This window comes from Colletes gigas, unplaced genomic scaffold (assembly GCF_013123115.1).
Source record: "Colletes gigas isolate AHSC1104 unplaced genomic scaffold, ASM1312311v1 Colletes_gigas_Sc00016, whole genome shotgun sequence".
Taxonomy (NCBI): domain Eukaryota; kingdom Metazoa; phylum Arthropoda; class Insecta; order Hymenoptera; family Colletidae; genus Colletes; species Colletes gigas.
The window spans coordinates 3,321,677-3,577,753 of NW_025106645.1; the positions used below are offsets into that span (position 1 = coordinate 3,321,677).

A 256,077-nucleotide genomic window follows, 5' to 3' on the forward strand; every position below is an offset into this window, starting at 1 on the left:
TTAATGAAGTATGAGGATGGCCAGAAAGTTTGTATGGTTCCAAACATGCAAACAGGTAATTTTATTATGGTAGGAAATATCTTCGTTCGATAATAAATATTAAAAAGCTAAACAGTCGCTATTGAGTGATCTCTTAGGAATCGAAGTTTCATCTATTGAGGGGATTTTACAAAAACTACTTTCGATTCGTTTTTTGATGATATTTTATATAAATTTGCACAGGTTTGCGCTTCGTTTGTTTGTTTTTCAAAATGCAACAGCATAGTACGTCGAAAATGCTCCATTTGATTGTTCGTCTGTAAAATTATGCGAAAATTATAAGAAAAATCCAATCCTTAAACTTTTTCGTGACAATATACAATTAAATGTTAACTATCAATTAATTATATCCTCTTAAGATTTGAATTGACGTTAGTTGCGTTTCGCAGCGCTCGAAGATAAATATCGTCAAAATCCCTATGAAATATTTGGCCAACCCAATACATTGACAATCACTTTTTACTTATACTAAATTCTTTTACTCAATCGTTATGAAGTAAAGAAAAAATCGTTATGATATACAAAATTTCCAGTACAAATGTAATTATATTATTCTCAGGACAATTTTGATATTCATACTACTAATTGTATTGTCGATCTATATGCATTGCTAAAAAAAAAGCAAAAAACCTTACTTTGATTATTGTAGATTTGTATTGAATATTTGTGCCGTGCTGTAGTTTTTTTTAATATTAATTAATGTGCAAAAGGGTTGAAAGTATTTAGTTCAAGAAGGAATGAGTAACCAGAGGCAACGAGTCAACAGGGAGAACGAAACGAGTGGTTGTGAAAGGCAGACGTGATTCTTATACGATATTAATTTCTGTTGCTAATTATCAATTTCTGTAAGAAGATTGTGTGCTTGGTGTGCTACAAATTCGTTTATATAATTCTATTATTTGTACATTTGTACCAAATTCTGTTTGCTGAATCCTACATTATAATGTTCTACTTCGTACACTAATGGAGTGTTTATCAAATAAATGAAATGAAAATAAATGTTCAAGCTGCCACAGGTACGGAATAGAATCGATACCAGTTTCGATCCCGCGTGTAAACGTATCAGTTCCGCTGGCTCGCGACCTCCAATAAAAGAACAAGGTCCTGAAAAAGAGAAACAAACTAATACTGAATGGAGCAGGTTCTCTACGTCATAAAAGAAAAGCTGAAAATCCCAGGGCGTAGGGTGACTAACCCCCAGTCTCCGCCACTGTTTCCACCCCGTGGCCGAGCATGGGTGGTGGACAGGGCGCGGGGGTGACGATTTTGCTTCGGCCCGAGTCGTCGCGACGCTAGCGCCGCGCCGGAGGCTCCAGTCCGAGCCCAGCATCACTCGTGGTGGTTTCGCGCGCGCATCCCCCGCCAAGGTGCGACTATATTTCAAGGAAACAGGAAAGATTCCGTCCTCGCGATTCCGCGTACCTCTTCGCCGCGTCTTCTGCGTAACGATACCTGTGCAACGTGACGATCGTCGGTCGCGCCGTGACATGATCGCTCGACGATCGGGTCGTCCGGCGAACGCGTGCACCGACAGCGTGCAGAGATCGTCGAGGATGCCTGAAGGGGAAATAATGGGAAGATGAACCGTACGGGTCCCATCGTCGAGCAATTACGCACGATCGTGATCAGGGGCAACGGTGGATTGGCAACGATTCAGCCTCGCGGCCCTCGAAGCGTGCAGAACAGGTCACGGGACCGTCCTCGGGGTTCGAAAGTTGTTGGAGGACGTCGCCCAGACTCTGTAAACAGACTGTAAAATCCCTGCCCGTGGCGCTCTGTTTACACCGCGAGACGCGCCAAGTTTTTCACCGCGGGCGTCGCGCGTTTTCCGAGAACGGTTCTCCCAGGTATCGCGGACCCGGTGCTCGCTCGTTCGTTTCCACGATTCGACGAAAGGACACGGGACCAGTGTCGCGGGAACGTTCGTCGTCGCGGGTCGTGTGATTCTCTGGTGACAGTGGAGTGTCGTGCGTCGAGAAAAGTACTTTGGAGAGCCCCGTTACGCGTCGGACGATCATCGCGCCTGGAGAACACTCGACTCGGTGAATTTCCAGACGAGTGTTGCAGCCCGCCGGTGCATCATGCCCGGATGTTCGAAAGCGCCACTCCAAGTTGGAGATCCGCGGCATCGATCCGCCGATCGGCGATAAATACGCGGTCGAAAGCTTGTGCGTGACGTATCGAAGGGCGGAGAAAAGGAGCAGAACGATTCGACGAAACCGAAGCGCGCGCTGAGTCGCTTCGCTGGGACGCGATACTTCGTGAATCGCGGCGATCCAGGATCGATCGGGGATCGAAGGTCTCTCTCTTTCGGTCCGTTCGCGTTCGAGCCGTAATTAGAAGGGGAGAAGTTACGCGGAGGAGGCCCGTGGTCGCTTCCTGGTGCACGCGACCAGCCCTTCGGGAACGTTGTTCTCGTTTTGAGAATATATATGTATTTTCGGTCAGAACGGTCTGTGAATGTGCGTGCAGATTACGACATCGACGAGATCGATTGGCCGCGAGGAGTGGCCGCGAGAGTACCTCGGGAGTGATAAATAATAGATGCGCCTCGGGGAGGCCTAGGAATCGCGTCCACCCGAGCGCAACCGAGCCAAGTGTTAACCGTTTCTACTTTAGTTTCGTGTGATTGTCTTCCTTTTTCGCGTCAAAGGCGATCCCCGTGCACACTAGCCACGCAACACGGAGGAAACCCGATCCGCTCGGAGGTGAGTTTCGAGTTTGTTACTTTTTATCGGGAGCCATCGCTCAACGACCGATTTTTCCTCTTTTATGCTCGCCAACGTGCCTTCTTCCGTTGCTCTGTTATCGGTTCGAGTGCAAGAACTCGAACGTCGGGTCTCGCGGACCGATGCATGGAAGAAAAATTAATTAAAGCGTCTCGTGACGCGACGCGTCGAGGCGGGGAACGAATTTAACGCGGCATTGTCTAAGAAAACTAATAACGCCTGTGGGAACCTTCTCCGAAAACTTATCGCGACGACGGATATCGGTTTTATCGAGACGAGAAGAACAACTGAAATTTCTACAAAGGCCCCGTAAAGCGTCTGCGCGGCTCATTCTTCGGGATCAAAATTTGTTCGTCGTTCGTTACCTTTTCCAAGATAGTTCGATCGATTTACGATATCACGAGAGAAGGGGTATTTTCGAAATATCATTTCCAGCTCGACATAGGATCACGGAAGAATGATGATCGTCGAGGTCACATTATGCTTGTTGAGCGTCGTTTTGGTTAACAGGTTGCGAGTAACACAAATTACACTATCTCTACCCTACTAATTAATACAGCGAAGCCTCGTTAAAATTCAGGATTTTAGAAACTAGGACAGGAAATAGCTCTGGTTCAACTAAAAATTCCTACACATCGTCTCCAATAAGCTGGGCAGACCCAGTCACTTGTCATCACTATGATAGAATTTTGTTGGGATTAAGGTTTCTCACGCTTGAACAACGTAGTATTATACACTACGTAGGAAAAATTTTAATAGGAGATTCTAGAGGTCAAAATAAAGCGAAAATCAAGAATATCAATTTCTTAACTGAGGCTTCGTTAAAAAGTTATTAAAAAATGAAATTAAAAAATTTCAAGTCATTCTAAAAAAATTATTTTTGGTTGCGGGGGTCAATTACAATCTGTTTTGGTGAATAGACATACCCTCAAATTCCTACCCATTTTCGAAAAAAAAATTTGAGTAGGTGCTGAAATTTTTCGGCGATAAAAAAATTTGTTGAATCATTTAAAAAAAATTATTTTTGGTTGCGGGGTTCAATTACAATCACTTTTGGTGAATATATATACCCCCAAAATCCTACCCATTTTCGAGAAAAAAATTTGGTTAGATGTTGAAATATTTCGGCGAAGAAACATTTTTCAAATCGTTTTAAAAAAATTATTTTCGGTTTCGGGGGTCAATTACAATCATTTTTGGTGAATAGACATACCACCGAAATCGTGCGCATTTTCAAGAAAAAAATTCAGTACGGGCGGAACTTTAAACGTTGATAATTTCTTAACGAAGCCTCCATCAACAAATTGGTATTCTTGTTTTTCGTCTTATTTTGGCCTCTAGAATCTTCGATAAAAATTTTTCCCAGAGATGGCCGAACACCCTGTACATCCACATTTAGATCATATCGATACACACACTTATCGATACAAAATTATACATTACAGGAAAATAGTAGTTGGCTTAGATTAAACATACAGGGTGTTACCGAACGGTTGGTAGTATCGAACAATGGGTGATTGTACGTACGAAAATAAGTCGAAATAAGGAACAACATTTTTCCGTATGAAGTTTCGTGTAAGAGAAAATCGAATTTGAAAATTGTTTCAAGCCCTCGCGTAGCATGATCATTTTCGTTTACACTTTCCCATTCGTTGTCCTCTGTAATGTTTACATTCCGTCTACAGTAGTACGACAACCGGTTACTTTGATCGTTTGTCTGTTTCTATCAGTCGAATTGTAACCATGCCCCGCTACAGTAATCGTGAATTTATTGGTATGGTGATATCGAAATTGTTGCCAATCAAACAAAAGGGTGATACAGAAAACAAAGCAGAGATTAATCGAGTGCGGTGCAATTTCATAATTACCATAAATCTGGTGGTCGTAAAAGGTCTGTAAATTTTGATATAACGGTTCTTCATACCGAATAATAATAAACGTATGTATTATCAACACATCTTCAAATTCAATTCTCTCGTAAACGAAGCTTCAAATGAACAAATTTTATTTCTTTTTTTCAACTTATTTTTGTACGTAGAATCACCCACTACCCGATGGTACCATCCGTCCAGTAACACCCTGTATACGGTATGTTATTTGTTTATACAATCATCAATAACTATGTAAATTATCCCGAAATTTTACAATTAATTAAATTTAATGTCCTGGCGATAATTACTCGAAATATGGAATTATTCCATATTCCAACATTTAAACGACATTATACCATACTATATAATAATTGTGTTAATCGTATTCCCGCCCAAGCTAACCAGTTCAGCCAGCGTCTGGATTTCTTTAGCAGTTCTTTGTATTCCTCCAAACAGCATGTCACTAGCCTCGTACGCATCTCATAACATACGCAATTAACGAGACTTTTACACATATTATGCAACTCTATTATATCAAAGGGTGTACAAACCCATAAACAAATAAATAAAGGCAGAACAATATTGTAAATAAAAATATTCTATGATTTTTCCAACGCGTTGACATCTCGCCTATTCGTCATGGCACAATCAGTGTGGTAAATATTTTTCCCCCCCCCTCCCTTGTTTTCTACCGACGCAATAACGACGATAAGTAAAACGAATAAATGAATAATAAATTACAACAGAGAGGTATATCACCGGCCATGCACGATCTTTTAAATCATCGCGCTAACGGCATGCTAAACACTTTTAAAACACGCGATATATTTTTCCTGACATCTGTAATAAATATCGCTCGTTTAAATTGCGATTCTCCCGCGGCAGCGTCCAGCCAGACGCGAAGGACGCGACAGAGGTTTCGAAAAAGCCAAAGTCCCGTGTTTTTACATCGAATCGGTGAGCGTTACAAAATGAATCGAGCCGCGTACCCCCGATGAAACGTTTGGTAAATATTTATTATGCGCTCGTATGACGGTTTCACGTCGGCGTCATATAGAAGACTTATCGAAGCGGTAATCCCGGAGCTTCGATTTTCGAACGCAAATACATCAAGGCGAGCCCCGATGACCGTGCGTTTCCGCTATTAAAATGTTTCCGATATTTTATGAACACGTATCGGGCCGAGTCAACCGGCTAAACAGCACGTAATTCGCCACCGAGCCTGGATTCAAAAATATTTACACTTATCTCACGGCGTTCGCAGCCCATTTGGCCGGATACGCGGTCCGATATTAACTTTACGACGACCGCGGAACATTAAAAACGTATTCGCCCTAAGCCGGTCTTTATTCCTTGGACGTTCGAGCATTTAGCGCGGTATCCTCTGTTTCGTTTTACGCGGAAAATCTTAACAAATCCTCGGGAACGAGCTCGATCCTGTGGAAAATCGCCAATGAACTCGTTACGGAAGAACGTTGACTTTAGAACCGGAAACCGTTCCGAGCGGCTTAAAACGTTTACCGCGGTAGCTTTTCTTCCTAGACTTTAACCCTGCCGCCACGCATTGCTTCTCCGGACTATCGCGTAAAGAAATTCTGTTAAAGGTCACTCGAACACACATTGAAAGAACTAGCTTCGACGATACGATTTAATTCCAAATAATTGTACTATCTAATTTTGTTTAGATTTTCTCGTACAAGGAATGGTCACGAAAAAAAAATATATTGTGAAATTTGTCATCAATAACTCGTAACGAGTCAGACTCGTCGTGTCAATGCTAGCATTATTGCTATGAACAAGTATCACGCAACGTAAATAACTTTTCAGTCCTCCTATTTTTCAATTTCTATTTTAATGTTTTGTTTCTACATTATTCGAAATAATGCGCATTGTACAGCATTCTCACGTTCGCGGCGTGAACAATTTCGCGGAACGATCATTTTCGCCAATACGTCTTTCCTTCCAATTTATTTAATAATCCCTCCGTAAACACATTTCCTCGCTCGCGTGATATCCCGCAACGATGGAGCGTGGCGGAACTTTAATCGCCCGTCTCGACCCTGAAAAGGAATACATTTTCTAACCGGTAACGAATACCGGCACATAATGGCTTTTTACACGAAATTATCCCCGTTAGAGTCTATTCCAGACCGACGTCGTCGTTTAAAGCAATGGCTCGACGTAGGAACGATTAGGCCACGGTTCATGAACGTTTCGCTGATTGCGTCTTTAATAACAACTACTGTAACAGTTACTCGAGAATGATGTCAACGTGTTTCTGATTCTCGTATCGTAACTTTAAAAATATCAATTTCGACGTCTGATAATAACCGTTGGAACGCACGGCGTAATTCCTCGTTTCCGGTTTGGTACGTTGGAGGATTCATCGAACGAAATGCACGCTTGGTGAGATAGCTCGCGAGTCGCGAGTCATCGAGGATCGAATCCGACCGGAAGGAGGGCGCACGACAGCCGAGGACAGAAACTCGAGCATAATGGGGCGAATCTTGCGCAAAACTGAAATGATTGATGGAAGGAACGAGATGGCGGCCGGGCGGTGGGCGGCAGAGCGACGAAGGAAACAGCTCCAGGAAACAAAAGACCGAGAGGAAGTAGTTATGCTTGTGTACAGAATAGGTCGACACCTAGGACGCTCTTGAGCGCAGTTAACTCGAACGGTTTCGATAATAGTGATAGTATACCGGGGAGTCATCAACCGACTGCTCCGGTTAATGAGTTTTCCAGTCTTTCCTGCTGACAGACATTTGTCATCGTTCGACTCGGACGAAGCAATTTCTGTCACGATCCTCGTTTCGCGATGAGACGCGGGGAAACGGTCCCGAGAAATCTTATCGGTAAATAACTGAACGAGAAATAACGATGTGCAGAAACGGTTCCGAGAATACGACACCTTCAACGATTCCTTGTTTCGAGCTATCGTTCAAAATCGAAGACGAACGTTCCTACAACTTGGAACGTTGGTAATATTTAATTTTTATTTAAATTTAATAACGCTTACTCTAATGCTGTATTTGTATATTCAGGTGTTTCCCAAGGTTCACACCTGGGACCCTTTTTAAATTTTTATTGTACGTGAATGATTTAAAACTTGATCATTCTATTAGTCATCTTTCCTGTACGAACTCCATTCAGTTCTTGAATATCTCCATAAGTATCAATGATGTCTTTCACAGTACTATCACTCTCAATAATAATTCTAGTACAGGTCTCTATAGTATCCACCCTATGCTTCTAAAATCTTACTTCTTCGTTGTTTCTGGGATTCTTCGGATAATGTTCAATAAATCCCTCTCCTCTGGTATTTTTTCTCGATCTTGGAAGCTATGTCTAGTACGACCTCATTTAGATTTAATGTTCCTTCCAGAATACTACGTCGTTCTGAATTATTTCGCATAGAACACCGTTGAATACTTTATGGCATCTATAACCCTTATCATAGTTTGATCGATGTTTTTAACCATTCAATTCTATCATTTAAATGTTTTTTACATAGCATCTCCTTGTAATTACAGTTTTATACTTCCTATCATTCAATTTTGTATCTTTGTCATATAACGATCTTCTATACCTGTATTTCCTTCTGTATTAATTTAATCCCGTAAATAAATAAATAAATAAATAAATATTGTCTATAAAATTGTTAAGACGTGAATGAACGATTTAGGAATTGTATTAAATAAAAAATTCAAACGCGATCCGTGCGTAAATCATACAAGAAAATAGAAAAGCCATCAACTTTTATCGCGATCGAGATTAAGTTTACGGTTTTGCATTCCCTCTTCTAATCTCGTTACTGCATTATTGCCATTATTTTATTCGCCGTTTCCTTTTGTTTGTTAACATTCGTTATAGTCAAGATTAGGTTTACGATCGCGCGCGAGTATGTCTGTTCTTCGAATCGTATTCCAGGCTAACAATAACGTAAGTAGGTACTATAAAAATGAACACCGTATAATTGCTTTCATTGCTGTTCCGTTGCTCGTTTTTAAGACCGACGTAAAGTTTTATCGTGTGCAGTCAATGCGAACATTTATGAGTTTAAAGTAATGAGAGGAATTTGCACGACGTTCTTCCCTTTGTGAGGACAAACTTTATTTGTACAGAACGATTCAGTCTGAAGAAGTTAGTTAAAAACATGGTCACGAGAAGCTTCGTTTTCAAGAAAATGGACAATCTAATTTATATTTGATTGTCACATTTACAAATTTTTCTGGATTCACGAAAGACTCTAGTTTGCCGTTCCAGAGTTAAAACTGCATTTCCATTGTTTATTGTTGATATTACGTTCGTACCGTCACACTCAGACCTTTCTTGACTCGCTTTCCTCCTCCTCGTCGATTTCTGTTCTGTTTGTCTTCCTGTCCTGCTCCGTCTTCCTCGTCTCAATCACGTTCTCGATGTCGCTCAACCCATCGCCTTGTGCCCTCCATCTTACCTACTTTTATTATCCTTGTCTAACTTTCCACTTTATCCCCTACTCTGTCAACATCGTGTCAGTCAGACTGTTAACCCCTTAAGCGTGACGCACGCACATTGTTCACCCTCGTTTGCGTACACGCATATAATTAATCTGTTTATTCAATTCCAATCTTCTACAATATTTATCGAAGCTCCATCGTTAATTATACAGAAAATATTACTTAGTTGGAGTAAGTAACCCTTTGCACTCCCATGTCGAGTGTGACTCGACATTCTTTCAAGTCCAAACCAAACAGATATCATACACTTGAAAATTACAAAATACAGCATGAATTTGTTTGTTCCTCCATTTGTTTAAATTGTCCTATTTTTTAGTTAACGTAAACTTCAAATAAAACACTTAAAAGCGTTGGGTGGTGCTGGTAACAAAATTGAAATATAATTCGGAGTGCAAAGGGTTAAGTTTTATAATTAAATTAGTACTAAAGACTCCTTTAATTTTTCTAATGCCTTTTCTATACCGTAACAATGGTGGTTGTACGTGCACGCAGATAATTAAATCCACGTGGTATTATCGTATCCACCGTTGGAGCGCTTCATACGGTTTCCTTTCCTTCCGCATAGCACATTATGTTTGTGTGGCCCAGTCACACATGAAAAGCACTCATGCACACGCTAACAGGGCACAGAACTTGCGCAGAGACGCTTTACAGAATTAAATTCACACGATAATTTTACTAATTGTATTAACAAAGAGTATAGTTTAGAAACCTATGAACGTGAGAATAAAATTAACAAAAATTAATTATATCGAAGGGTATCGTGAACGAGTCAATTTCGAATGGCTAAGATTCGTGTAAATTAACTTTAGAACGCTGCAGGGAATACTTTCTTCGCACCCTGTATACGGGGCGTATGGAAATATGATTTTTGAGAACCGCAATTGCTTTCGCGATAACATTCGCATCCCGGTTCGTCGTCGGGGCGACTTTAATTTGAATTTGCGCGGCTTCGGATTGCTTGTAGTCGCGTGGTAACGATCCAGGTCGCTGCGGATTCTCAAAAGTTCGGTGTCATATTCTCGAAACTTTCATGGTTTCCCCGAAAAGTTTCCCTCGTTCTCGAAAAACGGGTCTTAAAAGTTTTACGGTGGTCGGTCGCCGATCTTGATATACTTCCGCGTTAAATTTGAATCGTGCAACCGTACCCCACCGACCGTCTAACTTTGCAATTATTCTATTTCGAGGCCGAGGGGCTCCTATCGGATAAGCGTTATCAGCGCCGGCGATCTAGGAACGAACGATATCAAACGTGGAATAATTTTCCCACGTGATAAATTCCCGTGGTATCCGCGCCATTTGTATCAATAACGATGCGTCATAATGCATCATCGTGCATCGCGATGCTCCCGATCGCAATCCCGACGCCAATAAGGCGTCTTACCGCCTCGTTCGAGCGATACTGGCCGCGTACTATCGACTTTTCGCGGATTAGACCGTAAAAGAGTTTAGTCGAGTAGAAATCGAGCATACGAGCGTCTGACTATTTATCGACCTTTTCCACTGCGGCGGTACGAACGGAGAAGCTCTCGAGGCAATCGATTGAATTACAAGTTGCCTTTCTCCGTTCTACGTAGCAACAATTTACGCAATTACACTCGATATTTGACACCTACAATTTTGAGATATTCTTACGTATCTTGTGTATTTCTCTTTTGTTTGATATATGGCGTTTGCCTTTTGAACTGGTTAATATTACTCTGGATTTTTCAATTATAAGGGTAATTTTATTTGTATTTTTTGGTTAGAATATTAGGTTTGTAGTTATTTGTATGTTTTCATATTTAAAGAAGTTCATACGAGATATTTTGTGTATACATTTTTTATTATAATAGAAAATTTCTCATAAAATGATAAAAGTTAACGAGTACAAATTTATAATCGTCGAGCAAATGGCGAATTTTTGAAAAAAATTGCTATGGACTTCAGCATCTCAAAAGAAGGTGTAAGGAAGATATTTTAAAAAATAAATATTATACTGCAGGCGTAATGGGAGTACGTACGATACGCTGCAACTAAATTATTGTTACTAAATTCGTTATAAGAGTTCATACCGGTCGAATTCGGAATTAATTGTTTTGACATGAAAACGATCACTGGGACTCACCTTAATACGTTGACTGCCAGTCTAAAATCCTAAAATTGTTTACAAGACCAAAACTCTGATTTTAGGCAATTGTAAACTGCACAACTTAAAAGTTGTCGTAATAGCTACTTTTCTAACCTCATTCAAATTTATGAAGCCTATTAAAATTGATTTTCATTAACATTTCAACTTGAGAATTCATTGTTTTAGATCCACTGTTAAAAGTTCTGTCACCCAAATATGGATGACGTGGTAGTCAAAGTGTTAAAGTATGACAAAATCGTTAATGAAGTCAAATAATCGTAAGGAACATTACTGAATTATTGACTATTTTCAAATTTGAATAACTGTACAAATATATACGATGAAAAAGTAAAAATTGTTCAGAAGTGTAGTGTATATCTATCTGAAAAGCTTCCATAATGGAAAAGTTTATACGATTTCTTTAGAGTATGTAAATATTGCTGATAAGCGAACAGTGTTTCAGAGAATGATTAAGGTAGATATGTGTACCATAAAATCTTTTAAGGGAGGAGTCTCATGTGAATGATAGAAAATTGAACGATTTTTCTTAATTTTTTTTAAGGAAATGTTACATCTGACGTTATGATTCTTTTTTGCAGTTTACTTAGCTATCCTTTGGAAATACAAGATAATTTTTATTAGCTTTTAATGTTGTTATCACGTCCGCAGTAAACATGTGTTTAAACACTGGCGTAGATGATTGCAGCTCTCAAGGTTGACTAAATCAAAAAAATAAAAAAGATTTTTATTCGATAGGTTTACAGTTATCGCCCGTACCAAAATAATTAATGTTGCAAATTGGCAAAATGGTGGAAGCTTAAAGTAAAAATTGCAAAATTTCATCGTTTGTTTTGCAACTTTTTAATAAAAAAGATATGATAAACTCATTATAACAATTTGATTTTGGTACGGGCGAGAACTGTTAGTATGTGGAACAAAGTGTACAAATTTCAAAGGAATCGACCGTATAGTTTTTGAGATTTTATCTATGCCAGTTAAGAAAGTAACGTTTCGAGAGATCTGCAAGATCATACTCATTAATCTCAGCTCCATATAGAATTCTTTCCAGAATATTGCCACCTAGATAACAAAAACGCTCAAATTACAACTTTTAATAACAGCAGATGTCTCTTGACCCTGTCGTAAGCCTTTCGAAACAGTAATGTCTGGGCTGTACATGGTAATCACCCAAAACAATGACTCCGGTAATTACCGCGAGGGCTATACAAAAAATGTTCTACAATCCACAATACTTGACATTTATCTCTCAAAATTTAACAATACATTCTTAAATATAAATACTCTCAAAAAATGAAGTAAACAAAAAAAATTGATATTTTTGAGGTATCACATGAGACTCCCCCCTTAACTTTCGACGAAGCACAGTAGTCTATGTTGGTACAATGTTCCTCGCATATTCGACTACCTGAGACAGCAGAAATATCGTAGTTTACGTCAGATTAAAAAGATCGTCTTGTGTCCGGCTTTTCGGGGCAAATACTCCACTAACATCGAAAGGAGGGTGGTGCGCGACGCGATTAGGATGTAAATGCCGTGAAACGGCGTAAAAAGCGCGGTTATCGTCGCGCAAAACCGACGGGGAACAGTCGCCGGAATATGTAATCCAATTTTAATTCAATATTCAGGCAGCCGATACGCCGAGCCGCGTCGACTCAGACTAATCACTCACAGGGTCGCCTAGCCATGACGATTCTATACGTTTTAGGGGGTAGGCCAATTAGCAGATTTGTCATGCTGCCGGGATATTAGGACACGCGAATACCCTATTAGCGGACGCACGGTCCTCCGGCTGACAATGGCCGTATGCAAAGACGGTGGCCCGAATTCCTAGCAAGCGAAGCGTCGACTGATCAATGGGAATCCTATATTTCGGGGGAAACAGTACGTCATCCTACGAACTCTGCGCGCGACGTGAAGGTCCTTTCCACTTTGAAGTGGATTAATGCGTGACACGCGGGATTGATGTTACCGAACTCGCGACTAGGGACACATTACACCGTGTACTATTAGCAAACTGCACGCCACTGGATTTATGGCGCCGCTTGAAAACACTTTCGCGCGTTTTAGTGGACTACGACCACCATCGAGGTGTCCACTCGACCGTGGCCCGAAATACCGTTGCGTTGCAATTGCCTACAGGTGCGAGTCGCAGAGATCGTCGGGGAATCGATAGCGCAACGCGTCATAAAAGAAACATTACCCTTTTGTTCTGTCGCCATTTTTTACCCCCTTGTTTCAAGTTACGCCGGGTTTTTATTTTACAATCGCGCAAGGCGGGTCGTCCAATTTTATCGTTGGGAGCGGCTCGATATCCCGCAGTGGTCCCGATTCAGGAATCCTGTGACGTTTCTATACAACTTTCGAACAGAGATATTTATATTCAATTTGTCGTTAATTAATTTCGAAGTACTTTTAAATGTTTCGAAGGTGGAAACGAGAACGTTGATTTTTATCAAGCTTATCCTACCCTTAAATGTAATTATTGTGCTGTTTGTCTAATCTCGTTTCAACGAATGCAAAGTATTTCTTGAAACACATGTTGCGCGACAGTATGCCAGGAGAAATGGCTCTAATGGTTATCGAGGCACGATATACGCCGTGAAAATGTAATAAACCAGATATATTTGACGGAGTTACGAGCGCGCGAGGGAAGCATGGAAAACGTGTCGCCTTCCACTGCGTGAACGCAATGTGCACTTATATCGCGCGACACGAGGCGACCTGCTCCTTGCAGATATAATTTTTCGACACTCTGAGAAATACTGGGCGTTCTACAATTCTGGTACAACCGAACGTCATTCAGTTTGGAAAAAATAAATCAATAAATTATCAAGCTTGTTTATTTAAAATTACGATATGCATCAAAAGGATTGCTTATAAAGGGTTCATCGAGTTTGAGTATCATTCGGTGGAAAATGTTGGGTCCTGAATCTGGTTAAATTTCTGTCGGTCCATTTTTCAAGGCGAACTGAAAATACATCGTACTGACTGTGTGTCTGTGTTCGCGGGAGAAGGTGTTGGAAATAGCAGAAGCGATAAATTGGAACGCGCATTGCTCCGGTTCAGAGACAGGATCGTTACCACCCAAGTTTCTCCAAAACAAAGCTTTAGCTCTATTCGCCCCCGGTAGGCTACAGCCTCTGGAAAAAGGTTTTCGATCGGATAATATGATGAAATTCACGAAGAATATTCACACTTCTGAGTTACTATTACTAGTAATTATTACTGATAGGAAGTGAAAAGCGATTGAATTTAAAGCAAATAGCAACCAAACGACGCAAACTATCGTTTATCATCGAAAGACACATCAAAAACTTTTTGCTAGAGATTGTACTTCTATCATTCAACGTTCTGGCAATATTGGACACACGAAAGATAGGAATAAATCTTTGATTAATTTTGTAACACAGAATACAATTTATCGTCGAAGCGAGTACCTCTGTACGCATAATTAACTTCGTACGAAATAATAGAACGGATAAATGGAGAAATCGTTAGTCATTCGTATGGGAGACTCGGAGTTTTTATATATTAATACGAAATTGTCAATTCATCCTTTGATCGTTAATCCACGGCTCCAACGAACGTTTTAATTAGACAACGTTGTTGTACGCGGGGATCATGCAGATATATACGGTAGAATTTTTTAATTGAAAATTGCAACGAACACGAAGCAGTTAATAATACGATTCGAGGCTTGTCCTATTTCTCCGAAAAAATTTAATTATCGTTTTACTATTTTGTGAATAGAATCCATATTAGTTTCGCTGTACTTTCGTCAATGAATATTACTGCCTTTGCACGCTGATATTCGCTGGCTAATCTCGATTTATTACTTAACTCGTAAGGGTATTTGAACAGCACTTTACACGCAAGTGTATAAGAGCAAGTAAAACGAGAAAACTTCGCGAAAGACGTGCTACTAAAGTCTACATAACTTCAAAGGAACCGTGACTTCAAAGAAAGCGTTCGAGTTGACTAGCTGTTCGGTTTTTGGGTCAGCACCTAGCGCGTTCGAGTTAATAAATACCGACAGAACGATCGAGACCCGGTGAATTTACGCGAAAATCACGGTTATTCGCGTCGTCTACTTTCGAACGCGTTAGGTATGCAATCGCATGACGCACAGATGCAAAGCAGAAGCCACGTTGATTTTCAGCTCTTGCACGACGAGACCGCGTGTTTGCACGCTCGCACGCATGCAATATTTCAGCGTAACCCCGGCCTCGGGGCGGTTTACGTTGTCGGTATAGGACGAGTGAGCAAAGAAACTAGACAGCGTAATTTCGCCGCGGAAGAATGATACGCGCCGATACTACGCTCGCTCAAAGGGCTTCGAAAAACTCAAAAGGCTCGGGGGACTTAACAATAAATCGTGGGAAAAATTCGAAATTTGAATATTCGTCGGTGAAAATTGAAAGAGTGTAAGAAAGAAACAACGTTATCGTTGGTGTCGATGATGGAAGTGTTTAAGCTAAGATCAAATGCGTATCGATGTTCAACTTCGACAACAGAGAGGTACTCTATATCGAACTTTGGTCGCTTATGTCCTTTATGTAGTTTGTGTCAAATACTTTATCGTAATATTAAATAATATAGTTTATATCATTACGTTTAAAGTATCCGGAATCATTGAATCTGACCACATGCCTGTAACCATCTCTGACATCATTGCAAAAAATAATTTAGAAAATTCGGGAATAGTTACAGTGAGGAGCAAAACTTAACAAAAATAATTTTCTGTTCAATAGTTGCATATAGAATACAAAAGAAAATACTTAGTATTATCTACAATCTTTTGGCTTCTCAAAACAAATTTAACATTTGTGATATCATTATTACTTTGCTTCGTACAATTTTAGTCGGTTTTGCATCGCAACTAATTTTTAGTAATCATTTCAGATTTTGGTACACTTAATATTTCGTCCATAAACCTTTAAGCTTGATAATTGCTTCAATACGTTTAGACATATTGAATACTACATTTTCGTAATACGCTGGTGTAACAGATAAACTGGGGATGTTTATGGAAATGCATATGTTTCTAGGAAATAGATAGCAGAGTGAAATCTAAATAGAAGTTTGTTTCATCACTAGAGGTCCTCAAAAATATATTTTTTATTTTGCATACTTTGAATAAAAATATATGCCGAAACATACTGCATATGTCATACATGTTTACTGTATTTCTTTTCATAAAATTGAAATAATTCGTATCGTGAGTGACAAACTTCGCTTTCGTAAATTGCCCCGGATCCGCATTCAACACGGATCTATCTCGATAATAGCGTCGATCGTTCCCCATTAAACTAGCAATCAGCATCAACCTGCAGCACCGTGTCAAATTACCGGGAAAAACGTTTCAACCTCGTCTCGCGTATCGAGAAGCTCTATTTTTATCCATCTGCAAAGAAGATTAGCGTAATTTCGGCCTATTTGTCTTTGGGATTTCTGGCGTCTGGTTCGTAGGAAGGGTGGAGGGTGGGGGTCGCGTCGGTGGAGAAGCTGGTGCCACCCCGGGGGAAGCAGTCCTAACTCGTGCTCTCTGCTCGAAAGCCGCGATACAAGGGCGGTTACGGTTTCTGACTCGGCAGCGACAGGCACGCGCATGAATATTTTACAAAAATGCATGCTTCGAAGAACCTAGTCATCCCCTATTCACGGTTGCTCGAATTTACAGCGGCACACCGCGCCCGGTGAACGTACAATCGCGTTCCACCCCCGCTACCACGCTTACTTGTTTCAGAGAGCATTGTGTTCTCGAGCGCTGTCGCGTTATGCTCGCCCGCGGTTCGTCCGATACCGGGTGTCATTTCTTGTTCGCGCAAAGAGCGGTTTGGCTTTCGGGCGAAATAGATTCTCGTTCGAACGACCACGCAAGAATATCCTCGAGGAATATTTCGACGGGGCTCGCGAACGATTTTTGCGCCGCGATTCGCGTCCCGTGCATTTCCGGAGACTTTTCTAGTTCCGAGAATTACTGGAACCACGCTGTCCTTGTTCGGTATTTCACATAAAATATACCACTTTATTTGAGACGTTGAATGCGTGCAATTAATTCTATACGACTACAATATTCTACAGGGTGCACCCAGGTTTTATTGTCCAAACTTTGTCAGTGTATTCTATGGCACTAAATAAGGAAAAAATTTGTATAAACGTAGGTCATTTAAAGCTTTATTAAAAAGTTATAACAGATATACGATATACAAGTTGAATAGTAACCAACTTGGCTCGTATTGATCAATGTACTTCCAGAGTTAAATAATTACTCCATTTTAAAATGTCAAAGATCGAATTTATAACGACATGAATTGACTTGATGTGAAGTCCAACAAGTTACTAATAGCTATTACTGGTGAAAATTATTTTCAAATTCTTTGGTGACCTCGAGTAGCAAATATAGCTTACATAAACACACGAAATGCATATATTGTTGTTCTACTCGAGCCAAAGCTCGCAGTACTATTTCACTTGTTTGTGTTATAACTTTTCAATAAAGCTTTAAATAAACTATGTTTATAAACATTTTTCTCTTATTTAGTGGGATAGAATATATTGACAAGGTCTGAATATTAAAACCTGGGACGCACATGTGCAACAGATGTCACGACTAGCCTTTAGAGACACGTTGTTGGGTTTTTGCTGCTGAACAATGTCAGTCTTAACAACGTGGCTAGCACAATTCCGTTTTGTGGACGTTACTTAGGGGCCTAGGTACTGCTGGAAAATGGCAGCTAACTAAGAAAGAACCGCACTCAACGGCAATTCATGCACCGTACAAGGGACGTTGAAAAATGGGCTAGTTCCTTCTACGCTACCCTTGTACAACACGCATACTAGGAACAAGGTCTTCAGCCGTTGCACGTTTTACCCCAGACGTTTTCTCAAATATAATTTAAAGTTGCATTTGCACGGTTTTTGAGTTCGATAATCGGCTTCGAAAACTCGAGAACTCTGCAACGAACCCCACGGAAGATCTCTAGCGAGAGGAATCCGGTTTCAGGACGCCCCGACTATTCGTCCAGAGAAAGTTGCAAATGAAGATCGATAAACATTACCATCGAAATAGGATAGAATTCTTTTCCAACTGTCGGATGAAGTTTGCGGAGTTCCGAAGGCGTCGGAAACTTAAACCGATAACAAAGCGGTTGCTAAGGCACGGTCCGGCCGGTCGTCCCGTGGAACGCGGTTCCGCCACTTCCGGTTTCGAGGGGCGTAAAAAAAATTCTTGGCGGACTTCGGGGTTCGCGCGATAGTTGGTTACACGATTAAACGGTTTAGTCGACTCGTGTCGTGAGCCGCGGATTTATCTCGGGTAGCTGAGCCGAGCATGAAGCGATACGGTTCCTGCGAACTAAAAGCTTGTGAATGACAAGAGATTTATTCTCACGCGTCCCCATTGCCAGTCGATACGTCACACAAGTTAATCGTATATTGTTCCCGCCGCAGAGTCTTTCAACCACCAGTCAGACAGGACATTTATTCTCCCCGGTTCCCGTTGGTCATGATTTATGACCCCGATCGGTTTCAACGATTCCTTTGATCGCGTTCGAGCATTAACGAAGCTTTTCCACGACCACTTCCCACCAGTCTCTTCCGCGTCGATGGAAACCTGTCCGACGAAATGGGATTTCCTCGGTCTACGACCGAACTTGCATTCTTACCAGGGGTAGACCGGGGTCAATAGTAACAGTTTGACTCTGGAATACGATAATTCAAAAAGTATTACACTTGGAATAAAAATTAGATTAATAAAATGTATTCTATTAGTAAAAAATGGAAAATGTATTTTTATCACCTTTTCTTTCAAATTCGAATTATGTCTGTTTCTTTTAACACTTTCTTTTTCTTCATATTCTGCTCTAATAGTAACGTTACAATCGACCCCGATCTTGAATTTATATTGCAAACTTTTACTAACGCTACGTTTAAAAGTACTAATTAACGATCAATATTGCATTCAAACGGATGAGACTAAAGATTACGAGAAAGAAGAAGCACTAAGAAAATACTACTTTACTAAGTCGAGGTCTCTTCCTTTCTTTGTTTCCGCGTCATGAGAGTAATATCACATATAGAAAAGTAACGACTATTAGAAATAGTAATCAATCCCCGGCGTTTTCGAATCGGGTCGTTTCACCTTGCAACAACGATCGATTCCGGGATCGCGAAAAATTCTGTTTGCCGTCTCGGGACGGAACTTTTGCTGATTCGAATCGGTTCGAATCGGCTACAGAGGACCCGTTCCACTCGCCTGGCGACGGACCTTCATTAAATGAAACCAGCGGCGCGGGACAGAAAAGGAACGAAAGCGTTCATCGACGCGCGTGTTCCGAAGAAAGGAAGGAACCCTCGTGGGAGAAGCAAACGCTTGCGTTGCTGAATTCAAACGCGATAGTCGAACCGACCGACGGGGTTTCCCGAAAGCCGATCTTCCTTCGAGACGATCTTCCTCGTTCTCCGAGGAGAAACGCAAGGAAAATAAAGCGGCAGTGGAAACCGTTTTCCAGATAAATGAGATTCTGATACACCGATCGGATCGCTGGCGGCCTCGGCGTTGCGGGTCTCTGATAAGAAGTCGAAGGGGGTTGGGGGGGGGGTATGGGTAGCGCGCTGGCAGCGGCTTGATTTATCGGAAATTAATATACTACGCGATCGACGCCAGCGAAAACACCTCGCCGCGCTAGCACGGGAAGAACTGTCTCGAGGGTTGGCAAAAGGTGGAACGCGGCGACGCGGGAATTTAAAATAGATTTGCCGGCGACGAGAGCGTCCCCGTCGCTCCTCGGAGGCTTATCAGGCCTAAGAAGCTACAGTAACGAAGCACGGAATGGGCTCGGCTGAAGCATATTAATGCTTCTCCGTGAATCGAGCCACGAGAACACCGGTTGCACGGCGAACTAACCCTGGAGGGACGGAAGAGATTCTGAGCTGCGGAGATAGAGTCCCGTTTGCTCTGAGCGTCCTCGCGTCGCGCCGTGTCTCCAAACGAAGCCAGGAAATGAACGGAGTGTTACCTAGAATGATCTTGACTTATGGTTTTCGAGCCAACACCCGAAGGGATATTAACCCTGAATGTACATTCTCCCGTTCTCGAAACGCGAGCACGGTCGCTGGATTACGCGTTCTGCCTCCTATTTTCTTGTGTCATTAATCCAGTTTGGATTTTTGCAATATACTGACGTTTACTTCTTTTACTTACCGCAGTTTCTCACGGTTGATCCAAATTCGTGGCACGATTGTTAACATTACGCCTACTATGGCCGGTCAAACGAACGTTTTTAAAGTTTCGTTTACACTTTACAATGTTATTTTATAGTTATTTATAGTAAATGTGCAATGAATCTTTCAATATTCACTTCTATTCTTATTGTTTGTTTTTTGAGAAAAGTATGCAGTCTGGCTTGATCGATTTAACAATTTACTCACTGTTTACAACTTACGTACGGTCATTGACCTCGCGCTTTCGTAACTGGCTACGCGGTCGACTTGAAACAAAAATCGCTATATCTCCGGAACTAATAACGCTATCGACTTGTTCGAACGCTCATTTTAAAGGGTATTTCATCCTCTATCCGATGACTTTGTGAACTATTATTATTTATCCTGTCTTCTATGTTTATTTTGACATTTACTTTCACACTATATACCTAGACAATTTCTATTGATCATACGACCGGTGTGCGATAAAACTGGATCATAAGTTGTTTGTTTAATTGAAAATGAATTTAAATTTATATACAGGATAATAGCGTAAGTACTATATCTTGGTAAGAATGGCTATACATGAAGTGTCGGTAGATTCAGTGTTTAATTTAACGAGATATCCTGTGAACGGAACTAATTTATAAGTGTCCCACTTTAATTATTTATAAATTGTTTATTTAATTGAAAATGAATTTAAATTCGAATGGAGACTGTTTGCCTAATTGCTAGCCAACATTTCCGTGATCGATTGTATCTATAATTTTTCAGATGCACGTGTTCAATTCTCACAGGGTTTCTGGTTGTTTGTTTCAGAAGTTCCATGGAATAGCGACGCAACGATGATCGCTATGAAGTTTTTTCGACTCGTTTTGACGCTCCTGGGAGGCACGCACGTCCTGTGCGCGCAACCCTCCATCTCGCCCACGGTGAAAAGCTTCGGTGAGTCATTTTTCGACTGCTTAATCGTACTTAATCCGCATCGTTTTGTAACTGTTTTCTCACAACAGAGAAAATTACCGTATATCGTAACCAATTATAAATATCGACAGTTTAATTCGAGCCCTGTCACCTCGCATATTCGATACCATTCGGTTCGTACTTTTATCCACGTCGAACAGTTTCGAAGATACAGCCGGTCCTAGCTGCGTGGGACAACCTGTAGAGCAATTACCGCGTCGCGATACGATTAGAACGTCCACCAGATAATGACGGCTTCTCTTGAAACCGATCGTGTGCCTGAGCGATCAACGCCCCCGTTAATGAAACTATTACTCGCTGACAGAGACATTTGGGTCAAAATATAACGAGGAAGCTCCGGGAGGTTGAAAGTTTTCACGAGCCTGTCGTAAAAATTCCAGATTACACGGAATCTCTATCAGTCTCCGCGTTTGATATCGGCGTCGAACCCGTTCTCGAATTTCCCACGGTCGTCGCAGTTTTCACATCGAATTAAATCGCTTTGAACGTACGACGCGGTCGAGTATCGGCCGCAGATTCGTCGAGATCCATATTTTATCGTAGCTGGCTCCGGGACACGGTGTTCGCGAGAACCCCCAAGGTTCGTATCGTTCCAACGGCCGTTGTTAGATACCGACGGAAGCGAATTGTGCCGGCTTTCTGTGCAATTAACGACTACCCATCCTCCCCGTAATTATGAAGCCGCGGTAGAAGCGGTAATGAAATCTGTACAAGCAGTTCGCGTGGAACGGGGGAGGCTGTTGGCGAATGTGGCCGTCAAGAAGACTGAAGAGTAATGTACACCCATTGTAACAACGTAATTATACGACACTCAGTTTGACATCTGTCATCCGACTCATCCTACAAAATGTCCGTCGTGTCGTTAAATTTATCCTTCCCTTTCTCGCGAGCGAAATACGTACGTAATTGTCTTCTTTTTTATCGACGTTCAATACCAGGTAATTACAGGGCTCAAAGACAGTTAAAATATCGGTTTCAGGTTTTTAAAACGGTTAACCCCTTGTCGTACAACGACGAGTCTGACTTATTATAAGTTCTTGATGTCTTTTTTTTATTATGAACAACACATATAGATGCACATATAGATGCACAATACATTTAGGATATATATCTAGATTTAGATTATCTGTATCCATCTATCGATAAAAGAAAACCATACATTACAGGAGGACAGAGGTTGGCTTAGATTAAATATATAAACAATGCTTCTCTAGAAATTTGAAAATAATCATTAGCGTACGTCAAGGGGTTAATGAAAAGAACTCGTATTGAAGAATTTGATCGAAATTATACGATGAGTCTGAGGAATCCAAATAACTGTCACTATAAATGTATAGGCGTATTAAATTTGTTCGAGCAAAATTTTAGTACGATCGGATATGTTTGGAGCGCTCGAGGGGCTTCAAATTCCCACCATAGTATTTGTTTATCCCCTCCAGCCGCTCTGTCTTTGGTACGTGTTTGGCTTTGGGTCAGTGGTGTCCACGGATGGAGCGCCTCACGCAGCTTCGTCCCTCTTTGCGTGCTGTATCGTGTTTGTATTGGTCATGAATACACAACGTGTCATCAGGCAACGTTCTTGTACCAGGCTGACGGGGACAAAGTGGTAGAAAGTCCCTCGGCTTGCATTGAATAGCTCTATGCAAACGAGGATCACGTGACAGTAGTAGACGCGTCTGACGCGATCCATGGTGGGAGGGTCCAAAGTGTCCTTGAGTGGCCAATTGACGTTGCTCCAACTATTGTAGGTGCTCGAAGTGGCTTCATTGGCCACGCGTCGATTATACAACGAACAAGCACGAACTTGTGTATAATCAACGGAATTACAAGACGATCGTCCTGAACGCTGCTCCCTTATTCTCGTCGATTTCCACACGCGACGCGAATAAACCGGACAATGGCGGCAAATTTCGTTCCCTCGTAGAAAATTTTAAATGGCCTTCGTTCGAACGCGTTCGATAGATTACGATTAAATACGCTTTAATTGACCGTGATCGAGCGTGTATTCGCGTCGCGGAATTTTATTTTCATCGCGTCCAGCCGGAAAATATTTGATAAATCATTTTTTAATACCTCTTTCACTCGAATCGATGAAATTAATTAACTAATTCAAGTATCTCTATTTTAACAAATCGATTACGATCGATGCCAGAGGCACGCCCTCGAGGTATTAAATGCATACGTGTTTTGTATTTTAGAATTGAAATTTATGGCGCACGAAACGATGGGAAATAAATTCTGGCAAATTGCGACGAGACCGTTTTCTATTTTCCGTGGCTACGAATCGAACAATTTTCCCTTCGCGAATCGTTTCCGTTTAACAAATCGACGATTTTTCTTGTCATTTGGACGTCTCGTTGGATTCGTCTTTGGCCCGCGGGGGGGAAATACGACAAGCGTAATGCGAGTCGCGCGCATGATACATGGAGGCTACGTGATTGAGAGTTATATCACACGCGACGGGTCTTTGCGCGGAAAAATGTTATTACCTCGCGAAGTGGGAGTAATTTATCGGGTAATATTCCGCGGTAGCAGAAACGTTATAACTACGGTCGAAACAAGACGCGAAAGAGCTTTCGGGTACGGTCCGCGGCGGAAAGGAGAACCCGATAAATTTAATTCCATATTCGTCATCGTGCTTAATGGACGAAATTCTGCGTCGTGTTTCGAGGTTCCGTTTTATTGAAAACCGATATATCGATGGACGGACTACGGCGAACAGTCTAGACCGTTCCTCTCGATGCTTTTCATACCTAACATCGAGTTTCTGTTCGGGTCCTCGTGTTGTCTAGTTCTTGGAGCGCCACTTACTACTTGATTACGTTCGAGAAAAAATCCAATAGCCCGGCCATTCGCGGCTCTCACGATTTCTTCAAAGCCTGGAAATAAGTAGTCTGCTGAACAGCTACCTACGTATTTGACACTCTTTTCTTTAAACTCCCTCGACCCGTAAAACTATTGCAATAATTAACATTGCGAATAATTAATAATTTAATATACATTTAACGAGTACGTTTTCAGAGCGTTGTACAAGTGAATCGTTGCAGCATCGCCCGGAGCGCGAATTTCTCGTTTGGAGCTATTAATTGATCGCTGGAAATCCCTCTGTAACTATCTCGTGAATAATAATACCGTCTCCATAAAGGTTGGCTTCTGGTATTTTTAATATCGCGCGCGATATAATGCATGCTTTGATTCACTGTGCACATCACTTACAAATTACTGGAATAATTGGCAAAATATGATCGGCGGGGGAACGCAACTTTCGCGTTTTCATCAAATTTCCCGCATAGGTGGGCTTCGTTCGAATCATTTGTAATAAATATTATTTTCCTGCGCGATTCGACAGAATAATTGTTCATCGCGCGTTCCTCGGGCGGAGCTTCGAAAACAATTGAATTAATTATTCCGCTAATTGTTCCCGCGGCCTCGATTTTACTCGAAACGTTACACAAGCGTACAGAGAATTACACGATAAGGCGCAAGCGGGTATCACGTATAATAACGGATCATTTTACTTTGGGACTTTGGAACTAGGTTGTCCTACAATAATCCTGTTAACAGGATACGAAGTTTTGCCAACGCTGGCACTCGACACTGTTGACTTTTCACGCGTCACAGCCCCTATCCCACTTAGCTTACTCATCTATATCGCGTTGAAGATTGCAATCCTCTCGTTTATTCGTCTCTGCGCATTTCGTGTCGTTGGTTATGCACGGCGTCTTCGAACGCTTGTTCCAAACTCTACGGTAATAGAGATTTTGAAAAATCCATAACGTACACCACGGTTGAAAAGTTTCGAATGAAATTTAATTACATTTACGTACTCTTATATTTCAGATTTTATCGTGGTAGCGACCATCTGCACGAAATAATTTCCGAAACACTCACATCATAGGGGAGAAGAAACGAGACGCTTGTTCGTTTACCCACGTCGATCGAATAAATTCGAATACGATCCCAAGGTCCACGCCGAACAGAGGGACATTGACCGCCATTTCTATTCCTCGTTCGCTATCCGAATAAAACGGTGGTGTTCGATTCCGACCATACAATAATATTTCAATCTTCACGCTCGAAGAATTGGCGAACGCAATAACGCGATAATTCGTAAACATCCCCGACAATTACTACAATTTGTCGAATTTACGATAGGGGTTGGTGAACAGCAGAGATCTTGCGGCGACTTTAGTCGAACGGGCCGCGACACGACGGGCGATTTTTAAAACGCGGCGAACGAAGTTGTTTTCAAATATTTCTTCGAGGCATTTCTTTTCCATCGGATTCGTTTCGTCCCCTTATTTTCGCCGGGATTATACGTGACGGCGTGTATAATGCGGGTCGCGGAACGGCATGACCCCAATATCACCCGGTGCATGGTGTACCGGGCGTAAAACGCGGCCCCTCCACCAATCTCGAGACACGGTAAAAACTAAGATTACTATGCAATGCAATCAGGGGCGTACCCGGGGTTCTTTTAGATTAAAACACCGTCCGAGATTACTGGTCGAAACTATTGTTCCGCCAAGAGCCGCTTTCTAGCGAGATTGTCTCCCGACCGCCGTGCTTCGACAAAAAGTTACGCGTAACAACGTTTCGAGAGGAGCAAACCTTTCATGGGAACCCTTAACCTTCCATGTTATGTTCAACTTCAACTTCTTAAGCTAGAAAACGGTCTTTGAAAAATCTAAATCTTCTTGTACAAAACATATCGTTTCTGGGCGTATCGTAATCGACATCTGAATTGTTAAAGGTCGAGGGCTGGACCGTTTCAGGTAATTGATTAGGTGCTACGTGATTAGATGCACGTAATTGTAACCTTTAACCTTCCATGCTATGTTCAACTTCAACTTCTTAAGCTAGAAAACGGTCTTTGAAAAATCTAAATCTTCTTGTACAAAACATATCGTTTCTGGGCGTATCGTAATCGACATCTGAATTGTTAAAGGTCGAGGGCTGGACCGTTTCAGGTAATTGATTAGGTGGGTAACTGCTGTGGTAAATGGTACAGTTATGCAAACAAAAAGTTACGCGTAACAACGTTTCGAGAAGAGCAAACCTTTCATGGAAACCCTTAACCTTCCATGTTATGTTCAACTTCAACTTCCTAAGCTGGGAACGGTCTTTAAATTCTTAATTTGTAATTTCTTTAAACAGTATAGTTATTGGTCCATTTCAGATGATAGAGTTTTAAGAATTTATTGTTTATGCCTCTTTTTACGAACATATCAAATTTCATTCATATTTCGTTTCACTGCTAAATTAGATCTTTCGAAACACATATCAATTATTGTCAATTCTATGACTCGTCTCTGCCAAGAATTTTTGAATACTAACACTATTCGTTTGCTTTATGCTACTTTGGTCCATTCTTCGTTAGAGTACGCCTCCATAATATGGTCACAATTGATAAATATATCAGAATGATTGAGAGATTGCAGCATAGATTCTTAAGATTTTGTGCACATAAATTGCAACTTCCGATGAGATTTTATAATCATAATTATATGCCTTTGCTGGAGATGGTTCGTCTGGACACCCTTAACACTAGGTTTACGAACACTCGTTGTCCATATTTTAATTAGAGTATATGTATATTTGTATCATTATATCAATTAAATTCAACATAAATTGCTAACAAATGACATATATGAGTTCTGTAACGTTAGGTTTAGAATTTGAATGCGTCAAATTGACACGTTTAAAACCATAGGATAATCCTCGATATTACTGTTTGGTTCAAATTAGTAAATAATAGCATAAATTGTCCATCAGTGTTAATAAAATATGGTGATTATAAAATACAGTATGCATGACCCCTTAAATCGCATTTCTGCATTATACAATACAAACACGGATGAAATAGATCTTTTTAATGTATCGCTGGCCATCCTCGAAAGTCTTCCAAGTCTTTCCAATGGCGGAGGAATAATGCATGTCTCTTATTTTAGTATTTTATTTTATATTCTGTTTTAACTGTATAATTCAATAACAATAATAAAGTTTGACATTCATTATTTTGCGATAACACAAATTGAATGGTCTTGATATCGATATTCCCTACCCCGAGAGCGCCAAAAGTGATCCTGGTATTTTAATCTAATTACCGTATCTACGATTCGGTGAATTCTCGTAACGACAGTCGGAAAACAGTTGTATCGCATCGATGTCCTTTGATATTTTACGAGGCAGCCGTGATACGCGCCGCGGGCTAATAAACTTGAAGTGTTTTTTAGAACATGTTTTCGTGACCGAGATCACGAGAGCGGTATGAAAATGTGTCGCCTCTGACGACGTCGCGACACTTGTAAGCGAAAATTGAAGTGCACCCGGCGAGCTCAAGTTGCGAAACTCGTTAACTTTATCCCGTTTTCGGGACGGCGAAAACGGGGAGGAACGGAATTCCGTTTCTAAATTCTACTTCTGTTATAAATTTTATCACTCCCGTCCCGGGCGCCGCGACGAATTAATGGTTATTTTATTCATACGAGGCGGTCCGGCTCCCTTTTGTTCCGTCTGTATTTCGTACTCCGATTGTCCGCGACAGAAATTCCTGATTAATCGCTTCGGTTCTTATCTCACCCGGGGAAGTCTGATTCAAACGATGACCGAAAAACCGGGGCGTAGCTTCTTTCGTTCAATTTTCGCTCGAGGTTCGTTCGCTATCCGCTTGCAAAATACCTCGTAAATAACACTTCTCGTCGCAAGAAGTATATTAGCAGGAATTGGTAAAAAGTATCATTAACTGTCCCCCCTGTGGATATCGAATTATTTCAAAGTAGATGCGACACTGCTATTCGTTTCCTCCATTCTCCTCCCGCTATACTGCTATTTATTAGCTAATTCACTGAACGGGGAATAGAAAAATCGGATTTTAACACTAGAACTACCAAAGCAGTCAAAATGACTCAAATTGTAAAAAATTTACTCGACTAGATTTTTGAACTGTATTTCTTGGCGTATCTATCGTTTTAATATCTTTGGTACAAATAAGTACATTATAATTGTCCGTAGTTCTAGTGTTACAATGGAGATGACAAAGTCGCCAAAAATTATTGGAGAGTGGTTTCATTCCAAGGAGATCGAAAAAAATGTTTCGTAGTAAAGTCGCAGATAAATATTTTTTTCCGCTCAACGAACGGTTTCCAAAGCAATTTGCGTGGCAGATCTTGGCGAACCGCCCTGTATAAACGCAAATTAAACGCGTTGTATCTCGTTAATGCGGCGGACGTAGATGCAATTAGCCGGGAAAGTTTGATGAGCGCGAATGTGAGAAAAGGCGGAATCGACTCAACGGCCAAATCGAGAGATGGCCAGAGGCAGGGTGTAGGCTAATGCATAAACAATGCGCCGTTTATCCGCGTTGGGGATGCAACCCCAATGAATAATAAACTACCCTACAGACACGCGGATGGATAGACCGTGTCTGGTACCAAGCAGAGAGCGTTGTAGGAGGATTATCGACGAAAAAGTGCCGTCGCTCGTGCACGATGACCCCACCCGATATGTGAATATTATTGCTTTCAAGATTCCACCCTCCTGCACGCGCCATTTAGGCTACGGAGCCCATGCGTCTTATCGACGGGTTCGATGAAACGACGCACGACTGTTCTGGGCAATAACACACATAATCTTTTCGATAGTAACTGTCAGTTGCCACTCCACCCCCGTACAAGTCGTTTTTCCCAACGATTCTTTTTACGTTTATTTATTCGATACAGTCCCGTTTGTGTACAAAATAGTGGAAGCTTACAAAAGTAATTTTAATTTAGAAATATTAATCAAATACACAGTTTTTGAGTGATGCAATAGTGCCTGTAAAAAATACCAAGGTGGTACAATAAGAGTTCGCGATCAGACAAAGACGATCGAGCGGATCTATCGACATCAGTGGGAAATTTTGTGGCGTTGCCTCCCATGCCCACCACCAGAGGGGTCGCGCTCTCACAAGCGCCCGACCGACACCTCGGTTCCTATATACATATACAATTCTCGAAGCTGAGGTGTAATCTAAAAATCCAGTATAATTGCATTTGTACTGGAAATTTTGTACATCCTTTACTTCGTAACGATTTAGTTTAGAGAATTTATATTAATTTCCACCAAATTATTTCACGAATGCTTTTACACATAGCGAAAAGGCTACCCTTTAATCATATTGAGAACCGTTCGTATATAAATATTTACAATTTTCAGACGTTCCTCAGAATTTCTCCGATCATTACATTTATCAAAAGAAACGTTGAATCGTATTAAGGGGCGGCTTTATCGGGGCAAACTTCCGTCACAGATATAATTTAATGTTCCCGATACACCGGTTTGCGTCGTAACTTTGTCTCGCGATAAACGAACACGGATTCCGGCACGGTTCTTAAAACGCTTCCTTTATATTTCTTTCAGATATCTGTTCGATCCTGAAATTCTCTCGCTGGAACGCTTCGACAATTTTCTGGAGACAGTCTGGCGGCCCGTAATAAAAACAATTTTTTCCCACCTCCATCCGAAGAAACAATTTACCTCGCGAGAGGCAAACTTGCCGGATTACGAATAAAATAATGGCAATAATACAAGTAACGAGACTAGAAAAGGGAATGCAAAATTGTAAACATAATCTTGATCGCGATAAAAGATTGATAGCTTTTCTATTTTAGAGGATACATAGTCTGCGAATTAGTGCGTTTGTAGGTTTCATGTAGAAGCTTCTTTTGTTTTATCAAAGAGATAAGTTCACTGGAGAACCACGATAAGTTGACAGAAAACAAAAAGAAAACAGAACAAAATCATTTATTGTAAAGTATAAATGGCGATAGAAAAATTCAACAGATTCGTCAACACCTAATTCATTTGGACATTTATCCCAGTCAGTGGTTGAATTTAAATGGTTTTTGATCACAAAGAAGATTTGTTTTACGAATATCTCGCGAATGGAAAAATGTGTTGATTTTAATGATCGTGAAACTTGACTCAACTTGTAGTTGTTCATAGTGTTTATAGAAACCATTAATATTCCATTGTATTATTCTTTCCATTATTTTATAATTGTAGTATTTCCTCTTCTTTCGTGTTTTTACATAATATCGGAGGAGTCAGACTCCCCATCGTACGGCAAGGGGTCAAAGTTGACTCCTCATCGAATTACTAAAATATGCAAAATCCACGGTGCAATACGTTTGTCTCGCTTCATCCGTCTCTCGGTAATTTATCTTGAGCGAAGTCGACGTTCCCGTTTCTATGCCGCGACGAGACAGTCTGGTGGCCTCTAATAAAAACAATTTTTCTCTCCTCCCCCTCGAAGAAACAATTTACCTCGCGAGAGGCAAACTTGCCGGATTACGGGGATCTTCGGCCCGATATTTACGGAAGTTTTATAGAATTCGTTATTCCGTTGGATCTCGAGCCGGGCGGAGGCACCGAACGGTTTAATTGCACGAGGGGGTGCGGGAATTACGGAAATAAGTCGGAGCGCGACGCAAAACGCGGATAATTAAAATGGTCCGCGGAGGGCAGGGGGGTCGCGCTTAAATTTTCGGCGACTCCAATTTCGGCTCGTTCGTTCTTCCCCTATTAACATATTCCGCGGTTCGCCTCGAAGAGTTACGGTGCGGCGTAGTTCGGAAAAATTTATCGACCTTTTCAACCGTCGTCGTCTCAGCGTTCTGCGGCACGGCGCGATTTTTCGCCAAATTTATCGCCCTCGAGTACATATACAACAGATAAAAATTTCGAGAATGGTTGCAGGTATTTTTCCTCTTGTAATATCGAATATGAATATATTTGACGCGACTGAACGTCGTATTATTATTTTTTCGTCAAAATAGCTCTATTTGTGAGCGATTGTGAATGACTTAAATAAATAATTATAAAAAATTAAGGAACAAATGGGAGCAGCTGTGATAATTTCAAAGATACATCCATAAAAATTTCCCGCCAAAATTATAGAGGAGTATCGAGGAGTATTTTAGAAAAATCTAATCAAACTTACGAAAAATGAGTTCAAATTCTTAATGGAATTTAAAGGAAATGTGAAGGGGAAGAAAAACGAAAATTCAAAATAAAGAATACTTATCTTTAATAATATGATCTGTGGCGCTGAGTCGCTGCGGTTAGGAACTCAGGAGAATTTCGTAGGAGGACAGCCTGCCTTAGACGACTTTTTTTTAACGAACGTTTATTGTGCCAAGAAAACAATTATAAATATATATACAAGGGGGTACAATAAACCTAAACGTACAAACGGCTAACTTATAACTAGGACTACAATTTAGACTAATGGCTCAACTTAGAGCTCGCGTAATCTTAACAATAAATAATGTCCGTCGCACTTAATGCTACTTACATGATAGTTTTAAGAAAAGTTACTTATACTAGGGGCAAGATTTAATATTTTGAATAGAAAAATGGCACCAAAAAAACTGCCTTAGACGACTGGGATATTGGGAAGTCATTCGAGGAATGTATACAATATAGCAACCGAGGGATCAGTCGAGCGCTTGTGAGAGCGCGATCCCTCTGGTGGCGAGCATGGGAGGCAACGCCACAGATCCATTGAAAATAATAAAATAATAATCTCTTTACGATACAGAATTTTTACCTTATTTATACGGTATGCGATATTATTTCTATCAGTCAAGGAATTTCCTCTCCTAAAACAATCGACTGTTCATTCGTTTTATCAACACATATTCTCATCCTAATATCATCCAACAACGCGTTTATGAATTGCATTATTGCCTATGAGAAAGTTGATTTTTTTACTTTTGCCCCTCTTCGACGCACCGTGCGACGCTTTGAGAATTAGGGGCTTTTTTAGCCTCGGGCGATACGAGCCCCGATTTGCCCGAGGTCCGCCGCGTTCCGTAAAACAATTTCAATTTGCCCGCGTGCGCGCGTCCTCGAGCAACGCGTACAAAAACCCCGTGCACGCTTAATTTCACTTCGCGTCGTGCTATCTCGCGCTTCGCGCTCGCTGTTAGCATTTTCGGGCTAACTGTGTCGCGCATCCGATGCACGTAATGCATCCTACATCAGCGCAGTTTGCGCCCGCCTACGGGGCAACAAAAAGCCGCGAGTTACGCGGAACAGGTGATTATCACTTTGTCCCGCTCGACAACAATCCCGGGTCGGGATCGTGTCGCGCAGAAACGCCGGATGAAAAGCTCGCGAACCATTTGTATTTTCGCCGGAGGAATTCGGAGACTGATGGACGGAACGAGCTTCAATCCCCATACGCTGTTGCGGTCACAGTTAATTCTTACGTTGCAAATTATTTTTAACTGGTGGAAAAATACAGGACGGGTGATTTTACTGGCATAGAATTCCTTCAACGTTTCTATACTAAAAATGTGATAAGCATTTTTCGAATTAATATATTTTATCGAAATTTTCGGGAGTTATACGTGAATAATATTACAACTTTTTTCTTGTGTTATCGGAGAAATTACTAGAAAAACACACGCTTATTCTCGTTCCCCTTGGTAACGTGTTAAAGTAAGAATATCATTGAAATGTTTAGATTTAATCTTCCTTGCAAAATACTATGTCGTTCTGAATTATTTCACATAGGACACCATCGAACACTTAATAGCTTTTATGACCCTTATAATCGTTTGTTCATTCACGCGAATATTGCTTGATCGATATTTTTAACCATTCAATTCTATCATTTAAGTGTTCTTTACTCTCCTTGCAATTCACAGTCAGTCTCGTAACATTCAATTTTGTATTTCTGTTTATCTTTGTTATATAACTATCTTCTATACTTGTATGTCTCAATGCCGTGAATAAATAAATAAATAATAAATATAGTGTCCCAGGATCGATGGAACAGACGTCAGCAAGTTCGTCCAGTAAAAGTATGTTCTGATTGTCCAAGTATTTTTATTACAGTCGTACAAGTCATGTTTGAACGAGTATCCTAGAAAGTAAATATCTAATATAAAAATATATCTTGGAATTGGAAGAACATTGACCCGACGAGCGCTACGAAAGCATTTAGTAAACAATTCGCAATACGCGGATGCATGCTGTTCGCCAATAATTGTTCAATAGCAGTTTCCCCTGTATTGCCCGAAACTTTTATAATTTCCTCCTTTAGTACTCCCTTGGAATTGATAAAGTAAAGTTATTTAATTTTCCGTCAATTTCTACCCAGAAACGTTCGATTGGATCGAGATCAAAACTTTGCGATGGAGTTTCCAGAACGTGAGTTGCGTTATATAAGATCCATTCTTTTATAATGCGGGCTCTATGCCTGGGGTTGCTACGTTGTTGAAAACAAAGCTCTACGAAACTTTGTGTATCTTCCTTGTATTTTCTATTGCTTCTCGAAACACGTAAATATGAATGTTACGTTTTAAAAACCTTTGATCGCCCCCTCCCCCGCCACTACCGAGTGCACTCTAATTTCCAACGATACTTTGAATTCTCCTCGCGAAAAATGTACCGGGAATTTCAATGTTCGCGGTAACGGAAGCGCTCGGTTTCGTTTCTAAATTCGTTCAGAAATTAACGAAGCGAGACGCACGCGTAGAAAATACGCGGAACTGAACGGGCGGAAGACAACGCGTTCCGAGTAAATTAGATGAAACGAGAGACGGGAGGATGTAGAACGTGAAGAGGGAAAACCGGGGCTGAAACGCATGGGTGGAATAAGAACGTGTGATAGGTGGCGGGAAGACGTAAAACGGAAATAATAAGAGACGTGGGTGGCGAGAGAGAGGGAGAGTCGGATCGGTACGATGGGATGGCTGCTGGAAGGGGTTTTCTTTAACCCGATAAAACGTGATCCTCGCTTTATCAAGTTACCTTAATCCACTTATTTTTAACCGGCAACTAGGTGGGTCTGGCGGTAGGTGGGGGATGAAGAACGGTCATGGAATAGCGAGCGCCGCGTGAGATTATGCAGGTGTAAAGCCCGCGGCAGGAAATACTGCCTTTTAAATTAATTTCAGGCAACGTTCGTCGTCGTACACAGAAGCGACTAGCTGTTTGTCCCTTCGTCGTGTAATGCTTTCAGCTCTTCCCTACTCGTCGCTTCGACCAACCCCATCGCGCCACCTCCCCCTGTCACGCGACGTCCCGCGTCCCCGGTTGCCAGGCGTTCGTCTATATCCGCATCCTCTGCCGTTGGACCGGTTCCAATTGCGAATTGAACCGTTCGTAACTGTTGAACGTGAATTATGGCGTTTATTTATTCTGCCCTGTCCCTCGTGCCATCCCCCGTTGGCCGGCCTGTTCGCAGCCATCCATCGCGCTACGCCCCCGAAATCAGTGCTTCGCGGACGATGGCACGATTGTGTAACGACGCCGATTTCCCTTGATTATAATCGAATCGGTCATTGGAGGACCGTTACGCGTTCCGGCGTTCCGGCGTTGCGGCACAGATTGAAACTGATAGAAACAAATGATTATTTTTAACGTTCGCGTGATCCGCGCGAACGCTGGGACTATTACTCTCGTCACGCATCGCGCTACGTCGTTCGCGACACCGCGTTAATGGCCGATTCCCATTAGGAAGCCAATTACACGGGTAATTATTGGAATTCTTTATATACGAAAGGTGTCGAATATACATACGTGGATCTTTGCCGGCGTATCTGTTTCCCGTTAACCTCTTGCCGTACAATTTAATTCCAAATAACTTTTAAAACGTGTACTATTCAATTTTGTTTATTTATTTATTTATTCGCGGGGTTAAATACCCGTTAAAGAGGGATATACCTTTAGACGCCTGAAAATGTATTAAACAAAATTTTTTATTTTATAAGATGAAAACAATGATTGATATATTTTACAGCCTTGTAGGTGTACTCACGCGCGACTTACCATTTTATATGGATCTGTAATAAAAAAGCAAGGTATTTCTCAATGAATGATATAATTAAGAACTTCAATTTTTGACACAATTTTTGCTACAGTTCGGTCAATGAGTTTTTGAGTTTATCCCAGTCAATGGTTGAATTTAAACGGTTCGAATTTGCTCGTACAATACCAGGAAGAAGAATAGATTTGTTTTACGTATACCTCGCGAATGGAAAAATGTGTTGCTTTAATACATATGATCGTGAAACTTGACATCAAGAACTTGTGACATATCAGACTCCCCAAGGGGTCAAAGTTGACTCCTCAATGAATTACTAAAATATACAAAATCCACGATACAGTACGCTCGTCTCGTTTCATCGGTCTCGCGGTGCGCTAATTTATCTTGAGCAAAGTCGACGTTCGCGTTTCTATGCCGCGACGTCTAGGAATTCTTCGCCGAGCTACTCGGAACAACGACCGCTCGCAGTTCGCGCGATTAATCAATTTTCGCGCGCGATAATGCGCAACAAAACGGGGCGAAACGTTCGCGTCATCGGGAGTGCTCGTCGGACACGAATGGAAAATTCATACTTGGTCGTCGTCGTCCGGTGTGCGCGAACGTGCACAATCTTCATTACTATGCCGTCGCCATTATTCCGTATCAGAGCATCGCCAGCCTGTGATGCAAAGTTTCAGACGTTGTCTGAGTAGTTTATGAATACCGCGACGCTGGGATGATTGTGGCCGTGGTGGATGACTGGGGTCGTCGGGACGACGGTGAAAACGCTGGGGAGGGACAGGGCGGGCGTTTATCAACCCTCTGTCCCTGACAAGCGCATACAGACGACGAATATATACATAGAGGCGCAGCCCTCTTCCTCCTCCCGAGACACTCTCGCCCACAGTCGCCGTGTGGCGTTATAACTCAAACGCGAAGAGACCCCTTTGACTGCTACTGGGATAACAGATATTACTTTTATACACGTGATACCGCATCAGTTCCTCGAGACAAAGGGCTCGAATACATACATATATACTATATACTTATACGATGCTGGAACGACCGGTTACGGCGGTCGTTGGACGAGCGCTTCAATTTCGCCTGGAATGGCAGTAATTTTCTACTTCTTCTTTCTCTGTCCCCCCCTCCCGATCCCCTTTAATAACCCTTCTAGTTCTTTTTATTAATTTCCCGAGTCACCAGACCTCGGTGAGCTCTCGACCGGGGTAGGGTTAACGATGAACCCATCGGGGAATAAAGTTTTAACATTCCGCTTTGAATTCGGGCAAGTTGGACTGTTCAAGGTCGTCGTTTTTAAGGGCGTGATTAGATGATAGAAAGCCCTTTAAAATGAAGCTTATTTCGAGTCTATGGGGTATCTAATTCCGGAGGTATAAGGGTTTGAAGCGATTGTTTACTTTTCTTCGTTGACATCTGTGAAGTCATTGACCCGTAGTAAATAGTAAACATTACCTCACTAGGTCACGATTGCTACGATTCAGGTAGCTGATATTTAAACATTGCCCCTTCATTTAAATTACGATATCTCCGAAATGAAAAGTTTGATCGACATAATCCAAATACCATTTCAAAGGGGAAGCTTTGCCGCTTATAACAGTGGTTCAGTTATGGAGCACACAGTAGTATCTTCGGAAAGTTTTAGTACTTCCTATGTACGTGATACTAGACTATTTATCGAAATATTCCAATCATAATAAATCATTCAAATAATTTAATTAATAACAGTTCCATTAAATATTTCTGACGTTATCGACAATAATTATTTCATGACATTTCGCTTGCTTCGACAGTTTGTTGACTGCTATTTAACAAGTTTAACACGATTTCGATTAACACGGTTTACCACGTTGATTGCCAAACCAAACACCTGAAATTGTTCACGAGAACGAAACTTCGTCTCTAGACAATTGGAAACTAGCATACCCATAATTTGTCAACCGATTTTGACAGCCTCGTTAAAATTCAATAGTCTAATATCTAACCTTGAAGATTCATTTTTTTTTGACTCCGTGAAAAATTAGTCAACCTCATATAGGTCACGTGACAATCAATGTATCAAATGAGATGTCGAATTCTCGTACAACACGATAGTTTTCTGATCTATTAGCAGCCCCGGTAAAACTGTAAGATACCCAATTTTTGTTTTATTCCCGGAGACACGCGAAAGTGGCAATTTGTACGCTAAATTAATTGACGTTTGAAGCAGCTAATAAAATTTCCACGGAGAAGTTTCGCGTTTTACAAGCCGTAGACGCGACGAGAGACATGAACGATCGCACGGAGGTGTCATTTTGTCCGTGCATAGCGCAGCAGAAGACTATGACTAATGATATCGCCGCAACAACTTATTTGTTATCGGAATTGCCTATTACTTACTGCATTGAACAATATGTCTGTCGTCTCGTCGCCTATCGTCGCTACCTATGGAAGCGCCAAGTTTCTCGCGAGACTTCCTATCGATTATTGCGGACGATATTTGTCCCCGTGGGAGCGTTTCCAGCGTCGGACGGGGTACCGTGTGAAAAATTATACGCGTCGCGGAACTTTCCTAGAATTTCTTTTCCGCCGTATCAACGTAACGACGATAGGGCCGTGCATTTTTAATTACAACTTCAGCGAGGAACAGAGAAGAAAGCGGTAACGGTGGGAACGAGAGAATTCTCTTTCGTTTGCCGGCCATGAAAATCTTACGGCGTGCACGGGGAATTCGTTGCGACAAGATAATGAAAACGTCGTGAACGTTCTTCTCGATGGTCTGTTTATTTTTTTTTTCCTACGTTTTTTTTTTTTTTTTATTTCGCAACTCTGCAACTTTTCTGATAAGACGGCAGCGAGGAAACGTTCCGCGCAATTTCGCAGCGCGGAGTACGTGGATACGAAGGAAAGGAGAAACAAACCAAGTGAAACGCACGTATAATCCAGAGACGATTCGAAATTTGATTTCGAGATCTCGAAACTCTGGGTACGCGAAACGCTCGTTGCTTTCCTTTTGCTCGAGCGTTTAGCCAGGAACCGATTAAAGACGTCCCGCGTTCGAGACATCGTAGCATACGAGATCCGTTTAATCGAAGTTTATTCGAATATATCGCGGACAGCAATCGTGGTGATTAATTTGATCGTTTGTTTCGCGTCACGTACACGCGCCTGTTCGTGCACAAACGCGTGTCGATTGCACGCATAAATATGCGCATGGACAAACACCGGCACGCTTTAATTGAAAGGCGAAATGCGTGCAACGGGCTTTGAAGATATTAATTAGCTTTCGGAGTTAATCGCATCCTCCATGATGCCCGCGGTGTCTACGAAATCTACACAATTTCACACACCGCCATTATTTCGCTTCGCGCCACCTGGATGGATCGTCGAGTTCGAAGATAGACCACTCGACGCGGTATTAATTCCAGTCGTGGAACTGTTTGTTGAAATGTTTCCAGTTTCCTTCGAACGGTTAACTATCGAAGAAATTTTAAAAGATTTTTAATAGTCAAGATTCAACTATACAGCGTCGCGCAGTGTGCAAAAGTGGCAAAAACGCGGAAGAAATATGAAATCGATCTTAGATTTGTACGAAAATTAGTAAATTAAAGTTTTTGGGGTCGCTGATTACGGATCTAATATCAAATTAATGTTTGAATTAATCGTTCGTTAATAAAAAATATTTTCAATATAACATAAGATATTACACAATATAATACAATTGAGAAACAAACAGTATATTGAACAACTAAAAGTATAATATTCGTAGTTTATTTGCTTAAACCATAACTATGTAGAACAAGTGTTGTTTAACGTATAAAGTATATGTAAAAGACAAATTTACATATATAAATACTTTTTAATATACAGGGTGTTCGGCCACCCTTGGGAAAATGATTTTCGGTAAAGAATTTTTTGCTCGAAAGTGGGTAGGAATTCGGAGGTATGTCTATTTACCAAAAATTATTGCAATTGACCCCCACAACTGTCAATAATTTTTTTAGAACGATTTGAATTTTTTTTTTACGAAAAATTTAGGCAGCTACCCACTGTCGATTTTTCTTAAAAATTCGTTTTTGATTTGTATCAAATTTGTTTGACGCTGTACGGAAATATTGTCTAATACTTGTTTGTAGGTATCCATGAGCTCTACTTTCAGACTAAATTTCAATAGGATTTATTGACTATTGTATGAGTTATGGCTGTTTGAAAATTGGACCATTTTTATGATGTTTTCCTCACTTTTCAAGGTTAAGGAACAACTCTTCCAATATTCTTGGAATTACTACACATTCTTGAGTAAAATACGCGTTGTTTGCCTTTTGAAATATTAAAATCCTCCAATCCGTTCAGAAGTTATGATGTTTTAAACATACGCATGAAATTTTATGATCAGCCATTATATTTTTGGTAAGGAATTTTTTTCTCGAAATTGCGTAGGATTTCGGGGGTATGTGTATTCACCAAAAATGTTTGTAATTGACTCCCGCAATCAAAAATATTTTTTTTAGAATGATTTGAAACTTTTCATTTTCGCTGAAAAATTTAGTTGTCTATTTTCATAAATCACGATTTTCTTATTCTTCTGCAAATTTCTGCAAGATCTTCTTTTTCAATATTAATGTAGACGTATTCAGAAATCATTTCTTTGCAAAACCAACATTTGTACCCGTGTTTCTGTTTTTCATAATGAGAATGAAAGTTAGTCAAACTGATTTTTCTTTGCAAAGTAATACTAATGATATTATCTCATTATGCAATCACAGTGATACCATTATCAATAAAAAAAAATGTTCCAAAGTGTATACATTAAAGGCAGACACAATAAATTCTCACTTTCAAATCATATCAATCAATCAAAATTGACATAAAATTATGATTCAACAAGTTTGTACTTAGGTTTTCTCGTTAATTTTGTATGATTCCTTGTACCTTGGTATAGCACCTCGTATAAACAATATTCGTTACTTTGAAAAATGCCGTTTCGCTTAATTTTGTCCTCGTTTCGAACATTTTTGCACACTGTTCGTCGCTGCCTGGAAATAAGGTTACTACTTTGATTCGGAATCGCAGGATCGTTCATACGTGGCTTGTTAAACAATTGAAGGAGCTCTGATCGGCGCGGAGACTCGTTCGAAATAAGTGATATTCCTGGTCTCTACAATTGGCCTGTAATTTGTTCGAATGATCCTTTGAATGAAGCTCGTTAGCGGACCACGGGTGGTAAGTGTCGCGTACGTGCATACGTCTCTGGATATAAAATCAATATATGAAATTCATGGACGTACGATTGAAATAACTGGCCGAGTACGCGTGTCATTCCTGTCCAGTCCATCGAACTTAATTGCCTGTTAATTTCGAACGACATTCATGGAGTACGGAGATATTTTCATGTAATAGATTTCAACTTTTATATTCGAAATACTACTGTCGCGCGGTAATTATAATTAATTCACGACGGGCGTAATTACGTTCCGTTTCGCAAATTAATCAAACGTGCGTTATTTAGTCATTATCGGGATGGAAAATTCTTCCCGGGTCGCGTTAAATCTTGATGTCATAATCATTTCGTCGACTATGCTCGACACTACACAGAAACCAATTCAGTTTTACAAACGTACGGACACGCCGTCAGTCACGCGTCGCGACTGTGGGGGTGCAATTAATCCATAAAATAGGTACGCGGCAGCGCGACGCATGTTCAACAGCAATTTCATCGTCCACGCTAGCATTTCATCTCTTTGTTTCCCCCCGAAACGGTCATCGCGCGGCCGTGTACGAGGAAACGTGACACGAGCATTTATTCAAAACGCCGCGGCACGTTTCGTTTGCATGTCGCGAAAGTACAATTCGCTCTTAAATCTTCCCGCTTAACGGCGAGAATTTACGCGCGAAACGGTCGAACGACTGTTTCAATGACGGCGCGCGAGTAATCACGGAGGAGAATTAAAGGAAGTCGATTAACCCTCGAAATCATTATCGTTGGCCAAATCATTTTGAAAATGGTGAAAATATTTAGGAATCGAATAAGATGTGTATAGTTGGAAAAAAAAATTTCCACGCGAACTTCTGGGCTCAATATTCTCATTTAATTCTTCATTTATTTATTTTGTTCGTGAAATTTGTTCGATACAATTTTAAAAACAAATGTAAATGCCAAAGTAAAAGTGTAACACTGTATTTTCGAATCGACCATATTTTTCTAATTTACCCTTAGCGGTTGATGCGACTTTAAACAAATAAATAAATATATAAACAAAAGAATGTTGTTATATCTAGACAGATTAGAAATGAATACAAGCACAGATGGCATTAGAAAGAAAGTAGCTAAGACAAGAATACGATCGTTTTGATACAGCTACAATGTTTTAGCATTGAACATTAGGGGTTAGATCAGTGTCTGATAATCGAATTTTCGATTAATCATTTTACCCTCTTTTTATGAAAACAAGTTTCAACGAGTTTAAAAGTCATTGCGTCTAATGAACTGTCAAACTAAGTAGAATTTTATTTGTATTCTTTTTCCTTGCTCGTGAAACAATTCAGTCCGCTAGTAAATATATTTTATCAACGCAAGAGGAAAACTAACCAACGATCGTATCGTGAACCCATTGTCGCGTTAATCTATTTCGAACAATAAGTAAGAAACGTGTCGTTCGATTTGTACTATCTCGTCGATGGATTAATAAAACTAAGTGCGCGTCGTGAATTTCCTTAAATACAATTCGGCGTTAGCCTATCTTACATTGCGTGAGAGAATGTGGAGCTTTGGTTACTCAAATTGTTCCCGCTCGATGCTCAACGTTTCAATGAACATTATGTTTGTCAGTATCACAACTAGCGAACGAGTCGCGAATCTTTCTAGCACCGTCACCGAATAAACTCGACTCTGAGGTTAAGTCGCGGTTCCACAGCCTAAACACGCGGATTAAACCATAACGGGTCTCCTCGATCCTTGTTTAATTATTCTTTCGAAGAGTCGTGAAACGGTTTACGTCGGAACTTCGAGGATACCCAGTTCCATGAACCTGACCAATCTCTTGAGCATTATTTTCTTGTAAAGCGGGTTCCTGACGGCGGGAGTGTCGATGATACCATTCTCGTTGGGTGTCATTTCGTCTATCGTTTTCACTTGGTTCTTATCCACCAAGACCACTGGCAGGACGAAGATCGACGCTATAAACGCGTACGTCTCTCGTTCCCTCATGGTCTTTTTTAGTTGGTCCATGGTGGGTGGCTCTGTTTTACAACCAAGCTGTTTCATCGTGCTGCACAACGTACGCAGGTACTCGTTCATCAACACGTCCCTCTTGTTATCGTAAACATCTATCGACAGGCTGGTGGACAGGAAGTAGTGCAGGTCGATCGCGGGCGAGCAGTAAAGGCATAATTGGAAATCCACCTGCAATCGAACGTCGATCGATTTAAAGTATGGCGCGAATTGAATTGAAAATCGCCAGATTTGGGGGGGGGAGGGGGGAGAAAGAAGCGTGGATCGCGTTTAGGAAGTCGTCACTGTCGAGAGTCCATCTACACGCGAACGCGACTCCTTGCAAAACCCGAACAGACAGGCGGAAAATGTACCTAAATGCGATCGAATCGGATTTATTGCATTATTCATAACGCACAGGGATTCGAAGCGGTGGCCTTTTGTCGCGGTGCCTCTTCTTTCGCGATAAACCAAAACCGTTCGAAAGAACGCGAGCCTCGAGGATTTACGCGAAACACACCAATTTTTTAATATGTATTAAAATATATAGTTCATGTATTTAACGCATTCAGGAAAACTAATTACTAGAAGATTCCGTTATAACTTAACCTTTAAGTGGATTATTGGGGCCGCTGGGGTCCTCGATGTAATTATTTGAAAAATTGAATCTTCTATTAGTTCGTTATTTTTTAAATGCTTTAAAGAAAAATTGATTTTCATTTACCGATTTGGTAAAAATCAACGTCATGTAAAATAATTCAGTCGATATCGAGAGTCCACTTAAAGCCGCTGCGGTTCTCGATGTAATTATTTGAAAAATTTAATCTTCTATTACTTCGTTATTTTTTAAATGCTTTAAAGAAAAATTGATTTTTATTTACCGATTTGGTAAAAATCAACATCATGTAAAATAATTACGAGATCGAGGGTCCACTTGAGAGTTAAGAAAGAAAGTAGAGCATTGATTTCTACGCGAAGTCGAACTGATATTAATTACAGTTGTTAACTCCGATTAGCATAATGGTACGGGTTAATTATTAGGAAATTATCAGGAAGTACGTCGATACTTACGAAAATATGTTCTACAGGCTTGGAGTTGTTATCGTATCGAAACAACATGTTGTTTGCCCAAGCATCGCCATGATTGATCACGTTGAGCTCGTCGTTGCGTTGCTCTGTCATTTTCAAGCCTAGCGTGTGAATGTGAGGTGCAAGTGCCCGAAGTTTGGCCCCGTACCTGTGGATTTCATCGATACGGTGAAACTCAACAGCATGCAATGATCCCGTTCGCCGATTAAATAATAAGACTTGATGGTGCTTACTCTTTTGTTAACTCTGGCCAGCTATCTACTTCATGCGCAAGGGTGTTGCACATGCCCGAGAACATATCAAGAGCTTCTTTTGAGTAATCAGCCCTGAACATACCCTTCTTATACATTTCCTTCTGTTTCGGTTCCTGCGATTTACGTAAAAGTTATTCGTTATTTCGAATTGTTGGAGTTTTTATACGATAATCGCTGTTAAATGTCACGCGCGTTGTGATTGTTTCTTTCGTTTCTACTATTTCAACGGTTTTAAGAAGAAGCTAAAAATTTGTCAGATGATTTATGCCAATTGTTACAATTTCACAGAGACTCGATGAAACCAGTCGGCCATTGCCATTATAGTGCATGATAATTTCAAAAGATAAAAAGTATAAAATGCAACTTTAAAAGATTATGGATAGAGTGAAACTGTTATAGGGTAATGATAACCGATCCTAGAATTTTGATTTAGAAGCGGCTAGAATGGGGGTAGCTAAATATCCCTGGGGTATAAGCTTGGCTCTAAAAGAGAAACGAATCCGGCGGATGTCGCGCGTTCTTTCTCCATTAATCGCTTCAAGGATTACCTCTTCGGTGGTCAGTGAGTCGAAAGAGTAAAGAGGATAACGGTGGGAAAAGGAAGTGGTTTTCGTTCTAGCGCATTCATGAGGAGTATCTACCTTCTCGTATAGCGCGATCGAGCTGGCGTGGAATCTGGCTATTCCTTGGATTGCCATCATCGAGTGTGTTAGGTCCATACCGGCTTGACGGTCGGCCATGCGAAATCCGAAAGGCGCCAGGTCCTCTATTATCAAACACAACGGTCGTTCCAATCGTACGTGAAGAATTCGAGCGCTGAGACGGGGCCCTGAACTCAGCAGGTCGTTCATCTTCTTCAAAGTGTCCGTCATCATCAAGATCTCGGTATCGAATACTTGAGCTTGATGGATCTTACGAAACATTACATAGAACGCTTAGAGAATTGTTGATTTCCTAAATTAAGCGTCGGTGATTTTTCAAAAGAATTGTTTTTCACATTTACTTTCAGAACCTTCGATTTAGGAAAATTGAACGAGAGTAGAAATATTGATAACTAGACTGCGGATAAATAGAAGTTTGTTTCATCATTAGAAGTCCTTAAAAATCTATTTTTTATTTTGCATATTTTTTATAAAAACATACTGTGTATGTCATATATGTTTATTGCATTTCTTTTCGTAAAATGGATGCTCATATGGGCTTACGAACATCTATTTCAGTCTACTGATTCAACGTTAGAATATGATAATCATGGGCAGAATTGACAACCTATGTGTTTACCTACAATGAGTCATAGATACTCTGAATAGTATTATTCGGTAAGTCTGAAGAATTCTTGGCAGATGGGTTCTAGGTAAACTAATTCTATGAGCCCAGATTGTTAAGGAACCTAAAATAATTAAAGCATGCTATTTCAACAAATTCAAATATGCCAAAATCACATCTTGTAATGTTGAGGGTTCGTTCCCAGCTTATAAATTGACTTTAACCCTGAAGTTAAATCTCAACTGAATTATTTTACTTAATGTTGATTTTTACCAAATTAGTAAATGGAAATCAACTTTAAAGCATTTAAAAAATAATGAACTAATAGAAAATTACATAAATTTTCAAATAATTGACGTACATTAAATAATTATTAGTTCAAACTTGAGGAGGGCCCCAGAGACCCCAATAATCCATTTAAGAAATAATACTCGCAACATACTGCAATTTAAATTATAATTAATTATTTTTATGTTTAAGTAATAAAATTATTTGAACATATTTTTGATATATTTTGCATATTCCTGTATATTTTGGCATATTATAGATACATATTTGACGTATATTTGACATATTTTGACATATTTTATTGACATAAATATCCGCAGCCTATTGATATATATATAACGATGTTGATTTGAAACAACCTTTAATTGATCAGTAAAGGTTGATCATCGACTTATGTACACCAGAACATATTAAACCAGAACGATATTTTTTATTTGCATATTCTATTTTACGAGCAATTCCAAATAAATTAGGAGTATTAATATTATTCATATCAATTTTTCAATAACGACTGAATTTGACTAACGAAACTTTGGATAATACACTTTGAAAGATGGAATAACAGCGGTGTCAATGGATTCGAATAAGAAAATATTTCAATGACTTACGAATTCCTTTCGCGGTCCTTCTTCTAGCGGTTCGAATTTGAATAAGAGCGACTTCTTCCCGTCGAGCTTCTTGTCCCCCTCGAAGTGCGTGAAATCCACGACCACCCTCATCATATCGCTGACATAGTTGTCACCCTTGTTGGTGGCCGGTTTTATAAATATATCGTTCACCTGGACGTTGTTGTCGTCCCCCGTCAGTCGCAGTATCCTCTCGGTGAAGTCGACGTTCAGCCACGACGGTGCCTCTAGGGCCATTTCTGAAATTGGAATTGGAATTGGAGAATTTCCTCGACAAATCATTGTTCTTCTCGACGCGCCGGGAGACGCGGAAACGATTCTTTACGGTAACTTATTGTTCGCGGCGAGATTTATCACGCTTCCCGTTTCTTTCTTCCACCTTCGACGCGTTCGTACCTCTTCTTCCCCGTTTACGTCTTTCCCCGTGCACCTTCGGCCCTCGATATTCACGGCGAACGTTTATCGCGTTCCACGGATCGTTGTTTCAATTAGAGACGTCACGGAACGCGGAAATACTTCCCTCCCTGCCTTTTTCCCGTGGCTCGAGATCTCGTCAGCGAGATTCCTTCGTTAAACCGCGGCATTTTAACGAAACTTAAAGCAAAAACAAAGAACTTACTTTGAAGTTACAAAATATATAAAATCGCGAAACGTCTCTTATTATTTCCCGGAACAGTCGCGTCGTAAATTTCAATTATTTCAATGGTATATTTAAATACGTTTATTTCGGTTGGATCCCGGAGAGGCTGTGATGAATGAACATTTTATGCAAGCTGTGATTTTAATATCACGGGACGCGATTAGAAGCGAAAACCAATTATCTTGACCTCAGCAACGCGTGACGCGTTCTATGCTCGAACGACGTTTCCTGCCTGTCTAGAAACACGTTACTGGCACTGGCACATCGTGCACGCGGAGAACTCTTACTTTCACCCCTGAAATATTACACATTATTTCAGTTGGGCGATCTAAAAATACCAGAACTTCACTACGTTGGAAGATCAGGCGGAGATCACACGCGCGAGAACGTGATCGACACGGTATTACGGTGGATTCGAACAGTAACATTTGTCCCGTGTACGGGAAATATTTCCGTGAAAATGTGTTGCACTGTTCGCGACGAACTCACGCGTCGAAGGGAACGATTGGAAAACGCACGGGACACGTGATCCTCGCCCACTGACCTGCGGATTTAAAAGCGGCTCGAAGATCGGACACCTAATGGATCACTGTGCTCTGCCTCCGTGGATGTCTAGTACGGAGTGAGCCACGGAGAATCAAACTGTCACGCTTTATACGAGCCTACCGCACAATACTTATATCACGATAAGACCCCCAGACCGTGTGTATTATCTATAATTATCACGTGCGGATAATAATTAAGTAATACAGGAACGATTCTGTCTCTCCTAATAAGGAAATGAAATAATAGGAAATATCTAATTTACTATTAATTTCACGAACTCTCTGATTAGAGGACTCTTGTTCCACCACACGGCCACTTTTTTTATTCTTTCGACCCTATTGCATTTTATACATAATATAGATCAATTGAAGAGATTAACCGAAATACCGAGATGTACTGTAGACTAACGTGAACGTATTTACTATACAGGTATATGAATTTGTAAATAAAAAAAAAATATGAAAAATTTTATAGTAAAGGAAATATTATCGCACTCGAATATCTGTTATCGATCTGCTTCTCGATAAAATTGGTTATCGCTTTGCCTGGAGACATGCCTTAGATTAAAACTCTTACTAGATAAACAAGAATGCATCAATAACTTGCAAGTAACCAAGGTAATAGACTTTGCATACAAATATTATAGTAAAGGATAATGACCTGAGTAGAACCTCTTATTAGATAAACTCTTATTAGATAAACAAGAATGCATCGATAACTTGCAAGTAACTAAGAAAGTAACCTTTACATACAAATATTATAGCAAAGGATAATGACCTGAATAGAACCTCTTATTAGATAAACAAGAATGCATCGATAACTTGCAAACAACCAAGAAATTAACCTTTACGTACAAATATTATAGCAAAGGATAACGACCTAAATGGAACCTCTTATTAGATAAACAAGAATGCATCGATAACTTGCAAGTAACCAAGACAGTAACCTTTGCGTGCAATTATTATAGTAAAGGATAACGATTTAAATAGAACCGCCAAGAATCGCGGAGTTGAGCGATGGCGATTGTTGATAACGGGTCGAGTGTTTTATCAGGGGCTCGGAGGCACGTCCAGTGATATTAACGATGATTGTACGCGTCGTTGGCCGAACAGGTTACTTTAATTCTGTAATTTATGCCGATGATGCGTCGCCTCGGCGATCCTCTGATACGTTTACCTGTCGTTTGCATCCAGTTTGTTGTGAAACGAGTGTTGTGAAATGACATTGGAATTCAGTGCACTGAATCCCGATGCACCGGCTGCGAATAGCTCGTACACGGCACGATGCGCGCGTATGTTATCATAATATTGTAATGCAGCGATCGTTCGCGTCTGGCGCGTTACAGAGTATTGTTTTCTCGAATCTGATGGATCAGTGTTCGCTGTCAGAAAGGGAGGGAGTCAATTGATAGTAGTTTACTCGTCCCTTGCACACCTAGGTCTGTTCTGACTCACGCGTCTCTCCGATTCAGATTTTCCACAAATATTTAACATTGATTTTCTTTTAAATAATATGAATAGAGAAAACAGTTTATCAAATATAGTTTTTAAACGTCGATTAGATTTTTGTTGTTGAGAGCATCTCCTTTAAGTTTCATCCTTGGCATTGCTTTCATCCAATGTTAGGTATGCATTACTTAAAATAGAACTTTATGGTGAAATTTCTCGAGAAGAGGCTCTTGTTTGAATCGAAATTCTGCATTGTTTTAGCGATTTAGTCGAACAAAACAAGTTGTTCATGGTTTAGGCGTTGCATCGAGAGATCGAACTATAGTTGCAATAAGTCTTTTCTAAAAAAAATGGCGGTGAAAAGATCAAGCTGGATGAAACGATACACGTTTGCTCAGGTTTTTCGTGGCTCCATGAAACAAAAACAGCCGCAAGTCGCTAGTCGGGTCGCAAAAGTACACAGTCATTTGACGAGCCTCAATCATCGACAAGCCAGTGATTAAACATGAGCCGCCTCGAGCGGTTGTACGAGTGCGTTTACGTGACACGCTTCCGCGAACTTGAACAGCGGTTTACACAGTTGGGTCGACGGAAGTCAATTGATGCTATTATGAAATCCCCTCCCACGACATTCGTCACGAGTTCCAGAACACGGGTGCAAGTCACTGTTTATTATTGTCATTACCCTCGTGGTGTTCCGTGAAGTTACGTAACGACGAACCCGGAGACCTCACGAATCGAAGGTCGAAACTGCCTATTGTTTCGGGTAAAAATTTTAAAACGATCGACGACAGTAGGCCATACTTGACACTTTATAATAGAAAAACTGTGTACTTGGAACAGATCTTGTTATCAGAGTCGAGCAAATTTTATTTTAGCTTTCTAACAACTGGTTATATTATGTTTGCGTAGTATCTATTACTGGAGAGTCTGAATGGGAAACGATAACAAGCAGTGTCATTGGTAACGTTTATGAATACATTATTCTATGTCATGGTCAAGCGTGCACGCACTTGGCGAGCCTTCAACATTTATTCGATATTCTAGATTTGAACCACCAATAATGTTAAGGAAACGCAAAGCTCTCGCTTTTGTTTTGCAAGCTCCTCCGTCGTTGGACCAGTAATCAATTATCCAACGATACCTGGATGGACGTTTCTATCGCGACAACGGTTCTATTTGGAGTACGCGATCGCAGATACTGGCGTTGATACATAATTACGTAACCTGCGTAAAGCTTGATTCGATTTAGAACTGTTCACAGACTTACCGACCGTGTACACTGGGATTATGTGAGAATCGCAATGACCGTGAATCCACTGTGTGTATACAAGCAGTTTGTCATCTTGGAGATTCAACGGTACGCATACATTATCGTTTGTTTTCGTTGCTATGTGCATCGAGAATCCATTAGTGATTTTCAAAACTTCCTTCTCGAAGGAAAGATCTCATAGAACGCATCGATACGGAACTATTTACATATTTTTTCCTCTGGAAACGTTAATCATTTTGCGACCGACAACAAGACACGAGAAATTAATCTGCCAGAGGCGTTCATTTTCCGGAAAATCGAAGTCGTAGCTTTGAATTAATAATCGAGACAAATGGTAGTCAAGGTTACATCTGCAACAGACCGTTTGCATATTATGTAACAAGTGTGTTTGCATCTCGAACGCAGAGAACTCATAAAGAAAATTCACACGAAATGAATTTCCTTTATTTACGAAATCTGATATAAAAGCTTGCAAGTAAAATTTCACTTGAACATTTCGAAACGTTTAAATAATTTTCATCGATATTTTTATAATTTATCGAAACAAAATTAGTTTAAATCTACAATAATGATAATTGATTTCGTTTTATAGAAACTATGTATAGGTCGTCAAATTATATTCTTAAAATATCGCAAATTATTTTATACAATATCTTTTGCACATCGACGATGATTTCGATGCCACGAGATTTTATTTGGAGATTCTCCTGTACATCTCTGTCTTCCGCATTTTTTTACAGTCGAAAGATTTTATATTACTTCTTTAGAATCAAGAGTTCCTATTGACGTCCCCATAGAATTTCTATTCATTGCTCGAAGGAAGAGAGTAATATACTATACCTTACACGCATCATCGATAATCTCCGCGTAACAACGTCGTTGTAGCGTCGTATTCTTAAGTGTACTGCAATTCACTAGGCATTGGAAGTTTTTCAATTTAGTCTCTTAATCGAGAATCTAGTCTTGCAATGGGAAACTTCTATAGAATTCCTGTTGGAACTTCAAATAGCATTCCTGATGGAACTTCAATAGAATTCCTACTTGATGCTTCAGAATGTGGAGCATTAAATTTTTGAAACATTCTCGGAGACAAATACCGTCCAATATTTTTCTATACGTTATCAATAAACGAGCACACGTATATCGCAAATTTCGTTGTTCTACGCTCCTATGATAAATACTAGCTCGATCAAATCAACGGTAGATGAAAATCAATAAGCAAGTTCTCTTCGAAATTCATCGTCAATTATAACTTTGCGTAGTAGTCATTACTTTCTAATTATACATTGTAATAAACGCGTATTTATAATAATGAAATTGGTAATGAAATAAAACAAAACTAATTGCACGGGAGTAAATTATTTTCTGCTCACGAAAATTGGGAAATATTGCTGGGATATTTAGAAAACCATTGATTAACAAGATATGAAATAATTCAACCATTATTAAATTAATTTTTCGCTCGATATATTTGTAGTACATAATTTCTATTAGTCTCAGATTTTTTTTAACGCAGAATTAATCGCGTTATAGGAGTGTTTATCGTACTATATTCACACGTGCCGCCAAAAATCTCGGAATAAAAAGTAGACGCGATGGTAATTCGACGAGCGTTAAACGCGATTTCATTTTCGGTCCATTTTAATGGATTCGAAGGAAACACCGACAAGGCTGATACCTAATGCGTCCGATTGACCCGAATCATTAGTAGCCGACCAAAATTATAGGCTCGCCTGTAATTTTAGAATCCTGTCACGCACCAGTCACAATCCAATTGATTTATTTGCGCGAGCCGATTAAACAGAGCTGCTCACTAGTTTTCAATTACATTATTCAGCGATCACTGCCCACGAGTGCGCATTTTATCGAAACGATTGGCATCACTCGTCGAAAATTGCGATCGCGTTCGAGCTGGTCTGCGTCGGAACTGAAGTTTTTCGGATACACATTTTTTAATAGTTTACTATGTTCATGCCATTAATTGAATATTTCCAACGATTAAACGCTCCAAAAAAACCAATGCGGAATTAAATTTAATTTTGATCAAGCAATTGTACATAGTTAATCATCAGTCGTTTTATAATGGAAATAGAGATCCACTGGGTATATTTTCTGTACGTCCTTGAGAATAGTCGTATCAAGATAATATCATAAAAGCGGCAAGAGTGGTTCGAGCAAAATATTGCAATAATATGCTCTTTATCACATAACAATATTTGTTGCGACGAAATACGTCATTTTTGCTTGTAATACCTATTACAGCCACGTGACGCCTCGTTGTGCAATCCAACGTTGTATGTGAGAGGCACGTATAATCAATGGGAGGCATGGTCTTATCGAACAAAACTGATAAACAATAAACTTATGGACACGGTAAAATAGCCTGCGCACGATCTCAAGTACTTTATGATTTTAAGATATTCCAAATCTTAGAAGTTGTATATAGTTTTGCAATTTTATTGCCAAGCACGAAATCAGTTTCAAATGATGAAATCGGATCGTGGAATCTTGAAATTAACATTTTTATCGGTAACTATTTACTTTAGCAATTCCTCACCGATTTCGATGACCTGGAAATATGTTGTCATGGTCACTGTTATGGAGATTCTTTTAAACCTGTTACCGCCGCTCGCCTTTCGTTTTCGAGATATATGCAAAAATAATTTTATGTCTGAATTAGCCTCGAGTTGAGTTGGAGATAAAATATTAAACTTTATTCTTTATTATTATTATCGTTATTATTAACAGAAATTGGAAAAATGTCTGCCATTATATAAAAAATGCAGGTATTCTTGATAATATTAGTAAAGAAAATTGAACGAGAAGATGAAACCTAATCCATTATATTAATTACTGGATAGAATAGTTAGGTTTAAGTAAGGTTTGGGAAAAATGAGTTTTTAAGCAGATCCGTTATACGCAACCATTGCCGACCGTCTCGATGTGTCTATAGAAACAATAAATAATCAACGATTCAACGCTTACACACACGCTGCCACAGTCACGTACGTATAGACAGAATTCATTGTAGTAGCAGCGATCTTTTTAAAGAAAAATTTCGGAAACTAAGGCCGTGCGGCGGTTATATGTATAGAGAAAAAATCTTCATAACAACGACCTTTTAAGGTCATCGAAATTGGTGAGGAATCGCTAAAGTAAATAATTACCTTTTCAGCAAGTAACGATTTCTCCGTAAAATAACGTTTAAAGTAATGTAAATCGTGATACTGCGTTAATGTATCAGCTGCTGGAAGTGTCGAATATTACTTATCCTTATTGGCTTTCCACGTGTAGGAAAGTTTTCACTCGTACTCGATATTTTATAGCATTCCTAATGACAGTGGCGATGTTGACACGAAATACAAAGTAACATTGTCGTAATTTTCTGTTGGTTATTATGTAACATTGAGTGTTTACCACGAGGCAGCGACATCGGACTGATCAACCTTGAGTTTGCTCCGGTCACGCGCGTGTAAATCTTTTCATCACTTCAATGCCGTTGATTTATTAAAACATGAAACTGAAATTGGAGCAATCATTGCCGCGGCGAAGGTTGAATCGGACTAGCTGCGTAACTATTAGTATCGTGACGACAGGGAGCAACGGGTCCATTGAGAGATAATACGTCAATCGAGAACATTGTAATCCGCATCCGCTCGTGGAACGATTTTTGAACAGGAAATAATTCCATTTAACGACAGACGTGATTGTTTTCCATAATTGTTGAGCATAGGAATTATGAGGCGACTGTGACTCTGAGCCGAAAATTTCAAACGTTTCGACTCTCTCTTTTATGAATTTACTCGCGTCATCCCACGATCTTCTCGTGAGCCTTTAATTCCAAACATCTCATTGCGTAAGCTTATTACGTTGAAATCCGCGATCAACTGTTTCTCCGCTGGAACGAGCTCCTAACCTTGAGGCTTCACGACCGTGTTATTAAAAATGTATGCAACAGACGAATCGAATACACATTAGCTTGAGGAACACGAACGAGCGCTATAACAAAGCGTACACGGCATTAAACCAGTATTCCTGCACAGTCATTACCGATGGCTTCGTGGTTTTGATCAGGTAAACAAGCCATTTTTCGTCAAATCTGTACAATTTTTAATCAATTCAGATCGAGAGAATACTTTGAAAATTTTTTTTTAACATCTAGAGATCGAAGGTATGCGTATTATCGTTATTAATTATCCGCGAAGTCGGTAATTTCGGCGATTCAATCGGCGGTTCGACGTTTTATCGCATGGCTGCGGTCCAAATTGTTACATTATCGAGAGGAGCCTGGCAATTTACACCGGTACGTTTTGATACGCGTTGCGTTGAATTATCGAGGCTATCGCGCGATGAAAAATTATATTGCCGTGCACCGGGAAAATTTACAATCGTCACGGTTTATCGATACTCCGACGATGCTTTAGGCCCCTGGAATATACGATGCAATTTTCAAAACGCACCGTGAACGGGGGTGGCTTTATCGTAACGCTCGGGGATAATCGATTTCCAAAGAGTCCACCGAACGTCGTTCGCGACAGAACTGAAATAAGACGGTAGTTTTAAGAAAATTACCGCGGTGCGCGGGGGAGGGTGGAACGCTAGTAACGGCAGATAGGTTTAAAGGCACCGGTAAATCAGAATTTAATTGTCGGGGTGAGGTATCTAAAATGGTTTCGCTTAAATATCTCCTTCTTGGAGAAAGATTCGAACTGGAAAGTACGGCGGACGAAGGAAATGATTCACTCGGTCTTTTCTTATACAGGGTGTTCAAAAAAGTCATTCAATATTTATAGGGTATATAAGATACATAGTACTGAGTAAAGAAGCTTTATTAAACATACGTCGAAAGGTCAACCGTTTCTGAGATATAAACATTTTTGTTTGTTATTATCATAATTGACTTATTACTGAATTCTCGATGTTTACAGAAGATTTTCCATGTGCCCACCTTCCATTTCTATACACACTTGGCATCTTCTTTTTACAGAATCGCGAACTCTCTCGAAAATTCCACATTTCTGTCGAATTGTTTGACAAAAATGGTGGATTCGGTTACGTAATTCTTTTAAGTCATTTATCGGAGAGGAATACACTACGCTTTTTAAATATCCCCATAAGAAGAAGTCCAAAGGGTTTACACGTCCAATCCACTTTTAACCGAACACCATGTTTAAATGGTCTCTCACATTACTCACAAAATGAGGTGGCGCCCCATCATGCATGTACCACATCGATAATCTTTCTGCCAAAGGCACATCATCCAAGTACTGAGGTAATGTAACCAAGAAGTTGAAATAAGCAACTAAGTCAATTATAATACCAGCAAACAAAAAGGGTTATATCTCAAAAACGGTTGACCTTTCGACCTATGTTTACTAAAGCTTTTTTTCTCAGTACAGTGTATCCTATATACCATATAAATATTGAATGGTTTTTTTTGAACAACCTGTATAATGGTAACTTATCCTTACATGAACAATCAATGTGGTACTCCTTGTACACAGGGTATCCTGTAGCATCCCACTTCAGGACTAAATTCCACGCATGAAAACAATAAAAAGAAATGAGCTCATATAAACATTTCTTCTTTAACATAGCTTCACGATAAAAGTTCGAAATGAGCTCCTTCCATCTGAACACAGCAGTAAGCTTTGTTGTATGTTTATGTGAACTTTTTTTTATTGTTTTCATGTGTAGAATATAATCCCATATGCCACGAGACACCCCGTATAGTATAATTATGATATCTGTTTTAAAATACCTCCACGTGACAAGTAATTATATTCCTTGTTTACACAGATACGTGTGTGTTTATAAAAGTTTCAGATTTATCCCTAACATTGTCCTTCCTCTATCAGAACAAACGATTCATTGTTTTCAAAACTGTTTTGTAGATCCGTAATAATTTATTCCCACTTGTTTAACTTGTTTTTGTCGAAAGAAATTACGTTGATAATTCTTGGTCTCAAGGTACGTACGCGCGTGTATCGTTGTGTACGCAAGCATTTCTTCGGATCAATGTTTATGAATACACGGGTTTCTGTGTGATAATTATTGTATGGATAAAAATACGACAAGTTAATGTACGTACGCGGAATACATGGATCGTAGCAGCCGAACGTTCGTTCTACTTTATGGAACGTTCCAAAATTTATTGTAATACCGAAGTCTTGAAATTAGTGACGTATGCACGACCTACATTACGTCGGGAGTAATTCTGATATACGCGAAAATAATAACTTGCTTTACGTTTTCGGCGTTGCAGGCTTGTTCCTCGTTTAAGAGGATTTTCTATTTTGTCGGACGAGAAATCGATATTTCCCGAAAGTTAGTCTGAAACCGGTATACGACAAATTCTCTAAAATCGTTTACGATCGTTTTATATAGTCGGTACCCTGACCTGGATCTTTAAAGGTGTTTTTTCTAAAAATACCAAGACCAGGACTTTCGGTAAGTAATGCAGCAATCGATTTCAAATTTTACAAGCATACGTAGGAAAGCACTCGCCACAAAATCGACTACGGAGAATGGAAGGCATCGAGTAGTATTTTTCGCTCTAGCAGAGAATATTTTTTTTGGTAAGATTGTTATTTTCGTACTTATTGGAATTTGTTGATACTTGTAGTCTATTTTGTACGCTACTTTTCTTTTACAAGTTAGCTGAAAAAATAAACGCCTCGAGCGCATGCAACCCCTGGATAATTTTGGGATTATAAACGACATCGTCCTAAATTAAAAAGGACTTCGCACAGATCTTATGGAAAATGGCCCCCGGTTAAATTATCTGAACTTTTGATATGATGTAGTTCATTATATCTTGATGAAAAGTTCCAATGGGCCCAAGCTCGTATAATTGAACAGTTTCCGAGATATGGGGTATCAAAAGTCAATAATAGTGAGCCTTATTCTAGACTACCACGTTTGAGCATATTTGAGTGTGAGAAGCACTGTTGTACACTGTCCATTTATTTGACCCCTTAAAACTCAATAGTAGCACTGAGGGACCTTAGATATTACCCTTTGACCCCCTGACCCTCTGCTGCAAGAAGATGATGACGATGAATTACAGATTGACACTTCGTTGGTAGATAACAGCTTTAGAAGACTAAAAGTTTATTCACAATTTCGGAACTGTACCAAACATCAAGTTCTTATTTCTCACATTCGACTGGGATATTGGGAAGTCGTTCGAGGAATGTACAGCAACCGAGGGGTCGGTCGAGCGCTTGTGAGAGCGCGACCCCTCTGGTGGAGAGCGTGGGAGGTGACATCATGAACTACATCATATCAAAAGTTCAGCTAATTTAACCGGGTGCCATTTTCCATAAGATCTGTGCGGGGTCCTTTAAACTCCCGTTCCTAGAAAGATCGAATAGACCCAGCGCAAAAATCTTGGTCCAAGTTCCTGATAAATCGTAGAAGGAAAAGTAGAAAATGGTAAAATCGCCATTGTACCGCGTACTTTCGTAAATATAAAAACAAAACCGTTTTCGAATGAACTTTTCGCAGAGGATATCGAGGTGGTCGCATTAGGTGGACCATTCGAGCGGGAATTTCCATCCACTGGCGAGAACGGCATCAATTCTTGTTGTTATCGGCGGCCATGCGCCGCGATTCGAAGACGAGGACTCCGCGGTCCGAGTCCGCGGACCCGTAGCTGGGCACGTCTCTACGTTCAAACATCGATAGAAGGTCCGTTAAGTCCTTGCAAAATGCGACAAAGATCGCTAGCAGCGCTGAATACAGTCGTTACCTTTTCAACCCTCCGCGTTCGAGAGTTTATCCTCTCTGGCAGTGTCCCTCCTGCACCGCTTTGCAGAGTAGAATCTCTTTGGCCGTTTCCTCGTCGCGGGATGGCCCGTGAACGAGAGACAGAATCGAGGATTTTCAATTGCAACGACAATCCGCCATTTAGGGAGACCGTTCGAGGGCCATCCGCCAAACTACCGATGCTTCCACGCGACGCACTGCGCTGATACTTCGATAATACTTAAATGAATTTTGTTCTGCAAATACGGTAGCTCGCGAAAGCATTCGAACGCTTCCAATCTACGTCGTTAACAAATAGAATTCTAACTGTAGATGTTCTTTTTTTGGTGACACTTTCGAACGCGTAGACAAGAAGCGTATTTCTAATGAATGGAATGTAAACATTACACTTTAGTCGACTCAAGACATTGTGTGGTGCATACAGATTTCGTACAGTATAATATTTTATAATTATTCTAATCACGAGCACGAAAAAGTCAGGAACCAGTAAATGTAAACGTCAATTAACACTTTGACGGCCGCTGTCACGTATACGTGACTTCGCGAGCTAGCAGACGGCCACTGTCACGTGCGCGTGATCTACTGTATCAGTCACCATTTCATCATACATTCAACTTATTGCGTTTGTTGAGGATACTTGCGGCCATTAAAGTGTTAATATTGAAGTTGCACAATGAAAATAAATCTTAACCTTGAAATTGCCAAATTATTAAATCGAGGTCAATCTACAGTACATTATATAATAAAGAAGTCAACAACTGAAAGAAATATTACTTACAAGAAGCGTACAGGACGTCGAAGAAAGTTAATGCCCAAAGAGGAGAAAATGATTCTAAGTGAAATTAACCCTTAAATGGACTCTTAATCTCAACTGAATAATGTTACTTGACGTTGATTCTTATCAAATTGGTAAATGGAAATCAACTTTTCTTTAAAGCATTTAAAACACAAGATTACATAAATTTTCAAATAATTACATTGATATATATTAAACAATTATTATTTACAACTTGCAGAGGGCCGCAACGACCCCAATAGTCCACTTAAGGGTTAAGAAAAGTTCATGTACATCTGCATCGAAACTTTTAGCGATTGTTGCAAATAGTTTTGGGAAAGATGTACAACGAAAAAACCTACAATTAATATTCCTTCTTTTTTTATTATAATGTTAACCTGGTCGACGTGGACGAATCTCAAATATAGTCTACAACGACTCTCCTCGAGAATTAATTACTTTTCGATCCTCAGTGAATAGTCTAGTTAACCCCTTGCCTTACAATTTAATTTCCAACTGTGCGTGCCTACAGCGACACCAAGGTTTGGCCCGGCAGACTGTGGCGTCGCCTCCCATGCTCGCCACCAGAGGGGTCGCGCTCTCGCAAGCGCTCGACCGACTCCTTGGTTGCTACATATACAATCCTCGACCGACTTCCCAATATTCCAGTTGTCTAAGGCAGGGCCTGCTAGAAAGCCTTACTGATGAGTCCACTAGCAACTCCTTTCCTTTTCTGCCCTCCTACAAAATTCTCCCGAGTTCCTAACTTTAACCAGCAGCGCCACAAGACTTATCACGTCTCTGAGACGTCATTGTGACCACGTATCGCCAGCGCGCTATAACGATTTATCAGGTCTCGAGCAAGCAAAAGCTTTCGTGTCAATAAATAAAACATCGGTACATTGATGGTTGCGCGTACGTGCGCGTCCTGATGTCTTGAAAATTCTCCAAACGGTCGTTGGTACGCGTCCTCGTCCCCTTTCTCTAAGGGTACTTTATTTGAAGAACCCGCCTCCTGTCGTTATCGTAGCTGCGCCCATCTTCGGGAAGTTAATCCAATCGTCCCCTGCCGGCTCTGCAAAATTTCCGCTGGCTGCCGGTAAAAATAACGGCGGACAGGTTTGGGCGCAGGAGCTCGTTTCTCGAAGCTGCTCAATTTTGCGTCGAAACACGCAATTCCCTTTGTCATTCTTATCGGTGAACGTGACCTTGCCCGGGAATAATTGTTGCCCGATAAATACGTTCGTCAGGAGCAGTATCTCGTGAAAGATACCGCGGCGATAACGCGTCGGGGACAAAATAAAGGAGAAAAGACGAGAGGGAACTGCGCGTGTCGGACACCGGCAACAAGAGCTTGATTGCTATTAATTGGCACGATAGAGCTAATTACGCGGTCGCGCTATCGCGTGACCATTGCCCAGACGCGGTTACCGCATTTATTGCTCGTCGCTTGTCACTCGATAACAAAGTGAATCCAATCCACGTAATTGTTATTATTAATACGTCGCGTCCGATCGCGTAACAAACCACTTGAACTTTTCGACGCGACTTTGTAACAATTCTCTTTGGTTCGCGTTTGTTAGAACAGGATCGGTTGGCGTAGCGTTGATTGAATTATCGATCGAACGCGTAATTAAGGGAACGATTCTATGATCGCTGGCAGTTAGAGGGATGCAGTTTTATCGTGAACAGAGGGTGGATTTAATATAAAGGAAACGACATCGGTAGTCGTGTTCGGTAATTTCGCGCGGCGTGTCCTCGGATTTATGCGCATTTCAGGGGGAGGCAGATGACATCGAAGAGAAGAGATTCTGATCGGTGGAGAGGTCTTGGCTCGACGAGCACTCGACGCCGTTAAGAACTTGGCGAAATCGTGTTTGCAATGACTCCTCGACGAGTGAAGTGGCTCAAGGTTGGCGTGGGTGGTTCCCGTGGCCCGTCGCGGTTATTGGAAGGCGATAACGTAGCGGTGCTCATCCAATTATTATCAATGAACGTCGACCGTAAGGACCGCGAATTTTTACGGTTTGCTGGAAACGCTCGTTAGAATCGTGATAATCGGTCGACTTTAACGGTGATCGATATTTCCGGCTTGGCGATACGCCGCCGTCGGGAACAATTCCCGCGACCTTACCCGTCAAGATTGCTTCGTTCGTCTTGGCGATAATAACAACGCCGTTATCGCGTTAGAGTTTACGTAATCGTTTGACAGGAATTCACGCTAGTTTTTAGCCAGCTGTAATTTATACACCCGATTGCGTAGTTGGAAAACACTGTCGCTCAAATTTTTGACACGTTGCTTGCGTACTTCGATCGGAATTAACCTTTTAACGTTGCGAAACGTACCGTAACAACGATCGTTTTTACATCCTTTGCTTTCCAGAGAAGCGACAATGACAGAAATTGAACAATTTTCCTACGCTTTTAAAACAGTTTTAATAAAACTGTCATTTCGTCATGTTAAATAAAACGATCTGTCATTTTACTTTTATTTCGAAGGGTTTATCTTGTCATATCGATTACCAGTCAGAGGTCCGTTAGAAATAACGTGGAAACAGCTTACCATATATTTTTAAATTAATTTCAAGCGATTACAAGATTACTATGTTACGTCGATACATCTTCGATCTATTATATTTTTCATTGGAGTTGAAAGAATGATTGCATCACAGAATTACATTATTAGTAAGGTAAAACATGATTATCGAAGTGTTTCGTCACACTGATAAAACGATTCTGTTATCGGATTCTAAATAGAATCTGGTAACTGGAATCTTCGGATAAGATCTACCGGTCCGTAAGTAAATATTTCACGCAATCTTTTCACAAAAGTTATTTACCATCGCCAAAGAGTATTGCAACGACTGTCGAAATATTTCCAAATATCACGTAAATTTTATATATCCTGGGAACCCTATTGCAATTACTTGTGAAATGGAACACGATGCCACGGTCGTTACAATTACAGATACACGTTCTTCACGGCTGTTGCAACAAAGCATAACGCGTTTATAGAGCAGGAAACAAAAAAAGAAAAACACTCGAATCAGCGTGCTTATGAATATGACCTTTGTTTTCACAGTCTATAACGCGTAGTCGCCACGATGCAATCTGTGACTAAAGAATCCTAATTTACGATTGTCAGAACATACCGTTCGCATTCAACGCGACTTTGTTCGTACCAATAATTACTATCTACCGCGAGCTGACATCTACGCAACAAAGAGCAGACACGAGACAGATAGACGCATTGTAATCGTTCGCTCAGCCCTCGTCGCGCTATTATTGTTCTACAAACAACTTCGTACTTCGCATCCTACCCTATCGACGAATCAATTAATCGTCGAAACTTAATGCAATCTAAGTGCAATTAAATAATAGTGCATCGGAACGACGATCAAATTTGTCAGGGGATGCTCAACCTTGCAAATAAATATTTCAGCGACGAACGTTAGTCAACTCGATTGCTTTTGCAATCAAGCTGGTTTAATTATTTTAAAAACTACTACCAAAGTGATTGATTCTAGTCTAATATGAAGTATCGTTTCTTCTGTTATTGTATATTCTCTCATATTGTCTGGAAGTGTCGCGTGTTCTTCTTTCGTATCTAGAGAAAAGAGTACGAGATACTTTTCTACGAACTTGTGTATTTCAAATTCATTAAATATTTTCTCGAAATCTTTCTCGAAGATAAAAAATTAATGTGTCAAGGACAAGCCTTATCTTTGAAACACGAAACAGGCTTTGAGGGAACGTCGAGTAGGAAATCTCTCTCTTCAGATAAAAACGAATGTGTAACAAATTTCAGGGCACGTTTTTTGGAATTTATTCTCGTCGTATCTTTGCGCTGGCATTTTATCGCCAAGACGCCAAAAAGTACGAACGAAAGCGAGCGTAATATTTTCTATCGCGGTGAAAATAAAAAAAATTCCTAAAATAAGCTTTATACCTGGAAAATCTGTCGAACTAGAAAACTTGTTAGCACAAACGATCCTAGGAAAGATCCGAATATAAAATTATCCAATTAAACGACATTGCGAGAGAAACAAAAGACTTAGTTTTTTTTCGTATTTTTGGAAAATGAGCAATGATTATCGTGACGAAACAGATTCGTTTGGTGATCGATGGAAAGTGGCGATTACCGGGTTCTTCCATTAAAATAATACCGTGCATTACGAGACGAGAAACGTGGAACGTTTATCGATGGTTCTACAATTAGGGCGTGCATTATCCACGGTGGTGCGAGTGATCTTATCGCGCGAATGCTTTTTTTCGCGGGCGTAATTTCATCATTTCCGAGCAGCAAAGGATCGAGGACTGTTGAGTTTGCATTTCCGCGCGCTGCATGAACGCAAGCATTCTCGCCTGGTAACGAGCAAGTACTCGACGACTCTTCCAACGAGCAATTCTTCCAAACGCGACTCGCAATAGGATAAGTATTCGATGCTCGAAGCTTTTCTGCTTCGCTCTGCTTCGCTCTGCTCGCCGTGTTTCTACTAAAAGCTGACTCACGGTCTTCCGAAAGCCAAGTAAAACCGTACTACGTTACGTACGCTGTCGCCTAAATATTCTTCATTCATGAAAGTTTCAACACTTTTTATTGGAAATAGGTGGTGGAATAAAAGAAACAATTAGGACGCTTTAATTTTTAACTAAGCTTTATTAGAAACACTTGGAAAGCACGTCTGCACGGTTTGAAAGAAACATACAGAATGAAAAGGTCAGTGACACAAAATTCGTCCCGTACCCTCAGACCCAATCGGTCCTATACACAGCTGCACCCTCTTGACTTGTATCTCGAAACGCGAAACGCAACATACGCGTTGATGGTTTTTGTCACACAAAGAAAACTTTCTCTTTTAGAAGAGAAAAACCAACACTTCTCAATTCCCATTTATCTACGTGAATTTATCTGCAACAATTATTAACGAATATTGCGTCACGCGCGCCGGAGTTTCGTGATTCCGCTACACGGTTTATCTCGAAATAATCCTTACCTCGCGGGCAGTATGATAAATTTGTCAAAGTCCGGTCTAGAAATTCGTGACCGACATTCGCGCGCCAAAGCTTACGTATTGATACGGGATATGACCTCCCGTGTATCAGTTATGACGGACAAACGATGTAATTAATGGTGAACTTAACGGCCGCCTGGGGACTATTCGATACGAGCCACATATCGCGCAGAGCGATGTTTTGAACTCAATGACAGTCTTAACCCTGGAATTGTACGCTGATTTCTCAAACCATGTTATTTTCTCTAAAACGAAGCCAACCTCGTGGATCATTTTTCATTTATTTATTTTCGTATAAGTATGATTCACGGTACTATCACTTACCAGTTTACAATTTCGATTTTTTTCAATCAGTCACAAGGGTTTTGCATCGGTGGATGTTCAGGGGGTAATTATTTACTTTAGCGATTCCTCACCAATTTCGATGACCTTGGCCGGCATAAACAAATTTTACCCAAACCTTACTTAAACCTAACTATTCTACCTAGCAATTAATATAATGGGTTAGGTCTAGGTTAGATTCTCTTATACCTCAATTTTCTTTATTAATATCATCCGATATTAGCTTGACACAGTATACATTATTTGTCGTTGGTCGTCATGATTTTAATACAAGAATACCTGCATTTTTTGATATAATGGCAGTCATTTTTCCAATTTCTGTTAATAATAACGATAATAGTAATAATAAAATAAAGAATAAAGTTTAATATTTTATCTCCAACTCAACCCGAGGCTAATTCAGACATAAAATTATTTTTGCAAATACCTTGAAAACAAAGGGCGAACGGCGGTAACAAGTATAAAAAAATCTTCATAACAGTGACCTTGACAACATATTTCAAGATCATCGAAATTGGTGAGGAATCGCTAAAGTAAATAATTACCGCTAAAAAATGTTAATTTCAAGATTCCACGAACCGATTTCTCGAATCATTTGAAACTGATTTCGCGTCTGGCAATAAAATTGCAAAATTATATGCAACTTCTAAGATTTGAAATATCCTAAAATCTTAAAGTTTACGAAGTTGCTTATTTTCGTGTTACGCCGAGTTCAGAGATCGCATACTCGCAACACACCGCGCGAAGATAGAAATTCTTAGGAGACTGAAAAAGTGGCGTGACGTCTAAATATTAATGGGAAATATTGCAGGTTTAAGAGTGAAAAATGTTGGCGTGACCGGCTGTGAACGTGTTTCTCTACGTAGAAGCTCGTCTCGTGGAAAGAGCTTAAACGCTTACGTCATGATTCCAGAAATCCTGTCCCGATCCTCTTCGATCCCCTGCCTTCTGCGTTTAACACATCCCCTCGCATCGAATGCATCCCCCCTGTCGTCAACAAGTTCGAACGATCGTCTTCGAACGTATTACCGATGGATAATATTTATATAATTCGATGCGATCGATAAACTAGGCGCAATCGTATCGTTTCAGGCTTTAAAAGGATCCGAGGATACTCTAACATACTAACATCTAAGTCTCCAATTCAGCGTAGAAACGATCGTTGAGAGAAATTTGTCATTTTTGTAAAGTCAAAGTACTCTTTGCTTTTGCGAGAGAAACAGTTTGAGAAAATGCACCAGCGAAAGGAAACTTTGATTCGTTATTATTGCATTTATTCTACCAGTTCGTTTTCCTTTGCATCTCTGGCATTGACTTCTAAAATAGATAAGCACCATATGTGATATAGGCTTAGTTAAAGTATCTTCGAGAACGAAAAGACCTGCATTTCGTTAAAAATATTGCGACTACTATTTGGTCTCTACCCATTGTTCGTTTTCAATGTTACTTGCACCTTAGGCTCTTTCTCTTCTCCCTTGGCTACCTTTCTTCTTCCTTCGAATCGAAACCCCATTCTGTTTATCCGTTTCCATAGTTTTTGTTTCTCTCCGTCCTCCTCGTACTTACCACGTTTTCTCTACGAACCTATTATCTCTCTCTCACCTAACTCTATTATTCTTGTTTAATCTTTCGCTTAATCCCCTTGTTTTTGTCACCGTCGGTCTGCTGAGCGTCATTCTATCGGCTGCCTCTAATCCTAAGAATCGCCATTTTAAGTAAAGATCCGTACTTAAATGGTACATCTGTTCTCCACTTGCATTTTCTCAGCGTGTTTTCTTATTTAATCACGCTAAGGATCGAGTAAATCCAACAGTGTCCGAACCATTTAATTCTCGACGCCAAGAACCATTGTATGATCTACCACTATTATTTATATTTCCTTTACTTTGATTATACTTGTCTAAAATACTCCTCGATACTCCATAATTCTGGGTCGGAACACAACAATTAGCTGCTCCCATTTGCCCCACAATTTTTTATAATTATTTATTTAGGTCATTCATGGTCGCTCACAAATAGAGCTAGTTTTGATCGATGGATTACAAGTGATACATACCAAAGGAAAAGTAACATGTTTATATATGTCCGAAATTATTACTCGTTACTTTTAAGAGTATATCATATAACATTGCAGTAATCTATTATTTAATTATGTTTTCACTGCCTGTTTATAAAAAAGAATGTTAATACTCTTATAATCCTTTGAAACATGCATAAATTAAAAAGTCATTAAATTTGATTTTTGTCCCTCAATTTTCCTTAACTCGATGCACTGTTTTTCATGTCTCGATACAATTAATTGTTTGAAAGTTGTCCCAGCGATTAGACGCATCGTATGCTGAAACGGTTAGCCAGTGACAGTTTAAAAGTTAAGTTAATCGAGCATTGCACCCCTTTGAGGGAGGGTAAATAAATACCTGGGAGCAGAGAACAGTCGGCGAAGCGGTGACCGAGTGCACGTAGCAATTTCAACCGGCTAAATATTTACGCTGTGTCACCAGAGCCGGTCGAGTAGAAACTGTATTGTTTCGAGGTTCATTATTTGCCGCGAACGTTAGGCGGTCCGGTTAGACGACGCATTGTTCGCCGTCGGTCGGATTAATCATAACGAAACTCGGTAGAACCGGGGAGAGAATTAATGTCCACTAACATGGTGCACGGAGTGCGCCGGAATCGATAACGAGGCCAAACGAAACCGGATGCCAGCCTCCGGGCCGAGTATTAATCATAGGTATCTTGGATAATCTCGCGAATTTCGGGGATGGCCCAGGAGGAACTGGGCTAGCTGGGATATTCCGAGCGTCATCTTTGGCTCGACTTGGTCCGATTATATCCTATCCCGCTCGGTGGATCGTGAGTTAATGCACCGACAACTGGATTTATGGTACTCCCTGTTAACCGCAGAACTCGTTTAACGTTACACGGAACCCGGGTTTGACAGCAAAACCGAGACCTGTTCGTCCCTTGTCCGGGCGACGTCTTCTTACGCGTGGCCAAATCTACTCGACGATGTTTCGAATTAATTCAGAATCACGGGTGCACCGGAATCCGTGGATTATTTGAACTAACGGAGAGACCAATTCGTCATTTTTCCAACTATCGCGCATTCCATCTATGTTCTTAACTCTTGAGTGGATTCTCAATCTCGCTTGAATTATTTAATGTAACGTTGATTTTTACCAAATTGGTAAATGGAAATCAACTTTTCATTAAAGCGTTTAAAAAATAATGAACTAATAGAAGTGCGGCGTCGCCTCTCATGCTCGCCACCAGAGGGGTCGCGCTCTCACAAGCGCTCAACCGACCCCTCGGTCTACCCTCAGCCAGCAGCGCCACAGAAGATTACATAAATTTTCAAATAATTATATTGACGTGTATTAGATAATTATTAGTTTAAACTTGCATCTTTTTACCGTCTGAACTATCGTTTTCTGTATGTTTGTCTTCGATGTTTTCACAATCAGTAGATTATGTCTGATAAATCATCATTAAATTGGTCTTCAAGTAGTTCATCTTTATCCATTAGGGAAATAATTAGACCAAAAATAAGCTTTTCAATTAACTGCTGTGATGTACTTACCTGTCAGAAAAACACTAATAAATGTACTTTACAATACATAAAATAAATATAAAAATGCATCACTGCCATAAATAATACCGTTATTGAAAAAACTACTAGAAAAATACACACTTGTCTTAAAACGGGAATTATCGGTAATGCGTTAACATGCAAAAATACAAGAAATACTTGAAGTAAGATACAAATTATTATATTTAAAGATCGAGATAACCCTCTACAAAGACATATTTCATTAATTTTATTAGTAACAGTATGAATTTCTATACAGATCCGCAGTCTAATTACAAGCAAATTATGCAAAAGGTGGTTTAAAATATTCGACATATTTCCTATCCTCGAGTTCTTCCGAGGGATGAAGCTGAACATTCGTCGGGTAATTATGGCGGTTGTTGCGTGCGTCGATCTTCCTATGTACCGTGGAGGGACAGCTTAACGTGGCTTTAATCTGTTCCCGTAACTTCCTGGTCACTGAATTTTCGCGAACGATAACGGAAGAGCCCCGGCGAACGCGTGGTTAGAATATTAATTGGCCCGATTTAGAGAAATACGGAACTCCGTAACAAGTCCCTTCATAACGACCTGGAACGTATTCGTTCTATCGTGTAATCTACCTCGTAGAAATATTTTTGTTGGTTACTGTTCTCCCTGGAAGGGAAACACCTTGCATAAATTAAACGGTAGCGCGATAAAATAAAATATGCAAAAGCGGGGGGCGTTGCTGTTTATACACTTAACCTCAATTTTCGGATTACGCAAGAATGTCCGGGAATAACAGCATCAAACGATATTGAAACGCGAACAGACGAAGGCGAAACCGTGCCTGGTTTAATTTGCCCCGGCTCGTACATAGCGTAGTTGCTAACAATGTCTGCTGTGTAGACACGGGGGAATCCCGAATAGTTGCAACAGCGTCGGAGAACATCGAATTGCCTCGAAACTGGCGGACGCCGATACTATGCATCTCATTCGTGCTCTAAGAAAGTAATCCGCCACTTGGCAGCGTTGTTTCAACAGCATTCGCGAATCTCCGGAGAGTATCGAAGTGCTATTTTTACGTGCACGCGATCTTCCCTGGGAATTTAACGTTTTATCTAGTTTTAAACCGTTCTATGAATCCACGATTTCCGTGGAATTTCCCCGGAACTTTGACCTTCGCCCAAATTAGATTCTAATTATGTAAGTGGTTCGAAGTGCTCGTTAATTTGTCCCCTTCCCTCGCTCGGTGCCGTTTTAAGCACGAAACGTTGCTTTTAAATCCACTTTGCGCTGCCGGTAGTTGTTGAAAAGTAGTTGTTTTAATTTTCTACATAAACGTTGTACGTTCACGGCGGTACGCGAAACTATGGCGATTAGTTATTTAAACTCCGAACGAGAGCCCTGTGTTACGATCTCGGGCGAGACTCGCGGGTCGCATAATTAGCTTGATTAATTCAAATCTGAAGAGTAGCCAAAGAGACGTGAAAACCCTTTCAGTCTGTGCTGCCTCGATCCTCATAGGCTGAGGTTTTATGTAAATAGACGTGTGTAAAGGGTAATGGCTCTTCCAAGTATTCCATTACCCGCATTCACTGGCTTGAATAAATTTAATCTCTAAACAATTAACCGTATTAATATTCATGACGTATGAATAGTGTTATATTCACGCACCATTGTCTAAGTGCCACGGACACCGCTGTTAATCGCGTGTAATGTATCTAATTTGTCACCGTGAGCAAACCGTCGCGAATTAATTTCGCGCGATACGTTCCCGCGACTTGATTAAACGGGAAAGAAAGGTGCTTAAGTGCTGAAAGCGCGGCGATGCAACCCGTGTTATGGAAAAACCAACAACTTCATCGCCAAAGTTTAAGCGAATGTTTCCCATTACGCGAGCACAAAGCCGCGATAATCGTAGTTCCCTCTAACGGAGTAACTTTCTTCGCTCTCTGCAGAACGTAATAATAAAGGAACGAAGAAAGGTAACTATTCCGCCGTAATCTTAATCCTCGCGAGGAGGGCTGAATCGTTGCATAACGAAACGAGCGCAAATGCGCCGAAATAGTACACCAAACCCTCGAAACACCGTTTTCGAAATCTTTTTCGCCGCGTTATGCCCTTAGAAAACGTAATAAGCAGTCTCGAGACATCGATGGCGGTTCGAGAAAATATTAAATTCAGCTGCATACTTCCGTCATCTTCGACTCGTTACAGAAAGTTTGCTACCACCCTATCCGACTGGACTTCGGAAACAATACCTCCACCGAAGTTTGTAGTCACTTTAACGTCCACCCAACCCCCTGGTCGAAAGACTGTAGCATCCCCAGGGGAAGACGCAACCAGCCATGTTTGGAAACGCTGATCCAATCAAACTTCAACGCACGGAGGTATCGCGTAAACACGTCGAACAACGCTTCTTTTCTTCTCGTTGTTTAACCTGCTACGATCGAGAGACGAGAGGGAACCGCGAAGACGTATCGAACGCGGCGAACCGTGCTGCCTTTTACAACCCTCCTACCTCGAAAGAAACGAAGCAACGCGTGCCGAGCGTTGTTTTATCGGCAAACGCGAGCAGCGTTTCTTTGTGCAGGGCGTATCGTAACACGTTGGGACTCCAGTCGTAGATTCGAGTCGTATAAAACGAAGAAGAAGGAATATTCAGGGTGGTTCCGTTGCTCTTCGTTATCGCTGACGGATCAAAACGAGTTCTTTTAACTCTTAAGTGGATTATTGTCAGCAAGTTTAAACTAATAATCGTTTAATATACAAGGTGTTTCTGCATTCTTCCGTATACACTTCAGCAGTGTGTTCTATAAGTAAAAATAAAATGTTATACATATATGAAGTGATAAAAACGAGGAATATAATCACAGATCATTAGCCACACATATTTGCGGTAAAGAATTTTTTAATCAAAAGTGTGTAGGATTTCGGGGTTATGTCTGTTCACCAAAAATGATTATAATTCTCCCCTAAAACAGAAAATAATTTTTCCAGAACGATTTGAAATTTTTGTTTTTCGCCGAATTTTTTTCTCGAATATGGTTAGGAATTCAGGTGTATGTATCTTCACCAAAAATGATTGTAATTGACCTCCGCAATCGAAAATAATTTTTTTAGAATGATTTGAAATTTTTTTTTCGTCGATTTAGGCAACGCCTACCCCTTGTTGATTTTTCTTAAAAATACGTTTTTCATTTTTAGTAATTTTGTTTGACGCCCTACAGAAAAGTTGTATAATACTTTTATTTAGGTACTCATGAGCTCTACTTCAGAAAAAAGTTTCATTGAAATGTATTCACTATTGTAGGAGTTATGGCTGTTTGAAAATTGGGTCACTTTTATGGGGGTTTTCTCACTTTACGGGATTAAGGAACAACTTTTCGAATAGTCTTAGAATTTCTGCATATACTTCGCCTAAATACGCGTTGTTTGCCTGTGGGAACATTAAAATCGTCCAATCCGTTCAAAAGTTATGACTTTTTAAACATGCGCATGAAATTTCAGGGAAACATGTCAATGTATGGTCAGACATTATACTTTCGGTAATATTTCGGAATTTTTTTCTCGAAGATGGTTAGGATTTCGGGGGTATATCTAATGACCAAAAATGATTATAATTGACCTCTGCAACTAAAAATAATTTTTCCAGAATGATTTGAAATTTTTGTATTTCGCCGAATTTGTCGACCTTCTATTATAGTTATTCGGATGACCGTGTGCTGGATAATCGGAACACTATTGCCTCGTCAGTAGTTGATTTCCATTTACCAGTTTGGTAAAAATCAACATTAAGTAAAATAATTCATTTCGCTTGTTGAACGACTAGTCGTGGTTGTTTGGTTCTTAGTAACGAGGCTTGTTTTTCGACACGGTGTTTTGATGTAAGCAGATCTGAACTGAGCTGATACAATCATAAACACAAAGCGATGCCAGAAACGGCAGTCGAGTTTGAGATCTCGTGCTGTGAACTCGTACAACATTTTAACTGTGCTTTCCTGAAAATTATAGTTTATACGCCTGATAAAAGAATGGTGTACTTGTCAAAAGACCACTTTCTCATGAAATCTGACGAGCTATTACACTATAAAACAATTGGCATTTTTAAGAATCTGATGCATGGTAAGTGAAAGAGAAAGATGACTCAGGGCCCAACAACTGAACTATGATTGAGAGTCCACTTATGGGTTAAATTGGGCGGAAACTTTCAGAATGACCTTTATTCTTTATTTGTATCCGCTATCCGCGATCCGATTAAAAGTTCGTCCAACGCTCGACGACGCCATGATGATTTACAGCCATCCAACGTTTCTCGGGAGAAACGTGCCCGTGCAACGCGTTCGTGCGCTCCGGCATTATTTACGAGCAGGGAAAAAATGCCCGCGGTTGGATAATTCGTTATTTATTTGCGTTCTTCTTTTCATCGAGTGACCAGGGTTTCAACCGCGCGTCGTCTTCCGGCCTTTAAAGCGGGGCTATTTATCTCCGGCATCGAATGACCCCGTCGTTTCGCTTCCGGTCCTCGTGCCAACGAGATTTTCAGCCAAAGAAGCGAACGGATTCGCAACGCCGGGGATCCCCTTTTCAACGGTCGGACGTGGAATATAAGACACGGACGAGCCGTTGAAAAGGGCGAAGTCGTCTTCTTCTTGGTTTGCCGGAGGAATCGTCGTCGCGAGAGGGGATGAAAAGGTCGCGGCGACGGTGGCGAAGGCAGCGGGAAAGAGGGGGGGTTTGTAGTTTCTAAAGACGCTTACGCTTCAGCCAGCCGCGAAGCCGCGGCGAGGAAACCAGGCTGTCGCCTATATTTACTCATTTTCTTTTGGGCGTCTCTCAAAGGGAGCGTCGCCTTGGTCGTCGCTCGGCGTAAAAATGCGCAGCTATTTCGTCTTGCCTGAAGGCTTAACCTCGCATGCGGTAATCCGCGCCCCGCCCGAGCATCTCGTTTGGCAGACGGTTTCCCTTGGCTCGCGGACCCAGGAAATCTCGTTCAATCCGCCGACGACCCACCTTCTCGCGTTTTCTTCGCGAGACCCGACTGATTTCTTCTCGCCACGGCGGGAAACTCTGACCGCAATTACTCGAGAAACGGTTTACCTTGAATCACGGTTAGCTTGAATCTCTCCTTATTCTTTGATCGAATCGTTAATAGATTGTTGTTTATATTGTTTGGTGTACAGAGGGTGCTCTAGCAGAAGAGCTAGAACGAAAAAGAATTTTGAAACTTTGTGTTTACGCGATGATCCTTGAATTTTTGACGATTTTTCGACGAAGAAAGATTCGAGAATGGGTCGTCGACGACACAGAGAGATACGTATACATTAAACGGAAACGTACGGATCGCGAGATATGAAAAAGGTTGACCCGTTTCTTGGCGAAAAAAAATGGCTACGATTTAATTTAATGGAAGACAATCTGTAAGACACTTTTACGGTAGGAAGACGTGGACGTTTGTATCTTTTCGGCGATGAAAATTAGGAAGAAAGAAGGAGTATCGAGCGAGAAGCGGGATTGCAGGGGGGACGAACGAAAGAGGGCAGAAGGAACGCGAAGAGACATACTTCTGCAAAAATGGCCGAATTTAGGAGGTTTCTTCATGGTCTGCTGCCTTCCTTGGCACATTCACCTCGTCTGCGCTTTAACTATTCCAGGGTTTTGCTTCTGCCCATAAAAATCTTTTCTATTGATTTTCAGAGAGAGGAAGGACTGATTTAAAATTTGGCAAGGCCTCGTGGAAACTCTTGTCTTCACCAATAATGTCCGCTTCTTTCTTTTTCGTTCGATCATTCGTATTTCTTGTATCAATAGAATCGTCCATCGCGTGATCTACGGTCTACGACTGTTCGCGAATAAATAGTTTATAGTCCAGTTGTGTCGCACACTAGTCGTATAATCAATAGAAATTGTTGAATCTTCGTTGAGTACGTAGCGTCAAAGTAAATTTAAAAATAAACATAGAAGACAGCATAAATTAGAATAGTTATTAGGTTCATGGGATAGAGGATAAAATGCTCTTTAAAACGAGGGTTCGAACAAGTCGATAGCTTTATTAGTTCCGGAGATGTGAGGATCCGAAGCGTTTGTTTACTTTTTTACTATGGTCTTGTTAAGGTCGTTGACCGCTCGTGATCGTAGTAAACACATTACGTCACACGGTCACTCGGTTAGTGGGTCAACGTGCGACAAGGAGGTCCGACGCTACGCGTTAGACGAAGACAGCAATAGTCGAATTAAGAAAAATTACCCCTTTACATAAATTACGATATCTCGACAACGGGAAGTCGGATCGTCAAAAACCAAAAACCGTTTTACAGAGGAAGCTTTGCCACCGCTAACAATGGCTTAATATTGGAAAAAACACTAGTAATTTTGGAACTGCACGCGTTTAAAGTTGAACTATTTTTAATACACGTTGTTTGACTGCTCTAAGACAGTAGAAACTGAAGATTCTCTCTTTTTATCTTTGATAGGTATTTCTTATTTACATAGGAAGCTAACTAGAACTGTATAACAAATTTTGTCCGGTTTATTACAAATAATATAAATATTAGAGACAGACTACACACATTTCTGAGAAAAACAAACAATAAGAATAGAAATGAATATTGAAAAATTCATTGCATGCTAGAAATTCTAAACGAAATTTATTAAACGGTCATTTAACCAGTCGTAGTAGGTTTAGTGTTAATGACCTTTTAGGAATCAAAGTTTCGTTCATATTTTACAGGGACAGTATTTGAAATGAAATAAAAAAGTTTAAAAAACTATAATACTTTTGATTTGTTTATTTGACATAAATTTATACAGGTTGCGTTTGTTCCTTTTCCAAAATATAGCAGCATAATACGTCTCCTATATATCATTAGAAAATAACCATTTGTTGCGGGAGCAAAGACTATATATTCCAGAGTCAGGGTTCGCGAGCGCCGTTGGAAAGAAAGGTGAAGAATCGCTGCCCTATATATCGCGCACAGGAAGTGGAACGTGGTCTTATTCGATCGTGCCTATAACCGGAGCGGTTGTTTCGGGTTCCAAAAATCGCACGGTTCGGATTCGTAAATCTTGCGAGAATTAAAAGGAAGCCCCAGAAAAGAAAGCTCGTATAAATCGTGGTTCTTGGGCGAACGGAGTACCATTTGGAGACCGCGAAGATGTTGCCAACGCTGGTAAAAAAAACGGGGGTGAAACACACGAGATACACGACGACACATCGAGAAACCTTCGAGATGTCTTTTTGTCGAGACGTCTGCTTGGCCGAACTCTGCGTGTTTCGTCGTGGTCTATCGCTCTCCCCGAGCTGGCAGCTGCTGGGATCCCCCGTTTACGAGGGTGAGCCACGTACGTGAGATCCAAATTTTTATTTATTTAGTTTCTTCCATTCAACGTACACCCGCGCGAGCGTGATTCTAGAAAATAAAGCGTGATGTTTGTAATTGGCGGGTTGAGAGTCGTAGTGGTGTGTGCCACATTTTAGCTATTCTACGTAAAATGATGTTTCGCGTTCGTTGTTTAAAAAAAATCCAGACACGTATTAAAGTTACAAAAACACTTGTACAAGCTCAGAAACGTGTTATAAAATGGCTGTATAAAGGATAAATAGAATGATAAATAAAAGGATGTTTAAATTCTGGAGTGAAATAACACAGTGGTGTAAATCACATTTTAGCTATCTCGTATAAAATAATGTTTTACAATCGTTGACTAAAAAAATTCCACACAAATACTAACACATTTAAAAGTGCAAAGAAGTATCTGTGTATGGAAACAATTGAAGGATGTTTAAATTTTAGAGTGAAATTTCGGAAAGATATCAGTTTGTGAAAATTTAATAATGAATATATTTTTAACATACAATATAATATGTTTTCTAATGTTTATACAGAAGTATTAATAATAGAGCGTAAGGTGGACTTACACCATTGTGGTTCGAAATATTTTGCTATCTTTGTTCAGTGACAAAGTATGAACTCTCAAGTAAATTGATTTTGGTGATAAATAAAAGACAGCTCGAAGGTTTCAAATTCATTGTTAACTCAAATTTGTAGAATTTGGTCTTGCACCAGTGTGTCTCTCAAACCGCCAATTGTCCGGAGCGGTGTATTTCTCTTGTCTTTTCTCAGACAGTCGAAAGACGAGTCTTCCTTTTACGACTCTCTCGATTCTACCCATCGATTCTCGTCGACGACGAATATTCCACTTCTGGACGCGGCGGTAAACGCGGTCGAATCCTATTTCGGGCGGTATAGCGATGGTCTTGGTATATATATTTGGTTCGGAGACGCTGTTTATGCGCCCGATCGGCGATAAAGAAAATATCCCGCGGTATTCCTTGTAAATATTTTCCCTCGGCGATCCGCGAGATCACTTTGGCGAAACGACGCGCACGGTTGGTCGCAGTGCTTGTGAATCACGGATGGATTTCGTTGCTGGTGAAGCGTTGCGCTCGCGTGCGTGTCACGCGAAGATGCCGGGCTATAAACTCGATGTCCAAAGAGCCTTTGTCTTCGTACGTTCCCTACGAATGCACGTTGCCCCGTTTCTGGGTATCGAGGACAGAAGTTTATTCCGCAATGATCGTTTCCTGGGACGATAACGCGTTTATGTTATACAGAATGATTCTACGATACGTTCGGTCGAGAACGAATGGCACTGGAATATCCACGTCGTCGATCTTGAAATCTTCTCTATCCTTCCACGTAGAATGGAAACTATTTACATCGAGCAAACATCCTCCTTCGAACCGGAACTTTCGCGAGAACAATTTCTTCTTCTATCTTTAACTGTTCGCGAAACATTCTTATTTTTCCATTCGACAACGGACACGCTGCGGAAACTGGGACAAGCTGCGCTCGGCTTTTCTAAGCGAAGGTCCAAAAGTAATATAGGAAGAAGCTGAATCCCTCAACAGGGAATATCATTCGAAGATAACATTATTTTCGCTTAAAATGAAGAAAATTTATTAATCGAAAAGCTGTCAACGTTGAACGTAAATACGATTCTCGGAGGCACGTGAGCGTGGGTTTTCAAAGTTCGCCGATATATCTGCGCGATATAAATTTATCAGGAAAAGCTGCGGGCACCGGGAGTCGAGGGTCAATGATATACAAAGTGGGCCATTTAAAGGGGAACGCCTAAATATAGTTAAATCGTTCGTAGGGGCGTGCTACAGCGATGGAAGAGGAATTTCCCCTAAGGCCATTCTCTCGGAGATTTCGAGATATTGCCCCGACAAAAATGTAACGAGCGACACCGACGTTATAATAATCGTTTCGACGATATTCGCGAAGGCGAGATCCTTCCGGCGCGGACGTTCCATTCGCGCGTAATCGCGAGTTCCGTAGATAAGCTCGAGCGTGCAGGAGACGAATCGCTGGCGAACGAGCTTCGAGAATGGAAGGGGCTCGAAACGACGCGTTCCCGCGATCGTTTACTCGCAGGAAACGAACCACGATCCGCTATGGAGCGGCGATATTATACCGGATGATGGGAAAAAATTATGCAGCCAATCAAGAATCGCGGGTGTCATGGCCCCGGGTCGATGTATCACTCGAGGATCCGCCGGCGCAAGAAATGGCCGGGTCGCTCGACTCGGGGTCAAGGGGTGGTTTTAGAAGGCAAAGGACGACGGCAGGGAGCACGGGAGGGCAGACCGCGGCATACATCCGACTTTATGAGCCACCATCGCTCATAGAATCTTCGCCGCAATCTTTCGCGAGAGCCCCTTAGAGAGGCTTCCACGGGGGAGAAAAATGTCCGAGGGTTTGGAGAATCGATGAGTTTGCATTAAACATCTCCGGACCGGCCTCCCGGTGGCCCCGGGTGGCCCTGGATACCCGAGGAATCACGGATCCGCGCCCCGGATCCCGATGGTACAAGGTACGAACGCCAGGAACCGGGTTTCGAATCGGAAGTAGCGAGCTCGAACGACCTTCTTCGACTACCGTAGGCCAAGCACGTGCGATTCGCATTGTTAGGAAAATGTTTCGGCGTCGCTGGATCGCCGGACCCCCGAGAGAATGGAGACCTGTTCGAATCGGTTTCGCTATAACACGCAACTGTCCCGTAAGTATAATCGCAACTATGGACCACCCACCAACGCGGTGTACAATTTTGAGGAAATTTAAGTGGTACGGCGAAAACACCCTTGTAAAACGTCGTTATAACGAATGTGTATCTACAGGTGGCCTATTAGGGGTATTTATACATACAGTAAGGAGCACTACAATTTTTCGCCGTCTTGCCTTTTTTTAAACAATTTGGAGCGATTGACTTCATACTTATTCTTACTTCACTTCCGTGCCTTTCCGTTCGACTGATTGCGGTAAATTGAGTGCTAAGACGTACAATAACATTTGATTAAACATTCCTTTTATTGACCGGTGCAAAACCGAGTCACTCCATTTTCTTTGCCATTGCTAAACCAGGAGACATTAATTATTGAAGAACTTTATGTTACTTCTAAATATAATACAAATTACTGTAATATTTATTTCTTACTATTCTTCCACATTCTTAACGATAAATAAAAATGTATCCAAAGTTGTGGTCATTGGTTCATTTATGCTCCTTACTGTATATTTACTTGCAATTCGAGCGTTCATAATACTTTTTACGAGGAAAAATAACGTAAATTATATGTGATATATTATATGCACGCATGTAAAGTTTGTTGATTTTTAATACACGTTTTAGACTGTTCTAAGACAGTGGAAACTGAAGATTTCCTTTTTTCATCTTTGCTATATCCTTCCTATTTATATCAAAAGCTAACCAGAATTTGACACCAAATTTTGACTGATTTTTTTACAAAAGAATATAAATATTAGATGACCGGTCGTGGTAGGCAAGACAGATTACATATTTTCTCAAGAAAACAAACAATACGAATAGAAAAGTTCATTGTACGCATACTATAGGATTGAAGAGATTTTAAAATGTTTAAAGAACTACTTTTGATTCGTTTTTTGATGACATTTTCTCCGTACATTGTCCATAATGTACAGGTTTGCGCTTCGTTTGTTCCTTTTTCAAAATATAACGGCACAATACGTCGAAAATGCTCCATTTGGATGTTCATCCGTAAAATCATGCCAAAATTAGAAAAAAATCCAATTAAACTTTTTTGTGACAACACACATACAATTAAACGTTAACTATCAAGTAATTATATGAAAAGATTTAAGATTTTAAGATTTCAACTCAAGTTAGTTGCATTTTACAATAGCTGAAAACAAGTAACATAATATAATATTTATAGCGTTCTACGTATCGTTACACAACGTTATACGTGTAATAAAAGTCTTACTATCGAGCGGTCATAATAATTTTTACAAGAAAAAATAACACAAATTATATGAGTTATCATCGAAGTAGGTCTCATTATTTTTAATACGATCCTTTATATTTCGGTAGCGTTCTGGCAATTATAGTACAACCAAAACAGGCAGTGAAACATTCTACGTAAAAGACCAGCCGAAAATGTAGAATAACATTTTCACGCATGAGGCTTTGTTTTCGAGAAAATTCACTTTGGGCGCCAGCGTAAGTAGAAATATCGGGGGATGGTCAGACGCAACATTAAAATTCGATTATCATTGAAAACGAAGCATCGAACGAACAAAATTTATTCTCTACTTCTTCAACTAATACTCTTTCATAGAATCACTAGCTTTTTGGTTGTATCATGATTATGATTAATGCGATTTAATACGCGTCCGACCATTCCGCGATATTTCTACTGAATTTCCGACATCAGCTTTTTCAAAAAACAAAGCCTCGTACGAAAACATGTTATTCCACATTTTCGACTTATTTTTGCACGTAAAACTTTTTACACCCGTTTCGATCATACTACGATCGCATTTTGTATCCGTTTTAAGAGAGCTACGTACGTCTCTTTTTCTATGCACGTATTTTATTATGAAAAATTAAAGATTATCTTCTCTGTAGTTTGATGTTGATCGTAACGACAGAATACGTAAATATATGTTGTCGAAGTGAACTGCGGATAATATCAGTTTAACGCGTAATGAAGTACATCGGAGAATTTCGAATGCTAAAAGCTTTCCGTCCATGGACGCAGTATTTTTAATCCGCCGGTTTTATTGAAAGCGACGGAGTCGGAAAACATACATCGAGGTATATTTAAAGAGAGAAAATGGATGCCATCTCGTTTCGTTCGTCGTTAAAAGCGAACTGGTCAATATCATCTTTTTTACAATATCTGTCCTAGACTGGCTCGTTCCGGATCGCAAGCGAAAAAGAGTCGATTTCAAAAAAAGAAATCCGTACTCGCGTGATTTGCAATCCTCATTTTCCCAGGGAATCGGTTATTCTGCAAGAGTGAGCAGACGTCCGATCTCGTAATCGACCTGAAACGCGTTACACTTTTTGTCGCCGAACGTAGAAACGAAACGTCGAAATGTTTAAAACGAAAGTCGCGCATAAACGTATTCCAGTTTACGACTATCCGTTTTACGACGATTCGCACTTACGATGCTTTCCAATTATATCTTCTGCACCCGTTCTTGTAACACGTCGTCAACGAGAAATCACAAATCCATAATATATCGAGGAAATTTTAAGAAATATTGTCTTTATTTTTAAGTTCGTTCAAATTTTTGTTTCGCGAGAACAGTTCGTTAAGTTTTAAGTTTAGTCTGTGGCGCTGCTTTGCTTCTGTTGCGGTAAGGCGCTGACTTAGACTCCTGGGATATTAGGAAGTCGTTCGAGCGCTTGTGAGAGCGCGAGCCCTCTGGTGGCGAGAATGGAAGGCAACGCCACAGTTCCTTTTTTTGGGGTGTTGATTCCCTGGCGAAAGCGTAACGATGGCAGCACGAAATGAAAAATAAATTCTGTAGAATGATTCTGTACGATCGTAGCGATTCGCAAGGCAGTCGGTGTATGCCAACCGAACCCATAAATGCCTCTGTCTGCGGTATTTCCTATGGGTCGTAGCTCAGTCACGTAGCAACGTAACGTGTATCGTTTACGTGTCCCGCGGTATTTGTTCTTCTATTTCTCGAACCGCTCGTGCTATGTACATTTAGGCCATTATCCGTGGAACCGGATGCATCGCATACGCGTGGATCGTGCATAGTGTACGATGCCCAGGAGAGTTGGTTCGTTTTCAGCGGTGTACCGGCGCGCGCGACGCGATGCGAAACAATGCTTTTTAATCGCGCGGCCATTTTAAATTGAATATCGACTCGCCTCGGCTGGGTACACTTTCGAACCGTTCGATGTAACCGATTCGACGCAAAGTGCTGGATTAGAGACGTTTCCACTAACGTTGATATTAACGCTAGAAATACTGGCAATTATAGTGTATTTATTTGTACCAAAAAATTTAAACGATGGGTACAATGCGATGGAAATAACCGAAAACCAGGGTAAATTTGTTGTGATTTTTATTAGGAATCACGAATTCTAGCGTTAATTTTGGAATGTGTTTTTAAATAAGATCGTAAATTATATTTTGCGTATAAGAGTAAATTCGCACTACACGGAGCAAGGTCGGAATTTACATTTTCTTGAAATATTTCTTTTTTAAAAATCCGTTTTTCTTCTTTATGTAGAATATGAATTTTTTTAATTCTAAAAATTCCCCAGCGACGTTAATTACAAAATAGTTATCAAAAATTAATAAAAAACGTTCCTCTATTATTTTAACGCTAGAACTACTGGCAATTATGGTACATTTACTTGTACCAAAGGAATTAAAACGATGGGTACAGTGCAATGGAAATAAACGAAAACCGGGGTAAATTTGTTGCAATTTTTATTAGGGATTATGAATTCTAGCGTCAATTCTGGAATGTGTTTTTAAACAAGAGTATCGTGAATCATACTAGGTCGGAATCGTACGCTTAAATACGGCCCTGTTACCATAAATCGGTGATTAATTTAGAAATCGTTCCCGTGGCTGGACTTTCCCTGTATCCAAGGGTAAGAACGAACCCGCGGAATATTTTTGTCCCTTCTATATGCGGTGTTCCGGCCGCGGGAGGGGGCAGTACGTGTCCTGCGGGCCAAAAGTAAGTGAAAAGTAAAACGAGAAAGGCAGAAAAGAAAAACGAGGACGCCGAGAGTACAAGGCTCGCCCAGGGCAATAATAATATCGGAAAGGTCGAGCTTATACTGCGGCGAGGTTTTCCCGATAGTTCGAACGGGTAGCGGCGGTGGGCGGGGCGGAGGGGGGGGGGTGGGAGGGGTGCGGGAGGGACTTTCTGCCAAAGTTGCGAAGCTTTAAAGCGAGGGCTTTAACGGGGCTTCGCGCCTAGCGCGACTCTTCCCTCCGGTGGAAGTCGTGTGGGGAAAGAGTAAGAAGCAGAGGGGGGGTTGGCGGGGGAACGGAAAGGAAATGATAGGTAGGGAGAAGAATGCCCGGGAAAGTAAGTTCGGCACGAGATATACTGACCTCTCGCGTTCCCTTCCGCGTTGGAAGTTCATTTTCGGCGGTCTCGAGTGTCTACGTTCCCGCGGAACTTTTATTATCCGCGTGTTTGACTTCCCCGATCGAGAGAGTCCAGCCGGAAGAATCGCTCGGAATCGACGGCGTTAATGTTCGGGGGTTGGGTGCGAAAACTCTTACGGAGTTTGGTGACTTTGCACGTGATCCGCCGACTGATTCCCGAAAGAACGCCCCCGTCGAGGGACGGTGACACCAGTTTGGCTTTATCGCTTTATTAACCTCGGGTCGATTTCTGTTAAGGATTCTAAAGGAATCTTAACATCGCGGGGTGTATGATACGGACGTCATTTCGCTGCTATTTTTGAGGATTAGGCCTTCAAGACATTTTTACTTGGCAAATTACGTTACGGTCATTAAGGAACCTCCAAACTACACACAGGACTTGGAATCTTTGGAGCTCTTCCTTGTCTCAGTAGCGATTGACGTATCGTAAACTCGCGGTAGAGCACAGCTGCAGACCACTGGAGTCTTGGGGGCTTTGGCTTTCCCCAAAATGTTTATTTAAAAAGGGGCAACGTTCTTGCTCACCCTTGCATGGTGTACCTAGACACTGGACAGCAGGGTGGGCGGGAATGTTGCAAAAGGCAAAAAACGTCCTGCCAAGGTGACGACTTAGAGGATTGGCTTGACCAATTCTCCCACCGGTTTTGGAATTAGATTCGTTTGATCGAACCTTACAAACTCCAGTCGATTCTCCACAAGTCTAGAAATATTCTTGTGTAACTAAACAGAGCAAGGACCCCTTCTTTGAAGCAACGGGCTTCAAGGTTTGACCAAGGCTTGACCATTCCTCCCACCGGTTTTCGTCACCTTGGTAGGGAGAGCCGAGGTTAGGTTAAGGTTAACATTAGGTTTTGGGATTGGATTCGTTTGATCGAGCCTTACTACCTCGAGTCGATTCTCCACAAGTCTAGAAATATTCTTGTGCAACTAAAAAGACAACGGCCTCTTCCTTGAAGCAACGAGCTTCAAGGTTATCGGGGTTTTCCCAAGCACCAGTTTCGGTGGTTTTTCGAGCACAAGGAAAAGGAACATAGTAAGGAGCTGTGTATCTCTTATTTTGTTTACTTCGTGTTACTTTTTAACGCCTTCACTTGATACAATTGCTCTTTTTACGCGATTTTATTTAACTTTGTTGAGTTGGAGGATGGTCGAGAAGTTCGTATGGTTCTAAACGTGCAGATATTCAATAATTATCTTATGGTAGGAAATATCTTCGTTCAATAATAAATTTTACGGTCTAACTTATAACTAGACTGCGGATGTTTATGCATATATGGCAAATTTTAATTTTCAAAAAACTACACAATACACTTAATATGCAAATATAGAAGAAATACTTAAAATAAGATAAGAACTTTTATATTTCATTAATTCTATTCATAAAAATATGAATTTGCATAAAGATTCCGCAGTCTACTTATAACCTATTCCCATAAAAAGCTAAACAAACGCTATTTAAGACTAAACTTACAGGCACTTTACGTGACCAGTCTTTCCTTTTCTTTTTCACGAGGCAACATACTTCTAATTTTTGCATTATTTTTGCAAGACTTTTGTGAGACGAAGAGTGGAAATTAAAAAATTGCCTCTTCATTTAACCCTTAAGTGGACTCTCAATCTCAACCGAATTATTTTACTTGATGTTAATTTTTATCAAACGGATACATGGAAATCAACTTTCCCTTAAGGTATTTAAAAAATAATGAACTAATGGAGGATTACATAAATTTTCAAATTGACACATTTACTCCAACACGGAAAGTCGAATCGACATAAAACGGAAACTATTTCAAAGGGGAATCCTTGCCACTTCCAACAGTGGCTCAATTATAGATCAAACTTGCTTGTGTGTAATTCTAGCTTTGAACAAACGTTTTGTTAAGTACGCTGATATTAAACAAGCCTAATTTAAATCACACTTATCTTCAACTAAATATTAGTTCCACATGTGATCATGGTCGTTCCATATTTGATGATGCTGAACTTCGAGCAATATTTTAAACATATAATGGAATTTTATGAAAAACAATAAACCTTACTTTAGCAAAGGCATTATTTCTTGATACTAAACTTCTTTGATTTTTTATTAAAATATAGTTTTACTAGCACGCGTGTAAAGTTTGTCTTATTTTAATACACGTTGTTAGACTGTTTTAAGACAGTGAAAACTGAAGATTCCCTCTTTTCATCTTTGCTATATCTTTCCTATTCACATCGGAAGCTAACCAGATTTTTATATCAAATTTTGTCCTGTTTTTTAAAAAAAAGAATATGAATATCAGATGGCCGGTCGTGGTAAGCAAGACAGATTACATATTTTTCTCAATAAACAAACAATACGAATAGAAAAATTCATTGTACGCATACTAGAAGTTTGAAGGAATTTTAAAAATGTTTTAAGAACTACTTTTGACAATAATTTTTCAAAATACAACATAATACATCGAAAATGCTAAATTCGGTTGTTCGTTTCTAAAATTACGCCTAAATTATAAAAAAAATCAACAAATACAATTTAACCTTAACTATCAAATAATTATATGTTTTGAACTGAAGTTGCATTTCACAATGCCCGAAAAGAAGTAACCCAATACAACAATTATAACGTTTCACTATTTTCCAAAAGTTTTTCGTACACGAATTGGAAAATACCCCGTTCCACGATAGAAAATTAGAACAAAGGTTGCCGTAAGATCAGAAAGTGTAAAAAATTTCAGCGATTCGAAAAGAAGGTACCGAAGCATGATGGAGTACGACGCGAACGAATGGGGGCTCCGGAACTTTTGCATCTCCGGTGCGCTTACGGCCGTATTTTTCCGCGAATTTCTAGGATTATCTTAGAACGTTGCAATGATCGTATAAATTTGACAGGTGACAGCGTCGGATGATGCACGGTCGAGGGAGCTCCTCTCGGGTACGATGTCTTTCGGAAGTAGGCGAAGATTTCGATCACGTCGAAAGGTAATGGTCAGTAAATAACAAATGACTGCGTCTGGCCAGGGGGGAACAGTCGTCATCCTTCATCGGAGTAATAGCTCGAGATGTTCGAAGTTTTGTAAGCGGGCCAACGAAGGTGCCCAGCGTGTCTCCCATTCTCATTCAAGCAACACGGAAGCAAAACTTTAGCCACCGAACCTTCTGTTCTAATTTCCTCGGATGATGAATCGGTAACAAATTCCCACGCAGGGCTACAATCTTTCTTTTCCCTCTGTCAGGCAACGAAAATACTTCTATTCGTATTGACTCGAGTATTTTACATACCATTCACGTTATTTAGCTTAATTGACGTTCGCATCTATCATTCGTTCCATGATAAAAATTATGTTTTCCATCGAGTAAACGCTTAATCTGCACGGGACAGGGACCGGTCGACGTGGACCAGGAGGCGACGAGTGAAATCGTCTTGATGTCCTTCACTCTGGAACAGCGCGGAAGAATGACGTTCCAGACGGTTAGAATATGGCGCCACGGCGTCGGTCGACGTCGCGTTTCCTCTCTCTCCTCGAGCAATAGGTTTCGTAATCCCATCCGTTATGTAACATTCTGAGTAGCGATTTCGCCTGCAAGGGTCAAATCCGATTCCGCCTCGAATTCATGCTGGATCCTAAATCGAACCACGTCCGTCGAACGGCATAGCATTCGGTGCATCTTCGATCGACCTCGTTATCGTTGATGAAGAACAAATATCGAATGTACAAGGTATACCCTGACGCGTGGGACCAGATTCTACGGTCCATCGGGTACACAAAAACAACGTACACGGTTCGTGTAAACATGTGCTTTATTTGATCTCGAGTTATAGCTGTCCTTAACGAACGATAGAATTTTTCTGGCATTTTTTGCTCGCGAGATAAAATATTTATTTCGAGCACACGAAGACGACGTACGAGACAGATAGTTTGATAAAAGAAAGAAAGTGGAATCTTTATTTATCAGGAAGAAGCTACGACAGATATTATTATAATCGTAAAACCACGGATGGGTAAGCGTGTTATCTTAAGCTGTTAAAATTTCACGAAGCTTCATTAACGTTGTTTCGAGAAAAACTGTTTTAAAGTTTTCTATAGCTACACTTTGTCGCAGCAGACCCTCTTCTTCAAACTCTCGTAACTTTGTCAATTTGTCGAATTTCGGTATAAACTTTTACTGGGGCATTCTTAAAACTATAGATTGTATGGAAACGAAATGAAAAAGTATTAACTTTTTTTTTTCGTCCCGTAAAACCTGAAACGTCCCTTAATTGGAATAACCCGGCTGACGAGTCGAAAAATAAGGTCATTCATGCAATTTGCTTTCAGTTCCGTAATTTGTCTTTACTGGAAATTATTAACGCGAAAGAAATTTAATTCGTCAAAGAATAATATAGATGGAGAAGGAATAAAATATGTATATTTTATGTTATTCGTCTCAGCTTTAATAACAAGAAACGAGGAAAAGCAGAAATTAAATGATGAATAATATATTTGAGAATACACCTTGAATATTTAAAGCCAATATATTCATTAAATTTCGTAAAACACGGTTTCGATGTAAATGCGTCCAAACCTTCTGGATCGTGCGCTCGAACAATCTGATACGCTCTCACAAATGGTCGTTATAACTAACGAATGTATTAACAGCTTCGTTATATTTTGGAATTTCGAAGCGAATTCTTAGGAATTTATTTTTAAATTGCTGTAGCTTTTTAAAAAATGAAATATGCAGGTTCTTTATTTAACATTTAATAATAATTTCGTTATTATGATCAGCGATATCGGACACACCTGTCAAATTTCAATCGCCAAACCGTTTTATTTACATCCGTGGTCGGGCGAGAAGCTATTTGAGAAATAGCGATGCCGCAAGGACCTTAATTCAGGAGTTGCGGTTTCGCGGTAAATGAACACGGACAAAGTGCCCTTTCAAATTCAAGGTCCTCGGGTCGTGCACGTCAACCCTTTGGAATCCTCCAATCACTTTCGTCGTCCCTTCTGAACTCCCGTGTCACGATAAACGTGTATACCTGCTAACGTATTTGGATCTTAAAGGACGTACTTACGTTAACGTTTTGAACATCCTTACGAGACCCGGACGTCCGTGAATTTAACCGCTGACTTCGCCAGAGATACGACGTTCCCTCGATGCACACTAATGGATTTCGAAAAGTTTAATCTGTACTTGGGACATCGTATGCATTAGCGGCGTGCTTGTATCGTAAACTTGGTTACTCTTACCTGGCAACTTCGGACGCCGATACTGCCTGAATACACGTGGAATATCGTTATCAGAGCACGACGATCCCTCGACGGACGTTTCTTTAAACGGTTATACCTCGAACAGAGAAACGATCGATCACTTAAGAACGCTGTTAGAAAACTAAATACAAAAGAAAATTTCTAAACGCGTTTACGCAATTATCGAAAGAACCCACCGGGCACGAGCAATTAACGCGAATTAATTGCTTCGTTAATTTACCCGGGTGGGATCACGGTGATTAATGGGAACGTAGATCGGGCCGTTGCCGCGACAATTTTCCTATTAAGAGAATTCCCAGCGCATCTAGCGCATTAAGCGATTTTCAAATATTCCAAATGGCCGCGTAAATCGTTAAACGCCAGGGAACTTTCGCGCCGAGGGAAAGAAGATTCGCGCGTTGGATTCAAGATTTAACGAGTTCTCGAACAACTCGTGTTACGAGCCCCGGAACCGGCCGGAAGGTGTCTAAAAACGTCGAGAGAACAGATAGAAACTTACCGTGGTCATGATTTTGTATGGCGTTGTAACGGAAAGAAAAAGGTTCGAACGTGGTTCGTATCGAAAACAATGGCCGTCGTCCTGTACGGGATCTCTTGAATATTTTTCTCGGAGACGGCGAGCAGATTTTGTGGTCGACGATGCGGTGACACTTTTTTGTTCCCAACGAGATGCATCGTCGCGCGAGAGCGTTGATGAAATTGGCGAACGAAACGGTCGCAAGCTCCGATGGCACCCCGCGGTGTTGGCGCGCGAATCTGTTTACCGACTCTATTTACGGGGCCAGGAACCGTGTAAACCATCCTGCTAATAGAATATGCCCATATTCTGGTCCCGTAGGAAACACGAGGGTTCAGAACTCGTAACGAGTAACCCCCGGGTTTCCCGTTTTCCGCGATTTTCCCACTCGAGCGCCGACCAGCCCGACAACGCCGGCTATTCCGTGCAATCTGCGCGCTTCTGACCGAAACCGTTGAGTTATTTGCCAGTTTCCAGCTAGTTATTGAGAGGATATTCCAAGCGAAACGTGATTCGCGAATTACAATACACGCGCTGTTGTTGAATAACAGCACTGAACGAGGAACGGCGATGTTTCGTGAATTACAATCGTTCCACAAGAATCGTTGATCCGATATTCTCGTTTCAAAGGGTCAAGATACAGTCTGTTACATTTTACGGACACTGTTGTTTCTCACTCTGAAGAGAAAGAGCAAAGAAATTTATTTATTGTTATTTGTATCTTGTAAAATCAAACATAGCCTTAATTCGAGTTTGTTTATATTATTCAGCTTTCGATTAACCCGTTAACTGTGGCGATCTCTTTGCGAAGGGCGCACCAGTGTGTGTATAGTCATCAAACACAAAGTATGTGTAATATAAAATTAGGTTGTATGTAATAAAATGATTTTTATTTTTTTTATTTCATTACTCACATTTATTTATTTACTTAAATTAACATAAATATTTTGCATATGAACGAAAAAAAACATGAAAATCAATTTCTTACTTTAACTTGCTGTTAGAGAATGGTGTTGAGCAAAGCATGGTACAATGAATAATGAATATATGAATTCGAAATTACTTCTGTCATGACTAATAAGAGACAACGATACATTTACGAAAACTAATTCGTAGTATATGAGGTTTTTCTTATATTAATTATTTATAATTTTGATTTGTTTGTTACATTTCGTTTTGACATCTGAACATTTTGAACATATTAAAATTTACGAATATAATTTAGTTTTCGCCAAAATTACAATTTAAATATCAAATTGTAACAAAATTTTACGCATGACGGATATAGTCGTCATGACACAAAATTCTGCCATATCTCCATGACACAAAATTCTGCCATATCTCCATGACGGATATAGTCGTCAAATACACTTAACTGGTTAAGAGACTTGGGACAAATGTAAGCCAGTTAATCGTTTCACAAGAATCGTTGATTCGATGTTCTCGTTTTAAGGGGTCAAGATACAGTCTGTTATACATTTTGTGGACACACTTGTTCCTCACTCCGAAGAGAAAGAGCAAAGAAAAACAATTTATTATCATTCGTATCTTGTAAAATCAAAAATAGCCTTATTCGAGTTTTTTTATATTAATCAGCTTTCGATTAAAACACTTGGACAAAATGTAAGCCATTACGATTAGAAAATAAATTCTATTATGGAAGTAGCGAATCGGAATATACTTAATATTATACAATTGATGAACTACAATAACGAAATTTGATTTTTCCTGTAAATTTTCCATATTTTTGAGATTTGTTTGACCATACGAAAGCCACATGTATTTTCAGGATTTTGTTCGTTTCGCTATTACTCGAAAACGGCTCAAGATATTTCGATGAAACCATCGTCCGTGTACAAAAAGTATGCTTTTTTATATCGAGCTTTGAACGCGATAACGTATTAAACGAAAACAAAAATTTTACAGATTTTTTTAAACCGATAAGCTAGCGTACGAAGCCACTGTGCAAAGCTAATTCGCACAGAAAATAAATATAAAATATTCCGCGATGAACTTATTTTGCTGAGAAAGGTAAACAGCCCACAAAACTGCAGTGTTAGGTTTTTTTTAAAGTAATACAAACACGATAAAAATTGTATGAAACACGCTTGTTTGTGTAAAACGTATATAGTCTAGTTTATTTTCTACACATTTTATTGCTCGCTTCTTTCGCGTGTTCGCCGCTGGTTCTCCATTCGGTAATAACGAGCAAATTGTACGAGCATTCTGCCACGATATTCCAATCAATATTCCGATACTACTTCTTCGTGATAAAGTTACTTGGATCGTTCGATTTCTGTAAAAAGTGAAATAATATATCATTTGGATTTATTAATCACCAAGTTATTCGTTCGATGCTACTTGTCCGGTCTAATGAGATCGATTTGATTTATATCAAATTAGTCAAACGCGGCCGATATTCAATTATCCATGCCCATTAACCCGAACCATTGATTTTAATACAATTAGCGAACGGCAGCGAAGCGAATATCCGTACGAAATTTCATTTCGCGCGTTGTTCGAACAAATTCTCGCCGCGCGTTCGGCCCTGGGTTTGCGTTTAATGATTTTTCTTCTTCTTTTTTTTTTCTTTTTAAATCGGGCGCAAATCGGCCAACGAGAATCGTAACTCGAAAGTCAACAGAAAGACCTGGGCTGGAAATTAATTCGAGGAAACGCTGAATGCGCGCGGGTGGAAGCATCGCTCGTTGGCAAAACGGAAATGTTGAGATTCCGTGCGAGGAGCAAAAAGAATCCTGGGCCAGCAATCGCATAAATAGCCCCGAGTTCAGGCGTCTGCCGTGGTCGAACGCCGTGGAATGAAACGGTTGAAAGGAGCAGACCCTTCGGCTGTGCTCGAACTGAATTCAATGCCGAAATCGACGATACGAACCACTTCGAAAGAATCGACGTCGTAGTTTCGAGCCAACTACGGCTTCGAATGGAAACTACAGGAACTGGTTGGAAAACTCCGTCGTGAAACAAGAAGAGGGTAACAATGGGGCATTTTGTAAAGCGTGTTCGTTCGATCGTCTTACAACCGTTCCAACGACATTAAATTAATCAAAAACGTTTCTTTATTTGCTTTCTGAAACGTTTTTATTACGACTCGTTAACGTGTCCGACTTTTCTCGATTCGAACGAACATTTTTATAATTCTACAAAATTATCCCCAGCAACGCTAGTTACAGAATTAGAATATCTATTATCGAGCGAAACGACATTAAATTAATCAAAAACGTTTCTTTATTTGCTTTATATAACATTTTTAACATCTTGATTGTCGGTATAAAATCCTAAAATTGCTTACGAGACCAAAATTTTGATTTTAGACAATTGCAAACTACATAACTTAAAACTTGTCGTAGTACTTGATTTCGTAAATTCACTAAAATTTACGAAGCGTATTCAAATATATTTTCTTTAACATTTTAACTTGAGAATTAATTGTTTTAGTTCCACAAAAGTTCTCTTACCCATAGATGGATGAAATGGCAGTTAAAGTGTTAATACGACTATTAATGTGTCCGAATTTATTCAATTCGAACGAACATTTTCTTGAAATATTTCTCTGTCAAAAATCTGTTTTTCTTCTTTATTTAGAATATGAATTTTTATAATTATACGAACTACCCCCAACAATGATTCGTTGCATAATAAATATCAGCTACTAGAATAAATATCATCTAATTAGAATATCTATTATCGCACGATGGATGCAAATTGGCATTAAATTAATAAAAAACATTTCCTCGTTTGCTTTCTAAAACATTTTCAATACAACTCGTTAACGTATTTGACTTCACTCGATTCGAACGAACATTTTCTTGAATTATTTCTCTGTCAAAAATCTGTTTTTCTTCTTTATTTAGAATATGAATTTTCATAATTGTACGAACTACCCCCAACAATGATTCGTTGCATAATAAATATCAGCTACTAGAATAAATATCATCTAATTAGAATATCTATTATCGAACGATGGACGCAAATTGGCATTAAATTAATGAAAAACATTTCCTCGTTTGCTTTCTAAAACATTTTCGATACAACTCGTTAACGTGTTTGACTTCACTCGATTCGAAAGAACGATTTTCTTGAATTATTTCTCTGTCAAAAATCTGTTTTTCTTCTTTATTTAGAATATGAATTTTTATAATTCTACGAAACTATCCCCAGCAACGCTACGGAATGAATGTGATCCAGAGAATTGGAATATCTATTATCGAGCGACGATACGAAACAGACCGAACGCCTTAGTTCACGTGCAGCTTTCAAGGGTTCAATTACGCTTCCTTATCTGTGTGATGCATTCCTTTGAAATTATATCCCGCATGTAAATCAGAGAGCCGAAGCATCTAGGGTTTTCGCCTCGCGTGTCAGCGCGGAATACGTAAACCAGTCGGCGTTACGCCATTATTTTCCTCCCCTATTTCCTCGTCTCGCGACACGACACGGCACGGCACATCAGCCTTTCCGTTGTTCCTTTGATTACTCGAAACCTCTTTTATTTTTTCGCCCCCCCCGCCATTTTCTAGGCTGACTCTGAATGCACCGGGGGTGGGTAAACGGCAGGGTGCCTCGATCTAAACGTATCGCGGACTCCGCTTTCGCTCGACTTACGTAATCAAATCGCTGGACGTACCCGTATTTCTGATAACAGGGCGATTAGAAACGCGTAAATGAATATGTAGAGCATGCAAAAATCAGACCATTTTATTATTTTTCGCCATCGGTACCTTCTGTGTACATTTGACTCGATGACTCGGACAATCGAATAACCAACATGGCGACTATAAAAAACGAAAGTTTCATCAAGTTTTATCAGAAATTACTCGCGGGTTATTTCTTTCTTTTCATATTATTCGAAATTTTTAACTACTTAACGATTAACTATTAACTCAAACAGACTTTATTAAAAAGAAAGAATGATCAACGAAAACTAATGTCTCTTGTGGGAATTATTTAATTTTTATATCACACGCCTTTATCGTCAGGAAACCTTTTTTATTCTGTTCTTTTCTTTTCGTATTAGTATCCAGACAACAAACTCGACTATCTTCAAGGACCACATTCAAACGTAAAGTCGCACGTTTTCTCGATTAAAACCAACATAATTTTATTTATACAGCGTGAAATGACAACGAATGTCGGTAAAGAAAATTTTCTAATAATTTGCTACAAGCCTACAAGTTTCTGTTGTTCCTCAGATTCCTCGGAAGCTCCTTTATTATTTCGTCTCTGCCATTTTCTAGACTGACTCCAAACGCACCAGAGTGAACCCTCCTTCAATCAACTTAAAATTTACGAGATTATGAACGAGACCATTTTATTTCCTTGCCTCAACACCTCCTGTATATTTAACCCAGTGACTCGAATAATCAAATAACAAATATTGGAAAAGCCTATATTTAAATCGAACATCGACCCTTTCCGTTGCTCCTCATCTTATTCGAGAGCACCTTCATTTTTTCGCCTCCCCCGTCGTTCCAGGGCCGATTCTAAATGCACTGGCGCGGGTAAACGATAGGGAGCCACGGTCGAAAGGTATCGTCGGCCGTGCTTTCGGCCAAACTTGGAATCTACGGGGCAGATCAAATAACTGAACGTACGTGCAGCGACTGGTAGGTACGAAATTTGGGGAATCACCAAACGGCAGAAGGGATTGCGGCGGGTCGGTGCAGCAGGGTAAAACGTTTGTTTAAAATAGTTGCTGTTTATCGCCGAGGCGCCGTGAAATTCTTGAAAATTTTTCCCCGGATTTTCCCGGGATTTTCCCCGCCCTCGAGAGGCCGTATTTAAATCGACGGCACCGGTACATGTACCCACCGTGGCGGCAGATACTCGTGGGTATAAATTCGAATTTGAATAAATTTGAATAAACGAGGCGGAGGAAGAATATTTTTTTTTCGCGATGCTTCCTGCTTCCTCGGACGGAGGAGGCCCGTGGAAGAACCGCGTTTGACGGATCGACCACCGGAGGAGAGTAGAAGGCAAACTTATTTAAACGCGTCAAAGTCGTACGTGTTCGAGGATCTTGGTATTTTCTGGCAGAGAGACGCTCAATGGTCCGTTCCATTGTCGTTTTTGCAGGATGCGTCGACGCTTACAGGTTTCCCATTTCCCGGATACCTCAAATCGGTTCCCGTTAAATCGCCCTTTCCGAAAGTAACGAGCCACCGTGATCGTTACGAGGGCTGCGATCGGGCGACGGTAAATTAATTTCACGACAACAGGCTCGGCGGTTCGTTATCGACTGCCAATCCCTTTGACGCGTTCCTTCGAAGCGCGTATCGATACCGTTTGGATATCATCCCGACGATTTCCAACAATTTCGCATGTACCTCGTAACAATATCAATTTCTGTACGAGCGAAATCCCATTTGCCCCGACATACAATGGGAAATTTTATCGAGCGCTGTTCTGTTTCATCCTTGTGCGGGTCCTGCGCCGACCGAACGACGCCCCCGTCGTTTTTCCGTCATTGCCACCCACTATCGTGGGATTATGTTAATGGCGACTCTATCATCTCCACGATCGACGAAATCCTGGTTAATGGCAAATCGAGTGATTCATATAAATCTGGAGACCACTCGAGGACCAAAGAGATAGTGCTCACCGATAGCATAGATAGAAATAGTTGGATGGAATCGTTGCTGACTCCGGAGACTACCTTCTCTAACATCGTTTTTGTTTAAAGCAAAATATGCATTGGAAATTGAATGGCAGAACGAGTCACGGATTTCATGCTTATAGATTGAATCTCGGGAGATTCGTAGGAGGCAAGAAAGGAAAGGAAGGGTCGGTCGAGCGCTTGTGAGAGCGCGACCCCTCTGGTGGCGAGCACGGGAAGCGACGCCACAAAATATTTTAATACGAGGGATTTAACCTTTTGACTACGGCGCGTCCTAGGAAGAATCCATCAACATCGATGGCGCGATCGTCACATGCCTGTCGCTGCGACTGGTGACCAAAAAAGTACCCGGAGATTTAAGAGACCATTCTTACGGTTTAAAAAAATAATAAATGCAAATAAATTAAAATATCCAATTTTTATCCAATTCCATATCGAATCAATTGGTAAAACAGTAAAAGGTGTTATAGTAAAAAAAATACAGAGGGCGTAAATTTACGCTTTTCGTATATATTGATAGACTTGTGAAAGCGTATATATACGCCTTTAGCAGTCAAAGGGTTAAAAATCATATCGTCAAAGAAGACTCCGGAGATCACCTTTTGTAACACCAGTTTGGTTTCGCGTATTGGACCAGCATAGTTTTTGTTTGAATTAAAATGCATTGGGAATTGAATAACAGAAAGAGTCGCGGATTTAATGCTTACAGATTGAAAGAGAAATGTTTTAATACAAGGGATTTGAAAATCACAGCGCCAAAGAAGACTCTAGGGCCCATCGTTTGTAACACCGGTTTCGGTTCGCGTATTGAACCAGCATAGTTTTTGTTTAAATCAAAATATTGGAAATCGAATAACAGAACGAGTTTCGGATTTAATGCTTACAGATTGAAAGAGAAATGTTTTAATACGGGGGGGGTTTTGAAAATCATAGCGTTGAAAGAAGTAACGGTCAGCCAAAAATGGCACTTTATTGATTTTTCTGATTTTCGCGACCAGGTGGAAACTCGAATAGCGTTGGCTTTCAATTACTTTGTAGCAAACCAAACGCGAGCGACGCTAGACGCCTGCGAACATTATCGTTTGTTTAATCCGACCGGCGTTGAAGTTTCATTTACGCTGAAATTACAGTGCCGCAGTGACACAGTGGCGAACGAAGTAAACGTCATCGAAACGGATACAGGACGATCGAACTTCAAAGCCGGCTAATGTATGGCAGAGAATCGTGCGATATCGTTAGGAAATGTTATTCCACTTGTTTGTGCGTAATTCTAGGTGTGGACAAACGTTTTGTTATGTACGCTGATTCCGCGTCGCATTTAAAATATACAATACCAGGGATATAATGTTAATAAGCATAATTTAAATCTCACTTACCTTCCAATAAATATTAGCTATTTCCATATGTGATCATGCTGAACTTTCAGCAAAATTTTAAACATATAATGGAATTTTATAGAAAACAGTAAACCTTACTTTGGCAAAGCCATTATATCTTTGATACTAAACTTCTTTAATTTTGTATTAAAATGTAGTTTTACGCTTTTCATCTAAACATTGACATTTTGGAATTGTTTATTCACTAATAAGCCTGGAGATTGTTGTATTTTATTTTGTATTACACTCGGTTTTATTATATGCTAATAAAAATATTCATGTAATCAAAAAATGTCGTTCCTTAAGCCAGTGAGGAGTCCAAACTTCGAGCTTTGACACAATTTCTATTCGTTTCAAATTTTTATGTACTCTTGATGTTAGTCTAAAATTTCAGAAATGCCCTGAACTGACAAACATTGTTTGTTTTCTATTAAATTACAAATTTTGTCCTTATTAGTATCAGAATATCGAACAACACGAACTTATGGAATGACCTAATATTTTGATAGAAAGTGTTTTAGCAACTGTAGTACAACCAAAGATGGAGTGAAAATATTCCACATATATGTATATTTACTTGTATATCGAGCGTTCACAATATTTTTTACAAGGAAAAATACCTCAAAGTATGTGGATTCCCAGACCATCGAAGTACGACTCATTATTTTTAATACGATTCTTTATATTTTGATAGTGTTCCAGGAATTATAGTGCAACCAAAATAGGAAATGAAAAATTCTACGTAAAAGACAAGTCGAAAATGTAGAATAACATTTTCACACAAGAGGCTTTGTTTTCGAGAAAATTCACTTTCTACAAGTAGGACGCCAACGTAAGTAGAAATATCGAGGTATGGTCGGACGCGACATTAAAATTCGATTATCTCGAAAACAAAGCATCGAACGAACAAAGTTTATTCTCTACATTTTCAACTAATGTTCTTCCATAGAATCACCAACTTCTCGATTGTATCATGATTATAGGGAATGCGATTTAATACGTGTCTGACCAGTCCGTGATATTTCTACTGGCTGGAGTGGAAATCGTACTTCATTCTACAAATACCCGATGAATTTTCAACATCAGTTTTTTCAAAAAACAAACCCTCGTACGAAAAATATTATTCTACATTTTCGACTCATTTTTCCACGTAGAATCTTCCACCACCTTTTGGATTATACTAGGATCACTGGAATGCGTTTTATATCCGTTTGATAATAGCTATGTACGTTTTTTTTTCTACGAACGTATTTTATTTTCAAAAATTAATTGTCTTTGTAGTTTGAAGCAGATCATCACGGCAGAGTACATAAAAATAGATTACCGGATTGAATTGTAATTTCAAAATCGTTTCAAAATACGACGCGAACTAGTTGGACGCCATACTGCATTTAACGGTTTAAATGAACAATAATACGAAAGCTTTAACCATCCTATTCATTCTGCATCTCAAAAACTGTTCATATCATTTCGTTCGATAGAAATTATTCTGCCAGGGATCGTCAACTTATCTAATTCTAAAGCCGAAGGAGGACTCGGTCCATTTAACGATCCAGTTCTACATAGTTTAAAGCGAAAGTTAATTCCTTGAATCCCTCTCGCGCGTTCAAATTGAAGGTCAATGGGACCAAAGGCGGAAACAACGGCGAACATGCCATAGGAGGAGGCCTTGCGTTCCCCGAATTATTAGTTCGCGAACTATTTGCATTAACGAGGAGATCAAAGAAGATGGCGTCGGTGCTCCCATCTCGGGTAACGCGGTATTTCATGAACGTTAACCGTGATTGTGCACTACGACCATACATAATACCATGACGCATTGCTACTACCGAAAGTTCACCCTTAATCAAATACTTATTAGAATTACCTGTGTCTACGGTGCTCGCGAGCAACAACTTTCGGGTCCACTCGAGACGGAACTTTCGTCGTTGCAGGCACGGGGCGGCCGCCTAACCTCGTTTTCGACCCAAAGCTCCAAGATTCTCCATATTCATCCCACTCGCTTTGATTCCGAGAAACACAGTCACTACTACGCGTTTCCGTGGAATCTCGCCCCATTTGCATTCCGTCATCGCGATTCTGCAATTTATCGTTGCGTTTCAAGCATTATACAAAGATCATCCTCTTTCTGGTGATTTTTGCTCGCAACTCAGACTGTGGAAAACTTTCGAGGCTCGTCTCGAACTTAAATTCCACTAGATTTAATCCTACGAAGGTTTCCAACATTTTAAACTAAGACATCTTTATTAGAACCTTAATTTTGCATAAGATATTCCATCGTTTCTATACTGTAATTGTGTTTACGCTTCTTTGTGCAATGACCAGTCTGACTCACTATTCCGGAGAACAAAGCTATTTTTTTTCGTGGTCATTCCTTGTACAAATTTGAACAAAATTAAATACTGTAAGTTTAAAAAATCATTTGGAATTAAATTGTACATTAAGTGGTTAATTGAGAGAATTCTTATATGGTATAAGTAATATAAATATGTATAGGATTAATGTCGGATCGGTTGGAAGACCAATGTGAATGGGGCTGAGTGACAATTCAGCAGACGAGTTTTGTCGTGCGTAGCGTTTTGTTTTAAGATGGCGCCAAGGCATGCGTGAAATAAACGGTTATAATTATTTATCGTTTCCTTGTTTTTTGAACCCCTCCTACCTCAAAAACAATTAATATAATAAGTGCAAATTTTGATAGTATTCAGAGGATAATTCCTCTAATAGCGTTTCCTTTATTTGCTTTCAGGTGGCTCGAGCCTGGCAAGCGTAGTCGCTGGAAGCAAGCCGACGAATCCTTTCAATAAACCCGAGTTCGACGACATCACGCCACGAAATGTCACTGCCATCGTTGGACAAACAGCAGAATTGAGCTGCTTCGTAAAGTATCTCGGGGACAGAGTGGTGAGTAACGCCTCCACGACTTTTTATCCCAGGAATGAAATTTTTGGGAACTGCTGTTTATCGAATTTCTGGGATGCTCGACGCGACTCTGTTCGAATCCATTGCTATATGAATGATTACGAATAAGAGATTTATTTCGACGAGAGCAGACACAATATTCTAAATCCTGTGAAGGAACATTTTCTCGGGCGGTGGTCGAAAAATTGCGGAAAAATTTCGTCCCCGTTAGTATGTTTTTAACATCGTTCCCGCGCCAAGTCGTTTACTCGAAATGAAATAATCCGGAACTCCTCGACTGAATACGAACGTAAAAGGACCGCGACGTTTTCTGTACGCGCGTCTTCATAACGGTAAGCGCGTTCAAGATTTCCATTTAATCAGACCGGGGAAGTTCAGGCCGTTTCTTGTCGGTCATTGTAAACTCGCTATTACAAAAACTTGCCCCACGTTTTTATCGCGTACCGAGTTCCCTGCCCGCTGCAACACTCCGTTTCTCTATTCAGAAACCTCGAAGAAGTCGACTTTTCACTCGTTGATTGCACGAGACGTCCGCGCTGTCACCGAAGAAATTGCGTAAGTTTCCTCGTTCGTAATGGTCCGCGGGTTACAACGAGCTCAGTTTACCGTTTACTCGCGAGAACATCCAGAGTCTCGATATTATTTTCGTACTCGAGCGTGAATTCCGCTAGAAAGAAGCTCGGAAAACGTTGCTGCGTTCGTTCGTTGAACAACCTCGAGCAATCAACGACGTTTTCCTATATTCCCTTCCATCTTTATAGTTTAAAATTAAATATTGTTATTCAGTTCCCATAGAAGTTCGAGTTTATTGTTCGTTATCCACTTTCAGGATTGCTAATTAGATAGTGAAGCAAACCATTCCTTAACCCGTGATCGACTATACAGGGTGTTCGATCATGCCTGGGAAAAATTTTAATGGGGGATTCTAGCGGCCAAAATAAGACGAAAATCAAGAATACCAATTTCTTGATGGAGGCTTTGTTAAAAAGTTATTAACATTTAAAGTTCCGTCCGTACTGAATGTTTTTCTCGAAAATGCGTAGGAATTCGGAGGTATGTCTATTCACCAAAAATGATTGTAATTGACCCCCGCAACCGAAAATAATTTTTCGAGAACGATTTGAAATTCTTGAATTTAATTGTTAATAACTTTCTAATGAAGCCTCCATCAACAAATTGGTATTCTTGATTTTCGTCTTATTTTGGCCTCTAGAATCCGTCATTAAAATTCTATCTAAAATTATAAGTCGAATACGTGAAACATAATTCTTGAATAAAATATGGTAGGTCCGACCATTACTCGCTGTTTCTACTCGCGTTAAAATCCAAGCTCTCTATCGCGTGCATACAAATTTATTTTCAACTGTATCGTCGCACGCTTTTATAATTGTCGAATCTGTTTAACAAGCGAGAAAAGAAAACTTGTCGTGGGAAAATGCGAAGAAAATTATGCTTTGCGTGCGATGGGATTGGAAAGGAAATTCTGCATCGCGAGCTCCTCGCGGATAAACGTGCCATACATTTATACCTATATATATACCTACTTTGCAATTAGAACAACTAAATACTGCAATTAAAGAGAAACGACTTGAATTAGCCTATAGGAAAGGTTGGAAGGTTGGAATGTTCCTCCTTGTCTACTCTATCCGCCCGATTTAGCGTCGAAATATCACCAATTCTGTTTCGCGTTAAACTCTGTCCAGTGGAAAAATTATAATACAGCAAATGGATCTCGAAAGATTACGAGTTTTCTTTTTAAATAATTTGGAAATGATATTTCGTCACCGAACACACCGAACACCGTTTTCTTCTTACGCGCGATCAGCACAGGAATTCTTTAAAAACCTGTGCAAACGGAGTTCGCGACCCCTGAGGTTTCCTAGGGATATTTATTTTCCCCCAAACTGTTTATCCGAGATGTTCACGGTTGTGTTGACGCAACCGTGATCGATTTCACCCGACGAAAAGTATCCGTCAGGGAGCGTGGCTCTCGAACAGGCACGAATAAGCGATCCCTGGCTCGAAGTAGTTCACCGAATGCCCGAGTATTAAAAGCGCCAACGGGAAACGAAATAATCGTATAATTATGTGCATTCGGGTATTAGCACACGCGTCAACCGTATCAATATGCATAACGGCTAATTTTCCGCAAATTCACGCTCGCGCCCGGGAACCGTGTAATGTTTACTTATTGGTGCGTGTCCCCATATTGTCGCAGTGTGATTCCCGCCGAGGCCTGTCCGGTTCGAGGATTTCGCGGACGTGCGTCAAATATTAATGAAATGTTAATTATCCGTGGGATGAAAGGAAAACTAATATTCATATCGACATGGAGTAATTCGTTTCTCGTTTGAAGACAAAGGAAATTACATCTCATATTTTTGCCTATATGGTACTATACCTCGCGACAAAAAGATAGCACTCTGTATAAGAATAAAATTTGTTAACTTTTGAAACAATATATTGCATTGCTTTCGATGCTTGTGCATTTATAGGGAATTTTAATTCTCAAAAAGAACTAGAGGGGTCGGTCGAGCGCTTGTGAGAGCACGACCCCTCTGGTGGCAAGCATGGGAGGCGACGCCACAAATTTTATTTTGCAATATGGAAAAACAATTAAAAATTGGTACGTCAAAATTATTTTAACATTTTATTGCTCCACCTATTGTTTGTATCACTGCTAGTAAACGATTTGACAGAGATTGAAATAATGTTTTAATTCAACAAGATAATGCAAGTGTTCATACGCCAAGAATGACCAGCCAGATCACCAGATTTGAAAATGATTAAAAATTAATGAGCACAATTATCAAGATTAGTATATGCTAAGACAATTTCAGATCGTTCAGGAATTAAAGAATCATATCGAGGAAAACTGAAGATATCCAAGTAAAAAATTTCTTAACGTAATGTAATTAGAACTTTCTATTTTTCTATTTATAAACTTAATTACAGTTTTCCCATGGTATCCAATTGCTCCTTCACCACCTTGTCGATGACATAAAATTTGTGGTTCTTTACGCAAATCGTGAAAGTAAGATCGATATCCATCCTATCCATCTAGTGTAAATTCTTCTTCGTCACTAAAAATTACTTTCCGCTATTCATTTTTCCAATGGATGTGTTCTCAGTAAACTGTAAACGTCTAAATGCCGAATAATTTCAAATATTGTGGCAATTTTTCTCGTGAAGTTAAATATCAAAAGCCAATTTATTTTTCAATTTGAGCAGACATCAATTTCTTGTCGGTTAAACTGAAACATTTTTTTGTCAGACCCAAAGGGCTGAAAAATCGTAGGAACTAATGTGTACCTCGCCCTGTAAAATATGAAAAATATTTACGAAGGTTATCAAAATTACTCAGCGTGCCTTCTACCACGAAGCTTACAAATTGGAAAAAAAATCAATATTTTACCGAATTAATAGATGAGACTCGATAAAGATATCGTCTCTCGTTCAGCGGGAAACGATACGAGCCCAGTGGGTTCGGTCACAAATACCAGCGTCTCCTCGACGTCGCGTGTCCGGGTCGAGTCTACTTTAACGCGTCACTGAGCGTCTATCGGGCCGGCAGCGAGAAAGACAGTCCTTAAATCTCTTCTCCGCGGGTTTCGTCCTCCAGCCCGGTGTGCCTCCGTGTTCCCGTGTCCGTGTGTCCGTGGCTGGTCTAAACCCCCGTGGTACGTGTCGATGCACGTGTCGTGTGTCTCGATCGCACAAGGGTTGCCTTTAATTGCCAGATAGGAGAGTCTCGAGCAGCGGAAGGGGCAAGCACAGGTTAGACTAGAATTGGCAAGAGTGGCCAGGGGTGACTGTACCCTCGGCGCCGGCAAACGAACCGATCGTCCAAGTGGTTACACAGGGTATCGGGCCAGACCGTTCTGGCTCGCCTATACCGACCCACCCGTCCATCTACGTACACATCGGACACGCGAGTCGGTCGCAAACGTGCCGGGGAATATGTGGACGCACGATGCGAATGCATCGACGATCGTAGACAGCTGACAAAGATCAAAGGATAAACGCTAGATAACCCCCGACGGTGAAAATCGAACGAACTAGCCGGGCGCTCGACATTTCAGCTGTTTTTGATGCCCGCGTTGACGTATCACTTTGTCGAGGATTTATTAATAGGTTACGGGTTTGAGGTTCAACGATATCGACGAACTTTCGAGACAGAAATTGTCGAAAATTGCCTCGTCTACCGCGTCTTTGCGTATTTAACACTAGAACTACCGACAAATATAGTGTGTTTATTTGTACCAAAGAAATATATAATGCAATGGAAATAAGTGTTTATATATTCTCTTATAGAAAATCATGATAAATTTTCAAAAATTCAGTCGAGTAAATTTTTTGCTAGTTTTATTAGAAATTACGAATGGGCCATTTTGACTGGTTTGGTAGTTCTAGTGTTAATTAACGCACACTTTTCAGTATCAACCATAAAATTTTTTAGTAGACTAAAATTTTGATTTCAGACCACTGTGAACTTAATTTTGCAACCATGTCAAAATTCAAATTTATTTCCCTCGACGTCTCAAATTAAGAATTAATTTCTCTAGTTATAACTGGCAGTAAAATTGTTAAAAATGTTCCATTTCTCGCAAATACGAATTTCGTTTGTTTTCTCCTTTCAATTCCAGAGTTTTGACAATATCGAAACGTTTGGCCGACTCTAGATAAACGTGACCCGTATAAATGTTCCACGATGTTTACATAGGGTGAGAAAGTGGCTATGAATAACGTTTGCACGTATATTTTAAAAAAGAACTTTTTGCTATAAAAACGTGTAATTTAACACTGTTGCTCTTGGTCTCTGACGTGTACACACACCTCTTTAGACTTGTGTGCTTATAGAGCTTTTATGCTCTGGACTTCTTTACCCTTTAACTCTTTGACTGCTACCGCGCTCTTCCGCTCCCTTTGAAGGCCTCGTTAGGTCATCGTACAATCCGTGTAACACGCGGAAACACAGAATTTGCTCATCAGAGAGATTTCCACGTAGAAAAATCTAACAGAAATGTTTAGCAAAGAAGCATGTTCGAGGAAAGCGTGTTTGTTTTGCGTGTGGAGTGGTTATGATTTCACGTTCCTTTGTGTTGCATGTACAATAACAGTATGTTGTTAATTCATTTCAAAAATCACACTTTCCGTTCTAGCGAGAGAACGATGATATTTGCCTGCGATTCAGCTACAATTTTTGTAGCTTTCGTTGTGCAAACGCTAACCACGCAGCCATGTGACGTTTCGTAACGTCGATTTTGTGCGTCGATGAAACGCCTGTCGGTGATTTTTGGTAGACCCAGGCAAAGCAATGTTGCGCTCAAGCAAGATTTACAACCTCGCGAAGTTCATTTCAAATTGTGATATACGGTTCGGGACCACGTGCAGCCGAGTGTGTACCTGTGTACAACTTTGTCAATGTGGCCGGTGTGTAATGACAGTTTTAGTTTCGGTTTTTGAGCGTCGAAAAGTTCAGCCGGCGCGATGAGAGTGGGAGTGTCGAGTTTCAGAGGGAGGAAAAAAAATACGGTCGATGTTTAATAGATGAAATAAAAGCGGTTCGATAACAAAATGTAATATAAAGACTAAATTTTACGTCATCTGTGAATAAGAAAAACAGAACAAAAAAACCTAGTTTAACGGAACGAAAATATATGAAATTTAATTACCTTCACAGTGGTATTCTTTTGCTTATTGAAGCAGCAAATTTATTAATTACATTTTCATAATTTACGGTACGCGTACGCAACTCTAATCCCGTCATTACGTGCGAAGTGATTTTTAATTAATTAACTAACACGAAAGTAAAACAGCGAAAGACGAAGACGATCATTAATTTCTCGTGGGCGATTTAATTTGTCCTCGATCGATTATTGAGACAGTTAACGCAAATGTGTCTGGTTCGTTTCAACTTTGTCTGGTACCGATTGTGCTTGGAACGCGTTGTAAATAGTCAAAAAGTATCCATTCGTCTGTTATTAAGGGGATGCATTAGCCTGAATAATGCAAGAGGTTTGATACGCTGATGTATGGGCTTCTTAAAATTCTGCTGGAAACTGTTGCGCTGCACTACATCACTGTTCCCTTCACCCCCTCCCATCGGGGCCGAAGAAAAATCGACGCGGTTGCATCTCGTTTGCCGGTGTACGCGCAACAGCGAGCTCGATTGTACCGGAAGCGATCTGTTTAATCGAGCCCTTCCCATCGCGTGTACCGCCCGGAAATAGTCTGCACGGCTTAGGCTTAATCGTGTACCTCGTACATGAGCATACGGGACGCGGAAGGAATTCGAAATGCGCGCGACCAGGATTACCGTTCGATTATTCGATCCAGTTAGCTTCTTCCACGCGAAACTAGTTGCATCCGATCGCTGTCGATCCTCCTTCCTACAACCACTCTCGAAACCGTCGCGACAATTCACATTTTTAACACTAAACCTACCGCGACTGGTCAAAAATTTGTAATATACAGTGTTATTTTAGCGCCATTTAACTTTACGACTTTTACTCTTATTGTTTGTTTTCTGAGAAAAATATGTAGTCTGCCTTGCCTATCACGACCAATCACGTCTGATCGGTTGCATGATTTATATTTGTTTGTAAAAAACTGGACAAAATTTGGTATCAAATTCTGGGTAGCTTCCGATGTAAATAGGAAATGTATGTATAGCAAAGACGAGAGGAGAGAATCTTCAGTTTCCACTGTTTTAAAACAGTCTAACAACGCGAATTAAACATGGTTAAACTTTAGACGCGCGCTGTTTCGAAACTATTAGTGCTTTATGCATTATTTAGCCATCGTTGGAAGCGGTAAACCTTTCCCTTTGAGATGATTTTTGGTTTTTGGCGATCCGACTTTCCGTTTTGGAGATATCGCAATTTATGTAAATGGTAATTTTTCTTAGTTCGACTATCGCTGTCTTCGTCTGACGCGTCGCGCCGGACCTCTCTTTCTCGTACGTGACTCGTGACCGAGTGAGGCAATGTTTACTGTTTACTACGGTCACGTGCGGTCAACGACCTTGACACGGCTGTAGTAAACAAACGCTTCGGGCTCTTATATTTTCGTAACTAGCCACCGCATCGACTTGAAACTAAAATCGCTATATCTCCGGAACTAATGAAGCTATCGACTTGTCCGAACGCTCGTTTTAAAGGGCATTTCATCCTCCATCTAATAATCATATCACCTACTATAATTCATTTTGTCTTCTATGTTTATTTTCACATTTACTTTGACACTACATACCCAAAAAAGTTTCAGCACTTTCTATTGATCATACGATTGATGCATGATACAACTGGATTATAAATTGTTTATTTAATTGAAAATCAATTTAAATTCGAATATAGGCTGTTTGCCTAATTATTAGCCAAACCCCTTGACGTACGATTTAATTCTAAATAATTTCTGCTGATCGTACGACTTGTATACGATAAAACTGGACCATAAATTGTTTATTTAATTGACAATGAATTTAAATTTAAGCTCAGGATGTTTGCATAATTACTAGCACTTTTTCTTAAATAGTTATTTTTTCTAGGTCTATGGCATCGACTTGTAACAAAATTCGTTTTCAAGGGCGTTTTATCTTCCATCCGATGAAAATTACAAAATTTTTTAACATAAAAGAGGATACCTTAGGAATAAACATCAAAACACAACTTTCTATATATATATAATGCAAAAATTAGAAGTACCTTGCCTCGCTGAAAAAGAAAAAGAAAGGTCGTTTGACCGGTCATGGTAGGAATGAGTATTATTATAAAATATCGTAATAAAAATGAAATTTGTGTCGGAATATCCCGCATACACGTTCGTTCCTTTTTACGCGACTGCGTGGCATCGAAAAAAAACAAAACAAACGAAAAGTGCAATCAGGGATTCCATAAAATAAACAAACCATGTGAAAAAAACGAGTTAAAAATACGACGTGTAAAACGAGACGCGACTGCGAACAAATTTGCAAAAAAATGGCTGCCTGTATCGACAATATTAAAAATCGCCCTTCGTATTATATTGTACACTAAAAATTTGTTACTTTGATCCTCGTGAGTTTTCTCTTGGTGTCGAATCTATGGCGTAAAAAGCAGTGTGGTAGCGTTGGAGAGGCACACTAGACGAACACAATGCCGTTTCGCGTTCGGCCCGTAACTCCGATAATTGATTTAGCGGCGGATCAGGAGCGTATATACATATAACTGCTTCGCACGTGGGAGGAGGGATCCGTTTAAACTTAGTTTAATTAAACCGTGGATTTATTGGGCACGCCGGGTTGATACGTACACACGAAGACACGCGCGCCACACCGCCTGGCGACAAGGGGATGCGTTTGTGTAGTAGCTCTCCACGGTGGAGGGAGGTTGCAAGGGATTGGGTAGTTACGGCATCGAACAGAACGCTACACGTGTCCCGTTGGCCGTGTGCGAGCGATACAGGTGCGCGTCAGTTGTGTGCGGGACGGTGTACACGCGATCCAGACGGGATAGAATCTTCTCGAATGGCCCCCAGAGAGATATCGTTGAGCATCAATTCGGATAATGGCCGCGATGATCTAAGAAGCGACGGTCCACGGAGAAGAATCCCACGCGATACGCTCTGTCTGTACGCTACACGGACCAGGGCGGATAATAAGAGCGAAATGAACACGGGGTACGAGGGAACGTCGAGGAATTAGTCGGGACGCATATTCAGTCAGGTGAATCGTAGTTTAACGAAGGACAGACAGGTCTTGCCAGTTTCCTGGAAATGGTAAATTGGCGTAGACGAGGGCGTAGTTAATTGAGACGAAGGAGTTCCCGGGGAATTGGGTTGAAGCGCAACGACCAGTTGTTTTGTGTCAGCTGCTCCGTGCCTCGTTTCTTCCCGTCATCGTCGATTGCTCGACTCCCGTTCCCGAGCGTCGGTAACTTTTTCTCCCTTGCACGATAACGTTGGACGCTGATTAATTCGTCGTTGATATTAACGAGACTTTTCGACGGGGACCGTACCGGATCCTTTCCAGAAACAAATCGTCCCGTTAATCGAAAAGTTACGAGTACCGAACTAGTCCATAGGCGGGCCGGATAGAGTGGAATTTAAAGACTGGATGCCAGACGGGTATTTAAATATTTGACTAACCAAAGTTCCGACGGAGCATGTCTAATTACCGGCAACTAATTATACGAAACAGCAAATATAGTCGATCGCAGAAGTTCCAATTACGGGAGAGCGTAATGTGCTCTGTTTTGGAGGCGAGGCGTTCGCGGCAGATATCTTATTAGCACGACCGTTGCGTTCATTAAACTTCGACGAATAATTGATCACGTGCTGTCTGCCGCACAAAGCGAATTTCGCCAGTGCGGTTGAAACGTTGCCTATAGGCATTAATAAGTTAATCGTGCGAATATACCTCTTTGTCTCGAATCATCTTGGGAACTATCTCTGCCGGTGATTTAAGTGGAAACTCAGGTGTTTCGTAGAATCGCGATTGAATCTTCGAAAGGACTCTCCATTCCTATTGCTATTTATTCTAGTTCACCTCTTGACGTTTGATTTAATTTCAAATAATTTGTCAAACGTTTACTATTCAATTTCGTTTTTTGGCCACAAAAAAAAAATTTGTTTTCGAATTACGAATATCTCGTGTTGATTTTGATATACAGAATGGTCTGTGCAGCTTGTGCACTTCTATAACTTCCAAAGTATGCATTGAATGGGCATTTTTTTTTTTATAAATGAAAGCGTTTCGAAGATTCGATGGTCAACTCTGTTTTTTTAAATAGAATATTATACTCTTGATACTAAAATAATATGGAAGAATATCAAATTCTGAGTAAAAAAGTGTTGATCTGTATTAATCCTAGGAGACTCAATCTTATCACAGATTTCTGCAGAACAGTGAAAACTGTCAAGAAATTAAGTGAAATGACCCATTAGTTGTTAGGTTTAGGACTAATACAAGTCAACACGTTTTTACTCAGAATTTGATATTCTTCGACATTTTGGTATAAAGAGTATATCATTCCATTTAAAAAAACAGAGTTTTCCTTCAATTCTCTAAAATGTCTTCACCTATAAAAAACTACAAGTACACTGCATAGTGTACCACTTCAAACCATACAACTTTTTTACAGTTTAGTTACAGAGGTGCACAAGATGCATAGATCATCCTATATATGGCTGTGAAACTTGACATCAAGGAACTTGTAACGAGTCAGACTCATCATTAGTATGAGATCTACGTATATGTACGAGTAAACAGAAACTTGACATCTATTGGCTCGAGACTAACATACTTACCTTGTACGTATGTATGTATGTATTATATAGACTGCACTATGAGAAATTTTTCTGGAAAAGCATGATCTGTTCTAACGAAGTGATCAGAACTAGTAACTTCAATAATTTGTTGTCTTTCCAATGTCAAATTAACAGTGTTAACGTTTCTATATTATTAGGCAAGAATAGGTTTACACAGTGAAACGAGGCGCGATATTTTAAACAGAAAAATTAATAAATTTTTATTCGATGATCATTGAAAAATTTGAAGCGTCTCTCGTGTGATGTAATTTGAGAAAAAACTGGTTACCGATCTCCCGGGATATTTTCACTTGAAGCGGTTCGCGGCGGGCGTGAGTAATTAAAAGAAAGAGCAGGAAAGGAGGTAGCTGGCAGCGATGCTAGGTGAAAAACCACGAATATGCCCGGCCAGCCAACGAACGGCGACGCAATTGAACCAGAAAGACTTTTTAGTTTCCGTGGACCACCTGCAACCTGTGCACGCTCCAAGTTACCGCTAATGAACAAAGAAAACGCAAGTCAGCTCCGCGGAGGGACGGAAGAACGAGCAAAGGAACGAGGTCCCGTGGCTCTTAGCAGATGTTATCCTCGGACAGGCTGCTTTGTCGCAATCTCACCACCCGCGACAAAAACAAACGAAACGATTGTCGTTCCGCCTTTTTAATTACTCGCGACGCTGTCGACCGGCTCGCGTCATTAATCAGAAATTAAGGATCGACGGTTCTTACCATCGTCGTGGCCATTAAACGTTATTTTCGTACCTCTTTTTCCGCCAACAAGTATTTACTTAGCAAGTATCATGCATACAATTGACGTTTGTATTTAATAAAGATTATTGGGCAAACGCTCGATGGAAAAGTGCTCTGCAAAAAACCAATATCGTTTGCGGTTCCATAAAGTTTTTCATACACTCGATAACAAAGGATAAAACAAATTGCGAAAGTTTTCGAAAGTTTTTAAATATTCTCGAAGACTTAGGGGTCGAATTGTTTTCCTCGTAGCGAACAAAAACGCGATACAAGCCTCGATTGTTCCTATTAATCGGTGACGAAAATGAAAAGTCTACAAAAGAGTGACGCCGAATATCGAACAATGTGTTCGTATAATAATTTATTTTCAGCCTTCTGCTCTTCGAGTTTCTATTGTTCTCGCGTTTAAACGTATCAGGTTATATAAAGCCACGGATAATTAAACTTCAAACATTTTCTACCGCGGGATACCTCCCAGCGCTTTTATGCAGATACAATGGCTATAAGACTTTTCCATAGAAATATTTAATATGAAAGAAAAAATTGGGAATTCTGATAATTCTATCGGGGCCAATGGCGAGTTTCGAAGGTTAATTCGATCGCCGTCCGACGCTTGGCAACGCCGCGAGCCACGTGAACGAGCCCTTAATCGCCGCAAATTTAGGAAATTGTTTTCCGGCGCCCGCGAGGTAAGCTGCCTCGCGGAATAAGATGGAGGCTAAGGGAACTAAGCCTGACTTAATCTCGTAATCGACGCGTCGCGGGGGCTACGGACGGGGGAGCCGAATGGAAACAATTTCTGGAGGAAAAAGCGGAGAAATGCAATCGTCAGCGTAGCGGCCGCGCTCACGGAGACACCGGGACGCTTCCGCCTTAATCCTCGCCCGGAACGAGTGTTTGTGAACGAGAGCATCCTCGAGGATATCTCTGACCGAGCTGGGGGGGGGCGGACGAGGGGGTCTGCCCCCGTCTTTCGATTACGAGCCACTGTCCTAGAGTTTGCACAACGGCCGTGAGGGTCCTGTGTCCATTACTCGAGCTCGAACCACACCCGCTTGCGCGCCGCTGATTTCCAATAGCTTATATTTGCGGATCCGCGTACGGACGAATCGCGCGCTCCGTCGGCCATCCGTTCCTCCCGCCCTCCCCCTCTGCTGCAACCATCGTCTCGTGCGTCTAATACACGGACAAAGAACCGGTCGAGGCAAACAATAACACCGGGGAACGACAGGGGATGACGAGGCGCAATCGAGAAGAAGCTTTTATCCTCTATCCCGGGGATTAAAGGAGAACAGCACCCGTCGCTGTTCCCGAGGAACGATTGCTCTCAATTAGCTTTATCGGTATTTACGGCGAGGGTGGAACGGACCCGAGGGCCGGCAGCCGTTTGACTCTTTGGCGAACGGATGAAAGCGTCGGAATCGTTTCTACCGTTATCACTGCCTGTTCGGGGCTCCTTTAATTATGGGAGGGCGACGGGACAACCCCAGCTGATCGCCAGGGTTATCGAAACCTGATAAACTATATTCGAATTAGCGATAGGCCCGGAATCGATACCGTCGACTACATCCCCCGAATTATAATATAATCTGATTTACGCGCGCTTTCGAAAGTTGATTTATAGATGCTATGTTGTTTGAAATATTTCTAACCATTTGCAATCGTAAGAATTAAATGAAAATTGACAGTCGGTGCATTTTGAACGTAACCGCGCATTGGAAGATAATTTGGAAATCTTGGAAAATCGTTTCATTTCATTTTTGTCTGTCCATTTATCTAAACGAGCGGATCTTCTATTTTCCATGTTTCAAAAATTATTTTATTTATTATTTTATGCAATTACTTACATCACCAATCTATTATTATTTTGCCATTATATGTTTTGAGCAAAACATGTGATCTCGGCGTGAGAGTCAAAGGGCTAGACTGCAGATGTTTATGAAAAAATTACAGTTTTAAATAAAAATACGAATTATTATATTTAGGATTTGAGACAACCCTCTACAAAGCTTCCATTACATTAATTCTAAAAATATAAGTTTGCATAAAGATCAACAGTCTTTAACATACTCCAGATGCAGCATTGAACAAGTCTATGCATAGAGGAAGCTCGTTTAGAAATTCTTGCAACAGCGAACTGACTAAATTAGTTTTAAACGGTTCTGTACGAAGGCTTCGGGCCTTATAAATAATTATAACCGATTACACCCAATACTCTAGCGGTATTTCCAACATCAATTAAAATTTCTAAAGCGGCACGCGCGATATTAGCGTTCGTTCTCTCCGCATCAGTTTCATTTCAGCGATCAAAACGAGACGGGTTTACGAACTTTAGGATTAAGTCTTTCGTTCCAGAAAGCGGTAAAACGGCGTCAAGGCGTTCCTTCGAGATCCTCTTTCCCGGGATCGAGGAATTCGTTGCGCTCGATCGCGCGAACGGCGAACGCAGGAAACGCGCGGCCCACCGAACCAATTACGAAACGAGCAGTATCCGTAATTATGACGCGCAATGAAAAGCGCCGCGTAATCCAGGCGCCTGTGAATTTCATCGGGGAACACCGTCGCGAAATTGTTCTCCTCAATTAGCTTTGTTTACGCTGTCGGACAGGTTGGTCGACGAGAGAGGTGAGCGAGCTGACGAGCGTCCCGGAAAGAAACTTTAATTTATGAATGTTTGGAACGGTACACTATTTCTTCTTTGGTCTGTCTGTTGACATATTGCTACATATTTCGCAAAGGAAATTTTCCTGGGGGTCGTGGAAAACCCCAAGTGCACCAGGATCAATTAAATAAATATAAATTCGGTTTTCCTACCAGTATTTAACCCCTTCTTGATGTCAAGTTTCGCAGTCATGAGGCTACTCGTTGTCGAGTCTTAAAACCAAGACATTTTTATATTCACAAAATTTGTGAAAAAAATTCATTCTTTCGTGGCCATTCCTTGTGTAAATTTAAAACAAATTAAATAGTATACGTTTTCGTATATATATATTTCGTATATATAATAGTATTTACGAATTTCTCTTTTACAATGCAACGTAATTCTAAGTTTTGCATTATATGTATAGAAAGTTGTGTTTTAAAGTTTATTCGTAAGATATCTTTCACTTTTATATCTCATACTTTTTCTTAAAGCATACATTTTAATCATCACATTAAAGCGCATAATAATTTCAACAAATAAAAACTGTACAGAATCGAATGCACGATAATGTGATCTATTATAGCATTCATGTAATTTTGCATCACAATGAAAATTAAATAGTGTACGTACGAAAAATAATTTGAAATTAAATCGTGTCTACGTTAAGCGGTTAAAATAACGTAAAACGGTGGAATATTTTCTGGAGTAACAAACATGGACGAGAGTAAGTCTGCGAGGGGAGATTCGCGTGGCGACACGGAACAGAAATTACCAGAACGACGCGTGGGTGGTGCGATCAGCTAAATTCCGCGTCCAACGTCGACCAGAATTGGCTTTATCGTAGCTGGTGCCCGGTCCACGAGCCCGTCTGAAATCGACGTGGCCTGTTGCGGTTACCAGACGAACGAGCCAACCAGCGGAACTCGACGGGTACGCTGAGGGGGGTTTGGTTCTCGCGGTCCGAGATTGGGCCAGAACGATAAAGAAGTCCGTTGCTTCATTGAAATCTGACGTGTAACAAATTGCAACGCCGATAGTCGCGTCTATGGCCGCGGTAATTTTCCGACCTCGAGACACGTGGCTTCAAATAAAATCGCGAAAAAATGTACACATTCGAGGGTCGTAGAAACATTGATTCTCCTTCGTTCGTGTATGTGTGCACGCCTGTGTGCGCGCATGTATGCTCGGATGCTCGCAAAATCCAGCAAATTGTTACGGGTTGGTTTTTCCCCGCCGATAGTCCTGTAAATTGTGGACGGTATCTCGACAGTTTCAGGACGCACGATAGACCCTTATCGGTCTATTATTTCAGCGAAAATATTTTGAAACAAATTACGAAAGGGTTGCACATTCGAATCGAAGCCAGCCTTCGAACATTTATTATTCCTTTAGATTCGCAAATAAGATACACGCGCGAGAAATTGCTCGATCGCGTGCTGAGCGATTTCAGTCGTCTCGAAATCAGTTTTCGATCTCTGGAGTAAATAATACAACGAAGTTAATCTTGTAATACTCTTTATATGCCTGCTGGGAAGTAAACTGTTGTCGTGTACCATCAAATTGAACATTCTCCTCGTATGCTCTGCAGCTATGTAGATTAATCGCGTTGAACGTTTCACAAAAGCCGCCTCGCATAATTACAACGGCCGGGGAAATTCGAGTTCCACCGTCGCGCAAAAGAAACTCGCCGTTTGTCCGGCGTTCGCAGAAAGTTCATTAAAGCGGATTAAAATCGAGCGGGCGAGCGTATTTTCTCCGCTGTAACAAATAGCTGGAAGATCGACTTTAAATGCGAAACTTCTTTCAACACTTGCCGAACGACAATACGGTTCGTTAACTCGAGCAATCTCGAACTCGGGGCTCCGTCGGTTAACAGACCATTTTAAGAGACGTCCGTTATAGAGGGGGGGATTCATTTTCAGCCGTAAGGGCTCCGTCCTAACGAAATTATTTTCTTTCAGAATTCTATTGCCTACGCGCCGACTGCAAACTCGTTCGGATTCATCCCGCCTCGGAGCGTTTCGCGATGATAGAAATCCGTCGTGCGACCTCTCTCCTCCCTTTCACGCTACGCCCTTCGCTTTTCATTCAATCTTTTTCCACGAATCAACGAAACGAATCCAAGTGTGTAACCAATTAAAATATTTACGGTTCGACAAGTAATAATTCCTAACGATTTGCTGTCGTGTCTGAGCAAAGGAAGAGGGGCGACTATATAGGGGTGGAAAGCATCGTTGTTTATAGAGCAACTGTACGCTGCTATAGCATTTTAATTGCTCCATTTTGTTCAAATGGAAATGTTCCTTTAGCGATTCCTGGTACGCGAGGCTTTTTTATTATATTCTTTCTCGTGAGAGAAATATCGGAGGAAGGGTTGAAAGGAACAGCAGGTTCAGGCTTGCTTCTAGTTCGTCGAACATTGGCTAAACGAAAAAATGTATACAATCTCACTACTTGCTAGATACCTAGCTCATTGCTTCCTAGCTACCTAACTCACTGCTTGCTAGCTACCTAGCTCACTGTTTGTTAGCTACCTAGCTACCTAGACTTTCCTCCACCACCGAGGTGAAGGAGGAGTTTTCTGCCAAAATGGGGCAGGAAAATGGGTCCTCTCCCAAGTCGATGGTAAATCAATCGACTCATGATTCCACAGAGGAATCTGCAAAACACCCCCAAGTGTACCTCTTGGATGGGGATCCAAGCTGAGGAGGAAACGGACTCCAGACATGAAAGTCACTCTTAACTTGTCTTTTGGGAGAAGAAGACTCTCAACTTGCCTTCTAGCAGAGTAACGATCTCTGAAAAGATACACGACAACTCGTAGGTCGTGAAGAGTCAGTCATTTTAAACACATTTTTGAAGCTAGAACGGGGGAACAGTTCCTCCTATATTTCATCGAAGAGTCAGTCATTTTGAGCACATTTTTGAAGTTAGAACGGGGGAACAGTTCCTCCTATATTTCATCGCGCTTAGTAACACATATATACAGTCCACTTGTTACTGTTATAAAATAAACGTTTTAAAAATCACAAATCACAACCACATCAATTTCAATCCAAGCATATTCGAGCGCGGGCACAAACGAAACCGGAAACCAAACATTTATATAAGTGAAACCAAATATTATTCTGGCTCGAGGAACCTTACTGCTGTCGGTGAAAAATATAAAACGATCCGTTCGCCAGCAAATAAAGAAAAAGGCTCGCCGGCTGAAGTTTCGGTATTTTGTGAACCTTCAAGTCAAGATTTTATATTTGTTTAATTTTATAGTCGATGGTAATATTGGTACGATTTCTGATGTAATATTCGCGTTATCCTTTTTTATTCAAGATTTTATTTAGTAACAGAGATAGCGATTCATCGTTGCTTTTCGTACGAGTCTCAGATCATCGACGACGAAGAACAGACCCGGCATTTGCAGTATTTATTAATTATTTAGCTCGATGGCGTTGGTGTTTCGGCTGAAAGGGTCGATCTGTCGCGAGGTAATCTATTAAGTCGAGTGAAACGAACTGCACTATGACCGATATCGGAGGAAGGCTGCGACAGAGGGTGGAAAAAAGCGCGAGTCTCTGGAGGGGGTGTGAGTGAAAATGGAAGAGCGGCGAAGAATGCGAGGCGTCGATGACGGCCTGCTAAAAATGCCTTCTACCTTTTTATCGGTCGAGCCCAGGCATAATTTCCACCCCCCCCCCTCAGAGGGCCGGGACGTTATTAAAAATGAGACCTCGCAGGCAAAAAGTAGACACTGCGAGACATTGTCGGGCTCGCGGAGAGGCTATTAGCGAAAATTTGGAAGTAGGTTGCCGGTCCAAGTTTCGCTGCTGTAATTTCCCTCCGTAATGGGGTTGCAACCTTACCGAAATCGTTCGTGCCCGAGTAAATTATGAAAGTTCGATGACGACGGCGGTTCTTTCGGTGAATAATTTTTTCCCTCCGACGCGATCCCCCTCGCTCGGACAATGAATTCCGCCCACGCCCGTCCGCGATTCCGATAATTAAGCGCCCACGCACCGATCGACTTCAGTTTTAATTAAAAAAGTTGCCTCTCTGTTCCTCGGTGGTTCGGAAAAATCATACGATACAGACGGTCCGTTGGCTCGGTCCGTTGAAGAATGCACAGGCCATTCATTAATAAAGCAACATTAACCGTGTCTTTATTGCGCGCGGATCGCGTACTTATGAAAAATTACCTTTCTCGCCCGTAACGAAGGGATATTACGGAGCCGTGCAGCGCACCTTTTACCGTTCATCAAACGATTAACTATTCGTCGACGCAGTTACACCTGCGAAACGTCGACTTCCGTGACAAAGAGTTTTACATTTCGCGTCGTCGAAACTGCCATTTCACGCGAGATTTCCAGAGGACTTACGATGAATGTCGCTTGGTAGCTGTTTTTTTATTATTAAACTGCTCTCTAAATCGAAAAATGGTGTGGATTTATTTATTTGAATTGGCATTCGTTATACAGTAGAATTCCGATTATCCGGAATGTGCAAATAACCAGAATATTTACCTCGAGTATTCTACGGTAAATGTTACGGGTTATATTTCAAACAACTCACAGCCGCATGCATCCAACAGTGACCTCGATACTAAACAGTTGAGGAATAAAGCGTAGGACTTTTATATATTTCATTTTGTATTAATAAATTGCGTTACTACATTGCCTATGGTTGTATTTATTATAAATCAAAATGAATTTTTAAGAAAAATCAACATGGGGTAGTTGGAATTTCTCGGCAAAGTTAAAAAGTTTCAAATCGTTCTGGAAAAATTATTTTCGATTGTAGGGGTCAATTACAGTCATTTTTGGTGAATAGACATACCCTCGAAATCCTACGCACTTTCGAGAAAAAAATTCGAGTAGGTGCTGATATGTTTCGGCGAAAAAAATTTTTTCAAATCGTTCTAGAAAAATTATTTTCGATTGCAAGGGTTAGTTACAATCATTTTTGGTGAGAAGACATACTCTCGAAATCATAACCATTTTCGAGAAAAAAATTCCTTACGGAAAATATAATGTCTGACCACACGTTGGTATGTTTCACTGAAATTTCATGTGTATGTTTAAAACGTCGTAACTTCTGAACGGATTGAAGGATTTTAATGTTTCCACAGGCAAACAACGCGTATTTTAGTGGAGAATATGTATACATTCTAGAAATACTGAAAAAGTTGTTCCTTGACCCCCTAAAGTTAAAAAAACCACATAAAAATGGTCCAATTTTCAAACGAACATAACTCCTAGAATAGTGAATATGTTTTATTGAAATTTTGGGGGGAAGTAGAGTTTATGGGCACCTACAAAAAGGTACTAAACAAGTTTTCTTTAAAACAAATTTACTATAAATAAAGAACGAATTTTTAAGAAAGATCGACAAGGGATAGGTGCCTAAATTTTTCGACGAAAAAAAATTTCAAATCATTCTGAAAAAAGTATTTTTGTCTACGGGGGACAATTAGAATCATTTTTTATGAATACACATACCCTCAAAATCCTACGCTCTTGCGAGAAAAAAATTCATTACCGAAAATATAATGTTGTGACCAGAAATGTTTCTGTAATTTTATTTTCTGTATCATTTCCTCTTGTTTTCATTTCTCTAACATGTTCGTAATATTGCATGGGGCACAAAAATAGTAATGGGCCGAAATATATATTGGATGTAAGTAAACCTCGTCTGTGATTATATTCCTCGTTATTATCATATGTAGGTGTAGTCCAATTATCCGACATATTTGATTTTCCATAATTGTCCCAGTCCCAAGTATGCCGAATAATCGGTATTTTACTGTATTATTCTTTCAAGGTTTAATTAATTCGACACATTTCCAGGGGACTTCCGGTAAATGTCACTTAGAAGCTATCTTTTTATTAAACTACTCGCTAAATCGAGTGGCATAAATTTATTTATACGAATTGACGTTCGTCATATTATATCTATGAATCAATTTCTGGATTCGATTAATTTGACACGAGATTGTCAGGGGACTCCCGATAAATGTCGCTTAAAAGCCATCTCTCTATCAAACTACTCTCTAAATCGAACAATGGCGCAAATTTATTTATTCGAATCGTCGTTCGTTATGTTACTATTTCAAGGTGTAATTTCTTGTTTTGATTAATTCGAAATAAGGGGTTGATGCACGAGTGGACCAGCCATTGTTCCGGAGAAACGGCGTAAACGTCAGGCTGGCTTCTCGAACGCTTTTTACGCGTCGTCCACGTTTCGCCCGTACGACAATGCACACGTGTGCAGTAAACGAAGTAATATCCCCGACGATCCGTCGACGCTCGCAGGCCGATCGTAAAGCGCCTGAAAAAGTCTGGCGTAGACATTGCCGGAAACTTGAAAATTCTCTCTCGAAACGAGCTCACGCTCCACCCTCTCGAAACTACCGCGGGACCATTTCGATGCGACGGGCTCTTCCACGAAGCCACGGACACCGGTACGACGTGGCGTAGAAAAATAAAATTTACGCCCGATCTTGGGCCGTGTTTTCTCATTACCATTTATTCGTCGTATCGGGCGTCCCGGGATCTTAATGTACTATCGTACGGTAGAAACGGCGCGGTCTGGTAAACGACGCGAACCAGAGAATACTCGGCATTGTTGTCAAGCATGCTCGCGTAAAACGTTACGCGATACCGGCTGACTGGCTAAGAAAAGGCAACATCAACGGCCCGGGCTAATAGTATCCGCTATTCGTGTTCGTTTGTTGCACGTGCCGGTCTAATGACGTCTGGCATTGTACCGGGTAGCGGGCCGCGGAGATACGAAAATCTTTTCTTAATGGAAACTCGATGTAAGAACGAGAGAAGGAACTCTGAACCGCGATCATCACGGCATTCGTTCACCGGGGGTTAATAGTTTGCGATTTCGAGGGTGGGTGTATGTCCGCGCGGGCTCGATAACTCCAAGATTACCTCGTGCTGTAACGCTTTTGCCTTTTTGAAAGAGTTCCTATTCATTTGACGTTGATTTAACCCTCTGTGGACCGAGTTTTTTTCTTAGATGTAAACTTGCAAGGCATTTACATTGACATTTCAAGTCGATGGCGCTGACAACGGTCATCAACATTGTTATTGGCTATCTCAGAGACATTATACTGGGTGTTTGGCCACTCCTGGGAAAAATTTTAATGGGAGATTCTAGAGGCCAAAATAAGACGAAAATCAAGAATATTAATTTGTTGATTGAGGCTTCGTTAAATAGTTATTAAAAAATTTCAAATCAGTCATGAAAAAATTATTTTCGGTTGCGGGGGTCAATTACAATTATTTTTTGTGAATAGGCATACCCCCAAAATCCCACTCACTTTCTAGAAAAAAAATCCTTAAAGAAATTATAATGTCTGACCATAACTGTCTGATTACCCTGATAAAAAAAAATTGCAAATCGTTTTGAAAAAATTATTTCTAGTTGCAGGGGTCAATTACAATCATTTTTGGTGAATAGACATACCACCGAAATCCTACCCATTTTCGAGAAAAAAGTTCCTTACCGAAAATATAATGTCTGATCATAACTGTCTGGTTACCCTGATAAAAAAAAATTGTAAATCGTTTTGAAAAAATTATTTCTAGTTGCAGGGGTCAATTACAATCATTTTTGGTGAATAGACATACCACCGAATTCCTACCCACTTTCGAGAAAAAAATTCATTACCGAAAATATAATCTGTGACCGGAAATGTTTCTGTAACTTTTTAACGAAGTCTCAATCAACAAATGAGTATCCTTGATTTTCATCTTATTTTGGCCTCTAGAATCTCCCATTATAATTTTTTCCAGACGTGGCCGAACATCCTGTATAATTAAGACGTATACGTCCTCTTGTGAAAAAAATAAAACTATTTGATATAACGTCGATATATTAACACTAGAACTACCAAAGCAGTCAGAATTAACCATTCGTAATTTCTAATAAACATTTTCTCACGTATTTATTGTTTTAATTTCTTTAGTACAAATACACTATAATTATCGGTAGTTGTAGCGTTAAGGCGATTTTAAAAAATAAAGAATCATCCCATAATCGCAGAGCAAGGATTTAAAAATATCTCCCGTCTGGTAGAGATTTTCCAGCGTGCAGGGTCACTTTACACGAACGTAAGAGGAAAATAAAGCGCCGTACGGGTGCGTCATGTTTACTTACCTGGCGTGTTAGTCCCTCAGGTGTGTAGAACGTAGGGGCAGATTAGTTCGTTACAGTTTATTCCGCGAAATAAAGGGCCGTTATTAATTTCTTGTCTTCAGTTTCTTTTTCACGTGGAACAATACTTTCCGTCTCCGGTTATTTACGAGCAACACGGCACTCTACAGATTTGCCAGATTAAAGGCGGGTCTCCTCGGCTATAAATTAAAATCTTAAGCTCGCCTCTTCCTTTTCTCTTTTTACTGCTCCGGAGACTCTGTCGAGGATCCGTGTAAATATCCGTTTCAGGCGTACCTTCGCGAAGTAGGCGTGGCGGAACGTTTTTATTCCGTTTGAGATCAATCGCGAGCCAACGGAACGTTTCCTTTTCCTCGGGAAATATTGTGCATTCCGGCACAGACGCTGTTGATTACGAGAAACTCGTTAATCTAAAGCTCTGTGTACGAAACAAAGTAACGGGTAGTCGCGCGGATATTTCAAAGAGCGATTACGGGAAACGACGACCACGAGCGACGAGTAATTCACAGCGCCTGTCGTCGCGTTCTTCGATCCCGCGTTAGATTTTTCGAACAAAAAAATCCTAAGAAACGTTTATCAATATTTATTATGCTCCCTTTAGTTTATTTCGAAATAGTACGGTTTGCATCTTTGATACGAAATGGTGAAAATTTGATCGGTACATAAAGCGGCCTAATTTCCTAATTGGTCCCGGAAGACGCCAGGATTTCAAAGTTAGGCGTCGCTGCGCCCACAACAGACAGGCGCTGGGTGCGTGTCAGAGAGACGAGGACTTCCTGGCGCACGGTCGAATTCCAACGACGACGCGTACCGTCAGAACGTTTCGCGACGTCGTAGCCCGCCGCATGACTCATTAGTTCCTCGTAAATTAATAAGCAGCTAGTTTGTTCCGTTGGTTCGTTTGACTTGGGCGAGCACTCCGCACGCCGACGAGCAAAGAGGACGTTCGCAGAGCGGAATATCTCTGCTTCTGGTTACGTTCTCCGTGGGGAAGAAGAGCGAAGCACGAAACGAGCCGACGGAACTTACGCCCGCGGACTCCTGGAGCCAATTAACGTTCAAAAACCACGGGTCAGCATGTTCTATTCGTTAATTGAACCGATTCAAGGGTTTACCTTGGCGGTGGGGGGACGTACGGGGAGAACGGACAGAAGCCAGAGGCGGCGTAAGAAGTCGAGAAACAATCGAGAAGTTCAATCACGCTGAGGCTGACTCGAGTACGGATGCCCCCAGCTTCGAAGATCGGAACGAGTTTTGTACATGTTTAGCTGTTTGATTGAAAACGTTGGTAAACTTGCCGGTAATTGGACACTTTTGGGGGCTGCTTGCGTTGTTTAATGGTCCCGCTTATTTTTCGAAAATATACCAACGAAAAATAAAAAGCAACGAGCTGTATAATGCAACACAGATTCCTTAGGTAGTCTTAAAATCGATCTATTGACACTTGAATGTAGGAAAATTGTTACAGATATGTCATTTTTAATTTAAAATAATTACTAACTTAATTAATTAAATTATAATTTTATGCTTCCACAAGGACATTTAGATTCTCACATTTCTGTCTTTGTCTGATCGCGAATTTTTATCGTAACATCTTGGATTTTTTACGTGCATTTTTGCATCGTTCAGAAACTGTGCGTTTAAACTTTTTTAATATTTAAAATTACCTTTCTAACCTTATTTTGATTATCATGTTCCACCAGTTTGCACGCTAATGGAGCTTCCCATTTGTTGAATAAATAAATAATTCTCTTTATTTTGTGCAGACAGTAAAGAACAATACTGATAACAAATAAAATAACATCACTTCGACATGCCAATTAGCGAGGTCCAATTAACTGCGGATGCCCAGTAAACGTTCCTGGGCTCATTCGATAATATTCGCTGAACTTTCTCTGGACGATTTAAAAGTTTCTCATAAACGAAACTTTCTTTTTGATAATTTTGTCGCTGAGTATCGAATCGAACAAAGCAACGTTCGTCTGCATCTTCCTTTTTCTGGTTTCCTGGTAGAACAGTGTCGAATCGAGAGCATTTATATTAAACAAACAACCCGACTGTCACTCGCTAGTATATGCAACGTACTTGATCTCTACTCGACTATTTCGCTGCAGTAACAAACGAGGACAGTGTTCAATACAATGGTCGAGAGGTCCCATCGAAAAACGACACAAATTTCATCTACCAGAATTCGTCGACGTCGGATTTAATTTAGATTTACCAACAAAACTATAAAGAAGTTATAAAATTCTTTCGAAAGAAGACAGTATAGTATATTTCGTGACGTTTCGAGACCAACGCAGGCGAGGTCAGACAATTGTCGCTGAGTGTACGTTTGGTGTCAGAAGTAGAATGGGACCGCACGAAGCGGGTGACAACGACTAACGAGCGCGGAGAGCACGTGAGAGGCATGCGGTTCAAGAAGGCAAAGAGTGTCGGCGCGAGTGTAAAAGAGTTGTCAGAGCAGTAACCCAAAGACGTTAAAAGAAGAGCAAAGGACGAACGTTGTCAAGCTTTGGCATAAGACTTTGCTCGAAACACAGAAGACGAACATTTGTCAATCATCTCAAAAGTCTAAAGTCCCACTATCGGTAGCCATCTTTTCCCTGGTCTTGGAAATTATTTCGCTAGGAGTATTACTGTTGTCATTCATTTATCAATGGGGGGAAAAACCCTTTGGTACAAAAGATGTAAGGGGCAACAAAATATAGATTGTACATAGTAGATATTATCGCTTATAAAATTTTAGCAAAATAATTAATTTACTTTTAGACCTTCTAGTGATTGCTCAATTATGTATGTATCTGTTATTGCATGAGTAATCTATTTATACAATTTTTAAATCAAAATGTTGTGCGATGGTTTTCAGAATAAAAATATGATTTCTGAGATACTTCTTGAGATTGAATAATTTTTGGATATGTAATATGACCTTTGATCGGTTCACTTGCAAACATAATGTCAGTGATTTTCTGAACAGTTCTAAATTCAGCGAATAAAACTCAATTATAAGCACTATATCGAATACCTTACAATAAAGAATAACTTGCAAAAGGTTCAAATACTCATAACATCGAAATGCTTACAAGTACCTTTTCGAAGCTTGCAAGAACTCGTTGCAGGGTTCGATATCTATTTGTATAGAATGAATACACTTTAACCTCTTACTGTACTATGACATGTCTGACTCGTTACAAGTTCTTGATGTCAAGTTTCACAATTACGAGGCTACTCTTTCGTCATCGAGTCTTATCGATTGATAATCAACAGATTTTTACATTCACGAGGCATTCCACCATTCCTTGGACGTACAAATTTGAACGAAATTAAATAGTATCGATTGTCAAGGGGTTAAGTACAATTATCGAAAGATTATTACTTCCCAGTAATATTCAAAGCCTGCGAAACGAATCGTAATTATTGCTTAAGATCGTTAATAATGATTTCTTTGTAAAACCCTCGGTCGTCGACGCACTCTCGGTGCAATCACCTTGCGTCTCGAGTACACATAAATTTCAACGCAACGGAACACGACACCGAGATTAGGAACGGCAGCGCGAATGAATCGCTACTTTTCTCCGGCGGGCGCAGTTGATCGATGACGTTAAGTAGCTTTCTTTTATTCGTCCGCGAGCGGTCGGTTTCCCACGGCTCGGTTTTTCAATCGTGACTGATTCGTTCGTGATTAATGTCAGCCGTATCTCTTCCGGTTTAGCGATATAATGCCAGAGGTGTTCATTTATTACAATGCCCGGGGCCCCCGCGTTATTTATGACCAGCGTGGCGCTTAATACCGTTTCGTCGGAAGTGGCTTTTCCTTCTGGACGATCCGCGGGTCTCGTGCGTTCCGACGTTCGCGGGGGGTAGGTGGAGGGGCGGTTACGTAAGCAAGATTTATCGGCGCGTTCCCGTTTTCTTTAACTTTTAGCGTCCGTTCTCGTATTCCGGTCGTTGAATCCCTAATTTAGTATCAATTTCGCGTTATGAATCGCGCGACGTCTTGGCTAACCGGCGACTAGAGCGCGTCGTCGGCGGAACGTCGAAATAAATCACGCCCGGGACAGAAGATGGCGGACAGTTATTGTTTTTCAGGGGTCGATCGAATATTCATGGCTGCTTGTTCCGCGTAGCGAAGAAAGGGATCGTTCTATCCGTGGAACAATAGGACGCTCTTGAAACTTTCTTGACTCGTTTTTCTTTTTTCCCCAAAACAATTTCACCATTCTGATCTGCCCCCGATCCGATCGCACGACATTCCGGAGCTTTGATATTCGATGGAAAATGTTGACTTTCCGACGTGTAAATAAATCCGTACGGGTTTCAGGGGAGCTTAATAAAGGGAGAAACCTTCGGTTCCCCGATTCCTCTGGCGTTTCTTTTCGATTACGAGCGCGTCCCGTCGTCCGGTTGTTTCGCGATTGGTCCCCGAACGCGACGGTTGTCTTTTCCAATCTCTTGTCGCTGCATCGACGTCGCCCTGGCGACGGCGGAGGCCAGAAGGTAGAGATAAGACCCTGCGAACGGGGGCGGATCGGGGCTGAAGTCGAAAATAGGGCGGCGAGGAAAGAAAAAAGGAACCCGTGAGCGACGCAATCTCGCACGCCGTGGAAACGATACTAGCGTTAGAATCCGGGAAATCTCCTTCGGGAATCTTCGCCGCGGGACACCTGCGCTCCGAGATCTTCTTCTCGAGATCCCCGGGAAAACCGGGAACGTTAGAACGTGTGTGTGTCCGTGTGTGTGGGGGGTGGATGGTGGTGCGTGAACAGAGAAACCAGAGAGAAAGATATTTCGACGATACTGGGGGTGTTCAGCGATCGCGTCCGATCGATCGTGAGATCGTCCGACAGTTGGTCGATCCACGATGTGTGTGTGTATCTCTGAAAATGGAATGTGGACATTGTACTCGATCTTCCCCGACGTTTTTGCCATGATTCGGGACGCATTATCGAGCCCGTACGTATTTGTTACGGAAGCCGATGAAATCCTATTCGCGGCCGGACGACGCGATATCGTCGAAGAAATCGATGGTAGACGAACCGTGGATCGAGTCGCGTTCTCAGCGGACGGCTGATGCATCATAAATGCACCGGGGGATTGAAAAGTTTACTAAGAATGGAAACGTTGGGCGATCGAGACGGTCTTTGTATCGTACGATGGAATAGGAGGAATATAATGAGTAGATTGAGATTCTTCATGGATTTCTGTTGATAGAATCAATGAAACCGTAGAGGGTTGTCCCCTAAATATGATAATTCCTATTTTGTTTTAAGGGGAATTTTCAAGAATTATTTAGGGATAAGTTTTTAAACTTTCTGTAATAAACATTTAATGTTTTCGAAAGTACATATCTTGAACTACTTCTTGTAAACATTTATCAAAATATTGATTATTATGGACGAAATAGGAATCGGCGTGAGAGGCCTCCGAACATTTGCTGGAAACGGGCGGACATGTAATTGTTCACTACAAATCCTAAAACAAGAAATCATACAATTTTCTTAAATTATAAGACAGTAGCTTCAATGGCACGTAGAGATTTATAAAAATAATAATTTATTATAAAATGGTGGAACTTTGACGAAAAGAACTAAAAAATCTGTGAAAAATTCAATATTTCCTTTAACACCACGTAGGAACTAATTGTTTGATCGAAAATTCATTTCTTGATCATTTTCACTGTTTTACAGAAATCTGTGATAACGCTGAGTCTCCAATTTGATTTTACGTGAAGAAACTTGTCAAGAAAACAAGGGAAATTACTCGTTAGCTATTAGGTTTAGGACTAATAAAGTCAATACATTTTTACTCAGAATTCGATATTCTTTCATATTTTGATATAAGACTTATAGTATTCTATTTAAAAAGACAAAGTTGACCTTAAAATCTTTGAAACGCTTCCACCTATAAAAGAAATAAATGCACTATACAGGATGTTCGGCCACCCCTGGGAAAAATCATAATGGGAGTTTCTAGGCGCTAAAATAAGACGAAAATCAAGAATACTAATTTGTTGATGGAGGCTTCATTAAAAAGTTATTACCAATTAAATTCAAAAATTTCAAATCGACCTGGAAAAATTATTTTCGGTTGCGGAGGTCAATTACAATCATGTTTTGTGAATAGACATACCCCCAAAATCCTACTCACTTTCTAGAAAAAAATTCGAGAAGTGTGAAATTTTTCGACGGAAAAACAAATTTCAAATCGTTCTGGAAAAATTATTTTCGATTGCGGGAGTCAATTACAATCATTTTTGGTGAATACACATACCTCTGAAATCCTATCCACTTTCGAGATAAAAATTCGGGTAGGTGCTGAATTATTTCGGCAGAAAAAAATTTTTCGAAGCGTTCTAAAAAAATTATTTTCGATTGCGGGGGTCAATTACAATCATTTTTGGTGAATAGACATACCCCCGAAATCCTGCGCATTTTCGAGAGAAAAATTCACTACGGGCGAAATTTTAAACGTTAATAACTTTATAATAAAGCCTCCAACAACAAATTGATATTCTTGATTTTCGTCTTATTTTGGCTACTAGAATACCCCATTAAAATTTTTTCCAACATATTTTGGAAGTTATAGAGCTGCACAAGTATTATATATTAGAATAGTTATCTTACTCTAAACACTTCCCATTCGTATGAATACTTGACCACAGCAGAAATAATAAAAGAGTTTCAAATGAATGTCCTAAAGTAAAAAGCAGTTAGTTTCAAGCGTTACGCATATTACATTTTTTACATCTACTAAAACTTCTGCAACTTTGTCATTTTTGTGAATTTTACGTTAACATTTTAGGGGTCATTCTTAAACCCGAAACATTAAAAAGAGATAAAAACGAAAATTGAAAGCATAAAAATATTAAATTTTGAAGTATTCCAGATGTTTTTGCATATTAAGTACATTCTGCAGTCTTTCGAAAATTAAAATTTTCCATAAATGCATAAACATCTGCAGTCCGATAACGAGACTAAGAGCGCTCCAGTCAAAATAATAGGGCGTCGTAAAGTTTCACGAAATTATTTAAATGAAATTTCACAATTGTGTTCCGAAGAATCTCGGTCGATTTTAGTAACGATTCGATTTTAAAATCTCCATTACTTTCTGGCTAATTAATTAAAATATGTTCGACACAACGCGCAGAATTTTCTGAATTTGCCGCTCGCGCTTATACGATTAATTCATTAAATCCACTGCGCTGCATTTCGGGAACGATTTGCGTTCTACAAATATAATATTCCAGTAATCTTGAAAATACAGAAGAACAATGTACACAAAATTTTATATTTCAATTTAATAATAGGAATTATATTTAATCTGTGAAAGGTTATTTTCGTCATAAAGTATTTGTTTCGTTTCATATCCTCCCTTTCGGTATAAAATAACGATGCTTAGTTTGTTTGTAATCGCGTGCAGTTGCAGCTTATCTTCCGCGGATGTCGAATTATATTAAATCTGTGAATGATTATTTTCGTGGAAAGGTATTTGCTCCGTTTCACATCGTCCTTTACGGTATAAAAAAACAATATTTTGTTTGTAATCTTCCGCTTCGTCCCGTTGGACGAAATTTTACAGCAATTTCGTTTTCAAGGAAAGGCTAGGAATGGCGGACGTCGAAAGAAGAAACAATTTACGTTCACGCACACCGGCGAGGGTAGATTGAGAAAGCTCGACAGCTTCGTAACCGTCCACGTAATTTTAATAAAAGCGAAAGTAATTGGAAAGTTTGTCAGATAGTGTGGAGCAGCTTCGAACTTTCGATACTCGAGGGATAACGATCTTGCTGAAACGCAACGAGCTCGGTGGCTCCGAGTTAAGGGTTAAAAAGGCGCAAACTTACGACAATTGGATGCCAGGAGTAAACGTATGGGACGCTATCGGAAACTTTTCGACGCGAAGACGATTTACGCAGTGGATTTTTCTCAGAAAGCGCGTGGGAGGATCTCAAATTTCATCCAACAGTGATTTACCGACACCCGGGGAAATGGAAATCAAGCTTCGAAAAAATAAACATCCCCCGCGAACAACGTTGCTCGTTGTTGCTCGACGATCGATTTTCGAAAAAAAATTTCACCCTTCTCGCGACCGGTACGAAAGCAGTTTGGTATCGATCGCGGCGATTCGTGACTGGCCTGCGAAGAATTCGGGGTACCGAAGAATCCGTGGGAAATTGCAGCGGCGTCTAATACCGAAACCCCGTCGTCGCGTCGAGAATTAAAAGTCGAGCGCCGCGCCAGAGAGTAGAAATCCACGGGGCTCGTCCGCGCGAGGTTTCCGTCGAATATTGAAAACGTTATTTCACGTTGTCCGGATGTTGGGCTGGTTCCAACGCCCTCGAAACGCTCCCCCCGGCTTCCCTCGATCTCTCTTTATCCAGCCTGTCCCGATGAACCGGAACCCGTATCTCCCTCCCTCGTCGGCGGTTCTAGCTTTCGCCAACTCGAACAACGGACGTTTACACGCATCGGCGATTTCGCGTTTACCTGTTCGTTCGATCGATTCGTCGGCCGTCAATCTTGTCCCTTTCCTCGTGTCGTCCGCGGCTCCCGTCACCGTTAATAATTGCATAAACAATCTTCGTGGAACGCGTCCGATTCGCGGGCGACAACCAGCCGTGGCACTCGGGTGCGCTGACGCGAACGAACGTTGCAGGTGACAGACCAACGGGCTGTACACTTTTTGGGGGAAAAAACTGACGATTCGTGATTTCTGCTTGGAGGGATCGCGGGGCCGTGAATCGTTGTCTCGTTGCATCGGCTCTCGCGTTCTTTTGGAGTTGTTAAAAACGTAATATTAAGTCGACGCGTTCTCACAATTGACTATTGTTGGGGCTCCCACAAAGTTCGTGGAGCCGATTATTTAGCAAATAGAAAAGGCAACGCAATGATTTATTAACAATTCGAATATATAAACATTAAATGTGTTGACAGAAAATGTCCAGTGAGGATATATCAATGGTTCAATTTGTGCAAGTTTTTGAAAATTTGAATCTAATCCTCAGTTTGAGCTGTTCGATCGTTGTTTAAATAGAGAAATTCTATTATGGAAGGTGTCTTGAGTAGCAAATCGAAGCTAGCCCATCCCTTATGGGTCTATTCACTAAAAATGATTGTAATCGATCACTGCAACCAAAAATAATTTTTTTAGAACGACTAGAATTTTTTAATTTTGTCGAAAAATTTCACACCTTCTCGAATTTTTTTCTCGAAAGTTCGTACGATTTCTGGGGTATGTCTATTAGCCAAAAATGATTGTAATTGACACGGGCAACCAAAAATGATTTTTTTAGAACGATTTGAATCTTTTCAATTTCGCCGAAAAATTTGTCCACCTATTGAATTTTTTTCTCGAAACTGGGATTTCAGTGGTATATCTATTCACCAAAAATGATTGCAATAGACCCGTGCAACCGAAAATAATTTTTTTGAACGATTTGAAATTTCTTTCTTTCGTCGAAAAATGTATTTTCTTAAAAATTTGGTTTTCATTTTTAGTATTTTTATTTTACGCCCTACAGAAAAATTGCGTGATATCTTTTTGTAGGAACCCATGAGCTCTACTTAAGAAAAAAGTTTCAATGAGACACGTTCAGTATTGTAGGAGTTATGTCCGTTTGAAAATTGAACCATTTTTATGGGTTTTTCTAATTTTACAGGGTCAAGGAACAACTTTTTCAATATTGTTAGAATGTATACATATTCTTCATCTAAATACGTGTTGTTTGCCTGTGGAAACATTAAAATCCTTCTACTCATTCAGAAGTTACGATGTTTTAAACATATACACAAAAAATCAGTGAAACATATCAATGTATGGTCAGACATTATATTTTCCGTAAGGAATTTTTTTCTCGAAAATGGTTAAGATTTCGAGAGTATGTCGTTTCACCAAAACTGACTGCAATTGACTCCTACAATCGAAAATAATTTTTCTAGAACGATTTGAAAAAATTTTTTTCACCAAAAAATTTTAGCACTTACTCGAATTTTTTTCTCGAAAATGCGTAGGATTTCGAGGATATGTCTATTCACCAAAAATAATTGTAACTAACCTCTGCAATCGAAAATAATTTTTCTAGAACGATTTAAAATTTTTTAATTCAATTTTTTAATAATTTTTTAACGAAGTCTCGGTCAAGAAATTGATATTCTTGATTTTCGTCTTATTTTGGCCTCTAGAATCTCCCAATAAAATTTTTTCCCAGGGGTGGCCGAACACCCTGTATAACCAAATTATAATTTATTAAATTTAGGTTGCGTTAAATTAAAATAATATGCTTATGTAAATAAATAAATTTTCGAAACGTAACTCCCCTTGAACCTTGAATTGAGCTATTGCATTATGTTTATCGTCATGACGGCGCCAGAAGAATGCGAAGGATTAATAAAAAATCAAAGAAGTTTCACTGTTTTTGTTGCCTATCAACACAGTATATTTTGTTCCATCCACGTTCTAAAAGCCAATAAACAATAGATATCCATTTTCCAAGGAATAAATTCCGTTTCTCGGCGTCGAATTTACAAAACTGGGTTGTCGCCCGCTAATCGTAGTTGATAGTTCCCTCGAGAAAGTAGCGGTTTGAAACGACTACGACGAAACAGGAATCTTCCCGGAGACCGGAGGTAGCGTTGAAAGGCATCGATAGAATTTCACAAACACCGCGGTATCTCAGAATCATCGATATCGATAACAAGAAGATCCCTAAAGCCGTTCCTCCGTATCGGATCTTGGCGATAATCCTCAGCTAGTATACTTCCCTTTCAGCTGCTTTGACTCCAATATTGCTCCGCGGTGCCGAAGGAGGTTATTCGTGGCCGGAAACCGCATTCCGGACGCGAGATTTTCCCAGACGCCGCGCCGTTCAACCAGCTATACACGAGCACAGAAAAGAAAAAAGATAGCCGCGGGGTACGCGAAGCAACGGGGATAAAGTTGAGCGTGCATAATTCGGTCCACGGGCAACTACGCTAGCCGCGTTACGAAGGGGTAGGGCGTATTTCCAGCGTGGCTTTATTTCGCCAGCGTCGTTTTCCGGTACGTAGCGACGTACGAGCCCCGAAGATCGAAGGTAGCGCGCGCTTGGGAGTACGGACGAGCAATAAAAGTGCATTATTTCAATAACCGAACCGATTCTTCCGAGCCAGCGGCCCCCGACGACAGGAAACAACATCTCCTGGCGTCCGGCCAAACGGTAAAGAAATGCCGAAATCCCGTCTTCCCAATAATCGGATGTGTTCCTGCAGTGTTTTTGGCACAATGCAGTTATCCACTTCAATGAATTTATCCCCCTCTCGACGACTTTCCTGCTCCTAAGTTGTTTCACCCCTTTCCCGTTCTTCGTTCCGACGTCCCGCGATTCCGTATTCTTCGCGTCGCGGCCACTTTTCTCCGCCGGCCGTTCGAAACTCAAAGAACAATGTGGGCGTTTCGAACTTCCGGAGTCCGCTACGATTCTCGATACTTATGGGAGCATTTGCATACGGGTGTACAGGGTGAGGCACGAACTAGCCACGATTCTTCAGCCCCTTTCGATACTCTGACGAGAAAATGTTTCCTATCGAAGGTTAATCAGTATTTAATCGACAAGCAATCACAGTTGCTTAAATTTAGAAACAAATTGAATTTTGATAAAAAAATGAAGGTTACTGTTATATTTTTAAGGAGACCAAGCAGTCAGAAAATCAATTCCTTTTTCATTTTCTATTTTTTTTCGAAAGTGATATTATTCAGAAATTAAGTGTCAAAGTTTCATGACGTTATGGTGAAAACTGAGGATTTGGGTGTGTTAAGTTCTGAAGTTGAATAAATGGGCATTCGTAATGTTTACGTTCATTTGTTTACGTCCAAATGCGTGGCCCTAGTGTTATGTAACGCCGAATGATATCAAACATAGTGGCAATTTTCCTTTTTCTTCTTGTGAAGTTAAATATCAAAAATCAATTTGTTTTTAAATTTAAGCAACTGCAATTTCTAGTCGCTTAAATACTGATTAACGTTCGATAGGAAACATTTTCTTACCAGATCATCTAAAGGGGCTGAAAAATCGTGGGGACTAGTTCGTGCCTCACCCTGTATAGAGTATACACCCTTTATCTTTTTGAAAAGTTATAATAAACTCCGAAATGGAGTGATTTGAGTATCGAAAATAGGTTGAACATTTCGTGCCTTACGGACCGTATGTATAGTTTGTCGCGAATTGCGCCACGCGCGCCGTACCATAAATTGGGATATAATTCGCGAGCAGGGGTGGATACTTCGCCGAGACCCTGACGTAATATCTCGCGTTGGTAGATTATACGAACAATGTGGGTTTTGCGTTCGAGGGGGCCACGGCTGGATTAAAGAGAAATTAATGAGTAGCCGGGCCGCAAGAACGAGTAATAATGGGCATGTGAATCATGGCGGGGACCTAGGGAAACGGGCTCGCGATATTCACTGCCGCCGATATTTTTAATCGGTTTTTCCATCCTCGAAAAATAGATGGCGGTTTCATTATCTCCATTAATGTACCTGACGCGGATAAATAGCGTATGCATCGCCTATTGCTTTTATCCTTTCTATACGTGGCGTTTTTTTATTATTATTATTCAATAATAATACATTTTAACAGGCAATGTCCTTTTTTACAAACTTATACAGCTAAAATAGAATACAAAATACTAAAATAGTGCAAAAAATATTTACATATCGGTGGTGGAACCAGAGTAATATAAACCAAATATAAATTTGTATAAGCACTCACTCATGGGTCCTTTTTCAAATTACACTTATCGTTAATAAGTGAGACACGGTAGCAACAGCAAAGGAAAGTAGAATTTTTCATTTTCTGTCTGTTACGAATTTTCGAAAGTGGTCCTCCTTTTATTATAATATTTCGTAGAGAGAGAAACAGAGAACAAAGAGGACAGAAACGACGCACGGCCGTGTATGAATCTTTCCGAGCAGCGGCGATTTTTCAGAGGTATCGTCAACGATCGTTCTTCCTCTCCTCTCTTTCACCGCATTTCACCCGAGCGTTTCAGCGGCGCGAAACGTCACGGACGAATTCTCCGCATCCGTCGGCACCGAATCGCCGGCTTATTCACGCTGCAACGATGAAAGGGGGAAAAGTGCTTCGTGCCGGCAATAAATAATAACGAGATCCACCCGGTCGATGCGCCCCCGCGAACGATACGACTTCGCGTTTTTCTCTTTTTCGCTCGCGGACTCTCTCGTTTTCATATCTCGCGTACCGCCGCCGCCTCTGCCCGCCTCGTTTCTTTCTCTGCCGCGAAATTACCGGTTGCCGTTCGCCCGAACGCGATTATGGCCCCTGAACCGCTCGCAAAGTTAATTTCTGCGTCCCAGCGCCCCGGTCTCTTCGTTCCAAGGAACCTCCAAATAAGAACATTAAGACCGTACCTACCACAACCGGTCAAATGACCATTTTTTAAATTTCGTTCATAATTTCTACAATGTTATCTCAGCGCCATTTAACTTCGTGATCTTTCTTATACAGAGTGTTCCGCCACCCCTGGGAAAAATTTTAATGAGGGATTCTAGAGACCACAATAAGACAAAAATCAAGAATACCAATTTGTTGATGGAGGCATCGTTAAAAAGTTATTAACAATTAAATTCAAAAATTTCAAATCGTTCTGGAAAAATTATTTTCAGTTGTGGGGGTCAATTGCAAACATTTTTAGTAAATACACATACCCTCGAAATCCTACCCAGTTTCTAGATAAAAATTCGAGGAGGTGTGAAATTTTTCGACGGAAAAAAAAATTTCAAATCGTTCTAGAAAAATTATTTTCGGTTGCGGGGGCCAATTACAATCATTTTTAGTGAATAGACTAACTCCCGAAATCCTACCCACTTTCTAGAAAAAAATTCGAGAAGGTGTGAAATTTTTCGACGGAAAAAAAAATTTCAAATCGTTCTGGAAAAATTATTTGCAGTTGCAGAGGTCAATTACAATCATTTTTGGTCATTACACATACTCCCGAAATCCTACGCACTTTCTAGAAAAAAATTCGAGAATGTGTAAAATTTTTCGACGGAAAAAAAAATTTCAAATCGTTCTGGAAAAATTATTTTCGGTTGCGAGGGTCAATTACAATCATTTTTGGTGAACATACATACCCCCGGAATTCTGCGCATTTTCGAGAAAAAAAATGCACTACTGGCGGAACTTTAAACGTTAGTAACTTTTTAACAAAGCCTCCATCCACAAATTGGTATTCTTGATTTTCGTCTTATTTTGGCCTCTAGAATCCGCCATTAAAATTTTCCCCAGGGGTGACGGAACACCCTGTATAATGAATTTTTCAATATTCACTTCTGTTCTTATTGTTTGTTTTCTGAGAAAAATATGTAGTCTGTTATCTGATAAGTTGAACGATTTATATTTTTTGTGAAACACCGGACAAAATTTGGTATCAAATTTTGGTTAGCTACAGATGTAGATAGGAAATATACAGATACTAGATTTACGTCATAATTACATAGATCTAGATGGTAATATGTAGTGGCCCACCCTGTATATCAAAGATGAATGGAGAGAACCTTCCTTTGTCTTAGAACAGTCTAAGAACGCGGATTAAAAATAGTCAAACTTTACATGCGTGCAGTTCCGAAACTACTAATATTTTATTAATAATTGAGCCATTGTTAGCGGCGGGAAACCTTCCTCTTTACAATGGCTTTTGGTTTTTGTCGATCCGACTTTCCGTTTTCGAGATATCGTAATTTATATAAATGGTAATTTTTTTGATTCGACTATCTCTGTCTCGTTCTCGTACGTGACTCCTGACCGAGTGGTCGCGTGACCTAGTTTCAATGGGCACGTGCGGTCAATGACCTCAACAAGACCGTAGTAAGAATGTAAACAAACACTCTGGACCCTTATATCTTCGAAACTAGCCACCGCATTGACTTTAAACAAAAATCCTCATATCTCCGGAACTAATAACGCTATCGACTTATTCGAACGCTCATTTTAAAGGGCATTTCATCCTCCGCCCGATGGCTATGCCAACTACTATAATTTATGCTGTCTTCTATGTTTATTTTCACATTTACTTTGACGCTACATATCCAAAGAAGTTTCAGCCCTTCCTATTGATTATACGACCACTGTGCAATAAAAGAATTTAAATTTATATACAGTATGTTTTCGTACTATTTAGGGATGAGGGAAACTATTTTTAATCTGCGAAACAAAATTCGTTTATAAGGGCGAAATATCGCGAAGGATCTATAATCACGTCGTGGTTCTACGTATCAGCGGTGAACCAGTTTCATGTTCTGATCGCGGGGGAAGATTTCGAAGAGTTCATTCACAGCTATGACGCTCAGAGAAAGAGAGAGAGAATGGAAAAGCGATTCGCGGGGCAATAAATAATAACGGATCCAGCCGGTGGACGTTCCATTTTTTCCCCCCACCATCATTCCTTCTCCGGGCGTGAAATGACTACGTACCGTCAGCGGAACGTAATAATGGGCCCTGAACTTTACGCCGTCGTATCTCACATCCTCGTTACTCCGGCCCTTCTCTCCTCGAGAATCCTACGTCGTTCGTCTACGTTCCGTCCGGGCTCCATCTGTATTCTCCTCTTCCGCCGACAGCGGCGTATTCCGGTGTAACGGATAACTCTTTATTACCAATGGGAATTCCAAGTTTCACGCCCGTACTCCCCTCCGGAATCCACTGTCTGCCGATATTACGTATGCTAATACCGAAACCTGGAAATCCGCGCCACTTTCTCGCGAATCCTCCGTCCCCTTTTCTCTTTCTTCCTCTACGGTATCCGTCCTTTCGACCGTCTTTGTCCTCCTCCGTGATTTCCCGGCTCGCGGGCGGCTGTTGCTGCAATGGAAATCCGTGAGCTTCGTTCCGTTTCTGTCCAGATATACAGGGCGTTTAACCCTCGCCCGTCTCTTCTGTCGATTCAGCACATTTTTCGCGTAAAAAGTTATATTACCCAGCCACCCATTTACAGACGAAAGGCGATGGTAGAAATTTGGTCAATTTTTGACGTGGCCAATAGGTAATAATCTTCGTCACTATTATTAGGTCGTCCAACTTGTAGCAATATTTTAAGCATACAATGGAATTTAATTTAATTTAATTTTACTTTATTCTCGTTCGATAACTGCCTCCTCTTCCCTTGACAAAGGTATTATATTACTTAGATACAAAACTTATTTGATTTTTTATTCAAATGTAGTTCAACGCTTTTTTCATGCAATCAGGGTCAAGCAGGATCATGAAAATTTCATTCCGTAAAGCAGCGTGGACGCTTCGAGCTTCGATACAATATCTGTGTCTTCCAAATTTCTATAAATTCTCGATGTTAATATAAAATTTCAGAAACCCCTTGAACTGACAAATTTTATCAACTTGGGACCTAGTGATAACATATTTGCGTCGACAACTTTCAACCGACGTGCAATATTTGAGAATCGATTCACGATCTCGAATCGGTACTAAAATTGTAATTGACGTGATAAAGGATTGGTTCGAAGACGTTGATTGCACGCTTCCTTTTAAACCGCCTGTATTGGCGGGTCGTCCTGTCCGAGAGAAGAGAGATTCTGAAAAAAGGAGTAACGCGCGGAACCCGGTTGGGTGGGCCATCGAGAGACCCAGAGAGGCGCGGATTGAACGAACACCGGAGGGCCAACTAGCCAACCGCCACCCTCTTTCGACGCGACACCCTCGGCTTTCGAGCCCCCGAGCGCCGAAGCAGATTTAAATTCGCATCGATTATGCGGCTGCCTGGCGTTTCGAGCACACGGTGGCAATTACACGCCGAGGCGTCGAGTGGAATGTCGTCGCGCGATGTTGCGCTTAGTTTCCTTTTCGAGGACAAGGTGATCGGGACAAATTTTTTCTACTATACTATTACACAAACCACCTCGATTATATGAGATGTGTTCGTCGAGTTCGTGTAAATCGTGCTCCGTTGTACGTGTAACTGGGGGAGTTAAACGTCCATTTACAGTAAGGGACACTGAACATACGACATTTCAACAAAAATAATTTCTTACTCAATATTTTCTTGTAGAATACAAAAAAGACTAAATACTTAGTATTATCTAGAATCTTCTGGATTTTCAAAACAAATTTAATATTTGTGATACCATTGTTATTTTGCTTCGTACATTATTTCTTCGTGTAGCCGGTTTTACACCACAATTAATTTTCAGTAAATATTTCAGATTTTGGTAGACTTAATATTTTATTCATAAACCTTTAACCGTGATAATTACATCAATACATTTAAAGGTATTTAATATTATATGTATTTTCGTAATACTCTGGTGTAATAGAATACCATTACAATATTAAGTATTTTGTTTTTCTTGTATTCTGTATGCAAATATTGAGTAAAAAGTTATTTTTGTTAAAATGCCGTATGTTCAGTTTTGCTCCTTAGTGTATTACACCGATAAGGTACAGCTAAAACAATGCAAGTTTCTGCAACGTACACACCGTACGTTTATTTTCAAGCGTTTGTTATTTTAGTTATGCATTATGGAGCAAAACTGGAACATGCACATTTAATTTTAACATGAATAATATTTTGTTTATTCAATAAACGGGAAGCCCCGCTAGTATACAAACTAGTAGAACATGTTAAACGAAATAAGGTTACAAAGGTAATTTTAATACATAATTCTTGAATGATGTAAAAATATCCAAGGTACCATAAGAGTTAATGCTAATCTGGGTTCTTTGGTTGATAATTAGCAGCGTTAATTTGTAAAAATAATAGTAAAGCTGGATGATACGTGTCACAATCAGTCGTAAAGAACGAATCGAATATTCTGCCCTAATCATTTAACATATGACTCTTTTGAACTAATTCATATACATTAAAATTGTGAACTAAACTATCGAAAGACTGCATCCAGTAAGTATTGGATACTGCGTATAATTCGGGCCATAGTATAGCGAGGTCGTAAACTAAACTCTTGAGGGTTAGGACCGTATATGATGACATCTTTCGTGAGGGTGCTTTTCTAAATGTCTTTGTGTGTGCGTAATTTGACTACCTTTTTTCATTTTCTACATGTATACATATATTATAAGCAGGTAAATTAAAATATTAAAGACTTGAGTAAGACCTTCATCTGTCACAATACCTCTAAAAATGGCTTTCTAAAAATGGCGACACTGGATAAAACATTTCTTCGTACGGCCCTGACTATGGTCTAAGTCCCTTAGCTACTCCTATTTCTGTCAATTCACTTACTCGAGGAGCTGAAACATGTAAACTTTGACACCTACTCGAGTTTACGACCTCGCTATATCGTAGCCCGAACTATACCTCATGTGATGCGAAATAGGTTGAAATCGCCTAGAATATATACTTGAAAACGTAATCTCTATAGTATCGAGACACTAAGAGCCCTTTTTTAATCGCGGAAAGTTCAGGATAAAAGACTTGACGAGTGAAAGCACGCGCACAAGCCTGACGGAAGTAGAGAAAAAAAACGGGGAAAAAGACCGACTCGAAACGAGCCGTTACGATTTCCGAGCGCAATTGGATGCGTTTAATCCATTCCGTCCCAAATTGCACGAAACGACCAGAAACTCCATTCGTTCCCGGCGAACCAGATGACAGCTGATCGTGCAGTTCGTCGACCGAAAATAGTCGAAACAGTTTCGAGCGGCTGCTCGCGGGAACGCGGATTTTACTTAGCAAGTTGATCGTCGTTTGGGGAAACCGGTGGCCCCACCCCCGGTCCACGAAAATCACGCGAGCGCCGGTAAATTAACGTTATTAACCACGCGGCCCGGCGGCGGCGTGTTTGACATTTCGAACTTGTTGGGCAGATTATATTCCCGCGCGAATTATTATAATTTATCGTCGACGCACGTGCGCCGCGCGGACAGAAAATCGCCGGGAACTCCCGTCACTTACAGAACGCGCCGCTTTAAACGCGCGCAGGGTTTTTTTTATTGTTGTTGAGTTTTCTCCCCGATCGATTTCCAATTTTATTATGGACCCCCGAAAACACGGTAAAAGAAACGTAGAAATAGTTGTCTCGGTTTGCATAAAATATGGAATATAAATTGTAGTTTTATCCAGCTTCGTGGAAAAGACTATGGATGGATTTCGATCTCCGAAAGAAACTGAGATTAATTTTGCGATTGATCGACGCGAACGTCCAGGTCTGAGTAACTTCAAAAGATGGAGGGCGAACGAGATAGTCTTCGATGCGTCTGCATGATTCTTTAGCGGTGTTCCCGATAGGAAAGAAGCGAAGCAGAAGGAGGACAGAGTGCTTAAATCAGGATTCATTCTGTACAACGGAATCGTGTCGCTTAATTAATAGTCGATCTTGCAGTGCTTCGTATTCATTCCCTTTTCGTTTGCTTCGCCTGGTTTCATTCCCTTTGATACATTCTGCCGTGCCTCGATGTCTCGATATTCTTTCCGTGATAACCAACCCCCTCCACCCCCCCCCCTCCCCCGCAGATCGTGTCTTTTATTTTTTCCCTATAGAAAAAGAGTTTTCCGAGTCAGCTGATTGGCGTTAATTAAATTCCGTCGGATCAATTTTTATTCGTTGAAATCCGTTGTACTTCTTCTCGCGTTACCACACTCTCGATTCCCCTCGCCTTTATTAAAGCCCCTTTCGTTTCGTTCCTGACTTGTAATTAGCGTCGTTAACTCTGCCAATTTAACAGTTTCGCCTTAATAACGGAACTCATTATCGTCGACTATACGGAAACAGCGTCGAGAAATTATAAAAATCTTGACACCTTGGCGCGGGAGTTTGATTAGGTGAAATCGTCTAACGATTCTTAGCGATTTTACGGAATATCTTTCGACGCTCGGCAAATAGAAGGAAGAATTAATGAATAATTGAAAGGAAAAAAGAACTGCTGTAATTAGTTTTACAAAGTTACGTATTTTATGCTGTTCCGTGCTTGGCTCTCGTTTTACGAAAAGGAACACTTTGATATTTTATACTTGCGATTCAACGCGCACCTTTACGCTTTTTCTTGTGCCGTGTTTTATCTAGCTCCGTTCCTTGGAACGTAATGGCGCGGAAGAGGGCACGTTAAACGCGGAAACGAAAAATAAGAAGGATCATTGCTTCGGAGATACTGCGTACACGTGTTTCGGGACTTATTGCGAAGCAATCTGCCGGCGCAACATGTTTTATTAACTTGTTTTGCCGTTGTTTGCAACGACGTCGGTCGCCCAAAGGCATCCACGTTACTCCGTGGGTCGTTGCGCGGCTTTTCCCGAAAGCACGGAGAATTTATACGCGCCCGTTCCTACGGTTATGGCGCGCCGATATTAAATGTGGAACTTCGGCAAATTCCTAGATCATTTAATTAAGTATTCGTAATGGAAAGGCAGTCGGTCGTGAACCACGAGATATTACGACCGTCCCTGTTGCTCGCCAAACGCTATTATAACAAGTAAAACAAACTTTGGTCATTGCTCGGAATTAACGACGAATCGATGCTCAAGTTTCGCGTCAAAGAATACGAAGAAAAATCGAAACCGTAAACGTAGAGACGTTTCAAAGATCACGAAATGCTCGTAGAATGTTACATGTGTGCGCGGTGAAATCGCGTTGTTACAAATTTCATGGTTCCAAGGGGTGGAAACGAGCCAGCGAAGAGACCGTTCACACTGTCCAAAGTCGTCCGCGTTATATGAGATCTCGTAAATAAAATTCTCATAATCCCGGTAGCTGGGGGACCGTAGACACCCTTATATTCTTTCTTAATTGTTTTCGAGCGTGCAGCGAGCGTGCAAAGGCGTACGAGAAACCGTACGTTTCCGTGGAGGGAAGCTTAAGGGACATCGACGTAGATCGTGCTCAGACCGTGGCCATTTTCCGCGCCGCCGGAAGCTTCCCACGCTCGCTGCTGCGTAATATCTTCCGGTAAAAGGAACGCTCGGTGTTTCGATAACGAGCCGCGCATCGTTGCACCGTCGCACGCTTGGAAATTTCTCAAAACGAGTATATGTTGCACGTATCGAGCAATTAGCAGTATTCCGGAGCAAAAATTAGATGGGAATATCATCTAATTTTGCGTTGACAAGATTCTCGGTGGAAAATCTCCATGGGTGGTCAACAGTGGTCGTTAAAGGTTGTCAGTAGACGTTAACAGTGGCCAGTAGTGGTCTGTAATGACTCACAGTGCTCCTAATTGGTCATCAGTTTCAGCAGTGGCCAACAGTGGTCATTAAAGGTTGTCAGTAGAGGTCTGCATATAAAACCACAGACAATTTGCTCTACTTCGGAGAAATTCTCTTAAAATAACTTTTACTTCTTTCAGCAAACGCGATACACTCGTGCCAAGCATTCGCCTGGCAGAAGTTGTTCGCGTTAGTTATAACAAGTAAAGTTCGAGCCCCGAACGCTACGATTGTTTATTAGGAAATAAGAAGTTTCGCGAGCCGTTAACCCAGTTCGTCAACGCGAGGCGCTCCACGCATTTTATTTAATAAAGCGCCGCTCGTTACTAGGCCTCGTTCAACTCGCGAAGATTTCTCACCTAATTCGCGACGCAGCATCCCCCGCTTTCCTTCGACTATTACTTTTATCGACTACTTTCGCCCGAGACCCGTTACCCAAGTTTCGCAAAGCGGTTCGGCCTTCTTTTTAGTCGGCGCCGGGGATTCTTCGAGAATACGAAATTACTCCGATTTCTTTTAACGAAGCACCATTCGTTACCTGGTCCCATTTACCCTCTGCTTCGTCGAACAGAGGAAACCGGGGGGAAAAACAAGACGAAAGCTCGAGAAATAAGTGCGCGAGGGAAAGAGAGTGTCGCGGGCTACTCACTAAACGGCGTCTAAAGCTCTGTCCGCAAGCTAAGTAACGAGCTTTCGACCAAACTTTTTTCCTGAACGGCTGCCAAGTGGTCGAGGAGGTCCCAAGGGGCTGGAGAGGCCGGGCGACGGCAGGATGAGGGGATGCACGAAGGAGGCGGAGGAACGTAAAAAGAGAGGAATCCGCCTCCCCTTTGCGAACGTTTTCGCCCTCCGGCCAGCTTCTCCCACCCAAAGTTTTTTACTCGCGTCAAGCTCTCATTAAGCTCATTTTCCGCTTAATATTAAGTGTTCTTCCTCGAGGACGGTCCCCGTGGCACGCTTGCCTCCGCCGCGAAAACTCGCTTTCCGTCTCCCGCTACCTTCGACCGTTCACATAATCGTGAATTTCACCGAGGATCAAATGTTTCATCGACGCTCGGCTGGACAATTAAAACGGCTCCGATTGGCGACCGGTGATCCGTGAACTCGGCAATTGGTAATCAACCAACCATGACGCGAGCACAGACACCCCCGAACGGATCTAAACCGGGCGCCATACATCAATGTCACCGGCGTCGAATCAATTTCCTCCGAAGATACGCCTAACGTGCGGATCCCTCGAACGTTCCACTGCTTGTCCATTCTAAAGTTGTCCACCATTATCAGTGGCCCCGCGAAAAATGTTTACGGTCGCGTTTTCCCCGTCGATATCGCGCCCAGCACGGCGGACTCGTCCTCCCCAGCTGTCCATACGTTCGAAAACGAGGCAATCATGCGTTTCGGACGAGCGGGTAATCAACGGGATGCAACGTGCCGCGCCTGCTCTGCGCCGTTCCGCGCGAAATCGTCGCCAACGGCGTTTGTTTAGTAGCTCGATATTCGAAGGCTATCCGCGAGTCCGGTTCGTCGCATATTTCCGTGCTGTTCGCGCGATATTACTCGTCGCAAAAGTGTTGAGCGCGCGTACCCGCTGGAACGACCGGACCATTGAACTTTCAGGGATTTAACGCGCCACGAAATCTCTCCGCGTATTGTAAATAGCGGTTTCGATCGCCTCGAGCCAAAGGGTTCGAAATAATAAATGCTCGCTGGATCGAACTTCAAATTAACCATCGACGCTCGAATACTTACGTAGAGACACAAGTGCATCTTCAATCGCTTGTATATCGGACTGTATTGCGTGGATTCGAGTCTTTTTTTTCAATCAATACGCCAAATATTTAAGAATGTGCAGGTCAAGTTGTAGTATGAGTTTGTACAGTGAACATATTTATCAAAAAGTAGAAGGTAAAATGTAACATTTTAGCAGAAATTTTTGTTGGTAAGAGATAAAAGGATTTTTACACACGGAAGTGAAAAGATCGTGAGTTATGTTTCGTGGAAAAAATATGTTGAATCGGCTCGTTGCAAAAACTATAATTACTTTGTAGAATGAAAGTAGATGAATTTTTACGTTTACGTCATGACTAGCAACAGTCCACAGACGTCAGAAGTTGTCAGCAGAGGATGCCAGTGGCCAACAGTGCAACAGTGATCAGCAATAGTTAAATTGAAAGATAATTAGTTTTCAAAATTAGATTTATAATACAGCGGTCTGAGATTGCTTAACAATTCTTCGCCTCGATGCTGTAAAACTTTTTCCACGCGACTCTGTAACTATTTGGTCACAGTTGATCCTCGTTCTAGCCGTCTGACCGCATCCACCAAACCACACGCACTCCGCACACTGGTGTCGCTTATATGGCGAAACGTCCACGTGCATTCTACGAATCCATTCATTCCATTCTCGCAATCGATACCCCGGTATACAGAGCCATTCGATCGCTTCGGTTTTGTCCCAAACACTCGTCATTTACACTCAGCCATACAGTCGCTCACAGACATCCCTCTCACCTGTACAAACGTGGTTCGATTGGATTTTATCGCACGCTATCTACGAAACAATTGCACGAATTCAAGTATAAGCACAATCAAGGAAAAAACTATTTGAGCGGCTGGAAATTATCATAGGGAAGATTTACGGATGGACCGATTAACCTGAAACTCCCAGCGTAGCAGTTCCCCGGTACAATCATGCGCAGTTAAGCCCCAGAATGCTCCGTAAATGACGACTAACCGTTCCTTTGATTACGAGAACACGGTACTGTTTGTTCGAGGCTGAACAAGTTTTTCCTAATTTCGAAATTAAGCGTCGGTACGAAACGTCGGTGATTCAAAGGCGCGTATTCAGATCCGAAGTAGCGGAGAATAGCGAAGCCTCGGCTGATTGCAAAGTACCAGGCCGTTACAGTCGTCGGTGATCTTGATAGAAAACGAGCCGCGAGCAACTTAATGGCGGATAATGATAAAAAGGAGCGCAAAATGTAGGATGTCTGAAGCCCCGAGCGAGTACGAAGAGAATTACAGGCGACGTCGTAGACGACGCAGCAACGAGGTAATAGCCGAATTTTGGTGACGCTACCGAGCCAAGCGACGACTAACGAGACACATTCATCAGCCACGAAGATACAAGGAACGAGTTTCGTCCCCCGTCAAGCTACTCCAATTCACCCCGAATAACGCGCGCTTCAGCCCCGTCTGAATCCGCCCGTTCCGACTGTGTACGATTTAAACGATATACACGAGTGCGCAGCTGCGCGTCCACCCGGCTGCTACGTCGCATAGTTTCACAAATTCTATCTACGTGTCCGTTTTACGCTTATTGTTGCCCCGGTCAATCTTCGCGTCTGGTCTTTCCAACTGTTTTTCCGCCACCCTGGAAATACGCCGCTAATAAATCTTTGTTATCCGCGATCCGCGTCCCGCCAGTTCCAAGACCGCGATCGAACGAGCTTCTGGATATAGTACGGGACAGCTCCTGGAGAATATACTACCCAGCCATCAGTTTTTAAGCTAGACAAAAGAAGAATGCTGATAAATAGTCACAGGTTGTGCAGCGCTGGAACGGGCGCAAATTCGAAAGGACAACTACGATACAACTTTAATGCGTTGTTTTATTTCGAGAGAGTATTCTAGTGTGAACCTTTCAAAAAATCCATTTCTCTTTTTGCATTGTTTTAAGTAAAATTAACGAATTTATGGGTGTTTGAAGGCGTGAATTTTAAAGCCGCGTCTGACCATAGCTTGATATTTCTACTTATGTCGGCGTCCAACTTGTATAACAGAAAGTGAATTTTCTCGATAACAAAGCCTCATACGTGAAAATGTTATTCTACATTTTCGACTTACTTTTTCACGTAGAATTATTCACTTCCTTTTTGATTGCACTCTAATTACAAGAACACTCTATCAAAAGATAGGTCGTTTCATATGTTCGTACCGTTCGATATTCTGGAATTAAGAAAATTTATAGTTTAATAGGAAACAAACAAAATTGTGTCAGTTCAGGACATTTCTAATATTTTAAACTATCACTCGAAATTTAAAAAAATACATGACAAAAGTGATAATCAAAATTCAAAGTGTTTAGATATCGACCTTTTTCTTTTTTTCTAGTACCAGCTATAGTCAAATTCTATAATAATTAAGAATCTTTCAGGTTTTATCATTTTAAACAAACAAAATGGCCGTAATCATGAACTTTGATGAATTTAATGAACTCTCATGAATTTTAACCATTTTCGCCCAAAAAATTGTGAAATGTCACCGGAACATGTATAAATGAGCCTTGAAAATTTGACTGTAAAAGATGTTATAGTTTAGTCACAAAAAATTCCCCAAGAAAATTTAAATGCATTTCACTCTAGAATACCCCCTTAATTTCACGAAGTATTCCGTAATTAATTTTTAAAAATGAATATGTTAGGTCTCCTACGGTGATCCCTTGATACACGCTGTAACTTTTTTACTGGCCATAATATCGCCACAAGGCCAGGTAGTCAAGTCTGAAAATGACCAAACCTTCGACTCGGCGGTGTAACGGAATCAATGCTACGCCACTGCAGGCGCTCGCTACGAGGGTTGTCGGTTTACGAGTTACGAGGGACTGCCGAGGGTTGTTGCGGAATGGCGGCGTAGCAGGTGGTTGCTCGATCTCTCCTTTTCTTTTCATTTTTTTTCTTTCTTTTTTTTCTTTACGGCCAACGCGAGGGACGAGACCTGCATAATGTAATTGCGCCCTGTTCCTGATTTTTCGTCGGGCACGTGAACGTATTTAACGAGGCGCGAGCAGCTTCGCCGTGGGGGATGGTTGAGGGTTTTTCTGTGCAAACGTTCACATGAAAAGCGCGGCCGATGGATATTTCATCGACCGTCATCGATCACGGAATTAATTGCCGCGGCTTTGACGAGCTCGCGACGATAAGGTACAGATATTGTCACCGATAATTCCAAGTTCGTTCGATACGTTTCGATGAGTATTACCTGCCCTCGCGATTTCAAGTTCCATGTCCACTTTGAAGTCGAGCGATTTCGGGTGACAGCGCGAACAGACCGAAACGAGGGACGAAAATCGATGGGACGTTGGAGATTTACAGTCGAGTTTTACGCGAGGCGAACCGCGAAAGTTCCGCGTCGCAGCCGCAAATTGGCTCCGCGGCTTAATTGTATCGAGGAATTAGAAATTCCATTTAGGGTCGCCGATAACGTCCGCCCGTTCCCGGGGACGTTCGATTATTCAGAAAGTTCTTCCTAACGCGGGAGAAGCATAATGGCGTATGCAGATAAGGGACCGCGACGGTTGCTCTTGCAATTCGACCGATAATTGGGACACTTCGTTTCGCGCCGATCGCCGAACAAGTACGACGCGAAAACCCGCTTGTACCTGGAAAAAACTACGGTTCTTTCCCGCAACTTCTTGCGCAAAGAGTATACACGAGTCACCAAGAATGTTTCTTCCGTTCGTTATTTGAATAACAAATTGTATGTTATGTACGGAATATCCAGGAATATTCAAAGCAAGCTTTTGTTAGTTGCATCGATGGTTCTGACATAATCCATCTGAATCTACATTAATAGTTATCACTACTTTGCAGTGTTTTTGCTCAAAAACCACAGTCCCGTTTTCTTGATCAATTACGTACGATTCCTACTTTGACCATATTTATTATATAGTCTCAATTTCTCATTGATTCTAATCAGGAGATTTTTACTATGCTTACAGGTAAACAAACGACGTAAATATAAGTGGGATTTAAATAATAATATTATATTATTATCGCATTACAAGTACGTCTACATCAATTCTTCTTATACATATAATGGTTTATAAGGAGGGAAGATAAAAATGATGAGAACATGTAAAATTGTCTGTAGGTGTATCTTTTACTAACGTAGATTCATATTGCACAAATTTTCATTTATAGATGTGTCAGAAGTCATCAGCAGATGTTAATAGTGATCATCAGTGGTCAGTAGTGGTCGTTATAAGTTAACAGAAGTTGTCAGCAGATGTCAGCAGTGGTCAGCATTGGTCATCAATGGCCAACAGTGGTTAGCAATGATTTGAAGTGGTCTTCAGTGGCCAGCAGTGGTCATTGAAGGTTGTCAGAAATTGTAAACAGTTTTCAGTAGTTGTCAGCAGTGGTCAGCAGTGATAGTTAGAGATCGTCAGCAGTCGTCTACATATGAAACCATATACTTAAGATAATTTAAGGCAATATCAACAATTGTAAGGCTCTATTTCATCGCAGGATTTAAATATTCCCTGTTTAAATCCGCCAAGTATCCTAAAAAGAAAAACTAACCAATACTCTGGCAGACATCGACATTTTCACGTATGCCTGCTCGAATAAAACATTTTCCCTGGAATTAGAGACCGCGGGCGAATCTCGTACAAATTCGTCCCGTGAGATCGTTCAATTTTCTTAGGATAACATTGACGTTTTTTGAAGCGTGCGGCGAAGAAAATTAACGGCTCTCTTCGAGGGGTAATTGCAGCCAGAGGAAAAGCGTCGGTTCTCAGATTATTCGCGAACGTCGACCGCCTGTAAACCTTTGCCGTCGGAATGCGGTCGCGACCCGTGTCCAAGGAGGTCCAAGAAAATGGATATTGGTGCTCGAGACGCGTGTAACTTTCCGCTCAGAGGCCGCGCCAGCATCCCGTATCTAGCCCCCCGTGAGTCTGGATTTAAAGTTAAATCCGCGGCTAATGCCAGACCCGGGAGTTATACGCCATCCTTTTAATAAAACCACCGAAGAATGGAGTACGCCGTGCAATTTATGTAATTGGCTGACTTAACGTACTTTGCGCTAATTAGGTATACGCGCGGCGAACTCCTTTGCATTTGTCATTCGGGGCTAAGTCGTTCCTTCCCCGAAACCCGCCTTGTTCCTTGGTGCCTTTACGCGTACCGTCTGACAACCGCCAAGTTTGTCACGCGCTTTGTAATTACCGCGGTTGGCATTTTTCCGACGTCGAGTAATTTTCGACGATAAGTCAGGACTCGTACGGCAGCATCTCTCGATAAAGCGTTTTCGTTTGGATGTTGAAAGAGCAATTCACAAACAAGGGTCGTGTTCTTCGTAAAATGTTATGAAAACACGATACTGACAGGGGTTCAATACGACGCGAGGAATATTAATACGGTGCAAATTATAGTTTATCGCCGAAAAGCAAGAAAAAATTCAATGGTAAGAATGTTGGGAACGTCGAGTAATTTTCGATGATAAGTCAGGACTCGTACAGCAGTATATCTCGATAAACTGGTTTTTCGTAAAACATTATAAAAACACGATACTAACAGGGGTTCAATACGACGCGAGGAATATTAAAACTGTGCAAATGATAGTTTACCACCGAAAAGTAAGAGAAAATTCAATAGCAAGGACCTTGAGGACGTCGACTTTTTCGACTTGTAAAAATTGGTCTCAGCTGCGTCCCTTTCTTCAAGAGTCTCCCGGCCGAAAAAATTTGTAAAAATAATCCGCGCAATTTCGCCGGGAACGCACCGACCCGGGTAAATTGACTTACAACGACGTTCATCGATCCCCGTCGATCCCACTTGGCGTCTAATATCGGACTATCTCGGACGAAAATTAAATTAAGGAAGCAGACGGAAGTATTTCCTCCGTAGGAGATTCATCGGATGCCAGTTAGACGCAATATCTGCCGGAGACGACAATTCCCTATCGCGCCGACGGATCCTACGTTTTCGATAATCCGCTTAATACCGGTCGCCCGGTCCAATGGGGAAGCGCGAACGTTAAAGCGATCAGAATCGAATTATTCGATTTCCCGGGTGTTCCCGGTCGCCTGGCCGCGCGTCGGCCACTCGGATGGAGCCAACGCGTAACGATCATCGCGTGAATTGCAACGTTCAACCCGCGACGTGGGCCATACCGCGCCAGATTACGCTGATATTCGCGGCCGTACTCCGCCGTCATTACAATTTCAAAGCGCCGGAATGGCCGGGCGATTCGACGAGCCCGGGAACACGCGTGCTTACACCCGCGAAATTTTTCCTCTGCCGCCCGCGCGCGCCGCCCGGCCGCTTCCGGTACGCAATCAACCGACGACTTCAAAGCGAATTTTCGTAGCCGGTCGCGTTATTCTTCGTGAAATATTCTTGATTCGTTTCGAGGCGTTTGAATAGAAGAATACCGCGAGCGCGTTTCATCGAGGAGGAAAGGAGGATGTTGGAATCATTTTTGACATCGCCTGGCAATGAAACATTCATGCAGGATCTTTTAGAGGGGTCTGCCAATGAACAAACAATGTTCTTCTGTTCTCCACGTCCCTGTCTCGTAGGGTAGTTTTTAGTTGGAGATAAAATATTATCTCAGAAACCATTGTGGCGCTGAGTCGCTGCGGTTAGGATCTCGAGAGAATTGCTTGTGAGAGCGCGAGCCCTCTGGTGGTGAGCATGGGAGGCGACGCCACACCATTATCAGTTGAACAAGTTAATTAATCGAAATTCGTTACAAAGTATCAGTATATTGTCGAAGTAATCGAAAGACGTACAAAAAGTCGTTAAATATTTCGAGGACAGTTCGATATCCGAAGAAGAAGACATTTTTCGTTCCTCGGGAAAGTGATGACACTTTTTGTTCCTTTGAGAACACTCTAAAAGATCCTGTATGAATGTTTCATTTCCAAGCAATGACAGAAATGAGCATTTCTTAACATTCTGCTTTCAGTCGCCGGAACGAAGGAAAAGAAAGAGCTATTTCTTGAAAAGGAGAACGATTCGAAAATTGTTCAAAACAATTTATCGAGCATTCCAAAACGCTTGTACGAAGTCGAAGAGACAAAGTGGATGTTTGAAGACGACGCGTCACAGGTTTTAATCGTTCGAAGTGCGACGTTTCGTCGTCAGCAAACCGTGACGGTGACGGGAGGACTCCTTTAACGTCCTGTTGTCTGAAAGCTCTAAACAGTAATCGACCATGATCCTCCTTCTAGATACATTTTCCACGCGTGCAAAGCACGGGGCGGTTGACTTAAGCTCAGTCGCGTGATGACTACCCCATTATTCGTGCAATCTGCTTGGCATCGTCATGCTCCGTCGCATCCGCTTTAATGACGACTAGAGTCTGTTCAAATTACGCCGTGTCTCTTTGTGCAACTTTCACCGTTGCCTAACGTCGATTTTATGAAAGTATTTCCCCCGCGACATCGGATATCACCTTAAAGTATGGTTAACGAGTATAGTTAAAGGACGCTATCGACGAACAAACTTCGAGGCAAGGAATGGGAAAGAGCTTCGCGCAAACTTCACTCGTTAACTCTTACAGAGCAAAAAGTATGCGATGATCGAACTAATTATATAATAATAATACAAAAAAAAGAAGAGGGAAATATTAAATTCTCTATAGGTATAACTCGCTTTAACACTAAACCCATCACAATCGTTTCTAATCTTTTTGTATAATTAGACTACAGATCTTTATGCAAATTCATATTTTTATTAAGGGAGTATTCTAGTGTGTAGGCTAAATTTTATTGCAGTTCAAGTCACGAGAATTGGATAATTTAATATCATGTTTATTTGAGTCAAATTACACGTGGTACATGTCTGAAGAAAAAGGTGCAATTTTAGCATATGTATCAAATAGAAAGTGTCAAACTTGAAAAATCACACAAAGTTGTGTTAAACTTTTTTGGCGATGTAGATAACAGCAGTGGTTCAAAGAAAAAGTTAAGTACCATAATAAAATCTGCAAGCAATTCTATGAAAAACTATAGTCAAATACTGAAGGAAAATAATTTTAATGTTTCCATAATTTTGATGTACAGTCCATCGAATTCTTAACGAGAGCTCTATCATTATTAGACAAATATTAATGGCTGTACCTAAACTTTTAAAATGTCGTAAAAATTGCTAGATTAGTTTGCCAGATGTCCTCATTAACAACATGTCGAATCACACTATTCAATTAATATAAAATAAAGGAGGGCCTATCGGTCACTAAAGTATACAAAAATATTCTAATCATTGTTATTATTATATTGCACACCTAGCGTTTGGTGCTATAGTTATGTAACAGTTGAACATTGCTCTTTAAGTCATCTAACTCTTCATACAGAAGTAACTTCAGTAATATTTACATGAAAGTTATCGTTCAATATACTCTTCAAATTCGTATAATGAATTTTCTTGCATTCCAATTAAAAATTGGGTCGTTGCAACAGTTATGCACCGCGCTGTATTTCGAAATCCTTACCAGAGAAAAAGTCACCGAAGAATAGGATGCACCCTTGAACAGACTGTCGAGCGTCTTAAAAGGGCCGCAAGAATCGCGAGTCGGCGTCAGAGAGCGGAATAAATCGCGATAAAATGCGCAAGCGAGCGCGTAATCGGCAAACATCGTTCCCGAGGGCGCGTTTTCAATGCGCCCCGCGAGCCCTCGCGGCGTCGACGACGGATGCATCGCGTTTTTCCAATAAATTCATCAGTCAGAAATGAAGGCGAACGAATGGCAAATCCAATAGGAGCGGGTTGGTACCGGGCCAGAGCCGTGTCAATCGAAGGCGTTCGCTCTCTTGTTATATAAAAGATGAAACGCTCTCAATACGGAAGCGAGGCCGCGACGCGAAACTGCCGATGGCGCTGGAACGAGAAAGAACACCGCCTCGACGGGTCGAACAGGAGTAGGAGGACGGTGGAAACGACAGAGGAGGAGTTGAAACAGGGCACTAACTAGAATTGTACCTCTCTGGCACCTTGACGGTGACTCGCGCGCGTACACGTACACGTACACGTAGACGGATTCCGGTGTTGGCTTTGCCTGAGACAACTTGACACGTTTGTCCGCTCCTAGGAGTCCCGTGTCTTCGCTGCACAGCCATTCCCCCGCCTTGGGTCACCCTCTTCAATCTCCGCTCTGCCTTCGACCACCTTACCCAGCCTCGAGATTCCCTCTTTTGACCTAGTGGCTCGATTATCGTTTGCACGGCTTCTATCCGGTCTACGTGCATCCTACGCGTCACCCAGAAACCCCTAAACGCGTCAGCAGCAAAATCTTTGCTGTCATTTACATGATCGGCGTCTAATGCTTTCTTCAATAACACTTTCTGTCGACGAACTAGAACATTTTACTTTAATTTGATAGCGTGTTTTGCAATAGCACTGGTCGTCCAGTAATAATTCTGACGTGCTAGTTTCTTGAGAGACCTATTACAATTTACACAAATCTTTTCCATTTTGTATTCACTATTACGTAGAATCTGACAAGACTCTCTGACACTGATTTGACACTCGCACGGTTCGAAGCTACAAACCAGAAAATAAAACGAACGAAACGAAGCTCTTATCTTGAGTTCAATATAAACTGAGGCATACGATCCTCGCCATAAACACATATTCCCTATACGTCGCGATGGTGAGAGGTTGATATTTAAACAAGAGTTAGATCTCAGGGCCAAGAAAGAAAACAGTTCTGATTATTTTAATTAAGATATCTCTTTCGAGACATAGTTCATTTCCTTTCTTCCAGTTTCTTCGATTACTACCTTTAGTTCAATTGCCCGTTAATTTATTACTCAGTAAGATTTATTAGTTTCCATTAATGAGTCTTATTAATTATTTCCAAGACGCTTCGATATTGTCGATTAAGATAGTTTGAACCGGGTGATATTTTCAATAACGCGCCAGCAGCGTGGAGCAACGATCCCAGATACATTTTGGGGCCGTATTTCGAGAACGATAAGTAACGAGAGGCCTGGATTGGCCCGCGGGCGGGACTTTGTGCATTCGTGGACTAAATGTTGCCGTCCACATTGTCAGCGAAAGGGAAGCACGAATAGAAACTAGCGCAATGGGTAAAGAGTCGGCGCTTGGATATATTGCAAGTAGAATAGAACCGTGTTCGATGGGACGGGTCAAGAATACACGCCGCAGGCTTCGCTGTTTGTACGCGGAATATGTGATTCGTGGATCAACATTGCTAATAATCTCCGTTTCACACCGGAGAATCGATAATAAGAGAATTAGATTCCGTTCCGTTGCAAGTAGAACAGACACACGCATCGTCAGACGTGACGAAGTAGAACGAGGCATGTATGGTCGGACGGTTCTGAAATATTTAAATATGGGCATATACCTTACGGTACGGTACTTTTGCAACGCGGTTGGAGAATCGTAGTACCCGCACAGGCGTATAAAAATTCTGTTTCTCTGAAATATCGTTTTTATAACAATTTATTTCGAAGGATGCTCGTGAAACGCGAGCGCGTAATCAATTTCGAAATCGTCGGTTCCCTCTTCCGGGCACGCATTACAAAGCTTTCATTGGCTTCACCCGGAGCTTCGCCCGTAATCAAATCGCTTTAAATTACAGCGTCGATTACATCGACTCCAGATTCATTAAAGTTTCATTAACCAGGGTGGTTCGCTCCCGACAGCGTATTATCTTACATATTGATTTAAACGATACTATGAAATACGTCGATTCTAAATTTTCTTGCATATTGTATACATTTAATCCGTCTCTTTTAACACGTTCACTGCCACGGTGGTCACTGGTGACCGGCACTTACATGTCGTAAATCGTTAGAAAATTTTCATTAGCGACATTCATTTCGCTTCACTCTGTATTAATAAAATTATGTTGACTTTAATAGATATTTAAATTTAATCGATGACGTTTGGATGTGGCCTTTGAAGGCAGTCGAGATGGTTGTCTGTATACCAGAACGTTTAATATTTATTAATATGAACAAGTAGCAATACCAATTGCAATTTCGTGACGTGACTTCCAAAAATAAAAAAATCTTCTTTGTCCCATGAAAACGTACAAATACCTATACATACAGGGTGTTCGGACACACTTGGGAAAAATGTTAATGGGAAATTCTAGAGGTCGAAATACGATGAAAGTCAAGAATACCAATTTGTTGATGGAGGCTTCGTTAAAAAGTTATTAACAATTAAATTCAAAAATTTCAAATCGTTCTGGAAAAATTATTTTCGGTTGCGGGGGTCAATTACAATCATTTTTGGTCATTACACATATCCCCGAAATCCTACGCACTTTCGAGAAAAAAATTCTTTACTGAAAATCTAATTAAGTGCCTGAATTTTTCGACGAAAAAAACAAATTTCAAATCGTTCTGAAAAAATTACTTTCGGTTGCGGGGGTCAATTACAATCATTTTTGGTGAATAGACATACCCCCGAAATTCTAACCATTTTCAAGAAAAAAATTCCTTACCGAAAATATAATGTCGGACCATGCATTGACATTTTTCCCTGAAATTTCATGTGTTTCAAATCGTTCTAAAAAAATTACTTTTGGTTGCGGGTGTCAATTACAATCATTTTTGGTGAATAGACATACCCCCGAAATCCTGCGCATTTTCGAGAAAAACAATTCAGTACCGGCGGAACTTTAAACGTTAATAACTTTTTAACAAAGCCTCCATCAACAAATTGATATTCTTGATTTTTGTCTTATTTTGACCTCTAGAATCTCCCATTAAAATTTTTCCCAGAGGTAGCCGAACACCCTGTATATTTTCTAAACTCAATTTGTGTTATCATAAATAAAATTATAATCGAGGTATGGTACGTATTATGTTTGTCATCATAGTGGGACCAATGGAGTACAAAGGTTTCCGTACGATGGAGAACTGTCATATAAAAGATAAATAATTCCTACAAAGGACTCATCGGTTTTCAATAATAATTCTTTGTTTTAAATAAAGTTTAGTTGAGTTGTTAGTTTGAAAATATTAAATAATATGGAACGAATTATCCGAAAGAAATATCACTCTTAATAGCCTACGAATAATTTCCAATAAGTATATTTCTCCAGCATATATATTTTTTAATAGTGTCATTGTCATTAAGAATACTACAAAATAACCCAAAGTACTCCATTGAACCATTGAATATTTGTTATATAATTTGAAAAAATATTGAAAATATCCCTGGGCGGAGAAAACTGGTGTATCAGTCAACGTGTTAATCGTTTCTCAAATCGAATTGACAGGTAATACTGATTGACGTTTCCGGGTGTAAACTATCTTCGAAGCAACTTGATCCGACGTTTCGTCAATATCGCAACCAGTTTCATAGCTAAGACACGGCTTGCACCTCGAATCAACTGTCAAAACACGAACCTTGAAAGCTTGCCTAGCATTTTTTTCCTTCGATCTAGAATAAAAAATCGAAAGACATTTTGTTCATAATAGTACTACGCGTCGTATAAACTAAAGACCTCCTTAAAAAATGCAAAATTGTCGAAGATTGTTGCAAAAATTTCTAACTCAATTATACAATAAACATAGTTTAATTAATCATTATTATGAAGAATGTTAGTTCATACGACCTGTGGTACCATTATGAATAAAATATTGTTCGATTTTTTATTCTAGATCAAAGAAAAAAATGCTAGATTGCACATAAGGAATAACATTTATTATTTCATCAAAAATCGATAAAACTTAACGAGAAAAAAAATATTTGTATCTTGAAATGTTAAAGAATATATGTGACAAGTAGTGAAAAGTTTCATCAAAACCTTATGCTGTAAAAAATTCTGAAATATCTCCTCTTAATGTATACAATTTTAACTTGAGTGGTCACCTAGAAGGCTACCCATTCATGAACCAGTTAAAAAGAGGGACAACCACAAAGAATCTGTACAACTGTCGAAAGATGGGGTAAATTCTAAAATTAAATGGTCTTTGTTGTTAACCACTAAGCTTGACTGGACAGATTTCCCAGGTAGTTAAAACCTAAACTCCCCTAATTGGCAGGGGCGTTACCAGTTTCGTGCTGCCCACGAGCATCCAAGTTCCTCTTGGGCATATTTTTCAGACGTCGTCGGAGAGAGGAGTTTTCTTCGTTGGAGAGATTTTGCGAGGTAACGTTTGCTTGGCGTGGAAACGCCTACTCGCGCGGCCAGGGCCGACAAATGTGCCTCGGAACGAAGATTGACAGGAAACTCGAGCGAGAGGGCGGCGCGAGTCGAATCGCGAACGCTGATCGAATCTGTCGAGCGTCGAAAAAATATTGGTACCCGGCCAGCGAAAGATGAATGCGAAGGAACAATGAGCGCGGCGCGTTCGTTTTCTCTCTGCGCACGCTGACACCTAATTTTCCGCGCTTCAACCCTAATCTGACTGATTCCCCCACTGTCCGTCCTGAATATACGAGGACCGAATCTCGACGCTTTCTCGGGATTACCTTTGTCGGTGTCAAAGTCCCCGGGAAACGAAATCCTTCGAGTTCTTCTATTTCCATCGGTTCTGTCGCGAGTCCCGCGGATTATCTGCAATAATTCAGAACACGGCGTCGTCCAAAATGGAACACCGACCGCTCGAATCTCGATTAAAACGTTCCACTCGGCGGGAATTCCAGTTTACGCTCGGGTGGAATTACAGTGGAACTGGTCGTTGTACGAATCAAGTGGTGTTTATCGAGAGGTTTTATGTAATGGAACAACAAGGGGCTCGGCAGAACTACCCTCGCTTTCGATGCTGCGACACGGCTAGCAGCGATTCGAATATCGTAAAGTTTACGCGCGAGACTCTTCGTCATCTCGATGGCGATAGTTTACTCGTCCGGCGTAGTGTGGCGACGCAGCGGAGAAAACGGGGCGTCGATTCCGTATGAAATCGCGGACGGGAACACGGTAAATTATTTAATAAACCGGTCACGAGCGCACATTTTTCTCCGAAGGCAACGACAGGGAATAAAATCCATAGGTGAACTCGATTCCCAAGGCCCGGCGCGAGCGAGAGACGCCACGGAGTGGCTCCGAACCCGGGACGGTGATCTCGGAATTTCCGAGAAGCAATTTGTTAAAGTTCACGATACTTTTCTGACCGTTTTCTTTTTTTTCTATTATTATTTACGAGTGACATAAATCGACGCTGGACCTAGGTCCGGTTGACTCGCCAAAGTTTCGCGGCGAGCGTACGGGATTTTACCGTCCCCGTTGCGTCGGTGGCCGGCAGCCTCCGGAGAACGAAAGCCCCCGATATAAATCGCCACGGGGCTCTAATTCTCGCCGCGGTTTATATGTTATTGCATTTATCACGCGTACGTGACCCGTATTCGTGGCCCGGGACGCTGGAACGCGCGCCCACGACACCCTTAACGCTGTTACGTGATAACGTACACTACGCCCCAAAAGCTTCCCTCCGCCTTCCAATCGTTTCCTTTACGCTCGCTTCTCTTTAATTAACGCTGGGACTGCCGACAATTATGCTGTATTTATTTGTAACAATGGAATCAAATGTACAATGGGAAATAAATGTTTGTTCTTTCTGTGAACGAAATTTTCAGAAATTCAGTCAAGTAAATTTTTTATAATTTTTAATAGAAATTACACATCATTTTGAGCACATCCGGTAATTCTAGTGTTAACCAAAATGTAGGTGATATACATTTTTGGAAACGCGTTTTGATTTATACAGTAAATATGACCTAATATTTTGATAGAGAGTGTTATAGCAATTATCATAAAGAAAGTGAATAATTCTACGTGAAAAAGTAAGTCGAAAATGTAGAATAACATTTTCACGCACGAGGCTTTGTTTTCGAGAAAATTCACTTTCTATTGTACAAGTTGGACGCCAGGTAAGTAGAAATATCGTGGTATGGTCAGACGCGACATTAAAATTCGATTATCTCGAAAACAAAGCATCGAACGAACAAAATTTATTCTCTCTATTTTCGACTAATATTCTTCCATAGAATCACCAACTTCTTGGTGGTATCATGATTGTAGGGAACGCGATTTAAGACCCGTCTGACCAGTCCGTGATATTTCTACTGAATTCCCAACATCAGTTTTCTCCAAAAACAAAGCCTCTTACGAAAAAATGTTATTTTACATTTTCGACTTATTTTTTCACGTAGAATTTTTCCCTCCCTTCTGTATTACACTATGATCACTGAGATAGATTTTGTATCCATTTAAGGGGGGAGATTCATGTAATATAGTAAGTGAAGTGATAGTTGACAATTTTTTTACAGCATAAGGGTTTGATGAAACTTTTCACAACTTTCCACATATATTCTTTAACATTTCAAGATACATATATTTTGTTCTCGTTACGTTTTATCGACTTTAGATGAAATAATAAATGTTATTCCTTATGTGCAATCTAGCATTTTTTTTTCTTTGATCTAAAATAAAAAATCGAGCGACATTTTGTTCATAATAGTACTACGCGTCGTATGAACTAACAGTCTTCATAATAATTATTATTTAAACTATGTTTATTGCGTAATTAAATTAGAAATTTATTGCAAGAACCTTTTTTTTTAGTTCAGAGCCGTGCATCTTCGACAATTTTGCATTTATTAAGGAGGATTGTAATTCATACGACGCGTAGCACTATTATGAATAAAATGACGTCCAATTTTTTAATTCTAGATCAAAGGAATAAAATAAGGAATAACATTTATTATTTCATCCAAAGTTGATAAAACGTAACGAGAAAAAAAATATTTTTGCTATCTTAAAATGTTAAAGAAAATATGTAGAAAGTGGCGAAAAGTTTCATCAAACCCTCATGCTGTAAAAAAATTGTCAAATATCATTTTTCCTTTTATCATTTTACATAAGTCTCCCTCCTTAAAGAGAGAGAGCTACATTCGTCTTTGTTTTACGAATGTATTTTCCAGTATGGAATCGAAGCTTTAAGCTTCGATATCTAATTGTTTAAAATTTCAGAAATCACCTGAACTTACTAATTTTGTTGTGTTCCATTAAATTACATGTAAATTTCAGAACTTATGCAACGAATTTTCTTAAGAAGAACGTATCGCAAATACATTTTGCGATCGAAGCGTATACTCGAGAGCGGTTTATTCGTTTTAAAGCGCCGTAAACTTTTGAGCCGCAGTGTACGGTTGGCGTCGTCGGTGCATGCGACCGCGTCGCAGACCGTAGGACCACCTATAACGAAATATTTCCAGCGCACCGTGAATTCTACAGGAATACCTGTTGTTCGCCAACTGTCCGTGTTGCGTGTGTTCGTTGATTAGACGCTCGCGTCTAATTAGAAACTTGATGCGACGAACATGTTCCGCGAACGTGTCGACATTTTACATGCTGTCAACCGACGTCTTCGTTAACGTAACGCTCACGCGTCTGTCTCGTGAAACGCTCGAATTTGCCATGACAGCGTTGATTTGCCCTAACAGTTGGAGTTTTTGCAATTAATTTCATCGCGACGGGACCGCGCGCAACAGTAATTGAATAATAACTTGCTACGCTCTGCTGGGGGCTCGTCGATTATTCAACGAGCGAAAATCTTGCTTATCGAATCCGCGCCATTTGTGTGTCCTCGACGAGCAAAAATGTGAAATTTTGTTGAAACGTGTTTAAAAGCGAATTCGAGAGGAAGAGAACGTCCTCAAGGGACGTTTCGCGAGCTACCGTGAATCGTAAAAAATTTTCGAGCTAGACGAGTCGCGACGAGCAGAAAAGTTTTGGTCGTTCTGCGCGGCATAATCGTCGAAAAGGCTGAATCAAAAGCGAAAGGACCGGCTGGAATTTTCTCTCCGAATACTTCCTTAATTTTCCCCGTGGACGAGGCGCGTGGATCAATGCGTAATTACAACGAGCCGGACGGCAGCGAATGAAAATTAAGATTCGAAATGAATGCAAGAAATAAATTGCGTTCCTGCGAGCCACGGAGATATTACTGCGGGACGGCCGGAGGAGAGATTATTTCAATTAGAGGATGGCATTGGCATTAGTCTACTCTCGGTCTTTGCACGGTCCAAGTAACTTTGCAAAACTTGTCTTCGTTTCCTGGTCGACGGGAAGAGGAGGGGAGGGACGGTATCGCTGCCCGGAAGGACCAGGTAAGAACCATCCGGGTAGATCGTAGACGCGCTGGCTGAGAAGACGAGATTGAAATCGTAATAAATTATTGAAATCCAATGGCGGCACCCGGGGCCCTGCGGAGGTGATCCAATGAATATGTAACAGCCGATGCTAACCAATCCCGAGCGTTTTATGCGTAATATCAATTTCACGGCAGCCAATATTTTCGACGCAACGCCAATGCCATTTTAATCCTCCTCCAGCGATCGAACCCTCCTTTACCGGGACCAGATATCGCCCATTTTGTTCGATTATTTTCTGCCGGCCCGTTTATGCGCCTTTTTAATTAATTTGCAAATGAATGCCGATGGAAATTAGCGCGTGACCGTGTATCAGAACCGCGCGGCCCTATCTCTTTCGAATCCACGAAATTTATTTCCGTGCGCGAATTAATTACGCGGGACCCGGCTTTGTAACGTGTGGGCGTGACTTTGCCGCTGAACTACGGGCGAGAAGTTTCAAAAAAACCATCGAGTATGCAGCGAAGACTAAACAATGACGATAAATTAAAACCTTGTAAGGTTCATTAACCCTTTGTCGTACGATGATGAGTCTGACTCGCTACAAGTTCTCGCTCGTCATCAAGTATTATGTGACAACACTAAAACTACTGGAAGTGGGTCAAAATGATTCGTAATTTCTAATAAAACTTGTCAAAAATTTACTGTGATTTTCTGTAAAAGAATAGGTAAACATTGCATTATACATTTCTTCATCTATCGTTTTAATTTTTCTTATAATTTTTAGTAATTCTAGTGTTAAAATAATTACATTTTTACATTCACGAAATATTCGTAAAATGAATCTATCCTATTCCTTGTACGAACAAAATTTAAATAGAATCGAATAGTATATTTTTGAAAAATTATTTGAAATCATATATACGTGTTGAGGAGTTAGATCTAGATTAGGTTTCCACTGCATTATGCATTTCTTCATCGATCGTTTTAATTTTTCTTATAATTTTTAGTAGTTCTAGCTTTAAAATCGTCACATTTTTACATTCACGAAGTATTCGTAAAACAACCTTATTCCATTCCTTGTACGAACAACTTTAAATAGAGTCGAATAATATATTTATGAAAAATTATTTGAAATCAAATCGTACGTGTCGAGGGGTTCAATCAAGGTTAGGTTTCCACTGCATTATACATTTCTTCATCTATAGTTTTAATTTTTCTTATAATTTTTAGTAGTTCTAGTTATAAAATCGACACATTTTTACATTTACGAAGCATTTATCCTATTCCTTGTACAAACAAATTTAAATAGAATCGAGTAATATATTTTTGAAAAATTATTTGAAATCATATGTATGTGTCGAGGAGTTAAATCTAGGTTAGGGTTCCACTGCATTATACATTTCTTCATCTATCGTTGTAATTTTTATATAACTATCAGTAGTTTAGTGTTAAAATAAACACATTTTTACATTCACGAAGTTTTCGTAAAACGAATCTATTCCATTCCTAGGAACAAATAGAATCGAATAGTATATTTATGAAAAATTGAAATTGAATCACACGTGTCGAGGGTACCAAGCGAAACAGTTTAGGGTGACAGTAAATAGTGAGTCTGGCAAGCAATACTCGACTTTAATATTTCATCGAGGTTTAAAATTATTTCCACTCGAAACACCCTCGTTTCTCATTATTCTACCTAAAACACCGCGTAAAGGTCAGACCTCCACCCCGAGCCAGTTCTTTACCCCTCGTTCGCGCGTCAGTAGAGAACCCTCTGGGCCACCTTTCGCATGGAAATGTCTCCAGGGGTCAGGGTTATAAAGACGTTAATAATTTTTGTAATTCCAAGCGTTCCCTGCGGTGGATAAAAAAAAGATGAGATTTATATTCACGGTTGTACATCCCTCACGTGTCATATTAAGGCGGTTTCGCCCACGTCTCTGGCACACCGAACGATTCCAATTTTGCGGGGCTGGTTTTGCCTAACCGCGGTCGAGTATCTCGATATTAAATTTCTCGGACGTTCCTCGGCTCGTGTAAATAAAGCAAACCTTCCGAACGCTCGAAACTGTGGCGAACTTCCGCGGGGAAAAAGAGGGAGGTGTCAACCCTTCGTGTTCGGAACAAATAGGATTCTGTGCCTTGTCGCATAATTGTTCAACGATCAGAGGGAAGAATTCTCTGCGGCGCTTTTAACGTATTCTTTCAGTGGGTTTAAAAATTCTTCACAGAAACAATACGCTCTTGTAAAACATTCTCGATCGCGACAAAAAAAAACCTTTTTAAGTCGCATTTTCCATATATCGGTAAATTGTAATAATATATCGCGATATGCACGATATGGATTTCTCATCGTCCTTGACTACTGCATGTAGTTCATCAAATACGATTCCATACTTTCGTTTCTCAAGTTTACAATGACGAGTCTCACTCGTCATCAAGTTTTATATATTAAAATCAACGCATTTTTACATTCACGTGGTACTCGTAAAACAAATCTATTCTACTTCGTGGCCATTGTACGAACAAATTTGAGAGAAATTAAATGGTGCACGTTTGAAAAATTATTTTAAGTTAAATCGTACGTCAATTGGGCCAACAGCCTATATTCGAGTTTAAATATATTTTCATTTAAATAAACAATTTATAATCCAGTTGTATCACACATCAGTCATATGATCAATAAGAAACGCTGAAACTTCTGTAGGTGCATAGTGTTAAAGTTAACTTAAAATAAACATAGAAGACAGCATAAATAATAGTAGTTGATATATTAGTCGGATAGAGGATGAACCCCCCTTTAAAATGACTGTTCATGCAAGTCGATAGCGTGGTTAATTCCGGAGATATAAGGGTGTAAAGCGTTTGTTTACGTCGCGAGGTCAATGAACTCTCACTACGGTCTTATCAAGATCGTTGACCGTACATGATCGTAGTTAATAATACACACTACGTCACTCTGTCACTCACGTGTGAGAGAAAGAGCTCCGACGCGTTAGGTGGAGACAAAGATAATCGAATTAAGAAAATTACCCCTTTATAGAAATTATGATATCTCCAAAACGAAAAGTCGGATCGACATAAACCAGAAACCATTTAGGAGATACTTTATTTTAATGTTACAATGATTTTATTTACAGAAAAGGTTCAATGTAACGACAATGTCAATGTTACATCACGACATTTATACACAAAACACTAGTAGTTTCGAAACTGCACGCGTGTGAAGTTCGCCTATTATTAATACGCATTCTTAGACTGTTCCAAGACAGTGGGAACTGAAGATTCTTTCCACGGCGATAAACTGAGAGACAGTATTATTCCCGACATTCTATTTGAAAAATATATGGAAACGTCGGGCAACGTGGAACAAATCTACGATTCTCCAATCTAAACGACGTTCGATAGGGTAGAGATACACGTCCGTTCGGTTGCTCGAAACGCCCTGCGTTTCATTTTTCCCAGCCTGCGAACGAATATACACCCTTAAATCGTCGTTGGAGCCACCCCCCGCGCGCGACTCAGCTGCCGTTCAACGATTTCCCATTTACAGAGGGACCAGGCGGACATCTTAACCGACAAAGGCGAAACGGCCTCATTAATTTTCGCCGGAAGATCCGGTCTGGGCCGTCGGACCGTCCCGGGTGCCGAATGGAAGTGGCCCGGAATTGAAAAATCAGGGGCGTCGCGACGGGTACGGATCGCATCGTCGCCGACGGAGTAACTCTTCCCATAATTATCGCTTCTCTGAATAATTGCAAACGTCTCGTTATCGCGCCGGTGGACTCGGGAGGCCGGATGGCGGACCGAACGCCGCGCCGGTGCCGTTAAATGGAAATAATTCTCCGAGGACAGCTTTCCGTGACCCGGTTCATTCTTTCCTCGTCCCTCCGCCCCGCGTGTCAGCCGTGTAATATCCTGCCAACCGTTCACCCCTCGAGTTTCGTTCGTCGCCTGTTCCGCGCCGCTATCTCGCCTCGCTTATGTTAATAGAACCGCGTGCGGGGACCTCGTGTCGCCGTGGATTAGAACAGACGTACGGTCGGTCGCGCGGCTCTGCATACAATCTAATATACAGCGTGCCTTGATGGAAATCGGCCCTCTTAGGCGAGCTGCTTAAGGTATTAGCTCTTTGGTATTTTTTTTACAAAGAAACTATGCTACTTCTTCCATCGACGTATTGCATATTCGTTCGTTACTCTTTCAGTAATATTTACAAATTTTTTAAATGAAAAATAGTCAAAATTAGTGGTAGTACGGAGCCTCGTACGAAAAAGGGTTCTAATGGCTTCCATCGTTCCAGCTGTTCCGTTCGTTTAAATGAATAAAATGAAAAATATTCTTAATTGGGATACATTTGTCTACAGGCGGTACTGAAAAGACAAGAAAAAATTGATAATTTAAAATATGGCAGAATTTTGAATTTGTAATCTCGATTTTTTTCTTGTTTTTAATTTTAGCGGGGTAAAAAAAATTGAAAAAATAATGATTTTGATTTCATTGTACTATGGGTTATAGCGACACATGTACTGAAGGTACACGCCAAATGAGAACGAAATCGGTCAAGTCGGTCTTGAGATACCTTAATAAACACTTATATATACTTATTTAAACATAAGGGTCGTATAAAAGAAGCGTAATTTTTCAATCGAATTTTACACTTATTTTTCAGATTTATAAATGTTTAATTATAAATGTATTCTGTACAAGTAAAAAAGAAAACAGTTCATTAGAATTTGTGTGAAATCTATTATATTTTAAATTAATGTGAAGAAAACATAGCTATTGAACTGCATTGTTATAGGTAAAATTAAACGATGCATAACCTGAACACAATTTTACCCATTTTTGTGCAATATATTTGAAAAAATAGTACCCACACAAAGTCATGATTTATTACATCAAGCAAGGCATTGTTTTTGATAAATTAGGATACAGCAAAGGGAGGCGAAGGAGTAGGGTTCCAAAAAGGTGGAAAACTATTTGAAAAATTATTTGAAATGATATGTACGTGGCGAGGGGTTAAAGCTAGTTTAGGTTTCCACTACATTATACATGTCTTCATCTATCGTTATAATTTTTTTATAACTATCAGTAGTTCTAGTGTTAAAATAAACACATTTTTACATTCACGAAGTATTCGTAAAACGAATCTGTTTCATTCCTTGTACGAACAAATAGAATCGAATGGTATATTTATGAAAAATTGAAATTAAATCACACGTGTCGAGGGTTCCAGCGAAACAGTTTAGGATGACAGTAAATAGTGAGTCTCGCAAGCTATACTCGACTTTAATATTTCATCGAGGAAGGCGAAGGAGTAGGGTTCGAAAAAGATGGAAAACTGTTCCTCGTGTAACTCGCGGAGTACCTAGCTCAGGTCTTGGCAATCGATGTTTCCTTACATCGATAGCCAACAACAATGTAGCATGTTGTATCGCCTCAGGAGCTGATAATCGAATATATTTTACGGCGCAAGGAAGGATCTTGTCCAATTCTTGTATACATTGATTATTGCTTGTAAGATGTCGCGCGTGTAAACGCGCCTTTGGCCCAATACGTTGGTTTGGTGGTGGGGCGCGGCTGGGCTCGCAAAACCTCGCGTTGAGCGGCTCTCTTTCGCTACGGATCCGTCATAGTGTAAACACCACCGTCTGAGAATCTGGAAGGACTCGTCAAAAGGCTTCGACAGGACCTGGAAAGGATCTTCCGGCACAGGCAGCTCCAAATCCATGTGGCCTCTGCTCCAGTAATCGCCACTGCCTGCCACCTTCTTCTTAAACAGAGTAAAACCAATTTTATTTCTTTCGATTCGATCAGCATCCTACGATTTGATCGTTCTGTCTTGAACGGAGACGCACACAAAATAAATCAGGAGCTGAACGATAAATTCAGCCTCGTGGCTCTTTCCATCTTCCTGAATAATGTCACATGCTCGACCTGTGCATGCTTGCGTCGATGATACGCGCGTAGACTAAGCATCGAGGCTGTCGCCAGACGGCGGGCGTGTTTTCCGGAAAATGAAAAACACCCACTGCAGGCGTACCGTATTTTTAAGCGACGCGGACTCGCCGGGGCGCAAAAAATCCGAAGGAAACGCCGCGTTCGGTGCAACGGACAAGAGTGCCGGGGTGGGGTCGCAACGTTCGACCGGAAATTAAGAGTAAAAAAAACTGGCCGGCCGCCAGATCGCGTTAGCGAAGCGAATCCGGACAACTAATAATGAAAGCCGGTCGGTATAGTTCGAGGCTGCGGCGCGATGGCCGACCCAAGGGGGAGGGGGGGGGGTGGTAGGGCGGTGCACGACCGTGTCTATAAATTCACGACGATTTACTATAACGACCATCGGCCACGAGACCGACGCCGCCGCCGTCGACGCACGGTGGAAAAGGCTAAATTAAAATTTCGAGTCGACGTATCGGTGGGGAGAAAACCGGGAACGAACGATTGGAAGAACCGGCGAAGAATTGCTTGGGGGCGAGTAACTCGAGAGAAACAATCGCGTGCCCTGTGATTGTTTTAAAAGATCGGGGAAACTGCCGTTTCGCGTGCTGGGCACGCGTAGAATAGCCAAGGGGCGACTTGCGCGATCCGATTTCCGTGGAAGTTGGTCCGGGAAATTGAGACTTGGTCGAAAGATACTCGGGGAAATCGCGTCGTTCTGCGAAACGAGACCTTCCGCGAACCGTTTCACCCACCGTTTTTCAACTTTAAATACCTTTTGTATTATACGATTCGACGAAGTACAGGCTGCTTAAAAAATAATTTTCTTCGAAAAGAATTGTGTACAAGTCGCAGATATATTTAAAAATCTGATACCCATTTGTTTAGTAATGGGTTTAGTCTCTACAATTAGAGATTATCTCTTGACAACTTTAGGCGTGTTTTCTACCAACTTTTCTATGTACGATGGCAATGTAAAACGCGTTTTTTTATGTTCTCTTTGGTATTTTTTTATGAAGAAACTATGAAAGTTGTTGCATCGGTGTTTTACATATACAAGGTGTTCGGTTACCACTGGGAAAAATTTTAATGGGAGATTCTAGAGGCCAAAATAAGAGGAAAATCAATAATACCAATTTGTTGATGGAGGCCTCGTTAAAAAGTTATTAACATTTAAAGTTCCGCCCGTATTGAATTTTTTTTTCGAAAATACGGAGGATTTCGGGGGTATGTCTATTGACCAAAAATGATTGAAATCGACTCCGACAACCAAAAATGATTTTTTTAGAATGATTTGAAATTTTTCAATTTCGCCGAAAAATTCGCCCACCTATTGAATTTTTTTCTCGAAACTGCGTACGATTTCGGGGATATATCTGTTCACCAAAAATGATTGCAATTGATTCCTACAACCGAATATAATTTTTTCAGGGCGATTTGAATCTTTTCAATTTCGCCGAAAAATGTAGACCCCTTGTCAATATTTCTTATAAATTCGTCTTTCATTTTTAATAAATTTGTTTTGGCGCTGTACGGAAATATTGTCTAATACTTTTTGGTAGGTACCCATGAGCACTACTTCAGAAAAAAATTCCAATGAGATCCATTGTCTATTGTAGGAGTTATGACTGTTTGAAAATCAGACCACTTTTATGGGGGTTTTCTCATTTTATGGGATCAAGGAGCAACTTTTCGAATATTTTTATAATTTCTTCATATTCTTCACCAAAATACGCTTTGTTTGCATTTTGATACATTAAAATCGTCCAATCCGTTCAGGAGTTATGACATTTTAAAGAATCGCATGAAATTTCAGGGAAACATATCAGACATTATATTTTCGGTAAGGAATTTTTTTCTCGAAAATGCATAGGATTTCTGGGATATGCGTAATGACCAAAAATTATTGTAATCGATTCCCGCAAGCGAAAATAATTTTTCCAGAACGATTTGAAATTTTTCTTTATCATCAAATTTAGGCACCTAATTAGATTTTCGGTAAGGAATTTTTTTCTCGAAAGTGGGTAGGAATACGGGAGTATATCTGTTGACCAAAAATGATTATAATTGTCTCTTGCAATCAAAAATAATTTTTTTATAATGATTTGAAATATTTTAATATCGTCGAAAAATTTCACACCATTTCGAATTTTTTTCTACAAAGTGGGTAGGATTTTGGGGTTATGTCTATTCACCAAAAATGATTGTAATTGATCCCCGCAGCCAAAAATAATTTTTTCAAAATGATTTGAAATTTTTCAATAACATTTTTAACGAAGCCTCAGTCAAGAAATTAATATTCTTGATTATTCTTGATCTCCCATTAAAATTTTTCCTAGGAGTTGCCGAACACCCTGTATATTTGCTACACCTCTGGTAATATTCACAAATCTTTACGAGAAATAGTCAAAATTAGTAGCAGGAAAGAGCCTCGTACGCAATCGCGTACCGAGAAAATGTTCTAATGGCTTCCATGACTTCAGCCGTTCTGTTTGTCTAAGTCAACAAATGAAAATGATTCTTAATTTATGATACATTTTTCGCGCTCTGGCCCTTATCAGGCAGACTGTAAGAGAGTTTCTTCGTTATTTTGACTCTCTTCCTAACCCTTCGCTTTAATAGCAGTCCGAACGCGGGTCCTATTTTTCTGTACGCGATGATCGACGCGTCAAGAGCAGGGCTCCGAGAGGATTACATTTTTTACATTGGATATTCATAGGTTTCGTCGCGTCGACGCTGTCGAACGGAACCCCGTTCCGAAGGAGGGGTAAAAATCGCCGCGTTGACGCGGTGATCGCGATTCAGAATGTACAATAACAAGATTACCGTCGATGGAACGTCATCAGATAAACCATTAATCACGGCTGCTTCTGGGAGGGGGGGAACGACACGGTCGACGCAAGAGACTGGCAACGCGAAAACAGGGGAGGTTTTATCGGTGTCGGTGTCAAAAATCACTGCTAGATTTCGAATCAATCATTTTAATGTATTCTCCCGCTTTCCCACCCGCGCCGCCAGCACGCTGGAAATCGACTACGACGCGGAACTGAATTTAGCGGCTTTTGATTCGACGCGCTCGCGAGGAGCGAATTATTTCGACGTTTATTCTCCCGTGAAACAGATATTCCGCGTATCCCGCTGATTTAGCCCCGCTGTAGCTGCTGATATACGTATAATCGAGCGCTATTTTACGGTTGCGTGTTTCTCGCACGGTCAGTGAAAGGTTTAACGCACTGCTGATGATACGACATGCGAGCTCAGTTTCAATCTAATTCCATCGAGGGGGAGGAACGAGCAGCTTGCGATTCTGCATCATTCCTTCAAATTTCAGAACCCTGGATTATATTAACCACAGCGATAAGTTCCGTTATCCTTTCGACTCGGTACCGTAGCTCTCTCGAGTTATTTCGAAACATGGCTTATAACAGCTTCGATGAATAAATAACAAAATACATGTAAATCGTTAGAAAATTTTAATTTTGTATAAATAAAATCATGTAGGCTTGTTAGAAATTTTGAAAGACCAACTCTACTCACTGCAAGAAATCAACACGATATTAACTCCACGATACCACAGGTGTTGAAAACACCTTCAAACTACACGGTACATATGTATCTATTCCGTTACAAAAAACTCAAATCTTTGGCTAAACTATTGATGGTACGACAAAAATGTATTGTCCTTTTGAGACCTGAAATGTAAAAAAAAAACGAATTCGATCCGACAACTTCGAAATTTTAAACTTTAAAGTCACTTTTTTCAAAAATGGCTGGCCATAAACGTCTAGTATTTTAAAGATTACATTTGGACATCGGCCCGTACAACTCTGCCAAATTTGGTTCAAATCCCAGGTTGACAGGTCATAACCTCCCCTTGTTAGTCCTCTTAAAAGAAGGCATCAAGGCATCAAGGCTCAAGGAACAAACTTCCTATTCTTTAAAGCAAGACCTAACCTTGTCCTAACATACCCATGTTTCCTTTCAAACAATCAATTCGAGTCACCAGCCATCAACAGGCATCTGGATTATATCCTTGCAACCATCCCTCTTGAGCCACACGCAGGCTAAATGTATATCATAAATCGTTCGAAAACGAAATATCGTCAAGCTAATTGCCCTCGATGTTCCTTAAAAATAAGCTGTCGCTAACAAGCTTTAATCGAAAACACAAACCTACGACTGGTAGTCGAGTTGGTTGGATAGAACGTTTGAAACAAGTAAAGAAAAGAATAAATACGATTTCCGGGCAATAAAGTCATCAGATAAGTTCATCAGTTTTCGTTGATTATTCTTTCCTTTTCACAAAGTTTGTTCCAAGTAATAGTTAATCGTTATTAAGTTAAAAATTTTAAATAACCCGAAAGAAATTTCGAACGACTAATTTCTGACCAAGTTTTTCCAATATACGTATCGATTAAATGAATTTAAAAGGTATATTACGTAATTCAAGAAGATTTCGTGATTTTGAAAACGATTCGATATTACGGTAAACGGCTGTGAAATAGTTAAAAGCTTTCACATCGTTTTCAGAAAATTCCAATATGGAGGTTACCGCGAAGACTGCCTCGTCGATCCTCTCTCGCAACGTAACGACGCTTTTACAGTAAACTAATATTGATACAAACTACCGGCAGAGGCTTGTAATGGAATGAACGCGAAACACGTTGAATTTATAATGTTGCTTGCCAGGCTTGATATATTGACTGACTAGAACGTGTACGACTAATACGCTAAAATCGTGGTATCGAATTAGAACGTGTCCGCGTATGGGAGCTGCCCGGCGTTTAAAGTACGAAACTTTGCTCGAACTGGTTCTATCGAATCTATCGGTGACATTCGGGGACCGGATTATTCCCGCGTCTCCGCAACAATTGTCCGTGTCAATGGATTCGCCTCGTTAATCATAATTAATCGGCCGCTGCGCGTGGAATTATTATACGATTTGCGGTGAGTCGTTCGGTTAATGACTTACATACGGTCTGAATGAAAGTTCCCGCTGACGGGCGCGAAGCCTGTGAATGCATCGTATATCAAACGCTCCCATTGTTTCGTTCGCCCGCGTGAAAGACGACTCTGGTCTCGACAATGGCATTCAAGCTTCAAGATTCGAGCCACGGTTACCAACTTTCGACGTCACGTCGCGCGAATCGCAACGAATATCGCCGGTACCACCGACGTATTTAAGCAGTTTCGATACGTCGACGGATCCGAAAGGGCTCAAAGGGCAAAGGTAGCCAAAGCTCGCAAAGAAATTCAAGATCCCGTGAATACGAGAGGCCTTTGATGTATTTCGTATTTCAAATTTGTGCCATTTAATCTGGTACGCGTACAAAGTAACTTTGATCCCGATTCGAGTGGCTCTGGGCGATTTAGGATCGAACGGTTCTGCAATTTCCAGTTTCTGTAACGTAATACAGCCGGGGCCGTAAATGATTCTAAACTGTATTAGTTATTACGACCGAATAAACTGTATTAGTTATCGTATTAGAATAGCATCGAAGCACGACGCGCTGATATTAGAGAGATATCGGCGATTGCGATCGACGATGCTGGCCGGCCACATAAATTTTGAAGCAGTGTTTGTAAACAAGCGGAGAACAAACATTCGAGAACATCGATTATGTGGATGATCGAAAGCAAAGTGGATAGAGATCGGGCCGTACTGGGGAAACGCGAGCTTGCACAGTAATGCAAGCTGATTTCGTAATAATATTCGATTTGCGCTGAATTCAACGCGAATTATACCATCGGCCATCGTTACATGAATTATTGAGAATGTTAATGGCCGGTGCACCATCGACAGCCGAGCGCCGTTCATTTCCACGCTTTCTTTACTGAAAAGGAAACCAATTGCGAACATAACCTCCCGAATTTCAAAACCACTGCGTACACTCCGCGACAAAACTATAAAACACGAAATATTTATGCATTATTTTTTTTTCTCCCGTCTCTGTAAAAGATATATTAGGTCGTGCATGCCAAAACACTTGAAAAGAACTTGAGTAGAATTTTTCACCCCCTCTTTGGTTATATTATAATTGTTAGGGCACTATTTATCAAAATATATCCTTCCATAAGTTTGTTAGGTTTGATATTTTCGAATTGATAAAATTTGCAATTTAATAGAAAACAAACAAAATTTGTCGGTTCAGGGGATTTCTGGAATTTTAAACAAACGTCAAAAATTCATAGAAATTTGAAACAAACAGATATTGTGTCAAAGTTGAAAGTTTGGGATTAGTTTGGAATTAACACTGGCTTACAGAACGAAATTTTGAGCAGGATTGCATGAATATTTTTGTTAACGTGTGATAAAACCGAACCTTTTAAAGAATAAAATAAACTATCTCCAGGCTTATTAGTGACTAAACACTTTAGAAATGTCAAAGTTTTAATGAAAGGCGTTGAATTACACTTCAATAACAAATCAGACAAGTTTTGTATCAATGATATAATAGCTTTGCCAACAGAAAGGAAGTTGTCAAACGAAAAGAGGTTTATTGTTGTTCATGTAATTTCATTATATATTTTAAAATATTGAACATATGGATTTAATATTTATTTGAAGATAAGTGAAATTTAAATTGCGCTTGTTCACAGAATATCCCTGGTATTTTGTATTTTAAATACGACGTGGAATCGTTGTACTTAACAAAACGATTGTCCACGCCTAGAATTACACACAAACAAGTGGAATAACATTTCCTAACGATATCGCACGATTCTCTGCCATTGTCTGGCTTTGAAGTTCGATCGTCCTGTATTCGTTCCGATGACATTTACTTCGTTCACCAGTGTGTCACTCGCAGCACTGTAATTTCTAGTTTTTAAGATGTAAAATGAATTGGAACGTTAACTTTTGTATTATTATTCATTTAATGTATTGGGTCATCAAATAAGTGGAGTTCGATATTTTGAAATAATTCTGAAATTACACGTTAAACAAATATCATTCGCAGTTCATTTCGGTAATATATTTTTATGTATTCTGTCGAGACACTCTACTTCAAACTACAGAAAAGATAATCTTTAATTTTTGATAGTAAAATACGCACGTAGAAAAAAGATGAACATAGCTGTCTCCCTTTAAACGGATACAAAGTTTATCCCAGCGATTATATTATAATTAAAGAGGTAGTGAAAATTCTACGTGAAAAAATGAGTCGAAAATGTAGAATAACATTTTTTCGTACGAGGCTTTGTTTTTGAAAAAACTGATGTTTGGAATTCAGTAGAAATATCGCGGACTGGTCAGACGAGCATTAAATAGCATTAATCATAATCATGATACAAGCGAAAACCTGGTGATTCTATGGAAGAATATTAGTTGAAAATGTGGAGAATAAACTTTGTTTGTTTGACGTTTCGTTTTCGAGATAATCGAGTTATAGTGTCGCGTTTGACCATACCGCGATATTTCTATTTACGCTGGCGCCCAACGTGAATTTTCTCGGGAACAAAGCCTCGTGCGTAAAAATGTTATTCTACATTTTCGACGAACTTTTACACGTAGAATTTTGCACCCCCCTTTTGGTTCTACTCTAAATGCTAGAACACTCTCTATCAAAATATTAGGCCATCCCATAAATTCGTGAAGTTCGATATTCTGAAATTAACGAGGATAAAAGTTGTAATTTAATAGAAAACAAACAAAATACATACAAATTTGAAACAAATAGATATTCTGTCAAAGCTCGAAATTTGGAATCCACGAATATTTTTGTTAGCATACAATAATACCGAACCTTATAAGAAATAAAATAAACAATCTCCAGACTTATCAATGGGTAAACAATTTGAAAATGTCAACGTTCTAATGAAAGTACATTTCAATAAAAAAATCAGAGAAATTTCGTACCGACGATATGAAAGCTTTGTCAAAGGAAGAAGGTTTTTCATAAAATTCCATTATATGCTTAAAATATTGACCTGATAACAATAATAATAAACTGACGAAGTAATAATTTCTGGTTGATAAATTGAATTGGTCGTTAATCATGGAAGAGTAGAAACCGTGACGGAACCTAGGTCGGCGTTATCAATGAAACGCTCCCCGACAGCGGTCGCATATTTAAGGGAAAAATGTTTGCCGCCTCGTCTTTTGAACCACGCGCGGACCCAGACCCCTGGCGTGTTCCTGACAAGGAGATATGGCGTGCTATGGCATTCATTAGCACGGCACTCCAGCCGCAAACAATCCATAAGGTGTTACACCCGGTAACACGCGGCAAGATAAGTTGGGTATAATTTTTCGAAAGATAACGAAACGTCCGACCGTAATCCGGCGTCGTATAAAAATTAATCGCTCGACAGACCGTGTTTCATATTCATTTCGCGTCCTTTGTCATCGTCAAGCCCATAACAGAAGCGACGCAGTTACGGTTTCGTTTCGAGAACGCTCGTGCGCGACAGTAGAAACGGACACTCGTGGTCAGACGATCGCTATTCACGCGTTGACTCGAACTACTTACACTTTCGATGCCCGACAACTAGCACGCTGCCCAACCGTGCGTGTCATCCTGCTCTTAGTTCCGTTTCGTTCGAAACCAGAGATCCGAAAATAATTGTTTCAAACCGTTGCACAAAGATTCTAAAAACCCTCGCTGATAAGCCAAAACAGAAACTATTTTTTTTTTTTCGTTTACTCTCTAGAGCAAACCTTTTTGTATTTTTCTCCTCGACTGTAAACTCCTTACAATTGGCTCGAGTTAATTTTTGTCTTCAAGCTGGCCTACTTACGTTACATTTAACCTTTACGTTCGACGACAATGGCGTCCATGAGGTTCCTTTTTTCCTTTCAAATATGTACATGTTTTTCACCGATGCGTACGTATGAAAGGATTCGGAGTTTTTTCAAAAGGGATTCTTATTTTGATATTACAACCGGTTCCACGTTCACTGTGGAGAAATGCTGAAAATATTTTTAATCAAAAAGAGGGTATAAATACCAATGCCATGGAAGAACGTATGCGAATATATTGATGAATAAAGAATAAAGAAATTATTTTCAAAAGGAGTTCACGTATAGCTGCATTTTCTCGACGTTTTCAGCGTTTTTGCAGACTGTGAGTCGCGATTAGACGTTCGCTGGCGTTGCGTAACGCGAGAACACACACCGCGGGCGAGTTTTGCGTAAAATTTCTAAGCTCCGGAATTGTGGGCGTCGCACGACGCGCGTTTGTATATCTTGCAACGTTGGTCAGGTTTCCAGCGGCTTTCTCCTGGTATTATGGAACTCGCCGCGAACAATCCGCCCCCTTGGCCGTCCGTTTGTTTAACCGCGTCGGTGAAACGTGTAGTCAACGTGTTATCAACGGGAGAAAAGCTAACTTCCTGTGACCACAACATAATTGGGGGATGGAACGATCGACTCCTGCCCTGGAATCCAACCAGTTCGCTAACGGAGTCGTAAACATCAACCACTCGGACACCGACACGCTTATTAAATCGAATTAAATGGATTACGTTTCATTATTAACTGGGTTATGCCTTTCTAGATTGCTGATACTTTATTTCCTTTTTTAAGACGTGTAGTGTCACGCCAACATTAGTAGAAATAAAAACAGTTTCATTTATACATGAAAGAAAAGGTAAACCGGCAGTCTTTGCATTATGCTGTGACTTTTTTAGTACAATTTTTTGCAGTTGTCCTAGTTTCTTTGAATTCTTTTTCATAAAATATTTTGCAAAATCGCGTAGCATTCAACGTGTTGATAGAAACGTACAATGTATTTATGGAAAATATCGAATATAATTTTTCCCACATACGCTTCGTGTATAAAAAGGGATTTCCTCGATAGCAATTCGTAAACGACAGGTTTTTATTTCGACAAATTTGCTCGTCCGTTCGGGGGACACTGATGTTAAATTCATAACCCATTTGACTGTTCTTATCGGAATGCTGTCGTAAGATTTACATTCGTAAATTGAATACAAATAGACACTGGCGAAATCTGGTTCGGGGGGAGGCGACCGTTAACCCGGGCTTGCACGCTTGAGGGAACTCGATAGACAGATATACAGTCGGGAAGGTAGACGACATCGACTGGAAAGGGTCTGGAACGTCCGAGTGGCACCGTGAAATGGCCCCCGAAGGCGAGTAGAAGCGCCCACGCCCCGAAGAAGCCCGCCCGTGCACGCATTATGAAAGAAACACCAAATGGAGTGGAAAACGCAGGCAGTGGTTCCGTTCTTTGCCACCGTTTCCGCGCGTCGAACGACCACCAATACCCGTCGATTTCATTGTAACCGGACTCAAAGTTTCCCCCGCAGCTGTTGGTTCGACACGTTGAGTTACAGTCGCTCCATCAAGTTCCCTGGAAAGGGGGGGGCGAAACAGGGCCAAAGAGGAGCACGAACGGGAAAAGAGCGAACGAGAATCGGTGGCTTTCACCTATGACTGGCGATATATGCGGTGAAAATAAGAGCCGGCTCGCAAAAACGCGCGCGTCCGAACATTAGTGCAACTACTTGGAGACTTTTTCGGTCCCGGCAGAACGTTTCCAGCGCGTTCGATTCACCCGTTGCTTTCGAACTCCATCAGGGGCTTTCCGTCCCTCGTTTTATTTCCTTTATTTCTTATGCAAAGTGGCTCTCGCCGACTACAGCAGTGCGATAAAGTAGTTTAACGTTGAGGGGGTATTCCAGCGTAATCTTTTTTTTTTACATTGTCTTAAAGAATGTAATTTGAAAAATATATCTGAGAAACGTTATGCCTAAACTCTTACAATTAACGAAGTTATGGTTATAAGGGGATGTAAAACTTTAAAGGCGTTTTCCTTGAAACTATGTTTATGAGTATGATACCTTCAAGTCTATTTGACACATTCAGTAGATGTACGATAGTAGTAGTAGAATCAACCTGAAATTTTAAGTTTATCTTTAGGCTCCCGAGGTTTTAAAAAATACATGACAAAATCGATAATCGAACTATGAAGTGTTTTTGTTCTAGTAACAACTATAGGCAAACTCATGCTAATTAAGAATCTTTCAGGTTTTTCTCATTTCAAACAGTATACTCGGAATCATGGACACAGTGACCTTTGAAAGCGATTATGTCTGAGAGTATGCAGTGCTGTCAATTTAAACTTTCATTCGTCTAAAGAATTTTAAAATATCACTAACACAAGTATAAATAAACCTTGTAAGTTTGACTGCAGAAGGTGTTATAGTTTATTTGAAAAATGTTCCTCGAGAAAGTTAGACAAAACGCATTTCACGCTGGAATACCTACTTAAACGTTCGTTCGAAAATAAGGAGCTCGTTTGGCGATAATTTTAGGGAATCGGGGACAACGAAACATCGCGATAAAAATGAAATTCTGAGTTTATTTGACAAAAATTTGCCTAGAAAGTTGAAAAAAAACGCATTTCACGCTGGAATACCCACTTAAACGTTTGTTCGAAACTAAGGAGCTCGTTTGGCGTTAATTGTTGGGAACCGGGGAGACAAAACATAGCAATAAATATCGCGAGGAGTAACGAGCGGATACGCAGAACGTCGCGTTACAAGCCGCAACCGGAAGCTGGGCGATAGCTCCTGGAACCGCGAACACGAACGGTGACGCCCTGGCTCGAAATACGATGTGCAGAGACGGTGATTGCTATCGCTTGCCGGGGATGTGTACGCCGGCGACGTAAACACGGGATTCGGCATATTGCGTCAGTAAACACTGCATTCATAGGTGGAAACGCGCGGACATGCTGTAGACCCGGTGCACTCAGACGGATATGTGTGTGCACGTAGCGGAAGGGCCGGTGTTAAGCATCCCGACCGAGCGCATACTTATACGAACACACACACACACAACTTAACCCTAACCCACACACCTAACCCAATACACACATCCCTATATACACTCGCGTCGGTACTTATGTTGACACGTAAGGTTCTATTATGAATTATCAAAAATAAAGTTAACGACATAAGTGTAAGAGCTCACTTATTGTGTAGATGTGTTTATTGAAGTTTAATGAGAAGAAAAAAATACATGAAATGCAAACTAATACGGATACCAAATTATGTAAAAAAGCAAAATGTTTAATACAACTGAAGATGGAAAGTATGTTAACATTGTAATTTAATGCACATTTTATATTATTGTAATTTTTTTAGTATGAAGTTTGATATCCTATGGCTCTTATGACTTTTGAAAGGCGACCTAGCATACTTCTAATTAATTTTCTCAGCATAGTGGAGCTTAATTCATTCGATTTCTTCTTCGATGCTTCTATAAATTCTGATCTTATGTATCTTTCAGTTACAGTTATTTGATGATCTAATTCCTCCCACGAATGCTCGATCGGGTTCAGATCTGGTTGCCTTGCCAAAAGACGAACGACCTATTTCTTTCAAATATAAATTAAAATTCAACATATTTAGAACCGGCCAGTTTCCTTTCAATTATTGTTTTTTCAATTCGATCGTTATTAAAACAGCCCCCCATCGTAATGGATCCTCTATATATTATGTGGCTGTTTTATATCAAAGGGTGATAAAATAAATAAATGTGTATCGTAGATTTCACTGCTCTCTTATGCTTGGATTAAAAAATTTCTTTGACGGGTAGAGTCGATAACGCGCGCCCAGTTTTATTCGTCCCCGGCTGCCTTCGAGATTCTGGATGTTGATCCCCCCGGTTGGTCGCCACGCGAGAGACACATGTTAGCCGATATATTGGAAATATTTCCCCGGCTAGGAACATCTCGAGCTCCCATACGAGTCGCTCTTCCGCATACTTTGGCCCGGAATGCCGACATTTACGTAGAGCGCGGCCATGCGCGGAGTCTGCGGCTGTTATTCCTCGATGGTTGCTCAAGGCGGTGGAAGATCTTGGAATGCGAGTAGCTTCGAGCTCCACTTTGATTCACTGTGGATGCACCGTGCTCCGACAAGAGGAGTTCACGAGATCGGGAACGTACGCTTATCGAGTAGAACCGCGCGGAGCAAAGCCTGGGGGACGACGAGCAACGCGATAGCTAAAAATTGTAAGGATATCAGAAATGGTTATAGACAGGTGGTCAGATTCAATGATTCGGATACTTTAAACTTAATGATATGAACTGTATTATTTCATATTGCTATAGCTATTTGACTGAAAAAGAACCTAAAAAAAATTATAAGTGACTCTCAACCAGAGTTCTATGCAGAGTGTCTCTGCTATTGAAGTTGAACCCTCTCGATCCCTATCTACACATCATAAACATTTGATCTTAAAACACTTCCTAAACACTTCCATCATCCACGTCAACGATAACGTTTCTCTATTATATCTACATATAAAGTGATAAAAACGAAGAATATAATCGCAGATCTCTGGCCAAACATTATATTTGCGATAAAGAATTTTTTTCTCAAAAATCCGTAGGATTTCAAGGGTATGTGTATTCACCAAAAATGATTGAAATTGACCCCCGCAACCTAAAATAATTTTTCCAGAACGATTTGAAATTTTTTTTCTCGCCGAAAAATTTGGGCACTCTCAATACTTCTTAAAAAATCGTTTTTCATTTTTTGTAATTTTGTTTGACGCTCTACAAAAAAGTTGTCTAATACTTTTTTGTAGCTATCCATGAGCTCTATTTTAGAAAAAAGTTTCACTGAGATATATCGACTATTGTAGGAATTATGGCCGTTTGAAAATCGGGACATTTTTATGGGGGTTTCCTCACTTTACGGGGTTAAAGAGCAACTTTCTGAATATTTTTAGGATTTCTAGATATTCTTCACTAGAATACGCGTTGTTTACATTTTGATACTTTAAAATCCTCCAATTCGTTCAGAAGTTATGATGTTTTAAACATACGCATGAAATTTCAGGGGAATCAATCAATGTATGGGCAGACATACTATATTTTCGGTAAGGAATTTTTTTCTCGAAAATGCGTAGAATTTCTTGGGTATGTGTAATGACCAAAAATTATTATAATCGACTCTTGCAACCGAAAATAATTTTTTTAGAACGATTTGAAAAATTTTTTTGCCGAAAAATTTTAGCACCTAACTGAATTTTTGTCTCGAAACTGGGTAGGATTCCGGGGACATGTATATTTACCAAAAATTATTGTAATTGACTCCTGTAACTAGAAATAATTTTTCCAGAACGATTTGAAATTTTTTAATTTCATCGAAAAATTTCTCCATCTTGTATTAAAGTTATTCGGATAAACATGTGCCAGGTAATCTGAACACTACTGTACCAGTTTTCTAAACTTCGCGATAAACCATACCTGGAATATAAAGCGATACAGAGGTCGATATTCGTACGTTTTGTATTTTTGGACGCGGGGTGCCTAAAAATATCGAGCAATACAAAACACCGAAGAGGGAGTGACAAATTTGCATTGTAGAAACTGTGTGCTTGCGATAGTGGTTCTCACTCAGCATGAGAAACTCTACTTGCTGACATATCGATAGCCTTACAGATTTGTACAGATAGCCCTACAGGTGGAACTTTAAACGTTAATAACTTTTTAACGAAGCGTCGATCAATAAATTGGTATTTTTGATTTTGTAGCGCTCTCACAAGCGCTCGTCCGATCCCTCAGTTGCTATATACATTCCTCGAACGACTTCCCAATATCCTAGTCGTCTAAGTCAGGGCCTCCTAGAAAGCTTTGCTGACAAGTCCGCTAGCAGGCCCTTTTCTTTCCTATCTTACGAGATTCTCACAAGTTTCTAACCGCAGCAAAGCAGCGCCACAATTTTCGTCTTATTTTGGTCTCCAGAATCTCCCATTAAAATCTGTTGCGACGCGAGCAGGACCTCGCAATTTAGCCTTTATGGCAGGGTTAGTTGGCGACAGTCAAGGCCCTCGGTCGAGCCGTTGGCCGGGCCTGCAAACGACCCTCAGCCTTTTGTTACTCAAGGGTAACCAAGACGGAGTTTTCTAGACAGCTGAAATGCACGTGCGCGCACTTTCACTTGGCTAGCTTTCTCTTAATTATTACTAATATTCAAATTACTAGAAAACTCCGTCCCAACCCCGGAAAGGGCTTCCTCACCAGAGCCTGCCCTTTCTGTCAGTACAGTCAAACCACACCCACACAGAATAACTACACCAATCATTCAGAACCAACGACACTCCTACAACACGACACATTAGCCAATAAGAACATTCCACCATCCATGTAAATACCGACATCAGACCTGAAATAGACATTCCACGTTACACAGTCAAAAGGTCAACTTCGCTCGTTCAGTACTACATTCATTTCTTCCAACTATTCCGATAGTATTAACTTACTCTTCGGAAAGCGTTCTTTTCGCGCCACTCCAATTTTACCGGTCGCGAGAGTACACGCAACAAAATCTTTCCCAGGGGTGACCGAACACCTTGTATTTACGCTTCTTACAAAATACAGGATACATCCGATAAAAGTGTCTTGGACGGCGTAATTATATTGCACGCGTGAATAAGAACAGAGAAGAGCCGGCACCGGGAACACAGTCGCTTCGATCGTCGGACAATAAAAAAGGAAGCACGTTACTGTACTATTTTCATCGGTCCACAAAGACCTACGTTTCCATGTCTCGGCGAAGAGCGTTCCTCGGTATCCGTCCATTCGTTATTTTCTCCTTGGAAGTTCTCCACCCCTCGGCGTCTGCTCTGCTGGCTATTCAACTCTCGGCATCGAGAGAGGAAAAAGGAGGTCCGCGGAGAGCAACGGAAGGATCTCGGATCCGAGAAAGGGAGTGCCAATCTCTGTTCCAGGGTAAAGGACAGCCCGTAGAACGGGGACGAGACAAATGGCCTCCGAGCGCGAGAACACGCAAGAACAAAGCGTCGAAACAACAGACAATCGGTTATGATTTGCGCCCTCGCGACCACCGCCGCCATTTACCTTTTCCTCGGCGTCCACCCCCCTTGAAACCGCCCGCCCTGCCTGGAAGTGACAATGTCGTTACGTAAGACGGGGGACATTTCTCCGTCTTTTGTCGAGATATACGGCCAGCGCTTTTGTTTCACGCGTCTTATCGCCGCGGCACGATCTCGCCGCGGAACACGCGTTGCGAGTTTTCTTAAGGGCGAGCGACGACGACTGCACTCGCGGCCCTTGTCTCGCGAGGAATCGGATTCACCGCGATACGATCTGAAATAATTGCGTGGCTCGGTGCAGCGTCGGGACGACGTGCCAGCTGGCCTTTTTTCTCGCAAACAGATAACGTCTCGACGTCCCATTATGTGCCGCGATCGTTTCGAGCAAAATGGATTATTTATTTATTCATTCGCGGGATTAAATACCCATTGATACAGAAAGAGATGCAAGCATTGAAGATACTCGCATAACAAAGATAAACAGAAATACAAAATTCAATGTTATGAAGTGTAAGACTGACTGAATAATTACAAGGAGATGCCAAGTAAAGAACATTTGATCAAATCATGTGCAGTATTCGCATGAATGAACAAACGATTATGAGGGTTACAGAAGCTACAATGTGAAATAATTCAGAATGACGTAGTATTTGGGAAGGAATATTAAATCTAAACATTTCAATGATATTGGGACACGAGATCGGACCATTGACCCTTTGCAGTGTGACTCGACATCAGTTTCTCAAGTCCAGACTAAAGAGATATACACTTGAAAATTACAAAATAAAACAGATATTTAATTGAATTTCTTTGTCCCCCTATTCGTTCAAATTGCCCTATTTTTTAGTTAACGTAGATTTCAAATAAAACACTTAAAAGCGTTGCAAAGAGTAAGTCAGCTACTTTTCTGCGGTGTTCAAGGGTAGTCAAATTTAATTTGCCTAGAACGTGAACGTAATTATGAGAATATCTAGGCATAGGATCACCATTATGATAACCAGTCAAGCATAAAAATTTGTATCTTTCAAGAGCGTGAATGTAGGTACTATAGTAAGGAGCCAAATTAACGAGCCATATTCCAAGATTGGTCCCACCAGTATGCAGTATAGTAATCTTAGTGCGATCGTATCATTAAAAAGTCTAGCAGTTCCATGAATAAGACCTAAAGACCAAAGTAGAGATTATATCTTTGAGATGACTGATGACTGATACACCGATAATTAAGATGTCATTAGTTTCGAGCAATTATAAAAGGCGATACTTGCAATGGCCTCCTCGTCGAGTCCCGGACCGCGGCGTGCTTCGACTCGGAACCGAGTCGTAAAACTCGATTACGCGACACTCGTCGGGAAAATACGACGCGGCGTTTAAGGGCCGGGGAATAACGTAGCCCAGAAACGCGGGAATTTAACGGGACGAATATTCATTCGAGTCGATGTAGCCAGTAGTCTCGGGGCCCCGAATAACCGAGACACGGCGAAACATAACGCGCCGCATTCGCGCGTAACTCTAACGCAGCGTGTTATGGCGACGAAGGGGCTCCAAGGGGGGAGAGTGTTATAGCTTAACGGAGTTTCCCATAGAATAATAACTTAGTACAGTCTCGTAACGAACATTAACGTGGCCCTCATACCGGCTGCACAGCTGTAATATTCGAGCCATAAAATCTTATAACATTCGCGACCGTGTTTTCTTAAGTTTCGCCGTATACCTGAAGCTACGACGCTAACAGGTCGTCGGATATCTGAATTGTTGGCCCCCGAACGACTCCTACGTTAACGCGAGACGTAACGGCGCCGAATAAAACTGGAAATCCATTCCTCGAATAGAGGAACAAACGGCGAATATATGATTGTTCTGTTTATGTAAAAAAAACTAGCGTCAAAAGAAATGAAAAAGATTCTTAATTGGGATATATTTCTCTATAGCTGGTACCAAAGGGACAAAAGAAGATTGATAATTTAAAAAATTACAGCATTTTGCAAGATTTTTTTCTTGATTCTAACTTTAGCAGGTTAAAAAAAAATAGAAAGAATAATGGTTTTGACTTCGTTGTAGTACAAGCTATAGCGACAAATTTGATCTTTGAAGCTAATTCAGAAAAAACAGTTTTGAGAAAAATGCATTTAAACATAAGGGTCCGTAATTTTTCAATCGAATTTTATACTTATTCTTTAAGGTTTATAAATGTTTCGTATTTTGCACAAGTAAAACACTAATCAATTCATTAGAATTTGTGTGAAAACTATTACATTTGAAGTTAATGTGAAGAAAACATTGTTATCCAACATTTTTGTTATTGGTAAAATTAAACGGCATTAAACGATAACCTGAACGTAATTTTAATCATTTTTGTGGAATATATTTGAAAAAATAGTACCCATACAAAGTCCTGATTTGTTACATTAACCATTTGACTGCTAAAGGCGTATATATACGCTTTCACGAGTCTATCAATACATACGAAAAGCGTAAATTTACGCCCTCTGCATTTTTTTTACTATAACACCTTTTACTGTTTTACCAATTGATTCGACATGGAACTGGATAAAAATTGGATATTTTAATTTATTTGCATTTATTATTTTTTTAAACCGTAAGAACGGTCTCTTAAATCTCCAGGTACTTTTTTGGTCACCAGTCGCATGCGACAGACATATGACGATCGCGCCATCTATGTTGATGGATTCTTCCTAGGACGCGCCGCAGTCAAAAGATTAAGCAAGGCATTGTTTTTAATAAATTAGGATACAGTAAAGGGTGGCGAAGGAATAGAATTCGAAGAAGGTAGAAAAATGTTCATGTAAACAGTAGGATCAGACCGTTTAAACAGGTATAGCTCGAGTAATACGTATACCTTCGTTAATTTTAGGAGTTTGGTGATATGCTTTTGCATATTCTAAGAGTATATCCTTCAAGAAAATGCAAAAAAAGAATCGAATTTTTTGGCAATTTAGAGTAGAAGACCTAGAAGTGAGGTACAAAGGGGGGCAGACAAGATCGAAACGAATGAGCAGAGAAATAAGCTTGAAACAAGATATAAACAGTAGGATCTACAATTGCAGAACTATTAATCGCAATTATAATCGTAAGATGAAGAGGAACTCGTCGTTGAAGCTCCAAAACAGACATGTTGTAGGAGAAATCTCGCGTTTGGAGCGATCGAGGGCCAATCGTCTTGCCCTACAATGACCCTCCCCCAATTTGTCGACACACTTCCACACTAGAAATCGGTCAAGACGGTTCTTCCCCGCGGGAAAATGGAGCGAATGGCGCTCGAGGAAGGAAAAGGGACTGGCTGGATCGCTAGAGCGCCGTTCGCGTTCTCTCGGGCTCGTTTATCCGTCGACGCGAAGCCCGCCGTGAAACCACGAGAATTTAATAGAAGGACTCTCCTACAGAACAGACAATTTTCTCCGTTATCTTCGACGACGTAGGAGGATCGCGTTGGTTAGGTAGGAACGGATAGAGCGACGCGGAGAGGCGAATATAGCGAATCCATAGATTCGGGATCCGTAAATGGCGAGGGGTAGCGGCATTAAGAGCCGGAACGTGCATACATATATATACGTGACATAATTCCCCCGATATGAAGCTTACCAAGGATTCCCGTCGTGGTTTATGGTGTTTCAATTACGCATGCAATCATACTCGTGTTACAGCCGCCCGGTGAAATCAGGTTGGCGTTCCTCCGGCCGAGCCGAACATAAACTCTTGAAGAGAGCCTCGTCGGGCAACGCAGCGCGTCGAAGGGTGAACGTACGTCGATGGAGAGGGGCCGGTGAATGGGTGACGTTGGATTCGTACTGGGTGGACGGTGGGGAATTAGAGGGCCGGTGGCGAGGATAGAGCCACAGAGCTGTCGCAAACCGCACGCCACCGCCACTATTGGTAGCAATTCGACCAGTGTTCCCCGACCGTAGTTCCGCCACTGGATTCGACGGTATTGCCGGTGGCATTGTAATTGGCTGCCAAATGAGAGCTCGACCTCCCCTAAATCTTCCGAAGTTGCGCCACCACGGGATCGGAATGGTCGTAGTTTCTTGGGATCGGGAAAACTGGCTGCTAGCCGACGATCTACTCTCCTACCAGGACCCTCTCGAGTCTTTCGAAACCCGGAATTGGACTTGTTCGAAGCGACAAAAGAGACGCCGAAGAATGAAACGGGCCTGGATGATCGCTCTTACCCCATCGTTCGGAGACGGTATCCTTGGTACGTCCGTCGTCGACCCGCCGCGTCAGGTATGAATTCCGCGCGTGAGCCCCGTTTCTCGTATAACTCGCGTGTACGACGATTTCGAATACGCCAACGATTCCAAAGAGCCTCCAAACTATTTCTCTTGAGGGGGTCTTCTACTGTAAATCGCGGTTTTTTATGGTCTCTTTGGTCATTTTTTTAGAAAGAAACTATGCAAGTTATTGCATCCACGTTTCGCATACATACATGTTACTCTTTCAGTAATATTTACAAATTTTTACAGCCAAAAATAATCAAAATTAGTGGCAGTGCAGAGCCTCGTACGCAATCGTGTACCGAAAAAGTGTTCTAGTGAAAGAAGTCAAATGAAAAAGATATATCCCTGAATGCGTGGATAACTATGTTTACGATTGCTGTAAATTACTGAGACTGGACACCTAATGATCTGTTCAAAGTCTATACCAACGTTTAACCAAAGCTTCAATCAAATAATATTATCTCTTTTGTTGCTTTACATTGATTTCTAATATTGTTAAATTCTAAATTAATGAACGATGCCAAACATGATCATTTTTTAACACCCTCCCTTATATTTTGCCCATGCTGGCTTGACTAAAACGCGTTTCTGTGTCGTAAACCTGGTCGACTCACCGAGGTCCAAACAATTTGTTCGACGACGAAATAAATTCTCCGCTAACTAACTCGTACGATAATATTTTATCTCCAGCTAAAAACTACCCCACGAGACAGGGACGTGTCTGTTCTGAAAGGGTTCGCGGCTCCGTGGAGAACAGAGGAGAAGCCAAGTCGGGGTAGAAAGTCTAACGAAGGGCTTTTGACTGGACCAGCGGCGAGGTATCGCGAGCCTGCACCCTTCCCGTTTAATCTCAGACAATGGCCGTGGTGCCGAAAAAAAGGTCGGAGGGCTCGAAAAGACGCGCGGAAAGAACGAAACCCATTCGACAGTATACAGAATCTCCGTATATATCCACCCTCACCCCCATATATTCACCGGTGGCTGTCGATTCAAGGGGGATTTTTTCCCTTCCTGTGCACGAACGGCACACGCACACCCACAGAAAACGGCGGCGTTTTGTGCTCGCGGAGCCATTCGCATGGTCTGGGCGACAGTCATTAACGGAGATGATGGTTAGGTGTGCAGTCTGCGGCTTGAAAATCATTTCCATCGGAGATACTCGCAATAACGATCGTTGGAATATTGCGAGACGGCCCCTCTTTTTCTCCCGTCTCGCCTCACCCTACGCGTCCAAGTCAGCCCTTCCGTTGCCCAGGGTGTTTCCACCGGCGTCTGCATCCTCTCTGTGTCTCGTCGGCTGAAAACGAGTTTGCTAATCGAACCTGTCGCGACTCGATACCAGACTCCTCGTGAAAAGGAATCACCTGGACAGGGGAGGACAGCCCGCCGAGCCGACTAATCAAAAACTGCGTCTGCTCTTTGACGCGTTAACGGGATCCCGGGCGAACGCTCGTCCCCGCGGTTTTCAATCTTGAGACCACCTTTGAACACGTGGGGGATATATTTCCTAAGTGTCGCGCAAATTCAAACGACCTTTCTTCTCCCCGATAGACGGGGGAATCATTCGTCCCGCGCTGTTGCAGTTCGCGGTGCTTTCAGCGGGGATGAGCTGTCCGGATTAATAACAGGAATCATCGAGATCGGACCGTGGAAAAAATGGCATTCTTTGTCTTGTGGCTTTGAATGATGTTTCGAGTAATTATGACGTACTTTATAATTCTTCGTCAATCTAGACGGCTGAGATGTAAAAAAAATATGTTTCTACAAAGGGTGTAGCACGTAACTGTTGCTACGATTTTTCAGGCACTTACAACAGCCTGACGAAAAAATGTATCAAACAAAAGTTAATTAGTTTCTGGTGAGCTCCAATGTCAAAGAAAACTTTTTTTTACAATAAATCACGATCATCTTCATTTTTTTAAAATGGCTTTGCATATTTTTTGCTCTATTTTATATCGCAATTTATAGCCCACCAGAAACTACCTTCATTTTTTAAAATGACATTGCATATTTTTTGCTTCATTTTGTATAGAAATTTATAGCCCACCAAAAAGTGATAAAGAGTTGTCTGAAATATTTTTTTGAAAATCGAGGTAACAGTATGTACCAATTTGGAATTTGGAAACTACAGTAAAATGTTCAAAAATAAAGCTACAATTTTTAATATCAATTCACGTAGGAATTAGCAGCGAATTGGAAGCGAAAGGTAACATATTTTTAGTGATGCAATTTTGGTTTCTATCCCCCGCGTGTTGTATAATATGGGCATTATTATACTGCAGATTTTATGCATTCTCAGAGTATGTGACTACATGGGACGAGTGCAAAACAAACTCACTTATGCAAAATGTAACAATAATGTTACTACAACATTTGACTACACATGTATACTGCATACGTTTTGCATACATTTTCCATATTTGCAGACATCGACTGCGTAAAATCTACAGCCTAAATAACATAATTATTGATTACGTTGGATTAATGCATGAGTGTACGATGCTAGTACGTAGACGTCACATTTTACCATAGAATATTTATTTGAAAAGAAATAAATACGCGCAGTGAACTCGATCTGTTAACAATTAACTTGAAAGTGCCATATATATTGGTCGGAGGCGTATTTTTTTAAAATACTATTATAAATATTATAAAATTTCAAAGTGTACATGTCGCCTAAGCGAATGCTTTACGATGGTAAAGTCGAGGCAGCTTTGATCATTTCCTACGAAATAATGCAATCAGAATGACATCAAAGTCCTGGAGTTCATTGTGCATAAAGACATAACTCATAAATAGCATTTTCAGTCGAATGGAGAGTTTTCTAGAAGACGTTCCATTTCCGTGTTACGTTCAGATATTAATTGTAATTTTAGTAGGAGAGACCGGGGCTAGAAGATAAGATTTTTAGAGATCAAAAAGAATGACTACGAAATGATGTAGTTACTTCTTTCACGCCTGACTAATTTATTATATTTTAAGATTTTCAGCTCAAATTTCGTATATTGCTCTAAGTTTTTCATAGAAACTCGTTTTTTTGTGTTTCTTAATGTTATTTTATTTATAACGACAGAAGAATAAACGATATTGACATTAGGTAATTGAATACGACAAAAAAAATAGATACGTGACTACCTCTTGTCTAAAATTACACAATTCGCTGTCACGGACATTATCAAAATGTTCGACTGACGTGATCAATGCTATCTTTTTTCATCTTAAAGATATATAAGCGTAGGAACAGCCCCACCCCTGGAATTTCTAACCCCGGTCTCCCCTACGTCAAAAGACCCGAATTTGCATAACGACTCGTCCAAGATAAATAGAAAAAAGCAGCTAATCTTATCTCGCGCAATTACGTTTAGCCTTCATCCGTCCTGGGGTTTGAAACGCAGACTAATTTGTCATTCGCTGAGAAGGTAGAACGTACCAGCAAGCGTAGCTGGTTCTTCGCGCGTCTCAGACACTTCTCGGGGCCCTTTGATTGACCGTGAGCATTACCGCGCGAACAGGTCTCATTATGTGCCATCCAGTACCGCGGTTTCCAGCCCTTTCAACCCCTCTCGTATCCAACCGAGACTACGACGTCATCACCGTAAGCGACGTCTCGGGTTCCGTCACGCCGGTTGAGGGACCCCGCGTCTCCTCGCGTCGGGTTTTCTTCTTTTGTCTGGCTGCAATTACGACGCTTTCATTCAAAACACACCCTTCCCCCACCTCTTTCCACGATTGTCACGCACAACGATTTCTCGCGTCGAAGTGCACCGAGGGAGGGGGGAAAAGGGAACCTCGCGTCCCTGCCACCACGATTCTCAAACTACCTTAATTTCGTTCATTATCCTCCCCACCTTTCGTCTTCTACCAGCGTCCTCTAACAATCACGTCCACGTGACCGTGAATTTCTTTCGGAGTGTAACCAAATTTTTCGTATCATTTTTTAATCCCAATTTCCAAACATTCTGTTCGGTGTTCCCGGCCTCTTTATGTGACTCGAGTTCAATGAATGCCTATGCAATTTTGATTTATATAGTGTACTTAGATATTATTATTATTATTATAGATTAAATTTACAATGTACGTTAACAAAATATGTGATGTATATCTAAAACTTAACACATTCATTCGAGGTTGATGAAAAAAAGGTTCAAATCGTTCTAAAAAAATTAGGTTATCTAGGGGGATTGATTACAATCATTTTTGATTATTACACATACCACCGAAATCTTACGCACTTTCGAGAAAAAAATTCCTTACCGAAAATGTAATGTCTGACCATACATTGACATGTTTCACTGAAATTTCATGCGTATGTTTAAAACATCATAACTTCTGAACGGATTGGACGCTTTTAATTTTTCAAAATGCAAACTACGCGTATTTTGCTATAGAATATGCAGAAATTCTAAGAATATTGGAAAAGTTGTTTCCTAACCCCGTAAAGTTAGAAAAACCCCATAAAAGTGGTCTAATTTTCAAACAGTCATAACTCCTACAATAGTCAATGGATCTCATTGAAATTTTTTTTTGAAGTAGTGCAAATGGGTACCCACAAAAAAGTATTACACAATATTTCCGTACAGCGTCAAACAAATTTATTAAAAATGAAAGACGAATTTATAAGAAAAATTGACAGGGGGTAGGTGCTGAAATTTTTCGACGAAAGATTCAAATCATTCTGGAAAAATTATATTCTATTGCAGGGGTCAATTACAATCATTTTTGGTGAATAGACATACCCCGAATTCCTACGTACTTTTGAGAAAAAAATTCGAGGAGATGGACAAATTTTTCGACGAAATTAAAAAATTTCAAATCATTCTGAAAAAATTATGTTTGGAGGTCAGTTACAATCATTTTTGGTGAATACTCTGTATAGAACTCAGGTATTATTATTATTATAGATTAAATTTAAAATGTACGTTAGCTAAACGTATGATTAATATATTAAGACTTAACACGTTCATTTTGAAAAGGTTGTGCATGTAATTGCAGCCCTTGCATCGAGTATATCCTTGAAAAATATTTAAAATGTACAAATCAGTATTCAAATAGCGTACCTAACGGCAATAATAAGCAAGCTCCATCGGCGATAAAAGTGATATTCCGGTTTACAACGACCGACGACGTCGAGTAATTGCAAGTGTTCGTTACCGCGAAACTCGAAGCTGTTTAAGAAGGTAAATTTGCATAGCCTGGTGCGCGAATATTGAAAAAAACAGTATAGTCGATAGAGGGGCTCGACGCCAGAAGTGGGCACCTGAACGAACTAATTGGCTCTCGGCAATATTTGGATTGATCCAAGCTAATAATTACGGAACGTAAAGAATCCCGATGATTGTTCTTAGCTCGACAAAGATTTTAAGGGTTAATTTTTACAGAGACCAACGCCGCTTTAAATGCTGTTCGTTGAGCGCTGGCTCGACCTATAGTCGAAAGCTTCTGGCGTTGTTTCTTCGAAGTACCTGGAAATTATATTGTAATCAATGGGACACTTGGGCATTTTGGCATTTGATCGAGTGAATAAAACAAATGAATGATTAAAACGCTAACGATGGAACCGAGTGATCTCGAAGCCGCGATGCACTCGAATTACGCGACTGTTGATTCTCGTGCGTTCGATACCAAACCACCAAACATTAAATCGACTGATATTCGAGGCACTCGTATCGATGCAAAAAGTTCGTACCGTTCGTTCGATTAAAATGGACGCGTGCTCCGTTCCGAATTGATCGTGCACCCGTTTACGAAGCCATATTCGGAGATTCCGCGACTCCAGAACAAATAGGATGGCGAACAGAGAGCGATGGCTGTACACAAAGCAGGCTGATAGCGCTTCCAGGGTTTGCTGTGCTATTCTTGAAGGCCTATTAGCGAATCCTTGTCGTCCGACGATCGCAAAGCCTCGCCGCAGAGGTAGGAATAAACGCATCCTCCTCGAAACTATCTGCCCAAGTAATTACACGTACTCCCTTATTTATACCTCGACTTTCCTGCCCTTTGTAAGCGCACGTGCACGCCGTACCTGTGAAATAACCTCTTTCCCACCGTTTAACGGAGACAAAGGGAAACTTCCAAGAAAAACGTGCCGCGACCCGTTGTCCGCCACGATGAAAATACCGATCTTGGAAAGAATACTATTAGACATTTTATTAGTCCTCTTGTATTTATAGAGGTCGCCGAGTATTGGTTTTTGGTAAATAATTTTACAGCAGTAAGTACACTGCTGATCTTTACGCAAACTCATATTTTTATTAGGGTGGTATTGCTGTCTAGACTGTCAATTTTCGACCTCTTTTGTAATTTTTGTTTAAATCTTAAGTGGACTCTCAATCTCTACTGAATTATTTTACTTAATGTTGATTTTTACTAAATTGGTAAATAGAAATCAACTATACTTTAACCCCTTCACATACGATTTAATTGCAAATGATTTTTCAAATGTGTACTATTTAATTTCGTTTAGATTTGTGTGTACGAGGAATGGTTACGAAAAAGAATAGACTTGTTTTACGAATACCTCGTGATGTAACAATGTGTTGATTTTAATGTACAGGGTGTTCGATCAACTCTGGGAAAAATTTGAATGGGGGATTCTAGAGGCCAAAATAAGACGAAAATCAAGAATACCATTTTGTTGATAGAGGCTTTGTTAAAAAGTTATTAACGTTTAAAGTTCCGCCCGTACTGAATTTTTTTCTAGAAAATGCGCAGGATTTCGGGGGTATGTCTATTCACCAAAAATGATTGTAATTGACCCCTGCAATCGAAAGTAATTTTTTTAGAACGATTTGTAACACATGATATTTCAGGGAAAAATGTCAATGCATGGTCCGACATTATATTTTCGGTAAGGAATTTTTTTCTTGAAAATGGTTAGGATTTCGGGGGTATGTCTTTTCACTAAAAATGATTGTAATTGACCCCTGCAATCGAAAATAATTTTTCCAGAACGATTTGAAATTTTTTTCCCCCGTCGAAAAATTTCAAATCTGTTCGAATTTTTTTCTCGAAAGTGGATAGGATTTCGGGGATATGTCTATTCAGCAAAAAGGATTGTAATTGACCCCCGCAACCGAAAATAATTTTTCCAGAACGATTTGAAATTTTTAAATTTAATTGTTAATAACTTTTTAATGAAGCCTCCATCAACAAATTGGTATTCTTGATTTTCGTCTTATTTTGGCCTCTGTATAAGACCCGATGACCAGGAGTAGCCTTATGATTGTGAAACTTGACATCAAGAACTTGTAACGAGTCAGTCACGTTATGGCAATGGGTTAAAGCATTTAAAGAATAATGGACTAATGGAGGATTACATAAATTTTCAAATAATTACAGCTTACCTATCACTACAAAAAAAAATCACGATGAACGTCGAAAGAATAACAAGCTCGACAGCAATACCTCCTTAATAGAATCAATGAATTGGGAGCTTTATAAAGGGTTGTCTCGACCTCTACAATAATTCCTATTTTACTTTAAGTGCATAGTTTTCTGAAAATGAAAATGTCCCATAAATATCCGCATTCTGGTAGTAAGATTCGATGGTTAAAATGAACCGTCGATTTGCTCGCGTTACGAAAGTCGCTCGCGAGCCGAGGATCTGTCTTGCTACTTCGAGTCGAGGGAATCAGCAATCGTTCCCACAATCGTCGTCGGCGGGCATTGTGCCGGTAACATAATGGCCTTGAGTGGAAAGCCGGAGGAAGTTATAAAAAGAAGAAGAAAAACGATGAAGTAGAAGGAGAAACGTCCAAGGAGGGGGGAGAGGAGGAAGAAATTCGTGCACGATGAAACGAACGACGGTAATGACGAGCCGAATATAGACACCGTAAAACCCGTAAGGCTCCTCTCATTATATTCTCTCCGGGCACCCTCCCACGCTACTCTCCCTCTCTCTCTCTCTCTCTCACTCTTTCTGGGAATCCTCAATTTTTTACCCCCTCTTTTCCAGCCTCTTCAGACCGAGAGACTGGTACCGACGACAGTCGCGCTCGGGATGCTCTTGGAACAGACGATTTCTTTGAATGCGGGCCAAAGATTGCCCACGGTAATAATTATTGCGGAGGCTTTCTTTTAAAAATCACCGACCCGTGAATAACAAATGAAAAAGACCAGGAGTGGGCCGGTGTCTGGGAAAAACGGGGTCACTAAAAGGGGGACGCCTGGCGGAGAGCGAATCGCGGGGGGGTGGGCGAGTCGACGTCCCGGTGAGATCGATTTGCGACCACGGTAACGCGAAATTTCGCACAGCTCTTCGTCTGGACCCTTTGAAGTTCCCTATCGAGCGAACGCGGTTACGCTCCGGAACAAAAACGATATCTTACATTTTTTATTATTGTATATTGGGTCGTTCCATACGTTCGTCCCGAGCTTTGTACTGCAACTTAAAGAGGTACTCAAGTGTGAAATGCATTTAGACTTCCTTGGGGAATTTTTTGTTAACAAATTATAGTACATTTTGCGGTCAAATTTACAAGGTTCGTTTGTACATGTTTCAGTGAGGTTCGCAAATTTTTTGGGCGAAAAAAAGTTAATATTAGGCAAACATAGTTGCTTTTAAAAAGAGATCGTCTCACGGCGTCCATGGTTCTGGCCATTATCTTTGTTTGAAATCCAAAAACGTAAAAGATTCTTAATTAGCGTGAGTTTGGCCAGATCAGGTACTAGACAAAGGAAAAAAGTTGATAATTTAAAAAGTGACACACACTTTGAAGTTTGATTATCAACTTTTTCATGTTTTCTTTTTAATTTCGGGAGCCTAAAGAAAGATAAAGTAAAAATTTTGGGTTGATTCTACTCCGTAGTTGTACTGAATGTGCATCTAAAATTTTGACCCAATTGGTCAAGTAGATTTTGGAGATATCGTAAACACTGTTCTGGTAAACATAGTTTCTTTATAACAGCGACGTTAACCATCACGTTCTTTGAACATAACTTTGTTAATTTTAGGAGTTTAGGCATAAGGTTTTGCAGACATTTTCCAATTATATTCTTTATTAAAATAAGTGGAATTTTATGACAAATAGTAAATCCCTTCTCGTTTGACAACTCCCTTTCCTTTGACAAAGCCATTGTATCATCGCTAGTTCAACCTTTTTTCAACTTGTTTACCAACTAATAAGCTTGAAGATTATCGTATTTTATTCCTTATAAGGTTCAATTTTATTATATACTAATAACAATATTCCTGCAATCAAGAAAATTTCAAAACTTCCAAATTTCAAGCTTTGAAACAATATCTATTTGTCTCAAATTTTTATGAATTCTTGATATTAGTTTATAATTCTAGAAATCCCCTGAACTGACAAATTTTGTTTCTTATCTATTAAATTACAAATTTTATCAATTTGAAAATATCAAACCTAACAAATTTATAAAAAGGTATATTTTGATAGATAGTGCCCTAACAATTATAATATAACCAAAAAGGGAGTGAAAAATTCTACGTGGAAAAGTAAGTCGAAAATGTAAATGCGAGAGTAAGTAGAAATATCCGGGTATGGTCAGACGCGGCATTAAAATTCGATTATCTCGAAACCAAAGTATCGAACGAACAAAATTTAATTTCTACATTTTCAATTAACATTCTTCCATAGAATCACCAGCTTCTCGATCGTATCATAAATATAATTAATGCAATCGAATACAGGTCTGACCAGTCCGCGATATTTCTACTGGCTGGTCGACCAAATGCGATACTAAAAACTGAAGAAAATATATCGAAATAAGTTTCTTTCATTTTCTTATCCCCTTCTGCTTCCCCATACGAGTTTCTGAAATTCCAGTGAATCGATACACGATATGTTTCAATTCGACGGAATGAAAAGCATATTGTGAGCGTACGAGATATGAGATTTGTTCGGTTTAAAAATGAATTGAACTTACGTTGCCAGCACGAAACTGTACAAAGCTTTTTAAATAGAGTCGCGACCGTGTACGGTAACGTTGAACAATAAGTTGTCGTTTTTTTCCCGCATTTTTTTTGCTCACAAACAACACAGGGACGTTTCCTTTCGCAGTAACACGGGGCGCGCGGATTCGTCCCATTGTTTCGCCTTCGCAAACTTCTCCGTGTGTACCGTTATTGCGAGTGGAATGCCGAATTAATCCTCGCTACTGTTTCGTTCCTTGGCAATTAGTATTCCGTTTTTTATATTCCGAGAACGTGGAGTAATTCTGCGTTCGTTTCGTTTTCGTTCCGCATCCATTGGTTTCCCTTACAAGGTGAATCACAATTCATGATAATTCTTTTTCCCCCAGTAATGTCTTTCGTTTCGAATATAACTTACCACCGAATGCAAAGGTTGCCAGTTCGGTGTTGGTCGGAACACAGTTAACTAAACCGAACGCGTAGTTATCCCTGCAAGGGCACGCGTTCCCAAAGCCCTTTTACGTTTCGTTTCGGTTTACAAGTAGAATTGATCTGTCAGGTTTTGTCGAATGGCTTTAACAAAGCGCGAAAGGGAGTTTGGAAGAGTAGTTACGTTTCGAGCGAGCACACAGTGATCGAAAATCCCCGTACCGTTGGCCAGAAATGTTTGAACTTTGAATTCTAATCTTTCCGTCGTTGTTTCGGTGTTTGGAAATTCCTTTGTGCGCAACGCGAGGAGTCGATATTTTGAAAACGGCGCGGATTCGCGATGCAACCGCGGAATCGTTTTGTATATTTATACAGGGCAAACATGAGAAAAGTAAAACAAATTGTTTGTTCGCCTTCGCAACAAATGTTCGAAATGAGCTCCTAGCATCTGAACATAGGCCTGGAGACATTTTACCATTGATAAATACTGTGATACCGAGCTCTATTTCTAAACAGTGAAATAAGCATAGTTCCTTCATTAATAATTTTCGAAACAATTATACCAATATGCAACTTGTCATAGCTCGAAAACAAAGTCGAATAGAACGTACGTTTATATGGTCTTATTTTACTGTTTTCATGTGTAGAATCTAACCTTAAAGTAGGTCCTACGGCCCTGTACAAAATATTCTTTTCGATTCGTGGGAAACATTTAAAAATCATAAAGTATGATTTTTTCGTTCGATCGGATTTTTTATTTTAATCGAAACGGGTACGGTTCGTTTGTAATATTCAGAGAGCGTTGGCGGAATACCGATGGACACCGCGTAATTCGGGATTTGCTCTCCAGCGGCGCGGCTCGATCGATATTTAGGATATTTCGTTCCACGGAATGATATGTCCAGTAGCTGCGATTTCGCGCGGCCCGCGAGCATGTGCCTCCCTGCCGCTCTCGAGCGTATTTACGATGAAATTCGAGGCGAAATAATTTCGGGGAAATCGCGGCTAGGAAACCGAGCGTGCTGCCATTCGAAGCAGAAAAATATAACCAGCGGCCGGGCCAGATGCAACCGTTCGAAAACGTACCTTTTCCCGCCGATTGATTTGTTTAATTGAGTGCATTTATACTTGTTCGCGCCATTTTGTCGTTTCGACGATTCGCTCGAGCATTCGTCCTCCCCGAAAAAAAGAGAATCGATTTCCTTATAATTTACCAGTCGAAGGATTAAAAGTATACAACTACGATTAAGTTTATGTATTAAATCGTCTTTTAAGTTCGTGGTTTCTACTAGAACTTACTCTTCTTAAAGTCATTCTTCAACATATAATTTAAGGAAATGCATTTCTTATCAATTCATCTGTATAAAATACATTTGTCTACGCGATCACAATATTTTTAATATTAGAATGGCCAAAAAGTTCATACGGTTTTAAAAATACACATATTTCATTTTATGGTAGAAAATGCCTCCATTCGATAATAAATTTTACGATTAGAATAATTATAAAAGATTATACTTTACGAAATCACACAATGTGTCGGAATCGACTAAAGCGAAATGTTTACATTCCATTAATTAGAAATAACGCTTTTTGTTTACGATATGTTTACTGTAAATGCCCTGTAAATTCTATATATTGTTGTCAGATGTGTTTGTAATGTTACGTATGCATTCTCGAGACTCCTATGTAACTTCACTCACGATCTCATTTCGGAAATTCGAACCTAACGTGTGCATTCTATTTGTCAACGATGTAGATTCGACTGCTTTCTCGAGCTACTGCATATTTTAATCGTTTTACTAGCGAGCGTTCGAATACTTTGTCGCGTATTTCCGTCGGTTTCCCTAAAACTTGGTCCGTTCACGGCTCGGCGAGCATCCGGGCTCCCCGGAATATTTCTCGAGGACCGACAGGTACCCGAATCACCGTAGAGACAGCAGATAACAACTTCCTTCGTTGGTTTTACGAAATTGCACTCGCGCTGGATACTCCTTCGAGTGTCCTATTTTACCAGGAGCTGGTCGAAAGGGGACGGGGCACGTTTGAAATTTACAATCCTCCCGGTGTCGCGCTAGGGATTAATATCTATACGGAAGAACAGGTGAAAATCTCGAGGGTGAGCCGGAGTACAGGGTAAAAGGTTCGTGTATCCGAGGTAACATTTCCTCCTGGCGTGTTTGAGACCCTTTTATTTGCTCCGTTCCTTCCTCTTTCCTTCCAGCTTCCTGGCTCGTTCCTCGACCTAAGGCCTGAGGGGTCAGCCTTTCCTCTTGACTTTACGACCCGCGCCAGATTAGGATTTATTTTAATCCTGAAGGACTGGTCCGGCCTCGTGGTTCTTCTCTCTTCCGACCCATTCTCTCTGCTCCCATTCCCATACGCTGTTTCTTCCACGGTCGACCCTTATCGGCTCCATCCGCGCGACGCGGCTCTTAAAAGCAACCCTTACCCCCCTTATCGCCTCTCTGGAACGTTGCACCCTTGTAAATCAATTGATGCCGTCCGCCCTGGGTACTACAAGGTTGCGTAATTGAACGAGCCAGAGTGTTGACCCCGCCTCGAGTGGAACGACGAATATCGTAAACAGAATTAAAGTTCCTCTCGAGGACCCCTCGCTTCCGGTTCGAGAGCCTACACTATCAACTATTGTCAAATTTCATTTTGTCTGTTATATGTTATATTATTCCTCGCGTGATCTTCCTTACTGTGGCGCTGCTTCGTTGCGGTGTGGAACTCGTGAGAATTGTAGGAGGACAGAAAAGGATATATAGCAACCGAGGGGTCGGTCGAGCGCTTGTGAGAGCGCGATCCCTCTGGTGGCGAGCATGGGAGGCGACGCCACATTACTGTTTCGCTCTTATATTCTTATGGGCAAACTCTCACACGCTACTAACAGCTCCAAACTTATCTACTAATAGTAAACTATAGATCCTCATGGAAAACTCCACAGAATATAAATAGATACTCAACACTATATTTATACAAAACTCAAGGCAACCTTCGTATTTCGATAGAAAAGTTGTATAAAGAAATCAATCACTGTACGTTTGTTCGAGATATTATTTTGTACTGGAAACAATTTACGAATTATTTAAAGAGGTTAGACGACTCAATCTATGTATGCATAACCAGCTGTTATCGTCGAAGTAGGTTTCCTCGAGGCTGGGGGGATAAAAACGCTGCTCGCGTCCGCGGAAGTATCCGAAATCGGTAAAATATTCATATCGGGGGGATAATGCGCTTCGAATGTGGAAGCTTCCGCGACGGTCGGCCAATGAAATGGCCCTAATCGCGTCTGTAATTTCAACGCGGTCGATCGACGATGAAACCCAGTCTCTAGCTTCCGACGTTGGATAGAAACTGGATCGCGAAATCTAATAATTGGCTCCGTATAGCGTTTGAAACGTCCGCATTTTTCGAATCGAGCCTCGTAAGCAACAGTCGCTGGAAAACGGAATGGACGATTCATCGCGATCCACGATTCTATTGACACAGACGATCGTGCAGAATAATCACGACAGATGTTTCATCAGGAACCGGGCGCTATCAATTACGTAAAAGCATCCTCGGTCGTGGAAAGGAAAGGAGCCAATATTTGCAGTAAACAAGAGCCCGACGTCCTGATTTCGGATTACTGGGGGAAAAACTGGGGCTGCAAAAAGTATTCCAAGTACAATAAATAAATACAATCACGGTGCTTTTTCCGGGTACGCGATCGGGGAACGTGTGCGTGCGTGTGCCACGGGTTGACGTCGTTTATCCTTGTGTGGGTTGTAGCTCATCCATGGAGCCATCGTACATAACAGAGGTTCTGGGTTAGGTCTGGGTTAGTAATGGTCGAGCACTAACCAAACAAAGTATCCCGTTGTCCGTGGGGGTGGCTCGGAGGGTTGGCCTGGCTACGGCGATGTTGAGTTAGCTCGAGATAGGTTAGTGTAGTCAGGCCAGAGAGGTCGAGTGTTGTATGATATGATACTCGACAAACGGCTTCCACGACCGAGCGAGTACCTGGGAAAGTGCACCGCCCGTCGGTCCTCGTACCAGCATTCCCCTAAAAATAAACATCCCTTGGCGTGTTCACCCTCGGTGGCGACCCTGACGATCTTCCTCTCGCGATACTTTTGAGGAACTGATTTCGCGACGAGTTCTCTTTCAAAAGTTCCCTTCAAAAGCAAAATCGACGGTCGATGATTGTCGTGTCTGAGAATATACAATGATTTACGAAAAAATAGGAACGCTTCCGATCTACATCGTTAACAACTAAAATGCAGGTTAAATACAGGTTAGGTTCAAGTTTTCAAAATAAAATACAACCTCTACTTTAATGGCGGTTTTCACCCCCTCAACATAGACGATGAAAAGGAAATGAAGGTCAAATATTTTTGATCGCTCTGCCAGAGTGCAAATTTCATCGAAATTACTGATTGACATTTGGTATGTTCTGTTTTAAGAATTTCATCCCTAGTCAATCTAAGTCAAACGACAAGAACTTATGGGACAACCTGATACGTATGTACAATAGCTCATGAAAGTATTCCAACGCTTCCAATCTTAATCGTTAATAAATAAAATGCCCAGGTTAGGATCAAATTTTCAAAATAAGATACAGCCTCTACTTTAATGGCGGATTTCACCCCCTCAACATAGACGATAAAAAGGAAATGAAGGTCAAATATTTTTGATTGTTCTACCAGTGTGCAAATTTCATCGAAATTAGTGATTGACATTTGGTATGTTCTGTTTTAAGAATTTCAACCCTAGTTAATCCGAGTAAGTCAAACGACAAGAGCTTATGGGACAACCTGATACGTATGTATGTACGATAGCTCACGAAAGTATTCGAACACTTCCAATCTATATCATTAACGAATAGAATGCACATTGACGAGCATCATGAGCAAAACTTTGATTCCTAAGAGGTCATTAAATAGTGCTTGTTTAACTTTTTATGGGAATTAAGAAGCTATCTGAAAAATAGGAATAGGTTAGAAGTTAGAACGTAAAATTTATTATCGAATGAAGGTATTTCCTATCATAAAAGAAATGCCCATTTGTACATGACACGTTACTGATGCCAAAGAGGACCAATCAGACATTAACATCAAACAAGTAAAGACTTGTACGTTCGAATACTTTTCTGATGTACGAAAACAGTATGTTTTACGCATATCTTCTCTTGATTCCTATTTGACTTCAATTACAATCTTACTTTGAAAACTTAAACCTAACGTGTGCATTCTATTCGTTAACTATGTAGAGTGGAAGCGTTCGAATACTTTCGCGAACCATCGCGCGTAAAGAAATATTCAGACGCCCGGAAGCAGACTTCGGTTCTCTGAGAAAAAGTAATTTATAAATAAACATCGCGCTCGTCGTGCTCGAGAATTCGATTTCTACGACGAACAAAGCCCCGGAACAGCACGGCGAACGAAAGTGTGTCAATCCGCTAAAAAGAAAGTGTCGATTGCATTGAAATTTTGCCCAAAAAAAAAAAAAAAAAGAAAAAAGAGAGAAAGGAATTACGTTCGAGCCGAACAAAAAAAAAAAAAACAGTCCTGTGTTTATTTCCTTTCGCGTAATTTATCCGCGCGAAGCGGCGCGCAATTTTTTTCATCCGTTCCATCGAGCCAAATGAAACGGTTGCGCGTCAGTTCTATCCGACATTGTTCAAAATTCACCGACCGCGAGTCTATGTGTGCCGATGCTCCTTTGAACGCGGCGCATCTCCCCGAAGGTTTTATAGGAAATCGATATCGGCACGCGTGGAACGTTCAGTTCTCAAAGGAATGATCGACGGCGGCGAGAGGTACGCGTGGACAGTCTGGCAAAGAAGCAAAGTAAAAAGAAGAACGAACACACAAAAAAAAAGAAGAAAAAAAAAATGCAGGAAAAAGTAAACCGGCATAAAGTCATGCGATCAATCACACGGTGCGCGCGACTCGCGTGTGATCTTCGTTAGAATAAACATTAGGTGCAGGGAAAAGGTTGGTGCTTCTAACTTTTCTTTTTCGTTTAGAAATATGTATTTATGAGAAGCAAAGAGTCTATTTTTGTTGGAACTGTAGGTCTATGGGTTGTATAATTGTATTAAACGACAATATTTCACTGTAGAATATTTAGTCTTTATTCTTGTGGCGTTGCCTCCCACGCTCGCCACCAGAGGGGTCGCGTTCTCACAAGCTCTCGACCGACTTCCAGTCGACTAAGGCAGGGCCTGCTAGAAAGCTTTACTGATGAGCCCACTAGCAGGCCTGGACGAAACGCGCACCCTCCTTTCCTTTTCTGTCCTCCTACGAGATTCCATCGAGTTTCTACCCTCACCGAAGCAGCGCCACATTCTTGTCGCGAAGATATATCTTAGACATCCATTCAGTTTGAGTGAACTCTTATCTTTGTATGATAAACACCATGAGTTCGTAGAATGGCCAAAACAGGAAAGAAACTTTAGACATATACAGTCGTCACTGAAAATGATTTTTGTAACATCATAACACGGTTGGGAAATTCACCAATTTTTAAGCGAATGATCGTATAAGCGGACTTAAATTCGTCGCCATATATCGAGACATTACTGTCTCGCTTTCCACAAGATAATTTATTTTCCAACCCACGTTTATTGGGGCATTTTTCCCCCATTTGTAGAGTACTGTCTGCCCCTGAATGTGCTGAATCCCTTTTTTTAGCAGGATGTGAGAATCAAGTCACGTGCGCGAGACTCGCTTGTAATCTATGTTAGAATAAGCATTAAATATGTATTTATGAGATGCGAAAAGTCTAATTCCAATCGAATGGTCGTATGAGCGGACCTGAATTCGTCGCCATATATCGAGACATTACTATCTCGCTTTCCACAAGATATTTAGGATACTAAGGATGTCAGGGATTGTTAACTGGTGTGTGGTCAGATTCGAATATTATATTATTTAATATTACTATAATTATTTAACATAAAAGAACATAAAAACGTAAGCGTGAAAACCATAAGTGACTACTCTCGACCAGAGTTCGATGCAGAGTATCTTTCTGCTGTCAAAGTCGAACCCTCTCGATTCCTATCTACATATTATAAACAAATGAGGTGATCAACACGGAGGACCCCTTTTACTACGCAATTTTGGTTTAAACCTAAATATTATACTTCCATCGACGCCAAACACATATACACTTCTTACAACTTTATTTGCCAACCCACGTTTATTAGGACATTTCTCCCCCATTTCTAGAGCACTATCTGGCCCCTAAAATGCTGAATTCCTTTTTTTTTTTAGCAGCCTGTACGAATCCAGTCACGTGCTCGCGTACGTTCGTGACGCGACGGATCCGAACAATACCGGAGATAGAAAAAAATGCCCGCGTCGCGTTATTAGGGGCGAACGTCGATGGGGAAATTCGATTTAGTCGATTCAGTTTAGCCGCGATATATACGCGCGCCATCGCCGTCGTTCCGCGACGCGTTAAATTCACGATTAATGAAATAAACCGATCTCTTTTGAATGCGCCCGATGGGTCCTGTTTTCGGCGCCACCCCGTAGTTTATTTTCCCCCGGACAATGCGGTCGTTCATTACGTTAAACGAACGCGTGTAAACGTCCGTACCACTTATACGAATAGTTTCGTTTCACGGCGGACAGAGCGGTGTTGTCGTCGCGTTAAACATCCGTGACGAGCCTTCGATCTTCATCCGACTGTCCGATCGACGGTCCGTAATTAATTTCATGCGATGATCGATAGCGGGTATTGCACGTGTCGCGATGTAGCGGTGTGTTTGCCCGCACTATATAGATGAATGCGCGATAACGATGCACGATATTGCAGGAAGCGCATAGAAGCAACGATCCAACTAATGCACGCGGACTAATGAATCCGATAATAAAATAAAGCACAGCGAGGGGAACGTTTTTAATCCGTTCAGGGTCGGTGGAGCGAGAGGGTTTATGATACGGACTTGGACTTCTTCGCTATTTTTGAAGTTTAGGCCTTCAAGACATTTTTACTTGGCAAATTAGGATAAGGTCACTAAGGAACCTCCAAACTCCACACGGGACTTGGTATCCTTGGGGTTCTTCCTTTCCTCAATAGCGATTGTAAACCCATGGTAGCTCACAGCTGCAGACCACCGGGGTCTTGGGGGCCCTGACTTTCCCCAAATTGTTTATTTAAAAAGGGGCAACGTTCTCGCTCACCCTTGCATGGTGTACCTGGACACTGGACAGGGACTATTGCAAAAGGCAAGAAACGCCCTGCCAAGATGACAACTTGGAGGATTAACTTGACCAATCCTCCCACGAGGTTAGGTTAAGAGTAGCATTAGGTTTAGGGATCAGATAAATTTTGACAGAGTTACGCCTTCACAGTTAGTCTCCGCAGCAATCTATTTCTGCGTAACCGAAGCATCGTCTTCTGTGGGTAAAGGACAAGGTTATCGGGTCTTCTCCCAAACACCAGGGTGGCCCTTCGAGCACAAGGTCAAGGGTATAAGGTTAAGGAGCACAGAGTGGCTGTGCAATAAGCATCGACCACGAGCAACATTTGTAAAACATTCGAATATTTGTTCATGACCAAGACACCTCTATAACACAATTTTTTCCTTTGCTTCTGAATAAATAGCGTAACTGGGAAATAGGATTCATCCCTCGATCGATCCTCGGAGGATCTTTTGGACGTCTCGGGGTCCGGACGAACGAACGTTAGAGACCGTTAACGATTAAATTGAATTTTCGTTGGGCCGACTGTTCGTCGGGAGGATCGGGGTTGTATTTGCGTAACCGTGTTCGCAGACGTCGGGCGTAACTTTTTCATATCGCATTCTCCCTCTGTCGTTCGTTTCTGTACGGATGATTGATCGATTACGGGGGGAAAAGTGAAAGCGAGCGTGATGTAAAAAGTTACGTCGGTACGGAGAGGAACGCGTTGCAGAGGAACACGTAACCGTGGAGAAGCCGGAAGGCAGCAACAGGCATCGAGATGTATGAATACACACCTGACGCTCCGAATATTTTCTGCGCTGCTTTATATTCAAAACAGCGGCCCGATGTAAAAACAAAAACTCACGCGGATCCTAAGATAATGTACTTTTATGTATTCATAGCCACGATACTCTCCAGATTCGCGCGGCTATGCTCACATTTCACCCGTGGTAAACGTCCCTTTTTTTACTCTCGTTGAACTTACGAGAGCAGCAAACCGCAGAAAACCGAGGCCCCACGGAAGATTTAAAACCGTAAACGCATCGTTCTACGCTGCCCGGCATTTCCATAAACCTATATTCTCATATATTTTCCAAATATAATATCTGTCATAATACTTCTCTAATACTCGGTTCATCGTTGTGGAGAGAATCTTCACAAAATAGACAAAATTAACACGCGTACTGTTTCGAAACTAATAGTGCTTTATGTATAATTTAGCCACTTTTAGAAACGACAGGGCCTTCTCTTTAAAATGGTTTTTGGTTTATATCGATTCAATTTCTTGTTTTAGAGATATCGCAATTTAAATGAAGGGGCAATTTTTACCACTCTTCGTCTTAGAAAAGTCAATGAACACGTACTGTAAATACTAAAAACTTTAGACGCGTACAATTTCGAAACTATTAGTGATTTATTAATAATTGAACCACTGTTGGCAGCGATAAAGCTTCCCCTTTAACATGGTTGTGGGTTTTTGTCGATTCGACTTTCCGTTTTGGTGATATCGCAATTTATGTAAAAGGTAATTTTTTAAATTCCATTGTCCGTCTGAGAAAAGCTTATTAACGCGTATTAAAAATACTAAAACTTTTGACGCGTGCAGTTCCGAAACTATTAGTGATTTATTAATAATTGAACCACTGTTGGCAGCAGTAAAGCTTCCCCTTTAACATGGTTTTTGGTTTTTGTCGATCGGACTTTCCGTTTTCGAGATATCGTAATTTATGTAAAAGGGTATTTTTCTCGCACGTGAGTCGTGACTGTCGTGACCTACTTACTACGAGCACGTGCGGTCAACGACCTTACTAAGAAAGTTCATTGCTCTCGCGACGTAAACAAACGCTTCGGTCCTCGTATCTCCGTAACTAGCCACCGCATCGAATTGAAACTAAAATCGCTATATCTCCGGAACTAATAAAGCTATCGACTTGTTCGAACGCTCGTTTTAAAGGAAATTTCATCCCCTACCTAATGGTCATATCACCTACTATAATTTTTTCTATCTTCTCTGTTTATTGTGACATTTACTTAGACTCTACATACCCAAAGAAGTTTCAGCACTTTCTATTGATCATACGATTGATGCACGATACAACTGGATTACAAATTGTTTATTTAATTGAAAATAAATTTAAATCCGAATATAGGCTGTTTGCCTAATTACTAGCCAACCCTCTTGACGTACGATTTAATTCTAAATAATTTTTAAATGGCCACAAAAAAAAAATGGATTTGTTTTACGAATACCTTGTGAATATAAAGTGTGTTGATTTTAATATATGAGACTTGATGACGAGTGAGTAACGAGTCAGACTCGTCATTGCACGACAAGGGGTGAAGCGTGAAACTGATTTATTTACTTGCAAAAATGGCGTAATTATATTTTGCATTCATTTTTCAAAGGATGCCACGAGTAAAAGGTATCATACATCGATGCTTATCTATAATGACAGAAAAAAAAAGTTTAATTTAGATAGAGCATTTGATATACTAGTACGATTCTGGCGAATCTGCTGTACGTGAAACCCGAATAGTAAAATGTAAATTGTAAAGGCTAATAGGTGGGCGAAAATTTCAACTCGAATAAGCAGCTGTACATTACCGAAGTACCGAAATGCCTGTATCCTAATTCGGGAATAAGGTCAAATAGGGTACGCGTTTACAGTTCTCTCTCTCAATAGAGCCGCTGAATAGGGTCGTTTCCCCTGATTTACGCGCGAACGTTACCCACACTCTTGGCCAGATAACGCTAAAGCTCGCGATTCAGAATCGACTCACCCCGATAGTGAAGGGTGTCAAATACAAACTTTCGTTTGTTTCAAAACAACCGCAAAACGATGGTCATCAATAAAGGCTGCGGGCAGAGAAAAATATTCCTTTACACTATATGAATTGCGACACACGGTGACGATCGATCGTGTTCTAACGGATCGTTCTCGCGACTTTAAATAAATTAACATTCGAAGAGGATGGTTTTCTGTGCGTTTGAATCAATGAACACGAGACTTTGCCAATATTTACAATTTAATACCAGTTCTGACTATGATGTACAAGCGTTCTATGGTAAGTGAAATCTGAACGTGTGATTCCACAACTGTCCTGACTGAATTCTAGCGCAATGTTTGAAAGTTTTCATTGATGTGTTGTCGATGGTGTGCCAGACCCAGATGTCGATTCCTTGGTTATTTTGTGTGAACGAAAATTTCTACGCCATCTACTCCCTTCCAAGCATCCTTAGGGCAATGCCTTTCTCTGGTTTCCAGTTCGAGAAGCTCACGTTAGCGAAGGATTTTTTCCCCTTCATAAACCTCGCGTAAGAATGGAAGGAGACTGCTTCAGCGCTCAACAAATTCGTTGCTGCGTTCTCGATTCACCTCGTACGCGGACCTAGCCCAGAGAAAAGGCTAAGCAAAGCAGAAGGAACACGGTTCGACCGAGAGTGAATTTTTATTCCGGTCCGGGCCTCGACGTTATAAATTTCTATCGCGGCTAAATTCGAATTCAAGGACGACGAGAAACGTGGTCGTCCGAGGAAGCGCAGCGATCACGAGGCAAAGCAAGAAAAAAAAGGCAGGAGAAAAAGGTCGATAGAAGCAAAAGGGGACAGGGTTCGAATAGGTCCAGAAGAGGGGCAGGGGGAATGGTAGAAACACGAACCCTTGCTCAGACGACGGTGCCGAATGCAAATGTAACTTTTCCTTTCGCGAGAAGGAGGGACTCCGTTCTGAAAGGCGACGAGCAGCCGGATTGCCGACGTTGCTGGATGAGGCAACGGAAAAACGAGCGAAGGGTGGTACGCGGGGCAGCCCCCGTAGCCACCCCTTCGATCTGACAACCGGAGCTTACGTAAGCGTCAGCCCTGCTGTCTTTCAAATTACTTCGGTGTCCCACACTCGGCGCGAGTTTCACCGGGACTTTTCGCCCGGGGAGATTTACGACTTTGGCGAACGCCTTTCTTGCGACCCAACCGCGAATACGTCCCGTTTTAGTTCGATCCCCCGTCTCTCATCGAACTTCGTCCTCCTTTGGGCGAGGAAACTACCGCGGCGAGACGCTTTTCCAGCCCCGATATCGGAACCGTCCCCACGCCCCTCGCCTCTTCCGGCGTCTGGTCGAACAGTAAAACACTGGCCACTCGTGGAACCAATTGCCCCTGGAGTGGCTTCTTCCTCTAATCTACTCGAACGCGCAACAAATTCATGGCCATTTGCTTTGATTCCCAGATATATAAGCCAGCTTTTCCCGGAAATTGTGTCTACCTTGATGCTGGCATAAAATGTAAAAGAAAAAGAAAAGTGAAGCAAGAGGAGAATGCTATGAGTGGCTTCTTTCTCTAATCTACACGAACGCGCAATAAATTCATGGCCATTTCTTACGCTTTGTTTTTACAAAGATATAAGCCTGCTTTTCCCAAACATTACGTTTATATTAAAGATATTATAAAATGTAAAAGAAAAAAGCAGCGAGATGAAAATGCTATGAGTGGCTATTTCTTTTAATTTACTCGAACGTGCAACAAATTCATGGCCATTTGCTTTGCCTTTGCAGAGATATAAGCCTGCCTGTCCTAGAAATTACGTTTATATTAAAGCTATCACAAGATATTAAAAAAAAAGGAAAATTCGTGACCATTTCCTATGCTTTGCCTTTACAGAGATACAAGGTGTTCGGCCACCACTGGGAAAAATTTTAATGGAGGATTCTAGAGGCTAAAATAAGACAAAAATCAAGAATCTCAATTTGTTGATGGAAGCTTCGTTAAAAATTTATTAAAGTTTAAAGTCCCGCCCGTACTGAATTTATTTTTCGAAAACGCGCAAGATTTCAGGAGTATGTCTATTCACCAAAAATGATTGTAATTGACCCCCGCAACCGTAAATAATTTTTCCAAAACGATTTGAAATTTTTTTTCTCGTCGAAAAATTTGGACATCTACTCCCTGTTTGACCCCATTTTGTTTGACGCTCTACAGAAAAGTTGTGTAATATTTTTTTGTAGGTACCTATGAACTCTAGTTGACTACTAAATTTCAATGAGATAAGTTACTATTGGAGGAGTTATGGTCGTTTGAAAATGGGTCCATTTTTATGGGGATTTTCTCATTTTACGGGGTCAAGCAACAACTTTTTCAATATTGTTAGAATTTCTACATATTCTCCACTAAAATACGCGTTATTTGCCGGTTGAAACATTACAATCCACCAATCCGTTCAGGAGTTATTATATTCTAAAGATACAGATGAAATTTCAGGGAAACATATCAATGTATTGTCAGACATCATATTTTCGGTAAGGAATTTTTTTCTCGAAAATGCGTAGAATTTCTGGGATATGCGTAATGACCAAAAATTATTGTAATCGATCCCCGCAAGCGAAAATAATTTTTTCAGAACCATTTGAAATTTTTCTTTTTCATCTTTAGGCACCTAATAAGATTTTCGGTAAGGAATTTTTTTCTCGAAAGTGCGTAGGATTTCGGAGGTATGTGTAATGACCATAAATAATTGTAATTGACCACCACAACTGGAAATAATTTTTCCAGAACGATTTGAAAAATTTGAATTTAATTGTTAATAACTTTTTAACGAAGCCTGCATCAACAAATTGGTATTCTTGATTTTCGTCTTATTTTGGCCTCTAGAATCCCCCATTAAAATTTGTCCCAAGGATGGCCGAACACCCTGTATAAGTCTGTTTACTCAGAAATTACGTGTACATTAAAACTATCATAAAATGTAAAAGAAAAATTAGAAAGAACAAAGATGAGAATACTATTAATGGCTTCATCCACTAATCTACGTAATACGAATACGTAACAAATTCATTTCCAATGCTTTATCTCCACAAAGCTATAAGCTTACTTTTCCCGGAATTTACGTTACAATAAAGCTATTATAAAATGTAAAAGAAAAAGTAAAAAACAGCAAGGTGAAAATGCTATGTGTGGCTCCATTCTCTAATCTATTCAAATTGCATTCAATTCATGACCATTTGCTTTGTATTTGCAAAGATATAAAAATGCTTTTCCCAAAAGTTCAGTTTACATTGTAACTATCATAAAATGTAAAAGAAATAGAAAAAGGAACCAAGATGAAAATACTATAAGCGGCTTCTTCCTTTAATTTACTTGACCATTTCCTATGCTTTGTTTCTACAAAAATATAAGTCTACTTTTCCCCAATCATTACGTTTACATTAATACTATCATAAAATATAAAAAAAGAAGAAAAAAGCCCCAAGATGAGGACGCCATTTCCGCGCGAAAGAATGCAACGATCACGGCTCGATCTCAAGTGATTTTGCAGTTGCTCGAGTGTAGATCGACTCAAGATGAAAGACGATTTCTCATTCATAACAATGACTAACGTTCCCTCGAGTTATCGCGTCGTTCCTTGCCTTGTAAATATCGACTTCCGGGCAAGCATGGACGACCCAAGATGGTTTTCTACGATATCGATGGACGCGCGAGTCTTCTCCAGTCGGAACATCGACGCAAACGAGTAGACGATCACGAAGTCCATAGCTGTTCGAACGCGTTTGCTATCGTGGCGCGATGAACCTGCCAGATTACAAGCAAATTACATCGAATTTGACGGCCGGGTAATGCAGCGCAGATCAACGTGCTCGATGTAATTTACGCAACGCCGTCCATCATATTACTTATTAACGTTCGCGCGGAACAGCGAGATTGAATTATTGCCAAACAACGTTTCGGGTTTCAAAAGTGTCACGGGATACGCCAGGCTGGGAGTGTTTAAAAAAAAAAAATTGAAAGAAACTGGAAAATTGCAAGAGACACGCGTCATTATTCCAGGACCGATTTTTTTAACTTCAACGATATAAAATCCTCTAAAAATTTAACTATTGCAGACAATGTTACGGTTTTATTTCTGTAGAACGATTAGAAAAATGCCACGATAGAGGATGGAAGTGGCGGTCGTTGCGTATAGTTTTTTATTTTGTTCTCTGCGCAGCCGGGACGGGTTCGATCGCATCAGTCAATTTAGCCGAGGACTGTCGATTAAACCGTGCGCGATACATTTAATGGCGACGGCTTGTTTCCTGTCTGAAACAACCATTAATTTTAGGCCGGGCCGCGATATCGATAGCGGAACAGATGTCCGTACTGTTGATAAAAGCGCGTCCATAAAAGTGAGCTTTACAGGATAATAACACGTGTACGCTTGACGTATGGGTATTCCACTGGCCTGCTGGAACAAATGAGTATGAACGTTTTCCAATCAACCCGACATCAAAACGTTCCGCTGGTAAAAGGGATTGGAAAAAGGAACGACGAAAATCCGCGAAAGGTGCGTCGAAACAGACTAACAAACACAAAATGTCAGCATTGCGTGTAACAGCGTTTGCCAAGACTATTGGTTACCGAAAGTTTCGTTTCCAGTAACTTTCGTCGAGTGGACATACTTTAAGTTTTAGTTTAAAACGCACGAAGAAATATAAAAATACAGTGGAGGTAAAAAGTACTTACGCCATCTGTCTTTAGATTCGAAACAGAATATTACAATTCCCGTATTACATTCTCAGTCTAAATAAAAATTTAATGTCATCGATACGTAAAAAAACCTAGTTTATGGCGTTTTGAAATATAAAGCGAAAGGAAAGTCAACATACGTGCACACGCGTCCATACGTGTGTAAAGAATTTTCTAACCGGTTGTTTTGAATGTTTGTCCAGGAGCACGCCAAAACATCGACGAATGCAATACACAGCGAGGATCAAATATTGACCGATAGCAATACATCGGCCTCTGACATATTCAATAATATTCGAGGTAGCGAGATTGTTAATTCGGAGAATTACGTTGTCGAAAATGAAATTATTGCAAATGTCGATGTAGTTTTAACTTGATGGTCACTGTCGAAAGACGTAAACTGTAAAATTGATCGACCAGTTCGGGGGCACGACGGGAAATCGAGATCTATATTGCTTCGCGACGACGCGACGCAGGAATGGCAAGGTAAACAGAGGATCGATATTGTTTGATTTATGAGCCGCGAGAGCATGGCCGATCGGTGCACGATCACGAAGTGTTTTCGTAGCCTGCATTCGCAAGCAATGGCCGAGGCTACGCGACCACAGCGTCGGTTATTCACGTACGGCTGTGTCAGCGGTGCGAAATGTACGCGCGCGAAAGAGCGGACCGTCTACCTGCTCCGAATTTCGAATTTTCGATATCGACGAGCAAAGGACGCCGACCCTTTTCACCTTCTCACCCGTTATCCGGTACTTTCCACCCTCCCCCCCCCCTCCCCCTCTCCCTGGCTATCCCCGCTCGCAGACTAGCTGCCACGTAACGCTTATTGGTGCACCCCCAACACCTCCACAGATTTATAAAGCTCTTCGAACCCTGTCGCGAATTTTAACGCGCTCCCAGTAGACCGAGAATATCAAATTTAAAAGTAATACTTTGCAATTCGTATTACGCTACGAAACATGTATGTATGTTTATTAACCCTGTTGAAATTGTAGACTTATGGGTTACATAATTAAATCAAACTTCGATATTTAAACGTATGAATTTTAACGAGCTCCCTGGAGATCGAGAATGTCTAATTTAAAAGTAATACTTTGCAATTCGTATAATGCTACGAAACATGTATGTACGTTAATTAACCCTGTTGATATTGTAGGCTTATGGGTTGCATAATTAAATCAAACTTCGATATTTAAACGTATGAATTTTAACGCGTTCCCAGGAGATCGAGAATATCAAATTTAAAAGTATTACTTTGCAATTCGTATTACGCTACGAAACATGTATGTACGTTTATTAACCCTGTTGAAATTGTAGGGTTATGGATTGTATAATTAAATCAAACTTCGATATTTAAACGTATGAATATTTTAGGCTTTATTATAGGCTATAATGTATCTCAGAAGTCTGTTCGGTATGAGATCGATTTTTAAATTGTGCGATTCATCTGTCGTGGAAAGGCAAGAATGGTGAGCATCCTGGCAATGAACTCTTATTTTTTTATATTAAACAACATGAGTTCGTGACCAAAACAGGAAAGAAACACTGGGCATAGTATACATCGTTATTACAGATGAATTTTGGTTAGGAAATTCAACAAATCCTTTGACAATGTTCTAAGCTATTATCAATTCACTTAACTTGCTCGTTTCTTCTATAATAATTGGTAATATAAGAAATCTTTCGTAGTCAAAGGGTTAGTGGATTTTATCGAAATATTTTTTAAAAGAAAATATGCACCATGTACACTCGTGTCGATATTTATGTTGACACGTAAGGTTCTATTATAAGCGATCAAAAATAAAGTTAGTAATATACCTGTAGGAGCTTATTATAAAAAGAAGAAAGTACATAGAACGCAAACTAATTCCTATAGGGATATAAAACTATGTAAAATAGCAAAATGTTTAATATAACTGAAGACGGAAAGTATGTCATTATAATTTAATGCACATCTTACAAAATATGTACACAAAATATATCGTTTAAACTTTCTTAAATATAAAAACATACAAATAACTAAATAAAAACCTAATATTCTAATAAAAAAATAAAATTTAATACATGTCAACGTACTTTCTGACGGTAGAATAAATTCAAGAATTACACTTTTAATTGGAAAATCTAAAGTAATATTAACAGTTCGGCTTCTCCCTTTATACTTGTGGCGTCGCCTCCCATGCTCGCCACCAGAGGGGTTGCGCTCTCACAAGCGCTCGACCGACCCCTGAGTTCCTATATATACAATCTTCGACCAACTTCCCAATATGCAGCACCACACTCATCGTATGATGCATGTAAACTAGGTTTTTGAAACTTTTCCCTCGAGCTCTAACCCAAGGAACAATAACACACCTATGTAAACATTTTACAAACACTCTAAGTGCAGGTTATAGGGCGTCAGTCCAAGGTACTGCAGAAGAATCAGAAGAACGAGAAAAAAAAAAAACTTCCCAATATCCCAGTCGCCTAAGGTGCACTAGCAGGCCCAGACGAAACGCACCCCTTCCTTTCCTTTCCTGTCCTTCTGCGAATGGGGGGAAACAATAAACAACAAACGCCAAATATCAAACAAAAGAGGGGCACACGACAGAACTATAAAAGAAGAGAAAGAATAAATAAATAAATAAATAAATAAATAAAATTCTCGTCTCGTCACGATATTTTCGAGACCTCGCCTGTCCATACTAAAAATTAAGAGTCAACGTAAATACGAACGCGAGTGTACTTATGAGAAATAATTAAGGCGATTAAAATTTCGTGTTTACCGGACGCAGTTTCCCCCGAAAAAGTGTCCCGTGATTACAGTTTGCGTTTCAACTACCGAGTATGCAAACTGTTTCCGGGTACAATTTCGAACTTGGCGAACACCGGTACTTCATCGGCGCTTAACCGCTCCCGAAGGCAGGGTACGTCGAACGCAGAGGACCCGGTAGATTTCGCCCACTCTCGGAATAGTTGAACGACGTAGGAGGGGATGGGATGGGGAATGATCCGTTGCAACGGAGAGGATCTAAGCGTAAGGATGAGAGAATGCGCCGAGCCAGGTTAGGAGGAGATCCCCGGGCTGGATATATGGGCACGGAGGAAAAAGGCGTCGTTACCAGAGGCTCATTAACGGGAACTATCCCCAAGACACCCGTAGCAGCGCCTTCGAACCGAGCCAGAAGCCCGGAGGTTTTAGTCGGAGCGTTTGGGCGCGAGGAACCTGCAGAGCTCCAATACTAATTAGCCCATCGCATCGGTTCGATCGTTCCCCAGCAGAAGCTACGGCCGTTTCCTCCGTCGTTTTTCGGACTTCCCTTCGTTAACTCTATTCTCATTTTTCTTCGAGGGTCTGTTTTAGCGTTTGCCAGGTCCAGGGACGCTCTGTCGATCGCGCAACCGACAAGAAACTCGCCGCGAAAACGAACCCCGAAAGTTGCCCCGAAAGAGGTCGCGTCACCTTCTTCGTGTTTTACTTTTTTTTCTCTCTCACTTCGTTCTGTTGCCCTCTGTCTGAAATTTGGACCGCTGCCATGCCCAACTGTCCTACCCGCGGACGTTTCTGGTTGGCACTCCCGAAACTCGTCCAATTACCAGGCATTACTCTCGTTTCATCTCGTCCGGGGGCGCGAAGAGAGCAATTTCCTGGGCGCCCTTTGCGACCGCCATTATTTCATTAAGGGCGGCTCTTCAAGATGCATGCAGTGTTTGTTCAACGACCTACCAAATTAAGGATTTCTTCTACGGTAAAACGCGTTTTTTTTCATAAAGAAACTATGCAGTTGCATTGGCGCTTTTCGTATGTATCTGTCACTCTTTGGATAATATTTACAAATTTTTAGAATAGTTAAAATTAGTGGTAGTGCAGAGGGAAAAGGTATTCTCATGGATTTCACGATCTCAGTTCTCTTGTTTGTTTAAAACAGAAAGACAATAAAGATTCTTAATCAGGATACATTGTGATACAGCAGCAAGACAGAAAAAGATTGATAATTTAAAAAATGGTAGCATTTCGAAGTTGAGATATCGATTTGGTTTTGTTGTTTTCAACTTTAGCAGGCTAAAAAAGAAGAGAAAAAATAATGATTTTGACTTCATTGTACTACAGGTTATAGTGTCAAGTGTACTGAAGGTACACGCTAAAACGAAATCGGTAGAGTAGATCTTGAAATATCATGACAGTCATTTCAGAAAAAATAGTTTTAAGAAAAGTACATTTAAACAGAAGGGTCAAACTGTTCAAACAGGTATAAACTTCGTTAATTTTTGGAGTTCGGTGATATATTTTAGGACTATATCCTTTAAGAAAACGCAAACAAAAAATCGAATTTTTTGGTGATTTACAGTAGAAAGTACTTAAACGAAGAAGCACAAGATATTTGAGAATTGGGGCCGTGCGTAGTAAAGTTTTATTTGTAGAAGTGTCAGATGCGGGTAGAATTTGTTGCACGATCCAGCGAATCGGTCTGCGGATTATTGGCCGAAAAGCTGCCGATTTATTAGGTCGCATATCGAGTGTTATAAACGGTGGACCTCCGTTTCGCCATTGACCGAATAGCAGGCATGGATGGGCAGGTAATGAACGACCCGGCGAGCGTGGAGATCCGCGTCCAAAGACAGAGAACTCCAGCAAGGTGGAGAGAGACGGAGGAAACTGGAACCGACGGGATATTCAAGTAATGACAACGATAACGACGCTGACGATAATCAACGGCTAACACTCGTATCGAACGCAGTTTGCCGCACCGACGACGATGACGAACGACATCGAGAGGCCATTAATTGATACTACCTGCTAATTGGTATCGCTAATTTCTATTGGGCGTGTACGCGACTAGCTTACGATGAAACGATCGTCGGAGTGGCGATCGACGTTCCCGCGGTTGCGAATAATGCTCCTAGTTTACTTCGGAGGATTTACAGGATGGGATCCCTCTATCGCGGCTGTGCACGTATTGTTACGAGGTAACAACATTAATTACAGCGGGACCCATGTACGCCCGCCAAAAGGTCTAAAGAAACCCCCCTGACCCGTAGCAAGAATAAGTTTATGAAGCCATCGACCATCGGTTGTCTTCCACGCCGTTTTATAATCCGCAATTTGGTTCTCTATTTTAGGCTTAAACATTTTTCAGTTTTATTTCGTCTTGCATGGCTTAGTAAGGTCAAGGCGCTTCATAAAAATTATTACCTGCTACGGTCGAGGCACGCGGAATTTCCCGGACGTCATCCGGTGGTGCCCTCGGTACCTAACGGTGACCGATGGCTTGGAGGCGGTCACTTGTAATATGTTCAACAAATACTTCTCCAATCAGGGAAAACGACCGCCTTCCCTGACAAAATTAAAAATAACACAGCAGCCAATCCGCGTGCCTCATCCCCGTCAGAACCCAAGGCCGATTTGTATTTAAGGGTAGCTATTCTGACGGGGAGAGTGATTACAACAAAAAATTTGACTCGGTTAACATCATATATACATTTTTTAAACAAGAAACGTGAAGACCGCACTGTAGTAGACTAAGATAGATTATTAAATATTAAAAATAGTTAATTGTAGCTCAATTATTACACCAACCACAAATATTCAAGCGCTATTAAGTTACCGCTTGAAGCGCATCACAGAATCAGAAAAAGATAAGTGTGCGCCTTGAACACGTATCGCTGAAACGTTTCGCGAAAAGAAGCGTCGCGTGGGTGTAAATAATACGGGAACAGTGCAAATGACACCTGAAAAGGATGAGAAAATTCCTTTTCTTGTTAGCGTCTCGAGGGGTAACGTCTTAAAAGCTGCAGAGAGCAGCTATCGTCCGATATTTTTGTGTCGCTTCATGGTTATATTCGGCTTTTATTGTACCGTCTGGCAATGGAAAGAGAAAATCCAAGTTTTCGGAACTATTTCTTCTAATGACCAGGGTCAGCTGGTCTAATATGGAATACGTTTTTAATTTGGAACACAGCAATATTAAATAATCGTGATTTTGCCATCTATTGGTGATGAATTCCAGAATATTCAAGAAAATATCGCAGTCTGAGTTTTTGCAAAGTGATTTTTGATTTAATATTATACATAATAAGGTAGGTGCATTTGTCTTAGCTCGATTATTTCTTCAAACATAAATATAAATATGGTATTCCATATTACGAGCACTATGAGCCTAACATGGAAAATTAGGCCTACAGTAAATTAGTAAACATTTCCTAAACCGTTATTATGTTTTTAATTTGCCCATTACCAGTCAAAAGAGCATAAAATTTCCTATAAATTCATAATATTTAAGTTCTGCAAGCAAGTGAAACATGTTATGGCATCGCCTCCCATGCTCGCCACCAGAGGGGTCGCGCTCTCACAAGCGCTCGACCGACCCAGGGCCTGCTAGAAAGCCTTACTGATCACTCCTTTCCTTTCCTGCCCTCCTACAATTGTCACGAGTTCCTACCCTCAGCAAGGCAGCTTCATAATGTGTACAAAAAAAAAGTATTCCATATTAAGCAACTGGCCCTACATAAACCAGTGGATAGCAATAAAATTTATTTGCGTCCAACGTGGGTTTCGAGTAGCAAAAAATAACGTTCGAACGATCGTCGAACCGTGTCTCGGGGCGCGACATTTTACAAAATCTATCCCAGCCAAGCCTTCGTTCCAGGCGTCAGTCAATGTTTGTCGCTAGTCCGCCTCGCCGCCTCCCGTATGGCACGAACGAAATAAAATTGAGGCAAACCGATCTGTCGCCCCCAAATTGACTGACACGCTCGACTGCGGCCGTGGATCTCGCGAAAGCGACGGTAAGAGCGAAATAAAGAAAGCAACGGGCGCACGTAGGCAAGCGCAAGCGGAGACGTACATCGAGTTTACCTCACACGAACGCCTTTTCCACCCCCTCCTCGCGACCTGCGTAGGAAACCTTTTATCCCGAGAAATTACCGCGAATGGCTAGGAAAATCATCGTTCGCCGTGGCTTCCATTTTCATCCAGCCCCGAGCGGATACGCTCGAGACGCTTCCAGCGGAAACGCGACTTGGTTGCGCGTCGAGGCTGCAACAGTCGTCGTCCAGGTGCCGTCTGTGTCGTTTAGAAAATGCCTGCACGTACGTCGTGGCTTCCACGGGACGAGGGACAGGGCAAACGAAAACGCCACGAGGAAATATTCCGCCCGCGAAAAAGTTTCTCGTCACAGCCTGGAAATTTCTTCGGTTTCCTCTTCTTACCCTCGACTTCTGTTTCTTCTTCGTTTAAATTGCTACGAATCGTCCCCCACGCTTCTTGAGATTTGGTTAATCCTTAAGTGGTCTCGATCTCAACTGAATCATTTTCCATCAAAGCATTTAAAAAATAATTTTCGAATAATACATTGACGTATATTAAATAATTACCAGCTTAAATTTCCCCCAATAATCTTCTTAAGGGTGAAATCAAGAATTTGAACTTTTTACGAGGAAAAATAATTCAGTTTTGAAATTTTGTTGGTAATCGTACAAAGTTTGATGAATTCGACGCAACTATTTTATCCGAGTGCGATAAACAACGATCCAAGAGGGGTTCTCTGCCGCGAAAGAAGGGAAGTTTCTGTTTAATAAGATTCCTCTCCAACGGGTTAAAAATTGTAATCCCGCGGGAGTACGAGTTACTTGGTTAGTATTATATATTCCGTTCCAGAGGTAAGTAGGAGCTCTCACGCTTCTAATTACTTATTTCTGTTGTACCTCGTCTGGATTAATTACTTTCTACGACGCTGGGCACAATTTCATTATAATAACGTATAATGTTTTAATTCTCTCGTTCTGTCGGGCGAATGTACAATCTAATATTCCTCCGCGTCATTTATTATTCGCTTTAATCGCAGGAACGAAGTATTTACCCGAACAAACGACGCCAGATTATTCGCCTGATATTATTTCAAACGCAACGAAGTGATTTAGAAATGATAGAAAATAGAAACTTTACCCTCGTGACGCTTCTCCGTGCGAGACAAAATTATTTTCTAACAAGTGAAGGTCTTTTCGAGTTTCAGAGGCCAGGAAAACAAGAAAGAACCTTTATCCAGCCGTGACTAATATTACGTTTCCCCATAGAGCTCAAACAACGTCCCTGTTTACTAGGACCCTTTGTACCCTTGTCATTCGGACGGGAAATATTTCTGTAATTAAAACGCTGGCGTTCAGACTGCCAGAAGAATGTTGCGAGCCGGTCTGCGGCGTGCACCGGTCCTTTTATTTGCAGATTTCTCGCCCCGTTGTACTTTAATAGAGGCGAAATTCCGCGATAACACGTCGAGCACGTAACATCCTTGTTCCTGTAATCTCGACGCCCGAGAGCCCGAGAGTTCGAAACTATAAGACGCCCGTAGGGTAACTTACGAAGAGATTCGACTCCTCTGGGGGGAGGGGGAGGGGGTGGAGGTAGAACGGAAGACCTGGAAGATATTTAATTTTCCCCGGAGCCGGTCGTCCGTTAGATACGAAAGGCGCGAAACGATAACCGGCCGTGCCCTGGCGAGAAGAAAACTGATACGCGAAATTTATATTTCAACAACCGCTTTTTCGCTTCTCGTAGAGAGACAATGATAGGAGTGATATTTACAATGTTAATGGGGCCATCTGAGTTCGTTGTACCGTTAAATCCACGGATTAACTCGATGCAGCGGAAAATGCAATATGTACATACGTTATTATTAGAGTAGATTCGGATTAGAACGTTAAGCGTTTAACCCATTTGCATCTTCGCTCAAAATATGAAGCTTGCTTTATAAATCAGAGGTACGGAACGCAGAGTCTTTCGAAAATTATACGTACAGTTCGCGTAAAAAGTATTCCTATAGTATTTGATGTCAAAGAGATGTTTTTTCACTGCGTAACTCGTTTTTAATAATGGTGGACTTGCACTGATTAGCTTCTGAACCGTTCACATGAGTGCAGAAAAAATAGGCGTGAAAGATAATTTTATTCTTGTTCCGAAAACAGTTTGAAAACATTTAGTAACACCTCCACAATCGCCAGATATAAATACATATGTATATAGCAACCGAGGGATCGGTCGAGCGCTTGTGAGAGCGTGAGCCCTCTGGTGGCGAGCATGGGAGGCGACGCCACAAACATATACATTTAAAAAGAAAAATTCGATCACATCATATTTCCACAAAAACTAATTTGAAAAAAGTATTCAAGAGTGAAATAAAATCTCCAGCACAGTAACAGACAAATTGGTAAATTTTATGATCCCTAGACTAGAATAAGTATTAAAGTTATTAAAAAATAACGATTTACAGTATCTTGAACACTAAATTCTTTTATTTTTTTCGTCGACATACAACTGTACGAATACATATTACACATACATTATTGTCAGTTTTTGATTCTTTTCTAGTATTTCTGTAAGATTTGTTTCTTAGACATCCAAGGATATCTATATATTTTTAATTTATTGAAATCATTAGAAACAAATGAAGATTTGTACTGCAGGAATACTTTTTACGCTGGGTGTATCTCAAAATAGAATCATTTCATATGATGTTGCAACATTTATTTTACTGCATAGCTGTACGGTAAATAAACTTAAAATAGATACTAAAATTTCTTACTCTGTATGGTAATCATTAAAATGATCACAAATATCACATTTGAAAACAATTTCTTTTCTAACTGATATCCAATTTACATACAGTGCATTGTTTAAATGTCCTTTTTCATTTAGCGACCAGTATCTCATTATCGATCTATTGGTAGATGAAGTCTCTCTAATCCTTTCGTTTTTACAGTATTGTTCAATAATCGTCTGCGCTAATTTTCGTTTATAAACACGAAAAGCTCGATCTTTTATGCGAATATTCTGCTTTTAACGATAAGCAACAGTTACGCGGATTATTCCGCTTGATAATGCAAACGAGTTAAACGTGCAACCTTCCCCATAGCGTCTGCTCAACAAAATTCCAAAACTCTGCCTCGTCTTTCCGCGTTAGAACGTTCCGTTGATTCACGAGATGCTCTTCGGCCGATTAAACCGTGCGGAGACAACATCGACGAAACGGTAATGTTCGATTAATGCGCGAGTCGCGTACACGGAAGGCGGCCGTGAAATGAAACGACGTACCCTTATCAAACGTCTAACGGCGAAAACTTCTCGGAGAGATCCGCGCCGTTTCGACGTGTTCCCGGTTCTGACGAGAAGGATTGCATTTCTCCCGCTCGTAGCACGACTCCGTCTCCGTCTGTCTTCCTACGAGTCGCGGGAGGATGCAGTCGGGAATAATTAACGAGGGTGAGAAGATCTTCTTTCCAGGGAACATACGTTTAACGATCCCCCCATCGCTGGGGGGGTTACAAGTGCCGCCACCCATGAACGCGAGGGTTGGAAAAGGGGTTCGCGAGGGAGAGTGACTTTTGGCGCAGAAACAGTCGTCGGACGTCACGTGCTTCTATAATTGTTCAGCCATCATGGAGACGTTTAACGATCACCCTAAACGTCGGTGATCCGATAGGGCCGGAAAATTTCAAACATTTTTCGCGCGAGACACGCCGCGTGGTCGACCTTATGAAATTTGTCGCGCGTCTCCATTGATTCATTGCGGTCGTTAGCACCCGGAGGGGGGATTTATTCCAGGATAAAACGTTCAAATATTAGACGATAAAGCCGAATGGTCGATCATCTTTGACGTTGCTATATTGTTTCACGTTGACTAAACTCACTGCGCTTTTATTTCTTTGTTATTTTCTAAACAGAAAACTGTGCTTGCGTCAAAATCGACGGTAGTCGAAGGATTAAGAGGTTTTTGTAACATTTATCCGGATAGTACAATAAAAATTACTATAAAATTTCGCGGTACGTTCAAAATAATGGATGTTAAATACGAGTAGATAAACTAATCGTTTGGTTATGGACTGCATTATTCGATTCTGTTTGAGACGTTAACGAACGTGACGTCGCCGCTATACGATTTAACGGCTTTCGTCTACGGTTTGATATATAATGACGTTTGCGTTACCACAATTTCGTCAATGCTAATAGACATCGAAAATTGGATACGAGCTGCGTGCCGATACGATTATTAGATCGCCACAGGTGCACCGATAGATCAATGGGAATGTTATTGCACGACTGTTAGCAGATTTGACAGATGTATATTCCCGTCAAACATTGTTTCGTCGCGACCGTTTCAGCAATACCCCTTGTAAATCTGTACCATTGCGAGGGCAAATCTTGAAACTCTGTTCGACGCGAAACGATCAATCCCAGTCGATTGTTTCGCGCGATATTTCGTTCCTGCAATCCTTGTTCTGCCTCCCAAAGACGTTTCAATAATTATAGTAAACTCTGGGATAAAAAAATGTTTGAAGAAATATTAGATCGTTCGGAAAGTTCCCGCCAATTTTTAGGGTAAATTAAAATCGAAAAAAATTAGGCTTACAATTTAGTTTATTCAATTATCTATGCACCATTTTGTTCGATGACCTTTTGCCACCTACTGGATAGTTTCATTATCCCCCTCTCGTAAAGTTCCCGCCAATTTTTAGGGTAAATTAAAATCGAAAAAAATTAGGCTTACAATTTAGTTTATTCAATTATCTATGCACCATTTTGTTCGATGACCTTTTGCCACCTACTGGATAGTTTCATTATCCCCCTCTCGTAACATGATCTTGGTTTGTCATTGAGAAACTTCTCCAGGTGCTGTTTGCAGTACTCCAACGGATTGAAATTTTATCTATCATTTAATCTATCAGAAATTGTATAATAGTAAAGTTTTACAAACGCAGTTCAATTTTTCTAGAGTGCACTTGCGCCATGTGTCGGAAATCGGCGGGAACTTTAAAGAAATTTAAAAAAATATGTAAAGTCGAGGATCCCAGAATTTTTATTGAAATTCCGTTGTATGTTGAATCGATTGCATTTTGATTTCAGGTGTCCTGGATACGTAAAAGGGATTTACACATACTCACGTCGTCCATTTACGCGTACACGGGAGACGAAAGATTTTCCGTGAAGCACCCGGAAGCATCCAACGAATGGACGTTGAAGATCGATTATGTCCAGCAACGTGACGCCGGGGTTTACGAATGCCAGGTTAACACCGAGCCCAAAATGAATTTAGCCTTCGTGTTGAGAGTCGAAGGTAAAGCTGCTGTTGCGCGACTATTATCCTACCGGTTAACCCTTTCGCGACCGACGCTTACAAACGAAATCCATGGAGATAAAACTTTGAGCAATCGCCAAGTGCTTCCATGTTTGCTCAAATATTTGGAGCAACCTTTGATCTTTCGAATGAACAAACCTTTTTTCGCGTACCTGAACGATTTAAATATTATCTTTACGTATGAGTCGAGCGTTACTTAAATATCAATGTAATTTTGCTACTTAATATTTTATTCCTGCAAATTCTTAATCGTTCCTCTGTGTAAACTTCCTCGAAAATGACACCTGATCGATGTTCTCCTAACATGAAAGAGTAAACCGAACATTGCGTGCACAAGAGCTCTATTTCTATAAAGATCGAAGAGCGTTGCAAACTTTTGAGCAGTAAAGTATACACACTGTCTCTGCTGTTCTAAATTATACGGTACGTGCGATATCAAAGCGTCACAACCTGAAAGTAAGTGATTCTTCAAGTAGAAATGTATTAGAAAACGTAGAATAAATATTATTCCGCTTCAAACTAGCATGCTATTATAAATTTACATCGTAGCTAGAATCATTTTCCTTCTTAAGAAGTTCAACCGTTGTTCTTTATACTTTTATCTGCATAACAAAGTCGCGTTTAAACTTCTATTTATCAGGAGAGCTTAAAATATGTGTCCAAAAACAACAATACGAAACGCAAAACCTTGCACTTTCCATAACTAATTTTCACTTATTTGTTTTCCACGTCTGTACTGTAAATAAAGTAAAGTTTCTGATTTATTTCTTACCGATCCCCGACTCTGATCTGAACGCTTGCAGATGGATCGCGAAAGGGTTAACTGGCGACATTACAAAAGTCACAGTATCGCTGTAAATATCATGCGTAATGGTGGTAGATGATAAATACGTTCGAAACGCTTGTGTACGTGTCTACCGTTCGATCGAAAGACACTTCCGGTTACCCTGACTACGCACCAGCATGCGAAAAAGGATTGAAGCTTACCGCCTTGCATGCCTGTCACCGTGAAGCGTACGAATCTTTAAGAGAACGGTTTTCTTTTCTCTTACAATTAGTACCGATGCATTCATCACCCACCGGTGAGAAACGTTTGATGAACGTGCCTGCAACTAAACCGTTGATTTCCGTCTCCCTGGTACATTTACCGAGCAATTTTTTCGCCTAATCGATTGCCTTGTCAACGTCGAACGCCCGTCGCGACCATACATCCGGTGATGCAACAGTGTCAATTAAAAGTTCTCGCGAATTATCGAGCATCGTTCTGTTCGCGCGTCAACGAGGCTCCTCTACTCTGGACGTAATCTACTTAGAACCGCAGACGAAGGGTACTGCGAAATTTTCAACCTCCAGACTGGAAGATCCCCTCTACGATTGCGATGAAACGAATTATTTTCAGAGACGTTGTTTTTGGAAACATATTGTTAGAGAAAGAATCCAGCATTGTTGTTTATTAATGCTTGTGGGTGTACGATTTTAACCCATTTGCATCATTTTACATGTAAAGAAGATAGAGATTATTAAAACCGAAAGACTAAAGAGACTAAGCTAAATGAAAAAGGACATTTAAACTGTTTTCAAATATTTGTGATGTTCCATCACGTATCGATCATTTTAAAGATTTTCGTACCAATAAAAAAATTTTAGTATCCATTTTAAGTTTATTTACAGTTTAACTTTTGAAAGACTTTCGCGTTTAGAGGGAAGATGCAAATGGGTTTTCAGTGACTGTGAGTCGACGCGAAAGGGGTTCGCGTAGCACAGTTTGAGAAACACTGACGCAGGGGAATTAGCAAACAACGCCCCGGCGTTATGCGATCGTTCCAGTCGAACGGCTCGCTTATTTTCGCGTCATTTTTCCTCGATTGTTTCGATTCGATTCAGTCAACGTTCCGCGTCATTCCGCGTAATTGCGAATTTCGCAGCTGCGTCGTTTATAACTTCGTTTCTTTCCTCGTGCTCCTCTGTTCCCCCCACCGTACAATGTATTGTCGCGCGCTAACGAGTCCCTATTATTCGGGGGCTGCAAATATTTATCGATCTCGACGATTACGCGTTATCGTTATTAATCGCGCTCGCACGCGCGGGCGCGGCTGCCTGTAACGAATAACAATATACACGGTTCGAGACCAGTTCTATCGCAAATAACCGCGGCAAATGATAACGCCCTCCGTATCGTATCGGTGTTTCGGTAATTTAATAATGCGTTCTATCGTTCCCCGTGTATCGACGTGATTAAACAGCGTCGTTGGTCGATGTTTTCAGCGATCCGCCCGTAATTTCTATCCTAGGTCGACCGTAATCGACATTCCTTCTCATCGTCGAGCTACGAGCTAGGTTCGAACGATATAAACGTTAAATGTTGCAATATTTTTATCATCCAAAACGTCCGCTAACGGCCACTGCTCGAAACGAGATCCAGTCGAGCAATTAGTCGTCGTTTACGTGAAAAAACGGTTCCTTTCGCGTCCGCAAATTGTTAACCGTGGTTCTCGGGATCTCGAAGCCTCCGCGTGCACACGAACGCTGGGCTGTTCATTAATTATGTTCCCCGCCAGTGCCTGTCCTTATCACGAAGAGTAATTGCTCGTCAGTCGGTCGAAAATATCGATCTCGACCGATGAAAACCGCGACGATACAGCCAGTCGTCGTCCGGAGAATTGAATCCTTAATGCGGTCGAAAGATCGAAACACGGAGCTTCAATGGAATACCATTTTGCACGTAATTGAATTCGTAGACCTTCGAATAGGACCGAGGGAAATGGAGCTTTAAGTATGATCTCTGACGTCGGATTTTCTTAGAGAATAAATGTATCTAATGAATAAGGAAACGTTGCTTCGTGGAAGCGCAAAGGAACTATTAGTAATTTTAGAGATTGGGAGTCTCGCTCGTCTGGAATCTGTCGGAACGTAAAACGTATCAGTTCTACGAGCTTGTCTAATTTACATTTTCGTCCGATGAAATCTGCTTACGAATTGTACGGGACTCGCGAAACGCAATGCCGTACGTTAGGGGTTGATTTCTCGCGAGGAGTCTTTGAAATTTATACAAGGTGTTCGACCACCACTGGGAAAAGTTTTAATGGGCGATTCTAAAGGCCAAAATAAGACGAAAATCAAGAATATCAATTTCTTGACTGAGGCTTCGTTAAAAAATTATTAAAAAATTAAATTAAAAAATTCCAAACCATTCTGAAAAAAATATCTTTGGTTGCGGAGGTCAATTATAATAATTTTTGGTCATTACACATACCCCAGAAATCCTACTCATTTTCGAGAAAAAAATTCCTTACCGAAAATACAATGTCTGACCATACATTGATATGTTTCCCTGAAATTTCATGTGTATCTTTAGAATATAATAACTCCTGAACGGATTGGAGGATTGTAATGTTTCAACCGGCAAATAACGCGTATTTTAGTTGAGAATATGTAGAAATTCTAACAACATTGAAAAAGTTGTTCCTTGACCCCGTAAAATGAAAAAACCCCCATAAAACTGGATCAATTTTCAAAGGACCATAACTTCAACAATAGTGAACGTATCTCATTGAAATTTAGTAGTCAACTAGAGCCCATGGGTACCTATGCAAAAGTATTACACAACTTTTCTGTAGAGTGTCAAACAAAATGGGGTCAAACAGGGGGTAGGTGTCCAAATTTTTCGACGAGAAAAAAAATTTCAAATCGTTTTGGAAAAATTATTTTCAGTTGCGGGGGACAATTACAATCATTTTTGATGAACAGATATACCCCCGAAATTCTGCGCATTTTCGAGAAAAAAATTCAGTACGGTCGGAATTTTAAACGTTAATAACTTCTTAACGAAGCCTCCATTAACAAATTGGTATTCTTGATTTTCGTCTTAATTTGGCCTCTAGAATCTCCCATTAAAATTTTTCCCAGGAGTGGCCGAACACCGCTTATAACAAGAGTAATTAGACTGTAGATCTTTATGCAAAATCATGTTTTTATTAATAGAGAGCTTTGTAGAGAGTTGTCTCAACCCCTAAATATAATAATTCGTATTTCAGCAATCATTACAAAGTCTAAAATTATCCTTGCAACGTATTGTAAATGCAAAAATTTTATAAACTATATCTACTATAATCTATATTCTCTTGTTCGTACTAAAGGGTTTTCCTTCCCATTGATAAACGACCAATAACAATACTAAAATAGCATCCATTATAATATTATTTTTCTCGTAAAAAGAAGACGTTCGAGGTGTCAACTAACATTCTGCTCGTGCATTTTTCTAAAATCCATTTCACCGTCGACTAACACGATTTCTTCCAACCCCTCCTCCCCTCCCAGGTCCCCTGTTCGAATAACTCAAAGTTGATCGAAACTTCCGTCCGCCGTTCCCTCGAATGGCCGCGAAACGAGCTTCCTCTTCGCGAATTCGCGTCGCGGGTTAAAGATAAATGCGCGCACTCCCGGGAGAAGCCGCGAAACTGTTATCGCGACAGAAAGAAGGACGAGGGCGTATCAGTAGGTGGGGGTGGGTGGGTCGGGATACAATGAATGAACAGCAGCGTACGTTACACACGTATGCAGATCGAGTCCGTATTCACGGTGCTTTCCGGTGGCAGTGCAATCCCCCGGACCAGCCACAAAACAGTACACCCTCTCGGCTCAAATCGATTAACTCGATATCTTTTCTGTCCTCCCGTTCCAGAAAGTGCCCCTGTCCCTGCCACCACCACACCGAACGCCATTCACCGGACGTTCAACTCAGGTTAGAATCACGCAAGAACAAACTCCTTTTCCAAGCTGTTGAACATGCTGCCTAGACGTTCTATTGCCACCGAAATTGTGTAGAGATCGGTATGCTTGTGCTCGTCTGTCGCTGGCTAGCATGTGCGTTGCTCTACGTGCTAGTATCTGTGTGCCGGCTCGTGCTCTATCAGTGCATGCACGTCTTCTCCATTTAGCGTTAATTAATGCAATCCACTCGACGAACCCCCGATCTCGGATGGTTTTGTTTTACGAGGGCCGGTCGAGCTGACTTTAACCGGTGAGTGGTCCGTTTCGCTGATCATCGCGCTACGCGTTCGCTCGTCTCCTCTAATTATCGACAAATCATTCTACAAAGCGATAATCGTCAAGATTTCGTGGACACGCATGCTCGACCGATCCTCCACTCCTGACATCTCCGCCTCCGTGCTGATGCTCGATAATTCTTGGCGTTTGCGATTTCTTATACGAAAGCTACATTAAACGGAGCATGGATAATATCGAAACTGCTGTGCATTTTTTCGATAGAACAGAACTGAATAGTTCGCACGAGCAACTTTTTTTTCAAATTACAGCGATCCGTTCCGTAGACTATAATTGCGTTCCAATCAACGGACACGCGAGTGTTTCTTTGTATTTATTACGACACGGACGAGATTTTACATAGCGTTCAGCATGAGCTCAATTTTCTTGTATATCAACACGCACAGGGTGCCTCGAGGCGAATTGTAATCGCCTTTGAGGGATGTTTCGATTTAAACTTTCCCATTTAAAAAGTGATGTGTTCCGAATTTTGAAACAGAGGGTCGCTTAAACTAATAACAAAGTGGTCGAGTATAAAGTTGCGTCGAAAAATAATTTACGGAAAATCTCCGCCCGCGGGTGGAGGGGGGGGGCGAAACTCGTTTATCCAATTCTCCGCTTCCCCCCGCGATTAAAATATCCACGGCAATAACTCAAGTTCAGACGGGTGTCCTTCTGGCTCGATTTTTTTCTGTTTTTGTTTTCGTCGACCTCAACTTTCGAAGTTCCATTAAAACTTCGGGTGAAATTCGTTTCGAATGTTAGTCACGGCCGACGCCACGGAATTCGCGGATACCCGCCGCCGGCATTTGCATAGAGTATTACACACAACCGAATTTAAGTTCACTTACCACAATTTGCTGAACCGGATCTCGTAATTCTCTGCATTAATAACGCGCCACGGTTCGTTGCTATTTTCCTGCCTAATTTCGATCCAACCACTCAACTCCGTTTCGCTCGAGTTTTATCGACCATGGGGCATCGATGATCCAACATTTCACGCTCGGAAAGTTAAATCATAAGAATTGGATTAACGCGTTAAAGCGACCATTTATATGCATAGACGTTTTCAACGAAACTCCGCTCGCACTGTGCACGTAATCGTTAACCCAGAAAATGTTATGGTACAGTCTTATGCGAGCATTTTTCGACAACTCAATTTCAACTAGCGTAAATCGAGGTTATCCTCGAATATTACTCGAGTGCAAAATGTTATACAAGAGTGGAATAAATAAGAACAATATTCCTTGGTTATTCGGGCATCCAAAATTAAACTAGAATACGAGTCATTCGCGGTACATTGGGAAAGATTTAGGTAGCTTTCGCGAGCTGCTGTACGTGGTTCCTTAAAATTCGAACAAATTGAAACTTACTCGATCGAATCGAAGCGTGGCATAAAATTGTACTTTGGCATTGAAATTGTCAATTTTTAACGCACGCCGCGTCGCTTGCGCGATGTTGTGGCTTGAAAGCTGCTTGAGGGAGCCTGCAAGATTCATAAGACCGTAGACGCAACATTTCCCCGTGCGAATAAACGAAAGTTGAGTAGGGCCGAGGACGGAATATTTAAACAGCCGATTTCCAATGTGTGTTGCAGCCGCTCAAGCGAATATCCTGGGTCCGGAAGACGTCTACGTGAAGAAGGGCAGCACGATAAGCCTCACGTGCACCGTTAATGTGCAAAGTACACCGCCCAGCAGCGTTTCGTGGCATCACGGAGGAGCCGTGGTGGATTTCGACAGTCCCAGGTACAAGCCACGAGAATCAAGTTCCCAAGTTTGTTCCCATAATGCCCCCTCGTGCGTACCTATCTGCTATATTCTAAACGGCGGTCTATCCTTGCTTTCGATCGTTTGCGTTACGATTATTGCTGCACGATGACCAACACCGGTCGTAAAACCAATTCTTACGAACGTAAATTCGAATTTGAATACCAACGAACGTTCGAAACGAATAAAAGAATCGTAAGGCATTTAAAAACCGTAGTCTGTTCACGTGCTCGTGATAGCGGCCGTCAAGTACTTGCAATTAGTCATGCGACAGGGTCATTGAATCGACCGGGTTTATCGCTGATTGCTAACTAGCATGCACGCGTGTAGATTCAATTGTTTCTTAGCTCGTTAACCTGCAAATTGAGTAATTTCTCGATCGCAAATGCTTAGATTTATTGCGGCTTGTCATGCAACTAACACGAGTAACATTATGCGGTTAAATACGCGTGTTTCTTTATCTTCTAAAGTTTATCAATTTCCATTGAGAATCAAATGAAAAATTCCAAGGCGACTCGCGTCTTTCCCGTGTCTCTGACGGACTAAACTGCGAAAGGATCGCGTAAAACTTGGCGTATACTTCGTCGGTACGTCAATTCGAATGTAGTAGTTTCTACTTGGACGCGAGCCATGAAATTCCGAACTTCGAACTTGCGATGTTCGAATTGGGAATTCGCGAAAACGCGGGAAATAGTGGGCATGTAAACAGCCTCGTTAAACAAGCGATGGACGCGAAAGAGTAGAAGCTCGTCCCGCGAAAGTCGGTAAACCTTAGAAACTAGTAGCAAAGTATTATAAACCTGTGTCGATGTGTGAACAGTACCAAAGTATCTTTGATAATTCAGCGTTCACCGCAGGGGCGGGGTTTCCCTGGAGACGGAGAAGACGGAAAGCGGCACAACGAGCAGACTCCTGGTGACGCAAGCCAGATTGACCGACAGCGGAAATTACACCTGCATCCCCAGCAACGCGAATCCAGCCAGCGTAATGGTCCACGTGCTGAATGGTAAGAGACATTTTTATTCCACGAATTCGACCGTTCCCCTTTCCATCGGGTTAACGTAATATCTACGAGGCTCCGGCAACGATATCAGTCTTGCGCCCAGACGTAGCTGCGCCGTAACACACAACTTTCTTAATATCGATCGGCACTCTTCTTGCGACACCGCTTATCCTGTCTGGAGGAAGCTCGTCACGATTCTTTTCTTGCGAGAAGTGTCACCTAGGCGTCAGCTATCTACCCCACGATCACCTGGCTATGATTTTAGATCGATCCTGCAACGTATGCGCTCCCGAGATTGAGCACGCGCGCAACCTCCATTCGTCGCCCGTGTCGAATTATCCGGAAACTAATATCTTTCGGATAGAAGATAAAAATGTCTTTAAAATCAAATTTTGTTTCAAGTTGATATCGTAGTTCCGAAAAAAGAAATTATTTACGAACAAAATGCAGGTATGCAAACTTAAATTCATTTTCAATTAAATATATAATTTATAATCCAGTTTTATCGCACACCGGTCGTATAATCGATAGGAATTGCTGAAACTTTTTTGGGCGCATAGAGTCAAAGTAAATTTAAAAATAAACATGGAAGACAGCATAAATTATAGTAGATGATACGATCATTAGATAGAGGTTGAGATGCCCTTTAAAACGAGCGTTCGAACAAATCGATAGCGTTATTAGTTCCGGAGATATGAGGATTTTTGTTTAAAGTCGATGCGGTGGCTAGTTTCGAAGATATAAGGGTCCAGAGTGTTTGTTTACATTCTTACTACGGTCTTAGCAAGGTTGTTGACCGCACGTGCTCGTAGCAACTCGGTCACTCGGGCACTCGGTCACGAGTCACGTACGAGAAAGAAAGGTCCGGCGCGACAGAAAGCGTCAGACCTTTACATAAGTTATCATATCTCAAAAACGGAAAATCGGATGGACAAAATTCAAAAACCATTTTAAAGAAGAAGCTTTGCCGCCGCTAACAATGGCTCAGTTATGGAGAAAACATTAATTACTTCGAAACTACACGTAATTAAAGTTTTGGTAGTTTCAATACGCGTTAGTAGCCTGTTTTAACACGGGAGGAGCCACAGTAGAGTTTTTAAAAAAATTACCCCTTTACATAAATCACGATATCTCCGAAACGGAAAGTTGGATCGGCAAAAACCAGAAACCATTTTAAAGGGGAAGGTTCACCGCTTCCAACAATGGTTCAATAATGGATAAAACACTTGTAGTTTTGAAACTGTACGTGTCTAAAGTTTTAGTATTTTTAATATTCTAAGACGGTGGAAACTGGAGATTCTCTCCTGTTATTTTCGCTATATACAATTTCCTATTTACATAGAAAGCTAATCAGGATCGTATACCAAATTTTGTTCAGGTTTCTACAAAAAAATATAAATATTAGATGACCGGTCGTGGTAGGCAAGACTGAATATTTTTCTCAGGAACAATACTCAGTAAGAATACTATAAGAAAAGTTGTGAAGTTAAATGGCTAAAATAACACTGTATATTAGAAATTGTAAACGAAATTTTAAAAATAGACCGACCAATTGCAGTAGGATTTCAATCGTGGTGTTTCCTTTCGTTTTGGAAAAGCCTCCCGATGGACAATTCTGTATTTTGCTGTATTACTCTACATGTTTACGTGCTCTAGAGCGTTTTGCTGCAACTCAAATCACGTTGAAATTTGTTAATAACGCAAGAGATTTCAGATTAAACCGCGGTCGTTCATTACCGTGTACTTTGGATTATTTCAATCAGCCGTTTCTGCGGGATTGATTGACGAAGGTCTGACGGACCAGACCTGCACGATATTCTGTTCGTTATTGACGACAATTTAAAAGGATTTGTATAATGTAAAAATCGTAATTCTTGACAAAACCATTTGATATCGATTATCAAATCTAATTGCATCTTATGTTTCGCGATGCAAACCGTTCTCTTTCCACTCCAAATTCAACTATTCGGAAATCACGTTTTCGTAATAAAAACAAAATTGAAAATACATTTATTGATAAAATATTCCAAGCGTTACCGTGCGTGATACAAAAATGGTCCAAAAGTTCCTTCGAATCCTGTCCAACGTTTCATCTTCGACGCAAGATCGAGGGAAATTTTATCCCCGTCGATTTATTTTTATACTCGGTTGACGCTATCCGTTCGAAATCTCTGCGCCGGAGTTTCCCGATACGACGTCGTTATGCGAACCGTTTTAGGCAGATATCTCTTTTTGCACGACACGCGCGAATCGTTCGAAAGGTTCCGAGTGTCGCGTCATGCACACGCGCCTCCATAAACGTCGCGCGCAAATCCGTTTAAAAGGAGGAATCGCGCACGAAAGGATTAACAACCATCCTGTCGGCCATATTGTAAATACTTTTGCGCCTCGTCTCTCATAATAATATTAAAAACAGACAAAGTGTTAGTCGTATACTTCGTATAAAAAAATCTCTTTGAAATTTGTCTCGATTGCAATGCTTTATCGTGAGTCGAAAACAAAGTTCGGGAACATTCGTACAGAGCGATGAGACTCCACCGGAGGAATTGGAACGTTTACAAAGTTGTTCCCGTGCTTTTAATCGATTCTCCAGCGAGTGCCTCGGTTCTCATAAGTCAACGTCAAGATTCCATCGAGAATTTACATTGCATAAGTACATCTTCGGGCTGTTGCGCCATCGCGAACGAAGCCAGTAACGTTTTCCATAACTCAAACGTCACGGTCAAAGTTCGCCCTCCCGTGCGTGACCGTGAATCTCATTTACGGCGCAATTATTCGACAAATTCAACGAGTAAAGTTTTATAACGCGTCCAACGCGGTGCATAATTTCGTGCGATGTTCCGAGTATCGATAAATCGTTTATGTTACGACGAGAAATGACAATTACGATTTATTCTGTGTTGCAGCGTAACAGTAAATTCATAAAGCCAGCGGATGTAGAGTCAGACCTTTCGAACAATCAAGTTTTGCGTATAATCAAGTGCCATTAAGACGGCTATTTAATTATTAAATTCATTCAAATCTGCATGACACTCGAAATCCAGGCATTCTATGACTTTACTACCTGCAATAACATCGAAAACCCGTGCCAGAAAACTCCAGACGAGGGAAAATTATTAAAAATAACGGTTACATGCCACCTCCCATCGATCAACTTCGCCTCCAAACTGATTGGCCAGCATATTTGCAATATTTGACCAATCTAAGACCGATGCTGCCTCCCATGGCCTTGGATACGCCCATGGCTATGGTTAGCTTCTTGGGGAACCTTGGCCCAGAGACCAGATCAAACTTGACTCTTAAACATCATTCATCATAGTACATTCAAAACTTTGTACATTTCGGCTATCCGACGTAGAATAAATTGTTATTGCTTGTTAGAAGATTCCACTGATTGTGATCAAGTTGTTACCTTCCGTACCCCACAACTATTCACTCGTCATTAACGTTGACGCGTGAAGTTAAGCATAATCAGAAAGTTTCTTTCGCCAAATTTAAATTATTTTGCTCAACCCCTCAACAGTTTATTCTAGTATCGTCCATACGAATGGACGACACCTCGAAAATCAAGGGACCATCGAGCATCCCAGCGCCCGGTTCGACGTCGAAGACGTATCGTCGGCCCTTTACGTCGCGATTGTTCGACAAATTTCCCGACAATGGCTGTCCCCGTGCAGCGAGATGCAACATGAATGGCTCCCGTAACAGAGGCAGAGGCGAGAGAAGGAAAAGGGACGACGTGTTCATTCATCAAGCATCGGAATCCCTCGTCATAAAGTTTGACAGGCTCGTGTATTGGGGCCGCGGCAAGTACTTCGGCCCTCTCACGCATACTCTTGGCTCTGATCTATTGTCAGCCGGCAACACTCGTGGTAACGCGTGCAATATCTTGCTCCGGCAAGTTCGCCAATCCAGACTGTCAATCATCGGCCGGGGCTCCCGCTCACGCACCCTCCGCCAGAAAGTCCCGGTGAAACACGTCAGCCGTGGAAGTCGACGACTTACTTTCTTCGCGGCGATGTAATCTCATTGGCGGATGTACCGTTCGCCCGTTTTCGGAGGAACAATCTCCCGACAGCTGCCTTAAAGTTCGTCGATCGGGTCGTTTGTTTAATAAAATTCCCAACTACGGTGCGCGCTTTCGAGCCACCGGTGAAATTTACGATAAGGTCGACACACCTAATTTCGATACTGACTATAACAAAATTTGCAACATTAACCTGGACAGAAATTTGTTTATTCTTCTTCTTCTTGAGGGTTTAGGTCGCATCAACTATACGGGGTCATTAGGACGGATTTCTGTGCGTTAATATACAAGAGGTTCCGCATTTTTCCATACACACTTCAGCAGTGTGTTCTACAAGTAAAACTAAGACTAAAATGTTGTATAACAAATACTCCATAAATGCTTTGTTAAGGAGTTATAACAGAAATATGAACTGTGAATCTCGGTTGAGATTCAGGACATTGAAATAAGAAAAAAAAGTTTGCAAGCATTCGATATCGTTAGTTTCTTTGCAATTTATTGAACATGGGTATAATACTATATTTTGCCACAGAAGGTCCATAAATTATTACTTTATGTAACGATGAATAACTTCAACATCATTCACGAAGAGCATCAATTCAAACTAATTGTTTCTTTAGGTATAAATATCTTTTAAATCTGCAAATTTCTGCAAAATGTTTCGATTGGATATCAAACTTGAGATGTTTCTTAGCAAAATGGTATGCTATTTCTTTAACATTGTATTAAAGAATGGATAAAATTTGTGGCACCTTGACAAGAGAATGACATAGATAAATTTAAATATTTCTTTGTTTGTATGAACAGTACCTGACACATTAAACATGCTACAAGTTTCAGGGCGTTACGACGCACTAAATGTATAAAATTTATGGCGAAATTTTGTCAGCTTCTAAGGTCTATATAACATATAATAACAGATCTTTATATTTAAAAATTTCAAGTGGCATTTGATGCTCTGATATGTATACAATAAATGTTCCATACAGACAAGGAGCTTTTTGAACAAAAATTGCATTTTGGCCAGCTTTTCGACAAAATGGGCCACTGTGCGTCGTTTCAAAGCTCGATACCGCAGTAATTGCAATAGATTTGAACAATTTTTTGTAACCTAAAGAAGTATTCATCCTTTCGAACGACGCCGCGTTTCGAATTCTCCGATTCTAATCATAGTCACGTATTAATTACACTGTATGCCGGAAAAATAATGGAACTTTTTAAATTTAATGAAAGCTGCTAATGCCATCTATTGAAACAATATTGTAACGACTGGGATATTGGGAAGTCGTTAGAGGAGTGTATATATAGCAACCGAGGGGTCAGTCGAGCGCTTGTGAGAGCGCGACCCCTCTGGTGGCGAGCATGGGAGGCGACGTCACAGTATTATACTTGGGGAATTCGTTACACAGGGTCAAAATGTCAATGGTGAATATTATCTGGGTGTTATGGAGCTTTTATGGGAAAAAAATCGTTCGAGTGAGGCCCGAATATCGAGCGCCAGGAAGTTGGTTTTTGTTGCACGATAATGCACCATTTCACAGGACTGTCGCTGTTCGTGAATTTTTGATGAAAAAACAGGTCTGTGTGCTCCAACATCCTCCATATTCGCCGAACTTATCTCCATGTGATTATTTCCTATCCCCAAAACTCAAACTGGCCATGACAGCTGTTTTATAACAGTGTTACACAAGTCTAAGGCATGGTGACAACAGTTATTGAGGCGATTCCGCAAAATGACATAAAAAAAATCTATGCTGACACTAGTCGAACGTGTACAGCGGTGTATAGATACAGAAGGGATGTATTTTGAATAAAAAAAAATAATTTTGACAAAATGACTAATATTCCTCTTTCAATTTAAAAAGTTCCGTTATTTCTCCGACATACTGTGTATAGCGTTCGAGGCTCGCGGGCGTCCACGAATGCCAATCCGCTCGACGAATAATCATTTTGTTCCCTGACCAGCGCAACGCACCGAATTGTTCCGTTCTCATCGTCGGAATCACGCATTCAACCGAGGCAGAAGGTTGGCCGCGTCCGGTGCGGTGGCCCAACAATGAACTGCTAATCAACGCTGCATGAATTATGGCTCGAAGATTAGTGCACGCGATTCTATTAACGGACTTGAATCGAGCATACTTTCGGGCCGTTCCGATACCATCGATACGATTTCTAGAACAGCCGACGGCGTGCATCGATCGCGAGCGGATACCAACCCTCAAGCGCGTCCCTGAGCGCTCCGCGTCGCGACGATCCGCGGGAAAAGCGCCGCGCCGGATGAAAATTAATGCAGCGCATTTCGTCTGCATAATTAATTTACAATCGGGCAGACGCGAGGTCCTCGTCCCGTTCTGCCCGACCATCGACGTTATTTCAAACACGGCTGATTACTCTGCAAAATTGACCGCAAATTTCAATTATTTCACGATCAGACCGTACGCGACGCAGGATTATCCGTCCAGGGTGCTCGCTATCCGCGCATTAACGCAATTACCGGGCAACGGGACGAGCGCGACGCCATTTTTCGACGGTACGGCCGTTAGATCGAAACCGCGACTGTGCAGTTTGTTATTACAGTCCGTGACAAAACTCTAAGACGACCGTGGATTCGTTGAATTCGCTCGGTTGCTGCCACTGCCACGCGGTATTCGTTAATTTTAGCTCTCGTTGCGTGTATCGCAGGGAACACCGCGGCTCGCGCCTACGAAATTGATCGCAAGTTTCAATTATTCCGCGATCAGACCGTACGCGAGGCAGGATTATCCATCGGGGATGCGCGCTACCCGCGCATTAAGGGAATTACCAGGGTTGTGCGCGCACCGCAACGACGAACGGCGTCGTTTTTCGACGAAACGGCCACCCACTACCGAGCATTCGCCTCGCGGAATATCCGCGAACGCGCGAGATTTTCCGTTTGTTCGTAAATCGCAGGGAACAAGCGAGTAGAGGGACTCGCTTAACCGCGGTTACGCCGGCGTGATTATCTTTATTATGGACGGACGTAGCGCGCGTTCATCCGACCCGATACATCGTTAACATTTGTCTGGATATGGGAAATATATGTATGGAAATCGTGGTCCCTGTTCGGGGTAGTTCCTGATTAACGCTGGTTTGTTGCTTCTGCTGGCGTCCGTGCGTTTTAGCCCTCTGCGCTCGGTTACGACCCCCTCCTCATCCCTCACGCTTCCACTCCCTGGCTGCTGTCGCTGTTATTAATGGTTATTTGTAATGGAAGGAACAGCGCGACGGTGTGAATTACAAGTGTGTCCTGGAAATAGGTTTCGCGTCGCGGCTGAGGAATTTATTGGAACTCTGATTGCGCGGTCGGGAAAATGATTACGGTGTTTAGTGAATTTTCCGGAAAAATTTTTTCCCACGCGTTTAAAGCGTTATAGGAATAGGAACGTTTGTGTGCAGGGTGTTCGACATCCTTTTGGACAAAATTTAATGGATGATTCTAGAGGCCAAAGTAAGACGAAGATCAAGAATTTGTTGCTTGAGGCTTCGTTAAAAAGTTATTAACGTGCAAAGTTTCGTCTGTAGAACGGCAATCTGCGAACAGCTGTGTGCTCGCGATAGGTTGAGGCAGGTCGGTCATAGTGGCACAGATGAGTAGACCTTATGCCTTATGGACTTTCGTGGCTCAATTGCTATACCGGTCTAAAAATTCAGAGGTAATTTTAGCATCCTCGTTCAGTTGAGACACCATTCACTGAATTCTTATTGATAGGCGGACAGATGTAGTGTATACGTAAATACATGTGAGTTGAAAAAGACAGACAATCCAGTATTATCTGGAAACTGTCCCTACACACACTAATTTTCGCACACTAATGCATAGCTACTTTGTATAATTAGTTCTGGAGCCTCGTATAGCTTCAGCGATTCGAGGAAGAAGTAGTTACTTCTGATGGTCGCCTAGAATAGTGACTGTATTTCATTGAAATTTATTTATGAAGTAAAGCTCATAGATACCTACAAGGAAGTATTAAACAATATTTCCGTAGAGCGTCTAACGAATTGATTAAAAATAAAAAACGACTTGAGAAAAATCGACAGGTGCTAAAATGTTTCGACGAAAAAATTTTTTTCAAATCGTTCTGAAAAAATTATTTCTAGCTGTGGACGCCAATTATAATCATTTTTGGTGAATAGACATACCCCCGAAATCCTAACCACTTTCGAGAAAAAAATTCCTTACCGAAAATATAATGTCTGACCATACGTTGATATCTTTCCCTGAAATTTCATACGTATCTTTAGAATATAATAACTCCTGAGAGGATTGGAGGATTTTAATGTTTCAACCGGCAAACAACTCATATTTTAGTGGAGAATACGTAGAAATTCTAAAAATATTCGAAAAGTTGCTCCTTGATCAAATAAAATGAGAAAAAACCCCATAAAAATGGACCAATTTTCAAACAGCCATAACTCCTACAATAGTGAACATATCTCATTGAAATTTTGAGTGGAAGTAGAGTTCATGGATACCTACAGAAACGTATTAGACAACTTTTCTGTATAGCGTCAAACAAATTTATTAAAAATGAGAAACGAATTTTTAAGAAAAATTGACAGGTGGCTAAATTTTTCGGTGAAAAAAGAATTTCAAATCGTTCTAAAAAAATTGTTTTTAATTGCGGCGGTCAAGTACAATAAATTTTGCTGAATAGATGTACCCTCGAATTCCTACCCACTTTCGAGAAAAAAATTCGAGTAGTTGACAAAATTAAAACATTTCAAATTGTTCTAAAAAAATTATTTTCAGCTGCGGGGGTCCATTATAATCATTTTTGGTCAACACGCGTATTCCCGAAATCCTATGCACTTTCGAGAAAAAAAATTCCTCCGCAAAAATACAACGTCTGACCATACATTGATTGATTCTCCTGAAATTTCATGTGTATTTTCAAAAAATCATAACTCCTGAACAGATTGGTCGATTTTAATGTTTCAAAGTGCAAACGACGCGTATTTTGTTAAAGAATATTTAGAAATTCCAAGACTATTCGAAAAGTTGTTGCGTAACCCTGTAAAGTAAGAAAAACTCCATAAAAATGGTCCAATTTTCAAACCGCCATAACTCATGCAATAGTGAATGTATTTTATTGATCTTACCGCTTTGCATTTCCTTGGTCTATACTGTATCGCTGACCTTGAAATCAATCTAATTATTGACCATCTATGACTATACTCCAACCATTCTTGACCATCGAATAACCAATAACTCATTAAAACCATTAGAAACTCGAAAATCAAAGCCTTTTTATGTGGGGGGATATAGAGGGAACAGGACGTTGTCAGGAATTCGAAAATAAAACACCTCCCACTCTTAATAACTGTGATATATTTAAACAAACCGTATATACAATGACAATCATACAATACAGTGACAATCCTCGTCAAAGTCTTCGTTGTAACTAACTTTTTGATATTTGGTCGCAAGGCTCGTTGTTCGATGACCTGGCCTGCTTGGCCTTGCCATCCCTTTGTTGCTTTCCCTTTTTCCAGTAAGAAACAAAACGACCTACGTCATGGGCACAGGGATTTCCCCCGTACCCTGTCCTTTCCAGGCTAAAAAGGCCCGTTAGCCTCCTACACTTACAAGTATCCCCTTAGAATTTGATGCACGATCTTCTTAAAATTTTGTTCCAGGCGAGCATCCGGCGGCCATGCAACACGGTGGAAGCTGCGGCGTGACGCCCACCATTCTGCTGGCGACCGCGACGCTTTTGATCGCCAATCTGCTAAGGTGAGCAGTCTCGTTGTGAACCGTGGCGACTTCGAAAAAGAGGGGGTCGGAACGTTGTGTGAAACGCGACCGTAAAGAGAGACCGCGATCCCTTTCGACCCACGAACCATGGATCGGGAATAACGGTGAACGAAAATAAAAGAGAACGAACAGGAAAGACAGGAAAAAGAACCGCTCCCCGCCGGCTCTCGGAGCCGGGGTAAATCAATTTAATTCGCGCGGTGATCGCTCGCCGTGAAATCGCCAGCGATACGAACGAACGGAAAGGATCGCGCGTGGACAAAGTGCAGCGAACAATCCCGTGCAATATACGCAGCGACGCGAACGTGGATCTTCTTTTCTCCGGACTCCTTCACAGCTCTCGTTCTCGATTGGCTGGGTGATTACGCCGCGAATTTCGAACGTGTGCATCGCGTCGCAAGGACCCTGGGAAATTAACGAAGATTCGACGCTCGTCGCTGTCGGACAGTCGATATTCACCATTGAACGGTGTTGCGTAGGTAGAGTAAGTTCTTCTGTATATAAAAAAAGTAACGGACGTTTAACGATAGGGTTCGTCGGCCTGGATTGTACAGTACAATACGTCCGAGGATCGCGGAACGTCGTCGGATCTGGGCAATGATTTGTACATAGAATTCGCGCGAGGTTACCGAATAACCGACATCCGGTCGATTTTAACGAGCACCGTCGAACGGGCTGACATTTGCACCGCTTTACATCCTCTGGATATTTTTTCAGTACTTTATTCTTGCCTGTCGACAAGAGCAACGAGGGAAGAATTTAGTATTTGCGCGAAAATATCCGAAAATCCGAATTTTACAAGCAACTTCCAACTTTGAACGGACAAGTATAGAGATCGAGGAGCGAATCGCACTTTTCCTTTTACTAGTTTCCATACGATTCGAAATTAGTATAAATGATGCAAAATCGTTCCGTTTGGCGGTGATTGCGATCGAAGCGTGGGATTTTTCTTAACGAACGTTCGTGGTTTGCCGAGGTCCACCGTTCGAAAGATGACTGTAATTCGGAAACGACGCAATCGGCCTGCGAGTTAGCGAACGATCCCCACGGGACGCTAAGATCGTTCTTCCAAAGAGCGTTTCCCTTCTTGGAAGGCTTTCATCGTTGTTTCCAGTCGTTTTAGGAACGATAATAGGTACGGTAATCGTCCTCGATATGTTTCTGTTTGCTCGACGCGGAACGAGTAACAACGGGGAACAGGTAAATCATTGAACGCGTGTTCTTTTTATCGTCCCTTCTCTTGCACACGCGAGCACCCGGACGCGAGTATGTGACCCGGATTGTCGTTTAACGTCTAATCAAAATGCAATCACATTCGATACCTCGTAAGGACCGCGAGCTCTATGAACGAGTCTTAATCATGGAGCCCGTATAGATAAGAATAAATATAATTGTATATTTAAGCGCATCGGTAATAGTACTATTTGCTACGTGCTTGGAAAAGGACGTTCCGTTGTTGTTCGAGAAACGTAACGATTGTGTGTGTAAATCCGATATCGAGAATGTCTGTGAAATCGCCCGATGAGCGCGCTTGAAAGGGCATGATGCAATGTGCATGAATAATATAAATCTCGTCGTTTCACGAAAAATTTCATTTTCGTAGCGTATTTCTGCGTCAAAGTCTTTCCGAGAAAGAAGAAAAAAAAAAATATATATATATATATAATATATATATATATGTATATCGAAAAAATTCATCGTTCCACTTTCGGTCTCGAGAGTGAACGAGTACTCATCGAAACGGTGCTAAGAAATTGATTACGTTCTTCTATTATAGGTCAGGACTGAGAATCTTTTTTCCCCCCCCTCAATTTCTGAAATAACCTCCCCGAAGGACCTGTCGAGGTCTTCGTCGCGGCGTAAGGACACGATAGTAGTTACTTGATTAAGTAGATTTACTACAATGTAACGTTAACGAGTAAACGAAGCAAACCACGATATCATAACGTCTAGCGTGTTAAGGTGTGAACTTACCCTTGATAGTCTAAATAGATTTTTTATAATGTTGTAACACGGAGGCGATAGGATCTACGGTGTAAAACGGACTGCCGGAACACGTTCACGTATGTTGTGATTGAGAGAGGTTTCGAACGCGGAGAAAAAGTTATGGTTCGCGATATATTATTCCTTCCTGTATAGTTTATATACGGTAATTTATGTCGTTGTGAGAGGACAATATTTTGAAGTTGACGCGCGAGAACGGTGACGAGAGCACGAAGCACGGACGACACACGTTTAGGCGAATTAATATATTAACGATCACGAGACGCGACAGAGAAGAAACGAGCGTTCGTCGATCGTCGATCGATCCAGCCAAAGTTTTCGAACGTTGATCGTACGGTATCCGCGCGTCGAGCGATTTGAACAACGTTGGAAACAAGAGGGACGTTATCGGTGAAATTTCATTCCAATCTTTGTCGTAAACTTTTTTCTCGAACCTTCGATGCTCGGTTCCTTTCGACCTCGACTCGGTGTCGCGCAACGAAACGAACGAATGGCCATATCGACCCGCGGGCTGATTAAATCGCTGGTCAAACAGAAAGATATCGAGAAACATCGTTATTACACACGTTAGATAATCGATATCCGCGACAGTTACAGAATGTTGCACATTTATAGGTAAGGGTTAGATCGCATTGTACATAAAATCCATAATCGATAATGTATCATGTTATAGAGGAACGTCAGCACGAATCAAAGAGACACAAGACAAAATCGGCGAGAACGAGTACGGAATATTATACTGTAAAAATATTCATCGACGTGAATACTGTTTCAATAAATGTAATGATGATATAAAACGACTCACGGTTTCGTTTCTCCCGCATCATTCGATTTCTTTTCTATGTATTCTATCGGGGAGATGGAGGGGAGTGGGCATCGACGAGGATAGTGTTTCAATAAAGTAACGTCGATACGAAGACGAGTTTTCTTTTCTACGGTGACGAGCAAAAGAGCAAACCTGCGACGCGACGTATCTGTTTAAATTGTTAATGCTACTATGATCGACTAGAGAACTAAATTTTTTAATATTAGAGCGTGACCAGCATTAAATGTGACCAGCAGGTAAGTATTATATATATTATAACTCCCACTGTGTGTACGTAAACAAATTTTTAAAGATTAGTGAGCAACAAGAGTAGTTAAAACGGTAATAAAATCGGTAACTGTATTTTCGTCGCAGGCCATTTTCCTGAAGACGAGGAACATGCTATCTTGTGTTTATGCTTCTTCAAGACACTGAATCGAGGCTCAAACAAGGATGGTCCTGTCTTCCCTAATAGAACGGCTCTAAGGACGCAACAGAATGGAGGACACGTCCACGAACTTTGTATCCAGGCTTCGCAAGGTAAGATAACCGAGGCCAATCTTAAGTTTAAACGGTAAAAGAGAAAAAATAAATTTCGTTAGGAACGCTCCAACGGTGTTCGATGTTGCATGATTCGACGTGCGTTGCATCCGCTCCGAAAATGAAAGCGTTTAACGGTTGCGCGTAGTTTTGGTCGCGATCCAAATCAGACATTCGCGATCGACACGAACGATTCCGCAGAAAAATTCCGCAGATAGGGCGACCTGAAAATTCGATCCGACGATTCATCATCGTCGACGACACCGCGGCCACAAGAAGTGTCGCTTAATCTCGCGAATGTCAAATTCTCCTCGGGACATTTTCAGATTCAATCTCTCAAGCTTCCGTTTGCCCGCGAGAAAAAAGAAACAGCCGGATAATACGCTTACGACAAAGCGCCATTACGTCATATTTCCCCAGACGCCCGAGTAATCAATTTTGTCCGTCGCCGAAAAAACAATCGACCGGTACCGAAGTGTCTCTCGACATCATCCGTGGGCGCGAACACCGACATCCGGCCTCGAAGGTACACCAGGACTCGATGCAATCATTCGACTGCGAATCCGTCGAGCCCGAAAGAAAAACAACTATAACGCGATGTTATCTGTTCCTAGCCGGCGTGTACCCTCCCCGAAACTTGTTTCCCTGCCCTACGTCGCTTTCGCGTCCCTTGGCGTTCTCTTTTCCACCCTACCGCGATTTCTTTCGTCCATTTTTCACTTTCTCTGTCTCTCGTACCCCACGCTCCTGGGAGAGTAGTCTCACTGACAGCCATTCAAGATTTCAAGTTTAGGGAGATGGATTCTGTCGACGGTCTGGTTAACTCGATTAATCAGGACCAGTTCTGCAAAGATTCTAAAATTCAAATCCCGGGGGGTTGTTATTCCTAAATATGACGGAAATAAAATTCACTCGGCTTCACCTACCTTAGAGGGCTACTACGGTCTTGTCTTTCTCGCAAGCGCTCGACTATATAGGAATAGACAAGAGCAGCCCTCTGGTGGCAAATACAGGAGGTGACGCCATAAATTTAACATCAAAAGCCCTGACGACCTACGATATTTTACTCAGAAAATATCAGTCAGGACTAAGATTAAGCAGAGTTTACTCGACACTGGCCACATTTCCTTACTCCCGTGCCCCTTAATACGGGACTAACTTTTCTTTCTTGTTAAGCTGCTTAGTAGTTAGGCTTAGAGAGAAGAAACGAAAGGTTCGAGGTTCAAATCCCGGTCTGACCAAGTTGATTCCACCTGCGATTCTCAGCGTTGGGATTAATCGGTGAACCTTCGTGTTATGTCAAGTTTCGAGCATGGTCTGGGTGGATCGTGCACGTTATCCAACCGCCATCCGAGGTTTTCAACCAGAGAAAAAGTAACCTGTCCGAATCGGTCTAATCCCCTGACCTAGCGAACCGGCTCGTACAAAACTGTGACACGCGGGTTCCCTACCAGTTTAAACTTTACGAAGTTTCGAGATATTCTTTCTGTAGTCAAGATTGTCCGTTGTAATAATTATCGAAATCTTAATATTCTAGACACGAAGAAACTACCATAGTCGTATAATTGGCGAGCGTTGTTAGGTTGGAACAATGCAAATTTCCGTCAAAAAACGGCGACTGACAGTTCGCGGCGTTCCCTTGTCAGTGTCTAACGAAGATCGAGTCTATCGACAACGCGGCCACGTAATTGGATGATACTGATTTCGAGTCCCGGGGCCGCGTGCTAAGCCACTATTATCCAGTCGTGTGTCCGTCAGCGAGTCTCCGGAGACGATTTCGGAAAAGCTTGCAATCCCCGCCCTCTCTTCCCCGGCCGAAATTGTCGGACAGCAGGTGGGACCGGTTCGATTCATTAATTGTGACAGCAGCGAAGCTGGGTTGGGTCGTGGCCTGCGCGCCGGATAGCCCCGAAAAGCTTATCCCGTCGTTCGTTTTCGGGCCGGGACGCGAGCGCGGGGTAATTTCCACACGGAAAACCGGACGCACACGGAGACAGAGAAATCGTCGCGCGCGCGATCATGGCAGAACGAGAGAACCGGATAAAAAGCGAGGAAAAATTGTTGGACAAGCGCGGCGGGATCAATTTTACATATCCAGCACGGTCTGGGCTCGGAAAAATATATCGTCGCTAGCCCGTATGCGAGCCGTCGTCTTTTAATAGTTGCATGGTTGGTAAACCTTTCGAACAACTAGTTCCAACGATTTACCGATTCCCCGCTAATCTCTCGAGATTGGGCGCGAACGTTCGACAGATTGTTGGACAGGACGTTTCGACGATAGGTACTTTTACTCTAAACTCGGTGCTCGCTTCGACAAAATCTACACAACGTACAGTGATTAATATCTACTGGACTGAGGATGTTCATGCATTTGTGGGAAATTTTTATTTTACGAAAAACTAACGCACTTGATACGCAAATATATGAGAAATGCTTAAATTTCAACTCCCGTTTTATTAATTCTATTAATAAATATATTAATTTGCATAAAATAATATTATCGTTCGTCTAAGTTCTGTTATTTCTTGATAAGTACACATATTTTGTCACAAATGTTTACATGCATGAAACAAAAGGTTTGTGAATTCAATTTAAGGTACCACGAGTACATACGTGCTGGCAAAAAAAGGCTTAAAAAATTTATTGCAAAAATCTCTCACGCGTCTCTTAATTCGAATTCTTTTACGAACGATCAGGGCAGTACTTACGTGACTGCACGCGTGAAATTCAAAAATTTAGCGAAACAGTCGCACGTTCGGCAGGTAACTCGTAAAATGTGGTACCAGGATTGCCGTGTATGACATATTTAAACATAAACCGAGTATTACGTGCTCGTGGTTGAAGCGTGGTTGAAGCATTTAAACTTCCCGAAGAAACTGCAATGGCAGCGGCTATGAAAACGCGCGATAGTATCGTTACGGCGGGCACTTTTCTCTCCCTGCACTTGTAACTGTACGTTAAGTGAAAATTGACTCGACGTAGGTTTACGAGAGAACAACTGGGTTAAGTGCATAGGTCATCGCGTGTAACCCGGTGCCAAAGGGTTACAGGATCGATCGTACCTCGCCCGCTGTTAAAATATCAGCCGTCCATCGAGTCCTGTTTGCCGATATTTTACCAGTTTAATTGTTTTTCGATAGTCGAGAGCAATTTCAGGTTTTCGCGTGCGATTGGCGGGGTAGGCGATGGTGTTTCGGCCGTTCGTTACAGCGAAACTGAATCGCGAGTTAACGGTCCAAGATGGCGTACCGCCCTTTATTGGCAGCATAATTCTCTGTTCGGGTAACTCGGACCGTGACTCGAGTAATCGATTCGCCACCGAAATTTTCCACTTCGCCACTCGCCTACCGACGGAAGCTCCGAACTTAACGTATGGGCTCCGCGTTTCGTTCTCTAAATTGAAATCTCGTGAGCCCTGGGTACTTTCCACGGCAGTCCTTCGAAAACAGTTTTCCAACGGCGTCAGGCTTAAACGATCGTTACGAACAGGATGCGTTTAATTTCCATTTAATACGTTTCACCCATTGCGTAAATTTCTTGAATAATCAATTGCACGGGTCGCAGGAAGAAGTTCCATTAAATGTAGGTCTCGTGTGATTTATGCCCGATAGTGCACCGCCATATTTCAGCCGAATAGTCACATAATTCTTCCAACGAATAATGTTCTAACAGATGGATAGGTCCTGCAGGACCTATAATCTGGCCTGTTCGTTTCCTGAATCTAAATCTCGCTGAATTTTTATTCTTTCGACTGCTTGGGAACATTTGCTTATTCAAGACCCGCTCCTAATATCTCGGGAACCAACGCGGACTGGAAATCTTGCCAAAGGAAAAGGTTGTTCAAAATTTCATCTTTTCAGGAGACCGGTATTCGAGAATCATCGGGATCGATTAAACCTCGATACCGATGGGTAGAATAGCGAAACGCGTAGCGCTCGAAGTGGTTCAAAGTATCCGTTTAACCGACGCCAGAACAAGAATAAAATAACGCTAAATTTACGACGGGCCGTGAATCAACGTGCTTTATGATTGTTCGGGTTACGGATGATAAAGGGTGAGAGCGGAGGGCTAGGTGGACTAGAGAGGTCGAACGGAGGCTGCCATGGTTTTCGAAGGGGGCGGGGAGTAACAGGGTGAAAATTGGAAAACTGCATTGTCCAGCCGTTCGGTTCCCGCGAGACACATTCGTTAGCTGTATCGTCCAACCGATAATAAATTTCGCGTATCTTTCGCCTTTCCGTCTTTCGTTCTAGCACAAATTAAAGATCGACGCGATCGGGCAAAAGGCACAGCGCTGCCTCTTTCCTTGCAATTCGAACGAAGAGATTTGTGTAAGAATTGACCGATATACACAAAATATTATAGATTTCATTGTAACGAAACACGGTGCAGAGAGAATAAAATGAAATGTTAGAGTAACATCTTAATATCTATTCGAGGGAAAGAGTCAACGGAATAAATTTCCTTCTTCCGTTTGAACGAATAAACGAAACGTTTCGAGCTGGAAATAACAGTTAATTTTCATCATCGTCAGCGTAGCTGCCGGAGGCTTGTGTTTCCCTTAAAAAGTGTTTGTAATTTTGCTTTATTGACGCGCGATTCAATTTCGTTGTAACGAATAAACAGCCCCGAAACGGACGCGGAACCCCCACTCCTCTCCGCGGTGTTCTGTACACTCTCCAATTCGATGGATTCGTTCGAGTGAACATCGGCCGAAAAACTAGGCCGATTTAAAGCCACCGGCCGATGCCAAATTTCGCTAAGTGATGCGATTTCGATAAAAATTCAATCTACCAGAGTAATCCGGCGTGATACGGACTGCGCGTAATTCGATCAAAAATTGCAACTATACTGGATATAACCTAACGTGTGGAGACCACTTCGGCGGTCGATCGAGGACGCGAAAACAATGAAAAAAATTCGTGCCAATACGTTCCCCCTTTGACCTCATTCTGAAAATATATACTTGGGTAATATTAATTATTTCTACACGAAGAGACTTTTAAATATCAAAGTTTGAAATTAATACGATTTGTAATTTTGTAAAAGAAAGAGAATTAAACAAATCTGAATTTTATTAAAATGTTCCCCCTTTGATCTTATTCTGGAAATATATACGTGGACAAAATTAATTATCTACGCTCCAAGAAACTTCTAGATATAAATTAAATATAAATATATACTTGGATAATACTAATTATTTGTACTCGAAGAAACTTTTAAATATAAAGGTTTGAAGTTGATATGTTTTATAAGAAAAAGAGTCAGGTCAATTGAAAATTAATTAAAATTATAACTTCGTATCTTTTTCAATTTTCTTTGTCGAATAAGACATTTCACAGTAACTTCATTGTACTTAATCGTAAACTAACATTCCAATTAATTCTCTTGGCCAATTGAAAATTAATTAAAAACGAATCTGAATTTTGTTAATACGTTCCCCTTTTGGCCTTATTCTGGAATTATTTGCACTCGAAGAAACTCTTAAATATAACAGTCTGAAATTGATATGTTTTATAATTTTGCAAAAAAGAAAAGGATCGAACGAATCTGAATTTTTGGAGCATCGAAGTGGCCGTGGATATCTTAATTTCGAAAGCTCCGCGGCGCAACCGCGGCTGACAGCTTCTGGGCGCAATTTTACGCGAGATCCAGTTCGAAGTTTCGGGGGAAACTTATAAATGAAAATTCGCCGGAGTCCCGATCCACCCTTTCCGCCTCCGAATTGGCTGGCTACCCGGGGAATTTTCTATTCGGGGCATTACTGCGTGCTGAATTATTTTTCAAGTTCGGACAGCGCCGTTGGTGGCTGCAGCCGAAGTAGCCGTCGCTGGCGCTGGTAACTGTTTCCGGTCGGGAGCCTTGTCGTCCAGGTTCAACCACCCCCTAACCTTCCGTATACCGTTTCGACCTCGCCTCTATCCACCCCGCGCGCGAAACGATTTCAGAAACTTTCGCGACTTCGACCACGAACGATTTTAACGTTCTGCTTCGGAACGATGTTGTCCGCGTCATTATTTCGCGCGTGACCGGGCGAATTTTTAACAGGTTCACAGCACCGGGCAAACTTACTCGAGAACGAGGACGACGATAAAAAAACATTTCACCCGTTTCGAAGAGTATTCTTCGTCTCGCGACGTCTCGGACCAAACGAAATTTTATTAACGTTCGATTTCGAACAAACGTGCAAATCTCACGGGATACCGTTAAGCTGACCCGCGTAACTGTCAGCCCGTGAAAAGGGTGACGTAGCCTGTAAAACCCAAACGGACAGAGTTACGTAACGTTCAACACGCACGTGTCGAGGTTCGCGATACGTTCGTTTCAACCCCTTTTTTCTACTCGCATGCGATTCACTGGAACGATCGAACGTTTAATCTGTTCGTCACCTCCCTTTGCAAATCGTTGCGCCGCACGGTGGACCAATATCCCCCAAAACGCGACTAAAATGTGTAACTACGAAATTCTTACTATGGAGTCCACCGTTTGTTTGTGGAAAAATTACTGGAATCAAAATTTCGGGGAAATATTAAGAGCCGAGAACGTATTAACAGCTTCGTTCGACGTTTGTTAATTGTGTGTCGAGAGTGTTGGTCGATTGTTTGAATTTTGACCACGTAGCGGGAAAACTGCTCGACTGTGCCGTCTTATTTGTAATTCGTAACACATCGGGGTATTCAAGAATGCTGAAAGTCTGCGAACTGTAAAACGATTCCTCAACCTCCGAGTCGCCTCGATTCACTCTTCCCCCTCGCTTAGGGTCACAAACTTGAATTTAGTCGGATCTCGATTCGAATATCGTTCTTTCTACTCGCGTTCCCGTCAACACTGATTTCAATTTACACAGCCAACCGCGTGATCTACGCTTGTACGTGGTTGTTCAAGTCACACGCATCTCTGCGCACTTTCAATTTATACAGGGTGTCTCGGAGAGGAGGTGATTCTACATGAAAAAACGAATTGAAAATAAAGAATAAAATTATTTCATTTGAGGTTCCATTGTCCAGAAAATCAATTGTGAATATTCACTGAGCACGTGCGTATCACAATTTTATTTGTTGTCTTAGTATGTTATTATCTTCAATTTTGACTAATCATGATCCCCATATTTAACACTCCTTGATTTGTATCTATGGGGTCATGTTAAAACAAACAAGTATAAGAAGAATATTTTGTGCACTCCTCAATTAAAAGCGAGAATCATTTGGCATTTGAAGAATTAAAGATACAGATTAGAATCCATTAGTTTATATAAATATAATTTAGTTGTATTTGTGGGCACAATGGGCAATTTTTAACAATTTTTTGTATGAATTAAGTTAGTTTAATAAGTGAATTACATATCTTATTTTCATTTACATCTACTTTAAATCCACAAACAGAAGTAACACAGTACCATCATGTTGACACTAATGATATTGGTGCAATTTTGTATTGAAGTCAATTCACAATTGATTTTCTCGACAACGAAACCTTAAATGAAAAAATTTTGTTCTTTCAACAATTTCAAATCGTCCTAAAAAAATTATTTTCGGTTACAAGGGTCGATTACAATAATTCTTGGTCATTACATATACCCCAGAAATCCTAAGCATTTTCGAGAAAAAAATTCCCGACCGAAAATATAATGTCTGACCATACATTGATATGTTTCCCTGAAATTTCATGCGTATCTTTAGAATATAATAACTCCCGAACGGATTGGACGATTTTAATTCTTCAAAAAGCAAACAACGCGTATTTTGCTATAGAATATGTAGAAATTCTAAGAATATTCGATAAGTTGTACCTTAACCCCGTAAAGTTAGAAAACCCCCATAAAAATGGTGCAATTTTCAAACGACCATAACTCCTACAATAGTGAGAATATTTCAATGAAACTTTTTTCTGAAATAGAACTCATAGGTACCTACAAAAAAAGTATTATCCAACTTTTCTGTAGGGCGTCAAACAAAGTTATTAAAAATGAAAAACGAATTTTTACGAAAAATCGACAGGGGCTGCTGAAAATTTTCGACGAAAAAGAAAATTTTCAAATAATTCTGAAAAAATTATTTTCATTTCCGGGGGTCGATTACAACCATTTTTGGTCAATAAACATACCCCCGAAATCCTACGTACTTTCGAGAAAAAAATTCGAGTAGATGTGAAACTTCACAACAAAATTAAAAAATTTCTAATCGTTCTGAAAAAATTATTTTTTGTTGCGGGGGTCAATTACAATCAGTTTTGGTGAATATACATACCCCCGAAATCCCACGTACTTTCGAGAAAAAAATTCGAGTAGATGTGAAACTTCACAACAAAATTAAAAAATTTCTAATCGTTCTGAAAAAATTATTTTTTGTTGCGGGGGTCAATTACAATCAGTTTTGGTGAATATACATACCCCCGAAATCCCACGTACTTTCGAGAAAAAAATTCGAGTAGATGTGAAACTTCACAACAAAATTAAAAAATTTCTAATCGTTCTGAAAAAATTATTTTTTGTTGCGGGGGTCAATTACAATCAGTTTTGGTGAATATACATACCCCCGAAATCCCACGTACTTTCGAGAAAAAAATTCGAGTAGATGTGAAACTTCACAACAAAATTAAAAAATTTCTAATCGTTCTGAAAAAATTATTTTTTGTTGCGGGGGTCAATTACAATCAGTTTTGGTGAATATACATACCCCCGAAATCCCAGGTACTTTCGAGAAAAAAAATTCGTTACCGAAAATATACTGTGCGGCCGGAAATGTTTCTATAACTTTTTAACGAAGCCTCCATTACATTACCGACGAGAAACGAGAATTCTCGATCCACGACAAGTGCGTGGTTTTTCTAGTCATTTCTCCGATAACTGTATCATTTATAATGGTAACAAATATTTATTAGTGTTTTTAACACGATTTACGGGCATTGATCGCACATATATTTATTGATACCTTTCATGTTGACGATTACCTTACAATACGATTTTTTTTTAATTAGAATATGCATTCATGCCATAGCATCAATAAAATTCAACAGAAATTGTTAAAAAATAATATTTACGCGTTCTGCAATTTTAAATATGGAATCAAACATCCATCAAATTGACGGCTTCCGTAAATCTAGTGTTAAATATATTACCCGTATAGGAAAGTTTGAATAAAAATGTCCCGTCGTAAATGTGTTAATAACCAAAAATAACAACCTTAAGGATCACAATACTAAAAAAGTTGTACACCCTAATAATGTGGAAAATTTATTTAATCCCTTTTATTTCGTTCGTCTAATTACTAATCTCATATAAATTGGAAAACGCTGGTGCAATCGTACCTGATTCCGTGCGTTCCGAAATCTACTTAAGGTATCGTAACAATAAATACTATTCTAAATTCGACGAAAATTTGTGCGTTATTAGTAGGTATCGCATAATTATTTACAACCCTGCTACGACCCACGCGGGACCGCGCCCGTTTCGACGTGTCCCCGCGAACGAAGTTATGAATTAAAGATTTCATTAATGCCGTCGTTCCTTAGCGAGCAGGACGCAACGCGCGAGCTAAGACGCTGGATATCAAATTATCTCCGCATTCATTGACGCCGGCGCGGCCACTTTAATTCTACTCGGTTCAAGAGGCACGGTCAAAGCAACCGTCGTGAATCGCAACGACGAATTGAAAAGGACGTTCCGATGGATTGAGATCGAGCGCAGCATCGCCACTTACTGAATTATTTATGTAAGAAATACATTTCGCCGTCGACGAGGACGCGGTGAACCTTATCGCGACCACTTTTCCAACAAATTGCCCCTTCGCGATCGCCATTTTACGCCCTTCTGGAATCGCGTTCCTCGTTAATAATTTCTCTCCGCTCGACGTTTTTCTATTTCCCTTCGTCGGTATCTAAATACAGTGTATTCGAAACGCTTGTGAACGAAGATTAGTTTTAATTTTCAACCCTGTAGTTTCCACGAGTTACTGTAATTGGTAGAAATTGAGCAAAATTCACAGGAATATTCGTAGCATTCTACGCCACATCGATGTAAAGTTTACGTAGACGCGCAAGAACATTTTGATTTATTAGTGACATCGTTAAGAGCATTGGTTCTCACACAGAAACGTCTCGAAACAATATAGATTTATTACCCTGACGTTTTATGCGAATATGCAGACGAGATGAAAACGATCTCTCATATTCAGTAATGGAAAATTTATTATCTGTTTCACGTCGCGTTCAACGTTTATACCTTTGAGACAAAGTGTTTCTACCGAACCTTTATTTCTCCTTATTCCTTCCGTAATTTGACGGGAAACCACCAGGAATATCTATGTAACTCCCTTCTTTCATAAGTCCTAGTTAGAGAAACACTGTTCGAATTAAACAAAAGTTTAAATTTGTACTTCAAGTTGTGCATTTTTATGAAAATGCATCTTTCCAAAGGGACCTTAGACTAAGGGATCTTCTGGTTCAGAACTTGCAAGAAATCGGTTCTTTAAAAACATATTCTTAAAGCGTTAACTAATACTGGGTAACTTGTGATCCGGATGCTCCAATAATATCAGTGCACCAAGAATGTCAATTATTAAATGACAGAGGCAGAATAATAAAATAATATTATATTAATTTTATGTTTTAGTTGGAAGAAATGCTGATGATTCGTACCTAACAGTCACCAAACTATTGTGTTCAA

At 40.8% G+C, this 256,077-nt stretch overlaps 2 protein-coding genes across 2 annotated transcripts; one reads left to right on the top strand and one right to left on the bottom strand.

Annotated features, from left to right (window-relative positions):
- The first annotated feature begins 2,572 nt into the window (after positions 1 to 2,572).
- LOC122400138 (zwei Ig domain protein zig-8-like) lies at positions 2,573 to 242,456 on the top strand. The gene is made up of 8 exons (XM_043401418.1): positions 2,573 to 2,747; positions 21,293 to 21,418; positions 98,343 to 98,497; positions 224,216 to 224,426; positions 229,129 to 229,188; positions 231,088 to 231,238; positions 232,105 to 232,265; positions 241,948 to 242,456. Exons 2-8 carry the CDS (start codon positions 21,319 to 21,321, stop codon positions 242,046 to 242,048), a joined length of 939 nt encoding a protein of 312 aa, XP_043257353.1. The 5' UTR covers positions 2,573 to 2,747; positions 21,293 to 21,318; the 3' UTR covers positions 242,049 to 242,456.
- Positions 41,785 to 47,317, bottom strand: LOC122400137. The gene is made up of 6 exons (XM_043401417.1): positions 47,176 to 47,317; positions 45,974 to 46,230; positions 44,453 to 44,722; positions 43,791 to 43,924; positions 43,540 to 43,705; positions 41,785 to 42,660 (listed from the first exon to the last, which is right to left on the bottom strand). The coding sequence occupies exons 2-6, from the start codon at positions 46,226 to 46,228 to the stop codon at positions 42,250 to 42,252; spliced, it is 1,236 nt and encodes a 411-aa protein (XP_043257352.1). The 5' UTR covers positions 46,229 to 46,230; positions 47,176 to 47,317; the 3' UTR covers positions 41,785 to 42,249.
- Positions 242,457 to 256,077: the final 13,621 nt, after the last annotated feature.

What these genes read in the sequence shown, in the direction of transcription:
- LOC122400137 (XM_043401417.1), bottom strand. Translation starts at nt 46,228, where the DNA reads ATGGCCCTAGAGGCACCGTCGTGGCTGAACGTCGACTTCACCGAGAGG. An exon ending in CGATCGCGCTATACGAGAAG is followed by an intron (nt 43,925 to 44,452) that starts GTAGATACTCCT and finishes CGTAAATCGCAG; the next exon opens with GAACCGAAACAGAAGGAAAT. An exon ending in TGGCCAGAGTTAACAAAAGA is followed by an intron (nt 43,706 to 43,790) that starts GTAAGCACCATC and finishes TGAAATCCACAG; the next exon opens with GTACGGGGCCAAACTTCGGG.
- LOC122400138 (XM_043401418.1), top strand. Translation starts at nt 21,319, where the DNA reads ATGATCGCTATGAAGTTTTTTCGACTCGTTTTGACGCTCCTGGGAGGC. An exon ending in CTTCGTGTTGAGAGTCGAAG is followed by an intron (nt 224,427 to 229,128) that starts GTAAAGCTGCTG and finishes CTCCCGTTCCAG; the next exon opens with AAAGTGCCCCTGTCCCTGCC. An exon ending in AATGGTCCACGTGCTGAATG is followed by an intron (nt 232,266 to 241,947) that starts GTAAGAGACATT and finishes ATTTTGTTCCAG; the next exon opens with GCGAGCATCCGGCGGCCATG.